Source organism: Oppia nitens, unplaced genomic scaffold, assembly GCF_028296485.1.
Source record: "Oppia nitens isolate AA-2021 unplaced genomic scaffold, nextdenovo-longstitch-racon4-pilon3 scaffold1_pilon_pilon_pilon, whole genome shotgun sequence".
In the NCBI taxonomy this organism is placed as follows: Eukaryota; Metazoa; Arthropoda; class Arachnida; order Sarcoptiformes; family Oppiidae; genus Oppia; species Oppia nitens.
In genome coordinates, this window is record NW_026533199.1 from 5,843,608 (window position 1) to 6,128,226 (window position 284,619).

At 26.9% G+C, this 284,619-nt stretch overlaps 53 protein-coding genes and 1 non-coding gene across 61 annotated transcripts in view; 28 read left to right on the forward strand and 26 right to left on the reverse strand.

The window, feature by feature from the left end:
* The first annotated feature begins 827 nt into the window (after positions 1–827).
* On the forward strand, positions 828–3,901 carry LOC128953018 (unc-112-related protein-like). Of its 2 annotated transcripts, XR_008484451.1 has the most exons (5): positions 828–1,266; positions 1,346–2,838; positions 2,899–3,045; positions 3,198–3,541; positions 3,602–3,901. XR_008484451.1 is itself a non-coding variant. In XM_054298509.1 (4 exons), exons 1-4 carry the CDS (start codon positions 1,125–1,127, stop codon positions 3,486–3,488), a joined length of 2,073 nt encoding a protein of 690 aa, XP_054154484.1. In that variant the 5' UTR covers positions 828–1,124; the 3' UTR covers positions 3,489–3,901. The 2 variants fall into 2 exon arrangements, 1 of the variants encoding a protein (XP_054154484.1); XM_054298509.1 differs by having other exon boundaries at positions 3,198–3,901.
* Positions 3,902–7,240: 3,339 nt separating this feature from the next.
* Positions 7,241–17,440, forward strand: LOC128952836 (spectrin beta chain-like). 3 transcript variants are annotated; one of them, XM_054298288.1, is made up of 10 exons: positions 7,241–7,487; positions 8,460–13,467; positions 13,536–14,676; positions 14,730–14,834; positions 15,597–15,715; positions 15,787–15,845; positions 16,067–16,171; positions 16,302–16,400; positions 16,570–16,663; positions 16,745–17,440. In XM_054298288.1, exons 2-10 carry the CDS (start codon positions 8,480–8,482, stop codon positions 17,124–17,126), a joined length of 7,092 nt encoding a protein of 2,363 aa, XP_054154263.1. In that variant the 5' UTR covers positions 7,241–7,487; positions 8,460–8,479; the 3' UTR covers positions 17,127–17,440. The 3 variants fall into 3 exon arrangements, with proteins under 3 accessions (XP_054154263.1, XP_054154264.1, XP_054154265.1); XM_054298289.1 differs by lacking the exon at positions 16,067–16,171; XM_054298290.1 differs by lacking the exons at positions 16,067–16,171; positions 16,302–16,400.
* Positions 17,441–18,466: 1,026 nt separating this feature from the next.
* On the reverse strand, positions 18,467–20,857 carry LOC128951711 (REST corepressor 1-like). The gene is made up of 7 exons (XM_054296966.1): positions 20,520–20,857; positions 20,271–20,330; positions 20,147–20,215; positions 19,862–20,076; positions 19,212–19,796; positions 18,912–19,145; positions 18,467–18,824 (listed from the first exon to the last, which is right to left on the reverse strand). The coding sequence occupies exons 1-7, from the start codon at positions 20,680–20,682 to the stop codon at positions 18,591–18,593; spliced, it is 1,560 nt and encodes a 519-aa protein (XP_054152941.1). The 5' UTR covers positions 20,683–20,857; the 3' UTR covers positions 18,467–18,590.
* Positions 20,858–23,917: 3,060 nt separating this feature from the next.
* Positions 23,918–25,410, forward strand: LOC128952925 (ataxin-3-like). Of its 2 annotated transcripts, XM_054298397.1 has the most exons (5): positions 23,918–24,138; positions 24,204–24,368; positions 24,434–24,570; positions 24,639–25,196; positions 25,266–25,410. In XM_054298397.1, the coding sequence occupies exons 1-4, from the start codon at positions 24,115–24,117 to the stop codon at positions 25,147–25,149; spliced, it is 837 nt and encodes a 278-aa protein (XP_054154372.1). In that variant the 5' UTR covers positions 23,918–24,114; the 3' UTR covers positions 25,150–25,196; positions 25,266–25,410. The 2 variants fall into 2 exon arrangements, with proteins under 2 accessions (XP_054154372.1, XP_054154371.1); XM_054298396.1 differs by having other exon boundaries at positions 23,918–24,368.
* Positions 25,411–25,823: 413 nt separating this feature from the next.
* Positions 25,824–27,395, forward strand: LOC128966392 (protein YIF1B-A-like). The gene is made up of 6 exons (XM_054313241.1): positions 25,824–26,049; positions 26,122–26,525; positions 26,589–26,666; positions 26,726–27,018; positions 27,086–27,176; positions 27,252–27,395. Exons 1-6 carry the CDS (start codon positions 26,034–26,036, stop codon positions 27,393–27,395), a joined length of 1,026 nt encoding a protein of 341 aa, XP_054169216.1. The 5' UTR covers positions 25,824–26,033.
* Positions 27,396–27,586: 191 nt separating this feature from the next.
* Trnal-uag (transfer RNA leucine (anticodon UAG)) lies at positions 27,587–27,666 on the reverse strand. Its single transcript has one exon. It is a non-coding gene; the product is annotated as a tRNA-Leu (tRNA).
* Positions 27,667–27,726: 60 nt separating this feature from the next.
* On the reverse strand, positions 27,727–29,083 carry LOC128951813 (alpha-ketoglutarate-dependent dioxygenase alkB homolog 6-like). The gene is made up of 4 exons (XM_054297091.1): positions 28,891–29,083; positions 28,337–28,519; positions 28,178–28,282; positions 27,727–28,116 (listed from the first exon to the last, which is right to left on the reverse strand). Exons 1-4 carry the CDS (start codon positions 28,987–28,989, stop codon positions 27,739–27,741), a joined length of 765 nt encoding a protein of 254 aa, XP_054153066.1. The 5' UTR covers positions 28,990–29,083; the 3' UTR covers positions 27,727–27,738.
* A 60-nt stretch (positions 29,084–29,143) lies between these two features.
* Positions 29,144–35,907, forward strand: LOC128951806 (endoribonuclease Dicer-like). Its single transcript, XM_054297082.1, has 8 exons — positions 29,144–29,258; positions 29,325–29,489; positions 29,567–33,774; positions 33,850–34,047; positions 34,109–34,295; positions 34,392–35,382; positions 35,450–35,525; positions 35,589–35,907. Exons 2-8 carry the CDS (start codon positions 29,364–29,366, stop codon positions 35,740–35,742), a joined length of 5,940 nt encoding a protein of 1,979 aa, XP_054153057.1. The 5' UTR covers positions 29,144–29,258; positions 29,325–29,363; the 3' UTR covers positions 35,743–35,907.
* A 473-nt stretch (positions 35,908–36,380) lies between these two features.
* LOC128951809 (terminal nucleotidyltransferase 4B-like) lies at positions 36,381–38,884 on the reverse strand. The gene is made up of 4 exons (XM_054297084.1): positions 37,633–38,884; positions 37,373–37,570; positions 36,862–37,308; positions 36,381–36,794 (listed from the first exon to the last, which is right to left on the reverse strand). The coding sequence occupies exons 1-4, from the start codon at positions 38,404–38,406 to the stop codon at positions 36,495–36,497; spliced, it is 1,719 nt and encodes a 572-aa protein (XP_054153059.1). The 5' UTR covers positions 38,407–38,884; the 3' UTR covers positions 36,381–36,494.
* A 7-nt stretch (positions 38,885–38,891) lies between these two features.
* LOC128951812 (60S ribosomal protein L7a-like) lies at positions 38,892–40,103 on the reverse strand. Of its 2 annotated transcripts, XM_054297090.1 has the most exons (5): positions 40,020–40,103; positions 39,832–39,958; positions 39,619–39,771; positions 39,422–39,562; positions 38,892–39,363 (listed from the first exon to the last, which is right to left on the reverse strand). In XM_054297090.1, the coding sequence occupies exons 1-5, from the start codon at positions 40,026–40,028 to the stop codon at positions 38,957–38,959; spliced, it is 837 nt and encodes a 278-aa protein (XP_054153065.1). In that variant the 5' UTR covers positions 40,029–40,103; the 3' UTR covers positions 38,892–38,956. The 2 variants fall into 2 exon arrangements, with proteins under 2 accessions (XP_054153065.1, XP_054153064.1); XM_054297089.1 differs by lacking the exon at positions 40,020–40,103 and having other exon boundaries at positions 39,832–39,970.
* Positions 40,104–40,381: 278 nt separating this feature from the next.
* Positions 40,382–41,739, reverse strand: LOC128966393 (mRNA cap guanine-N7 methyltransferase-like; the record flags this gene model as incomplete). The annotated part of the gene is made up of 3 exons (XM_054313242.1): positions 41,444–41,739; positions 41,268–41,387; positions 40,382–41,196 (listed from the first exon to the last, which is right to left on the reverse strand). Coding segments are annotated over exons 1-3 (1,083 nt in total), but the record flags the coding sequence as incomplete, so codon positions are not given.
* A 98-nt stretch (positions 41,740–41,837) lies between these two features.
* LOC128951808 (lateral signaling target protein 2 homolog) lies at positions 41,838–44,572 on the forward strand. The gene is made up of 7 exons (XM_054297083.1): positions 41,838–42,162; positions 42,218–42,312; positions 42,632–42,830; positions 42,917–43,249; positions 43,324–43,682; positions 43,752–43,829; positions 43,901–44,572. Exons 1-7 carry the CDS (start codon positions 41,966–41,968, stop codon positions 44,479–44,481), a joined length of 1,842 nt encoding a protein of 613 aa, XP_054153058.1. The 5' UTR covers positions 41,838–41,965; the 3' UTR covers positions 44,482–44,572.
* A 1,871-nt stretch (positions 44,573–46,443) lies between these two features.
* On the reverse strand, positions 46,444–48,182 carry LOC128951811 (snRNA-activating protein complex subunit 3-like). The gene is made up of 3 exons (XM_054297088.1): positions 47,639–48,182; positions 47,181–47,508; positions 46,444–47,115 (listed from the first exon to the last, which is right to left on the reverse strand). Exons 1-3 carry the CDS (start codon positions 48,051–48,053, stop codon positions 46,692–46,694), a joined length of 1,167 nt encoding a protein of 388 aa, XP_054153063.1. The 5' UTR covers positions 48,054–48,182; the 3' UTR covers positions 46,444–46,691.
* A 69-nt stretch (positions 48,183–48,251) lies between these two features.
* On the forward strand, positions 48,252–49,185 carry LOC128951814 (28S ribosomal protein S10, mitochondrial-like). The gene is made up of 3 exons (XM_054297092.1): positions 48,252–48,627; positions 48,676–48,833; positions 48,900–49,185. Exons 1-3 carry the CDS (start codon positions 48,502–48,504, stop codon positions 49,165–49,167), a joined length of 552 nt encoding a protein of 183 aa, XP_054153067.1. The 5' UTR covers positions 48,252–48,501; the 3' UTR covers positions 49,168–49,185.
* Positions 49,186–49,341: 156 nt separating this feature from the next.
* On the forward strand, positions 49,342–51,888 carry LOC128951810 (transcriptional adapter 2-beta-like). Of its 2 annotated transcripts, XM_054297085.1 has the most exons (6): positions 49,342–49,484; positions 49,539–49,627; positions 49,683–49,742; positions 49,827–50,711; positions 50,774–51,085; positions 51,557–51,888. In XM_054297085.1, exons 1-6 carry the CDS (start codon positions 49,478–49,480, stop codon positions 51,677–51,679), a joined length of 1,476 nt encoding a protein of 491 aa, XP_054153060.1. In that variant the 5' UTR covers positions 49,342–49,477; the 3' UTR covers positions 51,680–51,888. The 2 variants fall into 2 exon arrangements, with proteins under 2 accessions (XP_054153060.1, XP_054153062.1); XM_054297087.1 differs by lacking the exon at positions 51,557–51,888 and having other exon boundaries at positions 50,767–51,015.
* A 1,178-nt stretch (positions 51,889–53,066) lies between these two features.
* Positions 53,067–61,863, forward strand: LOC128951805 (papilin-like). The gene is made up of 14 exons (XM_054297081.1): positions 53,067–53,444; positions 54,889–55,722; positions 55,810–56,341; positions 56,407–57,270; positions 57,387–57,485; positions 57,553–58,236; positions 58,298–59,210; positions 59,270–59,676; positions 59,744–60,631; positions 60,707–60,812; positions 60,877–60,991; positions 61,072–61,273; positions 61,351–61,623; positions 61,687–61,863. The coding sequence occupies exons 1-14, from the start codon at positions 53,361–53,363 to the stop codon at positions 61,833–61,835; spliced, it is 6,150 nt and encodes a 2,049-aa protein (XP_054153056.1). The 5' UTR covers positions 53,067–53,360; the 3' UTR covers positions 61,836–61,863.
* A 251-nt stretch (positions 61,864–62,114) lies between these two features.
* On the reverse strand, positions 62,115–63,339 carry LOC128953052 (ubiquitin thioesterase OTUB1-like). The gene is made up of 5 exons (XM_054298549.1): positions 63,174–63,339; positions 62,961–63,118; positions 62,682–62,885; positions 62,245–62,620; positions 62,115–62,187 (listed from the first exon to the last, which is right to left on the reverse strand). The coding sequence occupies exons 1-5, from the start codon at positions 63,214–63,216 to the stop codon at positions 62,156–62,158; spliced, it is 813 nt and encodes a 270-aa protein (XP_054154524.1). The 5' UTR covers positions 63,217–63,339; the 3' UTR covers positions 62,115–62,155.
* Positions 63,340–66,810: 3,471 nt separating this feature from the next.
* Positions 66,811–67,886, forward strand: LOC128951730 (synaptosomal-associated protein 25-like). Its single transcript, XM_054296994.1, has one exon. The coding sequence runs from the start codon at positions 67,068–67,070 to the stop codon at positions 67,722–67,724; it is 657 nt and encodes a 218-aa protein (XP_054152969.1). The 5' UTR covers positions 66,811–67,067; the 3' UTR covers positions 67,725–67,886.
* A 1,189-nt stretch (positions 67,887–69,075) lies between these two features.
* On the reverse strand, positions 69,076–72,369 carry LOC128966394 (peroxisomal ATPase PEX6-like). Its single transcript, XM_054313243.1, has 2 exons — positions 71,121–72,369; positions 69,076–71,034 (listed from the first exon to the last, which is right to left on the reverse strand). The coding sequence occupies exons 1-2, from the start codon at positions 72,282–72,284 to the stop codon at positions 69,076–69,078; spliced, it is 3,123 nt and encodes a 1,040-aa protein (XP_054169218.1). The 5' UTR covers positions 72,285–72,369.
* Positions 72,370–72,380: 11 nt separating this feature from the next.
* Positions 72,381–75,270, forward strand: LOC128952726 (protein HID1-like). The gene is made up of 2 exons (XM_054298162.1): positions 72,381–74,801; positions 74,857–75,270. The coding sequence occupies exons 1-2, from the start codon at positions 72,639–72,641 to the stop codon at positions 75,115–75,117; spliced, it is 2,424 nt and encodes an 807-aa protein (XP_054154137.1). The 5' UTR covers positions 72,381–72,638; the 3' UTR covers positions 75,118–75,270.
* A 2,010-nt stretch (positions 75,271–77,280) lies between these two features.
* LOC128952727 (dystrobrevin beta-like) lies at positions 77,281–79,996 on the forward strand. Its single transcript, XM_054298163.1, has 6 exons — positions 77,281–77,522; positions 77,580–77,660; positions 77,741–77,957; positions 78,031–79,561; positions 79,634–79,708; positions 79,803–79,996. Exons 1-5 carry the CDS (start codon positions 77,462–77,464, stop codon positions 79,670–79,672), a joined length of 1,929 nt encoding a protein of 642 aa, XP_054154138.1. The 5' UTR covers positions 77,281–77,461; the 3' UTR covers positions 79,673–79,708; positions 79,803–79,996.
* Positions 79,997–80,086: 90 nt separating this feature from the next.
* On the reverse strand, positions 80,087–82,211 carry LOC128952728 (ATP-dependent RNA helicase DDX24-like). Its single transcript, XM_054298164.1, has 2 exons — positions 80,244–82,211; positions 80,087–80,148 (listed from the first exon to the last, which is right to left on the reverse strand). Exons 1-2 carry the CDS (start codon positions 82,072–82,074, stop codon positions 80,135–80,137), a joined length of 1,845 nt encoding a protein of 614 aa, XP_054154139.1. The 5' UTR covers positions 82,075–82,211; the 3' UTR covers positions 80,087–80,134.
* Positions 82,212–83,968: 1,757 nt separating this feature from the next.
* Positions 83,969–97,878, forward strand: LOC128951743 (high affinity cAMP-specific 3',5'-cyclic phosphodiesterase 7A-like). The gene is made up of 9 exons (XM_054297010.1): positions 83,969–84,780; positions 94,109–94,166; positions 94,747–94,827; positions 94,885–95,217; positions 95,296–95,310; positions 95,371–95,588; positions 95,683–96,100; positions 96,173–96,708; positions 97,348–97,878. The coding sequence occupies exons 1-9, from the start codon at positions 84,643–84,645 to the stop codon at positions 97,801–97,803; spliced, it is 2,253 nt and encodes a 750-aa protein (XP_054152985.1). The 5' UTR covers positions 83,969–84,642; the 3' UTR covers positions 97,804–97,878.
* A 2,396-nt stretch (positions 97,879–100,274) lies between these two features.
* Positions 100,275–102,893, reverse strand: LOC128952663 (general transcription and DNA repair factor IIH helicase subunit XPD-like). Its single transcript, XM_054298093.1, has 4 exons — positions 102,755–102,893; positions 100,642–102,697; positions 100,431–100,574; positions 100,275–100,370 (listed from the first exon to the last, which is right to left on the reverse strand). The coding sequence occupies exons 1-4, from the start codon at positions 102,757–102,759 to the stop codon at positions 100,275–100,277; spliced, it is 2,301 nt and encodes a 766-aa protein (XP_054154068.1). The 5' UTR covers positions 102,760–102,893.
* A 413-nt stretch (positions 102,894–103,306) lies between these two features.
* LOC128952914 (zinc finger HIT domain-containing protein 1-like) lies at positions 103,307–103,924 on the reverse strand. The gene has a single exon (XM_054298376.1). It carries the CDS (start codon positions 103,899–103,901, stop codon positions 103,371–103,373), a length of 531 nt encoding a protein of 176 aa, XP_054154351.1. The 5' UTR covers positions 103,902–103,924; the 3' UTR covers positions 103,307–103,370.
* Positions 103,925–104,617: 693 nt separating this feature from the next.
* On the forward strand, positions 104,618–111,470 carry LOC128952913 (serine/threonine-protein kinase Genghis Khan-like). Its single transcript, XM_054298375.1, has 23 exons — positions 104,618–104,881; positions 105,194–105,350; positions 105,428–105,496; positions 105,576–105,699; positions 105,977–106,060; positions 106,125–106,237; positions 106,303–106,365; positions 106,434–106,473; positions 106,547–106,686; positions 106,758–106,875; positions 106,947–107,594; positions 107,661–108,569; positions 108,649–108,768; positions 108,826–109,051; positions 109,303–109,531; positions 109,586–109,834; positions 109,899–110,202; positions 110,265–110,372; positions 110,504–110,726; positions 110,819–110,910; positions 110,975–111,066; positions 111,148–111,241; positions 111,313–111,470. The coding sequence occupies exons 1-23, from the start codon at positions 104,688–104,690 to the stop codon at positions 111,429–111,431; spliced, it is 4,515 nt and encodes a 1,504-aa protein (XP_054154350.1). The 5' UTR covers positions 104,618–104,687; the 3' UTR covers positions 111,432–111,470.
* Positions 111,471–115,714: 4,244 nt separating this feature from the next.
* LOC128966396 (choline transporter-like protein 1) lies at positions 115,715–118,759 on the forward strand. The gene is made up of 12 exons (XM_054313244.1): positions 115,715–115,735; positions 116,064–116,192; positions 116,263–116,489; positions 117,024–117,144; positions 117,259–117,306; positions 117,372–117,443; positions 117,529–117,657; positions 117,735–117,841; positions 117,897–118,037; positions 118,106–118,218; positions 118,297–118,559; positions 118,622–118,759. The coding sequence occupies exons 1-12, from the start codon at positions 115,715–115,717 to the stop codon at positions 118,757–118,759; spliced, it is 1,509 nt and encodes a 502-aa protein (XP_054169219.1).
* Positions 118,760–120,700: 1,941 nt separating this feature from the next.
* LOC128966397 (heparan sulfate glucosamine 3-O-sulfotransferase 5-like) lies at positions 120,701–122,171 on the reverse strand. The gene is made up of 3 exons (XM_054313245.1): positions 122,059–122,171; positions 121,813–121,962; positions 120,701–121,526 (listed from the first exon to the last, which is right to left on the reverse strand). The coding sequence occupies exons 1-3, from the start codon at positions 122,169–122,171 to the stop codon at positions 120,701–120,703; spliced, it is 1,089 nt and encodes a 362-aa protein (XP_054169220.1).
* An 854-nt stretch (positions 122,172–123,025) lies between these two features.
* Positions 123,026–124,189, forward strand: LOC128951394 (probable dimethyladenosine transferase). Its single transcript, XM_054296643.1, has 2 exons — positions 123,026–123,274; positions 123,340–124,189. The coding sequence occupies exons 1-2, from the start codon at positions 123,143–123,145 to the stop codon at positions 124,126–124,128; spliced, it is 921 nt and encodes a 306-aa protein (XP_054152618.1). The 5' UTR covers positions 123,026–123,142; the 3' UTR covers positions 124,129–124,189.
* On the reverse strand, positions 124,120–124,985 carry LOC128951395 (adenosine 5'-monophosphoramidase HINT3-like). Its single transcript, XM_054296644.1, has 6 exons — positions 124,934–124,985; positions 124,773–124,858; positions 124,589–124,709; positions 124,470–124,539; positions 124,287–124,413; positions 124,120–124,215 (listed from the first exon to the last, which is right to left on the reverse strand). The coding sequence occupies exons 1-6, from the start codon at positions 124,941–124,943 to the stop codon at positions 124,180–124,182; spliced, it is 450 nt and encodes a 149-aa protein (XP_054152619.1). The 5' UTR covers positions 124,944–124,985; the 3' UTR covers positions 124,120–124,179.
* Positions 124,986–125,322: 337 nt separating this feature from the next.
* LOC128952169 (max dimerization protein 1-like) lies at positions 125,323–126,867 on the forward strand. Its single transcript, XM_054297515.1, has 3 exons — positions 125,323–125,707; positions 125,834–126,586; positions 126,663–126,867. Exons 1-3 carry the CDS (start codon positions 125,650–125,652, stop codon positions 126,749–126,751), a joined length of 900 nt encoding a protein of 299 aa, XP_054153490.1. The 5' UTR covers positions 125,323–125,649; the 3' UTR covers positions 126,752–126,867.
* Positions 126,868–129,494: 2,627 nt separating this feature from the next.
* LOC128952782 (G-protein coupled receptor-associated protein LMBRD2-like) lies at positions 129,495–132,108 on the reverse strand. The gene is made up of 4 exons (XM_054298226.1): positions 131,890–132,108; positions 130,654–131,817; positions 130,245–130,378; positions 129,495–130,158 (listed from the first exon to the last, which is right to left on the reverse strand). Exons 1-4 carry the CDS (start codon positions 132,061–132,063, stop codon positions 129,597–129,599), a joined length of 2,034 nt encoding a protein of 677 aa, XP_054154201.1. The 5' UTR covers positions 132,064–132,108; the 3' UTR covers positions 129,495–129,596.
* A 394-nt stretch (positions 132,109–132,502) lies between these two features.
* Positions 132,503–133,772, forward strand: LOC128952449 (40S ribosomal protein S7-like). Of its 2 annotated transcripts, none has more exons than XM_054297850.1 (4): positions 132,503–132,599; positions 132,904–132,983; positions 133,047–133,324; positions 133,500–133,772. In XM_054297850.1, exons 2-4 carry the CDS (start codon positions 132,909–132,911, stop codon positions 133,726–133,728), a joined length of 582 nt encoding a protein of 193 aa, XP_054153825.1. In that variant the 5' UTR covers positions 132,503–132,599; positions 132,904–132,908; the 3' UTR covers positions 133,729–133,772. The 2 variants fall into 2 exon arrangements, with proteins under 2 accessions (XP_054153825.1, XP_054153826.1); XM_054297851.1 differs by lacking the exon at positions 132,503–132,599 and adding an exon at positions 132,775–132,844.
* A 38-nt stretch (positions 133,773–133,810) lies between these two features.
* On the reverse strand, positions 133,811–134,402 carry LOC128952450 (elongin-C). The gene is made up of 2 exons (XM_054297852.1): positions 134,118–134,402; positions 133,811–134,055 (listed from the first exon to the last, which is right to left on the reverse strand). The coding sequence occupies exons 1-2, from the start codon at positions 134,296–134,298 to the stop codon at positions 133,865–133,867; spliced, it is 372 nt and encodes a 123-aa protein (XP_054153827.1). The 5' UTR covers positions 134,299–134,402; the 3' UTR covers positions 133,811–133,864.
* An 8,238-nt stretch (positions 134,403–142,640) lies between these two features.
* Positions 142,641–160,496, reverse strand: LOC128966398 (SCY1-like protein 2). The gene is made up of 15 exons (XM_054313246.1): positions 160,332–160,496; positions 159,843–160,151; positions 155,321–155,467; positions 151,738–151,953; positions 151,517–151,633; positions 151,267–151,392; positions 148,747–148,923; positions 148,393–148,515; positions 146,532–146,645; positions 144,836–144,986; positions 144,092–144,210; positions 143,553–143,653; positions 143,122–143,488; positions 142,888–143,040; positions 142,641–142,661 (listed from the first exon to the last, which is right to left on the reverse strand). The coding sequence occupies exons 1-15, from the start codon at positions 160,494–160,496 to the stop codon at positions 142,641–142,643; spliced, it is 2,406 nt and encodes an 801-aa protein (XP_054169221.1).
* Positions 160,497–165,402: 4,906 nt separating this feature from the next.
* Positions 165,403–171,104, reverse strand: LOC128952100 (brefeldin A-inhibited guanine nucleotide-exchange protein 1-like). Its single transcript, XM_054297436.1, has 4 exons — positions 170,747–171,104; positions 165,953–170,672; positions 165,757–165,874; positions 165,403–165,690 (listed from the first exon to the last, which is right to left on the reverse strand). Exons 1-4 carry the CDS (start codon positions 170,883–170,885, stop codon positions 165,544–165,546), a joined length of 5,124 nt encoding a protein of 1,707 aa, XP_054153411.1. The 5' UTR covers positions 170,886–171,104; the 3' UTR covers positions 165,403–165,543.
* Positions 171,105–172,787: 1,683 nt separating this feature from the next.
* On the reverse strand, positions 172,788–174,911 carry LOC128952103 (heat shock cognate 71 kDa protein-like). The gene has a single exon (XM_054297439.1). It carries the CDS (start codon positions 174,783–174,785, stop codon positions 172,860–172,862), a length of 1,926 nt encoding a protein of 641 aa, XP_054153414.1. The 5' UTR covers positions 174,786–174,911; the 3' UTR covers positions 172,788–172,859.
* Positions 174,912–177,133: 2,222 nt separating this feature from the next.
* Positions 177,134–177,819, forward strand: LOC128952110 (uncharacterized). The gene is made up of 3 exons (XM_054297446.1): positions 177,134–177,360; positions 177,420–177,547; positions 177,599–177,819. Exons 1-3 carry the CDS (start codon positions 177,263–177,265, stop codon positions 177,670–177,672), a joined length of 300 nt encoding a protein of 99 aa, XP_054153421.1. The 5' UTR covers positions 177,134–177,262; the 3' UTR covers positions 177,673–177,819.
* Positions 177,820–177,904: 85 nt separating this feature from the next.
* Positions 177,905–179,551, reverse strand: LOC128952107 (minor histocompatibility antigen H13-like). Its single transcript, XM_054297442.1, has 6 exons — positions 179,172–179,551; positions 179,004–179,102; positions 178,683–178,940; positions 178,307–178,611; positions 178,060–178,248; positions 177,905–177,995 (listed from the first exon to the last, which is right to left on the reverse strand). The coding sequence occupies exons 1-6, from the start codon at positions 179,367–179,369 to the stop codon at positions 177,905–177,907; spliced, it is 1,140 nt and encodes a 379-aa protein (XP_054153417.1). The 5' UTR covers positions 179,370–179,551.
* Positions 179,552–179,672: 121 nt separating this feature from the next.
* LOC128952105 (protein ERGIC-53-like) lies at positions 179,673–181,508 on the forward strand. Its single transcript, XM_054297440.1, has one exon. The coding sequence runs from the start codon at positions 179,955–179,957 to the stop codon at positions 181,491–181,493; it is 1,539 nt and encodes a 512-aa protein (XP_054153415.1). The 5' UTR covers positions 179,673–179,954; the 3' UTR covers positions 181,494–181,508.
* A 339-nt stretch (positions 181,509–181,847) lies between these two features.
* On the reverse strand, positions 181,848–190,233 carry LOC128952099 (histone acetyltransferase p300-like). The gene is made up of 17 exons (XM_054297435.1): positions 189,183–190,233; positions 188,892–189,034; positions 187,049–188,786; positions 186,866–186,972; positions 186,639–186,796; positions 186,338–186,568; positions 186,196–186,263; positions 185,979–186,126; positions 185,762–185,908; positions 185,551–185,705; positions 185,295–185,483; positions 185,105–185,245; positions 184,332–185,036; positions 183,772–184,274; positions 183,032–183,712; positions 182,528–182,965; positions 181,848–182,463 (listed from the first exon to the last, which is right to left on the reverse strand). The coding sequence occupies exons 1-17, from the start codon at positions 190,141–190,143 to the stop codon at positions 182,011–182,013; spliced, it is 6,966 nt and encodes a 2,321-aa protein (XP_054153410.1). The 5' UTR covers positions 190,144–190,233; the 3' UTR covers positions 181,848–182,010.
* A 2,514-nt stretch (positions 190,234–192,747) lies between these two features.
* LOC128952108 (TATA box-binding protein-like 1) lies at positions 192,748–194,304 on the forward strand. Its single transcript, XM_054297444.1, has 3 exons — positions 192,748–193,303; positions 193,371–193,621; positions 193,692–194,304. The coding sequence occupies exons 1-3, from the start codon at positions 193,082–193,084 to the stop codon at positions 194,041–194,043; spliced, it is 825 nt and encodes a 274-aa protein (XP_054153419.1). The 5' UTR covers positions 192,748–193,081; the 3' UTR covers positions 194,044–194,304.
* A 92-nt stretch (positions 194,305–194,396) lies between these two features.
* On the reverse strand, positions 194,397–196,579 carry LOC128952106 (V-type proton ATPase subunit B). The gene is made up of 4 exons (XM_054297441.1): positions 196,107–196,579; positions 195,466–196,040; positions 194,935–195,402; positions 194,397–194,874 (listed from the first exon to the last, which is right to left on the reverse strand). The coding sequence occupies exons 1-4, from the start codon at positions 196,405–196,407 to the stop codon at positions 194,704–194,706; spliced, it is 1,515 nt and encodes a 504-aa protein (XP_054153416.1). The 5' UTR covers positions 196,408–196,579; the 3' UTR covers positions 194,397–194,703.
* Positions 196,580–196,777: 198 nt separating this feature from the next.
* On the reverse strand, positions 196,778–197,336 carry LOC128952109 (trafficking protein particle complex subunit 2-like protein). Its single transcript, XM_054297445.1, has 2 exons — positions 196,897–197,336; positions 196,778–196,832 (listed from the first exon to the last, which is right to left on the reverse strand). The coding sequence occupies exons 1-2, from the start codon at positions 197,253–197,255 to the stop codon at positions 196,790–196,792; spliced, it is 402 nt and encodes a 133-aa protein (XP_054153420.1). The 5' UTR covers positions 197,256–197,336; the 3' UTR covers positions 196,778–196,789.
* A 434-nt stretch (positions 197,337–197,770) lies between these two features.
* On the forward strand, positions 197,771–200,463 carry LOC128952101 (uncharacterized). Its single transcript, XM_054297437.1, has 3 exons — positions 197,771–198,163; positions 198,221–198,420; positions 198,483–200,463. The coding sequence occupies exons 1-3, from the start codon at positions 197,937–197,939 to the stop codon at positions 200,435–200,437; spliced, it is 2,382 nt and encodes a 793-aa protein (XP_054153412.1). The 5' UTR covers positions 197,771–197,936; the 3' UTR covers positions 200,438–200,463.
* Positions 200,464–202,456: 1,993 nt separating this feature from the next.
* On the forward strand, positions 202,457–205,942 carry LOC128952102 (eukaryotic translation initiation factor 4 gamma 2-like). Its single transcript, XM_054297438.1, has 7 exons — positions 202,457–202,711; positions 202,776–203,010; positions 203,072–203,515; positions 203,570–204,474; positions 204,526–204,658; positions 204,727–205,423; positions 205,492–205,942. The coding sequence occupies exons 2-7, from the start codon at positions 202,918–202,920 to the stop codon at positions 205,695–205,697; spliced, it is 2,478 nt and encodes an 825-aa protein (XP_054153413.1). The 5' UTR covers positions 202,457–202,711; positions 202,776–202,917; the 3' UTR covers positions 205,698–205,942.
* Positions 205,943–213,160: 7,218 nt separating this feature from the next.
* Positions 213,161–215,384, forward strand: LOC128966399 (uncharacterized). The gene is made up of 3 exons (XM_054313248.1): positions 213,161–213,949; positions 214,020–215,012; positions 215,091–215,384. Exons 1-3 carry the CDS (start codon positions 213,254–213,256, stop codon positions 215,382–215,384), a joined length of 1,983 nt encoding a protein of 660 aa, XP_054169223.1. The 5' UTR covers positions 213,161–213,253.
* A 1,216-nt stretch (positions 215,385–216,600) lies between these two features.
* Positions 216,601–233,326, forward strand: LOC128952098 (laminin subunit alpha-like). Its single transcript, XM_054297434.1, has 28 exons — positions 216,601–216,940; positions 217,027–217,140; positions 217,272–217,424; positions 220,608–220,737; positions 220,798–220,904; positions 220,964–221,134; positions 221,212–221,634; positions 221,692–221,748; positions 221,824–221,870; positions 221,954–222,060; positions 222,197–222,643; positions 222,732–222,839; positions 222,959–223,012; positions 223,087–223,340; positions 223,418–223,488; positions 223,556–224,798; positions 224,863–225,379; positions 225,441–225,535; positions 225,604–225,764; positions 225,842–226,032; positions 226,109–226,156; positions 226,225–226,994; positions 227,060–227,107; positions 227,176–227,417; positions 227,500–227,561; positions 227,639–228,558; positions 228,639–232,817; positions 232,881–233,326. Exons 1-28 carry the CDS (start codon positions 216,803–216,805, stop codon positions 233,214–233,216), a joined length of 11,193 nt encoding a protein of 3,730 aa, XP_054153409.1. The 5' UTR covers positions 216,601–216,802; the 3' UTR covers positions 233,217–233,326.
* A 1,570-nt stretch (positions 233,327–234,896) lies between these two features.
* LOC128966400 (sodium-dependent dopamine transporter-like) lies at positions 234,897–243,987 on the forward strand. Its single transcript, XM_054313249.1, has 13 exons — positions 234,897–235,170; positions 235,225–235,263; positions 235,835–235,969; positions 237,820–238,078; positions 239,587–239,694; positions 239,760–239,785; positions 241,134–241,138; positions 241,522–241,998; positions 243,037–243,165; positions 243,258–243,357; positions 243,420–243,520; positions 243,610–243,777; positions 243,841–243,987. The coding sequence occupies exons 1-13, from the start codon at positions 234,942–234,944 to the stop codon at positions 243,985–243,987; spliced, it is 1,923 nt and encodes a 640-aa protein (XP_054169224.1). The 5' UTR covers positions 234,897–234,941.
* A 998-nt stretch (positions 243,988–244,985) lies between these two features.
* LOC128952018 (carbonic anhydrase-related protein 10-like) lies at positions 244,986–267,267 on the reverse strand. Its single transcript, XM_054297341.1, has 12 exons — positions 267,228–267,267; positions 260,944–260,991; positions 250,297–250,432; positions 249,951–250,194; positions 249,799–249,894; positions 249,668–249,734; positions 249,451–249,581; positions 248,543–248,566; positions 247,038–247,065; positions 246,426–246,529; positions 245,909–245,954; positions 244,986–245,033 (listed from the first exon to the last, which is right to left on the reverse strand). The coding sequence occupies exons 2-12, from the start codon at positions 260,987–260,989 to the stop codon at positions 245,005–245,007; spliced, it is 951 nt and encodes a 316-aa protein (XP_054153316.1). The 5' UTR covers positions 260,990–260,991; positions 267,228–267,267; the 3' UTR covers positions 244,986–245,004.
* Positions 267,268–276,965: 9,698 nt separating this feature from the next.
* Positions 276,966–278,014, reverse strand: LOC128966401 (phospholipid scramblase 2-like). Its single transcript, XM_054313250.1, has 4 exons — positions 277,699–278,014; positions 277,491–277,642; positions 277,098–277,430; positions 276,966–277,019 (listed from the first exon to the last, which is right to left on the reverse strand). The coding sequence occupies exons 1-4, from the start codon at positions 277,940–277,942 to the stop codon at positions 276,966–276,968; spliced, it is 783 nt and encodes a 260-aa protein (XP_054169225.1). The 5' UTR covers positions 277,943–278,014.
* A 240-nt stretch (positions 278,015–278,254) lies between these two features.
* LOC128951663 (S-formylglutathione hydrolase-like) lies at positions 278,255–279,504 on the reverse strand. The gene is made up of 2 exons (XM_054296909.1): positions 278,620–279,504; positions 278,255–278,569 (listed from the first exon to the last, which is right to left on the reverse strand). The coding sequence occupies exons 1-2, from the start codon at positions 279,292–279,294 to the stop codon at positions 278,381–278,383; spliced, it is 864 nt and encodes a 287-aa protein (XP_054152884.1). The 5' UTR covers positions 279,295–279,504; the 3' UTR covers positions 278,255–278,380.
* An 855-nt stretch (positions 279,505–280,359) lies between these two features.
* LOC128952001 (zinc finger protein 615-like) lies at positions 280,360–282,602 on the forward strand. Its single transcript, XM_054297323.1, has 3 exons — positions 280,360–280,936; positions 280,993–282,143; positions 282,213–282,602. Exons 1-3 carry the CDS (start codon positions 280,805–280,807, stop codon positions 282,562–282,564), a joined length of 1,635 nt encoding a protein of 544 aa, XP_054153298.1. The 5' UTR covers positions 280,360–280,804; the 3' UTR covers positions 282,565–282,602.
* A 1,002-nt stretch (positions 282,603–283,604) lies between these two features.
* Positions 283,605–284,619, forward strand: part of LOC128951706 (integrator complex subunit 4-like) — a 4,109-nt gene continuing 3,094 nt past the window's right edge. The window contains exons 1-2 of the mRNA XM_054296961.1: positions 283,605–283,820; positions 283,902–284,594. Of these exons, the coding sequence (XP_054152936.1) occupies positions 283,764–283,820; positions 283,902–284,594 (750 nt within the window). The 5' untranslated portion in view covers positions 283,605–283,763. The remainder of the gene's footprint in view (positions 283,821–283,901; positions 284,595–284,619) is intronic.

Below are 284,619 nucleotides of genomic sequence, written 5' to 3' on the forward strand. Positions count from 1 at the left end.
TTACTAGTACTTATAAAATAATTATTTATGAATTAATATTATAAATTAAATTTAGTTTTCCTATAGTTTATAATTGAATACAACATCTTAAGCATGAGTTTTAGTTATTAAATATATTAATATACTTCAAAATACCTAAAGTTTATAACATAATAACATAAAGTAATATAATAGTTACCTATAGTACCTAACATTATATACAATAATTGTAGTATTAATATTAAATTGTATTATATAATATACACTATAGTACAGTATTAATAACATGTATAATACTGTATAATTAAAATGCATTATTAATACTGTATAATAAAAGTGATAGCATTTCGGTTAACACAACTGTCGAGTGATGGCATTACTCATTAACTTTGGTTATAATTAAAAATAGAATTATAGTTTACTTAAAAATGGCTAATAGTTTTATGTAATTATTAAATTAAATATAAGATTTTAATTATTTTTATCATTATTTATTAGAATTAAATAACAGTATGTGTAACAATTATCTAAAAATAAATATATTTCTGATAATTTTCGTTCAAATTTTAAGCTTAAATGATAGAATAATAAATTATCAAATATTTAAAGAAGTTGAATAATTTATATTTTTATAAAAATTAATATATTACAAATAATAAAAAATAAGATTGAAACATGTATATGCTATATGTTTATGTTTCAATCTTATTTTTTATTTATTAAATAAAATAGTAAATTGTAAATATAATTATWAAAAATATTAACAAATAATAAGTTATTTAAGTGAAATGCAAGCTTTAGTTATAGTAATGATGATAGAGTTGTATGAAAATAGTGCCCAAATATGTTTGTTTCCATTAAAGGACTACACATTGACTGCAATGTTGACAATCATAACGCCTATGCATTGAATGCATTGAATATACATTCTATAGGAACGCCTAATACATAGTCAGCCCACACAACAACACAACACTAAAACACATAACAAACACAACAAAACTTAAGTCAAGCAAACAGTTTGTGTCAATCTTAAGCATCGGTGACCTGATTAGCCATTTGTGTGAAGAAGTTGATTGAAGAGTGCAGTTGTCGACCATCTGTTACTTAATAAGTGTTGAATGAGTTGATCCCAACAAACAAATATGATATCCGACGGCTATTTGGTAGGAGATGGTTCGTGGCAGCTCAAGATATATGTTACTGATCTTAAAGTGGACAGAATTCTTAGGGTTAAAGGAGATCTACATATCGGCGGAGTTATGCTTAAACTGGTCGAAGAACTTGGTATTTGTCACCACTTTATCATCAAAACTATAACAATATTGACTGATATTTATTACTTTCTGATATTAATGTTTAACAGATGTGGCCATTGATTGGTCAGATCATGCGTTATGGTGGCCATCGAAGAATATTTGGTTAAGTAGGACGCGGACAACACTGGATCAATACGGCGTTCAGGCGGACGCTGTCTTACACTTTACACCAATGCATAAGACATTACGCGTCCAAATGCCTGACTTGCGATATATCGACACTCGAGTGGACTTCTCTATCAAAACATTTACAGCTGTCGTGCAATTGTGTAAAGATTTAGGAATCAGACATCCGGAAGAACTTTCGTTTTCAAGACCTTTGGTTACGGCACATCTTAAAAGGAATTTCCCGCATATGGGTGTCAGTCCTTTGCAAAGACAGAGAGACGCAATGGGACCGATAGTCCAAACCAATCCAACCACTCCTGTCAGTAATATTGGTACACCTGATGGCAAATCAAGTCCTCTTTTTATTGATGATAAGTTAAGTCCTCTTCGTAATGGCAATGGAGTGGTGACTAACGGCAACGGAACAATACATACCCCTTACCACTCCTCCGACAGTTTTGCGTATGGAAATGAAACCATATCTCCAGCATTGGCCACAAGTCCTTTAACGCCAACAATAGAAGCAAAAAGCAATCTCTTGAGACCGAAATCACTTGTGGAAAGAGCGCGACTTAATGCCGGTTGGCTCGACTCGTCGTTATCTCTCTATGAACAAGATGTCCGAGAATTTGATTTACTATTATTGAGATATAAGTTCTTTACATTTTATGATATTAATCCAAAAATAGACGGGAATCGGATTAATCAGATCTACTCTCAGGCCAGATGGTCAATACTTACTGAAGATATCGATTGCACTGAAGAGGAAATGATGCTTTTTGCTGCTCTTCAATTTCAAGTCTCTCTTCAAAATAATAATCCATTTCCTGAAAAGCACAACACAAGAGCTGATGATGATATTGATGCCGCATTGGATGAGCTCCAGATATCATTAGAAGGCGCACCAACTGCTATACCATTGGGTAGTGATATAACACATGTACCAGAGTTAGCTGATTATCTTAGACTTATGAAACCTAAAAGATTTACATTAAAAAGTTTTAAGAGATATTATGTAGTATTTAGAGACACTAGACTTTCAGTTTTTAAATCAAGTGAAGATCGAAGTAGTAATGATCCGGCGTTTGTCATCAATATGAAGGGTTGTGAGGTTACACCTGATGTCAATCTTAGTCAAGGAAAATACGGTATTAAACTTGAAGTTCCAAATCATGAAGGAATGCAAGAATATTGGATCAGATGTGAATCGGAACAACAATACGCTCGATGGATGGCCGCCTCACGACTGGCCACTAAAGGCAGAACAATGGCCGACTCTTCATATGACAACGAAGTGAAATCAATTTTGAATTTTTTAAGTCTTCAACATCCGGCACATTCAGCCTACACCACACATGTCAGTGCCCATCAAATTGATAATCCGGAGGACTTAATCGCTCCCAGATTTATTCGGAAGAAAGGAGGCCGACAGGTGACTGTCCTTTCAATGCTTATCATATGTTTTTATATCTAATAAAATATTATGCAATAGTGGGTACAACGCATTTTGGACGCACACACTAATGTCAAAGGACTGACATTAACTGAAGCCAAATTGCATTTTATCAAAGCCTGGCAGGCATTACCTGACTTTGGAATCTCTCTTTTTGTGGTCAAGTTTGCAAACTCTAAAAAAGAGGTATAATTTTGTCATAATTTAAATATTAAAAATATCATTTAGTTTTATTATAACACAATTCAAATCATTCAAAAGCATTACTATCTGACAATTACTTAAATTAATAATAAATTTTGAAATTCATCCAATTTTTGATATAATTTTTTATTAAGGAATTGCTTGGAGTGGCGTTTAATCGGTTGATGCGAATGGATATAAACACAGGCGACCACACAAAAACATGGCGTTTCAATACAATGAAAGCATGGAATGTGAACTGGGAGGTCAAACAAATGTTGGTACAGTTTGAAGAGGAAGACGTTGTCTTTTCCTGTCATAGTGCCGATTGTAAAGTTGTCCACGAATTTATTGGAGGATATATATTCTTATCCATGAGATCTAAAGATCAAAATCAGACACTTAATGAAGAACTCTTCCATAAATTAACGGGCGGTTGGATTTAGAGCTTACCATCAATTAGTTTACTAATCATAGAGATTAATCACGACTAACATTAGTAATGATTAAATATATTTATATACAATGCAATACAATATAATTTTTTTTGTCATTTTAGTGATGAGATGACGGATAAAATTTTATAGTTTGAAATTAACTACTGAGCTATGATTAATATGACTTAAAATTGACAAAATTAAGTGCTTATTTCAGTACATAGTTTATGAAATATTAGTAAATTGTAACAACAATAACAACGATTCAAATAACAAATAATTGATAAACATTTGTGGCCAAAGTTAACAAACAAAAGTTAATAACTGTGCAAATATGTTATAACATATATATTTTATTTTGCAAATTGCAATACTCATTACCGTATTTGAAAAATTGATTTACAGTAATTATTTTACCTTAATGCCTTATTTATATGTTAAACTTGTTAAAAATTAATACTTTATACAAAATTTGATTTATTCTAAGATTAATTAATCAAATTATTAACTAATTTAATATATAAATTTATATACATCTATATAGTACTGTATAATTGTGACAAAATTTTGATAAAATGTTTTGTTTAAATTTAAATGACAAACTGATCTAGCCAATTGAAGTATTGATATGAACTAAATTATAAATTAATTTTAGTCATTTTATTGGTAAATCGCCAATTTTACAAATATTTTAATAACCATTATTTTAGTTTTTAGTTATCTATTATCATGACTTAACACTTGACAAATGACATCATACTTATATATATATAAATATATAATACATAATTGTGCCTTAAATTTCAACACATTTTAAAATTGAATTTTACTTTAATCTGTAAAACATATTTATTGTGAACAACTATTATTAATATAAATATTAATATAATAAAGAAAATAATTTTAACAATAAAAGTATTATTATTTATATAAATATTGCTATTTTTATTACTATCATATAATCTAATGGTTCAATAATGAGGTTATTAACTTATTGTAAAGTTCCTGTCTGTCTAACAGTCAAATCGATTTGTGGCTATATTTTGAAAATATCACCGAAAATAATAACGGATTGCCTGACAATATTATATTAATATTTAGCTATTTATTATATGTATTCAATATTTTCAGCAATTTTCTATAATAAGATAATAATGTATAAGATACAATATCCAATGATATTATCTATAGTGATATTGAATATTATTTTCATTAATAATTTATTACTATTATTAAATATTAATAGAATTATTTTTGAATATTATAATTATTGCAAAATTATAATTATATATAATAAAAGTATTAATTTGGATTAATAATATACTGGTAATAAACATATAAATTTAAGCAATATTGTACTGTATATCTCTAATTATTGTTTTATCATTTCATTTTATTTATATTATATTATATTATATTATATTATATTATATTATATTATATTATATTATATTATATTATATTATATTATATTATATTATATTATATTATATTATATTATATTATATTATATTATATTATATTATATTATATTATATTATATTATATTATATTATATTATATTATATTATATTATATTATATTATATTATATTATATTATATTAATTATATTATATTATATTATATTATATTATATTATATTATATTATATTATATTATATTATATTATATTATATTATATTATATTATATTATATTATATTATTATATTATATTATATTATATTATATTATATTATATTATATTATATTATATTATATTATATTATATTATATTATATTATATTATATTATATTATATTATAAAATTATAGTTTAATTTAGATGAAATAATAATAAGTTTAGTTATAAATCTCAAATCTCAATATTTAGTTTAATTTTTAATATGATAATTTTATTTAGTATTAAGTATTTATAATACTGTATATTATTATTATTTTATAAATTAAATATATAATTTGAATTTTATACCAAATACTTATTTTAATACATTTGAAAGTGCTTTCTATGATAATTAAAAAAATAGTATCACTTATTCTATTCTTTAGTCACTAGAATATAAAAAATACTATAAAAATCTTATTTGCTATAAAATAAATAAATTAAAAAGATTTAGTTTTCATAATATTTTGATAAAATTTTGCTACAATTTGAACACTAGATGTCTAACTTGTAATTGTAATAAAGTTATAAATAATTAAGAATTTATTAAATAAACAATGTATTTGTTTTTAATAATATAAATATAAAGAATAACCTTATTTAGGATAACTTGTTTTTAGTGTAGTGTTTGGTAACAATTATTGTATAAATTATAAGCACATTATTATTAAAATTGAATATAAAAAATCATTTATATATTCTTATGAATAATGATATCATTGTTAAAGTATTGATGAAATCATATTTATTAATATCCTAACCTTTATGCTTTAACCACATAATTATATATTGTATTGTAGTGTCATTCCTATATTTATTTAATTTATACAATAAATACTGTATAAGAATAACTTTATAAACCAATTAATTATTATTTTTTATTTAATATTTATTTTAAAGTTTATTATTATAATACTTTATGATTTTATCAATAAGCGATATATCAATCATTTTACTATTTTTCTTTCTACTATTATTATTTTTCTATTATATTAATTATGTAATTTATATATTTTAATATCTAATATACTATCGTATCAAATATGATATATATCAATTAATAATACAATAAAAAAAATTATATATAAATATAAAATTATAGACAGATTTTTAACAGAGAATATTAATTACAAAATGACTTGTTATTAATTAAATGTCATAACATTGATTCACTTAATTATTTTTATATTAAATAACTACAATATATTAAGTTTTATAAAAACATTGTTTATTGCATTATTTATAAACGAGTTAAAAAATTACAATATATGACATTAATACTAAATATCTTATTATTAATTTTAACATTTAATAAATAGTCTTTAAATTTGATGTAAAGATATACTCATTATATTTAATAAGTTTAGATTGTAGTGGTCTATAGTATAGACTCTATACAACAGTTTAAAACAAGTATAAAAACTTGATTTATAAACATTGTATAAATTTAGGCATATACTGAATGATGACCTTGGTGATTAACAATATCTTTACATTATTTAATAATGTTACTACAAATTGTTATTAAATAAATAAACATAATATCATATAAAATATTTAATATATTAAAAGTTTTTCAATACTCAATTAAGGGACTAATACCGGAAGTTTAATACATTATATTTGGCCAACAATTTTAATAAGTACTTAAAAAAGTCATTGACATTAAAAACATTTTTAAAAAACTTAGTATGTATTGCATATATTTTTAATAGTAGCCAATTAAAAGTTGTGAATAAGTTGCCAAAAACTACTATAAATTATGATATTATCATAAATTGAATGACTGAGAGAAAGTGTAAACAATTGTCATTCAAAATGTTGAATGTGTTTAATAAGGCAATCAATTGGTGGTTCTGTTTATTAACATTAGATTATAACTTATGATATTATATGATAAGCCGGTAATAGTTGTTATATAATGTAATATCAATATAAAGAGCATAACATTTATAAGTGATGGCACCGATAGAGTAGATTAATACAGTATATGGCATATTGTGAACCACACCCATCACTGTATGCTATGTGTGCGCAATGCAGTCAATGCAGGCATGAGATGGGCTTTGCCTACATTACACTCGACATCTCTCTAATACTTGTATTACTGTTTGTAATATTGTTTTATTAGATACGATATGTATGTATGTATGCTATGAGTGAATACAATATTACATACAATTGTTAAGTGAGTTGTTTTGCATTCATTCAATTGACTCGTCAATGACTCACTCAATGCAAACCATTTAATATTTGACTTTAAAAACCAATAGTTTTTCAAATAACTTTAAATTAATGTTTTTATTATATTTGTGATCATAACTGCAATTATTTAATTATATCAAAGGTTTGTCTTATTTTTTAAACAATTATTTTATAAATGATTTTATGTTTGATTTTGATTGAGTTTTGTATTTTAAAAAATGATTTTTGATTTGTTTGACATGAAATGTATGGCTAATAATGTTTAACTTTTCATATAATTATTAACTAATGTTTTCAAATCTATGCAAAACTCTAATGTCATTAAAAGGCATTCAATTATCGATATATTTATTATTGAATGAAATGCTTCAACACATGTCTCATACATTTAATAATCAATTGTTTGACAACAAGTATATTAATATGTCTTTCAATGACTTTTCAGTTAATTTACTTCAAAATCATTGCTTTTCAATAAATTATTACATTATTTTAATTATCATTTTAAATGAGTTAAAACCGTTAGCTTTTAAAAACAGTAATATCGGGTGCGGTTCACACATAATATCATATTTATTAGACATATCAGTGCTCTGATGACAAACTCTTTATTTTTTTAATATAATTTTTTTATTTATATAAATTTATATAAATTAAATCAATTGTATGATTTAGCACTAATCAAACTCATTTGTTGGACATTAGTTTATATTTACTATTATTTTTAATAATAATAAATAATGTATGATTTAGTGATATATAATATCTAAATACATATTTTATAATATCATATACAGTATTATTAGCTGTAATCGATTGCATGACTAGTTTTTATGGTTAATATTGTCACACATTTAATAAATATTTTATTATTTTAAAGACAAATGAATTTAAGTAAAATGAGTTAAATTGATAACATTTTAGTGAATTTGTTTAATTATTTCTAGTAATAATCATAACTTTAATTAGTAGTGAAATGTGTAAAACAAGTCAAGGACTCAATAAAATAGCAGTCAATCTATAAGTTGAATGCAATAGAGTTTTATTAATAGTTTAGTAAAATTAATAAAAATATGTGCAATAATTGTAACAAATTATTGATAATTTTTAACAGAGTTTGAGACGATCTCAGACATGACAACCGATATATCAGTATCGGTGAGATGGGATCCGGTCACCAACCAGGAGATGGAGGATTATGACTATGACGGTGGCAATAGCTCTTCTCGGCTTTTTGAGAGGTCGCGTATCAAAGCACTGGCCGATGAAAGAGAGTCAGTCCAGAAAAAGACATTTTGCAAATGGGTTAATTCACATTTGGTTCGGGCATCCGGTCGAATCACAGACTTATATACGGATCTCAGAGATGGCAAAAATTTGATCAAATTATTAGAAATTCTTTCCGGAGAGAGATTACCGAAAATAACCAAAGGAAAGATGAGAATCCATTGTCTCGAAAATGTAGACAAAGCTCTTCAGTTTCTTTTGCGAGAACAAAGAGTACATCTCGAGAATCTTGGATCACACGATATTGTCGACGGCAATCCACGACTGACTTTAGGTCTTATTTGGACCATTATATTGAGGTTTCAAATTCAAGACATTACCATTGAAGAGGTGGATAATCAAGAAACAAAATCAGCTAAAGACGCACTATTATTGTGGTGTCAAATGAAAACTGCTGGCTATCACAGCGTCAATGTCCGCAATTTCACCAACAGTTGGAAGGATGGGCTGGCGTTTAATGCACTCATTCATAAACATAGACCTGATTTGATTCAATACGACAAACTCTCCAAATCAAATGCCATTCATAACCTCAACAATGCATTTACTGTGGCTGAAGATAAACTAGGATTGGCTCGACTTTTAGATGCCGAAGATGTCTTTACAGACAATCCGGATGAAAAGTCAATTATTACATATGTAGTCACTTATTATCACTATTTCTCTAAGATGAAGGCTGAAACAGTTCAAGGAAGACGTATCGGTAAAGTGGTTGGACAAGCAATGGACAATGATAATATGGTCCACGAATATGAAACATTAACTTCAGATCTACTCAAATGGATTGAAGTCACTATTGATACTCTTTCTGATAGAAATTTTGCCAATTCATTGAATGGAGTTCAGCAACAATTGTCATCTTTTAATAACTACAGAACTGTTGAAAAGCCACCAAAATTTGTTGAAAAAGGAAATCTTGAGATATTATTGTTTACAATTCAAAGCAAAATGAGAGCAAACAACCAAAAGCCTTATCTTCCAAAAGAAGGTAAAATGATTTCCGACATAAACAAAGCGTGGGAACGGTTAGAAAAAGGAGAACATGAAAGAGAATTAGCTCTTAGGGAAGAATTAATAAGACAAGAAAAATTGGAACAATTGGCCGCACGTTTTGATCGCAAGGCAGGTATGAGAGAGACCTGGCTTTCAGAAAATCAACGACTCGTATCTCAAGACAACTTTGGTTTTGATTTGCCGGCTGTCGAGGCGGCGGCAAAGAAACACGAAGCCATTGAAACTGATATTTTTGCGTACGAAGAGAGAGTACAAGCAGTTGTTGCCGTTGCTCTTGAATTGGAGGCTGAGAACTATCACGATATCGATCGTATCAATGCTCGCAAAGATAATGTTCTTAGACTTTGGAATTATTTGTTGGAATTATTGCGAAACAGAAGAACTCGTCTCGAGTTGTCTATGGCTTTACAGCAGTCGTTCCAAGAAATGGTTTATATATTGGATTCAATGGAAGACATCAAAGCTCGGCTACTTTCAGATGATTACGGAAAGCATCTGATGGGTGTCGAGGATCTGTTGCAAAAACATAGTTTAGTTGAGGCGGATATCAATGTTTTGGGTGAAAGAGTTAAGTCAGTCGTTCATAATTTGCAACGTTTTATAACAGAGGAATCAGTCGGTGGTTACAAACCGTGTGATTCGCAAATAGTTGACGACCGCATCAGACAATTAGAAATGGCTTATTCAGAATTAGTTCAATTGGCTATTGATAGAAGAGGTAGACTTGAAGAATCGAGAAAATTACATCAATTCTTTTGGGACATGTCTGAAGAGGAGGCCTGGATTAAGGAGAAGGAACAGATATTGTCTTCCGGAGAGATCGGTCATGACTTAACAACTGTTCACTTATTAATTAGTAAAAATAGAGCTCTTGAAGATGAGTTGGCAGCACATGAACAACAACTTATGAGTGTTGTTAGAGTTGGAGAAGATCTTATAAATGCCGGTCATTTTGGTGCAGAACATATTCAACAACGCATTCAAGAAATTCTTACGATTTGGGATAATCTTAAAGAACTTCAAGCTCTCCGAACAATGCGATTAACTGAAGCTATTGATTTCCATCAGTTTTTTGCCGATGCAGATGATGTGGACGCGTGGATGTTAGACACATTAAGATTGGTGTCCAGTGAAGACGTCGGTGTAGATGAGGCTAACGCACAATCTTTGCTGAAGAAGCACAACGAGAGCTCTGARGAATTGAATAGTTATTCAACAGTTATTGAAGCTCTTAAAGAACAGGCACAAGCATTGGGTGAAGTAAATAGAAACGATCCGGAAGTGTTGGATAGATTGGCTACAATTGAACGAAGATATAAGGAATTACTTGATTTGGGAAAAATCAGAAAACAGAGACTTTTGGATGCAATTTCACTCTACAAACTGTTTAGCGAAGCCGATGGCGTTGAACAATGGATTGCTGAAAAAGAAAAGATGTTGTCGTCTATGGTTATGACAAGAGATATGGAGGATATAGAGGTTATGAAACATAGATTTGAGACTTTTGATCAAGAAATGAATGCCAACGCCTCGAGAGTGGCAGTTGTGAATCAATTGGCGCGACAATTGTTGAATGTCGAGCACCCGAATTCTGAACAGATATTGGCCCGACAGAACCAACTCAACCAGAAATGGTCTGAATTGAGAGATAATTCGGAACAAAAGAGAGAAGAAATTAATTCGGCCCACGGAGTCCAGACTTTCCATATTGAATGTCGCGAAACAATTTCATGGATTGAAGAAAAAACCAAATTATTGCAGGCGACAGAAGAATTGGGCAATGATTTAACTGGAATTATGACTCTTCAGAGAAGACTCAGTGGAATGGAAAGAGATTTAGCAGCTATACAGCAGCAGTTGGATCAAGTGGAAGGGGAAGCAGATAAAATGAAAGTTGAACATCCAGAAGAAGCCGAAGCTATTACAGAAAGAGTGTCTCACATATCACGTGTTTGGGAACAATTAACTCATTTATTGAAAGATAGAGACGCTAAGCTAGAAGAAGCGGGTGATTTGCATCGTTTCCTTAGAGATTTGGACCATTTCCAGGCGTGGTTAACAAAAACCCAAACCGATGTTGCTTCAGAGGACACACCAACGAGTTTATCCGATGCGGAGAAACTTTTGAGTCAACACCAACAGATCCGAGAAGAGATAGATAACTATACTGAAGATTATAACTCAATGATGGAATACGGACACAAAATAACTCACGACCAGACAGATCCGCAATACATGTTTTTGCGCGAACGTCTTAAGGCTCTTAGTGACGGATGGACTGAATTACATAAAATGTGGGAAAACAGACAACAATTGTTATCTCAAAGTTTGAATCTACAGATGTTTTTGCGGGATTCAAAACAAGCAGAAGTGTTACTCAATCAACAAGAGAACTATCTGTCGAAGGATGAGACGCCGACAAACCTCGAACAGGCAGAGAACCTAATCAAAAGACACGAAGCATTCTTGACCACAATGGAGGCAAATGATGATAAAATCAATGGAGTCATTCAATTCGCTCACAGACTTAGTGAAGAACAACATTTCGATTCCGACAAAATTGTTAGAAAAGCTGAAAATATTAACGATAGGCGACAACTGAATCGAGAAAGAGCTCAACAAATGACTGATAAACTTAGAGATGAGCTTCAATTACAACAGTTCTTACAAGACTGTGATGAACTTAATGAATGGATTCAAGAGAAATATATTATAGCACAGGACGAAACATACAGAAGCGCTAAGACAGTGCACAGCAAATGGACGCGTCATCAGGCATTTGAAGCTGAGATTGCATCCAATAAAGATCGTCTCATCCAAGTTCAACAAGAAGGCCAAAACTTGATCCAAAGTAAACCTGAAATGCGATCTTTAGTTGAACCGAAATTATCAGAATTAGAGCAACAATTTGAAGCTTTAGAGCGAACCACTAGTGAAAAGGGTCTTAAATTGTTTGACGCTAACCGTCAAGTTCTTTATGAACAAACTTGTGATGATATCGACACCTGGATTACCGAATTAGAGAGTCAAGTATTGACATCAGAGACCGGACAAGACTTAACAAGTGTTAAATTGATTCTTGAAAAACAACAACTTATTGAAACACAAATGGCTGTTAAAGCCCGACAAGTGAATGATTTGGAATCACAGGTCGAGTACTTGGAAAAGATTGAACCGCAAAAAACAGATGAAATTAAAGCCAAAAAGGCGTACGTAGAGGATAGGTTCCAACGATTACAGGCACCACTTCTTGAGAGGAAGCAACAGCTCTTAAAGAAAAAGGAAGCGTATCAATTCAGACGAGATGTTGAGGACGAAAAAATGTGGATTCAAGAGAAAATGCCTTTGGCTACCAGTCCTGACTATGGAAACAGTTTGTTTAACGTCCAAATGCTTATTAAGAAAAATCAATCGCTAAGAACTGAAATCGATAATCACGAACCAAGAATTCTGAATATTTGTGAAAATGGAAGAAAACTTATAGATGAAGAACATGAAGATTCTTCTGAATTCGAACGACTTATCAATGAATTGATAACAATGTGGGAACAACTTAAAGATAAAATGGATAATAGAAAACAAAAACTTTTGGAATCAGAAAGAGCACAACAGTACTACTTTGACGCTTCTGAAGCTGAATCGTGGATGAGTGAACAGGAACTCTATATGATGGTTGAGGACAGAGGAAAGGATGAATTCAGTGGTCAAAATGTTATGAAAAAACATGAGTCACTTGAGAATGCTGTTGAAGATTATGCAGAGACTATAAGACAATTAGGGGAAACAGCTAAAGAACTTATTAAAGAAGAACATCCACAAAGGTTTGCTTATAATTGTTTATACAATAGTTAACTAATATTTATTATAAATATTGTTTTTACGTTTATAGTGATGCTATTGCTATACGACAATCACAAGTCGATAAACTTTATGCCGGTCTTAAAGATTTATCACTTGAAAGACGAGCTAAATTGGAAGAGGCGTTGAAATTGTTTTCATTGAATCGAGAGTTTGATGATATATTGCAATGGATTGCTGAACGTGAAGTAGTGGCCGGATCTCATGAATTAGGACAAGACTTCGATCAGGTGACTGTTCTTAGAGAACGATTCAAGTCATTTGCAAAGGACACAGAATTAATTGGAAATGAAAGAGTGACCGTATTTAATGAAAACGCCGACCAATTAATCAATAGCGGTCACGCAGATAGCGCTCAAATTGCCGAATGGAAAGACAATTTGAATGAGGCGTGGGCTGACCTGTTGGAACTGATTGACACTCGCACTCAGATGTTAACGGCTTCGTGGGAATTGCATAAATACTTTCACGATTGCAAAGATGTTTTCGGGCGCATTGTTGAGAAACAGAACTCAATGTCCGACGAGTTGGGTCGGGACGCAGTGTCGGTCTCGAGTTTACTTCGAAAACAAGCAAACTTTGAACACGACTTACAAACTTTAGAAACTGCTGTTCAACAGATTCGAGACGAGTCGGCAAAACTTCAATCGGCTTACGCCGGCGATAGAGCGCGTGATATAGTGAGCCGAGAGGCAGAAGTAGTGAATGCATGGCAACGACTTCTTGCTCTTTGTCAGAATCGTCGCGTCAAACTTGAAGATACCGGTGATCTCTACCGTTTCTTAAATATGGTCAGAGACTTAATTCTTTGGATGGATGACGTCGTTCGTCAAATGAATACATCTGAAAAACCTCGGGATGTTTCCGGTGTCGAACTATTGATGAACAATCATCAGAGCCTTAAAGCAGAAATTGATGCCCGAGAAGACAATTTTGCGACGTGTGTTGGTTTGGGTAAAGAACTTTTGGCTCGAAGTCATTACGCGTCTAATGAGATAAAAGAGAAACTTCTTGGTTTGACTAACCAAAGATCAGCTCTAATGAATCGATGGGAAGAAAGATGGGAACATTTGCAGCTTATTCTTGAAGTCTATCAATTTGCGAGAGACGCAGCTGTGGCTGAGGCATGGCTTGTGGCACAGGACCCATATCTTTTAAGTCAAGAGTTAGGAGTAAGTGTTGTCAAACAATATTTTTGTAATTTTTAATAACATTATTATTATAGCATACCATCGACGAAGTGGATCAGCTTATCAAGAAACACGAGGCCTTTGAAAAGTCTGCGTCAGCTCAAGAGGAAAGGTTCGCTGCACTCGAACGGCTCACTACGGTATGTCTTACTGTCATTGTTTTGCTAAGACTTTTCAAACATATAATATCTACAATTGTGATGACTTATTGAGAGTTTGGTAACAAATATATGGTGTTTTTGGTGACCAATTCTTGTATTCTTATGTATAAAAGCTTGAGTTAAAAGAACAGGAAAATGATTTGATAGACGAATGTGATCGAAGAAGAGCTTATGATGAACTCGACGATCATATGCGAAGATCTGGATATTACGATTCGGTGAAACTTTTCATACCATTTCGATATTGCAGTTGTTTTTTGCTGTCGATGTATTAATTCAATAACATATTAATGTTAACAATTAAACGCTCATTAGGTGTGGCCAACAATTCACTAATAGCCGACATTTCTTTTAATTGTTACGGAAAACGTTGCTTATAATGATAATAATAGTAATTATTATTAATTACAGTAATAATTTTGTTGTTATAATGTTGAATATGATATATTAATATTGGTTTGAATTTTTAATTTACTGAAACTAAGATAAGAAAAATGCATTGGATTTTCATTTATTTCCCATTTGTAATGATTTGCCATCAAATTAGACTATTGTGTGTGACTTTCAATTAATGAATATATAATTATTGATATATTTATTAATTTCAATGAATTGAAACTATTATTTGTGTTTTTAACGGTCACACAGAACTATGGCATGAAAATATTAAATGTTTTTTAATATTTAATTTAAAATATTTTTTTTAATATAAGATATTAATGAAAAATTATTTAACGACAGTTTGAACTAAAAGAATACAAGAAACAAGAGGAAGAAGCGGCGGAAAGGCGACGACAGGACGAGACAACCAAATTAAGACCACAAAAGTCCATTTCACCCGAAGAACAACAATATGATAGGTTTGTCACATCTAATTAGGTTTGTCTTCAATTTCAAATCATTATTGAAAATATTGTTTTATTTGAAACAGAGCTGACAGTGCAGATGCAGGTGTTGATAGTGAACCACAAATCGAGGAGAGAATTGAAAGTAAGTTTCAAATGAATTATTATTTTTATTAACTTAAATAAGAACTATTAAATCGGTACTACTATTTGAATATTTAGTTAAATTGGGTTATGATTTATTGTAGCATTAATTTTGTTATTTTATTTATTAACAAACTTTTCTTTAATTTCAAAATATCTAAAACTAAACAAAATTGCATGAAATGCATGTTTAATACATAATGGCATGAATGGTATGTTTAGAGATTGTATTGACTCAAACACCTAAAACTCCGACCCTATCGTCGGTGTCTGAAATAACAGTCACTCCTACGCCTTCTCCATCTCAGTCGCGCTCTGTTCACACCAGTAAGTCTGGAAATCTTAAATCTGGTCCAACTGTCCATTAAATGACTTTTTTAACATAAATTTTTTGTTTATTTTATTTTTGCATGAATTTATTAATTAATGAATTTTAATGAATTGCATGGATTTGAAGCCCCAAAGAGATCTAAGCGATCGCGATCTAAGTCACCCTTCAGCAGTTGGAGACGCAAAAAGTCACCCTATTATGACACTGACGAGTCTTCTATGTCAGGTAGACATGAATGCACTCCAATCACTATAACTATAACTATATTTAACTTATTATTGTCTTATTTTTATCCAATTAATCGATTTTTTAAATTATATATACAGTATATTATGATTGTTTATAATAATAAATTTATTAACAATTAATGCTAATTATGAATAATATTTTAAAGAGAGATACAGTACTGCCGATGAAGACGTGTTGCTCGAGGGGGCACTCAATAGAAAACACGAGTGGGAATCGACAACCAAAAAAGCCAACAATAGGTTTGTAGTTTTAGTAGTAGTAGTAGTATCTAAACCAAGTCTACCACTAATCTATAATTACTTATAATCTAATTTTTTTAGATCATGGGATAAGGTTTATATGATATTAAAAAGTGGTCAACTATTAGCATATAAAGATCAAAAACATTTCAGACAAGAACCTGAAAATATATATCGAAATGAGACACCAATTGATTTGAAAGGTGTTGTTGTAGAGGTAGCAGCAAATTACACGAAAAAGAAACACGTGTTTAGACTGAAACTGCCGAATGGCGCCGAATATCTGTTTCAAGCCAAAGAAGACGATGAGATGAACCTTTGGATTAATAGAATCCAATCAGCGATTACTGAGACGGAAACATCTCCCGGACCGTCGCGTTCACAAACAATGCCCGCAAAGGGTGACGACGATCGTAAAGATGAGCCAAAAAAGAGGGGATTTTTTACGCTAAAGAAGAAATAGTTAAATCTATATTTTAATTGTTTAATAATAGAGTTTATTATAATATATGAAACGTTGATCTCCTCAATGAGTTTCAACAGTTAGTCAAAGCATTACTATTGATTGTGCCGTCACTTGTGGCTGTGCTTCCCATTCATTGCAAACCATTTATCACATTTCTAAACACAACTTCTATATATCTTTAGATCACAATTATAGCCATTTATAAAATATTACAAATTTTATCACTAATTTTATGATAATCAATGGGCAACTAATTATTTATAAAATATATTTTATTTGAAACAATTGTTCATTTTATCTATTATCACACTTTGGACTTTAGAGTTGTTTTATTTAATAGTTTATATTTATGGTCATATAATGTAATCATTGTTTTTTAATTATAGACTGAAATATTTCAAATATTAAAACAAAAACTAATGTTTGTATTATCTGTTTATGAAAACAACAATACAATACATCATTATAACTTGATTTTCATCAAAATTTCCTATCAATAGTGATATCAAAGGGTTTATATCCATAAAATGTATCATTACTTTTACAAAACAACCCATTCATTTGGATTAATATTTTGTTTTGTGAAATTGCTTTAAAAATATGATTATAAATGAGATTATAGTGGTATAACTTTAATTGTATTTTCTTAATGTAAATACAATTAAATGTAATACAGAATATTTTGAAAACTGTTTTTTAAATGGGAAACGCGTTAATTAACGATTATTGTTAAAAGCTTATGATTAATCACTGCCACTATTGACAAACAAATAACACAACATTTGTTTTTTATTTTATGTAAAATCAATTTGATTATTAATATATATATATATATAAATATATATACAATTTATTACATTATTATAAATTATGTTTTTAAAATGTTTATCTAATTATTATTTATAAGATTCGGTTTTTTAACTTATATTATAAATATAGTGTTATTTAAAATATTTTGAATCAARAAGTTAATGTCATATATGTTTACGAAATAATTATTTATTTACTTTACTTTTAGAAATACAAACCGTTTCTTAAAACGAATAATTGTTTTTAAGTCATTTTGTGGTTAGATATACAGTATAACAAAAAAAAAGTTATTTTCACTCATTGTTTTCTTCTTAAATAAATAATATATTTAAACTTTTAAATTACCGGTAGATTATGTTTAAGAAAAACAATTATCCCTTATTTTATGCAATAGATTGAGGTTTTATCGATACTTACATTGTTTTGAAATATCATTTAAATTCATTTTAAAAAATAAAAAATATATTATTAATTAAATTTATTGTTATCTTCTTTATTAAATTCAATAAATTTAAAGATAATTACCGTAAGATATGTTTATTAAAATTAAATTTGAATTGTTATAAAAGGGGTTTTAATTTCTAAATAATAGTTTACAATTGCAACAAACTTTGGTGCATATATTGGATTTATTTTACTGTGAAATATATATTACTTATTTGATCTTAAGTTTGAATTGGGTGTAAGGGGTGGGGGCGGTGGTTGTCGGGGTAGTAAACTTGATTTTTCTATTTTTGAAGAAATTGAAGTATTAGTTGAATGAATTGGTCTCAATGGAGGCGGTGCTGAGCCGACACCTGATGTCGATTGACCGCTACTAATATGTGAAGTGATTTGCGGAGAGTTTGAGCGCTCGACAGCCACAGAATCGTTATGATTGTCGGTCTGTATATTAAAATAAATAATTATTAATAATTGATTGTTTATATAATTAAATTATGTATTATTAATTAAAAATGTTTAATAAAATACTTTATCTTTATTTTCTTCATCATCAATGACTCCATTTTCATTTTCATATTCTTTGAGTACAGCATTCAAATTAAATCTTTTTTGATGGTTAGCATAGAATGTGCGGACATGTGCTTCACTTTTGTTTCCGATTACTTCGGCGATGGCTTTAAAATCTTTTCCGTATTTACGGACCCCTTGAACGCCGAGTAACAGTTCATCATTAGACCAGCGACTGTTAATACGAGCCGTATTCTGGTATTTAAGAAAATCATTATAACATTAATTTCTATAAATATTAATCAAATATAATGACAATACTTCTGACAAACGAAAGCCTTCCATTCCATCTCCTATTTTGTGTTTCGATTGACTTATAATTTGTTTGTTATTTTGAACGTTTCTTTTTAAAGTAATTACTTCTGAGTCGAGACCTTTGAGAATGGCGTCTCCCTGACCCGGAGGACCATTAGCGATGGCAATCAGGTCGTCATTACTCAAATACATTCCTCGCGGAGGTTTACGAGGTTTCAATTGAATGTGTCGATTGGATGCCGATTCGTGTTTCTTATGTGTAGTCGTGTTCTTCATGGCTCCCGTTCGGCGCCAATAAGAATAACAAGTTCGACAAAGAACTCCTTTATTAGTGTTGTGGAATTGACCACTTGATGTCGTAAAACAATTAGAACACATGGGTTTACCATCTCTTGAATTCTGAACAGATAATTCCTTATTGTTTGTCGTATCACTTTCATTATCAGAACCGTTATCTGAACCGACATCACTTCCATCATCTTTATGTGATGTCAGCTTCTTTGCCTGTCTATCCATAAGACTTGTTCGACTGCGGGTTTTCTTCCACGAGTAGTAATACTTTACTAAACTTGCAATTGATTTGTCGGGCAACTAATTAACAACAATTAGTTAGTTATTACAAAATTCAATCAACTTTTATAAATAAGTTATCAAACCATTTGTCTAATTTTATGGAAATGTTTGTCATGAAACTGAAAGGCCTGTTCAAAAAGCACTTTATCCTCAACTGTCCACTCATCGGGAAAAGGCGTAAAATTAGGTAAGTCTGCCATTGCTTTCTCTAAATTGAATTTATGCCAACACAACATCCCTAAGGCCTGTTCACTATTATAAGTGTACTTTTCTTTCGCCAAATTCAGATAATCGTCCACTGAATCAAAAAGTTAGTAACAATTATCAAATGATTACTAATTTTAATACTATTAATATTTTGATCGTACGCTTAATATCGGGAATGTCATTACACGGCGACCATACGAGAACTGCTCGTTCAGGTTCGTGATCGGGAGCTATAGTAATAAAACTTGTGGTCAATAAAAGCAATTTTGACGGACAATAACAAACCTGGAAGTATAGACACCATTTCTGGAACTATTGCCTGATATTCAGATCCCACTCTCATTCCTGGAGACAATAAATATATAAATAATTATTTTAATAATTATATCAATTATTATATATTCAAATCAAATATCATTTTAAAGTAAAACATTAAGAGTAAAGAAAAATAATAAAAATGATGGAAAAAAGTGAAATAATTTTGACAAAGAAGTGATTAAATGATGTCATCGGTGGTCAACAAAGCGTACAAACCATGGTCTGAGTCGTCTGAATGGTTGCTGTCATCAGTAGAATGAATGCCATTATTGTTATTAAGAGCCGATTCTAGCCGTGGCTGAGGACTGACCGCACGGTTTCTACGGCCATTAGAACCGTTATATTTCGACTCATTGGCCAAACGGTCGGCTAAAACCATTGAAAATGACTTATTTGTAATCAACTGATAATCAACAATAACTTCTTCGGACAGTTGAGTCAATTGTTGTCCCAATCGTTACAATTGACACCACTTTTCAATCGTCTAATGCTTTGTCAAAAGCAATGTTATAAATGAGTGGCACTTTTGGGTATCCGTACAGTCATTGCTATACATCTATTGCTTATAGAGTTACCACTATTACTGAATTTTCCATCATTTTCTCAAATATTATTTTAAATTATATTTCAATTTATATTTATTTTGATATAATAATTAAATTTTATATTAATCACACTTTCTATATATATATGTATAAACTATGTATTAATAATGTTTATATTGTAAACTTGTGAAAATAAGCAATTTGATAATAAACTTATCATATAATGTTTATAGGAACTGTAAATAGCCAACTGGTCACACTATTTGCAATATACAATTTACTGTATACATTGGTTTACAGTACTGTACAGTATATTACAAACAACATTACATACAATTAGAGTTTGGGCAAATTCCCTCCCTCATCTTATTTTCTAAAAATTCCCTATTTTCCCTGGGAATTCCTAGGGTATCTATTTCCTTATGCTACCACATATTGAACCCTAAACACCGAATTTTATTATAAGATTTGAATAACAAATGTTGTATTAAACTGTATTTTGAGTGCTATTGTTAAAAAGTATGACTAAATTCAATGAATTCAAATTTATTTTTAAATTTCAATGATATAAGTTTTAGTATTATTTATTGCAGAAATATATACTTTTCTCTCTAACGAGATAGGAAGGGAAAATATAATAGTTCCCCTATTTTCCGGGAAAATTGGAGGGATTTTATTAAGGAATTTGCATACATTGTAAAGTTGCTCGAACTCTACATACAGTATTATGTACTGTACAGTACTGTACAGTACAGTACTCTATGACACTGTACTGCACTGTATTATATGACTTAACTTTCCTCTCGATTTCCTAATAGACTCGTCTAATAGTTATTTCAAACATAACTTTAATTTATCATAAATTTAATTAAATATTATTTGATTTGTCAATCAAGAGTTGAATTAATTAAATGTGTGTAAAAATTTTGGTAATTAAATCAAAAAAATGAATATTTATTAGTTTTTACAAAAGTATTATAGTATTAAAAGTTTTGTTAAAAGCAAACTATAGGACACTTAAAATAAGCGCATTTTCTAAGCTTTGAATGTATTGCTAACAGAAAGCGCTTTACATTTGATTTAATGTTTGATTAAAATAACATTTTATAACATTTTATACTATTATTTATAGCCATCGATGACAACAAATGTTATAATTTCTTCTATTAAATGGTATGTTATTTACTAATATTATTATTATTATTATTATTAGTTAAGATTATTATACAATTAACTAAATTATTATAATGAAAAATTATTCTTCGGGAGTCATTATATTTGGTACCAATTGATAGTCGCGAAGACATTCGGGAATCGATTGCGACGATTGTTGACTTAAAGCGTCCGACCATTTGTCAGATTCTTSTGATTTTTGACTGAATGTCTGGTTTTGTGGCACCAATTGATCCGTGAATGGCATTGTTTGCCGTCTAATAAATTTGTCTTGTAATGGATCTAATGGATCACTATTGTCACTCAAATGACTTTCACTAACAGATATTCCATCAATTGATTGCTTGTCTGTACTGTCTTTGATGTCATTGTTTGAGTACTCATTTTCTGGACAATTGGTTTGGTTTGTGTCTGTCTTGAACTTCTTGGTGGTGGTGTTTGTCTGTTGATTTGAATGACTTGAATCGTATGAGTAATTGATTTGAGTGTCACTGAAGTGTCTTTTGCGGTGACTTTTGTTGGACTCAATGGAAGTCATGTTTTGATTGATTCGAATGTCGAACGCATTGATTGAATGAATGCATTGAATGTTATATTATTTGACTTTAATGTCAATACAATTGACTAATGAATTCAATTATAACTATTGATAACTAAATGATAACTTTTATTACATTTAATGTCAGAAAGAGATACGAGTGAAGCCATTGACAGACAAACCAAAGCAAACGAATCCAATTGTGACAAAACTATTGAAACAATTATATAGACATCGAATTATACTGACATTACCACCGCTGCTATTATCACTCGTTTACGTGGATTACACGTACACACAGAAGTGGAAACGTAATAATCAATTGACGAATAGAAACACTTAAGACATTGATGGCTGGCTGGAAGTATTACGCCGTTCAACCATTTCTTACGGGTTGGAAGCGATGGGTTGTGGCTTTTGGTTTAGTGTCCACCTCAACAGCTGCTGGTCTTTATTTAGAGAGATTAATAAAACTAAGATATTCATCATTTAGAGGTCGAACTCATCTCTACGGTGACACAACTGTCCGCTACGGTTGGCTCGACCCGCAGTCAAAGCTTAGATTTGAACAAAATATGAAAGAAAAACTTAACGATTGATTGGACTCTAATTACTATACATTTAAGATAGTCTTCTTTAATATGATTTGATCGAAATTGTATATTATTGTAGTTATATTTAAATATCTTATAATCTAATAAAATATAGTTTTAAWAATATTAATATTGATATTCTGTACATCTATTACCTAATTCACAGAAAACAATAAAAATAATAGTTATAGTTATAGTTACGGTAATGTTAAAAATTATTTATATAATAATCAATTACAGTTTCAAAACAAGTTAAAACTTAGCGGTAAGTTATAATTTTCATACAATATTATCATAAAATACTGTATTTATTAATAATATATTTTATTATAAATTATAATAAACTATATTATTAATAAATACAGTATTTTATAATTAATTATAATTTATAATCTCTCAATTAGTCTAACTTAAGAATAGAAGAAAATATTTGAATATTTAAAGAAATAAATGATTATTTAAACAATTTATTATTTGGATAACCATTTATTATATTTTATTTGTCGTTACAAATACCTTAAAAATAATTTGCCATTAATAAGACACTATAAACTACAGTACAATATATAAATTATTAGGAAAATAATAATTATTATTTATTTATTTGTAAACCATTAATTAAAGGTTTAACATATTTTTTATGTTAATTATTTGATGTTTGATGTACTGTAAAATTATAATAGAGTTGATTGGATTAAAATAATATATATTTAAAGTTATATAAGTATTATAAAACACTTTTTAGTAGAGGATATGTTATATGATATGATATACGAGTAATACAATGCAATGCAATGAGTGTTTGATATGTTGTTTACATTGATTGTTATGAATCACATGAATGACTGTAATATTGATATTAAGTGCAAACTATGTGTTCATTAATTTTGAACATTTAATTGTCAATCATTTGGTTATTGTATTGAATTATTTTGAATACAATAAAACAATTTGATATATAAATGGAGACAATATTTCACGAGAAGGTTGTAATTGGTTTGTAAAGACATGACTAATGATAATTGATGTCCAAATGTGTTGTCCTCCACAGCAAGAGGGCCTACTCTGTGCTCAACACTGTCTCAATGCTTTACTTCAGGGCGAGTACTTCACGGCCGTAGACTTGGCTCAGTTGGCCCAACAAATTGATGAACAAGAGAGACACCAAATGGCTGAGGGAGGAGAAAACCGGGAGGAATACCGAAGATTTATTCAGGTTTAACATATTATAATACATTGTCATCAATACCATAATATATCTGTACTCATGTGTTATGACAGTCGCCATCCGATAATATGGATGACTCGGGTTTCTTCTCAGTTCAAGTGATAGCTAGTGCTCTAAGAGTTTGGTCATTAGATTTAATTGCATTCAATAGCACCTGTGATGTAGCCATTGCTGCTCAAACTGATCCCACGTTTGTATTATTGATTTAATTATAAATTAACATTAATTAAATYTAATGGCATTTAATTTGTTTGAAAGGAGACAAAAGGCATACATTTGTAATTATAGAGAGCATTGGTTTACAGTCCGAAAGATTGGTCGGCAATGGTTTAACTTAAACTCATTACTCTCGGGACCGGAACTTATATCAGACACTTACTTATCACTATTTTTAGCTCAACTTCAAACTGAAGGCTATGCCATCTTCATCGTCAGTGGTATACTTCCGTCTTGTACTGCCGATACTGCTTTAGCCGATCGTTTAGTCACTCAACTAGAAAAACCTCGCCTTTTGACTGAACCTTCAAAAACTAAATCTAAAACTAACAAAAACAATGAAATTATTGGTAATGAAGACGAAGATAAACAAATGATAGCAGCAATGAAAATGAGTATTGAATACAATGAAGAAACTGAGAGAAAACAACTCGAGGCCGCACTTGCACTGAGTCTGGAACCAACTTCAAGCACAACCAACAATAGTAGCCAAATGATGAGTGAAGAAGAAATGTTAGATACGGCCATAAAGATGTCTCTCCAGGCCTTATAATATTACCGGTACTTTTGTGGTACTAATTATTAATTTACTATTTATTGGTAATTATCAACATTTTAAACATTTTAAAGTTATTACAATATATTAACAATAAAATGACTGTTCATTAGAATTAACAAATAATTTATCCAAAAAAATGGTTGCCTTTTGGATGGTTTGACAATATATTATCAATTGTTTGAACCAAACCAGTGGTTAAGTTAACAACTATTATATCACTTGACTCTACGTTGTGTTGGCACTAATCTATAGATCCATCGTATTATAATTTATTTAAAATGTTATATAATTTGTTTTTAATTTGTTTTTTAAATAACAATTTGTTTTTTAAATAACAATTTGTTTTTTAAATAACAATTTGTTTTTAATATCATGTATTAAAATTTACAATAATTAATAAAATTAAATGCTTATTATATATTAATTTAAACCTTTCATATTTCTTAGTTTTATTTTATATTTGAATTTTAAAAATAATTGTCAGAAATAATATCATATAATGTATTTTATTAAAATTTTTATAAATATTATTCATTTATTACATTTTTTACATTACATTTATTACAAACAAATTGAAACAATTTTTTTATACCAATAAAATAATACTACAGTATTATACAATACATTGAACACTAATTATTAAGTTGACTGTATTTGAGTACATAATATGTTGAGTAGACTGTATTGTGTGACATATCATACAATACATTGCATAAGTGTTGTCATCATTAGTACTACTAATTCATTACTGACGAGACATTTAATCCATTAATTTATATATTGTTTTGTTTTTCAAATCAATTGATTTGATTAATATTTAAATGAATTAAAAAAACTTTAATGTTATAAAAAAATTGTTTCAATTTGTTTGTTATTAAATGGACTACACATCAGGTATTTAACAAATGATATCCACATTGAAATTGATATGAAATTTAATTTGAATTGTTTTTAAATGATCTTAAGGTACAACTCGTCGGTCGCGACCAAACAATGCAAATGAAAGCCATAATACAAATGTCAACTATCCTTATGGTTCATATGATGCCTATGAGACCAATTCACAGCCATATTCGGCAAACATGTACTCTGGAGGACCATCTGTTTACGACCCGAATGGTCCGCAACTATTTGAGGACACGAGTGCACAGTTTGATGCACACAATACTTATGATCCCTATATGAATAGTGGCAACAATTTTGTGCCGCAAATGTTTAATCAAAATATGGGAAACGCTTCAAATCTCTTCAATCAACAGCTTATTTTAACTGCTGGACAACAATTGTTGACTAATCCTATGGCTGCGGCCGCTATCGACCAATACGGCCAAAACTTAGTTAATAAAGGCAAGAGTTGGGTCGGCAGTAATGTAAGTTTGCAKTGATTRCAAAAAATTACAAACGACTAACAATTATTGTTGACATAATTTCAGCTGAAATATTACTTCGCTGTCGACACTTCTTATGTATTGAAAAAGTTAGGTCTGGTATTCTTCCCGTTCACTCATAAAGTAAATGATAATCAAAATATATTTAGATTTCAATAGTCGATTGAATGATTTTTTTTAAGGATTGGTCGATTCGCTATAATACCAATGAATCGGTTGCTCCAAGAGATGATATCAATTCACCGGATCTCTATATACCAATGATGGCATTTGTGACATATATTTTGTTTTCGGCTTATTTGTTAGGAATTCAGAACCGATTTTCGCCCGAAGTGTTGAGCATTCAGGCGTCATCAGCGTTGGCCTGGCTTTTCATTGAAGTGATTATAGTAATGGTATCACTCTATCTCTTTAGTATCTCCTGTTCTCTTGGATTTTTTCATACCATTGCTTTTGGTGGATATAAATACGTTTGGTTTGTATTATTGATAATTTTCATATCGTAATAGATATTATAACATAATATTTATTTTACTCATTAGTATTGTGCCTCTACTCTTGATGTCGACATTTGACAGAATGGGTTACTATATTCTGTTACTTTATTGCAGTTTATCTTTGGGTTTCTTTTTAGTAAATATTTATCATTAAATTATTAATTTTGTTATATTATTGTTATTATTAACTTATTATTTCATTAATTCATAGCTAAAAAGCCTTCACATTGCTGTTCAAAATAATACCCAAACCTCTGTCACCAATCAATCAAGAAATGGCTTATATCTAGTAATTGTTATTTGTTTATTACAGCCGATTGTCATGTATTTTCTTACTCGACATTTCATTGTTTAAAATTTGATAATAATTTGTATTTTAATATATATATATAAATAATAAAAATCAATTATTTCAAACAAATTTTAATAATTGTTTGCTTTTATAAGTTGCTATTGCTTTAATAAAAAAAATGCGAATAGTTAAATAAAGCTAAAAGTCTAATAGCAAAATATCTATAATACTGCTATATTACAATACAAAAATAATGGCAGCGGTGGGATTCGAACCCACGCCCTTTCGGACTGGTGCCTAAAACCAGCGCCTTAGACCGCTCGGCCACGCTACCTATTGGATAACCATATTATATATTTTTATTATAATAATTAATGAAAATACTTAGCAATGATAGAGAATATAATTATTTTTTATTATTAAAAATATTGAAGTTTTTGATAACTTTAGGTACATATCTAATAGTAAAGGAAAAACGTGTACTTCTGTCCAATTGTTGTCCGACTCTATAATTATGACAAAGCGATAGATTTGCTATTTTGTCATTAATTATATCACTTTTAACTTCACGTATTCCATGAAGATATGACTTATAGGCATCTTCTTGAAGTATAACAAGACTTCTTGGCTCTAAAAGCAGTGAAAATAGTGGTATCCTTTGATCTCCTTTCTCATCCATACCATCATTACTTTCAGATATTTTATTGTAAAAATCCAATAGTGTTTGTGAACCGGTATTAATAGTAGCAACAGTTGGATAAAATAGTGGTCCGTCTTCATGAGGCTATTATAATATAATTAAACTGATTTATAAATATTAATATATAGCTATAAATCAATAATACCATAATTCCTTGTCCGCTGAGATACTCATTGATGAGTACATGATTGGCTGTATTACCGCCAAATACTGCTAATTCTGAAAGTCTTGTCGTATATATTTGTAACCACTATTAAAAAAAATTAATTGTAATAATTGGTTAAATTATAAATATATAACAAACTTGTGGTAACTCTTGAGCAACCATTCCTTTAGGATGAGGCAGTCCTCCCCAGTTCTGAAGTCGACGATGTGATAGTACTGTCCATTTGGGTTTCGGACTATTAATCACACGATCCATAAGCAATTGCTCTTCATTTTCATCGATAAAATTTTTGACATAATATATAGATTGCGGAACTGATAGCTATTATAAATTGTATCAAATATTATTCAACTAATAAAAACTTTTGATTTTTGAATAACTTCTGAGCGGTATCTCAAGCCATTGACATCAATACAATTAAACATTAATAATAATAATAATAATAATAATAATGTAAATTAATTGTCATTTAGCATTAAAGTTAAGTTTCATTCATATAATAACAACAATTTAATTATTACATTATTAATAATCATTTATTTGCAAAATTGCAAAATTTTTTATATATTAATTAACAATTAATGTTTTGTATTTGACTACTAATTAATTTTAATAACACTTTAGTGCACTTTCATGAAAGCAATTTAAAATTAGTTAAAAACTGTTATTAAATAAGAATTAAGTTATAATACCTTTAGTGACATGACTTGAAAGTGTTGTCCCATTACTACATCCGATACCATATCTGTGTCACTAATTGTGTCACTAATTGTGTCACTAATTGATGCCATCAGTGATAGTCATATTCAGTCAATAATTATAACAACAAATTGTTGAGACATTCAAATGAGTCAAAACATTGAATGTTTGCAATCATTGGTTCACTCATTGGCTTAACTGACGCAACACTACATGTATTGCATTGACTGTTAATAACAATATAATACAGTATTAATAGTAAAGCAATAGACAGTACAGTACTGTATAATACATAATGTAATGTAATATTGAGCTATAATTGTCTCATTTGATCACATATTTGCAGACAATGTGTTTAATTGTAAGCAATAATAAACTATTGATTATCACTTTAATTGATTTATCTGTCTTTGTCTATATTTATTAGTTTTCAAATTAGATGTAATTATCATTAGTTTAGTCCCTAATGATTGGTGCCAATCAAAGTCAGACCACAGCCAATACAATGCCACCAATGGGTCACATCTCAAGACGCCATATGAGGGCTAATGAGATGATTGATACCAAAGATTTTATGGCCCGACCTTATCAGGTATTGTCTCAATTGTTTGATTGTTTCAATTGATTTCAAGTAATTAATAACTTTGTCGGCTGTGCTATCAATAATAGGTTGAGTTATACGAAGTGTGCAAAACTCGTAATACAATCGTATGTCTGAATACCGGCGGAGGAAAGACATTCATAGCAGTAATGCTTATTAGACACATGTCGTGGCAATGTGTCAGTGATGGCAAACGTACCTTCTTCTTAGTGCCACTGATTCCTCTGGTGTCACAACAGGCCTCAGTTATTAAGACCCACACAGATCTTAGAGTCGGTCAATATTCGGGCAGTGCTTATGACGAATGGACTAAAGAAGAATGGGTTCAAGAGTTAGAAAAATACGATGTATTTGTAATGATTGGAGAAATTTTTCGATCAATATTACAAAAAGGATTTATCAGTTTATCGAAAGTTAATCTCTTAGTTATAGATGAAGTCCATCGATCCGTTGGAAATTCTCCGTACAGAGAAATCATGCGAATGTTTGACACGTGTCCAGTCGACAAACAGCCGCGCATTTTAGGATTGTCTGCTAGTCTTATCTTAAGTCATGCCTCACCCGATAAGATCGACAAAATGATCACTGAATTGGAAAAAACAACGAGAAGTACATGTGAGACAGCATCTGATTTGCGGACAATCAATAAGTACGCCACCAAACCATTTGAAGAGATAATAGAATATTTACCGTTTAATATGAATATATCGAAGAATATACATATTCTTAAATTAATTGCCGATTCTTGTATTGCTTTCTTGGAGGACATTGATTATGAAGCACTAGCATTGCAGAAGAATGTGGTGAGTGTTAAGACATTATGCAAATCAATTAAAGACACTTTATATGTGTTGACAACAATGGGTGTTTGGTGCGCACAGAAGGTGTCTCAGCTCTATATACGAGAACTCTGTGATACGGTTGAGATGTGCCGATCGTCTAAATCTCATTACACCGCCTTTATATCAGCCGTACTGACGGCTCTAAACGTAATTGAGGTTCAATTAAGTCAATTATTAAGTGGTTTAACACCAAATGAAAAGCTATTGCAATATACATCACCCAAACTCTTGAAATTGTCTGAATTGCTTAAATCTCAATCAAATATTATAAATAATACACATCTTTGTTGTATTATTTTTACTGAACGAAGATCTGTTGCTCGAGTTCTTTGTCTTTGGCTCCAAGAGTTGGTTAAATCAGAGTCGAGTGAATATTCTCATCTAAAAGTGGATTATGTTTTAGGTCACGGAAATAGAGTCGGTATCGGAGGAAATGCTCTTTCATTAATGACAAGTAAAAAACAAGAAGAGACACTGAAAAAGTTTCGTTTGCATGAATCTAATGTTTTAGTGGCCACTTCGGTACTCGAAGAAGGTCTTGATATTCCTCGTTGTAATTTTGTCATTAGATATGATCTGCCGAAGACATTCACAGAGTATATCCAAAGCAAAGGCAGAGCGAGAGCAGAGTTAGCTAAATATATTATATTTGTCGAAAAGAGCAATACTTATGACAAAATGATTGATAGATTAAACAAATACAGAGAAACGGAAGATATTCTCAATAAGTGTTGTCATAATAGAGTTACTCCTTCTGAAGCAGAAGTTGACGAAAGCTTTGACGATCAGCTTCTGGAGCCATATATGCCTAACAAAGTGGAGGGTTCTGCCAGAGTTACACTTAATTCTGCGATCGCTAATATCAATAGATATTGTCTTAAGCTTCCATCGGATTCCTTCACAAAACTTACGCCTCAATACAGAATTGAAGAGCAATCGAGTGGTCAATATGTTTGTCGATTACGACTTCCCATAAATTCTCAGATAAGAAATGAAATAATAAGTGTTGTTATGCCTAATAAAAGAACAGCTAAGAAAGCGGTTGCTCTTAAAGCCTGTGAAATTCTTCATAAAATGAAAGAACTGGATGATAATTTTTATCCGGTTGGCAAAGAAGCCATTGATTTTGTAAAAGAACTTGGATTAGAACCACCTGAAGTTGAAGGGGACAAAGCGAATAAAGTAAAAGCACCGGGAACTGCTAAAAGAAGACAATACTATACCAAATTGGTAGCCAATGTGCTGAAGAACTGTCAGATTGAGTCTCATGTCAGGTGTTATTTGTATGAGTTTGCAATGAAATTGACTCAACCCATACCTGAAGAACAAAACACAAGAGGTCGTCAAATCACAGATCCGGCCGACACTTCCAGAAATTTTGGAATTTTGACTACAAATAAGGTTCCAATGATATGTGATTTTCCAGTCTTTACGCGTTCCGGTGAAGTGACGATCAAATTTGTTCCCATTCGTGACGATATTTATCTATCGACACAACAATATGAAGATCTTCTAATTTTTCATAACTTTACATTTTGTGATGTCCTTCGTTTAATTAAATACCCGCTTTATTTTGATTCAGAAAAAGCAAATTCTAACCCAATTGTTGTTCCGATTAATACAATTTCAAACTCTGGTCATAAAGATATTGATTGGGAATTTGTTTCATCTATCAAAAGATATAAAGACTTACCACCAGATAGTCAATCGATTGAAAAGCGTATGAATTTTGAATTTGATGGCAATAAATACAAAGATGCGGTTGTGATCCCATGGTATCGCAAAGATAAGCCGCAATTTTTCTTTTATGTGGCAGAGATATGCACTAATTTGAACCCCAAGAGTCCATTTCCTGATGATGGCTACGAAACTTTTGAAAAGTATTATTTAGGTAAATATAATATAGAAATACTGAACAACACTCAACCACTTCTTGATGTTGATCATACATCTGCGAGACTCAACCTATTGACTCCTCGTTATGTAAACCGAAGAGGTGTTTCACTTCCATCGAGTACTGCAAAAACTAAGAAAGAAAAACGAGAAAATCTGCAACAAAAACAAATTCTTATACCAGAACTCTGTGATGTCCATCCATTTCCCGCTTCTTTATGGAGAAAGGCTGTGTGTCTGCCATGTCTTCTATTTAGACTCAATTCATTTCTAGTCGCAGAACAGCTTAGAACTCTTATTGCTAAACAAACCGGTGTTGGTATCGTTGAGCCCACTCCTGATATGTCTTGGCCTTCACTTGATTTTGGATGGACAATGATAACCAATGAACAAAATTGTGAGATAAATGACATCGAATCTAAACAATTGTCTCAATTACAGCAATTAACTGAACCTATTCAAGAAGTTTGGGATTTTTCTACTGAAAACTTGTCTGTTGAAGATAATAGTAATACTTTATTGATGAACAACGAGCAAAATAATGAACAAGACTTTCTTATTGATACATTTGATCCAAACAGTTATATTATTTCTGATGATTTCGATGATGACATAGAAGACGAATTTATAGATAATAATTGGATGTCTGATATACCGGTTAACATAATTGGCGGTCCAAATGGATTGCGTTCGACAGCATTCACAAACAATTGGCAATTTGATACCACATCCAGTCTTCAAAGTGGTGTTCAGATAAGAGAATTGACAAATATTGATGATAGTAGTCAACAACTTTTGCCTGTACGGGTTGGATCCCCTTCTGTTATTAATGGTTTGTCACAAAACAATGCAATTTCCAATCGGGAATGGGTTATTGATGAGCCAACAACTGTGTTTCCAATTGGTGGTTGTGATGCACCAGCAGTTGATATCATATCGAGTACACATCATCTTAACATTGCGAGTCTAACTAAAGATTTGGCCAATTTTCCTGTCGAAGACTTTGATAGCTGTGATGGCTTCTCTGATTTGGATGATATATATAGTGATGACGACGAAGAATTTGATAATAAAGAATGTGTTTCAAACAGTAATAATAAACAAATTGGTTTCAATTGTCATAATAAAAATGATAAAACTAAAATTGCTGATATCTTAAGATATGAATTGCTCACTGAATGTGATAACAATGTTATGCAACACAAAGATGACAATGAAAAACAATTTCTTAAATTATATAAAAATATTTGCAATGAAGAAGAAAAGCTGACAGAAATTAAGGAAATGACATATAATTCGAATATAAAAAGTGATGATTTATCACAAGAAAATGAAAGTCTTTCAGAATTGGCTCAACTTTTTAATGATTATTTAATGGATGAAAGGAATGACTTATTTATGGATCAGGATTTTGATTTATCTGACGAAGAAACTGGTGATGAATGTCATAAAACATTCGATAACTTTAATGAATTGAATATTAATAATAATGATAAACTTGGCGGAGATAAAGATGTCAAGACTAATATTGATTCAGTCAGGTTTGTCGACAATTAAATTCAATTTACTGTTATATTATTTTATTTTAATTAATTATTGCTTTACTTTATTAATAGTTTTGGAGATTTGTTGCCTAACCGTGATTTGAATGAACCGCCGGAAAAGCCCTTTATAGAGAATTTCGATCCTTTAAAGTCAGACACCGATAAAGTAGGTCCCAGTCCTTCACTTATATTACAGGCACTTACAATGTCTAATGCAAGCGATGGCATTAATCTCGAAAGATTGGAAACAGTTGGCGATTCTTTCTTAAAGTAAATGATTTTAATTTTTTGTTGTATAAATCAACCAATTATTGTTATAATTAATGTTTAGGTATGCAGTCACTGCTTTTCTTTACTGTGTCTGTCCCGGTATACATGAGGGTCGTCTTTCTTATCTACGAAGTCGTCAAATAAGTAATTTAAATTTGTATCGATTGGGAACTAAAATAGGGATCGGCCAGTTCATGATGGCTACCAAATTTGAACCAAACGATAATTGGTGTCCACCCTGTTATGCTGTAAGTCCTAATGATATTAAATTATAATAATATAATTCAATATTGATATATAGGGTATATATATAATATGTATACGATATTAATTTTCAAAATCAGATTCCTGAAGGACTTGAAAAAGCATTAATTGAATCAAATGCTGACAACGAATCAGCTGTTTATGACATCGGAAAGATTAAAGGATTAAACAATTTGAATGAACAACAAATTAGAGATCAATTGAAATTACAATCAAATAAATCTCAAAATATAACAATTCCTTACAACTTATTGACTCAACATTCAATTCCTGATAAAAGTATCGCCGATTGTGTCGAAGCATTGATTGGTGCTTATCTGATCTCTAGTGGTCCAAGAGGTGCTCTTCTATTTATGAAATGGTTGGATCTGAAAGTGATGCGCAATGATGAAGATGATGACATAGATTTGAATGATCCTATTTGGCATTGGCTGCCAACACCTAAGTCACCACTTCTTACACCATTTGACGAAAGCCTTAGCGAAGTCGATAACTTGCAAACTGTTAGAAAGCAATTGAATGACTTGTATTTGGGCCAAAAATTAGACAAATTTGAACGTAAATTGGGCTATGAATTCAAAGATAAGGCATATCTGGTTCAGGCGTTTACTCATAATTCATATTATGAAAATCAAGTGACAGATTGTTATCAACGATTGGAGTTTTTAGGCGACGCTGTTCTCGACTATTTGATAACACGATATTTATATGAAGACCCCGCCGGTCACTCCCCGGGAACACTGACTGACTTGAGATCAGCTCTCGTTAATAACACATTTTTTGCTTCATTATCTGTTAAATACAAGTTTTACAAACATCTGAAAATGTTGTCATTTGATTTGTTTCGAGTTGTGATGGCTTTTGTCGATAAATTCAAGAACAATGACGAGAGAAATAATGATTTCAATCTTTTCATAGCTGAAGGCGAATCTGAAAATGCAGAAGATATTGAAGTTCCCAAAGCATTGGGTGATATCTTTGAGTCCGTTGCCGGCGCCATATACTTGGACAGTGGGATGTCATTGGATGCCGTTTGGAAGGTTTACTATAAGATGATGAAACCTGAAATTGGTTTGTAGTTAATATGTTTACTAAAACTGTTTAATTGACTAATATTTTATTTTCATTGAAAATATAGTTTACTTTAGTTCACATGTGCCTAAATCGCCAATAAGGGAATTGTTGGAAATGGAGCCACAAAATGCCAAATTTGGGTTTGAAATGATTTTTATTGATAACAAAAATGTAATATTATATTAATTGCTATTATTTTATAGTAAACCTGAGCTGATATCGGGTCGTAAAATACGTGTTTGTGTTGAAGTGTTTGACTTCGGAAAGTTCTACGGAATAGGACGTAACAAACGTATCGCCAAATGTACGGCCGCTAAGAGAGCGTTGAGAGCCTTAAAAAACAGGCGTTTTAACTAATCTTAAATATAATTGACTGTGATTTTCATAACAATTTAATTAATTTATTATTTAAAAAAAACCGTCCCATTGGTTACACCATTTCACTCGATAGTAATAATTGTGTAATTAAAGCCATGGGAGCCTTTTAAAGCATTTTTTACATTACATTTAATAGTTATTCTCCAGTTTATATCAATAAATATATATATATTGTATTTTTTCATGTTTTTAATAAATGAATAATAATAATATTGTTTTAAATTGTAACTACCGTTTAGCACAATTCTCTCACTATAGTTTTGCGCAACAATAAGCATAACATGATTTTAGGTATTAATAGTATATTTTTTCTATAAAGATACCCATCAATCATCACTTATTATACAATAATTGCAATTTCTATTAAATTAATTACAAACTATAAATAATGACAAATACAGTATTATTTTATGATAATACACGCTTTACATATCCACGAAACATCAATACGATTAATATATAAATTTAAATGAATATATACTGTTATGTAAATTACCGGTAATATAAAAACAATTAAAATAAGATAAAAATGTATTTTTTGTTGACTGATTAGTATTACATGTAGGGTATATTACTGTATATTGAATGCATTTATTATGATTAACATTAGTGTCAAATACAGTATATATATATAGTTTATATATACAGAAATTTTGAATTAAAGCAATATATTGCTTGTAATAATGGAATAATTAAAAAAATTAGACTAAAACTCAATTGACAATCAATTATTAATTGGCGTCCTTTCGATTACTTGAAAACTTTTTCCGCGTGTTTTGACTTAAAATTCTATTACTATTAGGATATCTATTGTGAGGATATGTATTGTGATTTCGGTTTTGTTGAAAATTTTGTGGTTTATTATTATTATTATTAGAACTGCGAAACTGATTACCACTCATTTGGTTTGAATACGTATGACTCTTGTTGTTGTTGTTGTTGTTATTGTAATAACTTCTTTGAATATTTGTTGGGGAATTTCGAGAAGAGTTTGTGCTATTTTGGCGATGCATTGATTGACTTTCTGTTTCCTATACAATCAAATCAATATACAGTATTAGTAATAATTCATAAAATTATAAACAATTAAATTAATACATTATCGCTATATTCTTCTGAAGAATCGGAACATTGAGACGAGGAGGTCGAGTGATCGTCAGAATGTAAAGAAGTAATTGAGTTCTTCTTTGGTAATGTAAACCTTCTACTAATCTCTTCGCGATAGTCAACCACTTCATCGGTAACTCTTATAATGCGACCTAAAATGCTTTGGTTTTGATCGACTGTTGCACTCAAAGGTCCCACCGCTTGGTGTAAGACATCGAAAGCGTATTCAAAGGCGTGTTTAACCATTATAGCGCCATAAGAACTCTTTCCAATATCATTACTCGGGTTCAAAGGATCTTCAATACATAATATAGAAGGTCTGTAATCCGGATCCATTTGCTTCTGAATATCACTTTTGGCGACATAAGAGCCGCCATCTTTGATACGAATACCGACGCGATAATAGTTAAAACATCGGCCGTAAAGTTCAAAAAATTCCTTAAATTTAAAATAAAAAATAGACTAATAATTTGATTGTTTTTAAAATTATATTAATAAATACCAATAAAAGCACTCCTAAGTTGGCCTTCAGGTTTTGAGCGTCATTCCTGGGATGCAATTGAATAAAACTTATAACCATTAAAATCAATGAATAAGAACTGATTCCACCGGTAAACACTTCTTTCAGATCTCTTTGAAGCAAAAACTGTTTCAAAACTAATACCAATTTTGGGAGATTTGGAAATTGCTTTTTAAAATGCTTTAAAAAAGAATTATAATTAATTTTAATCAATTAGTTTAAGTGTAAGAAATAATTATTACTTTAATAAGTTTAGCACTTTTGATGCCATTTGATGTATTAAAACTAATATCGACCCTAACATTAGTCTTTAGATCAGTTAATTTAATAATAGGAACCGAAGCTTTGTCCAGAACTTTAATAGTCGTTTCGTCAACAATTCCTGACTCTAATAACTTCTTCTCTAATGTAAACAATGGTATTGACTCCCACTTTCCGACGACAACCATATCTATATCACTGGTTGGTAAATAAAGACCAGTTCTGAAAGAGCCAAAGTAGTCAACTTTTGCTTGAGGCCATACATCAGTCACCACTTTAGTGATACGTTTAACCACATCTTCTCTCATTTGGTGTTCACAAGCCGTTGGTTTCATGTAATTATAAAAGTCTTCAATTTCTTGATGCAAACCAATAATTCCTGGTTCGTAATGTTGCCGAAGTCGACGCCAAGGCGTTCCCAAATATTTTGCAATTAACTGTTGATTATCATTCAAATTGTAAGTCGAGGCCGGATTTTCACGGCGAACACGTTTTACTTGTATTTGCGTGCCGTTGGCCACCGAATTGGTCACTGAATTGTGGCTAACGTTTGAATTAGTTTTTCCATTGATGACATTAGTTTGGTTTGTCGACACTTTAACTACAGTATTGCCATCATTGGGCTCATCACCGAAGGGAATAAAGTCTGGCTGTCTTTCGGCCGTTGGATTCGATTGATGCCATATATCCTTCCAGAGGTCGAGTGCCGGCCCTTTGTGCTCGTCTTGAAACCAACCAATACTCGGGTCCATCATTTTTGGTCAATAATTACTTAAATCGGTTACTTTAATGTTTATTAATTAAATTAAAAATATTAATTGTGATAATCAAACAATTAATAACAATATTATTCGGTAAATGTTAAATAGTGACCAAAATTGAGATCAAATGTATTAATATATCTTCAAAACAACAATATCTTAAAATGCTTATAAAATGAATAAAATTATCCAAAAGAAAAGACTGTCTTCGGTTAAACAATTGGATCAAATGGTCGTCAAAAATCAATTCAATGGTCACTTAATATCAATACAATTAAAAACAATCTGTGAATCACTTCTTCACGACTTATTTGGTAACAAATATCAAGAGATTCAGTCATTGAATGTTATATTCAATACAACTATACATACATTACATTACATTCCAATGGCAAACATATCACGTGTTTAACATACATAACGTTCAACAATGTGGTCATCAAAAGACATAACAATAATTCAAATACAAAAATATTTTCATAATCAAGAATTTATTATTGGATCAAATAATAATCAAAACATATTTTTTTAAATCAATTATGTATTAAACAATTGGTCCGCCGGCACTCTGCAGTTGTCCCAACTCTCTTTGCTTAGCCTTTTCCAGCTTTGATATCTTCGCGCGTGACTTTGCACCCAATATACCGCCACCCCATTGACGACGGATCTCATCAAAGCGATCATTAAAGTTGGTTTTGACCACTTCTACCAGTTTTGTAAGACTCACTTTATCTTCGGGATTAACATTAGTGAAGGCCACTGCAGTTGTTCCCTTCCTTCGAGTAACGTGTCCGAGACGTGATCGACCGCCACGAACTACACAATACGGAACTCCCATTTTTCGACAAAGTGATGGCAAATGCAATACTAACTCTATTGGCTCGACATCAGCAGCGATGGCAACCAATTGTGCCTTCTTTTTCTCAACAAGTGTTGTGATTGTATTCACACCTATTATGAATTTAAAGGTAATCCAAACTAAATTTTTAAATTTAATTGAAAAAAATACCGAATCGGAGAACTGGCGGTCTCTTAGAAGGTGCCGACTCTTTACCGGCCGCTTTGTTTTCCGCCTCTTTCTTCAGACGATCTTTTTTAGCTTTTTTAGATTCGGGACGATATTTGTCCAAAAGACGGAACAGTTGAGTGGCTGATATTATAGTTAACAATTGTTAGTAATCTTTTACATTTAATTATCTGAAATACCTGTTTGTCGATCGAGAAAACCACTTCTAAACTGATTAATCGTCGGCGGAATCTTCAGTCTTTGCAAGAGAATAGCTCTCTGTCTCTGAACGCGTATATATCGCGGCCAACGGAAAAATCGTGTCAAATCACGCTTCGGTTGGATGTCACCACCTTTTAAGACATTTAAAGATTAACAAATCAAACGACATTTGTGTTAAACAATCAACAAACCGATGCCAAAGTTCTTCGGCTTCTTTTGGATCAATGGGTCCACTGTTTTCTTAGTGTCCTTTGCAGTCTTTGCGGCCACAGCTGTGGGCAACGGCGCCACTTTGCGGACGCGGACTTTCTTTGTTATCTTTTTATTCATATTTTCAAACAATCATTAAACTAATTGTTATTTAATCTTAATTTCAAACCTTTTTCATGACTGCAATCACTTTATAGTCAATAGATTTCAGGAAAAGGAAGTTTCAAAACAATACACGTTTTGAATATAGTGTTGACTATAGAGACACCTATTGTTCATATATACAGTACATAACACTTACATTACATACAAGTATTAAAGATTACATTTAAATTAGTACTATATTTCGTTCATTTAATTCAAACTTAATTTCATTTTTATTATAATTTAATTAAAATTGTATATAAACTCATACAGTAATGTAATATATTTGAAAATTTTATATGAAATTGTATATAAATATAATATCTATAAAATTTAATTTATATACAGATATAATGTAAATTATGAATCATTTTTAAGTTTTTTATTTTTGTGTTCATTATCTGTAATTTGTATATCATTTGTCGGTAATTTTTGAAAACAAAATGCAATATAAACTAAAATGACGTCCCATTCAGATTGTGATAGAGTTCCCAATTGTTTATTAAATTGGTCTGAATTGCTGTTTAATTGTTGTTCAGCATAATTATAGTCGTCTTTATCACCAACTAATGAATTGCTATTATCTTTGGAGTAGACCTCCAATGCAGCCATAAAATTCATTAATTGTTTGCTTTCTCTTTTCTCTTTGTTTTCATTGAATATTTCGTCAAAATTTTTTCGGTAAACTAATTTCAGACCATATTCTCGGCAAATATCAATAAATATGGGAAAATAAACGAGAAATTCAGGACAATCGACCACTCCTTCCAAATGGAAGTCATATTTAGCACCAAATGTAGGTATTTTAACATTAGAATCATTATATGAATCTTCAAATTTAATTGAATAAACACTATTCCCAAACATATTTGATTCACTTTTACGTAACCTTTTGATGATTTCTTGTGAGTCAGGGGTTGTTCCGATAAACATTCCTCCGGGTCTTAAATTATCGCTAACATTCTGTATCATTTGTCTCGCTTGAGACAGACTTTCAAAGCAATAGTGAAATGAGAATTGAATGGAAACCAAATCAAACTCAATCTCTTGATTCTTGTATTTTGGTCGCAACTGTTCCCGAGTACAGTCAGCCGTTATGAACTCAGCCGTAAATATGTTGTTATTATTGTTACGATTGCCGGAACTGTCTTTCATTTGATTATATCTTTCTTCGCATTGTTTAACTGATGTTTCAGCGATGTCTACAAACATTTAAATAAACTCGTTATCAAATAAGTTAAACATTTTAGTCTATATGTAGAGTATGTCAGACCTGCACACACTATATGAGTTATATTAGCCTTTTTATACTTCAAAAGATCACCTCCTTTACCACAACCAATGTCTAAGACATTGAATTGACGTTCATTTCTAATTTTCTGTATAATATCAGCTAAAATAAAATAACAATTATTAAAACAATATTAAAACAACTTATATTATACTAACCAATGGTCACCGATTTGATCCAATTGTTAAAGTTTCTTAAGTGGTAAATACGACTGTCTTTGCGGGCATCCTTTCCTTTTTCCTCTAAAAGATTGTAATGTTTGGCCACTGTCTGACCCAATGGTACCTCACAATTGAGTTGAGCCATACTTATTGATGGTAATTATGGACCAAATGTTTGTGACTATTCATATAATAATAATAATAATAATATAAACAATAAATTCAATCAATAATTGTTTTGAATGTTGTGTTAATGCAGTCAATGCTCTCAATATAGTTCACTGTTGTCTCAATAATAAGTGTTAACTGTATTACAGAGTATTAATCAATTGTATTGAGTGTTACAGTGAGTCTATTAATGAGTGCAATACTAAGCAATGGTTGAATTGTATAGTGTTTTGCAATAATTGATTCAAAACAGAGTCAACACTTAAAGTGTGTCACAAATGACGCAAATGACAGACAATTGAGTTGACATTTGGTCGACATTTGCTTGGATTAAGTGACCAATTGGTGACAATGTTGTCGATTCGCAATTGGTTTGTGTCGCGGATGTTGTCGCAGACATCAGGTGTCCAACGGATGTGTCACTTGAACTCAACAATTGTTGACTTTTATTACGCCGACCAACAACTCAATCACATCGCACAGCAATTGGACTCTTTTGATGGTCGAAAAGATCCCATCAGATGTACTCATTTGGTGAACCAATTGAGGTATATTTGATTACAATTAATATGATATAACATGGTTTGATCTATTGGTGATTAGGACGGCTCAAGACAAAGTGATAACATATATCTTTAAACTAATGGATGAATGGCATTGTGTACGCACTCCAAGAGACTATCGCTGCAAATTCCCAGGTATTGCACAACAATTATCACCACAATTATCACCACAATTATGACAATAATTATCAATATATGCAACTGTTTGACCACCAGTTTGTGTTAAATTAAGCTAAACTGTGGTCATATTATTTCATTTGTTTTAATAAGATTTGGGATATAATTTAATTTTAAATGTATTATAATTATTACAGTATTTTTGAAAATATCAATAACTAAATAATTTTTGTAAATAATAACAAATTTATTTATGTAATAATTGTTATAATTAGCATTATATACATTGTGACTATAATTTAAAAACAATTACTTTATTATGTGATGAAATTTATAGATGACTTATTAACCGGAGAAGGAGCCGAATCTCTAAATGGTCAGATTTGGTTTGGAGCCGAATGTTTGGCCGCCGGATCTAATATAATGAACCACGAAAGCGAATCAGCTTTACTCAGACCAATGGCTAAATCATTGACTACTGCTTTGGATCAATTAAGACTTGATTTAAGGCATTGTTGTGATGATTTGGATGAGAGGTACCGTATATTCAATTATTGTAAAGCATTTATAATAACTTGTAGTAAATTGAATGAATATAATAATAATTTGATTATTTATGTAGAGGTAATATATCTTATGGAATGGTTGTAAAACTGGAACAATTTGATCAATTATTTGCAACATTTGAATACGAATACGTGAAGTCAATGTTACCAATCAAAAGTGCAGATGAAATTGAAAAACAACAAGAAGTAATTGTTTTGTTCAGTGAAACACTTAGGTCTGCACTTCAAAGACGCCTCATATCACAGGATGACATCGATGATTGTCAACCAAAGGCTATGATTGCTATCCCAAGGCTTGCTATTGTTAACGGATTGCTTATTGGCAATGGATCTGCTATTTGCAAGAAGTCTAAAGATCAGTTATCAAACCTTTTTAAACCATTTCATAAGTACTAAATAGTCGATTAATTGATTATTTTTAATTTAATACTTACCGGTAATTAAATTTTATTTTAATTTAAAGTTTACTTCTGAAAATACGCGATCTTTTGCTTGTTTTACGTCGAATTGAAATCGATGTCTTGGAGAAGCTTTTAATTAACGAAGAAAATCTTATTTCCAATAATTGCGATGAAATATCTCTTCAAAACATTACCATTCAAAGGAAACGAAGTAATTCCGTTCCTGAGAATCGGACTCAACATGTATTCCTTAATATCAATAATAAGGCAAAATCTATATCAACACTGTCTTTAACCACTTGCATAAAATCGCGATCTAATAAGCAAACGATTGATAATTTTGAAGATAATTTAAGTGTCACTTCAGTCGAGTCAACCACAACAACGACAACATCTGAGGACTCATTCGAAATTGCTTTAGGTATTACTTTTGTGTTTAATTTATTTTAATATTATAAATAATGTCAATTTTGTTAATTTATTTTGACAGCAATTGATGCTAAAAATTCACAGTACATTCCGACCCAAACTAGATTATTATTACACAAACTTTTTGTCACAATTTCAGGTATAGTTAATAGTATAATATTAATGAAATTACGTTAATTTAAGTTTCATAACTGTTTTATTTTTATATAGGAATTGCTGATCAGTTACAATCCAATTATGCGAGTGATTTGAGAAATATATTGCGAAATGTGTTTGACTTAAACCGATCGCCAGATGAAGACGATATAAGTGTTGAAGAAGCTGTTGAAGCAAAAGAATATCTCAAATTAACTGATATTAACAATAGTGATGAAACAACTCTTCAAACTTTGAACTCTAATGACGAATTAAATGGTCATATATCGAGATCTACTACTTTCACAAATGAAAACTCATTGATGAGTCAATTAAGTGATGATTACTCGCCTCAAACTGAAAGTATTATATCCGACGATATGACACAAACAACTCCTCAATTGGGAGAAGAGTCACAACAATATCTTTTGCCTCCTATTTGGGTTCCCGACGAACTCGTGTCGGTTTGCACCCAATGTTGCTCTCAATTTACAATTATTAGGAGACGCCATCACTGCAGAAACTGTGGACAAATCTATTGTCATAATTGTTCCAATAATTTCACTCCTTTACTACGCTATGGATACGTTAAACCGGTTCGGGTTTGCGATCGATGTCACCAACAAATGTCTGTTCAAATTCCGACTCAAACATAATCTTAATTACAATTAGTCAAAGATATGTAAGAAATCTTAACAGTTTTCATTGTTATATACAGTAATTTTTATTATTTCAATATATACTTATACCGTAAAAAGAAACAAAAAAATTATTTTTATTAATTATTAAATATATAAAAATTTTATAGTAAATGACAGATTGTTATAAACAAATTATCAACAAATGCGTAAAACTTATCGTAATATTATTATAAATACTAACTTACCGTATAAACCCGCAAATAGCCCCCCATGGCCATATGGGGCTATATGTGGAAAGTGGGCAATAAGTGAAAAATAGTTGATTTGAATAAAATCACAAATAGCCCCACTATCGAAAATATTGTAGTTTTTTTTGAATGTGTATATACCCCCTCATGCCATCTATTGACAGTGTCTAAACTAAAACTATTAATTATAATAAACTGTAAATTTTAATTATTTTTCAATTCAATGCTATTATAGTGTATTTAAATGCTTTGTTTAATAAATGTTGTTAACATTATTTATGTTATGACCGATATATATGTATGACTAAATGACTGTATGACTGTATGACTGTATGACTACATGACTATGTATGACATCATCACTATGTATGACTGTATGACTGTATGACTGTATGACTACACGACTGTATGCCTACGTAACTATGTATGACCTCATGTATGACTGCATTACTATATGTATGACTATAGAAACGATTCCTTTTCCTGTTATACATTCAGGCACTCCATTGTTGTTGTCATCAAAGTTATTACCACTTCACGTGAGCAATGACTGAACAAATCAAATACTTTGATTCATCTTCGAATTATGTCGTAAGTGCTGAACACATCAATTCCCACAATTGTCAACATTATCTCATCACTGGTTATAAAATGTGATTATGGATGTGGTGCGGGGTTATTAATTATTACATTTGGCCATTTGTGGATCAGTTCTCTGTGAGCGCTTCAAGTTTTCGATTAATGAGTTCCCTGTTCACCACTGATATTTTTGTTGGAACAAGCACGGATAGCTAAAGAAATTGAAGATCGACAGGTGGCCACTGAAAATCCCAATCAAACAATTGAATTGGCTGAACAGCCCGCCGGCCCGTCAAATGAAGCAATCATACAGATCGATGACCCGTCAAATATCTATCAGATCGATGGCCCGCCATATGAAGACATCAATAAGATGGCTGACTCGTAAAATGATGCCACAAATCAGATCGATGGCACGTCAATTGCTGACACCAATCAAATCGATGACATCGTTATTTATTTATTAATAGCCATGGATTTAGTTCTTGTTAACTACCCGGATAACCGTTTGAGAAACAAAACAGCTTTCGTGACGCCATGATCTTATTGTTAGTCGTGTCCGTCAATCAGCATTTGCCGATCTTCTACAGAAGCCGGTCCTCAAGTCAACGATTTTATAAACGCCAACAGACCGGTCATTACGGCCAACATTTCAAGAATTTGTTTTAAGTTCAGAAATCGGTATTATTAACTGATACTTACCGTACAATACTTGTAATAAATAATTTCCCGATAATTCATATTTTTTTCATTATTAATAATTTATGCAATACATTTAAAAATATTTTTTTCTATATTATTTAAAATTATTTGATTTATAAATATTTAAAATTATTTGATTAATAAATGTTTTATTTTATTTATTTAATACATAATCCGTATAACAATCATAGCTTATTACACATCATTACATATTTTTTTATTTATTAGACCGATCTTATATATATAACCCTTTCCCCAATCGTTCCTTCCCCCACGACTTCACATATAGCCCCAGTAGGGGGGCTATATGTGAAAAATAGCCCCCTACCAAATTTTGATTTTAAAATTTTAAAAAACCGTCAGGGGGGGCTATATGCGGGTCTATACGGTAATATAAGGTTTATATTAGATTTAGTCATTACTCATCCTAACATTTACCGTATTATTATTATTACCGGTAATTACCGTAACAATTGTATACCGGTAATTGAATCGTAAAGTCAACGAAATACTACCGGTATTTTATACTGTATTATAAAAATTGAGTTTAATTTTCAAAAGATTTAAATGTAATAAAAATTAGTTATTTAAATATTACGTTTGGTATTAATATACTTATTTGTTACTAATAATGGAAAAGTGTTTTTATGCAATATTTAACGTCTAACCGGTTTAATGATTGCAATGGTTTTCAAGTTAAAGTAGTGCTGACTTATCGAGATATGGATAAGCTTTGAAAGGATTAACTTTCATGTCGTTGTTGTCGTAGTTGAATGAGTAGAAACAGGTCTCACAGAAAAAGAATGGATTTTCTGGAAGTCGCTGATTATCAAAAGTAATCCATTTGGCAGTATTTAGATTACAGATACCACACCGTACTTGTGTTCGACGATTTGTGCTCACTATCTTCGGGTAATCCTTTGGATCCATGCTATCGACGCACGGCTTTAATAGACGAATATCACTAAAGACTAGAATGTGTTCACAATCGCCCTGATGTTGGTATAGGTATGGATAACCCAATTGGATCTCTAAATCACTCAATTTTGTTTCTTCCATAAGCTTCTTCTCAAACGTGCCGATACCTCTCTCCTGATTCTTCGCCCACTCTATAATTGGTCTTTAAGATAACATTTCATTATACTATTAAACTAAAATAATTTTAATAATTAATTGATTCATTACTCGCTATAATCCCTATTGAATCGATTTCTCATATCATTATAGAAAGTATTGTTAATAAAGAAGAGACCGGATTTGTAAACATCGGCTGCCGTTTGAGTCAGTGCTACCTTTGGATTAAGACTACAGTCACTGGCATTTGAAATATCTGAAACACAGGTTAATGTGTCGCGCAATTCAGTCAACCATTGAGATGATAGTACTTCCAGTTCTTGATCACAAACAAATGAATAGCGATGAGTATTACCAAAGTGTGTACTGAAACGGATCGGTCGATACAATTGAACAGTTATAATAGCAATCGGTCTTTCAATGGAAGTGATTGAATCAACTGTTTGAATGTAACAACAAATCATAATTACTATTACATAAACTAATTGGTTGTCACAACTGATGTTAAAAATATTATAATTCTTCTATTGTTTTGCGTATAAACAATGATATTATATGGTTAGACATACCATCTGAATGTGTATTCTTATCGACTCTAATCAGTTGATTGCGATATCGCAATGACTGAAGACATGCTGTCCGATAGCAGCGGTCGATGGCATACCTCTCGATGTGTTGCTTCTGAAGACGTAATGTTTCTAAGTTGACATTTGATGGCACTTCAAAAGTCTTCTCGTAGGCCACATAAAGCTCTTCATCATCGCCTTCACAATCGAGATTAGATACATCTGAGTCTTTCTCCAAGAGTATCATCATTTGGTCATCGATTTGAAGCTCACTTTTAACAAAATCCTTGAGATTGTGTTCATTGATATTTAATTCAGACATGACTTGATTTTGAGCCCACGTTTCGATCAATTCATTAATTTTGACACTTCCGGCCAAAATCCATGGCCTACTGTCCGGTCTATGGATTCTCTCCATTGTCTTCAACAGTGTCTTTAATGATCACCTCTAATGATAATACCTTTAATTTCATCCAACAGTTAATCTAATAATTTCTACAATTTTTTAAACTTTTTTTAGTGACAAACAAATGATTGAATAAAAACAAATTACGACAAATATATTGCTTTTTAATTGAATTACTAATTGTATTGAAAATGTGTTAAACAAACACTTCATTAAATTTAACAAACATTTGTTTCAATTATATCTATAATTAACTAATTAATTGATTGTATTGTAAACTATATATTGTTTTGTCAAAGCATTACATTTAATAACTAATACATTTGATTGCAATTAATGTCATTTTAAGTCAATTTTTTCAGTATTTATCAGTCAGTTATGATTTGATATGTAATTTATAACTAAGTATTGTTTTGTACAATAAGTTCATTGATTTTTAAGTGAATTAATCTTTAAAGTCATGAATTTGTATAAATCTCTTGTATTTCGTCATCACTTGAATTCTTTGACATTATTATCACCGACTGGTCTCTCCATTAATCGGCACTTTTGTCGGACATCTTTTAATTCAAATGCTAATCAATCGGTAAAATCTGAGTATTTATGAACTTATTTAACATTATTTGAAATGCAGTCACAAGAAGTGGTGGCACGAGAATCATCACCAGAAGTGGACAAATTGTATAAGACTATAGAGATTGAGGTCCGATGTGCCGATCGGGAAGTGCTCAACAGTTATGAAACATTTGTCAAAATGAGTGCCAATTGTTTGGGATTAACTGTCAACCGATCGTATGAATGAATCTTAAAATTATTTCAAATTAATGATTCATTGACTTATATTTTTTACTTTAATAGTTGGGAACCATTTCGTGCAATTAAACGAAGAACTCTATTGAGAGCGGCATTCGTTAAGAAGAAATATCGGGTTCAGTACGAGTTTAGGACTTATTTCCGAAATATTGAATTCAAACACTTGACCGCATCGACAGCCGATACTTTAATTGAATATATTGAACGAAATCTTCCCGAAGGAGTGGCACTAATGGTGTATCGGACAGCCATTGAGACAGTGCCGCAACATATCAGCCAACAATTGGCCACAACTGACACATCAAGTCTTTGATATACAATAAAGTCAAAGATGGGAATCATTAGTCTTTTTTAGTGAATAAATACAATTAATTACTTTAATAATTGTCATAATTATTGTATTGAATTAATATATAGAATAAATTGTTTGCCATTTATTGTCAAAAAGTTTTACTCTAAAGTAATACTGTACTAAGTTTTCAATGATTGAACGGTCCCTTTAATATCACTTCAAAACAATGGCAGAGAAGTAAARGCAAAGAAAAAGTGTTTGATTTTTGAAGATTTGAGTCGTTTTGGACACCAATTAGTCGGCAATGGATGGCATCGAGTGATGCATAGGAATGGCCGGTATGTTAGTCAAGACATGTCTTTAATTGTTATTTAATTGTTTGGCATTTATAGGCAAATATCACTGCAATTATTGTGATGAAGACATCAATGATATTCGTGTCAAATGCAATGAATGTCTCGACTTTGATCTCTGTCTTCAGGTATGTATAATATGTGTTAAGACTATTTGATTGATATATTTTGGTTATCTTATAGTGTTTTTCTTGTGGCGCCGAAATCGGTAGTCATCGGAGTCGACACTCATATCAACTAATAGTGAGTCAAATGAGTTAACAAATGGCTGATTGATTGACACGAATGTAGGGATCGTTTGTTAATTGCATTATGTATTGTGTTTAGGATTGCGGAACTTTTCCTATATTTACCACAAATCAACACAAATGGAGGGCTTTGGATGAGATCTCACTCTTGGAGGCCATCGAACAGTACGGTTTCGGCAACTGGTTAGCCATTGCCGACAGTATAGGTCTAAAGGATGTAACCGCCGATGAAGCCAAAGAGCATTACTGTCAATACTATGTCTTGGGAAACATTGGAAGAGCTGTTTGGTCTCAAGTGAACAACAATACGTTTTCAATGCGAGACCACACGTGTCCTAATGATGGACCTCTATCTCCTGGTTTAACGACACCACTTCCAGCCATCACTGAAGTGAATCGTCAGGACGAAGATTCGTTGGGATATTTGCCTAAAAGGGATGATTTCGAGAGAGAATACGACAATGAATGCGAGTCATTAATATCGACTCTTTCGATGAACAACAATGAAGACGACGAACTCGAGATTAGTCTAAAATTAGCACACATTTCAATGTATCAAAAGAGACTTAAAGAAAGGTTTGAAAGGAAAGGCATGGCCAGAGAGTACGGTCTAGTCAGCCATTTCTTTAAAAGTCATAATGCATTTAAAGATCAAAATCAATCGACACCTCAAAAGAGTTCAAATGGTATTAATAAGAAGACACCAAAACAATGTTCTTCCATTGATTGTGAATCTCCTGTGAAGAGTCCTTTTGATGACAAATATAAACCATTTATTAGGTTTCAATCATTAGAAGAGAGCCGAGAATTAACGCAAAACATTCAGAGAGAAAAGGAATTAAAACAAAAGTTAAAAGAACTGATTAGATATCGAAAGAATGGTTTGAAACGWATGAGTGAAGTGAGTGCCTTCGAGACTGCGAGGAATAAACGCCAGAAGAGAAAGGAAAACAAAAAGAAATCGGTAGGCATTAGATCTGTGGTTTGTACTCAATATCAGAATTAATTATATCATATAGTTTTCAGATACCAAATACAGACGCAAGTATTGGCTCCGCAGTTCACAAACGACTAATGGCCACCAAATTGTCATCAATGGCCACCAAAACAGGTTTAGAAGCAACAAGAGATCAAAGCTCAAGCACTTCTCAAACCACAAAAAAAGGCACAAAAGTGTCGTCAGAATTAACTCAAAAAGCCGTTAATAAACTTAACAATGACTTTGATATTACTTCTCTTCCGGGATGTCGTCTTCTATCAGATAGAGAGAAGAAATTATGTTCTTCTGTTCGCTTAAGACCCTCTCAATACATCACTTTGAAAACACTCATTCTTAAGGTTTGTATTGATATTTAGTATTTTGTAAATTAAGTTATTTTAGTCATTTCCAATTGAATACCATATTCACTGTAATTATATATTAATACAGTATTAGTGTAATTATTATTATTATTATTATTATTATTTCTATTATTCTTGAATTACTAATTGTTTATACAAATACATATACATTTGAATATTGAATTTAAGACTTAATGACTCATTAATTACATAAATCTGAAACATTAGGTTTTAGATTGAAATCACTTAAATCGGAAATATTTAGTTTTGTTGCTCTAATTTCACAAAGGATGCCAATATATACTTAACGGATATAACAATCAATTAAATCAATTATTTCTTTAATTATTAACAATATAGCTATTATTGAGGTTTTAAAATTAGTATCCGTACCGTAATTATACATATCATATATTATAGATATTATGTATTATTTTATAATTTAATATAATTTATAATATTTTATAGGATCACAATCAAAGAGGAACGACAAACACTTCAAATAAGTGTAATGAAGGCATCGATAAGTCTTTGTATAAAAAGATTCACAACTTTATGGTTAAGAGCGGTTGGATTGCGTCCACAATTTGAAAGCACTTTTCTATCACTATTTATATTATTTTTAGATTTTATTATTTAAGTTATATTTAAGTATTATCCGTACGTTTATTAGTGCGATAATATTATTGAATGATTATTATATTAATGTATTTCTACTATTGTAAGACTTATTTTGATATTATTGACATTTCCTGTATTAGAAAGAGTAGTAATTAAGCAAAATTTATAGAGAATAATATTTCTATAAATATTAATGGGTTTAATGTCGTCCACTAATTATATATATATTTATATTTAAGGTTTATATATAATTATTGTAAATTTTAATCACATCTATATCTAAATTGTTTATTTTTAGGAATAAATAAATTTTTTAACTATAAGGACGACTATTATTGTCAATGTATTGGGCATTAATATACATTAATATATATATAGGTTTGATGCGAATATGATATGAATACAGATTTTGAACATATTTTATAAAATAGTACATTAAATGGTATGCTATGGCGGGTCTTGTGATATATGATATGATAAATTATATTTACATTTTTTATTTGTATATAAATATTGCCATATATTATATAATTATTTATCCGATACAATGATTGAAATTTGTCATTGCTTATATATATATATACAAAATAATTATATTATAATTTAAAAATAATAAAATTAATTAATAATTTTAAGTTTGATTAATTTATTTAAATAACTAAATTAGCCAAATATATAAATATATATAATTTCTTATTATTGTATAATTTATAAATAATATTACGTAAATCTTAAGTCTATTGTATTTAATTTGATGTAAATATTAGAATTGAAATTTTTGTTTCTCAGAAATAACTTAATTTACAGTTAGAGTTGATTCAAGTAATATCTTGTTTAGCTTAAGATTTCTCTTAAATTTAAAGCAAAAATTCTTAATATAAATACTTAATTCTTATCTTACAGTTAGCTAAATAATAAAACTGAAATATAATTCAAATGATTAAGTAAAGCAATATAAAAATATTTATAGTTTTCATTGGTTACACAAATAATTAGACTATTTTATAATTGTTGTATAATATTTTGTTTAGCCTAAGATTCTTCGTAAGATTATCTGAGTAGTACAGTATGTTTATATGATTTTATAGTTTAAGATAATTTAATTCAAATAATTTAATAAATATTTATAATATATACATTTTATACACAATTTACAAATCTGCAAAATTATATGATTTTAGTTTAAGTATTCTTTCAAAGTTTTGTTATTTTAATGACTAAAAATTAAGTCTAAATGTAAAGAATTTTGACTTCAACTCGAAGACAATTTTTAAGCTAAACCTTCTATAAGAATGAGAGCCGGTGTCTGAAAGTGTGAGAACCGCCCAAACAAATGCAAATTTAATGGAGAAGAGAGAGAGAGAGAGAGAGAGAGAGAGTCTTTTAGCTGAGAAAATAGTAGGCTTTTGTAACTTTTCCAACACTTTTAGTGCAATTATATTGCCGTCCATTCAGTTGTAAAATCATTAGTTTTGTAAACTTTTAGTCTGTGTTTGAATTACAACTGGAGAGCTCTCATACAGTGCACACTATGTGAGTGAGTGTCCCAACACAACAAATACTCCTTTAGTGAAAATAAAAGTTTTTTTTGAAGCTTACAATCAATTTAATTAAGTCTATGAATGTGTCATTCAAATAGTTAATTATTATAATGAAGAATAAATTAAAATTAATGAGACATTGGTTTTGTGTGTTATTTATATTACAATATATCGATCATTCATTTTCTTCTAATGTAAGTCAAAGACAATTGTCTTTTTAGGATCTATTATATGAATAAATGTTTTCCCAATGATTTAAGCGCTAAAGTTATTTGAAAGCATATTTTAAAACCTATATAATACTCTAGCCGTTGGCTATTTTCGTCTACTTTTACAACAAACCAATGAATTTCGCAAATATTTCTTAAAAATACTTCATTTATTCATTTGAAATATTTGTGTTAACCATTACTTATATCTAACCTTTATATCTAAAAAGTTATTGTATAACTTTCAACACATTGAATATACAGTATATATAATTAATATAATTTCATGTAAAGCACTTACCTATAATTTATATGTTAATTTCTTACATTTATTAGTATATTATTAATATTACTATTTTTTTTATATAATTAAAATTTTAAATATAAATTTGTTAATATAAAATAATATGACATTTATTTCATTATACAACATAAAATTAAACCAATAAATTATTTTTTAAGAGCTAGCTTTATAAATTTTTAATTTAATTTTTAATTTAATACATACAGATTTAACATATATGAAGATAATTATTTGAGAATTAATATTGATAATATAATTTAATTTAATTATAAAGTTAAAAATACATATAATAAACATGTTTTTTATTTTTTTATAAATGGTAACAATGTGACAGATTTTTCAATAAACATTTCTATAGACAAATATTTATATTATATAATTTATTAATATATTTTAAGCAATTTATATCCAATTGGTATTTGTCGATAATAAATTTTTATACTTATATAAATAAATAATCATTGAAATTTTATTAGTTTTATTTAAAATTACCTATATTAATCACTAATTTATTTTAGTTTATTTAACAAAATATTTAACAAAATATAACAAAGTTTTAACAAAATATTTAAATTGTGATATTATTTTTGTGCTACTAAAAATATTTAATAAAATAACTAGATTTAATTATAAAAATTATAATTGATATACATTAATAGATGCAAAAATTTGTTTAATAATTAAATTAATGCTAAAACTTTGGAGAAATTTAAGTTAGAAAAGATCAGAAAACATATTTAATACATAAAAATATTGTATATTTGTCTGAATAGCGGACTATTTGATGGGTTATGTTTGTGATAGCAATCATTGATATAATTCATAAGATTTTGTTATTAAAAGATTAATTTATAATTTATTAATATTTTAAGTTAAATAAAAAATTTATAGTATATTTAATTAAGATTTAGTTTTCTAAATCACATAAAATTTTAAATTTCAGGATTTATCTTATCTTTAAAAAAATAAAATATTTTGACAATTATTATCAAGCATTTCAATAATTGTATTTATTTTAACTAAATTATAGAAAATTTATAAATTAAAAATTAGAACTAACTAATAGCCAATTAATATAATTTCTTTGAAAATAATTAATAAAAATAATTATATATTTAATACTAGTATTCAAGATGTGACACATATATAGACAACTGTGGTGTTTGTGGTGGAAATGGCAATACATGTCGAAGAGTTGAAGGAGTGTTTGATTTGGATAAATTAAGAGTCGGTTATAATGACATATTGTTGATACCAACCGGTGCTACAAATATTAGAATTGAGGAGAGATTTGCTACAAATAACTATTTATCGGTCCGTAATATTAATGGACAGTATTATTTGAATGGGAACTGGAGAATACAGTTTCCCAGAAACTATACATTTGCCGGAACGACATTCTCTTATTATTCAAGAAGAAAACCATTTGGCATATTATCTCCTGAAAGTCTTCGAGCAAACGGACCGACAACAGAGCCATTGRTTATTGTATTGTTATTTCGAGAAAAAAATAAAGGATTGGTATTTGAATATACAGTTCCTACTGATAGTCAAATTCCTGGTCAGCATTCACTTTATACATGGATTTCGACAGACTTTTCTCAATGTAGCAAAACTTGTGGATCAGGCATTCAAACGAGATCTGTTAATTGTGTCAGAGTTATGGATCACTTGCCGGTGACCGACTCTCTCTGTGATTTAAGTGGCCGACCCATTGATAATCAAATATGTAACGCTCAGCCCTGTGCTAATTGGTTTACTTCAGACTGGACACAATGCTTATGTCATTACGGTATTCAACATCGACTGGTATATTGTCATTCATCGAGTGAAGAACAGAGCGGAAAAATTTTGGCCGATAATGAATGTCTTCAACTCAACCAAACAAAACCAACTTCTTTACAGAAATGCAAACTTGAAAAAGATTGTGCCGTTTGGAGAACAGGTGATTGGCAAAAGGTATTCACTATCTATTAAATCTTATTTATAAATATCAAAATAAATATAATTTTTTTTATTCAAACTCTAATATCATTGTTATATTAGTGTAATTCAAACTGTGGTCCGGGAACTCAAGTGCGAGAAGTGAACTGTACTTTAATGGACCAAATAGTGAACGAATCAGACTGTGAAGTCAATGTTCGTCCGATAGATACTCAAGAATGCAATGATATTTCATGTGATGGCGTCGATTGGATGACATCTGAATGGAGTTCTTGTGATGAACATTGCGGACCAAATATGCAAACGAGGAAAGTTGTCTGTTCTGATCAATTCGGGACTATATTTCCATCTGAAGCCTGTGATGTTAGCCGAATGCCTCAAACTAGTCGGTTATGTAGTGAAGAGCCTGAATGTACATCTATTTGGTACACTTCTGAATGGAGTTATTGTAGTACTAAGTGTGGTAATGGCGTACAAACAAGACATGTCTTCTGTGGACATACTAATGAAAACTCTGAAATTATTAAAGATGAAGACTCTCAATGCATTTCTGATAAACCCCAGAACGTTTCAGTCTGTCATCAAACTAATTGCACCGGTAGTTGGATGTCTGCACAATTTGATATGTGCACTGGTATGTACTGTATTAATATGTTATGTATAAAGCTTTTCTAATTATTATTTTGTTTACATCACTAGTTCCATGTAGTGGCGGTCAAAAATCAAGAAAAGTCATTTGCTTAAACTTAACTAATAATGTGGTCTCAGATGAAGACTGTGGTTCAGATCTAAAGCCGATTATCAAAGAAGATTGCAATACAAATGAATGCAATGAAGATATTTTGATTGCTGTAACAGATTGTAAGAATTCCAAGTATGGGTGTTGTCCGGATGGCATAACACCTTCTGAACAATTATATAGCAATTGTTCACCAATTGATATAACAAATGGATGTAATTCCACTGAATTTGGTTGTTGTAAGGATTTAGAAACGGCTGCTTTCGGACCTTTTCAAAAGGGATGTCCCATTCGGTGTAATTTTACTCGATTTGGGTGTTGTCCGGATGGCATCACTGTTGCCAATTCAAGCACTTTAGATGAATGCCCACAACCAACACAAGAAACTACAATAGTTACCACTCCTGAAACTACAACTACAGAAGTAGTTATTACTACAACTATGATTTCTGAAGAATTTGAGAATTTGAGTTTAACAAAATCTGATTGCATTGGAGAGGGATCAGGGGATTCACCTGACATCTCATGTGGTGAAAGCACTGAGAAGGATGTGGACACACAAAGTGAAAAGTCTTCCGATGGCGGCTGCAAGACATCAACATATGGTTGTTGTCCCGATGGCGTAACTGCTGCTTCGGGTAGTGATGGTGACGGATGTATTGAAGGAAGTGGTGATGTTGGAGAAGTGGATTGTAAAGATGAATCGTGTATTCCTGAAATTACAACTGAAATTATTGATTGTAATGCAACTGAGTTTGGATGTTGTCCTAATGGCAAGAAAGCGGCCACTGGTCCCCGATATTATGGCTGCACGTGTCAGGATTGTATGTATTCAATATACTATATATTGATGTTTTCGATGTTGATATTGTTTTAATTGATATTAGCGTCAAATATTGAACATTACTATTAATATAATATCAATTATATGTTAAATTAGTTGCCAACGGGTGCTGTCAAGACAAGTATACTCCGGCTGAAGGACCAAATTATGAGGGCTGTGTTTGTTCCCGTATGCTTTATGGGTGCTGTAATGATGGTATTAATTGATTTATTCATTAATATACTTTTCTATTTAAATAAATTTTATAATTTTAATTGAATAGGTGTTACCCCAGCAATTGGTCCAAATTCTGAAGGATGTAGTTGTGAGGCATCAACTTATGGTTGTTGTCCTGATATGGTCTCTCAAGCAAAGGGATCAAATTATGTTGGATGTCCATGTGATTCGTTAACTTATGGTTGTTGTCCTGGATCAATTACTCCAGCAACTGGACCTAACTTTGAAGGCTGTTCTTGTGCTAATACACCATTTGGTTGTTGTCACGATGGAATTACTATAGCATATGGACCCAAATTTGAGGGCTGTCCATCCGGACCATCACTTGACTTGAAATTAGCTTCAGAAGTTTGTGGTCTGAATAAAGAGAGGGGTTCGTGTCGTAATTATACTGTTAAATGGTATTTTGATGTCACATATGGCGGATGTAACCGATTTTGGTACGGAGGGTGTGAGGGAAATGGCAATAGATTTTCATCACAAGAACAATGCGAGTTATCGTGTGTTAAACCTGAGGGTCCAGAAAAATGTGCGCTTCCGAAGGTTAGCGGACCGTGCAATGGATCGTACGTTATGTGGCACTTCACTACTGAATCAAGAAGTTGTCAACAATTTATATATGGAGGATGTCTTGGAAATACTAATAAATATGATACTAAAGAAGTGTGTGAACAGTCATGTGTCCATCAAGAGACTGTTCTCGATAGGTGTGATCAGTCACCATCAGTTGGTATGTCCTAAACATCTATGTGTTAAGCAATAAGTCTTATTGAATGTATTGATGTAAACAGGTCCGTGTCGTGGAAACTACGAGCGCTGGTATTATCGTAAAGAAGAGGGTCGTTGTCTGCCATTTAATTATGGCGGCTGTAAAGGCAATCAAAATAACTTTCAATCGGAGGAAGAATGTCGTAACTCTTGTGGATCACAAACAGCTCAAGAAATTTGTGCCTTTCCTAAAGCAGAGGGTCCCTGTTTGGGGTCATTCCCGCGTTGGTATTATGATAACGACTTTGGTATTTGTCGGGAATTTATTTACAGCGGGTGTGAGGGTAATAAAAACAGATTTGTCGATAAAGGCAACTGTGAGAGGATGTGCAACCAGACTAAAGTCATGGCTAGAGCTGAAAGTGTGTGTTCACTACCCAGAGAGGAGGGCCCCTGTAGAGCAGCTATTATCCAATGGTATTTCAATCAAGAAACTCGACGCTGTGAAAGATTTTATTACGGCGGTTGTGAGGGAAATGGCAACCGTTTTGATGACAGAGCCTCTTGTGAGCGTTCGTGTCTATTCGCGCACTGGGATCGCAATATATGCCATCAACCTAAAGAACCGGGAAATTGTTTTGATTATAGAGAGCGCTGGTATTACGATCAAAAAGATAGAAAGTGTCATCGTTTTTATTACTCTGGATGTAAGGGTAATGAAAATAATTTTAATTCATTTGAAGACTGTTCCCAAAAGTGCGGACCATTTTCTGTTGTGTCAACTGAGTTATCGGTCAAACATTTTAAGACAGAATATTGTTTCAAATCCTATGAGTCGGGTCCTTGTCTTCAAAATGAAATTCGTTGGTTTTATGACAGAACTGATGGCGTTTGTAAGGAATTCCTATACGGCGGGTGTGAAGGCAATGAAAACAGGTTTACTTCTCGTAGCGATTGTGAGGCCAAGTGTTGGAACTCACAGAATATCTGCAAACTGTAAGCTATTATATTGTATAATAAATTTCAAAAAATTATAGAAATTATATTAATTTTAGGGAAAAAGTTGTCGGTTCCTGTTCCGGGCGTTTCACTCAATGGTATTTTGATAGCAATTCTAATGAATGTCTTGAATTCCTCTTCAGCGGATGTCATGGAAATGCTAACCGATTCAATAGTAAAGAGATGTGTGATGCCCAGTGCAAGTCACACACTTCAAGCGCAAGTGTTGGCACTGTATCGACGGTTCACAATATCTGCGATCAGTCACATATTGCCGGTCCCTGTCGGGGGTACTTTCCCCGATGGTTTTATTCTCGTGAAGATAATCAATGTAGACAATTCATTTATGGCGGATGTGAAGGTAATGATAATCGTTTTGATAGCAGTGAAGAGTGTGAAAGAAAATGTTTAACCAAAATATCAAAGCCTTGGGAAGGACCGGATGATTATGAATCGAGAGAAGGTTTGTATTATTTATTTAACAGATATTAACAAAAAAACTAAATTAATAATAATATATATTTGTTTAGTTGTCTGTCGTCAGGAGGTAGAGTCAGGTCCCTGTACTGAGACTCAAGCTCTTTGGTTTTATGATCCTCAAAGTCATACCTGTTTACCATTTGTTTACGGCGGATGTAATGGAAATAAGAATCGCTTTAAGACATATGAATTTTGTATGAGATTTTGTTCGGGAATATCTCCTCTACATTCAGTTCCGCCACAAATTCCTACTGAGAGAAGACCTGTCACTGAAATACCATATGAATGTTCAGTTGTTGAATGTGAGGAACAGAGGTGTCCATTTGGTATCGATGACTACATTGATGAGAGGGGTTGTAAAGCTTGTCGCTGTTCTAATCCTTGCTATGTCTATCAATGTCCTGAACACATGTCTTGTGCTGTTGAGGTATATAGAGATGAAAAGGGAGAGCCAAGAGCTCAACCTGTTTGTAGGCTTAAAAACAAACCAGGGGTTTGTCCGTCAGATTTATCATCAAACAGTTTAACTTCAGAGTGTATCGATCGATGCAGAACTGATGCCGATTGTCGTAAAGCTGATAAATGTTGTAACAATGGTTGCGCAATGGTGTGTGTCTTACCTGAAAACATATCAAATGTTTCAAAAAATATCTATACATATGAACCACATCACCCAAAAAGTGGTGATACCAATGATAATGAGTTTGTAGTTATAGCTGGAAGTAATGTAACGCTTAATTGCGAAGTCTCGGTGCAGTCAAATCAGGTTAGGTTAGGTTGGAGTAAAGACGGACAACCATTTTATTTGGTTACCGATAGAATACAATTGCTTCCAAATGGTTCCCTTTGGATCACTAATGTTGATAAAGAAGATGCCGGTAATTATGCCTGTGCTGTGGACAGCGGCACTACTTTACATTCAAGACTCATAATTCATGGTATGTTATACTTTATTTAATTATAATAAAGATATAAATAAATTAATTGCAATTATAACAAATGCTATTAACCAGAACCGGCACGTATACTACCCGGTCCACAAATTGTAATAGCTCAGTTAAATTTGCCCTCATACTTACAATGTAATGCTATTGGAAATCCAGACCCTAGAGTTACATGGTTTGATATTTACTAATTAATACTAATAATAATTTAACTAAATTTCAAACAATTGAATTGTTAGGTGGAAAGGGCAGCAAATGTTGCCATTGAATAGTATACAATACAGACAATTCAGTAATTTTACATTACTTATTAGACGTATTGATGATAAAGATGGGGGTGTCTATACATGTCAGGTATGATTGATTGGTTTAATACTTAATTTATAATAAATACAAATATTCGCATCAATTGTATTGTAATATTATCCTTAAAGGCATACAATGGTTTGGGACCAATAGCTCTATGGGATGTCATATTATTGCTTGATTCAGATTCAACTGAACCTGATATCAGGCCATACGATGCTTCAGCTTTCAACTCGACTAATATTAGAGATAATACTAACTATTCAATTAATGGCAACATTCATCCCATTGATCCCAATTTAAAGCCAATTATAACTAACCAAATGCCTGGTATAACTAATAATGATTATATCTAAAGAATAGTATTTATTAATAACAATTAAATAATTTCTTAAATGAATAAACAGAGCGCTTGAGTGCAGATATAAGAACTTTATCTTCTGGTTATACAATTGGATCAACACTTGAGTTGGAATGTGTTGTCAACGGAATGCATACGACTATAGATTGGTTCTTCAATAATGATATACCAATAGTGTCTGATAATAGACATTATAGGATACTTCCTAACAATACTTTAATAGTATATAACTTATCATCCAATGATTCGGGAGAGTATAGGTGTCGCGCCTCCAATCAATATACACAAGTGATTGCAATGTCCAAAATACGAGTTGAAAGTGAGTTATCAACTATTTGTTTAATTTTTTGAATAACAATTATCGTAATTTCATTATTAATAGGTCAACATATACCGACCGATTGCGAGGACAGTCCATTTTTTGCTAACTGTGACCTTATAGTAAAAGCCAAATACTGCAATAACCCTCATTATGCAAAGTTTTGTTGCCATTCGTGTCTTATTGCCGCTCAGGTCGACAACAAGTGGTAATCAAAAATCAATTGACAGCAATATATCACTGCCTTTAATATAGCTTTATATATATAAATTATATTAACTATCATTTAAATTAATTAAATTAAATTAGTTAATTGATATAAATTAAAAATTATAATTTTATAATCATTATATATATTTGACAATTATTACAGTATATCAAGACTTGAATCATATAAAAAATTATTTATTTAAATTAATCAATATATCAGTGTAAATGAAGTTATTTGTAAAAACTATTTTTTAAAAATGAATTTACAAACATTTAGTCCACATTTATCTCATTTATCTCTTTAATATAATGCATGTTATACTCAATCTTTTGGATAAAGTATGTCGTAATGACCTGTAATATATAAAATAAGTCAATCAAATAAAAAATATATTCAAATGTATGTAAAACCTGGTCTATAAAGTAAAAACACTTTCGGTGTTTGACTTGAGTTGTCATCGATGCCAAAGTCGTGTGTATTGATCTTTCCTTCAGCTCCTCTATCCATATAAACAATCCTAACGCCAACTTTGAAGACAGTGGTCAAAGCAATGATGTGGATGTGATCACTCTCTTTATACATTGGCTCCACTTCTTGCTTACAAAACTCAACAACAGTTCTGTGGCCTTCAATAAAATTAGAGAAGAAATCCGATTCTCTCTGGAGATGAACTGATGTTATGAGTCGTATATAACAAACTATAAAATCTGATGACTGCTCGTTAAATAATTGGATTAATTCCTCGAGAGTCATCCCTTCCGATATTCTCTTCAAAATATCCATAAACTATTCAAAAAATAATATTTTATTTACAATTATTTCGTTCACTTAATACCACATCATTTACCATATCATAAAAGTCTTCAATTGTATATTCAGTATATCCTTGTTTGACAATTTGTTCCTTACTTTGTTCAGCAATTGGCCAAAACCTATTCAACTCTTGTTTATCATTTAGAAGATATTCAAAGTACTTGAAAGTAAAGGCGCGAAAAAAGCAATTCCCGTCGGGTCTTGTCTTTCGGATAAATAAATAGTTTTCTTGTAAATCCTGTGATTAAAAACCAAATCAACTATAAAATCAATTGATATCACAAAGAGAACAATCAATCAAATTATTAATTACAGCAATCTTTTGCTGATAAATGAGGTCTTCAGATGAGTATTCGTCACTAAGTCGGGTTAATTCAAGTCTTGGTCCAACTAAACAACAATTCTCTGCGATCTCAGACTCGATGGCCTTTTCCTGAGCCATAATCAACTCATCACTATTTGCCTCTTGAGCTGCAATCAAGTCATCAATCAATTCATTTAATCCAACGGACGTATTCAACACTACCTTTGTTTGCATTGCATTCTTCGGCGTCTGTGTTGACATTCATTGCGGTGACAGTAAGTGTCTCTTCAAGTGGTAATTAGTGGTCAACCAAATGTTCAAATGAGACACAACTTGATTGTCAAACAATGTGTGGAAACAATACTTACAATACATTCATCCATTGATTACGTCTTCTCAATCAAAGCAATAGTTTTAACATAAAAGTCATTTTCATTTCATTTCATCAAAACTTTTAAATCATTTAAACAATTAATTTATTAACTATTATCGGATCAAACTATCCGTTATTTTACATAAAAAATCATTTTTAGTTAATATTTTCACAAAATCCTGAAAGGAGTTTGTTTTTAAATTCTGTCTGTCTGTCTGTCTGTCTGTCTGTCTATCTGTCTGTCAAAAATTAATATTTTTTATACCATATATTACTGTAAATTATTTATACGAGTAATATATTGTATAAATTTACATCATATAACATATGATAATCAATGATTGTTAATCATACAGGTATTATCAGATGATATAATTTATATATTAATAAAGTACTTATATTATATCAATAATCTATTTATCAATATCAATATATCTACTGTATATTAGTATTAATAAAAGTTAAAAAATAATAAGTTTGTTTTGACTTTGTTTTAATTCAGATTATTAAAAATATATCAATGTTTGTTGAAATTCAAATTTTATTTAYATTTACAAATAAATACATTTTGTAAATATTTTGAGTATTTTTTGTCTAATTTCACGAAAACAGAATTTTGTGTCAAAATATGATTGAATATATGTGTTATTTGATGTCTAAAATGAGTTTTTATAAAAATAATATAATTTTATATATCTTTTAATACAATTCATGAAATAATATTCAATAAAACTATTGTAAACATTTTTATATTATATATTTAAAATTTATTATTAAAATTGTTATTATTATTATTTGTTATTAATTCAATTATTTTATTTTTAACTTAAACTAATAATTTTGAGTATTCATTTTTAATAAACTCAAAATTATAAATTGTTTAAAATTAGTCTACTATTTATAATGTTTGATTTATAATAATAAATTTTATAAAATGATTATACAGTTTCTTATTTATTTAGTTTATTATTATTATTCAATCCGACGGATATCCTTTTGTTGATTATAGTATTAAGATAACAAAAATGTAGTTAATATTATATATGCTATAAATTAAACTTAATATTAATTTATAATCTAAGAAAATAAAATTATAATTTGTTATCAATTGAAAACATATACATTAAAAATATATATTTCAATTATATTATAAATTTAGTTTTAGCATTAAAATGAATACTTAGGTTCAGACTAATAAATTATTACAAATAAAGAAAAATTAATTTTTTATTTTTGAATTTTGATACTATACTCAGTATAGTATACTGTRTTAGCCAATACATTATACTTTCATAATATAATGATTTAATGCGATAGCACTTATTGTACTATAAATAAGTTATTTATAGTTMAGAAATGTTTGTCAAATTGTATTTTACATTATTGCAAATATGCAAATGTTTCAAATTGAAAGTATTATTGACCTGAATATTATAAATATAATTAAACAATTGTGTATTCAAGTCTATAAAACTAGTAAATAATTAATACAAGTATCAGTAATTTGATTTATTTACTAGTATTTGGAAAATGTGTAAATACATTGCAATGACCATTGACTACAATTTAGTGTCATTACAATAATTGATGCAATTCTAGTACTTATATACTGTAATATGAGTTTATGTAGAAAACGTGTTTCAATTTAATATTACTAGAGTTATCCAAAATACATAACAAATACAGGTACACAAATATATACTGTAATTTATCATCAATATAGATATACTACTGTATATAATTTATATTGCAAAATACTGACATATAATTTATAACATTATCATAGTCTGGGTTAAATAAATACTGTATATACTAGACTAATGTGTAGACTAACCGCTAGTATCGTTATTTAGTTTTCACGAACTCCTGAAAGGAGTACGTATCTGAATTCTGTATGTCCTTCCGTCCGCATTTGATTGAATTTTTAAATTTTGACTTCAGATTTGGATTAATCATCAAAAATAAGGTATAGGGGATCAGCATTAAAATTTTGATATCTCTTCGGGAACATATAGAAAATGGCGGCCAAAGTAAAAAAAAATTTAGATAAAAATTTTTAAGTATAGATTTGAATAAAGCATCAAAAAACAATCATAAGGAATTAGCATTAAAATTTTGATATCTTTTCGGGAACATAGAAAAATGGCGACCAAAGTAAAAAATGTTAGGTAAAAATTTTAATGTTAAGAATTGTATAGAGCATCAAAAATAAGGTATAATAGATCAGGATTAATTTTTTCAAAAATGGCGGCAAAAGTATTAAAAATTAAATGTAGTTTATTTTGTCATACTGAATCATTTGATATTTAAAATGACTATAGTTAAGTTTATTTTGTCATACTAAATCATTTGATACCCTACATGACTAAAGTTGAATTTATTTAGTCATACTGAATCATTTGACTATAGTTGTGTTTATTTTATCATACTTAATCATTGGATTTTATTTTTATTTTTAATTCGTATTAGGAGTTCTTATGGAAATGCTTTMTAGCATTCTCAACTGATTATATTTATAATTCATAAATATTTTTTAAAGTAACACTTTATGAATCATACAGTGTTTTCCTATTGCTTTTGATTGGTTTGCAAATGATTTGATATTTTTACAAATACTTTTGAAGTTGTAATTKAATGTATGAAATGTGTTTGAAAAATACAATTATATACTRTATTATATAAATATGAATTAACTTAAATTTCCAAATGAACTTCAATTTTGTAGTTACTGTATATAATATAATTTATTTTACATATTTTGGTTCTCAAAATTTGTATTCACTTTAGTATTAATGCATTATTCAATACCCTATAAATTATTAGATAAAATAAATAATGGATTATTTCATTAAAGCAATGGTAAAAACAGCATCTGTTATGTAATACAAAACATGACTTAATATATTGGTTGTGAATGTGATATCTATTTATTGAATTAAATGTCAAAATAAGAATTTTTAAACATATTTGTTGAGTAATTATTGTATAAAAGAGATCGAAATATATTAATTATAGATTTATTGTTGAGTTGTAGATCCCGGGTTCAAATCCCATCTATGACTGACTTTTGTAATTCCATTTTCATGAGTTATAAGTGTTTTCAATGTCACTCTGTGTTGAACTAATAATCTTTAATAATGTCAACGTTTATCAATTTACTCGACTAATCCGTTATTTATTAGATAAGATAAGACTAAAAAATTAGTCTAATTATACCCGAAATTATGTGTTTGTTATTAAATTTATTTTAATTAAATTAAAAAATAAATTCAAATTTAATTTAAAATTATTTTGAGAACGTATTATTTGAATGAACTTTTTATAGGTCTTTAATAAAGAAAAGCCATTAAATTGTATTAAATTTATTGAATGAAAACTATTTGTGTTTTAAAGCAGTTATGTATTGTATTTAGTGGTGAAATGCGATAATACTGTTATAGTATTACAGTATTACTGTATGAATACTGTATTGATATTTATTGGTAACGCCTTAGAGTCGCGCAGTCGTTGTGTTGCTCGGCGTCGGAGACATGCAGTGAAGCGTCATTGCATTGCATTGATTGAGTGATTATAGCATTAAATACATTGAGAATGCATTCAGTGTTCAAAATGGAGTGAAGTGTCAAACAGTGAAACCATTGAGACTTCAAAACAATTGAAACTTTTGAATCAATTTATGATTTATTAGTCATTTATTTGTCGATAATATAAAAGAGTGTTAAGTGTCGTCATTTGGATCAGTTATGCCTCCACCACAAGCGCCAGATCCTCAACAAGACTTAAATGGCACAGTCGTGCCAAAGACAGAGTTGGAAGAGATTCAGATGAAGGCCAATGCTGTGACCGATGACTCACTGGAGTCGACCCGACGGATGTTATTACTCTGTGATGAGTCAAAAGAGGCCGGAATCAGGACATTGGTGGCACTCGACGAACAGGGGGAACAATTGGACAAAATTGAAGAAGATATGGACAAAATTAATACTGATATGAAAGAGGCGGAGAAGAACTTAACAGGAATGGAGAAGTGTTGCGGTATATGTGTGTGTCCTTGTGGTAAGTCTAGTGAGTTTAAGGAGGACGCGGGCACCTGGAAGTCATCAGAGGACGGCAAGATTGTCTCCGGACAACCACAACGTGTTGTCGATGAACGTAATGGTGGAGGTATTATCTCTACGCAATACATCGCTAAGATTACTAAAGATGCCCGAGAAGATGAAATGGAGGACAATATGGGACAAGTGTCTACTATGATCGGTAACTTGAGGAATATGGCCATCGATATGGGACAGGAGATCAGCTCACAGAACCAACAACTCGACCGAATCAATGCTAAGGCGGAGTCAAATAAGGACCGAATCCAAGGCGCCAATGAAAGGGCACAAAAGTTACTCAAATAACCGCATATTTCTTATCAAATGAACTAACAGTTAGTCTGTGGTTTCGCATCCCATTCCTTATCACTATTGATAACAACATCTCATTCATAATTTGCTAAATGACTTTCAGTTATCAAAAAATTAATTAATATATAAATGAAATTTAATTTATTTTTTATATAATTTATAACATTTATAGAAAATTGTTTTAATTGTTATGTTTAGCCTTTTGTCACATTTTAATAATTTTGATAACTTAAGGATTGTTTTGAAGTTATTGCAAGAGTTAATCAACTCTTAAAAACAAAATACCTTAACATTGGCTCTTCATTTTGTATTTTATTATTATATTAACATAAAACTACATTATTTATTGAGTAAAACCTCAAATTATATGGATTAATACAATATATACAATATAATTAATCGCATATATAATCTTATTATAGAAAATTTCTAAAACATACTCTATTCAGATGAAAATATTTTAACTTTGAAAACTAAATATATAAATAATACAATTATTTTAAATCAAATTTTAGTAAAATTATATATAAATATTTTATTGTTAAATATTAATAATAATATAAATTTATTACTGTATAATATCTATACATAAGTTATAACTATTGGATAATATGTTAAAAATTAATTTAATATCAATTAATTATAGCACTTATTTAAAAATACAAAATGATTTAATACAGTATAAAAATTATATTATTAAATACATATACACTTAAATACGGATAATTAGATATTTATTTGAATAATTAATTGATCGAAATAACAAAATTGTTAAATAATAATAAATTCATTTTTTTATTATTAATTATTTAAACATTTGGTTGTTTTAATCAATTGTCACGAATGAAGAGCCGATTTTGCAAAAACGTGTGATACAATTGTTGTATTCATTGAGAGCCAGTGTTTATGCTCTCAATATATGTATATAACATAAACTTATATATTATTTATTCATAAAATACTCAGATTTTAAAATTATAATTTAATTTAATAATATATGAAAACAACATTTAAAGTATTTGGTAACAAATGTGGATTAAATCAATGAAGTGCTTTAGTATTGGAAACATCGAAATTATTGAATCCTATGTTATTATCAATTATTGATGATTTAAAAACATGATTAAACTATTGTGAACCAAACCATGCGATATATGATATTAATAATGATATGCATTTTATCGGGTTTTAACTAAATATATGTATAACCAATCAATTTAACTATTGTTAAGTTTTTTCAATGTATTGTTTTCTTCCAACAGTTTGGCAAAATATTTCATTTATTAAAAATTATTTATTAAACATAAATATCATACAAAATTAAATTTTATTAAATTAAAAATTATTAATTTGGTTTAATTTGATTGATATAATTGCTAAACTTTGGCAATGCTGAGAGTAAGTCAGACATTTTGACAATAAGATTGCAATGATCTTCATTAACATCAATATTATCATTCATTTGTTTGATATGTCTATCAATACAACTCATTAAGGCATTTGAACAGATAGAGTACATGTCTGCGCCCGACATTTTCGGAGGACATAAGCTCTCAACTTGTTGTAAATCAACGTCGGAATCAAAGTTAAATTTTCTCGTCAATGCTTTCAAAATTTTAAGTCTTGAATCACTGTCTTCAGCTAATCCCACATATAATAATCTGTCAAACCTTCCGGGTCTAAGTAAAGCACTGTCCAGCAAATCGACTCTATTTGTGGCTCCGATAACAAAGACCTGATTTGATTTATTGATTCCATCCATTTCTGCTAACAATTGAGAGACAACTCTATCCATAACACCTCCTGAATCGCCACTATGTCCTCTATTAGGTGCTAATGAGTCCAACTCATCAAAAAATATAACAGCCGGCGCGTGTCTTCGGGCCCGACTGAATAGATTGCGTACATTTTCCTCACTTTGTCCGACAAACATATTAATCAATTCGGGTCCTTTGACGCTTAAGAAATTTAGTGAACATTGATTAGCCGCTGCTTTTGCCAACAATGTCTTTCCAGTTCCGGGCGGACCGTAAAGTAAAACTCCTGAGCGCTTGAACCCCAATGAACTAAGTTGTGGACATTGAATGGGCAGTTGAATGGTATCTAATATTTCTGATTTGATGTGTTCGTGACCTCCGACATCATTCCACGTGACATTTGGTATATTAGGTGATCCGTCAAATTGTAATTTCTGTAATTCATTCAATGATTTAAATAGATGATCGTTCGTTAAGACAACACCAGAAAGTGCATAACTTATGGTATCGGAGTCATCAGTTTTATCGCAAATCGAGTCATAAGCATATTTAAGTGCTTTTGAAATCAAAGTCTTGAGATCTGCTAAACAAAAATCAGTAGTTTTTTGTGCCAATTCTTTATATTCTATATTACAGGTAACTATTTGTCCAATAAGTGATCGAATAATGGCTTCTCTTTCATCAGTCTTAAGACATTCAATTTCTATGAAATGAGTAAATATTAAATTTAACTCATTATTTACAAATTTTTTCGGTTCAGAATTGGTTGCAATCAGTATTACTGGATATTCGTTAACCGATTCTTTCAGTTCAAGTAATGTCTGAATAAATGTCTTCGTAATTCTTGAGTCGTCATATAATTCATTATTTGATAAAATGTTAATATTAGAGATCAAGACAACTGTCGGCGCATAACAAACAGCTTTCATAAGACTGGCTTTAATTTTAGTTTCCAATTGAGAAACACTTTCGGTCAACAATTCGTTAATATTAATGTTATAGAGATGAAGATTCCAGTGTTTACACATAGCTCTGACAATGGATCTCTTGCCGGAACCAATTGATCCTTCAATCATAATGGTACCAATTCTAGTCTGTTTAGACATTAGATACGGCATTGTTATGTCGCATAATTTTTTTATATAATTCTCTAAACCACATATATTTGGATTATCTTCAAATTGATTAACATTTGTTTTATAATAAGATGAGAGAGTAACCGGAATAAAACAATTTGAAGTTGAAATTTGATACAAATTTGAATGATTTGAATCAATTAAACAGCCGGTACTGTCAATATGTGAAACCCGAAAATAGATAACTGGCCAATCATTTTGATATAACTCTTTTGATTGATTATAAAATGATAGGTCGTCACGACTCCAAATACCAATTATATCATTGGTTACTAAGTATCGGCTTTTATTAAAATAGATTTTAAGTAAAGATGAAAAATCAGTATTTGCTGAATATTCTGGTGATTTTATAAGTGAAATCTGTATTTCTGGACAATATTTAATTTGATCGCTCAATACTTCTTTTCGTATCTGAAATTAGTAATCAATTATTTGTCATATAATTCAATGTTTGAATTAAGTTTTAAAAGTAATAAAATAACGATTAAGATTATTACCATTAAAGTAACATTAGGTTGAATTAATGGCTGATTGATTCCATGAGAGGACAATCCTTGCAAATTAAACCATAATTGTGGTGATATATAAACTACATTATCATTGCTTATTGAATCGATAGCAAACAATTGGGACAGTCGTGATTTAGGTTTAACGTGATTATCACTTGTAGAAAGCCATATACGCACCCAATCTTGAGGTTCAGCTTTAAGTTTATTGATAATAGCATTTGTTGAAAGAAATACACAACCATTTTCAGAATCTACTTCAGGTATGGACGGACTCTTCGATAATATTATTACTTGAAATGAAAATGACATACATTTTAAAAAAGTTGTCGAAGCAGTCAATGTCTGTATAGCCGCAAGACTTTTGTGACCCGACTTTTGGTCAATAAAACCATCAGAAGAGTTGCAAAGAGTGGGATTTAGAAGTAATCTCGAAGTAAAGTTCATTAAATTCAAAGCATTCATTATCTTATTATCGGACACTTGGTTTGATACCAACTCTTCACTTTTAGTCGTATAAGATAAATGTCTTTCATTTACACATTTACTTATATTTAAGATTATAAACTCTGTATCCAATGTCAATAATCCCTGAAGAATTGGTTCACAATTTAATACAATTAAGTTGTCGTTGCCGTCAAATGTGTCATATTTTCGACACAATATCTTCGTGTGATTTTCAGCAACCAAACTCTTCAACTGTTGACACCATTTATCATCATTTTTCATATAATTATATAACTGATCCGTTTTCACTCCAATAGTTATTTTACTAATTTTTGGACAATTTTTTATAAATTTGATAAACAAATTGTTTTGACTATCAGTCAGATTATAATGAGTTAAAAATTGTTGATTAACTATCAGTTGTATTGAATCATTCAATTGGTGACCAATTGAGTGATTTTCCAACAATTTAATAGATATAAACAATGCGTTCAGATCTTCATTGGCCATCATTTTATTAATAATACAACCGATTGTATACCCATTTTCATCAAACAACTCATCCGAAAGTTTGTTAATTAAATAACAAATTAAATAACTATTGTTTTGGTCTTCATTACCATTAAATTGTATGCTATTGGTGTTCAACAGGCTATCATCTAATGTCAATCTGAGTGGAAGTGCTGTTTCATACATTGCTGAAGACATGAAGAGAGCGTTGATGAGAGAAAAGTGATGAACTGATCGATACAAACAAATGATGAAACGTTTGATTGAATTCAATACTTGTATTCAATATAATGTGTTTTGTTGTCATAGAGAGAGAGCAATGAATAATACACTGAATATAGCATTCATTGCATTACATGTCATAACATTTGAGTGACATTTCAATTGACGACTCATTCAATGTAAACATATGTTTGTATGAAGAAGTGAACCATCATTTGGTTGACCACAAAGTTGTCACTGATTTGTCACTTCAGAGATAATTGTTTTGTTCAACCTTTTCATAACATTTCTAGTCATCACTAATCTAGTCTTTATTAGTTGTCGTCGACTATGGGAACTACAGATTCAAAGCTAAATTATAGGAAAGCCATCGTCGAGTTGACCACAAAAAGCCAACCAATTGATACCAAAGACGATCACTTTTGGGATCAGTTTTGGTGCGAAAACATTAACAATATTCAAGATGTTTTTGCATTAATACCGGCGCCAGAAATCCGAGCTTTAAGGGAAGAGTCGCCTTCAAATTTGGCCACTTTTTGCTATAAAGCGGTCGAAAAGTTGGTTAAATCAACGGACAGTCTGTGCAATACCTCAGCTCAACAGCAAATTGTTGTAAATAGTGTCCGTTTGCTAACCAGAGTCTTACCCTATATTTTTGAAGATCCGGATTGGAAGGGATTCTTCTGGTCGAGTCTTCCTTCAGCTTCATCTGAATCACATAAAGATGATCAAGAAGTACGCCAAGAGAATCTTCCGTTGGCACAGTCACTGCTTCTGGCCATTTGTGATCTACTTTATTGTCCCGACTTTACAGTTGCTCCGTTGCCATCAAAAGGCAGTAAATTTGGTGCACCCGATTCCCCACCTGAAGATCTGCAATCTATAGATAGTTGTGAATACATTTGGGAAAATGGCGTCGGATTTACAAATCCAGTGACAAATTCATCGTTTTATGACAAAAACAGAGCGGAATTATTACGTCTTCTGTTGACTTGTTTCAGTACATCTATGTATATAACAGCCAACGAAGCCGGACATACACCGAACCGATGGATACAATACTTTACAAGTGTTGAGAATCGTCATGCGTTGCCATTGTTTACATCATTATTAAATACTATCTTCAGTTATGATCCAAACGGTTATTTACCATTCAATCATTTGTTGTTTAACGACTCGAAAGAACAAGTGGTGGAAATGGCTCTTCAAATACTAATTGTGACCTTAGATCACGATTTTAGTACAGATAATGCACACAATTATGGCGGTGCTTCTGAAGACTTACTTCAAGACAATCTTTTTATTAATTACTTGTCTCGCATTCATCGAGAAGAAGACTTTGCATTTATTTTGAGAGGTTTTACGAGATTGTTAAATAATCCATTGATTCAGACATATATTCCCAATTCAACCAAAAAAATACAGTTTCATCAGGAATTGCTCGTACTTTTCTGGAAGGTTTGCGATTATAATAAGAAATTCATGTTTTATGTTCTTAAGAGTAGTGATGTCTTAGATATATTGGTACCAATTCTTTATCATCTAAATGACAGTCGAACTGATCACTCAAGAGTAGGACTCATACATATTGGAGTCTTTATTTTATTGTTATTAAGTGGTGAACGAAATTTCGGTGTTCGACTAAATAAGCCCTACTCGGCCAGTGTTCCCATGGATTTACCAATCTTTACGGGAACTCATGCGGATCTGTTAATAATTGTATTTCATAAAATTATCACAACTGGACACCAAAGACTTCAGCCGTTGTTTGACTGTTTGTTAACTATCATAGTTAATGTCAGTCCTTATTTGAAGACATTATCAATGGTTTCGAGCACTAAATTATTGCATTTATTGGAAGCATTTTCTACTCAATGGTTTCTTTTCTCTAATCAAACCAATCATCACTTGATTTTCTTTTTATTGGAAATCTTTAATAATATAATACAATATCAATTTGATGGCAACTCTAACCTTATTTATACAATTATAAGAAAGCGTCATATTTTCCACTCTTTAGCTAATTTGCCCACAGATTTCTCTACAATTCAAAAATCGCTTAATAAGAAAACAACTTTAACTCGAAAACCTAAATCATTGTTCACTTCAACATCGATAGCCTCCACTTCGAGTCCGAGTTCTCCGACTTCTCCAACTATGACATCGCCTCCTACGAGTCCATTAGAAAAACAAGAAATGATGGCACCGTTAGTTGATTCAAATGAGAATTCATTGAATCTTATATTAGCAGCGACGCCAAGAATAGATAAAATGACTGAAAAAACTCATCCAAATCCTAAAACCGTTCGCACAGACGATGATATGCAAAGTAATGACACTTTTGAATCAAACATTAGTAATAACGTATTGACGCGTCAATCAAGTGAGTCATCGACTACTTCGGGTAGAGCGGGTCAATGGCAACCAACGACTGAATGGATCAATACGTGGAAACAAAAATTACCGCTTCAGACAATTATGCGAATGCTTCAGGTAGTGATCAATCATATTGTTATTATTTTAATATCCATTCACCGGTTTTTGTCAGGTTCTTGTACCTCAAGTCGAGAAGATGTGTATCGATAAGGGAATTACTGATGAGAATGAAATTCTCAAATTTTTACAACACGGAACTCTTGTGGGACTCCTACCAGTGCCACACCCTATACTTATTAGGAAATATCAGACCAACGCGGGTACAACACTCTGGTTTCGGACATATATGTGGGGAGTTGTATACCTGCGTAATATTGAGCCTCCCATTTGGTACGACACTAATGTCAAACTCTTTGAAATTCAGAAACTCTAAGTGATCTAAAAATCAATGAAAGCAAAGTTACTTTTACCGTAATCAGTGGTTTTCGTTATAAAAAAAATATTCGTAAAAGACATTCTTTTATTGGACACAATTTGACGTTTATTCCTAAATTTGTTACTAAAATTGTTGACCAAAAGTTATTATCAAACAATCTATTAATTCTAGTCATTTAACAGTATTTTATTATTTTATTCATTTATTTGAATGTAATTTCTAGTCTTTATATACAATTTGAATCAAATATTTTAATTGTTAAGTATTACTAAATATTTGTATGTTTACTATTAAATGTAAAATTTTTAATCATTTCAATTATTAAACTACTTAAGCAACTGATTGTCAGTGACATAATCTTTAGGATATCCAATGAGTCTTTCATCGTCGGGTCGCATCACTGGCCAATCAAAACAATAATTAAATATAAATAAAATATATAACTATTATATATGAATACAAAAACAAATAAATAGGTGACCAACCAATATATCTCTCTTTAAATCTAGTTATGTATCCACCGGGAGGTGTGCGGGCACAGTCAACGATCAGATAACCAATACCGAAGACAAAGACACCAAAAGTGCCGTAAAGATATGGGACATCATTCCAGCCCTGTTTGAAAGCTGCTATGTCTGCAACCATTATCATCATTAGTACCATCATTGACAACATTAACCATTATATATGATATATGCTTACATCGCTGACTTGAGCCCATCATTCGGGTCAACATTACTACCAATTATTTCAAATTAAAGTATAATAGTATTAAAACAAATTAGTGATGTTATGACAGACTTTATGACAAACTTTCAGAGATTATCACTGAAGAGATCAACTAATTTAATGTTTGTTTATATACAGTATATACAAACATAACATACAATATGGGCTGTTCTACACTTTAAGACCCGTAAGTGTCTATTCTGATACAACGTTACTGAAAATAACAACAAATAAGTCATATCTTAACTATTTTTTGTTATTTAATTTAGACTTAGTATTATAATTAAAATTATGTTTATTAATTTATTAATTTATTAATTTATTAATTTATTAATTTATTAATTTATTAATTTATTAATTTATTAATTTATTAATTTATTAATTTATTAATTTATTAATTTATTAATTTATTAATTTATTAATTTATTAATTTATTAATTTATTAATTTATTAATTTATTAATTTATTAATTTATTAATTTATTAATTTATTAATTTATTAATTTATTAATTTATTAATTTATTAATTTATTAATTTATTAATTTATTAATTTATTAATTTATTAATTTATTAATTTATTAATTTATTAATTTATTAATTTATTAATTTATTAATTTATTAATTTATTAATTTATTAATTTATTAATTTATTAATTTATTAATTTATTAATTTATTAATTTATTAATTTATTAATTTATTAATTTATTAATTTATTAATTTATTAATTTATTAATTTATTAATTTATTAATTTATTAATTTAATTTATTAATTTTAATTTATTAATTTATTAATTTATTAATTTATTAATTTATTAATTTATTAATTTATTAATTTATTAATTTATTAATTTATTAATTTATTAATTTATTAATTTATTAATTTATTAATTTATTAATTTATTAATTTATTAATTTATTAATTTATTAATTTATTAATTTATTAATTTATTAATTTATTAATTTATTAATTTATTAATTTATTAATTTATTAATTTATTAATTTATTAATTTATTAATTTATTAATTTATTAATTTATTAATTTATTAATTTATTAATTTATTAATTTATTAATTTATTAATTTATTAATTTATTAATTTATTAATTTATTAATTTATTAATTTATTAATTTATTAATTTATTAATTTATTAATTTATTAATTTATTAATTTATTAATTTATTAATTTATTAATTTATTAATTTATTAATTTCACGGCTTTTTAGTATACTAATAGTATTATAATGTTACTGACCAGTAGTCATTAATATAAACATCTAATTTTTTGATAGATATAATCTTAATTATAAAATTAAGTTTTAATTAACTAAATAAGAAAAAATAATTATGATATGATTTATTTATTTATATATTTTTAGTAACATAGTATCAGAACAAACTGGCGTTAAAGTGTAGAAAACCCCAGATATGTAAACATTATATGTTTGACTCAATGTTATTATTGATATACAGTTTATAAGTTATACCATAAACTCTATGATATATAACATACTGTTTGGCAAAATGAGTCCATATTTGGCACTTCAGTCATCATCTATTTGATCTGTTTGGTGACATTTGTGTCAATATAGACGATARTAAGTCATCCAGAAATGGACAGATCAAACACTTCGGTGATATCGTCAAAATACGAACAAATGATGACTGAAATGGGTATGTCTTTCAACGAATTCAATGTCAATAACTAATGATTGTTATKTCTGGTGATAGTCGACCATAACTTCCAAGTGATTCGCTTCAGTTCATACAGAACTGCTTCAAAGTTACGTTTTATTCAACATAAGACTAATTGTATGTATTAACCACTTAATTGAAATCCTAGTTACTTCCTGAAGAATAATGATTAATTCAAACATTATCACCCAATTTAGTCCATTTGATTGATCTGTGGAATTCAATTGAAGCCATTCGTGACAGCGGTTTGAACAATATTCAAGACATATCATCACAGATATCAGTGCAACGCTTGGAAACATTGGTTACATCAGTATTTTATTCGCTATCAAAACGTCTTCCACAGTCATTATCATTAAATTTGGACCAATCTATTGAACTGATGCTCAGTTGGCTTTTAGCCACTTATGACCCGTAAGTTCAGTATATTGAATAAATTGAAACAACTGATCCAATAATTTTTCAATATAATGTGTTGTTTTTATAGCACTGGTTGTGGCAAAGTTAATGTCTTTGGAGTGAAGATTGCGTTTGCAATCATGTCTTTCGGTAAATTAATAGACAAACTTCGGTATATATTTTCTCTCATATCAGATGCCAGTCGAGGCCTTCTAATTGAAAGTTATTTTAATGCATTTCTTCGAGAATCAATGGCTCTGACGGCTAGTGTCGCAGAAACGACAACTTTTCAATACGACGATAGTCTCTCGTCGTCTATCTTTGACTTTAGTCAAGCCATTGATTTACATTTATTTATGTCAGTCTTCATAACAACAAATAGTCCTCCACTTTGTATTTCATGGATAGTAATACTACACCGAATGGCTGAAGTCGAACAAGTGGTTCATCCAATTGCTTGTAATGCCTGCAATAGACAGCCTTTTAATGGATTTCGATATAAGTGCCAAAAATGTTTTAACTATAATTTATGTCAGGATTGCTTCTGGAGAGGCAGACATTCAGGTTCTCATAATGCAGACACACACGCCTGCAAAGAGTACGGCTATTGGAAGTCACCGACAAAACAAATCGGACATTCTTTACGCAAATCATTTCGTTGTATTCCTTCAAATCGGACACAATTACAATATATCGACGAACCACCGAAAGATAAGCGCTTTAATTTGAGTCATATCGTACCTCCGTCTCCCGTTCCCACTATTCATCACATGAATAGTTTGAATCACATGCGATCGACTTCTTCTGATTTAGAGTCACTTTATGGAAGTTTTAAATACAGATCTCCTTCTTCTATACACACAACAGCTACTAATGAACATAAGACTGATGACGAAGAGCACCGTCTCATTGCACGATATGCCGCCGCTTTAGCCAATTATACTAAAGGATCGGTACTGACTAATAGCACTTCACAAGTAGTTAATGATATTTCAAATCAGCAAAGAGTTATTAAACAATTAGAAGAGAAAAACAGAGAAATTATGAAAGAAATAGAAACACTTAGACTTGAAAAACAAGAGAATGAGATGAAAGACTCGCGGATTAAATCGAGCAGTCATTATGCAAATGTCAGTCAAACACAATTGGATCCAATTTTGTTGACTGAATTGTCGGCATTAAGACAACGTAAAGAAGAGTTAGAATCACATTTGAGTGCACTTCAGGATAGTCGACGCCAACTAATGGTTCAATTGGAAGGCTTAATGAAATTATTGAAAAATCACGGAAACCTACTTTCGATTCCTAACAGTGCCCCGAGTTCTGCCTCTTCAACACTTAACCGAAAATATGTTAACTCATTGACTTCTACTGTATCTGAATCAATGTTAAGTGACATAAGTAATGCCACCGTTTCTACGGTAAATCGGGATCTTTTAGTTGCTGCAGATTCTGTCACTAATGCTATGTCATCGCTTGTTAAAGAACTTAATTCAGATGATGAAGAAGATTTAGTCCAACAAATCAAACATAAAGTTTTAATTAATGAAATAATAGACAATACTAATAGACAAAACATTAATTTGGATAAAGATATCGAAATAGAAGAACAAAAATTGGTATTAATATTAATTATTATTAAAAATATCTTTTTTTTTATCCCAAAACACAATATTTTTGTTTAATTATAGAAATCCAAAGCATTGGCCGCTTCGGTGGCTTTTTCTTAAGTTGTTTTATATTTAGTTTAATTTATTTGTTAAATGGTATGTTATTATTATTWATTATTAGTGTTATTATTACGGATAATTATTTTTTTGAGTTAATTTAATTAACAATATCAACTTATTTATTTATCAGGCTTATAATATAGGTTTATATGTCAAAAATAAATCAAATAATAAACAAATAAAAAGCAGTTCAAAGTGTAACTCACTTTATACTACAACTGATGATGAAAGCTTCATTCATACCGATGATGACGATTTTGATGACATTGATGATCAATCGTGGAATATATCATAAATTACAATTACCTCACCGGTAAATGTTTTATAAGACAGTATTATAATTTAAATAAAATTATTTTTATTACAATATTTATTATGCCATTAATTTTTAAATTGATTAATTCATTTACTTTTTTAAGAATTGCGTTGCTTTTGTCGATTTAGTAGTAAATGATTATAAATTTAGGATTTTGTTTCTATTAATATAATGAAAATCATTGACAATTTAATAGTTATATACAGTATAATAATATAATAAATATAAATAGCAATTAGATTAAAATGATATTACCTTTAAATATGTTATTAGTTAATCCTCCTTTGATGAGATGGATATACATTGATTTAGTTTGTGAAATGGGTTTATTAATGAGAAAATTCAATTGCTTTTTCATTACTTTAAGTTTTCTCATTTCGTTTGAATTTTTATGTTTAGATTCTTCCGATGAATCGGAATCGGAATCATTAAGAATTTCACATTTCTTTGCGTTCAATCGGAACCAATCTTCGTGTGATTTCTCTTTTCTGATTTTATGATCCAATTTATCACACTTTAGTGCCAAATCTATGCGTTGTTTAAGTGATCTTAAGTTTGAACGATCGATAATAAAGTCTTGAATATCATTGCCTTTGTTTAATGTATTACACAATTGTTTGTAATAATTTGCCTCTTCTTTTGGTTCGCATATTAGTAAACTAAGACCGGTATTAAAAGCACGTGCCGTACGACCACATCTATGAATATAAATTTCAGCCGTTCTTGGGATTTGGTAGTGAACCACATGATCGACGTGTGGAATGTCCAGTCCTCGAGCAGCGACATCACTGGCTATTAATACAGATTCTGAATTTGATGTAAACTTTTCTAAATTCAATAAACGTTTCTTTTGAGGCATTGATGAGTGCAATGACAGTGGATTCAACTGAAGAATTCTTAAAATATTGACAATTCTTCTCAAACAGTCTTTGCTATTACAAAATATTAAAGTTCTTCCCTTAAATAAAACTAAAAAATAATAGAGATATAAGTCCTTCTCTTCAGATAAACAATTAATTTTGAATTCAGTTAATTGTTGTTCAGGAATGGCGACACCTTTTTTGGTCAAATCAATCACTTTTGTTGACTCAGACTTTAATCCAAAAAATTCAATAAAATTTTTCAATTTTTGTTTTTCTGTTAACTTATTTGTCGTATTTTTCTTGTTTTTTGTTTTCATATCAAGTCGTTTTGGCAAAGAATATGTAAGAGTTAGTGTCGCAGAAAAAATAAATATCTGTTTTTCAATCAAATTTTGTTTAATCAAATTCAATAGTTTAACTAAATCTTTGAAATGTCCTTTTTCTGCCATTCTGTCCGCTTCATCGATAACTAAATATTTAATATCACATATAGTTCTCGATGTCAAGTGATCAGACGATTCATCTTCCATTAGTTCCCATAATCTTCCGGGTGTCGCAACTATTATATCGGGTCTTAATTTTTTCAAAATCCTTTCTTGTTTCTGAACAGACATTCCTCCAACAAGTACTCCAACAGTTACTCCAATATATTTAGTAATTGCTTCTAAATGTTTCTTCACTTGAATGGCTAATTCTCTGGTCGGCGCCAATACCAGTGCTCTTAGTTTGGATTCGTCGGAATTCATCTTATCTTTCATTATATGTGTGACTAAAGGTATACCAAAAGCCAATGTCTTACCACTTCCAGTCTGTGCTGCGCCTAATATATCCAACTTGTCTTCGATGGCAACTTTAATGGTTTCCGATTGAATCGGTGTCGGACTTGTAAAAGTCAAATCATTTAACGCCTTTAGGATATCATCGGGAATAGACATGTTTTGCCACAAATGCATTGATTGTAACGTATCAACTGATGGTTCATTGTCTTCCTCGTCATCATTATCATCACTGTCCTCTTCTGTGACATTTTGTTTAAACTTCTTTGACTTATTTTTACGTTTCTTGACTTTTCGCTTATTATCTGTTTTGTTGTCTCTGTTTTCGATGCAATAATCACCCAACTCTTCAATAGCCACTAAACCATCAAAGTCTGTATCATTGAATCCTTCGGTCGATTCAATGACCACTGGTTTCCACTTCAGAGGTTTGCTTTTAAAAGGCATTTCAAATGATTATACAATTAACACATGTTTTCATAATAAATACAATAGAAACACGTTTTATTGCAACAAATATATTGATGACTACACTGTAGTTTGCAATTACTGTTAAACTTTCTATCGTGTACTGTGTGTACATTAAATCTGTTAATAAACGTTTATGATATATATATATATACATGTATTGCAAATATTTAAAATACTTTCATTAAATTTAAATTATTTACTTTTAATACATACATTATTTAAATATAGTTAGGGTTTGTAATGATTCCCAAGAAAGGGAAATTCCCTAATAAAATCCCTCCAATTTTCCCGGAAAATACTTTATTTTCCCTCCCTAACTGGTTAGAAGTGAAAATACTGTATAATTTATATTATTACAATACTGTAGATAATACAAAAACTTAAATATTTTGAATAAAATTTCATTGATATATTCAAATCTATAAGTTTAGTGATATTATTTATCAATACATCTCAAAATAAAGTAAACATAACATTTGTTTTTTAAACATTATAATAAAATTAATTATTTAGGGTTCAATAGGTGGTAGCACAAGGAAATAGATTCCCTGGGAATTCCCAGGGAGTGGGGAATATATAGATTTTGGAAATAAGACAAGGGAGGAATCATAAATACATATAAATTTTATTATATAATAGTTTATATTAATATTATACAATACATTTTTAAATATAATTAATATGTTAGTAATTTTTATTATTTAAAAATACATGAAAATCTAGTCTATATGTTATGAAAAATAAAAATATTAATGAATTAAAATTTAAATATGTATATACAGTATAAATTAATATATTAGTATATATACTGTATATATAATTTTATTTATAGTATTTTATTTAGATATTATTAGTATTATACTGTATGAGGCTTATAATAGACAGTATACGGTATATTATAATACTGTACATTATATGTATAATAATTGCAACAACCAATCTGACAAAATTAATTTTTGAAACATTTGAATCACTTATAAAAATAACTGTTTTTTTTGCTTAATATAGCAATTTGTTAATTACTAAATTGAATTGAAAGCTTTATTTAAACTGAAAATCAACTTAAGATACAGTACTGTAAGATATTATAAATTATATTAATAATATAATGTATGCTAAACTTTATGTTAACATATAAATTGTATGAATCAATTGTTTTAACAAATTGTTTAATAGAGTCATTGTATGATAAAATTGTTTGAAAAGATTTGATAAACAAATATGCTATAAATAATGAATGAACTTAAAAAGATTGCTTTAATAATAGATTTATAATTTTGTAAAGTTTTCAAATTAATTTGAATTTGCTTTAAAATAAACTAATGTACAGTAATTATCAAGTATTGATCAAACAAATAGTATACAATAATCAATACTATATTATAATTGCTTATATTATTTGTAATGAATGGTCAAACTGTTGTATGAATGATATGAAAATATAATTGTTATTAAGAGCTTAAACATAACTAGAATATTGTAGATATTATATTTGATATGAGTGTCGGTGCAAATTGGGCTCAAATATATTAATCCTATGTATAGTTTGACTGTTTTCTATAGTTAACTGTATATTATACTGTAGTTCTACTAGTATTACATAAAATAGAGTTTAGGCTCTATTTAATGTTATGGATTGCATTGTATAATATAAATACTTGATTGCAATTCACTTTGTACTATAAGATAGTGTATTAAAGTAAGTACAGGAATGTTGTGCAAAATGTCATACATATAGCACTGGTATATACAGTATGGTTGAGATGAAGCATATATCGAGCAGATAGAGAGCACTGAGCACTGGCTTTGAGAGCATTTAGAGCAATAGTAGAGCAAATGTATGACAAATGGTATAAAATTCAGTACAGTTGTAGGCATAAGCACTGGTATGGCAATAGCAAAGTTAGGTAACTTATGTAATGTTTAGTTAGCATTGATTGGTTGTGCCACTTGTGATGCTATGTTATGCCATTGCATATGATTGTATTGAATTAAATATTCAATTGAATGCAATTAATTGTTAACTAAATTGTTGTCATAGAGGGAGAGAGAGAGAGAGAGAGAGAGAGAGAGAGAGAGAGAGAGGGAGAGAAAGACAGACAAACAGAGATGATGTGATGTGTGGCACAAGTGATGCAACCCTTCAATCATATGAATCCATTGAAAGCACARAATGTTTGTATGGGTTGTATGGGTTGAGGCCAATGACCTCAAGCAGGCCTTCCTTCCAGTTAAGACATGACACACACTGAGAGTGACTCTATTATAATAAGTGTTTGACTTATCACTACCAGTGCTACCAGTGATGCCAGTGATACCAGTGCTCACAATCATATGTTTATGTTGACTATCACTGTCTCCATAGTCCAAAAGTTCACTAAACTATTGCAATATTATATCGTATCTAAAGATATGTCTTCAAAGACATGCATTTGACCATTGATTGCATGTATGCGACCCATAATTCTCATGATATCAACACAATCGATGACTTAACAATCACTTGCATCACATCCAACACATCCAACCATCACTGCGTTAGTTATGATTCCGTACACGACTTGCATGCGATTCAATGGTTCCTTAAGACGTCCACAACATGTGATTGTTTTGGACAGCGATGGCACTCAACAACCCAATCACCATCAGTGGACTCTTGTGCCGCACCAACAAAACAATCAGGTCTTACAGTTATATCATATATGTTATTATATTAGTACATATAGTCATACATTTAATTGCTATCAAATTAATCATCAAATTAGTTAACAAATGTGTTAATACACTCATTAATTGCTACTTTTCTATACAATATATATTGATATATCAAATGTAAATACAATGTATGCCATAAACAGTGTTATAATTAATGTTATTATATTTATTTGAACGCCTAATGGATGCTTCAAAATGTATTAATTAATTGAAACGTTTCCTCATTTAATAATTGACTGTAATATATGATATAATACAGTATATCATATGAAAGACAAGTCGATATTTAGTTCACATTTTTAATGTAAATAACGATAAATAGATATAAATAAATTTATTATACATTAATGTCATAGATATATAATATTATATAACATAGGATACGGTATTTTACTTCAATTGAATGCCTTTTAAATATTAAAATAACATTAAATATTGATGAATATATTTTGATTGCTTTCAATTAAATTTGCTTTTCATACACTAATATAATTACTTAGATTTACCTTTTATTAGTACATTCATCAAATTTTTTAGTTTGATTTATATTTATAGCTCAAATTAGATATAACAGTAATCAAATCAGTTATAATATTATAACTAAATAACAAAACTATACAAAGAGTTAAAAAAGATACTTTAATTTGTAAACATTTTTTTGTCTTTATCATACATTTAATGAGAAATAGAAATTATTGTCAATAATTATTTGATAGTAATATTAAAGTATTTGTAAAAATATGATTAATGTTAAAACTCATTGTGATTAATGTCTAGAGTTAATAATTGCTTAAATAATAATTAAATTACAGTAACTTTTTGTAATTGTATTTTCAACTATAGTTGTGTTATTAATGGTTAATATTTTTAGATTAGATATTAATTATTCACAACATTAAATATATATTTTTTGAACTAATGATAATTTAAAATATAAATATGAATATTAAATTAGAATCAAAATATTGAAAAATTATTAATTTTAACATTTATTACATAATAATTTAATAGTTGTTAAGATATGTTGAAAACTCCTATTAAATTAGATTAATTGAGGTCAATATATCCATATAATATTCATTGTAATTTTTTTAGAACTTTTTATATACATTATTCAACGTAAATAGGTTTGACCTATGACCTTTAATTATTTTGTTTAATAAACGACATTTATAAATATGTACAATATTTTTATTAAATTTAGTTAACATTATATTTTGTTTACAAAACAGTATTAATGAAAATTAAAARCATTTTTAATAATATTTCTATTATGCCCTAGTACATATTATTGATTTTAACTTAACAGTAGAACTTATATGGTATTCATTATATAACTATAGAAAAGTGGAAACTTTTAATTAATATAAAGATATACTATTCTATAATATAATATCTATACAAAAATCGAAAAATACATACAATTAATTTGCTTAAACTTTAACTAAAAGTATAAAAGTATTTAAAATATTTAGAGTATCTACTAGTTTTAATTGACATTTAGCAATATTACAATATTATTCAAAATATGTTGTACTAAAATCTATTACTACACTAAATCTATGTACTAAAAATTTGTAAAAATTGCTAATAATTGGTTTATTATATTTTAATGAATTCGTAATTGTTATTATCAATAATAGTTAATTAATGTATGAAATAATAGAAATGATGATATGATAACAATATATATATATATATATATATATATATATATATAAATCAGGGTTAATCACGGTTTTGGATCTTAGGGGGCATAGAGTGGGTGTACCTTTTTATTGCATTTTTAAACAGCCAAATGAACATTTCATAAAAATTCCTTAAATTCCCGACTATTCCCAAGTAAATGGGAGGAACTTTTCAGGAAAATATTTTCAATAAATTCCATTATTTTTTGAAATATTTTATTAAATTACTAAAACTAAAAATTACTTAAAATACAAACTTTTAAGATTTACCATTTTAAAATAATAAAGATATTAATATTTACATATAATTTATTATAATTATCTTAAGATGATTTTCTATTGTAACAATAACTTTATTGAACAAATAGTCTGTTTTAGTTTTTTAGYACATATTTTTAATCAAATAATTTTATATTTAGAGAAATATTGACGTAATACTTAATTTTCATTTAATTCTTAAATTGATAACAATTAATTTATTTTACTAAAAATTTTTAAAATATGTAATAATTATGCATTTAAAACGTAAAAATAATTAATATAAATATTATAATATGATGTACGTTTCATTCTTATCTTAAAAACGTATTTTACTTGTAATATAATTAGTTTTATTATTTTAGTTTCATATTTTAACGTAATTTTTAACCATTTTATTTTTACTTAATAATTTAATTTAAATAAGTTGTTAAAGCATAATAACAATTAATTACAAAATATTAATTAAAATTATATTTTAAAAAAATAGTGGGGTCTATTTCTACTGGTTTTAAACAATTTTTCTATTTGGTTAAAAAGTGTGGGGTCACAAAAACTCGATCTTGAGGGGGTGGAGTAAAATGGCCATACTCTGCCCTACCCCTGCTTAACCCTGATATAAATATAGGAAATATATAGGAAAACGTGAACACAATTTAAGTGCCTATCAATGGCTATCATTGTATTCATAGATTGTATGAATGGCCTAATCATTAGGTCTATGACTTAAGTGTAAATAACATCCTATGCTAAGACAGTAATTATTAGAGACTGAAAAATATGTGATTTACATATTTGTTGTCGTAATAGAATTTATTCTAGAGATTATTTTATCCAACACTATAATTATCAACATTTTAGTAGTTTTTCATAAGTTATAATAAGTATTTTAAATGATTGAATATTTGCTAAAATGTCTTTGAAGACAACTTAGTAACACAAATCTACTTAGAAGTCAAACTAGTTATTAAATGTATGAATGAATTAACTTTTGAATAAATATAGATTATTAGTGATCGTCGATAAAAGAGAGTCTAATTTTAAATATTAATATATTATTGTTAATTTAAATAAAAATACCTTTAAAATTATTCAAAAATAATTTAAACTTTGAATTTTTTAAATATGAGATTTTTAATGATGACACTTATTTTAGCTTATTATCTTAATTTTGAGCACTTATTTGATTACATATTTTGAAAATATCTGGCAAATAATTTACTGTCTATAGTAATTACTAATTAGAGTTAAACACATTTGTTTTGGTTAGTCTCTCAAATGGTTAATTTATTATACATGTATATCATATCCGCTAAATTATATTATAGTTTAGATGTTGGAAACCAAACTATTATCAATAAATACAAAAAAAAATGAAACTTGAATCTTATTTAATGACTTGGTTTAAAAACTTGTTAGGATACATACTATATATATATATATTATAGTGAATAATATAATAATTAACTATAAATTTTAATATATTTTCAACATATAATACATAATATTTTTAATTTACTAATACAAGTTTTTTCAATAAATAACAAACGAAACTGATTGGTTTTTATACATATTTATATTTATCTAAATTTGAGTTTTTGTGGCACATAATACATACTATAATATAATTTATGCGACAAATATACAAATATTGGCATTAATAATTTTGTGGGTTTAGCATATTTATATTTATTTATAAATACACATTGTTTAATATTTATTATATAACATATATACTTCAAGAATACTATTTATTCAGAAAAAATCAATACAGTATAGTGTAATAAAAGTGTCAAACAATTATATTGATTTTATTTTTACTATAACTTATATTTTTATTAGTTATCATTTCTATTAATATTTAATTCTTAATAAAATAAAACAAATAGAAAGCAAAGCTTTCAAACCAATTTAGTTTTGATTCTTTAGAAAATTGAATTGTCTTTAATATAAAAACAATGTTATATTCAACATAATCTCAACACTATATGAAATAATCTTCAAATTGGGACACACTTTAGGCCATCTCTATATTCATTTAGATTTTAAGTAATATTTATGTTTTGTTTTTGCATTTAACACTTAAAAATTTAACATTTTAATTAGTTATTTATATATAATCGTTTAGCATTTTGTTTTCTAAATGATTTTGAATGTGTTATCTTTAAAGTTTAATTATTTATAATACAATTTGAGTGAAAAATATGAATAAATTATTCTGCAATAGTTTTCTGTTCATAAAAAAGATTTAATGAAGTACTTTAAGCGTTAAATGATTTGTGAATAAATACAATGCAATATAAATATGACATAATATTAAATACTTTATATACATAATATTATATATAGTTTATTTAATAGTGTAGAATAATGTTATCTAATATCAAATATTAAACTATTAAAACTAAAATTAGTGTTTAGATCATTGAATCAAATGATTTATTATTTGAATGTGAAATATTTTAAGCATGAAAAACATTTTTCTTTTAGTTTTTTAAATAAAACATTTAACAATAAATAAATAGAGAAAAAATATCATTTTTATTTAATATCTTATAGTTAGGTAAATACAACACAAATTAAACACAATGCTATATTTTTTAAATGTCTCAAAATAGATAAAATTTGGGTCAATTTAATTATCTGTTATATACATTGATATATTCATTGAATGATAAATAAAAAAAATGTTTATTTTGTTATATAATATGAAGAATTGAATGTGTGGTTTAATTAACTGATTGCTTATATAAGATTTGTCAATATTTATATAAATGACACGTTTATACTTATGTTATCATTTTGAACTTATTTTAAGCATTGATGTTTCAAATGGTTTTCAATGAATGAACAAAAAATTGTATTAAAAGCAAAGTTATTTTAGTCAACAATTGTAAAAATGAATGAATTGACAAAACCGACGATTGGGTTGAAAGACATACATTTCTGACATAATTCTTAACAAAACGTTTACTGTTTTTTGGTGACTCTATTATAACTTATAAGACATAATTCATATGATTATAATTACATAAATTAGGATTATTTGAACCATCAAAACAGCAAAACTTCATCTCTAATCCAACAAAACTCTTATAGAGACTGGTATTAGCAATTGTATCCAATTATAACTGTTATTTTACTGGTTTCCTCGTTTTATTGTCTATTCTGTATTTTATAACAACTACAGTATAGTATTATTCTTATTATTCTAGTTTTTCTTTTTAAGAATTAAATCATTTAATTAATTTACTTAAAATATAATACTATACATAATTATGAGGGCATTGGCTTTTGGGTTTGAATTTAAGCCAAATCTATATTTTGATTATTATTATAAATAATTTAGATTTTTAGTGCTATATTGTATTATACAAAAATTTAGTGTAAGACTCTTACAATTAATAGCACTAGAAATTTATTATATTTTTAAATTAAACTATTTAAATATATTGATTAAAATATAGCAATAAGTGTTAGAATACAATTAACAGTTAACAAATAATTTTTATATTTCAATAAAAATTGATTAAACAATAATTGATTTTGTTTAATATACTCACTTTCAAGTTTAGCATGATCATTATTACGTTAATTATGATAGTTACATATAGTTATATTGTGATCACTTATTGTATATAATAGACATGAAACATATATTAAATTTACAATAACAGATGCATCAAATGATAAAACAAATAATATTTTAAATGTTATATTAGTTTATATTTTTCTTTATTTTATTAAAATATTAGCTGGATGTTTTCAGATATTTACTTATATAAGTATAGTAAATAATGTGATTCTAACCAATTATAATTAGTAATTTTATAATCATTTATAGATATTACTGAAAAATTATTATTTATAAATTATCGATTAAAAATGTAGACTTAAAAATTATATCAAATATTGTAGCAATTTTCTCTTATCCGTTTTAACTTTTTAATTAAAATTGAATTTGTGATTTTGTTGTTGTAAATAATCTCATAAATTAAGTGTATTTTTACTTAAATTTCATTATTTATTTATTATACTATTTGCTAAATTTTTACTTTTTCATATTTAAATTTAATTTTTGTATTGCTACAAAATGTAAATTATTTCAAATTTAATGATATTATTTTAAATAAAACTAAATATATTTTGAAATATAGATATTACATTTTTTACATTTAAACATTATATTTTTAATTATTATTGATAACTTATAATTTAACGTAATATAGTAATTTTATTATTAAGTGTATATAATTTCTAATAATTTATAAGATATATCATATATTTTATATTAAAAATCAGATGTTTTTTACTTTATATATCTACATTTGTATTTTATTTGTTAACATGTTATTTATAAGTTATATATTGCAGTAAAATATTTATTTATTATTAATAGTTTATTATTCATAGTTTTTAAGAATATTACATTTTTAATATATCTATTTTAGTATATTTTTAAATATTATTTTTAATGCTTATAGATAAAAAATTTAAAATTAATGAATATTTTATTCTTATTTTAATAAATCTTATAAATGATTTGCATGACATTTAATAAAACATGTATTCAAACGTCATTTTAGGTAAATATTTAAAATTTATATATAACCAAATACAGTATTTATATATATATTTTATTTTTAATTAAGTTATTTTTATAATTTTTCAAAAATTCTAAACAACTATTATATCAATTTGCAGTCAACATTCAGTGTTAAAATATTTGATATTATAGTAGTAATGAAGGCAATGAAGGATTCAATATTTAAATATAGCGATTGGTTTAAAGAGATTAGTCTTATTTTTACAACCATTTTAATAATTATTATTATTATTGTATGTTATTGTGGTTTAAATTTTGGGACTAATAGCTCTTGAATGTCAACTTTAATTATACTATATTTGTTAAGTTTTTTATTCGCAGATTTATAATATTTTAGATACAATAATTGAACATGAATTTAACCATATATTTATTATTTGCTAAAAAACCCTAAATTAACAAATTATAATTAATTAATTATAATAAAAGTTTCATTATTTTGATTATAGTGTAATAAATACTGAATAATACTATTATATAGTAAATTATTACTGAATACTACAATACATTAAATATTTGAATCAATTCTCTTAATATATTTATGAATTACATGTAGTTATTAATGAATGTATTATTAATATTATTTATTTATTTGTATAGTAAGTTAATACAATACAATTAATTAATTGTCAATTTTTAATTAATTAATTTGTTAACTATAAACAATTGAGAATAATAAATATATTATTAATTTTATAATAAATCTTTCAATCAATACAGTATTAGATTCAATATTAGAAATTCATCAATATATTAGAAAATAAGAAAAATAATCATTGTCAAATACAAATAGTAAAACTAATTTCATATATTTGTCAACACACAATATTTTAATTATTATTTTAAATTATAAGTAAATCAAAACTTAGTACAATTAAAATATTAAATTAATTAAAATTAAAATTGTAGTCATATGTGTTTCAAGTACAATATTCTTATTTTTTAATTATATGTTATTCAAAAGTCAAATTTATAAAACCAAATCAAAATAAACACTTTTTCATTGATAACGATTTGTTTCAATGCTAAAACAAATTGTGAATATTTATAATATTGTAGTATTTTATTTTAAATTTAGTTTATAAGCTTATAATTTATATTATTAACTAGTATATAGAAATAGCACCAACTATTTTAAATATATAATAATAACTGAGAAATTGATTTTCTAATCACCATTAGTTAGTTTATAAGTGATGGAAAGTATTAAAAATTGTCCCAAATTGTATGTTTGTAACTATAAAAGTGAATCTACTTTTCTAGTTTATATACAGTAGTAACGAGATGTTCACAAAAATAATTTTTGACATTATATTGATTTATTAAATATTATTAAACTTTTTATCAATGATTGATAATAAACATAATGGAAAAGTTATTTTTGTGAATATCTCAATAAAAATCAGTTAGTAAAGTACTGATGATTTATTCAATTTGAAATAGTGTTTATTAAAATGAAAGTAATGTGATATACATTTATATATTTATTTTATAACAATTTTTTTCTAAATGATTAAAAATATTTTATTTGAAAACAATACGAAATTACTAAAATTCCAAACTATATGATTGTTTGTCTAATTCTTATATAATATTATTGTTTTTACAGAATTTTAATAATTATTGATATATTATACCTTCTGGTTAGAGATGTGCAAATAGACATTTTCTAATAAATTTCCATAAGAAAATTTCTAGAATGTTTCTCTGGAATAAATTTCTAGAATGTTTCTCTGGAATAAATTTCTATAGAAATTTTACTTTATAATTATACTCTACTATGGGATCCCCATATCTATGACTATTGTAATACTGTACTAATGATACATAATATATACTACACTACTATATTAATGGGATTCTTATTTATAAAATTAATATAATTATCTAATTATTATTATAGTTTTTGTAAAATTTTATTTATAATTGATTTATATTTTTAGTTTAATCTAATTAAATGAATTATTTTTTATTTTGAATATGATTTAAAATATTAATAATAAAATTTAGTTGATATTTATAGTTATAATTAATTGTTTCAATATAACAAATATTGAGAGAACAAAATTAATATTGGGATCTCATAGACAGAAATTTCTTTTAGAAACTTTTCAGAAATTACTCTATTATTTTTAAAATTTGTCTTTTTTGCCAATTCTACTTCTGGGGTTAGAATAGTGTCTTTTTAAATCTATTTGTAAATTACATTATAATCAAAGTTTATAATTGTTTTAAATAATAGAATAACTCTACTAACAAATTATTTTAAAACTTAATTATCAAAAATTATTATACACATAAATACTATTTGATAACACAATTTGTAAAATTATAAATAATGGCTAATACATGACATGAATACCTTTTTTTGAATAATTTGATTTTAACACATTTTACGATAGTTTTAAAAAATAATTAATTTTTTTGATAAACTATTTTAAAAGACTTATCATTTATGAGTTAAGCTATTATTTAAACCTACAGTACTTTAAAATAGATTTAATGCTATTTCATGTATCACTTGTTTACTTAGATGTTGTAATCTCTGTATAATACTGTATGTTGTAATGTCATTAAACATATTGGTTACCATAAATTAAATTTATTGGTTAACTATAATTTTACTACAAATCTAATTTAATAAAGTTTGTTGATCTTAAACTACATCTCAAAATTTGTTTATTGATTAACAAATTATTTGCATTGAAATATGAGATAATTATAATTATATTTTTATTTATAGGAATCAGTTATAGTTCACTCTCAAGATGACCAAACACTCTACTTCTCCTGGATTTTAGGTAACGATTTTTACAGTATTAACAGTCTATTATTTCAGATGATTTTATACAATTTAAAATAGAGGTACAAATAAATATTTGTTTTGTTACTAATGTTACCATTATTTAAGTATATATTATAAAAGTAGTTTGTTTTAAATAGTTTTGTTAGTCTCATTTGGCAGATAACCTAAAGTTAAGCAATTATATAATTTATACAATTTTATTGCTCTAATTCTTGTTATTACAATTACACGGAATTATATGATTTAAATAATTAAATTTATTAATTGGCTTTTTGCCAAATATTTTGCAAAATAACAACTTGATATGCTTTTATTTGACACAATTTAACTTAACATTTATTTAAATTTATATAACATATGTGTTGACAATTCTATGTCTCAATAGATTTAAATATTAATACATTATATGAAAGAAAATCTAAAATCTACATCAATGGAAATTTGATATGTTTTGCTATAATAATAATAATAAGGGATTGTATTGATTTAAATTTGTGCCATTTTTTGTAGACATTGAAAAAAATGTGAAGACATACAGTATATTGCATTAAATTATATATTTTATATGTTTATAGACACACATCAGGCATCAGTTGATCGATCAGCTGAAGGAACTTCGGGCATCACTTCCGATGATAGACATGTCATTGAGTGCAGTATGTGTTTATGTTACGGACAATTATAATATCATATTTTTAAATATTGTCTTATAGTCTCAGATATTCACCAAACAAGAAATAGTGATCAAATACAAGAGGAGGACATTGAGATTGAAGAGAGTCGGGGATATCTATTGATAACATTACGACGCCGTAAATCAATCCAACGAAGCATTCATATCGATCCCATCGCTCTTCTTGATCACAGCTATTATGGCATTACATCACGTCTTCTCAAGTATTCATCCAATTGGCACTTCAATACATTCACATTGGATGTCCTGACTGGTGGTCACTCCTTATCAAGTCTACTCTTTCATCTATTCATTGAATATGATTTTATCAAAACTTTTAATTTGGATGTCATTAATGTTATGCGATGTTTTAGTATGTTTTTAATTTTTTTTATATGTAACAACAAATTAAAGTTTTATTAATATTAATTTATTTGTCAATGAATTACAGGATTTTTAGAAGCAGGTATGTGTTAACAACAATAGTTTGTGATTTTTATTTAATGAAATGTTATTTTTATAATAGGATATCACGACACAAACCCATACCATAACTCAGTTCACGCGGCAGATGTAACTCAAGCCATGCATTGTTTTATTCTGGAGCCAAAAATACGCCAATACTTGACTCCAATGGAGGCTATGTGTGCTCTATTGGCTGCTGTTTGTCACGACTTAGACCATCCAGGAGTTAATCAACACTTTTTGATTGCAACCAAAAGTCATTTGGCGGCTCTTTATAAAGTTAGTTTAAATTGCAAATTAAAATATAAACAAATATTAGTAAATCTATTAGTAAATAATTATTATAATAAATAAAATTATATGAAATTATTAGAATTTTTCAGTATTGGAAAGCCATCACTGGAGGTTTGCAATGTCCTGTTTTCATGAGTCGCAAATTTTTGAACATTTTTCAGCCAAACAGTGGCAACAAATTGAATCAATTGTTAAATTATTAATCTTAGCGACTGATATCACTCGACAAAGTGATTACATTGCAATCTTTAGAAAACATTTGTCAGATTTGGAGTCATTTTCGATGACGATTCCAGAGAACCGTCATTTTATACTTCAAATAGCTCTGAAATGTGCAGATTTGGCTAATCCTTGTCGTCCCTGGAATTTAAGTAAGCGTTGGAGTCAACAGATTTGCAATGAATTTTATAGACAAGGAGATTATGAGAAGCAACTAAATATACCCATTACTCCCATATGTAATCGACAAACCATTAGTATTGCACGCATTCAAACCGGTAAACACTAAAGCATTTTCTTAATTGTCGTATTAATAACTTTAATAAGTTTTTATTTTATTAAAATTTTAGACTTTTTTAAGAATATAGTAAATCCATTATTTGAATTATGGGACCAATACCTATGCTCTCCACTTTCAAAACAACTCATTAATAATCTTCGTTTCAATGATAATCAATGGAATCATTCATTGATGAAAAAGACATTAAAACGCCGACACTCTATCGGGTCTATTATGACTGCCAAACAAAGTGATAAATCCTTAAAACAATGCATTTCTTTGAATGATCTCAAAGATTTACCAATCGATTTAAGTTTAACACAATTTAAGAGTCTCTATGAACCCAAAGCCAAACAATGTATTAATGGGTGCGGAACTCCTCCTAATTGTCAAGAGTTATACAATAAATCTGACAATAAATCAAAAGTTTTGTGGGAATTGCAAACTGATGAAGAAGAAGAAGAAGAATATGATGATCAAGATTTTGAAGACGAAGATGAAGATCGAGTTCATCAATACGCCTATCAAAGCATTACAACTAACATAAAGACTTATTCATTACAAATGCCATCTCAAACACCCATTGGTTCATATTTATACGATAAGGTAGTTATATAAATATGTTTTGTAATTATACTAAAATAACTTATTTTTATTCAAACATTTTTCAAAATAATATTATAGAACATACAATTAGAGTTCGGGCAACTTTCAAAGAGAGGGAAGTTCCCTAATAAAATCCCATTAATTTTCCCTGAAAATAGGAAAAATATTTTATTTTCCTTTCCTAGGTCGTTAGAAAGGAAAATATATTTTATATTTTTATAACAAATAATAACAAAACTTATTTTTTGCATAAAATTTCATTGAAATATTTAAAAATAAATTTAGTGATACTATTTAACAATAACACTCAAAATACAGTTTAATAAATTTGTTATTCAAATCTCATAATAAATTTGTTGTTTAGAGTTCAATAGGTTGTAGCACAAGGAAATAGATTCCTTAGAAATTCCCAGTGAGCAGAAAAAATAGGGAACTTTTGGGAATAAAACGAGAGAGAAATTTGCCGGAACCCTACATAAAATAATGTTTTCAATTTATATTATTTAATAACAATTATTATATTAAATATAGACTGATTTTATATACATTGTTGAAATTAAAATTTATATTTTAATTATAACATGTATTATATTTGAATAATTTGAATATTTCACAATTTATAATTTACTATATTTATAGAAACATATGATAGGTCGTCGTGGGTCAGCTCCGGGATGTATAGGAATCTATGCTAGTTGTGAATTAGCTGCCGCTTTAGTCTTTTTTCACGGAGCGGTTGCCAATCAGGACCCACAAAGACGGTCCTCATTTCCTGCCGAAAAAGTTGGCCGCCATTCGGCTCATAGTTTATATAATATATCAAGTGGTGCTAAACTGAACCGTAATACTGGTGTATACGGAACGGGAGCCATGAGAGGCAAATCTCTTGAATATCTGGTTTCTTCATTAAAGAAAAATAAAAGCTTTTATCACTCAACCACTAGCGCTCATACAAAACTGTTGAGAAGACAGGCCTGTTCTTTAGATTCCGGAGCAGATACTGGAGCTCTTCAATGGTTTTTTAATAACAAACCCCGAAGAGGTTCAGTACCTCAAGAAATTCTTATTGAATCGTTGGCTAATTATACAACTTAGACATCTTATTAATAAACTGTATGTCAATTATGTCGTATGTTTTAGTTAAGCATTCATTATAAGTGCCAACAATTGAGACAACAATTTTAATGAATGTTTAAAAGTTTAAAATTAGTTGATCTGTGAAATCAAGTGATGATTTTAAGAACTTTTTTAATATGTGTATTAATGTTGTGTTGCATTTTCTATGCAATAATTGCTCATAAAATTGTTTATAAATTTTTCAAAATCAATATAAAAACATTTTTTTTATGGGAAGTATTTGAGCCAATTTTATACTAAACTTATACTAATGTTAATTGTAATACTAGTCATCCATTTAACTTCCAAACAAATTAATGCTCAAATTTTTTGAGTGATTTTTTAAATGATTAATAACATTATACAACATTTTATTAATTTATATACAGTATAAATTATATATATACATATAAGCATATATATATATATATATAATATATATATATATATATATATATATATATATATATATATATAATATACAAGAGATATTGATATAAATTGGTTATTACTTATATTTAATATCTAATTTAATTTTATTTAAACTATTTACAAATAATTTATAATGCATAATGCATTATAATAATAATAATAATAATTAGTATTGCAATATTTACTTTTTATTTTAAAAATAAACTATATATTGTGGTTTTATGCAGCATTGTTTACTATGAATAATATTATTTTAATTTATAATCAATGATAATTAGAAAGATTAAAAATGTTTGATTTTGGTCTATAATTTAAAATGTATAAAAAATGGTTTGAATATAATAATAATAAAATAGTCGATAGAGTTTAATAATTTAATGTATAATTTTTTTGTAATTTGCAATAATAATTTACTAAATAATAATTATTATAAATAAATTTACATACATAAATGTTTTATAAAGTTAATAAGTATAAAGTACTTTATGATTATACTACAAAAATCATTTACATAAGTTATTATAAATTTATTATCAAATTGTAATCTAAAATTAAATTTCATTATTAGAATTAGATTTTTTGTAGTCAATTATTGTAATTATTTGATAACTATTATAATGCCATTTAATTTGATTAAATCTTATTTCTTTTAACTATAGTTTAGATTTTTATAGATGTATTAATTTTGATTATTAGAAATAATGTATTAATTTACATTACATTTATAAATGAGTTATGTTTATAACATATAAGTGTAGTAATAATTATTATTAAGCTTAATAAAAAAAAGTGAAACAATGTGCGCTGTATTACAATAATACAGTATAAACTAATTGCATAATTAACAAAAATTATAGAATTGTAGTTAACATGTTTTTTCTATTTTAATTAGTTGATTGATTAAAATTCATAAAATAGAAACCTGTTAACTACATATTTGTTATATTAATTTAATCCAAAACTATACACATTGTTTCACATTTTTTACTAAACTTAATTATTATTACTTAATTCTTTTTATTTATACGTAATTTATCTAGTCATATTTTTAAATAATAATAACTATTAAATTAGTTAATATATTAAATTTATAAATATTTTATTGAATTTCAATTTGTAATCAATAATACAAATGGATTGAAGACTCAAAACTTAGATTTTTATAGTAAATTGTTTTTCAACGAAAATTTATTGTTAATATCGATACTAATATTATATAATATAATTTTGGTATTATTTGAAATACTTTTGAATAATTTTTAACACTTGTCTAATTTTTTTTATATAAACATATACATTATACATATAGTACAGTAGGATATTGTAGTAAATCAATATAAATTACTAACAAATTAATATACTTATTATATATAATCGATACACAACTACTGTATTTAACAATATTTATAAATATCAAAATACTGATGTAATCAGAATAAAATGATTGTTAATATTAGAGTTTTATACAGTTTGTTCATAATTTATAATAATTATTTTATTCAAACAGTTATATTACATTAAAATATTAATTAAATATAACTTATTACGAGTTTGAATATTTAAAAACTGTTTTACTATGGATTTTTAAGAAATCAATTTTAATAAATTCAATAAATATCGGGTTTTATGATTTTTGTCTATATTTTATTATTAACAATGAATTTCAAATTAAACACATATTAATGGCAAACAACTAATGGTAACAAAATTGCCGTAAATTTATAAAATACAAAACCGGTATTTTAGTTGTAAATTATAGACAATAAAACAAAAAAATAGAACAAACATTAATAAATATTTTGTATTATAATAATTTTAGTATATCTATAAAACTACGATAAAAGTCACTATTAATTTATTATAAATAAATTATATTTATTTATCAATAAAAAAAATCATCAATTAGTTGATCAAATTTACAAAAATATTAGTATTTACAGATATAAATGTCAAAATTATAATAAAAGATATTATAGTAATACTAAATATTTAATTAACTAGCGATCAATAAAATTAATTCATAATCCACTTTGAATTCGTGACTTTAACTTGTTTTGTGTCTCTTCGTCCTCTAATTGATCCACAGTTAACAAAGATATACCCAACTGGTCCTCCTATTGTTACTGTATTACAAATTACAAATTCTTTGTGAAAAATCAAATTTAAAGACTCACGCGAGTGAATGGTTGAGCCATTTGTTTGAGAAAGCGTTTGGATATCTGAACGGCTTCTTCTATACTAAGATTAAGTACGGAGTCATTGAGATATTCTTGTATCCATTTCGGCAATTTTGACATTTTATCCCAACGACTAAATCTCTAATTAATAAATTTAATTAAGAAAAAGTTTTGTAATTGTTTAAAAAAATTAATAAAAAGTATATACTTTATCAGCAAAACACATAATTCCGTAGTCTGTCTTTCCTCTGAAAGCGCGACCAACACATTGAGCCGCGTGTCTCATGGCATCAAATGTGAGAAAATCATTTTCCCTAATCTGAAACTGATCCCTAAGGTATTCAAGTCTTGCTTTTAAAATACGTGATTGCGTGTAAACGAAGGGAATGCCAAACATTATAACACATCGACCCAAATGATGGTCAAAGTCGACGCCTTCCGATACCTTTCCTCTGGCGACTGACAACAGGACAGCTCCCCTTCCATTTTCACACGCCTTTACATAGTTATATAGAGCGAGACTGGTTTCATGTGAGTCTTGAGTTTCTATAAACAAGAGTTTATGTCTTTGAATGCTATCGACAATTCCTTGTTCATACCACGCCGCAACTATTTGTTCCATATATAAATAACTTGTAAAAAAACAAACCAAACCATCGGGAACTATAGTTGACATCTCAACCAATAAGTTACCATAATTTCGTATTACAGACAAATCATTTCTACTTTCAAACTTTGAAGTCACTGCCATTTGATCGTTACCTTTGGTGACAATCATTGGAAGAATGCATTGACGCGATAATGTCATCGTCAAAGAAATGGCTAAAACTGGTCTAAAATCAAGAATTTTTGGATACATTTCTAATGGCGATAAAGTTCCTGAAGTAATAATAACCGATTGAAATCTTCCAAATACTGGTTTTATAGCAATGGAAGCGTCTAAACAACTAAAGGTAAGAATTGGATTTGAAATGGTAGGCGTTCTGTCGTCAAAAGGTTCTATCAATAGTGAAAAACCTTTTGTATAAGTGCTGACCAAAGTTGCAAAATTGCAGAGAAGTGTCAGTGGAGTGAAGTCTGTTATATCATTCACTTCAAGTGTTCTGATAAGTGAACGAAGTCTTTCTGCACAAAACCTCAAAGGTTTTCGTTCGATACAGACTTTGGTTGAAATATCTTTAAGAAAAGCTGCGGGACTTTCTTGTGTTACGTGTTGGACACGGAGTCGAGATTTGACATATTCTAGAAGTCGTTTCAAGAAAAATACAAAATGCTCGGCATTTCTAATATTTCCAGGAATAGCTTCTTGTAATATGTCATCCGGAAGCACTGGATTAGCCAAAAATTGATCAGTTTCTCGAGCGATATGTGCTTCCCTTAATCCTTCAACTAATCTTTGATATTCAGTTTTAAGCCTTTGTTCATCAACTTCTTTAATATTGCGAAGAGTGTCCTGTAATGCTGTGATATTTGCCTGACATTTATCAAGAAGACGTCTATTAATGGTGACACTCATTGATTCAATGCAGACATTATCGATATTATGCGCCTCATCGAAGACTACAACAGAATTTTTCGACAATTCTTTTGACACCAATTCAGCAATTTTTGGATCCAAAAGATAATAATAACTATAAACAACAACATCTGCGTATGTAATGGCATATCGGGTCACAAAATATGGACAAAGACCCTTAGATCTGCCATAGTTTTTAAGGTCATCAATATTATAGACACCATTAGGTAATAGCTGTTCGCGACCTTTTGAATCAAAGTTCTCATAAAATGTGCAAACATTTGAAGCCAAGTCATCCTCCGATTTGGTGGCCATTCGCTTATGAGATGCCGTTAGTCTGAAACACTTGCCGTCCACAGCTTTACCGTCTTTTTCTTTACTAACCAAAGGATGAATACAAAGATTCTTTCTTGAAGTTAGACAAACGCCAACAAAACTATTTTGATTGTTGTCTTGTAGTGACAATTGGTTGTAATAGTCGTTCAATTGTCTTAACTCTTCAATCACTTTCTCAATTTCGGGAACAGTTCGCGAGCAGTAAATTAGTTTTGATATATGTTTGGGTTGTTGTCTTTGATAAGCAATAATCAATGCCAACAGTGATATAGTCTTTCCCGTTCCCGACGGCATCTCAATAGCTCCGTGTCCTTTGGCGTCCAAACATTTCTTCAGTTCACACATATAGAGGTATTGTTCCGGATATATATAATTATACGGGAAATATACGTCCAGACCGTCAATATTTAACCTTAATTTACAGATACTTTAGTTTTAATTCAATTTTTATTAATCATTCAATACTTACTTCATTTTTATACCAAACAAACAACTATTATATAAATATTAAACTAAATTAATCGATAGTTAAAACTGTTTTTTTGTTAACTAATTAATTACCGGTAAATATATTCAAATCAATGCCCACAACAACAACACAAACATAACTTTTTATCAAATTATACTTAATATTCATATATAACGTTATATTACAAGTGGTTAAGGATTAACACAAAGTTAAAAACCTTTAATACAGTATTAATATTATATAATAATCTAAAAAACTGTATTTTTCATTATTTATCGTACAATACTATAAATTTAATAATAAATAAAATTATTAGTCAATTAACTAATTAATATTTAATATAATATTAATAATTAATATAATATATATAATTAATATTTTTTTCGACTAATAGAGTAAGTGTTGGGGATATGGATGGCTAATGTGGTAGTGGACGACACTTCCTATAATTATGCCATCAATTATATCATTATTAAACTTTAATTTATAGATTATAATACTCTATTAAATTAATAATTGTTTGTAAAATAATAATCAATTAAAAATGAGTGCTTTATTTAAAAAATCAATTTTATAATAATATTAATTAATTATAGTTTAGTTTGTTTTTGGATGACTAAGTGGTCCATTTGAGACATCGAGTGTCGCGATGTGTCTTAAGACATGAGACACAGCAATACCTCATTCCGCAGTTAACACACGTATAGTTTGAATCAAAGCCACAAACACTACAGAAATGTCTTTTGGCCACAAATGCCACTCTTTTAAGAGGTTTCTCACTATTGTTTGCAATGATGGCATCAGGAGAAGGAGCAGTACATGAAATATAGTTTGCCTCTTCAGTCTTCGAATCTTCTTCGATAAGATTATTAATGGTAAGCATTCGTGAGCGAGGAATCTGATGTCTCTTTGCAGCCGAAGAAACGCCCGTTGAGTTGGCTTTAGGGTTGTCCTCAAATTTGGGTGCCTTCTTATGCATGGCTAAGTTTGCGTGGGGGTCCTCATGAAAATTGTCTCTTTCTAATTGATCCAATTGGTTACGCTTTCGCCGATTGCGACCACTTTCATCCAAAACTCGGTATTGTTGTCTTTGTAATGATTGACGATTAGAGGCAACCATTTTAGTCTGTTTTGCACTCATTTTCATTTACTAAAACATCAATCAATTAATTGACATCAATGAATGAAATTTGGTCCATAAGATCATCGATTTGGTTCTTAAGTCTGTCTAAAATTTCGCTGGAAATGAACAGATGAGTTGAATCCAAGTCTTGTATTATAAATCTTGTGCCCAAAGCATTGGTTTCATCCAAATGTAGTAAAAACTGTTTCATCTGAGGATCGCATTCAATGAGTACTCCTTTCTGGACGTGAACCATATCTTTGGACCAAATGAGTGATTATCAAAATGAATGGCTCTTATTGTGAGCTCCGGTATGTGAGACACCAGTGCTCTCCAGTGGTATAACTCCTCACTTAATGTCTATAAAACTGAATGACTGACTGACTCTCATATCATCAAAGCTTTGATACATTTAATACTGTTTTGATAAACGCTTTACTCTTAAACACTGATTATTAGCGACAATACAATCAATCAAACCATCACTTGTGGACATCAATGACTTGTTTGTTATGATTATAGTGATTGCAATCATGTGTTTGTTTGGTTTCCACTTCAACAGTGTTGATGAAACTGACACTTCAATTGATGGACACATTGGTGGTCATCATTGAAGTGGTCATCCGATTGTTAATCAATTTTTTCCGCATTTAATTTAAATGTGTTTTAAATGACAAATCAATAGTCATTTTAAGATTATTTCAAAGCATTTATTTTAAAGTTTATTGTTTTTGTATTAATATTTGATTTAATGTAAAGAACTGATCAATTATTGACAATCGGATATTCATGTCTTAATTGAATGATGCGATGAACCGATTGATGGACACGAAGAAGCCATTGATTGGTGACAATGACAGCAACGCAAGTGGTCTGTCACTGTTGGAGCGATTCCAACGATTGGAGACATTGTTATCAATAGGTCCGACACTTTTCGACGGCAAGTCCATCAACTGTGAACTTCTTGCTGATGTACTTCAAGCTGTTTATTATGAGTGTTACAGGTATTGCCATCATTACCATCATTGATACCATTGTCACTATAATAGCTAACATTTAGATAACTATTTATTGCTTTAAATTAAAAAATTTACACATTTTTTGATTAATACTTAATCCGATTGCTATTTAGTTAAACCCTAAGATAATGTAAAGCTCTTGTTATGTATCTTATAGTGTATTGTATTGTAATATCATATACAGTATAATCTGTATATCAAATATTTGATAATTATTTAGATATACTGTATGTTATATAAATGATATGATATATAAATTGATTAAATACTAAGTTATATAATATCTAATAATTACAGAAATTCAAACACAACTCGTAATAAACAACAACAAAAGTTTTGTGAATTTGTCAAACCATTGATTGACAAGATTAATGAATTGCAGCTAAAAACCAATGATTTTGAACAGTTAAAAGTGATAGGAAGGGGAGCTTTTGGTCAGGTGGCTCTCGTCAAGGTATCATATTATTAATATCTAACACTACATCACTAAAAACTATTAATTAATTGATGAAATGTTTATCAAAATTTAAGGCCAAAAATAATGGAAACATATATGCAATGAAAACTTTGAACAAACTTGAAATGCTTAAGAGGGCTGAGGTTTGAATAATTATATACTTTTTGTTTTGTTTAATTGGCTATTGTTTGTATTGAATTGCATTATTTCATATGAAAATAGACGGCCTGTTATCGTGAAGAGAGGGATATCCTTTTGCACGGATCGCGTGATTGGTTCACCAAATTATACTTTTCATTTCAAGATGAATGCAATCTTTACCTAATTATGGATTACTATATCGGCGGTAATCATATGCATCTAATAATTATTAACAAATATCACAATACTTTTTTAATTAATAATTTGTTATATTTAATACTATTAATATTTTAAACGTTAGTTATATCCAAAGATTTTTTTAAAGATTATTTAATAATATACATTATCTTTTAGAATAATTAACGATATTGTTATTGTTTGCAATACAAATATGTCAAATATTAAATATTTAGCGCAATTGATTTTAAATTTGAATWTATATTTACATTTATCATAAACTAATTTGATGATTAAAATTATAGGTGATTTACTTACATTATTGTCCAAATACGATGACAATCTTCCTGAAGATATGTGTCGATTTTATACCTCACAAATCATTTTGGGTATTAACTATTTAATTGCACCGATAGTTAATAAATTATAACAAATTATTTTAATTAATGACAGCTCTATCCTCATTACATGAAATGGGTTATATTCATAGGGATGTTAAACCCGATAATATATTGCTTGACTCTAATGGACACATAAGACTCGCTGATTTTGGTTCTTGTATTAAGGTTTGGATCCATTAATTAACAAATTGTATACTTAATTATTAAGAAACAAATACTTTCAAACTTAGGTTTCTAATGTTAAAACTGATGGGATTTGTACTATAGCTGTGGGAACACCTGATTATATATCGGTAGGAAATATATAGTATTATAACTATACACTACCGGTAATGTAATAATTTTATTTGTTTTATTAAAGCCTGAGATTCTTAAAGCAATGGAAGGCAATCGAAATTCTGGTAATATTTAATTATTTTTGGAAATATTTCAGAATAATTATATATTTGTATATATTTTGATGAATACCGACAGGTCTATTATATTCATATGAAGTCGATTGGTGGTCACTAGGAGTTGTCATATTTGAATCCCTTTATGGAGAAACACCATTCTATGCCGAGTCGTTAATTGAAACCTATTCCAAGATTATGAATCATAAACATTGCTTTAAAGTAATTATTTCTTTACATTACCGTAATTGTATAGTTTTACAATTTTTTAATATAAATTATTTATTAATTAGTTTCCAATTAATGCAAAAGTCACGGATGAGGCTAAAGATCTCATATCACATTTGATTACTGACCAAAATTCTAGATATAAAAATTTAGACCAATTTAAGGCTCACCTTTGGTTTACAGGTATTTCAAATTTTAATAATATTAAATCTTTATTACCGGTAGTATATATAATTAATTTCATTGTTAATAAGGTATTCAATGGGATTCACTACAATTAATGAGACCGCCATATCAGCCAACTGTGAGCGGACCTGAAGATACTTCCAATTTTGATATTGAAGAGTTGAGACCACCTAATAATAATAATGCCAATAATGCAACGGCAGGATTGGCTATGAGTGCTACCAAAGATTCTTTACTTAATATTCATTTGCCATTTGTTGGGTTTACGTCAACTTTTACAGCTCATGAAGGAAGACATATGAAAATTAATGATCAATCAATACATAATTGTTCATTTGATAAAAGTAATGACAACTCAATACTCGAATCATTACCACCATTGCCTGAAACTGCAGCTCCAGATGTTATAAGTATACCAAAAGAAACGATTGATGGTTCAACTGATTTAGATAAAAGTGTAACTCTTGAAAATGAATTGAAAGCCGCGAGACAAGAATGGAGTGAATTGTCTACACTTTTGACTGAAATGAAAAAAGAGAAAAACTCTTTATCAATGAGATTAAGAGCTAAAGAAGAAGAATTGGAACAACAGATAGAAAAAAATACACAATTAAGACAACAGTTAAGAAATGTAGAGAAAATTAAGAGACAGCAAATCGATGATATTGTGACACTTCAGGCACAGTTAGACAAAGAACGTGAGCTACGTATTGAAGGTATTTTCTAATTTATTTTGTAAATTATTTCAATACATTATTTTATAAATAATTTATGATTTTTAGCTCAAATGATGATTAAAGAATCAGAGGACCGACTTTTGTTACTCGAGAATCAGTCATTTGATTCAAATTGTGTTCAAATTAGTCAAAATTTTGCTGAAAAAGAAGAATTATATTTAGAAAGGATTTCAGAATTGGAACAACAATTGGAATTATCGCAGCAAAGCATTGCTAAAGAAGAACCAAATGAAGAACACATAAATAAATTAGAACAACAAGTACTTCAATTACAACAATTGCAACCAAATTGGGAAAGACATGTCAGCGAAATCATTGATTGGGTCTCTAATGAAAAGGAGGCTCGAAATTATTTACAACAAATGACTGCTTCCATGTCTAAAGAATTAGAAAAACTTCAACTTCAACACCAACAATACGTTATGAGCCAAAGATATTCACCACCTGTTCATCAGTTCTTGGGAACAAATAAACAACAGAGTTGGCAGGAAAGGAGATCAGCTCGTGTTGACAAACAAGAGTTACTACAATTACAACTTGAATTACAAAATGAAATCGAAGACAAACAAAGGGTTCAAATGGATTTGCAAAGAGTTCAAAGAGAGATGAATATTGTTTTAACAGAATTAAATGAAACACGAATTGAATTACAGAAGATTCAAGAACTGGAGAGAAATAAGAGACAATCGTTACCACCAACCGCTGCGCCCAATATTCTCATTGCACAACAACCGCGATCTCCAATTGAACATCAAATTCAAAGCCAATCGCCTATTATTGAATCAGATATTGAATCCATGACTGATACCTCTTCAATATCTGATGGACAAAGATTTGCGATGACTTCACAACAAAAGCATTCATTTATTGTGCGCACATTTGTGGCACCACTTAAATGCAATCATTGCACTTCACTTATGGTAGGATTAGTCAGACAAGGATTGGTTTGTGAAGGTATTACTAATTTTACATATTTTTTAAACATAAGTTAATAAAATTTAGTAAAAGTAAATAAAATAATATTTTCTGATAGTTTGTGGCTTTGCTTGTCATGTTAATTGTATGGGAACCGGTAGTTCATGTCCGTGTGAGGATGCCAGACAAAGACCTGTGGGAATTGATCCTAAAAATGGCATCGGAACTGCTTATGAAGGTATATTATTGTAATTATATTACATTAATATTAATAATTGATTATTTTGATTATAAGGTTATGTCAAAATACCTAAAGCAAGGGGTGGGGTAAGAAAGGGTTGGATCCGTATGTTTGTTGTTGTTTGCGATTTTAAACTATTTCTATATGATCTCAATTCTAATAACGATTCATTGAGCTCGAGCTCCAGTTCTTATAACACATCAGCTCTTAATCAAGAGGGCAATGGAAATCCACTTACAATTACACCATTTGTTTCAGTCAATACATTAATTGATATGAGGTTTGTACTATATTTTGATTAAAAATTATATTTTATTTTCACTAATAAATCTACAAAAAAATCATTAAAAATCATTTTATTTTCATATTATAAGTTTTAAATTAATTTTAAGTTTATTTTAAAAATAACTCAATGTCTTAGTTATTATCAAGTTATTAGTTTAATATTATAGTATAATTATTATAGTATAAGTATTATTGGTATTATAAATACATAACATTATTACATGTATTTAATTGCATTGCTTTTAGGGACGAATTTTTTAGTGTCAGTGGAGTTCTTGAGAGTGATGTCATACACGCGTCGCGTAAAGACATTCCGTGTATATTCCGAGTGACGACTTCAATGTTGGGCGACGACGGCAGTCAACGGTTCACTCAACTTATGTTAGTCGACAGAGAAAGTGAAAAAAACAAATGGATCGACGCTTTACACGAATTACATCGAATTATCAGAAGAAACAAACTTTCCAACAGAAATGTATGTTTTCATCATTTGTTTAATTAATATTTAATTATATTTTTTTATAAGCAGTCATTACGAGCGCATACCATACTAACGACAGTTCAATTAAGTTTCTTAAGACATCACAATAATATAAACTGTTGTCTTGTTATCGATGAGACGCGTCTATTGATTGGCTGCGATGACGCTCTACTCTGTTGTGATTTAGATATCCATTCATACCATAGACTTACTAACTCTAAGCGCATTCAACAGTTGGCACATTCACCTACAGAACAGTTAGTTATATGTTTGGCCGGAAAGCAGAGACAGATTAAAGTAAGTCTTTTGTTTATATTTTGTTAGATATTATTTTAGATTAAATATATTTACTTTCTAACAGTTGATTCCAATTCGCGGTTTGGATAATGAAAGTATTGAATGGATTAAAATTCCGGAGACAAAGAATGCCACAACATTTGCATTGGTTTCGACAAATACAGCAAATTATATCTGTGTTGCCATCAAAAAGACATTAATTTTGTTTGAAATCACAAGAAAGAAATGTCGCTATTCTTTCTTTAGAGAGATTCAAATGCCACTTAACATTCAAACTTTAAATACATGTAAAACAAGTTCAATAGCAGTGGGAACCGCTTCTAATTTTGTTGTATATAATTTGAATCAAAGAGATTCGCCACCACTTTGTATGTCAACTAATAATTAATTTAAATTTAATTTAATTAAATTACGTTTTTTATGAAATCAGATTTGGTTAATCAAGAATGCAATGAATTATCGTATTTAATCCAGAATTCAATCGATGCATTGATGTGCCAACCAATCAATGATAAGGAATGGATTTTAATATTTAATCGTAAGTTATTTAACAGAAAATCAAATATTTTGTTTAGTTTATCAAAGATTTATTATTATCTCGATATATGTGATCTTTGTTTTGAGTGTTTGAAACAAACTATTGAATTATTTAATGTTTTTAATTATTAGATTATGGAGTTTATGTGGACTCATATGGCAGACGAACCCGAGCTTCTGAACTTCAGTTCCCGACACAACCGCTTTATATCTCTACTCTCACAACTTCTGCTATATCTTCAATGTTATTAGCATTTTCTTCTACACATATCGATGTATTTGATTTATCATCAATACAATGGATCCAAACAATTAATATGAAAGCTACACGTCCTCTGCAGACAAATGGACATCAGTACGAATAAATTATTTTATATAATTTTAATGTTTTTATTAATTATATATATATATATATATATATATCTGAATTATACAAAAAAAAATTAGATCTTTAATTTGTTTGAGCGGCGCATTTGACTTACCAATTATGATACAAATTGTTGCCTCAAAGAAAAATGAATGCCTCCTTAAAGTTGCCGGTATTATAAAATATAAACAATAAGTTTTTTATCACACATTAAATTATATTAATTAATATTTTAGGAGATCCATCAAAATCTTTTACATTGAACGCCAACGCTTCGAACCAAAGGTTTTCTCAATTAGGTGCCAATAATAATGATATTATTAAAAAGGTATTATTATTATTATTATTAGCATAATATCAATGTTATTTGAATATTTATCACAAATAAAAAATATGATTTGTATGACAGAATCCACGCCTTCAAATTAGTGGTCCATCAGATTTCAGCCATATTTCACATTTGGGTCCCGGGAATGGACCGTTTACCGCTAATTTAATTGACTGTTAGTTTAGTTAATAATAATAATTTGTTTATTTACCGATAATAAAATATTTTTATTGATTGTTTATATAGTAAGCCATTCAAACTCTTCAGTCCAAGTATTGAAACAATCGCGCGAAGAGTTAAATAACACAAGACGTCGAGATTCCACGTCATCGAGTCATTCGTCTTCAAGTCCTTTCAAATATTGAGATTTTTTTATAATTGAAATATTGTATTGTATTGTATATCAGATTTTCATTTTGAGTTTTTTTATTTAATATAATTGTTATATTTATTTATTATTTATTTTAATGTTTGTTTGAGTTATGAAATGACTGATTATTTAATAAATTTTCTATTAATTATTGTATAAATCGGATTAAAAAAATAGAGAGATGTTTACAAAAATTGAGAATTTACATGAAAAGTGATTTAAACATTGATTTCAGCAAATATGTGATATTCAAAAGTTACAGTTTATAATAATGCAATTTAGTTTATAGTTATCTTATAAATATGATTAGAATTATGAATAATTAAATTAAGATATTTGATATTTTAAAATATTATTTCTTTATACTCTTAATACTCATAAATATTTTTTAAATATTTCTTATTTTTAATTATTATTTTATGAAACATCTCTTCTTTTTTTTAACCAATTTATATATTAGTTATTGTTTTGTATTTTTTAGAAAATATATAAAATTTATTTGATACTATAATGATATAAAATATGCATTTGATTAGCTTAAATAAAAATGTTTTTATGCTTATTGATTGTTGATTTGTTTAAAACAAGAAATTAATGAAAAATTACTTTTAAAAATATTGTTTGTTAAGTATTCAATGAGTTTAGATAAAGTTTGAATACAATATTAAGGTCTATTATACTGTAGAGATAGGAAATGATACTATCATTTACCGGTAATTGTTTTAGTAATAGATACTAAAATTATTTGAATATATAATATAAAAATTGAAAAATTTTTATTTGATTTTTTTTTTAAAAACAAAAGTTGCATCAAGGAATAAAAAAGTTATAATCAAGTAACAAAATATTACTTAATTTTAAATAAATATTTTATGTAAATTTGTTAGAAACTATTTAGAAATGTTTTGTTATTTGGTTTATGAATAAACATTACTATAAATAATGTAATATTTAAAACAATTACAATATATCATCAGATTTTTAATAATAATTAAAAATAACAATTTTATGTTCAATTCTGTATATAACGTCTATAGGAGAGAAACTACCGAACCTTACCTTTAGAGGTAACAGCACTGCGAAGGCGTTTGCTATACAACGAGTTGGTTGGTGTTTGGAAAAGGGATCGAAATTTACTCACAACTGTGCACTTAGTGATCAGTTAGTGAATTACTGCAATTTCTAGAAAGTTTCTGTCTATGGGATGACCATGTTAATTTTGTTTTTGTAATAATACTTTACATTTTGATTAGAAGTAATTGTTAAATATTATTAAATAATCTTTTTTATTATATTAAACTAAAAATACAATTAAATGATTAATAAAATTTTACAAAACTATAATTTTATATATAGAGATTCCAGTTGTACAGTATATAAGATTATATACAATATGTATTGTATCATTAATTTATTAAATAGTATTACAATAACTATAGATATGGGTATCCCATAGTATAAATTTTACTTATAAATTATACTATGGGATCCTCATATCTATAGTTATTGTAATATTTTTAATCAATATGTATTGTTACAATATAACTAATAATATAGAGAGAACAAAATTAACATGGTCATCCAATAGACAGAAATTTCTTTTAGAAACTTTCTAGAAATATCTATTATTTTATATTAAATCTTTTTTTGCCAACACTAAGTAGGACTAACCCAACATTTGTATTGATTTCATGCCTCAATTTTCACTATTGTTGAAAAATTTTATTTGAAAATTATTTTGTTTTCACCACTGAAAACATTGTTTTTAAGTAAATTAAAATATTTTTTGAATCATATCTATCAATCTATAAATAAGATTTAATACAATTTGAAATATTTGCCTTATCCTTATTTTTGACAGACTATATATATATTGTATATTAATACTTATATTTTAACTGAATATTATTAGTTTTAAAAATTGGATGACCTGTTATTAATTAATATCAAAAATTATCAATTATTAAATTAATCTTTTGTTAATAATTAAATGCTAACAACATTGTCATTATTTTTAAAGAAACTTATTTTATATTGAATATTGTATTACATAAATGAGTTTTTGAAAATTTGGTATTGAAACTAATTTATATGAATATTATATTTAGCATAAAATATAATGTTTGGAAATCAAGACTATATTCAATGTATTTAATAGACAACAGTTTATGAATAATACGTGTTATGAATACTATGTTATTAAACATTAAACAAAAGGTTAACTATATTTTATGTGAACATAAGTTAAGGTCATTGCACTGTATGAACACAAACCACATTATAACTACTGGTTTATTGCATGCGATACTAATTTCAAGATTACTTGTAATCAATTATTTAGTCAATAATTTTATTGCTTTAATAATAGTCTTGCGTTTATTGTATTATATTTATAATAATTTTATTGTTTTAAAATATTATTTTTGAATTTACTAAGTATTTCCTTATAAACTGTAAATAATTTTAATAAAATAATAAATTAATACAAATAAGAAATAGCAGAATATTCTTTGTTTGGATATTCTTGAATATAAATGAATGACATATGAAATGATAAAATTGTAGAGTTTGTCGTCTAATTCAAGTGTTTTATTCAAAACATAATATAAAAGCTTTTTATGCTTTGAAAAGTGAAGCTTTAATTTGAAGTTTTTACACACAAGAAAATTCTGTATTCAAATAATAATATCTATAGTTATCTATAAAAAATATATTATTAGTTAAAAATAATACATACAAAATTACATACTGTTAAAAATATACACAACTTTTATTAAATATTTATTATAAGATTATTATATAAGACTATATACCTTAATATATATAGCTATTTATATATTATCATTTTTAAGTAATTAATTTTATTAATATATAACTTCCTTATTTAGTTATAGAAATAATATTTTTTAACTGTTTATTTGTATAACTAATTAATACTTTTAAATGTGTTGATATTATATTTTTATACATTTATATACAATACATTTATTTATATATTGTATAATTAATTTCAATATAGTTTCTAAAGAAAATGAAAATATTATTAGATTTTATGAAAGCTATGATACAATTCTGTTGATTTCGCAAAATATCAATTCATTAAACAATTTGATGACAAAGACATGCGTATCGTATCAAACATTAGACTAAAACTTTTTTGTTATATAATATCTAATTTTTATGAAACAAATTCATTTGATTGTAATTTTTGGAGTGAGTTTGACTTAATAGTAAAACTGTTTTTTGTTTAAAATTTTTGAATTTTGCAAACAAAAAATTGAGAACAAATTGGTGAGATCTTTACTTTATTATTTACAATTTATTATTTAAATATTTATATCTTATCAAATTAGTTAAATTTTATTTTAACTATTATTTATTATTTTTGAAAATTTATATTACATTATAATGTGAAGATATAATTACTATAAAGAAATAAATTTAGCTTAAATACTGTAAAGTAGTATATTAAGATTATAAAAATTGCACTTAAATTAATATTTTTATTTTTTATATCAATTTTATAAATTTGGTAATTATTTAAATATTAGTATAACAAATAAAAATGAAATTATATATATATATTATATATATATGTAGAGTTTCAAAGCAAATAGATTATAAACTCATATTATATAATAGTTGGTAATAATTAATTAATAATAGTAATAAGTTGTAAATTAATTTTTGCATTTAATAATGTTTAATAAATAATAAAACAATAGAACTATTTATTATATAATATTTGTAGTAACTGTGACTTATTTAATTATTTGCTATATTGAATTACAAGCAAAATTATCCCAATTTACAAAATATATATCAATTAAGCAATAAAAAAGCGAATTCAATAATTTAGTTTATATCTTATACTAGTATTTGTTTAAAACTATAATAATGTAAAAATAATAAACATATATATATATTTATTCTATAAGTTATTATATTTACATATAAGCTATAATTTGTATTGTTTATAATTATTACATTACGTATTTATAACTTAAAATCTTAAATCTAATCTTTATAATATATATATAATAAATTTAATCATCTTTATTAAAAACTCAATTAAATAGTTTTTATTAAATATAACTTTCACTATAATAAGGTAAACAAAATATTAAAATAATCTTTTACTATAAAAATCTTTTATTAAATAAATTACATTTTATCGATTAATTATAGGGAAGTTGTGTCAAAATAAACAAAAAATTTTATGTCTTTTATTGATGAATGAAGCGGTGATAGCCAGTGGTTGTCTCTAACATAACAGTTATGAAACTCAATGCAACTAAAGTAAGTGACACTCAATTTATTAATGAATATAAACTGAATGACACTTCACATGTGGTCATTGACTTTGAAATTCAAAATGAATAACAAATGAATGACATGTTATGTCTAATATATGTCTAATTATTATATTTTTTATTATTTGTATTTAAAAATTTTTTTATTATAAAAATGAATTTCCAAATATAATATTTTTTTATTTATATATTTATTTACTTTCATTATCTTAACTTATCATAATAATTTTAATTGAATGCAAACATATCTTTATATTCAAATAAAAAGTTATTTAAATAAATATAATAACTTTAAATAAATTGATATTTTATAGGTATTTACTATAGAGCCTATAGAGCCAATGGCTAACTTTGATGCGGCAGTGGTTGACTTCCCAGTGCGCAAAAGGCAGTGCAAGGATACGGTGTTTTTAATACTTTTTATTGCTTTTCTAACATTTCTCGTAAGTTAATGAACTTCAGAGTTAATGAAAACTAATTAATATTAATATTGTTTGTTAATATTGAAATTAGTCATATGTAGTAATAGATGTGATATTAGTGAAGCACTCAAATATTAATTATGTAATTCATGGCTACGATAACTATGGAAATATTTGCGGTCAACCAAACAAAGCACTTCCAAATGTGACAAACTCTGGTCTCAATAAAACTGATTTCCCGTATTTGTTCATTGAATCCATTACCAACTTTTCAGTAATAACCAGATGTGTCAGCCATTGCCCAAACAATTCATTTTTGTAAGATTTATAGCAATTAACAAAAATAATTTTTAAATTTAATTATATAAAATTGTATGTATAGTGTGTTAACAATTTATCGATGTTTACCACATGATTCTCGACTACCGGTATTGATTGATGCATACAACACTACCCGCACTTTTTTTGAAGACATACTGTCCGATTTATCAGTTTGTTGGAAAGAGATCACATACCTGTGCAGCATTTCATTTGTCTTTTCGCTCGTTATTATGATTTTATTGCGATATTTGGCTAATTTCATCATTTGGTTCACTCTATTTGCTCTCAGCTTAACAGCAGTCACAGGATCTGCTTATATATGGTTTGTAAATACTCTCTACATATGTAATAAATTTGTATTAAAATATAAAATAGTGGACAAAATTATACACAACAATACAATATATTTGCTTACAATTTTCTAGATTTAAATTTTTTATTTATACAAGTGTTTATAATTTCTATAATTTTCATTTCACTATAAATAAAATGTTTATCTATAATATAATAATAAATATGAAAATGATGCAGGCTCATTTGGAATTATTATAAAAGTCAATTAATCTTATCATACGATGAAAAGCAACGGGCATTTCAACAACATTTGGTCGACCAATGGTTTATCGCTGGAATTGGTGTCTCACTATTGACTGTAATCATTCAAATATTTATATTAAACTATTGCTAATTTAAATTGACTTTCTATGTACTGTATATAATATAATATTTTTAATAATTTTTTTGTTAATATATAATATTTTTTTAGATAATATTTTTATTTATTGTGACTGCAATGAGAAAACGGATAAAATTAGTATGTTAGATTTTTATAAAATAATTTTTGTATAAATTATAAAATTTGTTTGATTTATATAATAGGTGGCAATTTTGTTTCGTGAAGCAGGAAAAGCTATCAGTGATATGCCATTCCTTCTAATGCAACCTATTTGGGTATATATTAATGCATCTAAATATTTAATAATTAATATTCTTATATAAAATTGTCTAAAATTTCTATTTATTCAACATTTTATAGACTTTTATGATTTTATGTTTTGTATCATTTATTTGGATCTATGGTTTGGTTTACTTACATTCAATGAGATTTCCATATATTGATCCAATCACTGGATTTGTTTCATATAAAATTGAAAACTTTTACAGAGTATGAAAATTTTGTTATTAAAATTAATATTATTATAAAAATTTCTAAAAATCTATTGCTATACTAAAAATGATTAGTATATGAAATGGTATCACATGTTTGCATACTTATGGTCCGTCCATTTCATCCTTTGCTGTCAACACTTTGTAATTTCTGGTTCAGTTTCTCAATGGTTTTTTTCCAGGTATTATAAATTAATATACATTTTTGATTAATTTATTAATATTATTGAATAATAGATCAAGATTAGATTTGGGATCACCCATATTAAATACAATATCAACATTAATTCGTTATCATTTGGGATCAATTGCTTTCGGCTCATTATTGGTGGCATCCGTTAAGATAGTTCGTCTAATTTTTAATAAATTAAACTCATTGTAAGTTTCGTTTCAAAAATCATAATAATTATTGAAAAATAGTAATTAATTTTGAAAACTATGAAAAGATTGAATCGTTACAAGACTTCATGTGACACAAGTCTTAAATGGTGTCAATGTTGTCTTTGGTTGTTTGAAAAGTTTGTCATTTATGTCAACAGAAATGCTTTCATTGAAATCGGTTTGTTGTAAAAACTTATTAACAATCAGTAAATTATAATTTTATAAATTAATAATTAATTTATTGTTTAATATCAAGCAATATATGGCACTTGTTTTACAACAAGCGCTCGAAAGGCATTTGGTTTGCTTTCAAACAATGCATTAAAAGTATTAGCCCTCAACTCTGTCGGAGATTTTCTACTTTTTGTGGCAAAAATATGTGTCGTAACAGTAATTGTATTGATTGGCATTGAATTGATTGAAGACAAGACTCAATCTTTGCATTATTACTGGTCACCGATCATCGCTTCCGCTTTCTTCGCATATTTTGTTTCTCATTGCTTTCTATCAGTTTATGAAGTATTTTACTATTTTTATTATCTTTATTGACAACATCTTAATATTTAATTATTTTGTTTTAGATGGCAATCGATACACTTTTTTTATGTTTTATTGAAGACACCGAAAGAAATGATGGAAAAACTAAACCTTATTTCATGAGTAATACTTTGATGAAGTTTATCGACACAAACTATAAGACCATTGCTTTTGATAAATAATTTATTTATAAATTATTTATAATCACAAATATATTCACTATATTGTAATTTTTGTATATTTGTATATTTATAAAGTTTAGATTTAGTTATATAAAATAATTTTTATTATTAAGTTAATTGTCAGTCAAGCGTATTAGTAAAATGTCTATATTGGTAGTCATTATCAATTTTTATGGAAATCCCATATTATAATAATAAAATAAAATTAATATAAAAATTTATTAGAAATTTCTATTTGTTTAACTTTACTGTTTATCACAACCAGTAATAACAACTTTTGACATAAAAATGGATTTTTTTACTGGCAATTGTCTAAAAAATTAAATTGTTATTAATTTTTTTGATAAAAGTATTTTATGGTTAAGGAATAACACGAGTATTGAAATAATAAATACAATTAAAATAAGCATATATGATATTATACTGTAGTACAGTAATATATTATATTACTACATGTTGTATAGTATTATAGTTTTATATTATATTATAGTACTACAGTATATTATTGCTCATTGATTTAAAAACCTATTATAAGTGATATACTGAAATAAAATACATAAAATTATAAAAATTCATATTGTAATATTTATAATTATTTAAATTATAAATAAATAATAAATTTTTATTATAATTTAATATTGTATGTACTGTACCAACCAAACATTATAAACTAAATAATTTCTGCATTTTTGAACCAAATCATATAAAATAGTTGAATTTTTCTATTTTATACTATACTATTCTAAAAATAAAATATACCTTATGTGTCCACATATTTTCAATTGAATAATCTTAAAAATTAGAAAATTAACTGTTGTTATGGGAATAAGTATCACATTTATTTCCATTCACTGGGAATACATTTAAGGGGTGAGTAGGAAACTATTTAATAAGCAACAAAATATAGACTATTTTTAATATTTTAAATAACGTAGAATTTACTTTAATTAATAAAATTTTCTTTAAGTAAGAATTTTTATTTTAAACAAAATTTATTTATTATTTGTTATTATAAAATTTAAAACTAATTATAAATAAAATATATTTAAATATAAAACTTATTAATATAAACATTTTAAATCATTTTTGTCATTTTAAAGTTTTAATGTTAAATAATATAGACAAAATTATAAAATTTATAAATAAATATTATATGTGAAAATAAAATAAAATAAATAATAGACAGAGATAATTATTACTTTAAGATTTGTCTAAATAGCAATTATTTTTATTTATTAACATTAATAAACTAATATTTCTATATTAGATAACTTTAACAAATAATTATTGATACTGTATATAAATAAGAAATAAATAATAATTATTATAATAATAATTAAAATTGCAATTATAATATTCAAAAACTAAATAATAATTAATTATATATATTATTATTATACTATATTTATTATAGCAATAGAAATTTTGTGTTTAAATTGAATAATATTAATTAACAATATTATATCGTGATATGTATTTAACTTTTAAATTAAATGTTTAATAAAATTATATTGCACTATTACCTTAATTTTCTAATTGTGATTAGATTAAATAAATTTGTTATATTTAAAATAAAAAACATTATAATTATTTTTATAACAATCTGTTTTGTCATATATTGTTATAGTATAAATGTATTTAGTATACCATTAAATATAATGATAAAAATAAGTTTAGATAGAATTACAATATATAATTAAATATATTTTTCAATATTTTCACAACCTTATTTACGTTATTAACGTAATTTGGTTAATATACGCTAATTATTTAAACTAAATTCACAACCTTTAGTTTTAAGTTTTGTTTTTAAATTATTTCACAACCTTAGTTATAATTTATAAAACATGTTAAAATACATTATATTATCGTATAATTAAACAAATGAAATAATTACTGTAATTAACAACAAAATACTATTTATGAAACGTTTTAATGAAGTCAAAACTCAGGCCAACCAAAGTCTTTACCGACCAATTGATAAAAAAGTCTGTTATGCGATGCGTAAAATCTTCTTAGTCTTTGAATCACTTGTGGATCAATTTGTGGATGTCTTCTACCTTTGCTTTCATTTAGACATTTATCTGAAGTGCCATTAAATCGGACACAAAAGAATCCTTTAGTAGAATTGTATGAAAAGTTTTCGCGACTAATCCGATGACTTAAACCTAAGAACTGCTCGACTTTTTGAACTTCAGGAAAGGGATCGTAAACAAGACGATCGCCATCAACGACATGGACCTGACTTTTCGGGAATACTTGAGTCCAACGCGAGTAAAACATAGCGTAAATACCGATGCGAATGGCTTTATAACTGGTATTGATTTTGTCGCCGTTAACTAAAATTAAATCTTCAAATGAAGCCATTTGTCGATTTTTATTAGCCTTATTGGCGGCCAATTGAGCGTAATCTGAGACCAATCTGGTGACTGGATCTCTTACAATTATAATTAATTTTGTCGACGCATTCATTTGATATATACGTTGCGGCACTGAATCGGTCACAAAATAAGCCGGACTTTTCTCAATAGTCACTTCATTAGGCAAAGAGTATGGCATTTGTTTTCGATACCAATCAAAACCTAAACTATATTTGGAATTGTCGTCAAAGAAGTGGACCTCATCTGAGGCTTTCTTCACTGACGGATGAATGCTTAGGAATTCAAGGAGAGCTCGAGTGCCACACTTTCGGACTCCGATTATTATACACTTAGGAAGTCGACGATCCAATTGATCTCTTTCTTCTATTTCACCATTTTTGTCATATCTATTCAATATTTAAAGATTTATATATTTTTATAAATTAATTAAACTAACAAAAATCAATTAAATTTAATGTAATTGTCTAAACTTTAATAATTTATAAAAAGATTAATATATAATTAAGTTACTATTAGTAATTATTAAGTACACAATAATAATTATTTAAGTTTTATTATTAAAAAACTCATAGAAAAAATTAACAAAAAATAACAGAAATTTGTCTAATATTACTAATCTTTATGTTTATAAGTTTACATTTATTAAACAATAATCATTAACACTATAAATACCTGATTTGTTGTCGATGTATATTATTGTGACAAATGTGGAGAATTTGGTATTCATAGGCAAGAAAATTGTAGATAAGAAATGATAGAAAAAGCAAAGTTAATAGCCATAGGATATATAAACGTTTAGTGTATATATGTTTAGTTGTATATCTAAAAAACAAAATATTGTTTATTAAACAAATATCAATAGAAATAAAGCCAAAGGCTTAACAAAAAAAGAGTAAATCAATTACAAAAAAGACAAACCTTTTGCCAAAACGAATGCCTTCTGGAAACCAGAAAGAATTGCTTCTTCTTCTGCCAAATGATTTCAATTTTGTTGCTTTGATTAACACTAGTTTCGGCTCTTTTGACAACATATCGACTCAAAGCCATTGTTTTGACACTTAAAAGAAATTTTTTAAAATTACTGTTAGTATCAAAAATTTTTATTGTAATCTTAATAAATAATTGAATTTACTGTAAATTTTACATTCATTTTATGAATGAATGCATTAAACTATAATAACCCCTGAAATGCTATTTAAGTGTAAAACATATTCTAAATGATGACAAATGCAGACAATGTATAAAATGAATGAATATTAAGATAACTTAAAATCTTATAATTTTAATTAATTTTTCAATTAATTAAATAAATAAATTTAATACTCACTCAAACGTTTAATGATAAAAACACATTTGATGTAATGATGCAATAATTTTGAACATTTTATAAATAATTATTTTGTGGGCACTTTTTCACAACCATTGGTTACAAATATTTATAAATATATTACATTATATTATATGCAATTAAGTATGAGATTTACAATAATATTAAATTTAGTCTTTGATTAAGTAAAATCATAATTAACAAATTAAATATTTGAATATGTAAATTATTTAATAATATTTTAATAAAATCATAATTGATATAATCTTTTAAAAAATTTAATCAATAAATAAAAATAATGATATTATATTAATGACATCAACTTATAGATAGATATACAATATATCTAGTGTTTTATGTTTATTGTGATACATATAATCTATAGATATATAGACACAACAAATACCAATATTCTTAATATTGACGATATTATAGAATATATATATACAGTATATATATAGTACTGTATATATACTGTATTATACTCTACTGTAGAATACATTGAATGCTTTAATAGACAATACGAGTCAAAGAATAAATGATAACAATTGTGACAAACAGTGCCATCCATTGACATGACTTGTAATGTAATCAAAACATGTGTACAACAAACACATGTGTTGTGTATGTATTGAATGTGTGATTGTTTTGTTGAGTTATTAAGTGATAAATAAAATGCCGAAAATCAGGTCCGACAAGAAGTGTCGCCCACATAAAGATGTCCAGAAACAAGGCATCGGATTTGATAAGACTTTGGGTCAACACATACTCAAGAATCCACAAGTTATCACAAGTATGATTGAAAAGGTATGTCTTGTAATTGATTTGACCTCAAAATAACGTTTYATGACTTGAATTGTGGTCAATAATAGGCCAGTTTGAGGCCATCGGATGTAGTGCTCGAAGTGGGTCCGGGAACGGGTAATATGACCGTTCAATTGTTGGAAAATTGCAAACAAGTGGTGGTCTGTGAAGTCGAYACAAGACTGGTCGCTGAGCTCCAGAAGAGAGTCCAATCAACACCATTGCAAAACAAATTAAAGATAACAGTCGGAGACGTCCTCCACAAAGAGTTGCCATTCTTTGATGTTTGTGTGGCTAATCTTCCCTATCAGATATCGTCGCCATTTATCTTCAAATTATTACTTCATCGACCATTCTTTAGGTGTGCTGTTCTTATGTTTCAGAAAGAGTTTGCACAGCGATTAGTTGCAAAAGCCGGTGATAAGCTATACTGTAGACTATCGGTTAATACACAACTATTAGCCAGAGTAGACATATTGATGAAAGTGGCCAAAAATAACTTTAGACCGCCGCCGAAGGTCGAGTCGAGTGTCATAAGATTAGAACCAATTAATCCGCCGCCAAATATCAATTTCAAAGAATGGGATGGATTGTTAAGGATATGCTTTCAGCGCAAAAATAAGACACTTTCGGCTCAATTTAAACATAATTATGTCATCGATATGTTGAGCCATAATTATCGGGTCCACTGTTCACTCAATAATATTTCAATTGATAACAACTTTGACATCAAAGACAATATACAGAAAATACTAAAAGATAACGAAATGGATGATAAAAGATCGCGAACTATGGATATCGACCACTTCTTAATACTTCTTCATGCTTTCAATAGTCAAGGATTTCATTTTACTTGATTTTTAATTACTTTATTTATACTTAATTAATAAAATTTTATTTATAAATTGTTATCGCTTTGAAAGCCATTGAATTAAATCATTAATCTATTAAATTAATAAGTAAAGCAATTTTGTTAAACATTACAGTAATAATAAATGAGTTAATTGTTAAATACCTCAACAAACCAAAAGCTTCCCGTTTTGAATATCACACGAGATATCCAAGACATTTGTCGGATGGGATACAATAGATGCAAATGAATATGTGATATACTATTGAATGGCGGCCAATGATAACCCATTCTGACAACCCATCAATTARACAATAATTTGATAATAATTACTTCAATAAGACTTACCTCAACTGAGATTCATCTGTAAAACCTTTACTTTTCATGAAATTTTCGCCAATTGTCTTCATATTATTGACTAATAACACAAAAAGTGAGTTAATTGTAGACATGAGTTATGTCTTAACTTATTTGAATGCTCTCCTCTTTCTTCATATTCTTGATATTTGTTATGTGTTTCTTAGGTAAGACCAGATAGTGTTGATCGACAGCTGGTTTAATATCATTGATAATCACCAAATTGTTGTCCTTTATTAACAATTAATTATTTTTATATTATAATATCATATGATATACAGTATTAACTCTCACTTCATATAATAGTTGTGAATTGTTTGTCAAATTGTTAGATATTTGACAGAAAATACAGTTTTCATCGACAAAGTTGTTGTCCATTGCTTAAGAGGATAATCAAAACTCATATAAAGTGAATATCAAATGTTATTAATAACTAATTAATTAATTAGCACTACCTTTGGTCATATACCCTATCAATTCAATACATATGTTATACAGTATTGTATTATATTCAATATATACAGTACTGTACTGTAGTGTTGACAGCTTAACAACAAAGTTGTAATCAATTTGTCAAACTATTGCAAAATCATAGACTAATCAAAATACTATTATTAATATTAATATTAATATACAGTATATTACAGTATATTAATAGTGATTGAAAGAGCTGTTTAACAATTGGTTGATATTATGAGAGTGAATTTGAAATCTGTTGTGAGTGTGTGTGTGTGTGATCTGTGAGCCATCTAGGGTCACACACTTATTAATGATTTTAATAGCAATTTGTATATAAATATAAATGAATTGATATAAAATTGATTTGATAAGAGTGTATAATTGAATTGATGGACAATTTGTTAATGTTTTATAAGTCATTGAAAGGGAGGGTTAATGTATGGTAACGTCATATGTGTTGTAATGTTGTTTGTATTACATATTTATTAATATTATATGACATTCAATGCAATGATTGTATATATATATTGAGCACACATGACATGACACACAACACACACAACAATAACAATAGTGTTGTATATATTGTTGTATAACATTGACTACAAAGCGATTGAATGAATGAGAGTTATAATGTCTAACCATTGCTAAGACGTGTCACTTACTATCACTATAATCACATCCACTCCACTTACATCAGGTCCCATGAAATATGAGTTTGGATACACTTCTGGAGGCCGCCAAGTATTTGGATCACATCCAGAAGTCAGGTCTGACACCACTTTAACACCACTCACGTGTTTGACATGAATTGGTCTACACGTGATCTCTTGTACTTCATGTCATATCAACTGATATTTAACTTTAATGTTTACTTATATCACATCCATTGACAGATTGCAGTGATGGACAAACTTGGGATTACTGCGAAAGAAATGAATATATTGGCAGTGAAGAAGTGATACTGCCGTCATCGACATATCATCTAAAAGTGGATCCAAATATACCTATTAGTGTACAGTTTCATACCTATACATCCAATGGGTCATCAATTGAGACCATCTCACAGATGGCTACATCACGAGCAATGGCTACCAATGCTAACATAAGTACAAAACGAAACGGTCATCAAAATGGTGGACATGTTATGAATGAATCAAACTTAAGGTCATCAATGAATACTTCAAATGGAGTGAACAATAAAATTAAAGACCACTCGGCGTACTCTCGACACCGGGAAATGCATAAGACATTAGAGAAGAACAGACGCGCACATCTGAGACAATGCTTTGAAGTACTCAAAGAGGAACTGCCTCTCAATGAGTACAACGAGAAGAAGAGTTCGCACATTAATATAATTAGTTGTGCCATCAGATACATCCAGCATCTCAAGAGAATCGAGTCGGAACTACACCAACAAACTGAAAGATTAATGAGAACCAAACATAGGTTCCAGAACCAGATCGCACAACTCAGACAAGACCTGATGGATGGCCACCAATCAGGCTTTACTCACAACAATCTATTCCTAAGCGATAATTATCTTGATTTTGAGCCACAAGTAGAGGAACAAAGTGATGAAGAAGTGATAATAGAGTTTGAGACGGGAGAAGACTGTTATGACGACGAGACTACAACTACAGCATCAGGTCTGACATATTGATTGTTTTGAATAATTATATTTTAGTAAAATATATAATATATTTGTATAATTGAATTGAATAGAATGTGCCGATGACTTGAGAGAACCCGATAGTCCATCCAAAATAAGCCGACCGCTGGCCAACCCTTTAATATACAAATGTCACGCTTGACTCACACTATTGATTCAATTGATTGGCCAATTAGTGTCATTTTGGACACAATGCCACTCAACTCAATGTATTATTTGGTGGATTTTAAGTGATACATAAATTATATGTTATACCTGTATAAAGATATTGATTTCATTTTTTAGTGAAAAGATACTAATTATTATTATTATATACATATAKAAAATGTCTAAATGTTTAGCAAAACTAATGATTAGTTATTTTGCTGTTATTATGTTTACAAATACTGTTTGATTTATAAATTTTAAATAGTATGTCATTTTCGGCAATTTCTTAAGTTATGCTTATCTTCTCATTTTTATAGTGTAATATTGATAAGTTATATAAATTATATAATGTAAATGTAATATTATTTTAAAATTATATAATAAATAAAATATTATTTTAAGCATTTGTTGATAATGTCTAATGAGTTATATTATTATTATTATTAAAGAGAATTTTATTAATGCATTAAATTCAGACTATTATTAGTTATTACTTTCAATATTTCATTGATAATGTTTGCCATAAGACTACATATGATAAATATAAATTGGCAAATCACCATGGTAAATTTTAATATAAAAATATAGTAAAAGCCATTTTATAATATAATATTGTAATTATTTAGTTATATTATGAATGTTTTGACGTAAAGTATAGTATTTTCAAACATTTTCCTTTCTATTAATAAAGTGAAGGGAATATCAAATAATTTCCTCATTTGTTTAGAAAAGTTTGTTTTTTGGGAATTTTTCTTTCAACAAATTTTCCTTATTCTCTGAGTTTTAATTTTTTACATATCCTTTAAAAATATTATGAGAGATATATAAGAGAAATATCAAATAAATTAACTATAGTTTAGTTTAGTTTAAAATATAAAATTTAATAAATATTATAACAGTAACCCAAATAAGGTAATGCTTTATAATTTATATTATATAAGCAATGGGTTGGTATCAGTTTTTTCATGTATTTGGAATGATGTATATAAATAAATATTTTACTTACAGATAATTAATTTTTTAAATCCATAATTTTCATATTTACATTTGGATAAAATGATTATAAAAGTGTACCTTTTGTATTGAAATATAAATTAAAAAATATATGTAAAGTATATTTATCTAATAATTAGCTTATCGTGAAAACCTATATTATATAAAAATATTTTATTAAATTATGAATAATAGTCAGTAAGACAACACTCCTTTACAATACATTAAAATAACTAATAATTATTAATTGTAGTAATTCTGTAGACATTTTCATAATCAACTAATTTGTGACCACAGATGTCACACACAGACAGACATTATAACTACAGTATATCTAACTTTCCTTATCCTATCTCTACTAACTCAGACAGTCTTATAATAATTTTAGAATTTAATTGTATTTTTTAAGATTAATATTAATAATAAATTGGTTTTAATTGATTTGATTGTCACTTATTAGACATTCAGTGTGTTGTATAACAACAGAAAACATATTGATTTCAGATTACATTTAATACATGAAACGATTGAATGGAAATATACCGATGATTGGTATTAACAACCGGTTCAAGGAATGGGTAAGTATTGAGATAAACGGTTGAAACAAATACTAAGAAATGGGTTAAATGTTTTAATAGTTTAATAGAAAATAAATAAAACTAATGAATAAAAAAATAGATTAAAATAAAAGTATATATGAATTGCCGTTAAAATATTTTAATTTTTAACATCCTTTCAATGACTCAAAAGTATATTTATGTTTAGTTGGCAGAAACAAAATGTTTGTATTATACAAAGCGTAATATACAGTATTATACAATGTAAAATACATGACCAATTTGGCTTACAAACACAAATTAGTGCTACCTATTGCTAAAAGTATTGATATAAGAAAGTAAATCATGTTTTATAATAAATATAGATTTAATATTATTTTTTATTGAATTTATTTTTTATTTTAAATTATTTGATTATTATAACTTAGAAGCGATTATAATAATGCATTTTCTAGAAATTATATTTTTACTAAATATTTTAAAGTAATTTTTAACATAATATACAGTATATTAGTTTTAAAATTTTATAATATTGATTATAACATTGTATTTTACTGTACAGTATTATACAAAGTCAAAATTCAAAACCTTGTATTTTTCCAACCCTGATATTTATATTCTATAAAATTAAATAATTTGTAAATTTTGTAAATACTTATATTTAAGAAACTAATTATGATTTTTTGTGTGATGTTTTATTTTATAAAATATTGTCTAATAATACCTTTACATTGCTTTTATTCCGAGCTGTTATATATACACTAAAATAAATTCATAACATTAATCTATATTTAAATAAAACCTGTCACACAGTTTTGTCGCCTAAATTTTATATTATAATACTGTATTGATATTAAACACAATGTGTTTAACACATATTAAGAGCATTAATATACAAATTTAAAAATAAAAGTTAGTCTATTTTATTGATTTAAATTATGTAAAAAATAGTAACTTAAAGGTTATCTCAAACATAAAACATTTAAAAATAACTAAAATGCACTTTTGTTACAACAATAATCTGTGATACATAATATGTATATTACATATATTAGTAGTAAAATTTTGATTTACCGTAAAAAACAATACTAGGATTTTAACACATAATTCATAGATAATAACTATAGTTAATTAGAATATATATAAATAGTTTATATAAAAATTTAAATAGTAAATTATAAATAGCTATAATTTTAAACTTAAATGTTTTAAACCACAGATTTAACAACAGATGACTAGAATCAATAAATTATTGGGAATAAAAATACAGATAATATCATAAAAATATCCTTAAATATCATCAAATAATCCTTTTGGAGGCCTCGCTGTTGAATTGTACGACCAATTTGTCGAATAACCGATGGGTTCTGACTCTCTAATTAATTCTTGTCGCATATTATCCTCAGAGTTGTCTCTACTTATCATTTGTTCCGGTGATATCGGTTGTTGATGTTGTTGGTGACCACCAATTGGTGGATCTTTTTTAAATCTAAGTGTTTGAGTGCTATTGGGTTCTAATTGTCGCAAAATCTTATTCTTCTCTCTTTTGACGAGTTCTTGACCTTCGCGTATCAATTCAGTGGTCATTTCATCAGTTAATATAAACTGTTCAAAACCTAAATTATGTAACAGTTTAGCGCCAAACTCGAAGAATGTGGCCAAACAAAAGAGACAAATACAAAGTGGAAGATATATAGCGAAACTGTCGCCTATGAATGATATAACATCCAAATGACCCATAATTTTAGTGAATGCCGTCTCCTCTTTCATTACTTTGTGAGTTATATGAGAATCAAGATGTATGAGTCCTAAATAATTAAGACATAGCGGTGGAGCCAAACGACATAATAGCCTTTCATTTAATCATAAATTATAATTCAATTAATTTCATTATATTTAGCAAACATTTATCTGTAATAATAAATTAATATTACATACATTCCACAAAATATTAGACTATATTCATCAGTTTGATGGTGTGCTGACAAATAATAATAATTAAAAATCCTTATTTTGAATACTGTATAATAAGCGCAAACACAGAGATAAGCGATCACTAGAATTGAAAATGACTGCAAAAACCAATAATAAAAATATCAATCATTAATTTATATACATTTAACAAATTAATATTTAATTAATTGTAAAGCGTTATAAATTTTAAATTATTATCTATTAATAATAATTAAAACAATATAAAAAAATCTCATTAATAAAATATTCTTAAATTCTACAATTTCACACATTTTACTATATATATTAAAATAATTAATTATCACAAATAATTTAGTAATTTAAGAAAAACTTCATTATTAGATTAAAATATGAATTGGAAATTATAAAATACCTCAACAAAAAAATAGTTGTAATTATTTCTCAATGAGTCCATTATTAGTGCAAAAATACTGAGAGGAATGGATTGAATTGAAAAAGTCATTTCGGACCAAATGACCATTAATGACAATATAGTCAAACAATAGCCGAGAAGCCGATAGAAAGGCGACCGAACACAACATTTCCAATACCACTCTACTCTTGGAGTATATATTGATGTCTTGATAAACATAGTCAACGCTGATTTAGGACGCGATTCAATGGTAGGTCTGAAATGTCGGTTAACATTGATTTCATTTTTGGAAATGTCTTCACATTCAATGGAATCAGTGATCAATACATTCCATTTACAATGTGTTCTGTGGTTTGTTTGCATCGCTTGAATTATATTCTTATGCATTCTCGTCAATGTCTTCTCATTGAATGTATTTCCTGAATAACTGACTGATTGAGCACTGGTTTGTGCCAAACGATTCATCATTTGATGTCTCCAATCAAGAGGACATTTGTCGACAATAATATCCAAATATGGACGCATCGGGTCGTGATCGCCTCTCAGTGACTCTAAACACGTTTGAATTTCATCCAAGACATCATCTAGTTTTTCATCAGATTCACACTTTTCTGCACTTAATTTTGCAACTTTGAAGTAAAGATAATTCAAAGATCGGCCATAATGACTGACATTAAAACACGATCGGGGGATCTCTACTAATCCGTAACCCAATAAGACAACCAATAAGAAGAGTCCCCACGTGTTTGAAGCTGTTGTGCAAATAATTTTTATACCCTCGAAGTTAAGTTGTGTTTTGATTGACACATAAATCAAAAATATTACAAAAATGACAGAAAATATGCCGTAATATATAGCGTTCTCTATAAAAGCGGCCTTTAATTTACCGCCGATTGAAAACTCGCCGGCCATACAATACGATTGCATTAGAGGTAATACAATCCAAGTAAGCATTTGTGATGTCCAATAGACTATACGCCAAAGTGTCGGCAATACTTGATTCGGGGCATAACTCCACGGCTCTAAACATGGATTATCCATATTTGGAGGTAATGGTGTCGTTGTTATGTTTGACACATTCATCACATCCATAGTGTCTTCAAATACATTCAAATGACTCACATTTCGCATGTCGTGATCGTTAAGACATTGTAAGTAAGTTGTCTGAAAATAATAAAACAAACAAAAATATAATATTAATTAATTGAATAAAAAAATAAATTGATTGACAAATACCGTTGAGATATCTAAAGGAAGAATAAATATGACGAGGAATGAGAAGAACCACGAGATGAACACCGAGACAGTGGTCACAATGTTTTGGTCCAACCAATTGCCGAATCGGTTCAATAGATATGACGACAATAAAAACGTTACAATAATTTCAATGGTCAGCGGCCAGAATGCCATCTTTACCGACAGTGTCCGACACCGATCACCAATCACTTCAATATTATTATTATTTCTAAATACAAGTTAATGGTTATAAACATAACATCAATCACTTAAATGTTTTAATATATAACATATAATTTAATTATAATTTAAATAAAAATTATATAAAATATGTTAAATCAGTTATCAAGCAATGAGATCATTGTTTACATTAATTTTGATAACAATTAACAAAACAAACACAAAGTCGCCATTGAATGCAAATTAAAGCAACAATTGATTCATTTTATCACTCAATTTGTACGATATTTGGCCACAATTTTGACTAATTTATTGATAAATAATTCAAATAAATATAATTAAATGACAATCAAAATGATAACAAAAATATTAGTTATTATTGAATTAAATAAATGGCAAACATATGTGTAATAAATATATGTATTAAATGTAGACATCATTGATGTTAAAGTCAATGTATGATCACGTGTTGTGTCACGTGTTTCCACATTAACGTTAATGCTTTCCTTTACGTGTCCATTGATTTCTAGGTTTGTATGAATTTTCACTTTAATTCAATTAAATTGTTATTTATTTAGTTAATTAATAATTAAATTTAATCAATACTTATATTTAATTATAGTTTTTAATGTATTTAATTCAATTAAATATCAATTTGTGCCTAAAATTAGTTATTAATGAGTTATTTTGTATATCAAAGAAGTTAGGCCTAAACCGCGTGGCTTTCAATACATTATAAACCATTGAAATATTGTATTGAAAATCATATCATTTGGTTAATGATTATTATTTTGAATTTATAATTAAATTTAACGATTGATTTGTTATTTGTAGACACAATGTATTCATCAAACGCTAAGATCGTTAAGCCTTTGGGCGAAAAAGTGGATGAATTTGAATCAACCATTTCTCAAGTATTGACATAACATATAACACAAAAAGACAAACATTTAATATCTAATTTAATTAAATAATAGGCACTTCTTGAGCTTGAAATGAATAGTGATTTGAAATCACAGCTCCGGGAACTACACATTACCGGCGCTAAAGAGGTGGACGCTTCGGGAAAGAAGGCTATCATTATCTTAGTTCCGGTGCCGCAATTGAAAGCGTTTCAAAAACTTCAGACAAGGATTGTGCGCGAATTGGAGAAGAAGTTTAGTGGCAAACATGTGGTGGTCATCGCTAAGCGTACTATTCTTGCGAAACCCACCCGYAAATTAAAGAGCAAAAGTAAACAAAAGAGACCGCGAAGGTTGGTATCTCTGAGTTAATCACTATTATTGGTGTTTCGTTCAAAAAATAATATATAAGAGAATTACTATGAATTTCATTGATTTGTTTTAATTTTTGTCGATTTATTATTGAATTGAAGATATTATTAAATGTAATTTTAAGCAAAATAATGAAATATTATAATCTGTTTACAGCCGTACTCTGACTGCAGTTCACGACTCAATCCTCGAAGACTTGGTATATCCGGCAGAGATTGTCGGCAAAAGAACTCGCATTCGTTTGGATGGTTCGCGACTTATTAAAGTGCATTTGGATAAGACATCGCAGACCACTATTGAACACAAGACTGACACCTTCACTGCTGTTTACAAACGGCTCACTGGAAAGGAGGTTACGTTCGAGTTCCCGGAACCGCTGTTTTAATACAATTAATGTATCGATAATTAAATGAAATAAATGAAAAATTAAAACTAATTTGAGATTTATTTTGAAACATTTCGCAAATCAATTGAAAGTTTTAAGTGATATAAACCAAAACGTTAAATAATAATAATTAGTCCTAACAGTCGAGGAAGTTTGCGGCCATTAGTAACTCCAATGCAATTTCGGGTGCGATCGGGAACTCCGGTATTTCAGTCGAACTGTTAGTGTATCGGACTTTGTATGTGAAGTATTGACAGACCTTTTGCAAGACATGAGACGGGATTTCTCTGAAATGAACTTCATTTGTCTCGTTTTCGGCGAATTGACCTAAAAATGGATAATAAATTTAATGAATTGTCGAGTAATGAGTTGGGTATGTAAGTGCAGACCGGGTCCCGAAAGCATGGCCTTAATGGTGCCCGAAGTGAGTGCGTGTTCTCTCTTAATAATGAACTCATGAGAATCAGATGAAATCAGTTTGACATACATGGCATCCGGACCCTCACACCCACCAAACATACCGCCACTGTCGTCATCGCGACACTCATTGCCCGAATCCGAGGCCGACATTACTGACCACTTGTTTTATTTAAAATAATATGATTTATCACACAATCAAAGACAATGCAATTCAATGTAATTCAATCACAACAATGATGTATACAATCATATATTTTTATGTTATTTTATAACACTAGAGGACAGCACTTACCATATATTTGACAAATTTATGACAATTGACTTTAAAATATATTTATATTGTAATTAGGATTTAAATATATTTTTTAATAGATATTGTTATTTATAGTTATATTATCTAATATATGGCACTATTGTATCAGAAAATTTAATATATATTTTTTAAAAACATGTTTTAAAGATTAAGAGAATATTCTGTTGAAACTATTATATATTTATAGATATGAAAAATAGCGATTTATTTGTGAATATAAAATACAGGTATTTTGTAACTCTAATCTAACTATTAAATTGATTGTTAGTAATAGTAATGATAAGTAATGCAAAATAATGGCAAACATATCAAAACTCTCAATTAAATACCTCTGTATTTTGAAAGCACTTATCAGTTATCACAATAGTGTGTCAGTGAATGGATTGTAAAGTAGTACCAGTGCTTCATAATGATTGTCTCAACGGAATGCAAAAGTGCAGTCATGTTGATGTTGTTGAGCACTGGTAGGCATATAGACATATACAGCAATTGAAGCACAATCTACGTGACCATACATTCAACTATTATCCTCTCGACATATAAACTCAATTCAATTCATACAATTCATGCTAAGCCATAAAGACAGTCCTATTATATAATTATATTATAAAAACTTTACATTAAATCAAATTATAAAGAAATTTATTTGTTTTGTATTTTTTCTTATTAAACTTTCTAACGATATCGTTGTAAATTAATTTATCATTTGTTGCAATTTTGTCGCCAAAAAATCATTACTCATAGGAAGTTATATTTTTACATCCGTTTGTTATTTACCGATGAGAGTCACCTATAATGATAAAGTAGTCATCAATTGGATTCTCATTTCATTCCTGTCTTTATTTTCTCTCTCTTACTTTCTCTTACTTTCTCTTACTTTCTCTCTCTCTTTCTTTCTTTCTTTTTCTCTCTYTCTCTCTCTCTCTTTATTTCTTTTTTTCTTTCATCAGTATAGTAATGTTAGTCTATATCTAATATGTAGGTTAAGGTGCGCTTTGGTATTGATATGGCAGTCGGCGCACTGCCATTAAGCGCAACAATTCCTATAATTTGACAAAACAAAGAATAGTGAGCCTTAGTTTCATTGGTTTCATTAGCTTTGACATAGCTATGGGCACTGAGACCATATAATTTCATACCTAACTTTACCATAAATCATTGGATTTTAATTAATTTTTGTCTAACTTATAAGTTTGTAGATTACATTTCATATATATAAACATTAATAGTCTAACAAATAAAATGACAAATATAACAATTTGTTACTAGTTTTGTAATATTATTTTTATATAAACTCATATAATGATAATAATGATTATAAGATATTAACAATATTATCAATATTAACAAGTAGTTTATTAGTGATTGTAGTGATAGTGTGACCACTTGTTTCATAAGAGCAAACTATTGCCACAAAATAGTTCACTGTTTGACTATAGAAAGTCTATTCATAATATTAGAGCTTATGTTGCATTCAATTACTCGATTCTACCGATTCTCCATTCCGTATATTATTTGCAATATTCTCTATAAGACTACTATAGCTTCTGCGCCAATCAATAGCTTAATGTTGACTTCACTATTAAGCATTCAATTGCTTTCAAGTTTCCACACTTTTATAAAAAAACTACTGTATATATATATATATATATATACATATTTATCTTTACAAATACTTTAATGGAAAATAATGTTAAATAATTTTTTTAGTTTTAAATGTAATTCAAGTATTTTCTAAGCCATCACAAAATATTCATTGTATATAAAAAATCTGTAAAACTAATAGATTTAGTAGTATATAAATTTATATATAAATATAATATATACATAATATATATAATACAGGTATATACTGTATAAATTTGTCAGACATAATAGCTGATTAAAATGGTTTATTTTTGATATTATATGACTACTTTAATAAATATTGTATTATTGTTTTGCTATTATTAACATAAATATTATCATTGCTTGCACCATAATGTTGTTTTAAAGATTAACTATATTATATATTATTATTATATTGTAACTTTGAATTTATCAAATATATACATTATATAATATTTACTATAGCTTTATATAAAGTTATATTATAACTAACATTTACAATACAAAATGTATCATTAAGTTTGTTTAAATATAATTTGATTTGCAAAAATTGCAAACATAAAATATAAATGTAATAATGTTATGACAATTAAAAATATTTCAAAATAAGTCAATTTGACATTTAATATATTTTATAATATTCAAGACTTTTTATATTTAAATGCCTAACAAATAATTCAATTAAATACACCCTTTCATTGATAATTTCAATAAAATGATAATGTAGTGTATATATTGTGCATAAATGTTGTATTGATTACAAATAAAGTGTTAAATAAGTAAATATTATACTTGAAATTGAAGAAACATGAGATGACATTAATAGTGTGGTAATAGCAGTGAATATATAATAGATTAAAGAATCTGTTAAATGAAAACAACAAAATTCTTGACTCTAAACTTCACTATAGACTGACTAAAAGTACAGTAATTTATGTTTTGTGCAGTAATTGAGGATCATTTCAAATATGTGGTCTACAGATCAAAAATTGTTAAATAAAATACATTAAAAATATAAAAAGTTACATTAAATTTATTTAATTTATGAAAACTACAATATATTATTATAAGGATATTTTAGCACAAAATTGTATTTATATTTAAATAAACTAATAGAATAATTGTTACATATAAATATTGATTTATTATATAAATATTAAACATGTACAATATATTACCCATATTATTCAAATATATATACAGGACAATTTGGGAAAAAATCTATAAAAAAAATTCGGTCACCCTATACGTTACTATCATAACAATACTATGCGCTATACAAATACAATAAATTGTGATATATTTATATTTTCAAACATTTACACTCAATCTCTATACATCTCTTATACACTCTAACACACTCTCAACAAGCAATCGATAAACTTTTTTGAAAACTACTCCTTTTATTACTTTTCATAAAATATCAGTTTGAATGTCACTATTTTTCAAAAGTAATATCAGAAATATTTACTTCAAAAAATTGCTATAAGAAAATAGTATTAAATTGTTTTGTAAATTAAACTTATTTATTAATGGCATAGTATAATATTTTGATTTAATACATACGTATTGTGTTAATATAATTTTATATGAATATATAAACTCTGATATACAACACAATTAGATACTGTACAGTATTTTTATACAATATAATTCATTTTTATTAATGTTATGGAATCACAAATGTTTTTTGTTATCATAACTTAGATTATATCAAATAATATTATATCTCTGTATTTTTAAATAAAACATATTATTTGGATCTATATATAATATAAAGTATATTATAAACATATAATACTGTATAAATAAATAAATATATGGGTTTATATACAGCAGTATTATAACATTATAAACTAATTAATTGATTGATTTATTTGGCAATTTATTCTTTAAATGTTTAAAATTTTGACAATATTTAGTCACTCTAATGGTTTATTAAGCAAATGAATTAATAGTATAAATATTTAAAAAAGTTATTTTTTTAAATATATATTTTTATTATTTAGCACACAATTTAAAGTACTGTATTATTGATTTAAATATTTAAATTCAATACAATGTAAGAAATATTTATGCAAAAGAACTAGTCTTTGAACTTGTTTTTAAATATTTGATATATTTTAGTGATCTATACTGTAATTTGAATTAATAAGTTTAACTAAATCGATACTATATTTATTAAATTATAAAGCTAAATATTGTATCGCCCAACAAGTGGTGATTTTTAATTACTTTTTTACAATGATTTATGTTGATAACGGCTTCAATGACATACAATTAGCGATTATTTCACTTACCATTATTTACCAAACATTTGTTTAATACAATATTATATTATAGCAGACTTTGTTATAGCTTTACTAGTATTGATAATTGACTGCTATCTTAACAAATAGTGACCATCATTTATAATAACTGCTTAAATATATTATTAGAAAAAAGGAAAACAATTTGATAAATAGTTGTTTATCATATCATATATAATAGAAATATATGTGCGATATATACTATAATGTATTTTATCAGAAATAAAGAGAATTCATAGTAATGCTTGAAGATATTGCATATAAGTATTAAGTTATGCTATATTTCTATATATTTTCAGTATATATATATATTATTTGGAGCTATACTTGTATATGTATTGCTTGCAGAGTTATGTGTCTTTACATATATTGCAAAAAAGATATAATGAAGGAAAAGACATATAAAGAGGACATACAAGGATGGCATATATGGATGGTATACAGGGATGGCATACCTGCGTCAGTGCGTCAAACTCTGAATTATAAAATCTATTTATAGTTTAATTTTATCAATATATGAATGGTGTATAGTTTTTTCATCAGTCATATTCATGATATATACATGCGATTAACTATTATTACAATACCTACTAATGTCACATATATTAAAGCGAATCCACACTTGAAATAATCAGAGCATAGAATTTGATGCAATTCATAGAACTATAGCTATAAATAATTAAATTGAAAGCAGGAATCACTTAATCGAAAATAATTTTATGGTGTTTCACCTGTTTATCATATTATCACATATTTACTATTTCCTATGAATTTTTATTTTAGGTTATATTGAGATAAAATATATTAAATTTTAACACTTTGACTCATTTATCGCTAGTTTTAAATTAGCTTTGGATATAATTTATAATTAACAATATATTACCGTTAAAACAATACTATAAATAAACTTTATTTAAACTTAATTCTAAAAATAAATATCAATAAAACATAAATTTTTAAATAGTCATTTGATTTTATTATATTTAATAATTTAATTTAACAAATAATAATAATATATTTGTAAATTAAAATTTACATAAATTATTTTAGTTACTTTATTTAATTAAAAGTAGTGTTGGTCAAATAGAAATTTTTAAGAAATTATTCACAAAAATTTTCTAGAAATTTCTCTGATAAAAATCTATTAAAAAATCGTAACTATTATAATAATTTTAAATTAAAAATTAGATTAAAATTATATAATAATTTATTTTAAATAAATAAAATCAGATGTAAATAAATTAATATTAATTTTATTAATTATGTATTAACAAAAATCTTTTTAAGATTTATGTTGTGTCTGAAATAATTGTATTAATTATTTATATAAAATATGGAAATATCTACTAATAATAACATTAACTATTATAATTTTTTCATAATTTTTGTAATCTTATGATATGATTATAAACACAGATTATGTTTAAATTGATTTTATCATAATATTTATAAATTAAATATAGTATTTTATATAGAGTTATTAATATTGTTACTTTTATATTTTATTCAGTTATTTAAAAATAAAAATCTATTAGAGATAGAATTAGATAATTTCTAAATTTTTTTATTATAATTTCTATTTTTGCAACACTCTTATTTTTGTAATTTATAAATTAAAATACAATTAGTATAATGTTAATTTTTGAATAATTATAATATTTAATAAATTTATAATTAATAACTGTATTTATATTTAGACAAATCGGACAGTTTTACCATTTAATGTATATTCTTTAAACTGTTTTGTTGTAATTTTAAGATATATTTTAATATCAGAGTTATTAATAATTGCATAGAAGATAATATCGAGTTTAAGAAAGGGATTACAACAAATGATATTTCAATTATAAATTTTTACTATATTTTCTTAGATTGTTAGGGATCACAATATACTTGATTTTATATATATTGAATATATATATATATATATTCTATTAATTATAATTTAATTAATAATTATTATAAGCATAACTTTAATATATGTCGTCTCTAAGTCTGAGATATCTTATAATTGCAATAAATTTTAATATGGCGTATTCAGGTCAAAGGTCAAATAAATGAATACTAAATTATTACAGTATGTTTTTTCTATAATTATGATATACTGTAGTACAATATAACTTAGTAAGTTAATTTTCAAAAAATAATATAATTAATAAATTATACTCTATGCATTCATTCTATAAATATTAACAAACTTATTATACAATTAAATATCTAACTAAAATATTTATAAATTTTCATGATTTACATTTTTATTATAAAACTATATGATGTAATATAAATATTAATATATAATGAGTAAATTTAAACAAATATTTTGTGCGTCTATGGATTATTTGGCAAAAATAACAATAAATATAATTTTTATGTTTCAGGTCAGATATGTGGAAACAAATAGATGCAATTATATAACTATTTTACCATCAAATCCATAATTGTACATAAAATTGGTTGATTTATTTCAATTTCTTGAAACAGTTTTAAAACAAAAACTAGTCAACAATTTATGTTTAATAATTAATTTTATGATAACCCATATAAAGAGTCGATTATTTTATACTAAAGTTTTGCAAATTACGTTTTTAAAGCATTAATTAAATGTATATTTCTATAAATATAGTTCATTAAAATCTTTATTGTATTAAAATATTTTTATAATTCTAAATTTAATACTAAATTCTACAAATAATTTATTCTAATTATAATATATATTATAGTTTATCATATATAAGCTATTTGTATATTGACAACATATATTAGTTTTTTAAAAATATTTATTATGAAACATTTATATAATAAACACAATATATATATATACTAACAGAATGATGAAATTTTTAACAGTAAATCTAATTTAATATTCAGTTTACATGAATTTTCTGAAATGAATGTTAATATGAATAAAATTTTATATGATATGACATGACATTGCATTGTTATTATATCATTTTCTCATTAATTTAATGTTAAAAACTATTGTATTTTATACATATATGAATGTATGAATGTCATCAAATTGTGTTATTAGCAAACACTGAACACATATCATCAATATATTTAATATAATTATTATGAGTCTGTTTTTCACGAAAGTTGTGTGCATTTATGACTTTGTTTGAGCCAATTATACCTTAATAATTGCTATAACAACAAAATCAGTCCGATTGTCTCATATATATATATATATATATATATATATTACTGTCAATGTTGTTGTATAATCCAGATCATCAAAATTAAATTAATGCTAAATTGTGAATTGTGTACATCAATGGTTGGATCAATACATAGATCACAATTAAGATTCTAAATTTCACTTTGAATTACTTGTATTTATAGGACGACTATTACTATACAATACTATTCTGTTATCAATACTTTTTTGTAATACTAGTCAATGTATTATATTAATGGTCACAAACTTGACACTCAAATTTCTTATTCAGCATTGATATCAACAAAACATTAACTTTTAAATAATACAAGTTTTATAACAAAATCAATACAGTATAACATATAATTTATATATATTTATATAAATATAGTATAACTACCGTATATATGCTGAAGAAATTTTATGAATGCTCAATAGGACATATTATATAAATAGTTATACATTAGTGGCTAAATATTTGCAATATGTTACATAATATCACACATTAACATATGTTTGATGTTTTAATTTAACTTATAAATGAATTATTGTAAAATTCATGTTTTGAGCTAATATCTAATTTATATAATTATATAAATTGACTATTGGGAGGGCACCAAATTATTAATATATAAATATTAATATTAATACATTTATTATAAAATGTCTCAAATTGCTCACTTGTGTAGAATTCAAATAAAGTAATGATTTTAAAACAAATTATATCTATTTATTTCAATTTACTATTCTATAATATATTGTATAAACTATTATGTGATTGTACTAATATGTGAGTTATAATTTTACTTATTATTATTTAAATAATACTGATATAAATTAGAAAATACTGTATTTTTCAAAGATAATTTAGGATCATTAAAGTTTTTTTAAAAAACTAAAATATAAATTATATTTTAAAATTTCAAATGAGATTTTGTTGTCAAAGGATAGCATCAGTTGTTATTTATAAAGATTCACATTATTATTGTTATAAATAAGTTATTAAATACAACTATTTTTCAAAACAATTTCAATGAATCGCTGGATTTTCTACCAATAATATTGTGAACAAGATTTGTAAATCTGACACTAATTATAATTGGCTTCATTTTCCAAAAAGTTGTTGCTATTGACAAAATATATCAAAAATAATTTTTAAATTTTCTTAATTTTAAAAAACACTATACATTGATTTATACTATTAATTCATTGTTATATTAAATCTACTAAATAGTATATGAATTTATATATATATATATATATATATATATATATATATATATGTAATAATCAAATAATAAAATGAATTAATTGTATAAAATAAATGAAAAAATAATATAATAAAGACATACGACTCCGGTTCCAATAGTTTGTAGCAAATTAGCCGATGTATTCTTCGAGTGATGAAATGTTGGTATTGTATTAAATGTGGGAACAGCTGAATATCGTCGACCACTTGTACGACCCGACAAAAATGAGTCTAATCCCAGATTTGCTGTGAATGGCTATCCATTGAAGCGTTTTTCACAGGAAATTGAAACGAATAAATCAATAATCAAAATAATAATATGTTTTGCTTTGAATACCTTATGTGTTGTGGACGACAAAAATGAAAATTTCGGGTCTTGTGGTCCAACACTAGAATGGCGTCTCATATGAAGATTTGAAGCACTGGGACCTCGAGATAGTGAGTAAGATCCGGTAGGACTGGATGGAGCAACAAGTATTCGTGGCGGTTGTATTGTATTATCTGAGTGACGTCTACCAGGAAGGTTGGCCTGAACTCGAAGTAGATTTGAATCGGGACTCGACGAGGCCGAGGCTGAAGATGTACGACGAACCACATCATCCATACTAATGGATGTCCGACGAGACTCTAATCTTAATGATGGAGGTCTGTGTGGATAACCTATTGGTTGCTCAATAGTGTGTTGCTGTGGAGGTGGGGGTACCCTTCAAATGTGACCATAAATTAAATTATTGAATAAATTAAAAAATGTTTGATTTTCTAAAATACTTTTCTTGAGATGGAATATGTTTTTCGAGTTTTATTTTATTTCTCTGACTTTTGGCCACATGTTCTAACATTTCCGTCAATAACTCCATTAATTGATTAAACTTTAAATTATAATAGTTATTACATTAATTTTAATTTATACAATATACTGTAGATATATAGTTTATATTAAAATTAATAATAAGTTTTATTAAAATGCCAATTAGTTAGCAATTAATAATAATAATTAACTAATTAACTAGTTAGCTAAATAGCTATAAAATCATTTAATAATAATTAACTCGTAATTATATAGTAATTAATTATTATCAAAAATAATATTAATAAAAAATATATTATGTAAATTAACAACAAAATTATAGATAATAATAATGATACTGTATCACAAATTGCAAAAAGATATTATTGGAATATACTGTATATAAAATTCAATAATAAAATAGTAACATTAGACCAATAAATATATAGTTGTTAATTAATATTTATCTAAGAGAATTTATATACAGTATATGGACAGTTAGGTGAGATATATGCCAAACCTCATCTAATTTCAAAGTTGGACTAACGACAGCCGGTATTAGTGTTGGCATAACTTTATTCGCTAATAAATTATTAGTCAGTCCATACCGTTTATCACCCAACATGTGTTTATACATTCCTGAAAGTCAACATAAAAATTACTTTTTATTATAAGGTTACTGAATATACAATTTTTTACAATCTATATTTTTATCATTCAATTATTATGCATTGAGTGGCTTAAAAAATCGCAACCATATGTTTAATATATAAATATATGGTTATGTAAAACATATATATTCTATAATATACAGTATATTGATTATTGTGATATAATATGATAATTCATTCAGTATTTGCTGGAGTAGACAAATCTGATTCATTTAATTTACTGTATGCTATATATTGATATTCTAAGTAAATAATATGACATTTGAATAAATATTAGTGTTATGTTATGCTATCATATATTTATAAATTTCATATAATCTATACAACAGACAAGCTGTAAGTAGTTATAGCTTATAACAAGTTATCACATTATACTAAAAATATAAACAAAAATTATGGACAAAATAATATAAAATATATGTAAATGTATTCAAAAAACATGAATATTATTTTTTAAATTTAACTTTATTTCTGTTTATCATTTTTATATATTTTTTAGTAAAATTATATTAAATTGCAACATTAGAATTAAAGTAATAGCCATTTAATAAGATAAAACAAAATATAATAATATTCAATATATAATGACTTACTTATAACGGGCATCAAAATGAATGGATCGTATAGTTTAGCCTTAGATAGCATAGGGAGTACGTCGTCGAGGATTTCGGTTTTGTCGAGATTGTCGATCACTCTCTCCACACAAATCAATGCATTTGCCTGAACCCGAAGCAATGACTCTTCCTATTAATCAAATACATATGCATTACATCACATAAACCCCAACCAACACATCCATGCAAATCAATATAGCTCTGGCATTGACATGACTTCCTTTAACACAAAACTTAAACATTGTTACGATTTATCATTAGATAACTAGAGATTACATTTTGGCACATATTATCACATTTATTCATAAACACCACAAACTCAACATAATTTTAATGTTATGAATAATATTTTATATTAATATATATTTATAATAATAGATAATAGAATATTATTAATAAAGTTAAAATTATGATTTATTTACACATCAAACAATATAATATTATATTATAGTGTTTTTACTTAGAATTTTAAATAATAACATAAACAAATGKTAATCAACTAAAATTATGCTTAAAATAAATAAAATATAATCGTAAAACTAAATTATACTTTGTATATACGGTTTATATATATATATATATAATTATATATATAATAACTGTATATACCAGAATTAAGTAAAGAGTAAGTATGATATTTATTGGGAATGTTTTTCCTGTTTTTCTTGAAAATTTATAGAAAATTGACTTGGTACTTTTCTTGAATTTAAAAATACTGTATAAAAATTGTTGTTTAAAAATGCAATGTCTATATTTCCCACTACAAGAATCAAAACTCTTGCTTAACTCTAATATATAATTTATATACGTATATAATATTCAAAATTTTTACACTTTTTCAAATTTAATAAAAATAATAAAATAAAACCTAAAATATTTAATATTTTTATAATTATTACAAAATTTCAATATATTTGTATGTATAATATATAACATATTAACATGCATATTTATTATTAAATCTAAGAATTATTACAATACAACAATTGTCAATATTATTATATTAACATAATTATTATATATCAGTATATTTTCTCATAATTTATATGCAGTGTCTAAATATAATGTTGTTTTATTGATTTACATTAGTAGTTCTTATATTTTATTAAAAAATAAATTAAATATTTCCTAATGATAATGAGATCATATAGTGTTAATCAAATTTAATTGTGATACAGAATTGAGTGCTAAGTTGTTATGTACTACACTAATGATTGTATAAATTCATTAATAATTATAATTATTTTGACAAAATGAGGCAAACTATATGAATGAATGAAGATTTAAGAAAACAACAATAAAATCTATTAAATCTGTTTTATTAGAAAATAAAAGGCAAGAAAACACTGAGAAATAGAAAAATAAAATACAAAAGACATGTTTTGCTATTTATAGGCATACAGTGTGAGAGATAATACATTAGTATGTATTGCATTATACGTGAATTGTAAGTGTAATATACAGTATTTGCTCTTTTAGTTATTTTTAATACAATGTATTGTTAACTTTCATATACCGTAAGTTATACGATGTATTGTATATATAAAATATAAATATACTGTACATTATGTATTAATACTAAAAACCTTTAAATTGAGTACTGTTTGTATGCTTATGATTAATTGTAAGTTGTATTGAATGTAAAGGTTGATTAAAATATAGAAAGTATACATACCTTAACTCCACAATTATTTTCAAAAATCTGTTTGGTTTTGGGCAAAACCATCTTTCTTATGGTGTTATCATCCAAATGATCTATTACTTGAGCCACTGCTGATAGAGCCGCACACTATACATATAAACACATCATTTACTATTTTAAGTAAAATGTTATACATATAGTAAATGTTTGTTTTAATTTTTAATAACTAAATACTATTGCATACATTAAGAATATTCTCTAAACAGTTAGTATAGAATTATATACTTTTTATTATTATGCAAATATTAATAAAACGTGGAATATATTCAAAATACACTTATAGTTAAAAATAAACCTTTAGTAATATAGTATTATTTGTAATTTTTAATAAACAAATAATATTTTCAAATTTGGATATATACTTATATATATATCAGGGTTAAGCAAGGGGAAAGGTGGGTGAGTATGGTCATTTTACCCCTAAGATTAAAATTTTGGATTCCCTCCAGACTTTTGACCAAATAAAAAATGTCGTTTTTAAAAATTACAAATTGCTATTATTTTAACAACGAGAAATAGACCCACCATTAAAATTTCGGCGCAAAAGACGCCCAATTTTTTTCAAATTAAAAAAATTATTACTTTAATAGTTGTTAATTAACTGTTAGTATGTTTTAACTACTTAAAGTAAAAATAAGTGAAATAGTTAAAATTAATCAATATTACATCATTGTAAATTTATTAAAATGCAAAACAAATATTAAAAATTATCTATTTTTGAAAAACTATATTTAAAAAAATAATTATATTACAGTTAGAATAATATTTTAAAATAATTAAGATAATAATAATAACATAGTCAAGAATTTAATTATTTAAAATTTAGCATTTTTAAAGGCCAAGTTATATTTATTTATAATTATAATTTTTATTAATTTAAGAAAATATTCTGAAAATTTAAGGAATTTATTGAGAATATTTTCCTGAAAATTTCCTCCCAGTTACATGGGAATTTTTGGGAATTGTTGATATTTTCTTTTGACCACCTGTATTTTGAAAAATTGTTTTATAAAAKGGTACACCCTACTTCCCCTAAGATCCAAAACCTTGCTTAACCCTGATATATATACTTTATCTAAAATTATTTATTTTGATTTAAATAAACATTGTAAAAAAATATAAAATAACTAAAAACAGATAATAAAACAATTAATTATATAAAATGGTTACTTAATAAACGTAAGTATAAAATGCTTATCTAAATTCACTACATTTAATAAATTGTATAAATTCATGCATATGTTAATTGAAATGACATCCGATTAAGCTCTGTATGCTTTTACTATTGACTATACTGTCTTCAAATATAATATAATCAAGTATTTCCCTAAATTACAACAACACGAGAGGTAAATATTAATATATAAATTAGTATTATATATATACAGCAAAAGTATTAAATTATTTTATACTACTGTATAAATTTATTTATATATAATAAAAGATTAAGTTCAAAGTTTCTATTAATGCTTGAATTAAGCCTATGTTTACATTTATTGCTTATTAAGTTTTTCATAAGATTTATAATTATTTTATGTTTAATTTTAAAAATAGTAATTTACATTATAACTTATAAGAATAGTTGCATATTGTTATGTTAATACAAATAGCTAACTCGTAAGTTTAAAATATTAAATACAGTATTATTACTACTGCTATTAATTGTAAATAATATTAATATTGAAAAATAATTCATAAGTTATCATAAATTTGTTTAAAGTGTTTTTGTTTGTTTGTTTGTGTGTGTGTGTGTGTGTGTATGTATGTGTATGTATGTGTATGTATGTGTGTGTGTGTGTGTTGTATGTAATGTATGCATGTATATCATCCTAACCTGTATTTGAGGTGTTGAAGAGTCGAAAGAGGCGTAAAGCATGGGTAAGACATCGGTTTTTAAGTCGCTTTGAGCTGTTTTGCCAATCAATATATCAATGTTTTCCAATAGAGTGACTGTTGCCTAAAGTAAACCAAAAGGTATTCTTTTGAATTGCAATTCAATATATTTTTGTTACTTTTGTTGATTTTTTTGTGGATAAACAGTCAATAAAATAGCTATAAACTCTATAAATAGAGTCAATTTAGACTATTATCGAGAATATTGGTATGTATTGGTTGAATGGTGTGATGCATAGGATTAGTTGATATGAATTAAGAGGAATACATTAAAATAGTATTGAAAGCAACAAACCTGTACTGACTTTGGCATTAGGAATATATTTCTTATAAACGGAAGAATTATATCTTGATATTCATCTACTGAAGACTCTTCGATCATATATATAATTGGTTGCAATGCGGCCGCCAATACCTCTGGGCTTTGCAACTCAGTCTCCATCGATGGCAATATGTGTTGCCACCACATCTTCTGCAATCCATATATACATACATATAATATATCATATATACACATATAATGTATATATACTGTACATAAACCTACATTTTCATGCATATACTGTATATAAAACTTTATATATAATTTTATTCATTATATATAATACATATACACTAACTTGATCGTCATCAACATAACTAATAACAATACTCATATCAAACATAATCAACTTATTCATGCAATCATAGTTTTGTAAATATAACTCAACTAATAAAACCTATGCAAATAAATGTTTAATTGACAATATCGTACATATCGTATGATATCAAATATAGAACATTAAATGTTTGAATCAACATTTTCTACTTTATGTAACTTACATATATAATATTGAAACCCTATATATTTTATATTATTTAGTAATGTTTTTTATCATTTTTTATTTATATTTTTATAATTTAACTAAATTAAACAATTGAATCTACCCACAATTTTCAATATAAATATACCTATTTACAAACTTTCTAATCAAACGCTAACATTAATAATGAAAATATTTATTTTCAAATCAAATTTAAAAAAGTAACCATAATATTTTTATTAAATGTTATTATATTAAAATTATTAAAAAATAAACTAATATTTTATTTATTTATTAAACTAAATATAAATTTATGATGAACACCTAGGTTACTAGGTAATCTAATTATATAAAATAACTTTATGCATAGAAAGATAGCAATCACTAACAAGTAAGTTTATATATTCGTATATTAATTTATATAAACATATAACAAATATCCTAATAATAATAATAATCAAATATATCATCATATTTTTATAAATTATAATGTATTAATATTTTAATGACAATACATATTTATATAGAAATACGAATAAATCAATAAAATTAATTTTAATTGCTTTTGTTTTATGTTTATAAATTTAGTTAATTCATTAATAATTTAACTTAATGTCTTTCACATTTAATTGTAGTAAATTAAGTAAAATACTTGCTCATTAAAATTAATTAATTTTATTTAATTAATGGTATTTAATGTAGATATTAGTGTTAATATTTTAAGAAAAATAGGTATTTTTAATGTAGAAGTTAGCATTTCAATATAAGAAGATATTAAAATTTGATCAAATGATTGTTAACAAAATCTATATTTATTTATTGATACATAAAAGCAAATCATTTAGCTAGTGGTCAATAAAGCATCAAAAGTAATCAAAGATGACACAAACAGTTTCACTTATAGAGCATTACTATTAATATTATAGATATCATAATATCATATAAGCTTTGATGATATTTGAATCATAATCTTTTTTTAAAATTATATTCAATATAAATGTAAAATAATTTACAGATATTTTAATTGCTAATTACAAATTTAGAAAACTAATTAACAAATTGATTTAATTATGCATACAATGAATTTTCTTATAAATACAATATTTTAAAATAAAGAATCTCTAAAACAAGTGCAAAACAATAACAAAAAATGGTAAACAAAAAATGCTAGTCTGATAAACCATATTTGATAAAATTATTAATATAATAGAAAAGTATTATTGATATGATATTTATCCAGTTAAAATAAAAATTGTAATATTTTTCATAATACTACATTATGTATAAATAAGTTTATAATATTATAGTATAAATAATATTATTACTGTATTAGCACTAAATACATCTTATAAATTTTTAATAAAAACGATAAATATTACATTTATAATAAAATATTTAAAATAAATAATTCGATTAATTTTTCAAAATTGAAAAAATATTAATAAATAATTTTGAACAATAAGCAAAATAAATTTAATATATAATCAATTTTATGAAATTAGAAATTTTTTTAGATACAAATTATAATAAAAGTTGAGATTATTACATATTAAAATAAATGCAAATTAGATTTTAATTTTAAAATATTATACATAAAAACTATACTAAAATATTTAAATTATATAAAGTAAGTCAATGCTTAAGATTGATATTACTTGAAATACTTAATAGTAAATTTACTAAATTATGAATTTGACTAATGATCTTATCTAATACTTTCAAAAAACTGTTTTAAATAATTATAAATTGAACCAAATCTTAAAATAATTTTTTAAAATTGCTAAGAAAATATAAAAAAATAAAGTTAAATACCATATTTAATATTTTTTGCTATATTTATATTAAATTTATCTTCTAAAAAATTCTAACTTTAATTAGAGCATACTTTTAATCTAAAAAAGTTAAGTAGTTTACTTAAACACAATTATTTGCACATTAAATTTACATACATTTAGCATCAAATAAATATTATTATTAGTGTTAAATCAGCAAATTATAAAAATACTAATAACCTTAGGAATACTTGAAAGGGCGCCCTTAAGGTTGTGATAAAAATTAGACTTATGTGTCGAGTCTTTCATCTGAATTACATCCAAATACTGTAAAGCATGGACTCCAGAATCCATAAAATATTTTATCTATAATAAAATTTATAGATAAAAAAATTGAATTAAAATTCTAATTAATATCATTATTATTAATTATAATTTAGATACATAATAATATAATAATTAAAAGATAAAAATAAGTAAATATATAAACCATTGAAAAGTTTTGTGAATTTGGTCGTCTTCTTGGATCAATTTCAAGAAGTCCTTGTAGAGGATCCTGTAGATGATGGGGTATATGATCTAGTATTTCATGTAAACGCTGTTCAATCTATTATTAGGTCACATAACACAATGTAATAAATATAAGATATCACTTGAAGTTATACAACAAAGAGATTTCAATTAAATTAAGTGATAATACTATACACAAACCGAATCTAATTGTTTTGAATAATGAGAACCATTAAGATTACACTCCATAAGAGATCGACGGTTATTATAGAGACTCGTTATTAGTAAACCTAACGAAAACATATCACTCATTGTACTACAACTCGAAACACTTTGAACTTCAGGTGCCGTATAGTCGAGGTCTGGCTGAGCCATCTTCGGTAACTTTGAGGTATACGATTGCACCGCAATTGAGGACTAACAACCATTACATATAATTAATAGATAAATATAATTAAATTATTAAACAAAAATATATTTAATTAATATACTGTAGATCTCTAATAAATGTTTTAATGTAATGTATTTTTCAGTTAATATGAATAATGACAAAAATGTATGCAATAAATTAGTTGTTAAACTGTTAAATTATATGAAATAATACAAAACAATTTTTTTCTTATATTATGGCATATTATATGGCATATAACTTATTATAAAGAAATAAATTTTCATTTTTTTTAGACAAAGTGTCAAATAAGTCAAACCAATACACATATCTTTAAACTTAAATCCTAAAGAATTTGTTGAATAGTATTGAATTTAAGTCAAAATTTAGATAAAACTTAGACGTGATCTTCAAATTTGGCAAATATTACATTCAAAGCGTGTAATGCTATCGATTTGATTCATTACTCATTCTTATCTATATTTTTAGTTGAAACTCAAAATAAAATTATTAAAATATGTTTATGTCATATATTAATATTGATTTACAAAAAGCATTTTGTGTTAGTGTTAGTATTATTTAAAACATATTTAGTAAAATAATGATCAAAAAAACAAAAATTACAATTATTGTGATAAACTATAATTATTTAATTATTATTAAACTATCATATATTAATTTAAATTTTATATAAAAAATTATAATTATATTGATACATTCAAAAAATTAGATTATTTTGTTATAAAATATAATATTTAATACAATATTATATGTCTTAAAATACTGTATTTGTTAACTGTAGTTATTCAAGTCTAATGTACGCTTTGAATATAAATATATATACCATATATTATTAAACCAGTTGAGAATGCTAGAAAGCATTGGCCAGAAACAAATTTTAATGTAAATTACTTCTTATAGTGATATTATAATTTTTTTATTGTTTATAATCATTAGTAATATTATACCCAAAATAATGATTAATTAAATGCCAATTATTTTGAGTTATATTATATTTATCTTATACTAAACATAATTATTTGTATTTTTACTTCTTTCAAAATTTTTAAAAATAACTTTATCGGCCATTTTGACTGAACACTTCTTAAGGCAATCCTTTTCTACATCTGAAAGCTTTATATGAATTCATAGTCAAAATTATAAGTTTGCACTTTTTTGTACTTTGACCGCTATTTTGTCCATGTTCCTAATGAGATCACCATGGATATTTTTATTGCTAATCCCCTATACCTTATTTTCGATGTTCTAACCGAATTTTAAGTCAGAATTTGCAAAAAGACATCGGACAGACACAGACACACACACACATACATTTCAGTAAACTAATTTTGAAAAAAATTGTTTGAATATACATTTAAAGTAATGTACTGTATATTTAAAATATATATTATAATTTATAATCACAAATTGAAAATTATTGTTATACATTTAAAATATTTACTAAAGATTATTAAAGATTATTTTGTTATTTAAAAATCTGTTTTATAAATTTTAAATATTTATTTTAGTAATTAAGATAATAGAAAACAAGTAATAATTTTATTTTATTAAAACTGTTAAATAATTATTTTATAAGTTTATAAAACTAATGATAATGCATTTGCAATACATCTGTAATATAAAGCGGCTTATATTTTATGAAATATATTGTAAATATGATAAAATTAAATTAAAACAAATAACTCAAATGATGTGATGTATATATACAATATATAATTAGCATTTATAACAAATTAGATTTGAATAGTATGTAGTATATTATCTTTATTTATTGTTACATTATTTTTTAATATAAATAAAATAAATTAAATTATCGTGTTTTTCTATAATTTGCAAATAAACCATTTTTTGAAGCTATAATCGACTCATTCATATTATAAATACATATATTATTATATATTTGTGATTTATATATTTAACTATTAGTTGTTTATATGAGGTATTTATATGATTAAACACTAAAGTAAAATATAGTATTTTATTTGAAATTTTTATAACAATTGATAAAAATAAAGTATTTTGTTTCATACTATTATATGAATTGGTTGTATAGTAATTAAAATGAAAAATCGATTGAAGTACTCAATCACACACTCGACTGCTTTCAGGTAAAGACTTTCACTGAAAAGTTTGCGTTTTTAGACATCTCTTCTCTTGTGTGCTAAGAATTTAATCTGAGATCAACTAAATGTTACCAAATAATAAACATTTATATATATAGTATATATATAACACTTTCTACTGTATTATTGGTACTGTTTACTGATACATAAATTATATTAATTTTAAAACTTTCATAACTTTATAACCTTTTTTAAAATACTTTTAAAATAAATAAATATTTATAGTGTAATATAGAAAATATATATTAGTTTAAATATACAATTACAATATATTTTATGTTTATTATGAGTATAAAGCATTATGTTGTGATACATTATTGACATACTTAATATTATTATTATTAAAGCAAGTTATATAAATATTGATAGTAAAAGTGTACTATATGTGCTTACAGTAAATATATAAATTGTACCGGTATAATATTTGGCATGTTATATATTTATATATTTGTTATATTATATATAAATTTATATATATATATACCGGTATATACTTAATGTTATTGTGTTAAAGTAACAATTGATAGACTACCTTAATATGCTAAGAAATATATAAAGTATATAAATAAATAAATACATAGAAAATTTTAGCAGTATTTATAACATGATGTGTCAGTTTTAAAAAAATAATTAATTTAAATATAATTTTATGTCACTCTAATCATTTATACACTAAAAGTTCAATAATAATAATAATAAAGATTAGTTATATTATTAAATTTTATTACAATTATATATAGTATATATAATATATATTATATACTGTATATATATATATTCTTTTGGTTTAATTTTTCAAGATTATTATAATAAAGCAATATATAATATTGTAATTAATAATATAGTGTTGTATAATACAACTTGTATTAAATATTTAAAAAACTGATTTAAAGAAAGTGTTTTTAAGTGATTTTATAAACGGATAGAAAAATAATAAGTTAAATTGATAATTCAACTAAATATTGTTTGTTTGGTTAACATATTGTCAAACTTTGTTTGCAAACTCTATTTTATAGATATTATATTATATAAAATATATGACAAAAAACAAATCAAATAGTCRTAAGATAAGTGTCGACAAAGTGTAGTGAAAGCGCTGAACACTACAATCAATAGTCAATATATGACTTTATTTTGATTACACATCAATGACAATGTTGTTGACTATTATATAAACTAATGACTAATGTATGCTATAAATAGATATACAGAATATATGTTTGAATGGTATGAATAGACATAATAGACATACCAATAGGTCTCCATCGGCACACTTCTCAGTGAATTCAAGTCCAGCCAACTTCCAGGTCCCCCTCTTATTGATGATCACAGATTGTGGACATACATTGCGATGAATCAATTTGCAAGAGTAGTGCAAATATAGCAGTGCTTCAGTTATCTGAAAACATATAATAAAACATACAATTTATGACAATTGATTTCAAATGCAAATCTTGTAAAAAACACAACTAAACTAAAATTACTTTAATTTGTGAGACAAACCATAATCTCTATAACTATTAAACCTTATATACAGTGCTGTAGAGTCATATAAGTTATATATATATATATATATATATCACAGTATTATAAGATTGTTATACACAACTGGTCTCACATAAAGACAACATATGTTTATTTATTTATTCAATTTCTAACATTACATATGTACTCAAACTGATATTTTTTGTGTATTTCAAATAATATTAAACATCTAATGTTTTGTTTACTACAAAACATTTTTCTGAACATTTGAATAAAATAAATATTTTACAAGTGGTTCACAAAATATATACTATTTTTAAGCTTAAGTTATATTAAATCAATAAAAAGTAAGTCAGCATTAAATTCATATAAGTTATGCTTTAAAGCAATACTCTTAACAATCTATAATTCCTTTATATTATATTTCACTAAAACATTGGTTCAACAATTTTATTGAAAATTCACAACAAATTGAGTATATTTTTTGACATTTTTCTCAATACAAATGTATAATATTATAAATTATTTATGTGAAGTATATTTAGCCATTTTGTTGACTAAAATCTTTTATATCCCAAATATTATCTCAGTTTAAACAGACACCAACAAAAAATTGTGTACTATATATATATATATATATATATAATTTATTATCTATATCATTGTTTATTTAAGTAATAATTCAATATATATTAGAAAATTTTATTATTTGTTATTAATTTAAATTAACTGAAACATTTAAATAGCAAGTAAAAAATGTTAAACTAATGTATCAGCAAATTAATATACATCTAAATTATTGTCGAAAATGATTAACAATTTTTTTATTACGAGTTGTAAATATTATTTATACACCAATAGTTAGATTTGTTTGAATTAACACAAACTCTGTTGGAATAACCATTTCATTAGAAGCATTAATTAGGGAAAGGCCTACAATAGGCTTACCCTTACTTAATCATCTAATACTCTAAATCAAACGCTTTATATACTTTATATACAGTATATATATAATAAATGTAATATATTATAGCATATATACGTGTATATATAAATTGTTACATTTGCTATTTGATGTTATTTATTGATTAGTTTTCATATGGTTTTTATTATTTTAAAACTAAATGTCGTTTGCTTTTCTTTATTTAATATTTTTACATCAAATATATGTTTACAAATTATTTTATTAAATATCTCTATAACTGTTAAATTATTTGTTCTCAGATTATATGATTTACAAATAATAATATTAAATAATCACTTTATCTATTATTATATATTTTTCAAAATTAATGATCCCATAAAAAATTGTTTTTTACTAAAATTATTTAATATATATAAATATAACACAATGAACTGTATAAATAATACAAAAAAATCAAAATCAAAATTTTATGAAATTACAAATAGGTTTAAAATAAATAAAATTTTTGGTGCAAATGTTTACTATCAATATATGTAAATTTTTGATTGAATTAAACTAAAATATTGAAAAATATTATCAATATGTTTATTTATTTTTGAGTTAATTAATTTTATAGCTATCAATATACAGTATAATATTTTCGATTAAAATTAATTTTTATGCTGGATTACCCATTTATCAAATTAAAACACATGTATATTATATAAAAAATTTATGTAAATTTTAACTTTGAAAAATATTAATGATTAAATTATTAGCTTTCACATTTCAACTCAATGTTTAATTTCATCGTAAAGATTAATTTATTAGATATACAAAATAAAAGTTATACAATGTATTGTATATACAATATATTTATGTCAAAATAATTAATATTTGTCGCACAATAATTGTCTCCTATATAAAATATTTATTATTAATGATTTAGTACAGTATCTTTTAAAATAAGCATTTTTGTAAATAATTCAAATTAAACATATAATTTTAATTGTCATATAATTATAAACTATTTATTAAAAAATTAGTTAGTTTTAGTAATAAATTCAAATTAACTATAAACTACTCAACTAATAAAACTTCATAATTACTAGTAAAAGTAAATATTAATAAATATATAATTAATTATTTAAAATTTCACTTATATTAGATAATTTATATTAATACATTGTGTAAATACATCAAAATTAATTAAATTTTAGATTTGAAACATAAGATATTTTCCTAAAAGTCATTTCCAATATATTCTTATAATAAATCTTCAATATTAGGAAACACCTAAACAAAGTAAAAATAGTAAGATTTACTGTATTTGTTTCCATTGATCAATATTTACTGACTTTCTATCAAAATATTTTAATATTTATACAGTATTTACTATATATTCTATATTTTTTGTAAATATATTGCATGAGATATATTGTTATTTATAGTTTTTATACCTTATAATGTCATAAATATGTTACAATTGAAATTTTGTCAAATCTGTTTATTAAATGTATAACTGTAAATTATAATAATTAGTATCATTGTTTTTTAGTAATTACAATATATTATGATTGATACAACAAAATAGAGTATATAGTATAACTAATATTATACATAAATACTTAAAATATGTTGTAAATAGTGTCAATTAGTCGTTAATTTTTATTATTTTTTATTCAAATCATTGTATATTACATATATAATTTATACTGTATAACTATAATGCTATAAAATTACTATAAAATTTTTATTATTAAAATAATAAAACATTTTAATAAAAAATCTGTATTAATATATAATATACAATAATAAATCGTAAATATTGTATCAAATTAATACTATAAAAATTATTTGATGCGTTAATGTATAAGAGTTACAAAGTCTAGATCTGTGTGTGTGTGTGTGTGTGTGTGTGTGTGTGTGTGTGTGTGTGTGTGTGTGTGTGTGTGTGTGTGTGTGTGTGTGTGTGTGTGTGTGTGTGTGTCTAACATTGCTATATTTGAATTTATCCATAATAAAAATTCATGTATCAATAAATACTAACAACAATGATATTAAAAATGGATGTAATATTTAATGTTATTTATTTATTTAGTTTAAATCTATTTTATATGTAATATATCATTTTTATTTATTTATTTTACATGTTAAGTTATTACATTTATTTTTAAATTTAATATAAATAAAAATTATATTTTAAGATTGTCTATTAATTTATTTCCATTTTTAGATGTTATTACAAATATTAAAAATTTAATTATCAGAAATTATAAAAACTAGTAATTTTTTATATACAAATAAAAAATTTAAATAAATTATACAGTTCTAATATTACTAAATAATTGATTATCTATAAAATACTTTAAAAATATTATTAGCATTTGTAATCATTATATGTTTAAATCTGATATAATAAATAATTTTATCAATTTCAATAAACTTTCCCTTTCTCTTTATAATCATTTACCTAAATTTTTGTAATAAGTAAAATTTAATTAATCTAAGTAATTTTAATTTTATAATTATATTTAAATTTAAATTTGACAAATTTATTTAAACTCCAAATTTTGTAATATTTTGAAAATATTTATATTAAAATACTAAAATTATAGATTTTAAAAATTAATCTTATTCCAAAAATAAAATTTATCAAAATTTATTTTCAAAACATTAAATATAGTAAACAAAATATTTTTTAAAAATTTATAAAAAAGAATCTTTATTGTAAAAAACAAAAACATTGACATAAATTAAATAAACAGATTTTTATCTTATAAACACAAAAGTAGTCTATAATATAATTTATTTTAAATAAAGAGTGAGAATATGTAAGTTTGAAAGAGAGAAAAACTTTGTATAAAGCTTTCACTGATTTATACCTAAACATCTAGTTTTAAAAGTAAAAATATTTTGCAATTTTTATGCTATTTTAGTTTTTTAGTTTATAGCTAATGAAAATCAAGTTTTAGACAATTATCTAATTCATTAATATTTTGATGCTTAATAATTTTGATATCAAATATTAATAATAATATTTTATTTTAAAATATTATTGCAAATTATGAGATTCGTTAATATACAATATGGGTATAAAATTAATATTATATTAATCACTATTGTTTTATTATTATTACAGTATAAGATGATTACTGCATTAATGTTAAATATATTTGTATTATATAAATTAATACCGGTATTTATATTGAATTTTATTGAGTAAATATTCTCATAATAAACATATTTTAGTTATAATATATGTTATTTATTATAAATTATCAATAATTATTATTATTACTGATATTCATATTGAATATATTGGGTTATGTAATGAAAAGTAATAAATATTTATAAAATTAAAAAATATAATATATCGTCAAACCTGTAATAATCCATATTTTATTTCAAAGTCTAGGAGTGTATATTCGCGGATATGTTTTGGCAAATGTTGTGGTAGTCGGTCATCTAAAGTGCCTAAAATGTTGGCCAAACTGGCCATAACTGGTTCGGTGGCAAAGGCCAGTGTATCACTCGATTCCTCCACTGAATGCAAAAGTGTTAACATTTTTGGATGTCTTAAGCGATCCAATTGTCTGACACTAAATCTTAATATCTCTGCAATCGTTTCTTTGCGTTTTGGTTTATGAAGTTTTTCAGCTACTCTTTTGTCAAAGAAAAACACTGACGCCTCCTGTCATTACAAATGTAGTAAAATGTCATCAGTTGTGTCCAATGGTTATAGTTTAGGTCAATATATATTTAATATGATATATTAGAGATAGTAATAATAATTTATTATATATTATTAATGGAAACAACATATAATAATAAAATGTTAGATTATATTATTGATTGATTGATGATTGTATACCTTTTTATCTGTTTTCCTGTTAGCGTCAAATATCTTCCAGGCCAACTCGGGACCAGCACTGGCCACTTGTTTGCCGATCTCAAAGTATTGACAAATTGGATTCAAGTCTACCGGCGATGGATATGATCCGCTCACTTGTGTCGAGCTCTTCAGTTTGGAGAACATTATTTGGTAATTGTATTCAAAACACTAGAACTTGTAATAAAACTTAAAAATGACTTTTTATATAATAAATAAATATTAATTTATATATTTGTTTGGCCTTTAATTCACAAATTCATATAATATTTAAAGTAATATTAGGAAAAACCATTATACAGTAGTATTTGCATTGATTGTAAGCAAATGTTGCAATTTTCTAAATAGATAACTGAAGGCAAAATGTGGCCAAACATTAAACGACATAAAAAAATTGAAACACACAATAGCTAAGACTTAATGACTAAAAATTGAAGAAAAGCTGATTTTTGGCAATCAATTCACTTTCGGTGGCAATTCTGTTAGTAGTTTGCATGGACTCTATGAATGAGATTTATCGGCACTTCATTGCCAACACTGACATTATTGTCTGATGTCTTCAATGTCTTAACTATCATCAGTGAAACATATCTGTCGGGCACGCAATACATGAAATACAATCAAATATAATGTCATATATTCACCAAAATATGCAATTTTTGTTATCTCAAGCAAAATAAATGTTGCTTTAATGTACAATAAAGTTCTTAATAAAAATTACTATATTGTAGTTATAAATTGCTTGTTTGCACAAAACAATCAACAATTTGTAATTAATTAATTTTATCAAATAATATGACTTATAATTGTAATTAATAATAAATTTAAATAATGTATATTTTTAATACATTTTAATTTTATTATAAAGTTTGCTATAGAATATATATAAATTATATTTTGATTTTTTGACAAATTTTTAAATTTAATAAAATTGTTTGCTATAAACAACTGACAAGTAAATGATTATTTACTACAAGGATATGAAACTTGAGATGAGTTTATTATATCTTTTATACATTAACTAATGAGACATCGCATATAGTAAATGACAGACCTATAAATATGATAGGTTTATTTTTTGTGGGTTTTATTTACAATTTTTTAACATAAATTAAATTTTCATAAAATATTTTTTTTAAAGATAAATAAACCAAAATTTATAGTTTATTTCATGTTTTAATAGATTTTGTATAGTTGTTTATTTGCAGAATATTCTAAACAATTGAGAAACAAAAACAAAAGTTTAACGATTGAAGAGTTAGTTTAATGTAATATGTTTGACACAATTGAAAAACTCAATTAATGGTTTTAATTGTTAAGAAAAAAACATTAGTAAACTCACAAATGAAAATAAAAACGACAAATAGACATAAACTTCTAAATAGAAATTGTGACCAAAATTATTGGTAACACCAGTTAAACACCATAGAAACACACACCTGATTGATCTACTAGTGCTGACTAAAGCGCTCTAACTCTATGACTGACTCTTTTAAAACATAAAACTTTGCAAACAGTCTGCTTGTGCTCAGTAGTAGTGGAAGTAAATGCTATATTTGGCTCTATTTTACCTCAATTTGGTTCCACTTATATAATAATATTACTCTTTTTCCAAATGTATTTTAACTAAGATTTGCTTTATATTTATTAGTATTGTTTTTAGACATATTTTCAGTTCACAAGTGGTTTTCTACTGTTTATACTGAAAATCCTCTCAAATGAGACATTAATTCATAAAAATATTGTTTTTATAACATAATCTATATATATATATATTGTATTATCATATATTGTATTATCATATATTGTAGTTAATGTATAATATTATGTTTCTAAAAATCAATCAATAAATTTCTCTGAGGACTAACCAATTTGATAATACATTGCTATTGAATTACTGTTAAAATACATTTATTTATAATTAATTATTTTAGCGATTATTGATTTATTGAAATTATTAATAACAAATGGTATTTATTAAATTATTAATTAATTTTAGTTAAAATCTAAAGTTTTCACATTTGATGCAAATTTCTATAAATATTTAAAAGCATAGATACTCTAAATGTATTCACAAATTTATTGGGATATAAACAATACATTTATATGAATTTAACTGTACATTACATTATTATACATTACTAAGATATGTCTATAATTGAGTTAAATCCTTGTAATTATGCATCAAATCATACGCTTACGTATAGTATTTGTTAAACGCCTCCTTTTTGGGAATAGTTTGAAACTTATAGATAATCACACATTCATTATATTTTAATTGATTTTTAGATGATTTAACAATAAGAAGTCACTGATTGCTCATTATTTCCAATCAAACAATTTGTTTTAATGATACAACAAAATCAAACAAATATTTCATACGTTTTAATATTTTTCATTAATTTGTAAGAAATTAACGCTTGAAATGTATATTGATTTCAAAATATTTACAAACAAATCAATTCAATTAAAACTGAGTTAATTGAAAATATATAAATAATAATAAAATATAAAAAATTATTTTATAAAAATAAGTGGATTAACGAGTTTTTAGTTAAAATAATATTAAATAGTTTTATCCATTATAATCAGGGTTAAGCAAGGTTTTTGATTCTAAATAGGTAAATGAGTGGGGAGTAAAATGTCAAAAATTTCATAAAAAATTTAATCGGTATTGTTTTATTGCATTTTTCAAAATCGAGTTTTCTTTTCATTTTTGGTTTTTATTATTTTTGCAAAAAACTGGGGAATAAAATCATTAACATTTTGTCTATAAGTTTGACTTTATATGATTATAAGTTTCAATTATTTAACTTTGAGTATAATAATTATTTTTTTTCTAACAGTATTTTTATACCGATATAATATTGTTATGTCTGGGTTAGGCCTTTTCCAAACATGAGGAAAATGAGTGGATCAGCTAATAGATCAATCGATATAGTGATTGTCCAAATCGATCGTTCAGTTTTTTGCGTCGGACGGTATGAGTATTTGATTTTTCTGGAATTTAAGGAATTTTTGGGGAATTTTCTCTTAACCCCCTTTTGATTTTGGATTTTTGACAAAATTGCCGCTTAAAAAGCAATAAAAATTTTACACCCACACTATACCTCTACCCCAAGATTTTTGTCATTTTACCCCACCCCCTATACCCCCTCTAAAATCCAAAACTTTGCTCAACTCTGATATATATATACCTGAGTTATATATAATAAAATTTCATTAATAAACAAATTAATATGTAAACAATTGATTGCAATTTCAACATATTCTATAATAATGTATATATGATGTACTAAATTATTTTTTACAATCAAAATAATAATAATAATTTTAATATATTACTTCATACTATTACTAAAATATCTAAATATAAAATTAATATTTAAATTTGCATTAACACTGTTTTGCTGTAACACAGTAACACTGTTAACACTAATAGATTAATACTGTTTTAATCCTAAATTTTATTTTATAATTTAATCAAACAGTTTTATATTTATTAAGTATTATGTAATTTAAATAATAATTTGATTATTAATAAATTCTTTTGCATTCATAAATTTAAATAAAATTTTTGTAATAATATTAAAGTCAGTGACGGTTAGTTTGAATGATTTATAAAGAATTATTGCATTTAAAAGCTAGGATTGTATGAAATGAATGTGTCATTAAAATTTGATAAATGCTTATTGAAGTAATAAAAATAATAAAAAATATTATTATTCTAATGAAAAAATTATTATAATTTTTTAATGTTTAAATCATTCAATTGAACGATTGAGTCAATTAAATACGATTAATGTTTACTTTTGTCAAATCTAAACAAAACAAAAGAAATTTAAAGTATATTAAAAGTTTCAAAATTTATATTCAATTATTTTATTCTCTAAAATATATGTAATTGAGTTAAAATAATATAATTTAATAATTAAATATTTATTTTAACGCTTTTATTTAGAAACTTTTAATATTTAGAATCGAAATGTATTGACATAAACAACATAAACGAATAATATATAGAATTGATTGCATTGTTAGCGGACAGCCCTCGGGTTGAGTTGAAATAAAATATGAAAAACACGTTTTTAAAAAAGTTGGCGATTTTACTGTTATCACAAATATTTTTTTTAGTAAAATTTATATCATTTTTTATTTATACAATGCAATGAAATACATTTTTTAGATAAATGTATTTATTAATTATTAAATTATTAAGTTTTTTGTAGTTATCGACTCATTTTAAATTAAATGTAAGTTTAGCTTACTTTGTTGGTCACAACTTTGTATCCGCAAACTAGCGGTAAATTTCTGGACAATTGTTTCGAGGATATCGGCTCTTCTTTATCATCTATTGACAAGTTGTATATAATGTGAATTTTATACTATAATTGTAAATAAATAAAATTAAAACATTTAAACACATTTTACACAAACACTAACATCACAAGTGATACCTATTATCACATATCTCTCCCAAACCCTGACTTTACTGCTGCTAAAGAAGAGCTGATATCCTCGAAACAATTGTCCAGAAATTTACCGCTAGTTTGCGGATACAAAGTTGTGACCAACAAAGTAAGTTGTGAGTTATTAATTTCATTGATTTTAACATGAATTTCAATACACTTTTTAAATCTTTATATAATAACCGTCTAATAAAAACATTTATCTAAAATAAGAATTGTATTTTAAATGTTAGTTAAATGAATAATTAAAATTCATATTTAATTTAAAGATAACATTTTTAATTTCAACAGTAAATACAAATGTAAAATCAATTTCATAAAATTATTAATTATTTATAAAAAATAGCTCAAAATATATTTATTTCATTTGAAATTTCAAGAAAATCATAAATAATAACATAATAAATATACTGTATATACCACTAGTACTCTTTAATTTTATATTAACAATTAATAAAAATATGACAATTCTATTAAAATAATAATTATAATATATAATAAATTATATATAACTTTATGTTATAATACATATTGTAATACATATTTAATTTACTATATATTTGTAAAAATTTCTTTAACCAATGGACGACAATTAAATTTATGATACAATCTGTAAATAGTAGGTAATGTTAAAAATATGAAATTTCAAATTTATTTCATTTTACAGTAATTAAGTTATCTAAGGCTTCGTTAGTTGTGATTGCTTTGAATGACTAGAAATGTGGTTAAACTTTATTATTATTATTATTAATTGCAAACACAGAACCGATTCGCATAAAAACTCGTTTGAGAGCTGATCTTAATTGAGGCTTTAGATCACAACAAACCAAATCACAAAATAAACGATAATAGGCTGAAGTATGGCTTCGAAACTATTAGTTTTAAAAAAATTTAAGTTAAAATATCATCTAATATCACATTAAGTAAGGAATTACTACCTTATCGTCACTAAGTTTATGTAATTTGCATAAAATAAGAAGCATTAATGGAGTCCACGTCTCCTTATGGCTCTCGGCTTCCAATGACATGTAATACTCAATAGCACCGAAACAAACACTACAACAATTAATTAATAATAATTTAACATTTTATAATAAAATATTAATAATACTAATAATACTAAACACTAAACACCTCATTATTTTTTGATCGACGATAGGCCAGCATTCCTGACGAGTTTCATCTGAAAAGAGTCGGAATAATATTCTGAGAGAACAACACAGACTCTTGACTTCTTGGTTAAGAAGATTAGGTTTTGCGTTGCCGTGAAAGCCGGCTCTCCATAAGATATTTCGCTGTTCGTGACTCTGATTAAATGTTTTTGCAAATCGATGCGATTGAATGAGACATTGAGACAATCGGATCAAAACATTTGATAATATCATTGAATACATTCCTTGTTCTTCTTCTTGTTGTTGTTCTGACTGACGATTTATACCTTTACTGATCGACTCTTTGCTTTGCTTAACATCCGCTTCAATATCTGCCAATAGCTCCGCGTCCTCCTTACGACTCGTCGCCGGAAAAAATACAATATTATCAATGGTCTGAACCAACTCTAACTGTACGATGCATTGAATTTTCAAACGACTAAACAAATATTTAGTAGAATTATTTGAATCATTTTCATCGATTGCAACATTTGTTTTGTTCTTTGTTAGAGAATATTTCATATCATTGGGCTTCCAATCCAACAATTCTTGAGGAAGAGTTGACTCAAACATCTCAAGAATACATTCAGAAGTCTTTATCCACGTTTCGTCTCTATATTTCATACCACAAGAGATAACAAGATTTTCGAGACAATTAGTTCCCGATCGGGCCAACTGTTCATTTTGTTGACGAACGCACCACAAGAGTTGAGAATAAACTTCATTTAACAATATAGGACTCAATATATCAAAATATTGGGTAAAAACATCGATAACTGAATACAAGGCGTGATTGCAAGTAGTGGTCATCCATTCAGACTTCTCGTTGTGTTGTTCCGGAAGTTTCATGTTATCGAATATTCTAAATATAATCTGAAACAAGTCCTGCCACCAGTGCTCACAAAATGATATCCCATGAGATTTAGTTATCTCAAACATCACAGTCAACGCACGTGTACGCACGTCTAATTTACACGTACTAACAATACATGACAACTCAAAAAGGATGGGAAACCAACCCCTAACCCAAACTCTATCCTTTTCAGAGGTCAGACTTCCCATGTTTTGGTCATCCATACTATAATCACAAAATAGTTGCGGCTGTTCGGCCACATATCGGGCACACGTGCGAATCAATCGTATTGCTTCCATACTTGTATCGGGAAAATTGGGATTACAGGCAAAATCTGAAAGACATTTGATAGCGTCTTGAAATGAATCAATTAATGAAATAAAGTTATTGTCATAAATATTGTTAATGATTTTGCAGGTCGTTTGAAATGCTAAATCAATAATTGATTCATCGCTATCAGAGGCAGCCATTCGGAAAACACTGAATATATTCTTCCATCCGGACCTGATCTTCGACGCCTGACTGTTAACCATTTGTGCAATACATCGCACAACCATATCACGAATGGCTAATGAAGAACTGCTTTTCATAATGTGTTCAAAAGGTCTTAAAAAATCTTTTTGAAACCGAAATTTAGCGAATTCTCCCTTTTCAATGAATTTCATCGATAATTGTCTCAATGAATCGATTGCAAAAAATGCAATTTCTTCGTTAGGATTGGAACCAACTTTATTGAAGTGTTGTCCCAATATTTCCCAAATTCTAGACCATTGCAATCTAATTCTTCCCATATTATAGTAGGAAATTTCAACAAGTTTTTGAAGACTAAACATACGTGGATGTGATGGATGGCATAGTTCTTCACTCGATACTTGACATAAGGCTTTAACAAAGTCAACGATGGCGTCACCATCTAAACGGATAGAACCGGTGAATATACGATCAACGGCTACCACTACACTCTGTGATGAAGTTTCAACAATAGAGTCATAAGACTTTTGTTCTCTATCTTTGGTTCGCGACATCGAGAGAGAGTCGGCAGCAAATGTTGATATAGTTTCCAGTTTCAAAGGAAATACAAATGAATGATAAGTGTTAGCATTCGTGCCATTAATTGGATTCAAAAATTGTGGTTTAACTCCGGTTCCGATGAGTTGAGCCAATTCAAGCTGTGAAATACATCTTAATATTTCAAGCCATGATTTGCCCAAATAGTTGCCGTCTGTATGAGCGACAGCTATAAGTGTCTTAATTGTGTCTATATTTTTACTCTTCATTTCACTGGGAGATGAAGTGGCCGTTAATAACGTAAACCGAGATAATGCCTGAACGTAAGCGTCTCTCTCTAATGTCATTTGAAATATAGACGCTATTCTTATAGCACATCGGATGCCATCCAAACATAAACAGGCGATTTCAGAGTCATCACAGTCTTGAAGGCCAACACTAAAAGCAGCTAAAAATGGTGTCCAAGCAATTCGGAACATTGGCCGCACGTGCTCCAGATGTTTGGCACACGTAAACTGCGATTCCACGTGTGATACACTTTCCATAAGTGCTTTTGCTGTGGCAGCCATGGCCTCCATTTCCACGTTATATAGTAAGCGTCGTGTCTTCTCACTGGTCAACTCTCGTCCTAATTTACGTCTTGTATTGTTATTGCCTTTCATTTTGATCTCACTTCCAGCGATCTCATCGTAAATTTGAGATAAGTATTCTTCGGGTAAATCTTTGCTGTCATTAATTCCGCGATTCATTTTAATGTATTGACTTTTAGTCATCTTATTCTTAACCTGAGGACTATGAAGATCTGTAGTTAACATTATTATAGAATAGGCCAACACATAGGCGGTGTCAGCGCTGGAAAATAATCCGTTTATATTTGTCTCACAATAACGAGACGCAAATTTTTCCATAAGTCTATCTATTTTCTGTGCTTCACCAGGAAGTCTAAAACCTTCGAGGAATGATCGCAAAGCGCCGACTATATCACGACCTGAAAAGTCCATCTGATCCACATAAGCATACATCACTTCTCTATTAAAAGAGTCGATATCTCCTAAAAATTCGCCGACTTGTGTCTTATCAAGCATTTCATTGTTATGAAAAAGATGAGCAACACTTTCAGCACTTCCATCAATAACATTGTGTTCTTGAAGATATGCAATTCCACGCTTTGGTTTCATATTAAACAATGAGATTCCGTGTTCTATAATATCTTTTTGATGTTTAACTTCTTCATATTGTTGCGGACTATCCAATTCTAGCGGACCTTTTGATGTTACAGATGATGTTCTTCCCATAGCTTTAAGTGAATTATAAGTATTGTCGTCAATGCTATCATCACCAGTCATGTTATCTTCTTTAATATTATTGCTGTCAGTCTTTTCGTGACCAAAATTGACTAATTGGTTGGGATTAATGTAAATATCTTTAGACCACTCAACCATACATTTAAGTATAGAGACGAGACATTCCAGACCCTTGATCCTCATATTCCTTTCATCAGTGGCTGTAATAATGCCGGCGTCTAACATCTGTCCCCTTCCCTGAGCTATCTTTGAAAGATCGTTAACAAGTCGTCGAAATATATTTTCGGAGTTAAGATCGCAATCATAATTAACATAAATATCAACAACAATCTGCGCGTCSGCACAAATCCTGGTCAGTGCTTCAATGACCAACTTCTTGTGTTCATAAGGACTCGTCACTGTTTCCAATATATTTAAAAATATTTCTTTGAAAAATATCTCGATTTGCACTTTAAGATTAACTTTAAATTTCTGAAGAAGTTCTAAGAATATACTTAACGATAGTTTAAAAACTTCTGGAATATTTGAGACACCATTCTTTGAAAGTGCAACACATAAGTACTGTTTGATGGCCACCGCAAACATATCACTCGATTGAAATACCGGTCCAGAGTTTTGAAGTATTGTAAAAATAAGTTTCAATGAAAGCAATTTAGATCGCAATTCATGTGACTTTGGATCGGGATATCCGTCGGGAAGTGGTTTCATACTTAGTTTACATAGTGAACGAAACACTAAAAAAGCATCTTTTTGTAAGACATGAGTAAAACTTAAATGAATGGTATCATTGGATATGGCAGAAGAATCTGTTGTATCAATACTTTCTGATGATGGGATGCGAGTGCCCATCATTGACACATCTATACCGTCACTACTATTGTTTTCTTCCATCATTACAATCTTATCAATCATATCTTTAACAATATTTTCAATAATTATATCCAAAGATAGCATATCATCACTGCCGGTATCCACACCATTATAATTATCCATTTCTTTACATCCATTTAATTGTCTTTCAGTTGATTGCGCTTCCATTCGACTAAAGATAACATTAAGCATTTGAGTGAGTGTTGCGTCGGCTGTCTTCTGGTTTATCAGATTTTTAGATCCCAAATAAATGTTATAACAGGTCCGCACTGCCAATAGGATACTTCCCTCGTGAACCTGACATGACTGAGATGTGACAGTCGTTAACAAAGCTTTGATTATCTGCAGCTGAACGCCATCATCGGTGTTGGGTCCGTGAAAACAACCACAGATGGTCTCAACAATTGAATCAATAAGAAGCTTATCTGTATTATTGGGATCAACTCTATTGCCGGTCAGATGTCCGTAAGCAATAAGCTTTTGTATACAATCTAAGGCTGTAATCACTATTTTTGGTGACTTTGATTGACACGAGAGTTCAAATGGCAAGAAATACTTTTCGGCATCAATTGTCATAACACTCTCTCCTTTGGGTTGTGGAAGTGCTGACGACAACTCTTGTTGTAATAATTCATTTGAAACCTTTTGGGATTCATTTTTGATATCATCTGCAAAAAACAACAATATGTTTAGTTATTATCATCAAAAAAAAGTAAATTAATGGTTAATATTGTGGACAAACCGAGAGCTGATTCACACGCTTTCCTCACTTGAATGTTATACGACTTCTTAATCTCTCTGTCGTTCAAAATCTTTTGCAGAGCTCTTGTAATAAACATTTCTTTATCTTTATTAGCGTTTATCTGCCAATTAGTGGTCATTATTTGACATCATTTATAACATTTATGGTAACAATCTTTAGGTCAATCAATCAAATAATAAATCATTCAATAAATGCATTCAATTTTGAAGAGTAATCAGTCATTGAATTGTTTCTATACTTTATTACTAGAAAATCAGTTTATCTATCAATAGGTAAACAATTGTCAATAAATTGAATAACACTTAAAAATAATGAACGATATGTTGAATATGTTATATATTTTGAACATTTGATGACAACATCACTATTAAAGTAATACTCTTTTATTATTAATAATACATTTATTAATACATTCATATACTCTAGTCATTCATATATTCTCTCATTTCAAATATAACGTAACATTCATTTAAAGGGAGAAAACAATATATTATTTAATATTATTTTAATTTATTTTAATTTATTTTAATTTATTTTAATTTATTTTAATTTATTTTAATTTAATTTATTTTAATTTATTTTAATTTATTTTAATTTATTTTAATTTATTTTAATTTATTTTAATTTAATTTACTAATATATTGACTGATGAAATGTGATTGTAATACAAATTGTATTGAAATACTGTTATTAATATTAACGGCTGTTATTGACTTTGACAGTCATAAGTGTCTCTTATGATACAACGTTACTGAAAATAACAACAAATAAATTATATATTAATATCTTAACTATTTTTTGGTATTTAGTTAATTTAAGTTTAGTTTTATAATTAAATTTGTTAATTAATTTATTAGATGTGTGTGTATTTCAATTTAATTAGGTTTAGGTTGTTCTGCATTACGCAGAAAAACCAATTGAATTGTAATGTAATAATCACTTCAAATGCATTGAAAGGTCTGTATTACTAATAAAATATTAGTGTCAACTAAACCGCAAGCTTTTTACTATAGATGTCATTAGTATGTGTTTAAGCATTAATACAATGATATGATTGTAATGTGTAAATGCATTATGTAGTCAATGAATAGACAAAAATTACATTTTTTCAACTATTGTTTTTTTTAATCAAAACTAATATTATAATTAGCATTTTTGTTTTAAATGTGTTATTACTATAATTAAATAATATATAAATTTAAATGCCAATTATAATATTAGTTTTGATTAAAAAAACAATAGTTGAAAAAATGTAATTTTTGTCTATTCATTGACTACATAATGCATTTACACATTACAATCATATCATTGTATTAATGCTTAAACACATACTAATGACATCTATAGTAAAAAGCTTGCGGTTTAGTTGACACTAATATTTTATTAGTAATAAGTGAACGGCTTATAAAATATTTGTTTCTAATGTCTAAGGGATGAAAAATAACACATTTTTTCGGAAAAATTGGGGGAAATTTATTTAGAAACTTTATTTAGAAATTCCTTTGTAATGTTTCAAACTCTAATTAAAATACAATATTTTTATTTATATAGAATTTGAATCCTATGTATTAAATTATACCTATTATACAGTACTGTATAGTATATTACGTAATATACTGTACAATATACTACATTATTATACAGTTAAGTCTATAAACAGAGATAACTTAATATTCTACTAATTATACAAAATTATTTAATGTCTTTTTAACTTTCCTTTATATATATTCAATAATTTACATTTACATTAATTATAAATTCATATACTGTACATGTATGATATTTTTTAACTAAAAAATAATTATATTTAAAATTTGGTCATATTAAAATATTAATATTATGTAACATAAACTATGTTGAATTTATTTAACTTAACAGTGTAATTAAATATTTTAACAATGTTAATTAACTAGGACTATTAGAAATTTTTTATAATATTAAATGATAAAATTAACAACAGTTATAATTATGACAAATATTAATTGTTAATAATAAATGATTGTTAAGTATTATTACCAGTAATTATATATAAAGTATTGAATATTATATTGAAATGAATATATGTTTATTAAACTGTTTAATTGTTAATAGATTAGTCCATTTCTTCAATTGTCGGTCCACTTTTAGATCTGTGGCCACCGCTGGCACCGACATCTCTGTCGCCGGCAAATTGACGTTCATTTTGATAAAGTTTTCTTATAATAGGATTGCAAACCGTTTCTAACTCTTTCTGTTTGTGTTGGAACTCATCTTTTTCTGCCAATTGATTTGAATCCAACCAACGGATGGTATCATTAACTTTGTCCAAAATCCTCTTTCTATCTGATTCTCCGATTTTTTCTTTAAGTTTTTCGTCATCAATGGTTGATTTTATATTAAAAACATACGATTCCAATGAGTTTTTGGCTTGAATTTTGTCTTTTTGTTTGTCGTCTTCATCTTTGTAAGCTTCAGCCTCTTTAACCATCCGTTCAATGTCTTCCTTAGAGAGTCTTCCCTTATCATTAGTAATGGTTATCTTATTTTCCTTTCCGGTACTTTTATCAACAGCCGTAACATTAAGGATACCGTTGGCGTCAATATCGAAGGTCACTTCAATTTGTGGGACACCTCTGGGTGCCGGAGGAATACTTGTTAAGTCAAATTTGCCCAAAAGATTATTATCTTTAGTCATTGCCCGTTCGCCCTCAAAGACTTGAATTAAAACTGCCGATTGATTGTCTGAATAAGTGGTGAATGTTTGTGTCTGACGGGTGGGAATAGTTGTGTTTCGCTTAATAAGTGAAGTCATGACACCACCAGCAGTTTCAATGCCCAACGACAGCGGAGCCACGTCTAACAGTAGCAGATCCTGAACGGCTTGACTCTTATCACCGTTAAGAATGGCCGCCTGAACGGCTGCTCCATAAGCCACAGCTTCGTCGGGATTAATGCTTTTGTTTAAATCTTTGCCATTAAAAAAGTCCTGAAGAAGTTTTTGAATTTTCGGTATACGAGTAGAACCTCCGACCAAAACTATGTCCTGAATCTGTGATTTATCGAGTTTTGCGTCGCGTAATGCCTTCTCCACGGGATCTAATGTTCCTCTAAAGAGGTCGGCATTTAACTCCTCAAAGCGGGCTCTGGTTATCGTTGAATAGAAGTCAATGCCTTCAAAGAGTGAATCGATTTCAATGGATGACTGAGTTGATGACGAAAGAGTTCTTTTTGATCGTTCGCAAGCAGTTCTTAATCTTCTTAAAGATCTTTTATTAACAGATAAATCTTTTTTGTGTTTTCTCTTAAATTCCTGTACGAAATGATTGACCATTCGATTGTCAAAGTCTTCGCCACCCAAATGAGTGTCACCAGCAGTTGATTTCACCTCAAATATCCCGTCATCGATGGTAAGTATTGACACATCAAAAGTACCGCCGCCTAAGTCAAAGATGAGAACACATCGCTCTCCTTTTCCTTTCTTATCCAAACCATATGCTATGGCAGCAGCCGTCGGCTCATTGATAATACGTAACACATTCAGACCAGATATAGCTCCCGCGTCTTTAGTAGCCTGACGTTGACTATCGTTGAAATAAGCGGGAACTGTAATGACAGCGTTGGTAACCGTAGAACTCAGATATGCTTCAGCTATTTCTTTCATTTTCACCAAAACCATCGATGAAATCTCTTCGGGAAAGAATGTCTTCATCTCTCCTTTATATTCGACTTTAATCTTAGGTTTGCCGCTCTCTTGGATCACTTTAAAAGGCCAGTGTTTCATATCTGATTGAACGGTCGAATCATCAAATCGACGGCCAATCAATCGTTTTGCATCAAACACCGTATTTGAAGGATTCATTGCCACCTGATTCTTGGCCGCATCACCTATCAATCTCTCGGTATCAGTGAAGGCCACATATGACGGTGTCGTGCGATTTCCCTGATCGTTGGCTATGATTTCTACCTTTCCGTATTGAAAAACACCAACACATGAATAGGTTGTTCCCAAATCTATACCGATTGCAGGAACTTTCGACATTTCCAATGAATTGAGAGTTAAAATATAATAAATTTTATATGAAGTTAATAAAGACTAAAAAAAACTTTTATAACACTTTTTTGCGCAATTATTCAGCTTTTCTATTGACTGATAGCTTATATACCTAACACTACAATCTCTTATATACCAAAGCTTTCGTTGCTTTCTGTTTTTTGCTTAAAATTCGAGTTAAAACTAAATACTTGTAAACAATTCATATATTATAATCACAATTTTGATACCAAATTAACTTAACTCATGTCAAGCTTTAAGTAACTGATTGTATGTTTTAAATGTTATGTTTAGTCCTCAAAGTGTTTAAAATGACATAATTATTGAATGCATGAACACCTCTGCAAAGTCGAGAATATTCTTGAATAATGTAGAGGTAGTCATACAGTGCTGTCATTGGTTAATGTCATCAATGATTCATTCAATCCAATGATGTTTGAAAATTCGTGATTAATATAGTCGTGAATATAGTAAATAATAACTACTTATAATTCCGGCCAACGCTTTATTTTTTTGATATTTATATTACATTATTGTATTAATTCATTATTTCAATTATTATTGAAATACATAATATTTTTTTTTCTTTTCAAATACACGTACAGTATTATTTTTTTAATATATAAATTTTACATTAGATTTTACTAAATATTATTTTATTTTAGCACAAAAAACATTTTAAAATTACATTTTTATAAATATACATTTTATGCAATCAAAAATACGATTTATTTTTTAAAAAAGTTATTGACATAGTCATTAATTACTATAAATATTTTAGACAGTTTGATTACATAATAAAGTTCATACTGTAATTCAACTAAATATTATCAATTATAATTAAAATGTACTGTAATGTTAACAAAGTTGGTTAACATTAAATCATTGAAATTTTTAAAAATATAGTCAAAAAATTGTGTAAATTAACAAAATTCAATTGTATTGTATTTTTAAAATATCTGCTTTAAGAGTAAAATTAACTAAGAGTTTAAATAAATTAACTAAAACAGTAGTTTTGTCAATTCAAACAATATTTTATGTTAATATAGCAATTTTAAGTAATGTTAATTAGTTATTAATAAAATTATTATATTATTTTAATTTAATTAATTTTAATTCATAATATAAAACGTCAAATTATCTGTATCTGTAATCTGATAATTAAATTATATAATAATCTATTTCAATGATTAATAGATGTATAAAATATTGAGCATATATTGAGCGAGTTCTCCAATATTTAAATAAATGTTAATTTAGATATACAGTGAAATTGTGTTTAGTTTTATATAAATTAATTCATATGATTTTATCTTAAAGTTATTATATAGCAATATATAATTGAATAAAATAATGTAATTAATAACTTAATTTTTTATACTTTTTAAAATTTAAATAACAAACTTTTAAAAGTTTGTTGAAAATTACTCACAATTTTTGTACTATAAATGTATTATTAAAGTACTGTATTACATAAAATGCAATTACAATTACAATCACATTTAATTACATAAAATGTAAGTTTGATTTGTTTATTAGTATTAATGTTAATAAATTATTTTTCAAGTATTTTACAGTATTTTTGATAATTTATGTAAATTTCTAATATAAATTACATATACTTTAATATAAGGTTAATATTAATTAATTTGTAAATATGTGGTCATATAGTTTTAATTTACCGGTACGGTCTTTGTAATTTCCATGTAATTTCTATGTAACTTACTTGTAATTTGCAGGTCATTTAAATAAATATAGCCTATTATATACCGTATTAATAGTAGCATATTATTATTAATATATATAAAGGACAGTAAGCGACCCCCATTACCGACCCCCGCATAGGAGTGGCTTTAAGTGTGTATTAATATATATAATGTAATTTAGTGTTTTAACGTGTTAATTAAATTTACAATTAATTTACTTATTTCCAATGATATTACCTTTTAATTAAAGGTATATAAAACAAAAATACAAGCAAATATATTATAAAAACAATGTTTTATAAATTAATTAATAATATAAAATTAAAATAATAGGTGTCACCACCTGAAAATAGATGCCCAGGGCATGGCAGAGACAGGGCAGGCATTTGGCAAAATTGGCATCTATTGTTTATGCCTGCCATTTTTAAAACCCCGATTATAACATAGACTTTATAAAAGTAAATTAGTATTAATATAAAACACATTTAAGACTACAGTATACTCTAAGTACAGTACAGTACAAGTCATGTATAAGTATATGTTGTTTATAGCGTAACGTTAATAATGAGTGAAACAATACTATTGAATATTTGTTTGCTATTAATATTAAAACATATAATTTATTATTAAATTTATAATACACTGTACTGTACTGTATAGTGTTGTACAGTATATAATAATAGTGTTGTACTGTACAGTCTGTATATAATATAAGTGTTTATGATTTGATTGATATTATAGGAAAGTTAGTGACCAGAGATGGCAAATGTAGTGTTAAGAAGATTAAACCAATTGGTGACAAAACGGTCTTCACTGCAAACATACATCAAACCTGTCCGGCGATCGTCAAGTAATTAGTAAGTAATTGATAGATATTTATAGAGATAATTGTATTAATGTATGTTAACTGTTAAAGTCAAGGCTATCGGGAACCTAACTATGAACCCAACCGACCATTCATTCAACGTTTATATCACTTCAACGCTGCCATTATGTGGTGCTATATCTTCTGGTGTTTTAGACACAACTGGAGGGAACTGATCGGTGAGTTTGACAACACATTTCAACACACAATAACATACAATGGCTTTTCAGGTGAAAAAATTTGGCCGCAAAGGAGTCTTTGGACAGATGAAGAATTAGGCGTTCCTTCCGATGAATATGACTAATGACTTACATTAGGACTAGTAGTTGATTGGCTTTTAATGATTAGTCAATTTAGTTGTGTATAATAATGAGTAGTTTTGTTAAATAAATAAGCATTTATTGGTTTAATCAAAGAATTTTAAAAATGCATTTTAAGTTTAATGTAATGACAACTGAGTTAAGAGATTTCAACGTTTAATAATACAAATTATAATTATTTATCAATAAATTACAATACTATTAATACTATCAATACTATTGCGCTTTTTTCGTGTCCTTCTTTGAAGACTTTGTCTCCTTATTATGGTTTTTGCCATCTTTTTCATCCGACGGATGATCTTCGTATCTATTGTTCAGATGGAGATCATAGTTATAAAAGATAAATATAATAAAGAAATAATATAACAAACTTGAAGAGTGCTTTAATGTCTCCTCTAATCAGAGCAACCGAAAGGGGAAAACTAATACAAAATGGCACTAAATAGAGGAGTGCCGGCTGTGCGTGTCTGAAGTATGCCATCACTACTATAGTCAACACTAATCCTAATATATAGGCCACAAAACTTGTGTAAAAATAGACGTTTACTCTCCTTTTAAGACTGTAATCAATAATAATCATTAATTTAATCATTAAATGGATTTAAAATTAGTCATAACCTGACGTCAAATCGTAAAAGAAGAGCTATGAAAATGCCAGGAATGACAATATCTCCCAATCCTAACATTGCAAAGTGAGTCCCATTGACTCCATGTTCAACAAAGTCTTGAGGGAAGACCAACTTAATGGGCGCTTCAAACGATTTGGCAACTGTTACCATAACATCAGTGCCAAACACCCAGAAGACATCATAAAAGAATAGACCACCTAATAGTATACAACCGGTCACCACATTGTTTAAGTGCAATAACTCGACGCCGTTCACAGCAAATGCCAGTCCGAAGATGTTATTTGCGATCCAATGCTATCCGAAAATAATAGATAATTAGCGTAAGTTTTTTTTGTCGACTAATCTAATAATGCTTTAATTAATACTTTTTTCAAGAGATACCAAACGCCGAGCGAAGCACTGATGGCAAGTGTTATGAAATCTCTGGAATCGAATCGATAGTCTATAAGAGATTCGCTTTTGTCATCACTTTCTTTGTCGAAAATTAAGTGATAAGGAATAATAGGGAATGCTTTGGGTGTCAATCGGTTCACTATTGGACTCAATATGTGTGACAATGCCAACACTCCGAGGAAAAAGAAATAACCCGTCAGTAATAAGTTTATATACTCTTTTGAGAACAGCTATCAAATGATGACATCAAATCATTAGTACCAAAGAGTGTCAATAAGTAAATCAAGTCAAACCTTGAAGAATACATAAAGACCGAAGAGTGCAGCGCTGGCAATGAGTGGGAACATTGCGGCGTCTTTGTGGGACATCGTCTCCGGAGTCTCTCCTGATTCCTAACCATTCGTGTGATTCAAACAAATCTTTTACTTTAAAACCCCTGACTTTATCGATCTTTGTCTCACTTTTTGTTGTTTGTGATGAATGACTGAACGGAAAGCGCCGATGAAAATGGGAAGCAATGCCATAACAATGAGACTGCCGTAAGCGCACAACATTCCCGTCGGTGAAGACACAAATTTATCGGTGCTGTTGTTGGTCTCACTTGTGTTGATCGTTGCCTTTAATTGATTCAACACGTGTTCCGCTGTTTCCGATGCCATAGTTGTTGCCAAATGGGATCAAACACTTGATTATCTCAACCGATGTATTCACCGATAATATAAAAACTTATTCAGAGCTGACTCGGAGTCCGACGTGTACTCCACTGACAACACATAGACATCACTCAACAAATACGTCCACATATTTGTTAACAACTCATCTTTTGAGACAATTGTTATCAATTGTTATTAACTAACCATCACTTGTGGTAATACTTTTAACTGATTTCAAGTAATGTGTGAAACTCTATGACTGTTTGTCAATGAGTTTGGACACGACTGGAGTGTTGTTGAAGTGTCAAAGTGTCAAATGTCAAGACAAGACAAGACAAGAGACATACTGTTAGTCCATTCCCTGTGCTCTCTATCGACACGTAATAAGTGTTGACAAAAGTGTTGGCATTTAAAGCATTTAATGCATGAATACATTGAAGACATGAATTGCATGTTATCTGTAATGACGTGTAGATAGTGTTTGTGTCTTCAGATAGACATTGAATGGTTAATAAAGAGATTACCATTTAATTACTTATTCACTTCAAATTGTTTTAAAGAGTTAACCACTGATTGTGTTGTTGTCCAGACATGTATTTAAACAAATGTTTCGCCACTTTATTGGTCTTTTTATGGACATTGTGTTCAACTAAACTCTTTGGTCAACAATTATCATATGATTTGCCTCACAAGAGATTTGAATACAAATATTCATTTAAAGGTCCATATTTGGCACAAAAGGATGGAACAGTTCCCTTCTGGGCTTATGATGGCAATGCTATAGCATCTGAAGAGATGGTCAGAATCACACCATCTCTGCGAAGCAAAAAGGGATCTGTTTGGACAAAGACTAAGACATCGTTTGAGTGGTGGGAAGTGGAGCTTATATTTAGAGTTAACGGCAGAGGAAGACTCGGAGCCGATGGTCTCGCCTTTTGGTTTACCGACGAGAGAGCAACCGAGGGACCGGTGTTCGGTTCGGCGGACAACTGGAAGGGTTTGGCGCTTCTCTTTGACTCATTTGATAACGACAACAAAGGCAACAATCCATACATTATGGCGATGATTAACGACGGATCCAAAAGTTATGACCATCAGAGTGATGGCATAAATCAACAATTAGCCGGTTGTTTGCGAGACTTCCGTAATAAACCGTTTCCAGTTCGCGCAAAGATTGAGTACTATAAGAATGTGTTGGCCGTTATGTTTCATTCGGGAAATACCAATAATGAAGATGAATATGAGCTTTGTTTAAGAGCTGAGAACATATTTTTGCCACAATTCGGCTATTTTGGAGTGTCTGCCGCTACCGGAGGACTCGCTGATGATCACGACGTACTCAAGTTTTTGACATACAGTCTTCATGTTCCTGGAACTGAACCAAAGCCAGCGCCTGGTATTGCAGACTCAGAAAAAGAGAGGTTTGCGCGAGAATATGAAGAATATAAGCATAAGTTAGATCAACAAAAGGAAGAGTACTTGAAATCACATCCCGAAGAAGCAAAACGACTACAAAATGAGGGCAATGCTCCTGAAGAAGAGTATGATTTTGGAACCCGAGAATTGCAACAAATATTTGAAGGACAGAGTCAAGTGTTTGAATCCGTCAAACATTTGAATCGAAAACTCGATGAAATTGTTGGCCGACAAGAAAGAGTATTATCGATGTTGAGTGCCGTCCAGTCGGGCGCCGCTCCCATTCAGGCTAACCAACAGTATGCCGGAGGAGCGCCTCAGTTACCATTAAACAGACATGAAGTGGAAGCTCTTCTGGGAAATCAACGAGAAGTAGTTCAAACATCACGAGAATTGAAGACATTATTAATACAACAACAACAGCAACAGCCGTCTGCTGTCCCTCAAAATGGTCAGCAAACTGCACAATACAACCAACAAATGCAACAATCACTCACTGAAGTTCGTGATGGCATTAATGGACTTAATAGGGAATTATCGTCATTAGGCAACAGAATCGATACGAGAGCATCGGCTGCTGTTGGCTGTCCACCCGTACCCTCGTGTTTGTCTTCATTTTCCTTTTTTATAGCAATTTCCATACATTTGATTATTATTATGGCTTATATGTTATATAAAGCCAGCAGAGAATCAGCCGCTAAAAAATTTTATTAAATTGTCTCTCTATTTATCAATTGTTAATTTTTTAATTTGAAATACTATTGAATAATAAAATTCTCACCTTTTAATATTCAATTAATTAATTTTAATAATAATTTCAATTATTTATTTACTGTTTAGTCGAAAATGACATGTTATACAAAACATGATCGAAACAATCGATTTAATTGAACAAAAATGATAATTAAATATAACTACTTTAATGATAAATGTTTTCACTTGATTTGGGCTTTATTTTCACTATAAAGATTGATTTGTTTTAGTTTATTTCATTTAATATTATTATCTATAAAACAAAATTAAGCCGTTTTTACTCTTAATTATAATAATAATAATAGTGATAATATAATAATAATATAATAATAATTTAATATAATCATTGCAATAGCATTAAGAGTATATAACGACTTAAAAAAGTTCAATCACTTATTGTCACCAAAAAAGAGTCAGTCACTCAAAATAATCACAATTCACTATGAATTCAATTCATTGATAGTGTAATTCACAATTTTCACAAGTTTTCAACAAATTTAGTCAACTGGTCCTGAGGTGTCAACTCTTGTTGGTTTTGTTGTGGATTTTGTTGTAACCCGAAATCGTTTTGTTGTTGAAATAACAACATATCTGTCGGGTCTTGAGGTTGTTGTTGCTGTTGTTGAACACCGGTATTCATATATCGAGGCGTTTGTAGTCTTTGTTGTGGTGGCGATCTCATCATTTGTGCCGTTCCTCCTCTTTGGGGTTTTCCTTGACTGGGATTTTGTGCCCAATATCTGGGCGTAACTGTTGGATACATTTGTTGTTGTTGTTGCTGCTGACCAGTCATTAACCTTTGTTGTGGTTGCAATGTTTGTCTTTGTGTAATCATTTGTTGTCTTTGCGGTTGTTGTTGTTGCTGCTGCTGCTGTTGAAACCATTGTTGTTGTTGTTGTTGGTTTTGCTGTGGTTGACCAATCATTTGCGGCTAAACATTAAAAACAATTCAAAATATTAAGTTTAAAAAACATTTGAAATTTTTATTAAATTACCTGTTGTTGTTGCATAAGCTGTGGCTGTCCCTGCATTTGTTGTGGCTGTCCCTGCATTTGTTGTGGCTGCCCCTGCATTTGTTGTGGCTGTCCCTGCATTTGCTGTGCCTGTCCCTGCATTTGCTGCGGTTGTCCCTGCATTTGCTGTGGTTGACCTTGCATTTGCTGTGGCTGTCCCTGCATTTGCTGTGGCTGTCCCTGCATTTGTTGTTGCTGTGCCTGCATTTGTTGTTGTTGCTGCTGTTGAGCAGTTCTTTGTTTAATGAAGGCTGCCATTAATGCCGGGTTAGACTTAAGAATTGTTAACACTTGTTGTTGTTGTTGAGGAGATGCGGGAGATTTAAGTGTTGCTAAAAGTTGTTGGAGAGCGTGTTGTTGTTGCGATGCATTTCCTGGAATTAAATTTTGTGGGGCACCGGATGGCATCGTATTCTGCATCTTTCATATATAAATTTAAAACAGTAATTATTATTTATTCATATTATAATCAATTTAAAGACATACCTGTTGTCCAACCATTCCCTGATTAATTTGTTGTTGTTGTTGCGGTTGTTGTTGTTGTTGTTGAGGTCCAACATTAGACATAACGGAAGGCAAAAGATTCTGTTGTAAAGTTTGCTGAATCGGCATTTGTTGTGACGGATTATTTGTGTGCATCATTTGCACAGATTGTTGGTTAGTAGTGGTCTGAGGAAGTATTTGTTGTGTTTGTTGAGCTAACATTTGCTGTTGTTGTTGTTGTTGTGATGCCAGGTTTGGTTGTTGTTGTTGAGGCATCCTAATAAACCTCTGTTGTTGTAACTGTTGAGGTGCTCTGATTTGTCCGCCTGAATCGTACCACTGTTGTTGTTGTTGTTGTGGTTGTGATTGTTGTTGTTGTTGTGAAATAAATTGCATCCTTTGTTGATGCTGTTGAAGCATTTGTTGTGGTGTCTGTCCAGGAGGTCTGATAGTCTGTTGTTGAGGTTGTGGTAAAATTTGTTGTGGAGTTGGATTAGTATTGCTTGACTGTTGGTAGTGGTGCATAGGTTTTCCCTTTCCATAAGGATTATTCATAGGGTTTTGCTGAGGCTGTTGTTGTTGCTGTTGTTGTCGAGCAACCACTTCTTGGACGCGTTGCACTGCTTGAAGAGCAGCAGGTGGTGGAGGGGTGACTGTTGCCGGCTTCATGTAATGTTGTTGCGGCTAAATTGCAAATAAGGTTATCTACTAATCAAATGAAATAAATAAAACTTAATACATACAGTTGATTGTTGAGGAGTGAAGTCATGTTGTGTCGTTGTTGGTGGTGGTGGTGGTTGTGATGACTGTTGAGACATACTGGCCATTGTAGCGATACGTCTCTTAAGAATATGTGCTTGTTGTAATCGTTGTTGCAATTGTTGTTGTTTCAATTTATGTTTAATATTAATACAGTAAGGAACGGGACATTTATTTTCATTGCAATGTTTCGCGTGATAACAACAAAGAGCTATCAGTTGTTTACAAATAGGACATCCCGGAGCAGCAGCTGTTTGGTTAGACTTTCTTTTACAAGACTTAGCGTGTTGTACAACACGTTTCATCTTATGACACGATGGCAGTCGACAGTTGGCATCTCTGCATTGACACGCGTGAACCAGACTCTGAATACACCTTTGGATTGATAAACGCCGCGATTCTCCGGGAGATGTGTTATTTGAACCACCGGTCGCATTCTCTCCACTTCCATCCAAATCACCTCCAGATGCAACAACTCCTGAGGCGCCTAATTATACCAAACATAATATAAGAAATTTWWAAAATATTTTTAATAAAGTCATACCAGTAACTGAACCGTCTTCTCCGGCCACTCCACCGACTAGGTCACCAAAGCTTAGTTTGTCCATTGGGTGGATATGACCATCGCGTTGATAACAAATAATACAAAGATCAAAATCATCACAAGTTGTGCAATGATATCTGGTTTCAACCTGTCTTTTGCATGTATTGCACGTATAAACAAACCTATCATTAGTACTATTGTGAAGTTCATAAAGCATTGCAAGACTTGAGAACTTTGCGCGTCTAAGACTCGAGAATTCGTAATGTTTTTCTCGGGCCAGAGTAAGGAAGGCGTCGCGACCGTCCATTAGATCACAATTGGTAAGAGGATCGAGATCTTGAATGGGAGGCAAACTGGCCGCTGATTGACTCGAATGTAGTCGTACAACAAAAAACACTTCTTTATGCTTATCCATAGTCGCGTATACCTTTGAGGTCAAATCTGCGTCCCATTGTTGAGCTGCTGTTAGTTGTGGCTGTTGTGAGTTCTGTTGAGTGCCAGGAGTTCCGCCACTTTTGTGTCTGGCGTTATGGACATTATTTTTCCTTTGATTTTGTTTTTTATTTGACTTTTTATTTCCACTCGATTTCTTATTTTGCTTAATATTGGAATTGCTTCCATTATTTGACTCTTTATTAGAATTGGTTTTTGAACCATTTGTTTCCATACTTTTACTATTTTGATCGTCATTACAGTCTAACATATCTATAATAATCATTAAAAACAAAATATTAATTAATGAAAACAAAATAAATTCAAATTATATAACAAACCCATTGACTCTTCATCGGTAGGATTTCCAGAATTGTTCATTAAATCTATATTTTTTGAGTCATTTTGTTGTTGTTGTTGTTTTTGTTGTTCCATTTCTATCTCTTTAATTGAATCCTCCAAAACATTTGGCCAAAAATCGCCTAAAATTATAATTATAATTAACTAAAATTCTATATAAAATATGTTTACCTTCAAAATATGGTAATTCTGAAGAAAATCTTAGATTGTCTTCTGTCGCTTGTTTTAAGATATCTTTATAATCCAAAACAATTCTCTCAATGATTCCTTTATCCAACATTTTCTTATACCACTCTTGTAGTCGCTTAGGTTTAGGTATCTTTTGTTCGGTCGGATGGCAATGAAATATGTAATCATCTCCTAATAGTTATAAATAATCACATTTAATATTAAACTATAAAATATATTTAATAAATATTTTAAATACCTTCAGATGGAGGACAGGCCCATATATGAGCCATTGTGTAACCCAATTGCTTTGCATAATCAAGATATCCAAGAAGTATCTCATGATATACTGCAGTTCGGTATTGCTTCGGTCGGAAAAAATAGACTGAATCCAAATATGCCAAATAGACACGTCTAGGTATATATAATATATAGTAAATAATATATATATATATTATAACAATCCTAACCTTGTATTTGGTGGACTACTGTCTGATCCATATTCTTGTACATGCATTCCAAAAAAACAAACATCTGTTCCGTCGATCTCTTCAAAAGCAAATAATGCTTTGGCTCTGTATGGAAATGTTTCGGGCCATTCACCAGTGTCCACATATCTATATATCCATTCAAATTACGACAATTAACACCAAAGCAAAACAAATGAGTTTACATTTACGGTAATACCTCGCTTTCATTCCGGGTTTTACATCGACGTATTTATCAGAAGCGGCCACAACTCTAATGGACACTTCTCCGGCATCGCATTCCTTCTTTCGAAGAAAATTATTAACACGAGTTTCAATATACTGACCCAATTTGGTATTTGGCAATTCTATTCAAATTATAAATTAAAGATAAATTATTATCTAATCATACATTTTTAAAAACAAAATTTACTAACTTTTTGCACAATATTTATTATCTTTTCTTCTTCGACCATCTCTTCTAAAACATCCATCGCATACAAAGCTAATAATTTTAAAACATAAATTTATAACAATTAAAATAATGTTTTCAATAAAATAAATGATACAATAATTTACCCTTCGGTCCAAATGGATTCGTGATGAAGAACACAAACTTGATGTAGTTTTCGACCACAATCTTTACAGTCAACAAATGGTTCGATGTCTAAGTGATCGTTCTTGCATTCGACAAACTTGTCTTTAGAAATAGTTTGTGTCGACGTTGAGGTCGGATCGAGACCAAAGGCATCGCCAACTGTCACCACTTCACCAGGAATTTCCGAAAAACACTTCAAACAATATGTATACCTATTTTTAAAATATCATTATTATTATTACTATTAAATACACTAAATTTGTTTAATAATTTAAAACTTACTTATTTTGATAACTCATATATTTAGCATCTCTCGGAATAGTACACAATTGCTTTCCAAAACAACAGAGAATTTGTGGTTGAAATACATATTTTCTACCACAACAATAGCCTAAAAGTTGCATAACTGGATCTATTTCTGATTCAAATACCTCAGACAACTAAAATTTAAAAATATAATTAAATAAATTCACTTCAATCGTAAAATTATATTATACAGTATAACATACTTTAGTGCAATATCTATAAACACGAGATGTTTTTCTATTATAAAGCCAGGCGTTATCAAACATAAGCCAAACATCATCAACATATTGCCACGGATCAGAATATTGACCTAAATATTAATTAATTCATTTGCATTAATATTATATATTTAAATATATTACATTATAAAATAATTATAATCAAACCTGTATCTAATTTTTTCTTAATAGTAGATAAGTCCATCGGTCGCTTAACAATATCAAAGTAATCAGGAATTTGGAGAAGTGTTGGATCAACTGGTTGTCTAAAAGGTAGTGATTCTGGATCCTGACGATACAATTTTTCAAGTGTTGGCATCAAATGTTGTCGTAGTTCGTCGGGTTTGAAAACTTTTTTCTGTGCCTGACGTGAAACAGGTTTGGAAGCCGATTGTACGGCAGTACACGATGGCGTCGGTGGTTTCACATCGGGTTTTACATCATTGGAATCACTTTGAGATACGGGTGAGACTACCGACTCTTTTTTCGGTTCTTCTATCATAACTATTTCTTCACTTTCTTTTTTCACATCATTTGAATTTACACTCAATACTGCAGTATTTAAATTGTCATTTGATGCCACAGTTTCTTGTTTTATACCGGAAACCGATGAAACAGGAGTAGCAGTTGCTGGTGTTGGTGTGGCCGAAGACATTGAAACAAATTCATCTAAAGGCTCAGATTTAATTGATGCAATTGATTCAGATTGTCCTCCTTTATGACCAATTGCTGATTGAGGAGTTTGAATATTTGTTGGAACTGACTGTGGACGAGGAGGTGGAGGTGTCGCTGTCGAAGATATTGGTTGTGGAGTATTTGGTTGAGCCGACTGTTGCAAAAGTGTATGTATTGCTGATCCATTGCTTACAGATGTTTGATTTAATAAATTAGTATTATTATTATTAGCATTAGTAGAAGTAGTAATTGTGTTATTGTTAACGTTTGAGTTGTTATTAATTATTAAATTATTATTTAGATTATTATTATTATTATTACTACTACTACTACTACTATTGCTACTATTACTATTATTATTAGTGTTGTTGTTGTTGTTGGAATTTATTTGTGGTCTAATTTGTGGCTGAGATGTTTGAGCTGATGATGTTTGTGGTACACCCGGAGACATAAAGTATTGCTGTGATAGTGATGTGGTAGGTGTCTGTTGGTTAAAGTTTTGTGAAGTAAGCGTCACATTAGGCGGCGGCTGATTCATTGAAGGCATTCGCTGTTGAGATAAACCTATTATATTGTTTTGTTGTTGTTGTTGTTGTGTTGGTTGTCCACGAATTGATGGTATTTGGTTAGGTGTCGGTGGCATTTGATTCGTTGGTTGCGGTGACTGTAAATTATTTAGTTCGCGTCGTTTCTGACGTTTCTCTTCCAACTCTTTTTGAATTTTATATATTTTTTCTGCTAATAAGTGATAATATTCTTCACGACTATTTGCCTGATCATACATATCTCCCTCTACTTTCTTGGCATAGGCCACAAGGTTTACCATACGTCTGTCCTGAACAGCATTTGGATCAGGTGTGGGAAAAATTGCCTGAACTATCTTCTGAACTAAATGGTTGCGCAGATCAGGAGTTACAGATCCGTGCCATTCTTTGGTCTGCGGTTGTGAAAATGGAGATTGATTTTGTCCCAAACGATTTGTAGACAACTGTGATTGAGATGGATTGGGTGATGAGTTGTTAAAAGGTAGACCTAAGGCTTGGTATGCGCGTTGCATATCTTGTTGGTGCTGTTGCTGTTGAAGAATCTGTTGATTATTTGGAGGTCCTTGTGGTGTCGTTTGATTATTATTCATGTTTGAAATGTTACTCATAGACGGAGATTGTGATTGTGATGGTGTTGACACCATTTGTGTTGGATTTGGCATTTGTGACACTGAAGTCTGTTGTTGCTAATTGTTATGATTATAATAATTAATTAAAGTATTTTTAACAATTTGATAAAAAACTAAACATAAAATTCATTATCTAATTATAAATTACAAATAAATCAATACCTGCTGAGCCAATGTAACGGCTGCTCTCCGATCTGATGCCTGTTTCAATGGCAAACAAACGGGACAATCACCACGAGTACAGTTCTTCCAGTGAGAGATGATTTGTCTTGAACTGGCACAATGAGCCACATTACAAGATTTGCCTAATGGGTGACAATCATAACAATTAATATTGACAATCAATATAATTATTGTTATAATACTATCTTTTTCAATATCATAATATAAAATTCATATTACATTATATTGTAAACATCAGTCTTTTAGTTATTTAAAAAAAAGAAAACTTACCGGCAGTACAGGTAGTCATATGGTTGAGAACATTCTTCATAGTTGGACAGTGAGGTAAAGAGCACTGTCGTTGTGGTTCAGTGCCACCATTCTGTCGTTGTTGTTGTTCTCTTCGTTGACATTTGTGGGCGTGAAGTAAAAGAACTAACTGTTGTTGAATTAATTTACGTTTCTCGGGATCAGTAGTTGCAGTGTTGGACGCCGTAGCCATTGGTGGCTGATTTGGTTTCAATTGCGTGTTTGCTAACATTTGGTTCACACCCGGCGTTTGCAACATTGGTTGCTGTGATTGACTCGGAGGCAAATTGTATCGAAACTGTTGCGGTGGTAATGTCTGTCGGGGTTGTGATGATGCTTGTGGTGTCTGAACTGAAAATTGTTGTATATATGGTTGATGTTGTTGTTGATTCTGTTGTTGTTGTTGAATGATTTGCATGTGTGGGGGAACAGAAGCTAATTGTTGATTAGGATTCTGTTGACTGGCATAACGCGGTTGAGCTCTAAGTTGTGGCGGTTGACCCAACTGTTGCTGAAGAGTTGATGCTAACATCCTTTGAGGTGGCGGTTGATTCTGTTGACCGATATTGTTGACAGTCTTAGACTGTAATAATTGAGACAAGTTTTGGTGCGGCTGTTGTAATGATGGTTGTGGTGTTGTATTTACTAATGATAAACTCGTTGTGTTAGCGGTAGCAGTGGTCACAACATTAGAATTAAGAACAACACCACCAAGAAGTCCGTTATCAACACTGGTATTCATTGAATTTGAAGACAATTCTTCAGGTAATAGTTCCAAATAACTAAATATAGTCTCAGTTGAGTCACTCATTTTTAGTCTTTTGCTCGGTGGACCACCGATGGCTTCGTGATTCATATTAGATGAAGGCGAGTGACCAACTGATGTGGTGACCGATGCCACTGATGTGGCAACGGTTCCCAAGTTATTCAAGTGATCACCCATTATGTTATATACACACTTCTCTCTTCACAATCAATCAATTATTAATTAATTTACATCTTATAATCATTATATCAAATGTATGATAATTTACATATAGATAATTAAACTATTGTTAAATAAATTTTTGTGTTTTATAATCAGTTCAATAATCTATGTTTCAAAATATGTACAAAATATGATTACAATTACAATATTATATATTATGTTTATATATTGATGACAACTATTTGTTTACATCTTTTCAATAAACTATATGACAATTAAATATAATTCATTTGTCACTTTGAATCAAATAAAATAAACTTAATTTAAATATTAGAGCTCTTATGGGATAAAACACAATGAAAAACAATCTTCAATTAAATTAAGTGGTAATCAATGTTTGTCACCAATTGGTCCAAACGTAGACAATATTATAATTTAAGAATATATCATATTATCTGTAAGATAATGACCGCTAATTATATATATGTATGTATTAATAGATAAACAATTAATTTAATGTTAATTTAATATAAATATAAATAAAAGTAAATAATAGTAAATATGAAATGATGTTTGAATACAAACAATGATAATATTAATTGATGCAAAAAAGTGATGAACAGGTGATAGTATTAAATCAATTGCATTATAGGTTGGCACGAGTGGGCTCTTGAGCTCATCCCATCAAATGGTGACAAATAGGAAGCAAATAATTAAACAAATGTCTTCAATGACAGGGATGTCATCAAATGCAATGACAAGTAATATAAGACACTTTAAGAGCGCTATCTCTATATTGAGTCGCAATCTATACCAACACTTGTTATATATATTATTAGGTAGTGTTGAGTGTCGGGCACTGGTGTGATGTTCACTGTCTTTAACAACTGTTCAATAGTATATATGGTGATCATCAACCACGACAATCACAATTACGGACCAATCAATCGGTCTTCACTACAATCACACCAACAATTTCATCGACAAATGGACGACATTTTGATTGCATGAAAGCATTCAATAAAGACATTCACTAAACACTATACCATTGGTCAGCACTCAGCACGTCATCACACATACCAGTGCTTACATCAAACTACTCCTCTCTATACTCAACCCATACAACAATCATAATAATACTCACTCTCTATAATACAACACTATTTATATCAAATATATATAATCATGCATTGCCTTCATATACATATCAACAAATCTATAGTACATTTATTGTAGACTTGATATTCCCAAACCATAAGTAAAGTTTATTTTTTAAATCAAAACCAATTATGCAAATTATTTGAGCATGATAAAATATTTTATAATACAAAATAAGCTAGGTAGAATATTAAAAAATAAACTCTAACTACAGTACATTATTGCAATTCAATACACACTGAAAAATATAAAGTTACTGAAAAAAATTAAAATTAATTTATTATAAAAAATTATTTACAGTATTTCCAAGTTTTTTGTTATTTTAAATTATTTAATCATATATTGTAATCATGTATTACTACAACAATATTGCTATACATTACTCTATAAGTTATAATGATTACTTGTGTGCCATTAAACTCAATGTATGATTTTAACTTATAATAAATTTACTACATTCACACATCAATTTTATGGACATTAATTACGACAATTAATGTATTGTATATATACTGTAGTACTCATGATATGTATTTATATTGATGTAATGCTAATACAGTTAAATTAAATTAAATTATTATAAATTAAATTATTATAAATTAAATTATTATAAATTAAATTATTATAAATTAAATTATTATAAATTAAATTATTATAAATTAAATTATTAAATTATTTTCTAATTATTCAATCTTTTTTCAATCAGTACTTATATTACATTCAATATCGACTCATTTACGTGACATTTATTATAATTAAAATATTCTATATTAACCTAGATCATATTCTATATTAACCTAGATCATATTCTTGTATTAAGTCAATATTCAGTTATTTTTGTAAAATACTTAATAATACATTATATAAGTTATATTAGACTATATATGATAATCGTATTTAATAATTAATGTAATAATTGTAATAATAAACTTTATAATGTATTTTAATTGTAACTCATAATAGTTGTGTGCAATAATATAAAACTTGGTATACATTTGTTTAAAATTGAATACTAGAATATATTTAATAAAAATATTATTTGCATTTATTTTCATTGACAAAATAAGTATCCAAATCAAATATATGTAAATTGATCAAGTCTATTTTATACAATTGTAAACACATTGTATTAATAAATTTACTTATAATAACCATTATTTGCTATTTATTAGACAACTAATGCATTTTCAAAAGTTATCAATACATTTGTAATTGCTATTTGTCCACACATTTCATCCAAAAGTATTTTGTTAATATTACATAAGATATATGTAAAATGTCTTATTAGTTAATAAATAAAATTTTAATTAATTAAAAATGTTTTTAATTAACTTTTTAATGATTTTGAAATGAATTCAATGGAGTCCTATAATAGTAGTACTGTATTGTATTGAAATATTTACTATACTTTAGTTTAGTTTACTTTACAGTACTGTTCTTATAGTGTAATAATGTTATGCTATAATAATTTGGTAAAACATTTGATATTATAGACTACTGTATACTGTATTGTATTGTATGTATAGTATTGAGTGACTCAATGAGTGGACTCACATCTCATGTGAGAATCGGTGAAAACATAGCGTATTAGACAAACAATAGCATAATATTTGTGTATATTTTAAGTGATTGTATGTTATATTTGTGATTACATTGAAATTTATTTAATTAATAGACATTTAGTTTAACTACAAATGATTAGTGAATGTAATAAAATGCAACATTTGATAGAAAAACAATGAAATGAATGACTGAAAGACTTTCGTTGATTTTGATTGATTGACAATAACAAGACATGAGTACTCAAAATGGTACCATCGATGGCATCAAACAAGAGGTTTGTCAACAAAATGGTGACAATGACCACAAAGACAATAATGACAACAATGAAGAATCCGAGCCCGAAGTCGATATCACTATTAGTAATGTTGTCACCAATTTTAGTGTCAAATGTCACCTAAATCTACGACAAATTGCTAGCAAAGGATCTAATGTTGTCTACAAAAGAGAGCAATCGGTTAATTAATTGAATTGACAATACATATGATATTTTATTTTATTAACAAATTTTAATAAATTTTTAGATGATATTAATGAAACTGCGGGCACCTTCTGTTACCGCAAGTATCTGGTCATCCGGAAAGATCACGTGCACCGGAGCAACAACTGAGGACTCAGCCAAATGTGGTGCTCGTCGTATAGCCCGATGTCTACAAAAATTAGGATTTAAAGTTAAGTTTAATAGCTATCGAGTGGTCAATGTGTTGGGCACTTGTATTCTGCCATTTGGTATCAAAATTCACGACTTTAGTGCTGAACACAGACCTATTGCGAGGTATGACAAGTAGTGTAAGATGACTGACAAATCAAATTTAATTTAATAATTTTGTATAATTACATAAAAGCTATGAACCAGAGCTACATCCCGGAGCCACATATCGAATGAAAGATATAAAAGCAGTTCTGAAGATATTTCAAACGGGAGCCATCACTATAACTGCTCCCAGTATTGGTGCCGTTCAGACTGCTGTCGAAAGAATCTATCCCTTAGTCTATGAATACCGAAAGCCTAAACCTAATCAAGCGATCAATTCAAATGAATCGAAAGGAAGGAAAGGACCCAAAAAGTCAACTCAAAATTTTATAGCGAATGACTCGGATGAAAGTGAAGCCAAGTTAACTGATAATGAAAGCGATTTAGAAGACATGGATTCAAATAATAGCGATGAAGACGACTACTCTGATAAATCTGATTAATAGTTTGATAGCTTTTTATTGATATATTTATGTCAAAGATTCTCAAAAAGATAAAACAAGTTTCTTATAATTATACAATTGGTTCCAAATTGTTCTGTGATATAAATACAGACAAACGATTGTTACTTTAATAAAACACATCACAAGATATAACATTAATTCATTACTCTGTCATTGATCTCATGATTAATAAAAGTATGGCATTAATATCTACAGTAATTGTTTACTACTATTTGTGAATATTATGTAGATTTAGCTTACCGTAGGATTTAAATGACTGTCTTATTAATAAATAATTTCATTTACAAATAATCGATATTTAATTTAAAATCTCTAAACTTTATTTGACAATTTGTTTACAATAAGTAACTGTAATCTTGATTTACAGAATCCATAACAATTTATTGCGATTATTTATAATATATAGATAACTTGTTATATACGGTACTGTATATTTAGAATTTATATTATATTAGATAATAATAATATGACTTATTATATGTGACATCAATTGTCTTATTATTGTTTTATAAGTCTTGGCTGGAATTGAATTGAAATTACGAAACGGAATGATTTTTTACGATAATTAACTCTCGACTAGTAATGAATCTTTAAAACCCACATTTAATTTGAATAAAATATGTGAAATATATTTGTAGTTTATTTTTTGCCGGACACTCCTATGTTAGCTCCGGCACTACCGGTCTGTCGCGGATAGAATTCAGCCAAAGTTGTTTGTGGAATACGTTTAAGCATTTCTTTGGGGAATATCCTCAACAATTGCCATCCAATATCTAGCGACTCAAATACTGTCCGATTCTCATAATTTCCCTTAAAATAATTAAAAACTCATAATTAATTGATTACAGACTCGTTATTGCAGTTTCTTACTTGAGATATAAAGTTTTTCTCAAACTTTCCTAAAAACTCTAAATACAACAAGTCTTCCGGACTGAGCGCTTCCTCGCCGACGACAGCTTTCATTGCCTGAACGTCTTTACCAATTGCATAGCAGGCGTACAACTGATTTGAGACATCGGAGTGATCTTTGCGAGTCATTCCCTCTCCAATAGCAGATTTCATAAGTCGACTTAAAGATGGCAATACATTAATCGGGGGATATATTTGTCTATTATGTAAGTGTCGATCAATATAGACTTGACCTTCGGTGATATATCCAGTAAGATCAGGAATAGGATGAGTAATATCATCGTTAGGCATCGTTAAGATTGGGATTTGGGTTATAGAACCAGTACGTCCTTCAACTCTACCGGCTCTTTCATAAATTGTGGCCAAATCGGTGTACATATAACCTGGGAAACCACGTCTACCGGGCACTTCCTCACGAGCAGCTGATACCTAATAAATGACATTATAATTATGTAAACACATAAATAGCGGTAATCAAAATTAAATAATTACTTCACGCAACGCCTCTGCATATGAAGACATATCAGTAAGGATGACGAGTACATGTTTCTCGCACTGATAGGCTAAGAACTCGGCAGTAGTCAAAGCAAGACGTGGTGTAATAATACGCTCAATGGTTGGATCATTAGCTAAGTTAAGGAAAAGACAAACGTTTTCCATTGAGCCGTTCTCTTCAAAATCTTGTTTGAAGAATCTGGCCGTTTCCATGTTTACACCCATAGCAGCAAATACAATGGCAAAGTTATCGTCAACGATATCACTGCCCGGAGTCTTTACAAGACTTCCCTGTCGACAGATTTGGGCCGCAATTTCATTGTGTGGCAAACCTGCCGCTGAAAATATCGGGATCTTCTGTCCTCTGGCTATGGAATTCATCACATCAATAGCTGATATACCAGTTTGGATCATCTCCTGTGGATATGTACGAGACTCAGGATTTATAGGTTGTCCCATAATATCGAGATAATCTTCAGCGAGAACTGGAGGTCCGCGATCTATAGGTTTACCCGAACCGTTAAAAATTCTACCCAACATATCCTCAGATACAGGAGTCCGTAATATATCGCCTATTAATATATGAATAAACAATAAGTAATAACGGGTTTATGTCTTATCAGGTAATTGTGACAAACCTGTAAACTCGCAGACAGTATGTCGGGCATCAATACCTGACGTCCCTTCAAATACCTGTACGACAGCCTTAGAACCGCTCACTTCTAGCACTTGTCCAGTTCTGGTCGTGCCGTCGGCTAAAACTAATTTAACAATTTCAGAAAACTTCGGGAACTTTACGTCGTCCAAAATAACGAGCGGACCGTTAACTCCGGTCACTGTCTTATASGTTAGTCTCGGCTGTGATATGTAATCTCGAGTGACGGCCAATGCGTGCGTCTTATTAGCCGCCGATTGGTTTACGACGTCGTTAATAGTCATTGTCTATCGTTTTCTTGTAAATAATAATCAATTAATTATAATTATAATCAATATTTAGTTTTGTCTTTAATGGATGAGTTGTTGACACACCTCTCACAACAACTGTTTGTTAACTCAATGCTATATACAGTACAGCATTAATATCAGTGCTTCACATATAATATACACTTAAACTAATGTATAGTCACTCATATTATTCGCATTTTTATAACTTTTTTAAATTACAGTCAAACCTCATTAATGACAACATTTTAGAATTTTCTATATTTTTTACAATAATTAGAAATTAAACGATTGTTTTTTATTGAGAAATTTATAATACAATAATTATTTGAAAATATTTTACAAAATTTATAATAAAACAATTTAATCGTACGAATGGCTAATAATTAGAAAATATAGCGTCGATTACTTGATCCAAATGTCTAAATAATTAAATAAATGTCAATCAATACACTATTATATTAAATATTATCCTATATGTCATACTTAGACTTAATTTGTTGACCAAATTGATAGAAAGGGTTACCAGAGGTCACATTGACATACGTATTGTGGACAGACTTCATGATAAGTCGGGCCTCATTGTCACGGAAGGCCTGAGGAGTTACCATAAGTAGGATTTTGGTGTTAGTTGTCGAACAAAAGCCATATATCTTATGGCTTTCAGTTTGGGTGACAACACCTATAAACTGATCCCTATTTGATTGTTTCTCATTAATTATATCAAGACATGAATGCATATGAAATAGTGATGATATAGTGTCTGTTGATGACATCGGTGTCCGACTCCTCACCACTAGTGGCACATTCTCCCGGTTCACTATCACCAGAGTTGATACTGCCATCAAATCTCAACAATTCATTCAATTGTTAATCAATATTTCAATTAAAATTCATCCAATTTATTATTCATGTAATAAAAATTGCTTTAAATCATTGGTTAAGAAAATAATTAATTAGAAAATAATATATTTATATAAATTAATAAAGTTATCAACAAATCATACAAACCATACATTAATAATATTTAATATTATATTAATAGTGTATTAATCACTAAACTATAAATTTACTAAATTATTCAATAAGTTATTAATTCAATTCAATTCAATTCAATTCAATTCAATACAAAATACAATACAGTATTACATTATCAATAAATATCTCCAAGTATTCAATACAATATAGTAGAGGTGTTGATAACTCTTTTAATTTATACTACACTATTGTATAGTAAATACAAATTTCTATAAATTTAATTACAATAAACTAATAATAAATAACTGATAATTTAAAGTTCAATTGAATTATTTATAATATAAAACATTGATTATTAAATTTAATGAAATGTGTGTAATGTGTGTGTAATGGGTGAACATCTCTATACACTATGTGTTATCCAATAGTGAGAGAGTGTGTCAATCATTAGATGGTTTGTGACTTTAGGCGCCATTAGTTGTAATGACTTATAGTTTAAAACTATAACTTAATTAAACTAATTGTTGTAATCCTTAAGTGACTAACTTATGGATCAATTGATAATTAAACCAAAGTTTATGCGTTGTATGATTACCAACATATCRGTGACCAGCGATGGCATTGAGATCTGGAGCCAAACTGATGTCAAGAGTTGCACACGTGTTAAGCAATTGTTGGATTCATTTCATAAGCATTTAAGTGATTTGTTTGCCATGAAGTCATTGCTGATGACATCGGCTCCGGTACCACAAGTGGGGGACACACTTCTCACACAGTATGTCAACATATTATTATAACTTTATAATTAAATTAATAATATTTGTTTGAAAAGTATGGCCAATGATCTGCACTTCTATCGGGTTGTCGTCACTCATGTGGATCAACAGTCTAATAGAGCTCTRGTTTCATACATTGACTTCGGAAGTGAAGATTGGGTTCAATTCAAACATCTAGTCGTTTGCGATCAACTCTTTGAAGAGAAATCTTTAGCTCAAAGATTTTTCTTGGCTGACATTAAACATAAAACTAATGGTTTGTAAACACTATTTGAATATTGAATGAAATGATTAATTAATTAATTTTTATTATCAAAGGATGGGATGTCGATAAAGTTGTTTCGTGTCTCAATCAGTTCCTAATGCATAGCTTTCAGTGTGAAGTCATCGGAATCACTAAAAACACTGAATGTATTCGTGTTTACGATAATTATTTGAATCAGCCTTTGATTGCCAATTTGGTTCAGTATTGCGATGGATATGTTTTGTATGATAGCAGTGCTGAAGAGGTTCTCAAAGCATTGGATATACCCAACGATAATAATGTCTTTAAAGCGACTAATAAATATCTGAAGAGTGAATCTGTTAATACTGACACAAGTGACACAATTAAGAAGAAAATAATTATCAACGGAAATAATATGTATATGCATTTTGATGACAGCAATGCTATACTATGTCATCAAGAATTTGCCAAAACTTTTGCTATTATCGGTAACAATAATCCCGATCTAATTAAGACAAATGCCATTAATGATATACCAAAGGCTACTATATTGACAAATGGCGATACATTCAAAGCAACTAAATTAGCTAATAATGATATACCTAAACCTACTGTAACATCAAATATGCATTCAATCAATACTATTGAAATGGTAAAAGTTGACGTATCCAATGCTTCCGAATTAACAAATAGTAATACATCCAAAGCTATTGAATTGGCTAATAATGATATATCTAAAGCTATTGAGATACCAAATACGTCCAAATCCAATGCTATTGAAGTGTCAAAAAGTGATACATTAAAAACTACACAATTGACTAATAATATATCCAATACCACTAAATTGTCAAATGGGAATATATCATATACTACTGAATTAATAAGTAATGATATATCCAGTGTGTCCAATGCTATTGAATTAGCAACACATGATAACACATCTAAATCTATTGAAATGGCAAATAGAGATACATCTAAAAACTTTGAATTGGATAATGAAAATATTCACAAAACGATTGAATTAGTAAACAGCGATAAATCCAAAGAAGTTGAATTGGCTAATAAAGATGTATCTAAATCTATTGAACTGGTAAAGAGTGATACATCCAAAGAGGTTGAATTGGTTATTGAAGATATATCTAAAGCTATTGAAGCTACAAACTGTGATACATCTAAAGATACTGAATTGACTAATAATATATCAAATGCAACTGTAATAACAAATGGTGTCACATCTAAAGATACTGAATTGGTTGATAAAGATATTTCCAAAACAATTGAATTAGTAAACAGTGATACATCTAATGCCAATGAATTGACTGATAATGATATGTCTAAACCTATTGTAACAGCAAATATAAATTCAACCGATGCTATTGAAGTGCCAAAGATTGATGAATGCAATGCTACCGAATTAACAAATACTAATAAATCCAAAGTTATTGAACTGATAAATGATGAGACATCTAAAGATATTGAATTGGATAATACTATTATATCAAGCGCTACTGTATTGACAAGTGGTGACACACTTAAAACTACTGAATTAGTAAATAGTGAACCAATCGATAATGTGTTTATATCAGCCACTTATTCGGATATGACTTTCTATTGTCAATTGTCTTCAAAGTTTGATGAAATTAATGCATTAACTGAAAATATGACACAATATTATAGTAATAACAATACCGGTATAGTCGAGGCATTAGATATAAAATCTTTGAAAGTAAACGATACAATTGCTGCTCCATTTAGTGGTGACGGTCAGTGGTATAGGGCAAACATAAAAGCGATTAATTCGGATGAAATTGACATTCAATTTATTGATTACGGAAATACTGAAAAAATAAATGCAAACAAATGTCGAGTTTTGAAAGCAGATTATTCCCTATTGAAACCACAGGCATACAAGTGCTCACTGGTTAAGGAATCTCAAGTGACTTATGATGAACTCAAGAGATATGAAAACGATATGATTGAAATAGTTATTGATGTCATTCATAGTAATGGCAATGATTTGAAAGTCAACATAAAACAAGTCAATTAAATATTATTTAACTAATTAATACTTACCGTACTTTAATTGTATTAAAAAGTTAATACATTGCAAATTTTATACAATTTTTATAATAATTATTTATTTATAAAGTAATACTTTTCTAATTTAAGTCATTTGATTGATATATTGTATTATTCATTAAATTGGTATATTATTCATTTGTTAATTTCTATTTTTTGTTAAATAATTTAATATTGTTTGATATCAATAAAATATACTTGTTTTTATAATTAATATTTCAGTAATTGTCAACAAATATTACAATAGTTTATAATTAGAGTTATAGTTTGTATTGCAACAAAATTTGTATCAAAATATTTTCAAATTAATATTTGCCAAACATTGTAAACTTGCATTTTACTTTAAATTAAAGATTTAATGTATACTTTAACTATAATTTAACATTAAACTACTATATAAGTACTACGGTATAAGTAACAATAAATAATTATAATTTAACTTTTTGAATCATTTTTATTTAGCAATTTAAAAATTCAGTTAATATGTAAATAATATTTTCTGTTATAATCTGTTATAGAAAATATTATTTAAAAACTAATTTTTATAACTATTAAATAAGGCTATAATTAAATATTTTTATATACAGTACATATATTAGTTTTATATTTAAAATAAATGGTATTTGAAACAATTATTGGCAATTTATTGAATATATATTTGTGAAATATGACATTTTTAGTCACAATAAACGCATATTACTGTATTATATTTAAATTTATTGAGTTTTAATTAACTTTTTTTTGACTACTTTTTAATAATTTTAAGTTGATTATTATCTAAAATGATCATGTACATTATGTACACATTTGTATGTAATGTAGAAATATGTTAAAAAATATCTAAACTAATATTTTTTTCAGATCAATGAACTATTGAATGACATTGAAATGCATGAACTGGTCATTGAACACAATCAGCACTTATATTACATTTATAGTACATTATAATGTGTGAACAACTATTCAATTGATGCCAATCTTATAAACTATTAAAATATGATATTGTTTTGTAATCATATAGTTGTATGTTTGACTATATGGTCAATAGTAATCAATTATTAGTTATATTGATAATCTCAATGTCAGTACATTTATCAGACATTCAACATATTGTAATATAGACTAAACTATACATTAGTTTATAATATATAAGTAATAATTTGAAACTTTGTCTTATTTTTAACCAATAATTAGTGTTTAAAGTKCAGTACAGTATATACAGTACAGTATATACAGTACAGTATATACAGTACAGTATATACAGTACAGTATATACAGTACAGTATATACAGTACAGTATATACAGTAAAGTAAACTACTTTATAGGCAAAAGACGTCAAACAAGGTTTGTATTGCTATTGTATTGTATTATTGGTTGTAATGTTTGTAACATTATATATGAATGTATGTATTGGTTGGTCACTGGACTCGATTGAAGTTTGACTCTCTTTATAATATTAATACCTTTAATACAGTTTAGTATAGTTTGAGTGAAACGTCACACAAATGTTGAGACAAAGCACTGAACATATAGTGAGAGACAAACCATTAAGCGATTGATCCGCCATTCAGTGCATACCTATTGTACGTATCATTGATTTGATTATTGATTTATATATTAATTACTATTTTATTGATTCAATTGATTTAATATTATTTTCAAACATTATCTCTAATCTACTAATTGTCTTAAATTTAACTTTAATTTGCATATTATTTGATGAGTTATTGATTGCATGTATTTCTTGTAAAGACAACTCATTAGACTCATTGTCGACAACTAGTGATACTGTAGTTAACTATTATTAACTATTATTAACTAATATTAATATTAATTCTTTTTAACTAAATATTTCAGATATTGAACAATCATTATATTGATTTGAAGTGATAAACAAAGAAAACCAAAGGACAGGTGATTTGGACACTATTTTACGTTATTTGATTGTCTTTGCTGGTTGTGGTCACTGAAGAGGTATTAGTTTATATTACTGCTGTCCAACACAACGGAAGCCAAGAGAGGAGAGGGGGGTATTGCTTCTCAATGCTCGGGAGGAAAGGATGCCATCGGCTCTCCTCAACGGCAACACAGCTCATCGAGCAGTTGGTCGGCCACTGGCTTAAGAGCCACCACCCGATGGGTGCCTCCGAGTAGCATAAGAAGAGATTTGCAAACCCTTAACCAAAATACATCACAATCTGTTGAAGAAAAACAAAATRCCATTTTCCGTAGATTCAGAGGGTATACTAATTTAATCCAATAGTTTTCTTTGTGTCCATTAATTTAATGATTTTATTATCCATAGTATTCTTAATAAGATTACTCCCGAAAAGTTTAAAAAGTTGAGTAAAGAACTGTTGATTGTTGGTCTCGACTCTCCAGCTATACTTAAAGGCCTTATTTTGCTAATATTTGACAAAGCATTAGAAGAGCCGAAGTATAGCTGTATGTACGCTCAGTTATGTCGCATAATCAGCGAAGAAGCCCCTAATTTTGAATCCAATCGTGAAATAAATAGCGAAAATAGACATCTAAACAATGTATGCCTTAATAATAACATTTATAGGATTTATATTTATTAWATTTTGTTATTGTTTTTAGACATTTTGTCGATTATTGTTAGCCAAGTGTAAGGACGAGTTTGAGAACAGACGTCGAGCCAGTGAGGCTTTTGACAATAGAGATGGACCTCTCACTCCACTCGAAGAGGAACAGCGCTCTGTTGCTAAACACAAGATGTTGGGCAACATTAAGTTCATCTGCGAATTGGGAAAACAGAACCTCTTGCAAGAATCAATTCTACACCTCTGTATCAAACAGTTGTTGTCAAAGCAGACAAAGGATCAGTCAATACAAGAAAAGGCTGAAGACTTGGAATGTTTGACACAAATAATGAAAACTGTTGGACGCCTTCTCGACAATGAAAGGGCTGAGCTTTTGATGAAACAATATTTTAAACGAATGGAGTATTATTCTACACATCCAGAACTCAGTTCAAGAATTAGATTTATGTTACAAGACGTGCTCGAACTCAGACGCAATAATGTATGTCTTTAAAGCATTTGATTATATTTTTAATATTTATTGTTATTCTTATAGTGGGCTCCGCGTCGAGTTCAGCGGGAGGCCGGACCTAAAACTATTGTTCAAATTCGTGAAGAGGCTGCCAAAGATTATGGTGTATATATGCCACCACATCAGTACACCTTTGGTCCTCTTAGACCCGGTATTCAGTCAAAGGGAGGACATGTAGATGTCATAATGCCTTATGGCTTGCACTTAGGCACAGGTCCAGGTGCTATAAACGATGTCTATAATCATAATCCACAAATTATGGGAAGAAGAAACCCTACAACTAATTTAGTTTATAATAATTATACCGGATATCAGAAAATTCAAAATAACAAAAGGGATATTAATAATACTCGTCAACAGCAACAACAACATCAACAACAACAGCAGCAGCAACAACAACAACATCAGATACAGCAAATGGCTAATAATTCAATTGTCAATACTACTGGAAATAGAGAGTTACCGCCGAGGTTTCAAAAGCTACATCAAAATCAACAACCAATAGTTGGTACTAACACTAACAATGCTAATAATACAAATCAATTACAACCACAAGTATTAGCCGTACCGATGAAACCTTTAAATCAATCAACTTATGGCTTTGATTCCGGTGGTATATCTTTACGACCGGCCATTAACTCTATTGTCTCGAAACCAAATATACCAATGACTAAGCAATTGATAACTAACTCTAATTTAAACAATGAAAATAATAACATAAATGTCAAATCTTTAGAGCCGAACAGTGATTTAAACAAAACTATTGACAATAACATTAATGAAACTAAAACCAATAACATTATCACCAATAAAAGCAACAAAGAGGTGATTCTTAAGAAAACAGAAGAGACTCTTAAAGAGTTTTTGACGCAAAATGATAATATCGACGAAATTGTTATGAAATTCAAAGAAATGAAAATTCCTAAAAAGTTTGTTAATAAAATAATTTATTTAATTTTAACTAATTTTTAAAATTTTAGTTTTCAGTTAGACGTATTGGTAACGATTTTTAAGAAATCTTTAGAGGCCTCTGAAAGTGAAAGAGAGACGTCTAATAAATTGTTAAATCATTTGAAAGATGAAGATGTTATCGGAACTAATATTTTTATGAATGTATGTTTGCATTTGTTTTATCAATTGAATGTTAATTTATTATTATTAACATAAATGCTTTATTATAGGCTTTTAAGGATTTGATTAATCAAATGGAAGATATGGAAACATATATACCTCGTGTTAAGTCACATGTGGCTGCCATCATCTCCAGCGCTATAGTCGATGATATAATCAGTTTGAAAGAGGCCAGTGAGCCATTAGAAGGCGGACAACATTTTCCACTATTTTTGTTATGTTTACAGCATTTGAATAAAACTAAAGGACAAGTTTGGCTTTTCGAGAAGTTTACAGAAAGTAAAATAGATTTAATTGAATTGTTGCCCGAAAACGATCGAAATAAAGAACGAATGGCCGCCATCTTAGAAGACCGAGCACTCGGATTCTTATATCCAATGCTACGAATTGAATCGGATTTATTGAAACAACTAAATCAAAGTGACTGCACTCCTACTTCATTATATCGATGGCTTAAAGATAATGTCGATCAGTCTTTACAAAATAACAGCGAATTTATAAGAGTTTTGTTCACTTGTTTGCTTAAATACATTATCAATGAGGCATCAAAACAGTCGATTTCAGAATCAGATAATCAAACACAAACTCAAACTAATACAACAAATATTGCTGACAATGAAAAACAATTATTGAATAGATATGAACACGTATTGAAAGCATTTTTGCATGAAAAGCATTCATTGCAACTCTTGGTTTTGTATGTATTGCAAAGTTATTGGTTTAATAATTTACACAATTTATCAAAAGGTATTTATTTTTATAATCATTGTTTAAATTTTGATACACTTTTGACATTAAATTTATTTTTACTGTAGGAATGATATTGCGTTGGTTTTTAATGCTTTACGATCTGGAAATAGTCGAAGAAGAAGTGTTTATTAAATGGAAAGAAGATATTAATGATGAATATAATGGAAAAGGAAACGCATTATTTCAAGTGAATCAATGGCTGACGTGGTTGGAGGAGGCAGAAGAAGAAGACGAAGATGAAGATGACGACAGCGAACACATTCTTAATTAAATCAATTCTTTAATATTGTTAACCACTATATCTAATGATTGCATTATTGAATACTTGTTTAGTACTCAATGTTTCTTTTAAATAGAAATCTACTCAAAGCTTATAATGATTTATTTACAAACACTTGTCTCTTCTTTTTTATACAATTTTTGCCAAATGGATAGTAGTTATTAAATAAATGAATTTTTATTTATATTTCCATAAATATTCTATTATTTAAGAATAATGTCTTAAAATTGATAGTTTAAACTAATAAAGTAATGCCGTTTAATCTCACTTTATATTTCTGTAAAATGTGTAAATTTAGTTAAAATTAGTTAAATTTGAKAAATAATATAAATTTATTCGGATATAACTTTTTAATATATAATCATTCATTTAATATACAATTATATAAAGTGAGACTAAACGGAAATCTTTAATTTCTGAAAAAATATCTTATTTACATAAATTCCAAATTAAATCTCCAAATTTTGAAACAATTTATAATTTTTTTTAAAAATCATTTATACTAAACATCTGATAACACTATTAATGATTTTTTTGTTTAATTATATTATAACTAAATTAAAATAATGTTATAATAATTAAACTAAAATATTAATTTATTAAATTATCTGATATGTGATCTGAAAAGATATGTGACGAACAATAAATGATTAGTTAATTGAAAATAATCTCTTCTTCATTGTGGAGAAGTCTCCAAATCCTTCATCGAAGACATCTTCATCGAAACCTTTTGAGTCCACTTCTGGAAATTTTCTTCGCATACGAAGGAAATGATGAACTAATTTATTATCCAATGGTTTATATAAATGTTGTTTTGGTGTTGATTTCCAATGGTTTGTTTGTAACCATAATTTGTCGCCAAAATCATTGTTTCTATTACTTGAATCATCTGTTTGTGTGAATTCATCTAAAGAATTGCTGCCAACTGTTAGTATGCAAACTAATAACAGCCATATAATAGTTGTTTCTATATATGAGTACATCTGAAACAATATAAGTGTATATTTTAATTATATTATTCATCAAATGTTTGTTATTTACTCTTACAAATAAACTTTTACAACATTTTAATTAAAATCTATGCAAAATATAATTTATATATTTTAGAAAATCATTGATAAAAATTAATTATTGTTGCAAAAATTATTTTGTTAGCATACTATATCCATATAATTTTTGTTGAACTTTTTTTGTTTGTTTGTTAATAATTAGGTTCATAAATAAAGTTAAATATTCAATATAATTCTATATACTAACTAATGCTAGTATTAAATATTGAGACATTGTATTTGATTAAACTTTAATTAGTCTTAGACCAGATCCCAAAAGATTTTTTTATACAAAATGTATGTAACTGTTAATCTATTCTATTATACTGTATATAGGGTTCGGGCAAATTCCTTCCCTCGTTTTTTATTATCCAAAAGTTCCCTATTTTTTCTGCTCACTGGGAATTTCTAAGGAATCTATTTCCTTGTGCTACAACCTATTGAACTCTAAACAACAATTTTTATTACAAGATTTAATTAACAAATGTTGTATTAAACTGTATTTTGAGTGTTATTGTTAAATATTTTAATGAAATTTTATGTAAAAAATTAAGTTTTAGTATTATTTATTTTAGAAATATGAAATATATTTTCCTTTCTAACAAGATATGAAGGGAAAATAAAATATTTTCCCTATTTTCCTGGAAAATTAGAGGGATTTTATTAGGGAACTTCCTTTCAAGCTGCCCGAACTCTAAGAGTATAAGAAAAACTAATCTAAATCTTTATTTTGCTTAAGTTTTAAAAAAAATTAATTTATTTTAGATTAAATAATTTATTTTCATAAATTATAATAATTATATTAAAGCAGTACTATACTACCGGTATATATTTAATATTATACTGTTATAATCAGCGTTAAGCAAGGTTTTGGATTTTAGAGGGGGGTAGACCGGGGTAAAATTTACTAAATTCTCGAAAAATCTTGGTGGGGGTATTGGGTGGGGTAAGATTTTTATTGCATTTTTAAACGGCAATTTTTTCAAAAATCCAAAATCAAGGGGGGTCAAGAGAAAATTCCCTAAAAATTCCTTAAGTTCCCGAATATTCCCATGTAAATTCAATAAAATTCCCATAAGTTCCCGTATAAATTCCCGGGAAAATAGGTAAAATTTCCAAAAATATAAAAAAACTTAAAAATTAACAAAAACTTAAATTTTAACAAAAAATAAAATAATGTATTTAAGATTTAAAAATAGTTGATAAAAGCATTAATGATACACTATGAGTTATTTTTAGTATTTTAATAATTTTTAACTTTTAACATAATTAATTTTTTAAATAATACTTAATGTTCATAGTTTATAGATATATAATTTTATTTTTTAATGTTATTTTTATATAAATACTGACTGAATACTAATTATTAAATTCAAAATTTTTAAGATTTTTTAGTTAAAATTTTTAAAATTATTAATAAAAACCTTGTAATATAAGTATTTATTGTTTTATTAACTTATTAAACTATCTTAAACTTATATTTAAGTTCTAATATGATTACTTTTTTCAACAAATAGGTAATTTTTAATTTTTTAGTTTAATATTTTAATTAAAATTATGTTATTTTTTCATGAGTTTTAACGTTATTTTAACTATTTTATTTATTTTTAAAATTAGAAAAACTAAAATTAAAATTTTTAAAAACTTCAAAAAATTTTCGGCGCCTGGTTATAATGTATTATACTGTAGACAATTCCATAATTGATATTATAAATTATAATATAATTATAATTTATAATACATAAAATGTTTGAGTTTGATATTTAATTAAAACATACAATAAGTATATTAAATAATAATAATAATAAATCCTCTTTTAAGTTAAATCTTTTTGAAATAAAAATCTAAAATAATTAAACATAAATTAAATAAAATGTATAAAATTTATAGTTTGAAATTCGCGTTATATATTAGATAATATATGTTAGCGTAAGATTCACGTTAAATAATATACTTAGAAGTGTAGTTAACATGTTTTTTAGATATAAATTATAAAATACAATAAATTATAAACCAGTTATCTGTATATTAATTAATTTTAATTTAATAAAACGTGCGATACATTCATAAGTCTAATAATATATCATAATAAATGTATACTTCTAATAATTTATTAAAATAATAATAATAGCAATTTATGAAAATTACTTTTAAGACAATTTAATTAAATTGCGATAAACAATTGAATTTAGTTGAATGAAATGCAAACATAATAAAATATAATTTAATATATCAACTAARTCTACTCAAACAGTTTATAATAGTTTCTATAAAATAACTTTTTAATGAAATTATGATTCATTATAAACATAAATTTATTTGTAAAATAAATATTTAAAAGTATTAGTTATTTCCCAGTAATTAAAAAATTACATTAAATATATAATTTATATTAAATTTAAATTATATTAATCCCAAACCTTTAAATAGTTTAATCAAATTATCCGAATTGATTTAGAAACTGCAATCAAGTTAACAAAGCAAACAAACAAATATTAAATAAAATATATTATAAGATATATTACACACATAACTACTGTTTAAGACCTAATCCAATGTTATCTCATATATAGTAACTCTGTTTTTATATAATAAACTTTAAGATGTATGAGAGTGTGTGCACTGAAAGCAATTGTCTATTGGATCCCATAATCAGCTCAATTCACAACTGACTCTATATTTTTAAATCTTAATTTTATTTATTCATTTATAAAACTCAATCTGTATTTTTAGTCGAAATATAAGTTAATAATTGTTTTATAGTATTGATATCAATGTACAAATTGAATAATTTAATAAATTAAAAAAAAAACTTAACAAACATTTCGATAATTTCAATTACATAACATTTGGAGTCATACCTTAAAAATAATGTTTTTTCATGTCATCAGTTGGTTAAATGTTTGGTCAGTGAGATCTTATGAACCAAATATTGCTAAATAGTATGGAAATTGGTATTTATATGTAGTTTATAGAAATAACAATTTTCTAAATTTTTTATGACAATGTAATTTAATATTACGAAACTAAAACAATGTTTAATTAAATACAGTATAAAAGCAATGAAAGCTATAATTATAGGTATGAAGGCGTCAACTGTTTAATATATTAGCAATTTGTTAAATATTTAGTATTTTAACTCTAAAATTTATTCATTAATTAAAATTATTGTAACCTATATAAATATAACTTTATTATTAAAACTTAAAATTTTTATTGTATTGTAACGAGTAACTGATTTAATAATTTAACTTTTATTTAAATGTCTAATTTTATTGAAAAAAATAATTATTAATTTTTATAATCTAATTAAAATGCAAATAAGACAAAAAAATAAAAGCAGTAAAATTAAATAAAAATATAAAGTTTTAATTATGTGTATATATAATTTTATATTATTCTCAAATTCTCATTTATTAATATTTTTATTGTTATATTTTCAATTTAAATTTATTTAATTTTATGTGGATGATTGTGATTGCGTCAAATTGCAATTGCAGTTTGTGAAGAAATATGTGATGAAATTTACAATGTAGAGTATCTTGGTAAATTATAAAGCTTTTAATTGTAATTTAATAGTAAACTTATAAATTATTAATTTGYAATATGCAATCTTTATAATTACTGATGATTTTTAAAGGCAATACATTAAAAATTATTTAATAGTATACTATATTTACTGATGATTTGATAGGACGGTTTTTACCCATTAAACTTACAATTTTCACATATATTGTTATTATAAAACTTATTATAATTATTGATGCAATTATTTGTTACATTAATACTAATTTTGTTGATTTTTTAAAGTTTTATAAAAAATATTTTCTAAATAAAACTCGACATACTGTACATTGAATTTCTAAATATTGTTAAACAATTATTTTTTAAGCAAAATCCATTATTTTTTTATCAATAATGAGTTATTATTACATAAACACAAAATATTGTCTATTACATACAGAATAATAATATTGTATTAATATTAATATATAATTAAGTATAATAGATGAAAATATACAATATATTGAAATATATAGTACCGGTATATTATATTGTATCAATAACATTTATCAATAATGAATATAATAGAGTAAAAATGATATAATAGACAATAATACAATTATAATACAATTATAATACAATTATAATATACCAGTAATACACGTATAATAGAATATAATAAAGAATTATTAGTACTATATATATGATAGTAAAGAAAATATAATTTTTTATATAAGTAATTATTTTAGAGAAATCATAAATTAATTATAAAAATTTTAATTTTCTCTCTATTTGTGGCTTAACCGGCAAACTTGTAGACAAACTGCGGCACAATTAATACGATTGATATCACTATTTGTAGTCTATTGTTTAGTAAGAGGGAGGACTTAATTACAAAATTATAACTATAACATAATAATTATTGATATATTGACCAACAATTGGCAACAATTTGAGACTCTATTAGCAAATGCAGAGCTCATATCTCAATTAAAGTTGACTTTTTGTGACTTTTTTCACAAACTTAAGTCTTCCTCAGTCTATAATATGTTATCATCTGTAAGGCCTGAACGGACCCAAATAATTATATGACTAAATCTTATTATTTTTTATATTTTTAAAATACATTTAATCTTTTATTTGATAACATTTGCAACAAACGGTATGTCGTGTTCTGGATGTGATTAATAAATTAAGAAAGTTCTGCCAATATTTACATTAAAATATTTTTTTTTTAWAAATTTTGTTAACTCTTTTTAAAAGTAATTTCTTATTTTGTATTTGTTGTGTTATGTTTATATTATTTATTTAATAAATAAATTATTAACATCATTATAATATAAAACATATATTTTATCTTTTCTAAATAAAAACTAGAAAATAATGTTTTTAAAATTTTATTAAATAATAAATAATAAAAAACTATGTTTAGAAATATTTAAACTCAAAATAATTATTTTATTATATCTATAATTTAAAAGAATAATTAGAATATTATTTAAAATACATTTAATTAAATATAAATTTTTAAAAATCTAGTTTTCTACGACTTTTATTGTTAAAATTAAGAACTTTAGACTAACACTAAAAATAGGATTTATAGAAACAAAAAGTATCTTATTTTGTTGGGTTATATATATATTGAGATTCCTCTAAAAAAACGTTTTTCCATGACTTCACACAAACCAAAATCAAAGTGAATTTTACTATAAAGTTATGTTTTTGGTTATGATATATTGTATGACCATGGTCGAATATAATTATTATAATAGTAATTAATWGATTATACATGTAACGGTTACATACATTTATAAAAAAATCATATAAGTGTAAATTGTATCCAATAATTAATATTAACCAAATAGTTAAATACGATTTTCTTATAAAACAAATTTATAATTTGAATAAAAAATATACCAATAATTTAAGTATACTAAAAGTATTGTAAGTATTGTAAGTATTTATATTTATGTATTTGTGTAGAGTTTCTCTATTTATATTTAATGTTATTTTATAAGAATATTAATATAATATGATATGATATACTTAAACCAGAGATGAAAATTGTAGTACAAAATAATGTTGACTAACAATAAAATACTGTATAATGATTATTACAGTCGACATCAAGACATATAAAACTAAAAAATGTTTTAAATATTGATAACAATTTGTGTTGAGGTCTTCTCTCACGTCTTCACTCGACATTTATATTACTTATTTTGTTTCAAATCATATATTATTTAAATTTCTATATTTTTTCTAAATTATATTTTATGGTTAAACATAAAATTTTTAAAAATTATTATTATTATTATTATAAAATCTTTATTCACTTTTTACATTAAAACTTATGTAATATTCTAAAATAATAATTATTATTATGAGTGTGGGTTAGATACAAATGTGACAATTGATGATCAAAACTATAGTTAAAAGTAATTATTATTTATTACTAATTGATTGATCCATTTCTGTAATAGGAATGTCCAGTTCACGGGAAACGGCTTCAAAAAATCAATAGTAGATAAATCATTGATACTATACATACAAAACATACAATATATTAAAGTAACAAATTATTATTAAGTTTTTTTTACTTTTTKATCTAAATTACAATTTCTTCACTCTTATGATAAAAATTATTATTATTAATATAAAATTGTTAAATTATTAATTTATTAATACATATTTATCTTACTACAGATATAATACTGTTTATAAATTACTCTATACGATGTGTATATTCTGTATATTCTGGTAATAAAATAATTGATTGATAAATATTAGATATGAAATAATGAAAAAAGTTATTAATATTAAAACACGTTTTACTTGAATATTGCAGTGTTTAGTGTATTGAGTGTCGAAACTATAGACTCTGTAATAAACAGTATTATAGACTTCAGTAATGTTCGTAATGTTTGACACATAGAAAGTAAACAAACGATTGCATCGATTAATCAACTGATTTGACATCAAATAAGTGAATGAATGGATACTTTATGGCGATTGGCCTCTGGATCTACTGTTGAAGAGTTTGCTAAAGATGTCTATATTAAGAGTAATATAACCATTGAATTAAGCAAAACAATTAAGTCTATACTGAAAGAGTTGGCCCAAAGTGACACCAAATTAGTAATTGAGAGCCGACTGGTTGTCGACTTGTGTCACATCTTTGAGGCCATACTTCTTCACGGACTCAAACAAAAATTAAGTACTCGTATGACAAATGTCTTCATGAGTCTGTCGCAAACAAAGAGTTTTGGTCTCGATTTCTGGACTGTTATATTGATTTTATGTCACAATGAAGTATCCAAAACTGTAAGCGATTTGTCAAATGTGTCGACAGATATCGGTCGGTGTCGGGCATGGGTTCGGTCGGCACTTAGCGATGGACTTATATTAAGCTATTTCGACGCCTTAACTGCCGACTCATCCCTATTACATGGTTTTTATCRGTCTTCGGCATACATTCGTGATAAAGAGCACACAGATATTGTCAAACGCTTACTCATCGGTCTCGAGGATTATGTCTTTAATTTAACCATTGATTGTTCAACATTTGATTCATGGGATGAACAAACTTTAAGATTAATTGGTGTTAATTACATGGAGACTGAGCCTCAACCCGTCATAACCGCTACCGATGCTATTGATCTCATTGACAACTTTGAAAGTAATCAAAAAGTAAAATATATTTTAGTTTTTACTGTTTTTGTTGTCAATTGTTTAATAAAAATTTTGTTTTTATAATTAGTCAACGATTAATGAAATAGGAAAACAAGATGAAGAAGAAGAAGACATAGAACCGACAAATAATGAAGATTTCATTTCAGACAATACTTCTGAAACAATTTCAGATATCAAGTCTAACAATTCAAACGAAGCGTTTGATGAAATTGTTGGCAAATTAGAGTTGGAGTCTACAAAATGTTTGGACTCAGAAGTTATTGAAAGCGGTAACAGTTTGAATCGTATGTCCGGTTGGAGTACAACTCCTCACAAATCAGACGAAATGTCGGCAATTCGTGACCAAAGCTATGATGATATTCTTCAAAGTTATTCAACTCAAGCGGTTCTTTCCAGTACTCCTGATATTCGTGACTTTACTATTACTATKGACTTCGAGAATCCAACGAATAGACCTCATCTAACAAAAACAATATCAATGCTTTCAACCAAAGAGAAATCTCCAACGGATTCATTGATTTCTGAAACAGATTTTGAAGTAATACCAAAAAGTGTTGTTTTAAATAATTCAGATCCGGAAACAAAGAAATTTTTAGACCAATTAACCCGATTGGCTAATGAGTGTGGACTCGATGAACAGGATTATAAGTGTATTGCTTGTGGTCGACCTATTGGTATGATTTATGGTAAATCCCGTTTATGTTATTTTGATGGATATCATTATTGTCTGGATTGTCATTCAAATGATGAGTCACTAATCCCCGCCCGAGTCATACATAACTGGAATTTTGGAAAATATCCGGTCGCTAAACGAAATAAGCATTTCCTGGTGTCGACCGAATTGGAACCGTTATTTGACATTAAAATATTGAGTCCATTATTATATTCAATAGTCGGAGAGATGAAAGAAGCACTTGATTTGCGGACTCAACTCTTTTATTTGCACGCATACCTGTTTACTTGTCAGGAAAATATAGCCATTGAAATGCGCAAAACTGTTTGGCCGCGGGAACACCTCTTTCAGCACATCCATCTCTATTCGGTTGCTGACCTCTTTCAGGTATTGATGGCATATATAATGTTTAAATAAGTTTATACTATCGATAATTGTATATTATATTTGTTTAATTGTTTTCAGGTTCAAAACAATCAGTTGTCACAAACTTTGACAAAAGTGATATCATTTGCAAAAAAACATGTCTTGTCGTGTCCTTTATGTACACTAAAAGGATATTTCTGTGAAATTTGCAATTCTTCACAAATTTTATATCCATTTAATACTGAATCAACAAAAAGATGTGAGAAATGTAAAACAGTGTTTCATTTACACTGTTTTAATGAAAGGTATGACAAAACACGGTGTCCTAAATGTCTTAGAATTGAAAAGAGGGAACAACAGTCACTTCTTGCAGATAATTATCAGTTAAATTAAATATTTTTTTATAGTTTTAATATCTAATATTTGTTAATAAAATAATTACTTAAATTATGGATAAGAACTAAGACTAATAAAACTATTTATTAAATGAAATACTATTTTATTGAATATATTTTAATCAATTATTACATTTGTATAAATTATTAATACAATATTATATGATTTGATGTATTGTTATTAACAAATACATAAAAGTATTGTATTATATAATAAAAGAAGAATAAAGATGTTATTATTATTAATATTATTATTAATATTATTATTAATATTATTATTAATATTATTATTAATATTATTATTAATATTATTATTATTATTATTATTATTATTATTATTATTATTATTATTATTATTATTATTATTATTATTATTATTATTAATATTATTATTGTATTGCATTTTATTTTATTTTTCTTACTATTAATATTTTGTTATATTAAATATAATAAAAATTTTGTTTTTAATTTTATGAAAAAAACTTTATAATGTTTTATGTTAAGTGAAGTAATTCAATTTATTTAATTACATTTTTAAATAATCAACATTTTAAAAGGCTTTGTAACATATGTTGGTAACTGTATAATAGAAATATTTAGTTTATTTTGAGTATAAGATAATACTAATCTAATTGGTATTTTTAATTTATGTTTAGACATTCATATTGTTTATATTAGATTAATAAACGTATAAAACATAAACATGAAAATATAAAGATTTACTGTACAGTACAACATAATTATTAATAAAATAGAAATGTTAATTAAATTTTATTAATTTTTATTATTTATAAAATTATATACGATTTTTATCAGAATTTTATTTAAAATCAAATATTGAAATGAAATACAAAACTGATAAATAATGTGTAAGATTGTAGGGAAAGGCCTTTGTGTTTGTCATTTGAAATAATGACATCTAAGTAAAGATCTTTAGACTCGTTTCAACTCTCTCTCTCTCTCTCTCTCTCTCTCTCTCTCTCTCTCTCTCTCTCTCTCTCTCTCTCTCTCTCTCTCTCTCTCTCTCTCTCTCTCTCTCTCTTTCTCTCTTTACTCTGTTTTGCCTCTTTTCTTGACAACTCTTCAGGCGTGGTCTATATTCTGTATACATTTGAATGCATTTATTTATATCTTACAACTGATTACAGTTCAGCCAAATGAAGGTTCTCTGAAACTGCTAATAACTGTTCAAATGACTGTCCCCTTCAAACACATGGGTTTCCTATTACACACATTAAGTTTGAGAGGCTGTAAGGCATAGAGAAATTGTACAGTAATTCACAATTGACTCTCAGAATAAAGAGAGAAAAATATAGAAAGTTTAGTTTATGAGGGAGTAGTTGTTGAGGCAATTGATTTAAGACAGACTAATATTACAATCATTTATGTGTTTATAAATATAGACAAACATTTAAAATGAGAGACAATGCAATAGTCAGGTGTACTAAGCATTGGCCTCTGGTCTTACTAATAGCAGTTTGTCTGAATCCATACGATTTAGTTTCGGCTCAAGTGTTGAATCCGCCGTATTTTAACTTAGCTGAGGGAAGAAATGTATGTCTTATCCATTACTCCTTAAATTTTCATATAAATTATAGTTATATTAAAAAAAAGTTAATTATATTAAAATAATTTTTAAGATCACAGCGACAGCAACTTGTGGTGAGAATCTTCCCGAACCTGAACTCTACTGCAAACTTGTCGGATCCAATTGGTTGGACAAACCCGATAACGTTCACATCAATTTAATTCAGGTTTTTATTTCTACTAATTATTATAAACTAGATTTTACTTATATAGTTATAGTATTATATTAAGTTATTATATAATACATTAATAAGAAATTACAATAAAAGTTAAAATTTTAATGAAATCATGAAATCAGGGACAAGCCTGTGACTACTGTGATCCTAATGATCAAAACAGAGCTCATCCGCCACAATATGCCATCGATGGTACCGAACGTTGGTGGCAAAGCCCACCTCTTTCTCGAGGAACTAAATATAATGAAGTGAATCTTACCATTGATTTGGGACAAGTATGTTATGCTTTATAATCATATACTTTATTTTAATTATTAAAATAAATCAATAGCATTATAATTATTAGTTTTAAAAAATTCATTTTTTTCTCTACAATTTAATTATTTTCTATAAAATATATGATATTAGCAATACATTTGCTGCACATATGATATTACATTATAAATTATAATTTATAATATACTGTATTTATGATATATGCACTGTATGTATAAGTTCAATATAATGCACTGAAATATTAATATATTATTTAAGAAACCAATTGTGATAAATATTTTCTATTAACCATTTTTAATGAATTATTTAATACATAGTTATTATAAGTAGTGTTGGTAATTTTTCGCAATTCAATTTTCGATTGCCGCAATTGCGGAAAATTGCGTGAAATTGCTTGAAATTGCGCGCATGAGGGAATGTATAAAAATTAACTTTGAAAACGTTAAAAATTTTGTTTACAATAGATTAAGAGAATTTACTAATTTATTATTATTTTTACATGGTTTTTAGATGGCAACATTTTATGATAAAATAATTAAATTTTATATAATTAATTTATGTTTTTATTCATATTGCTTTGCCATTTAAATTTTGTTAATTTTTTAAAAATTATAAATTGTTCTATTTTACAATTGCGATTTTCGCAATCGAGCTTTTTGCAATTGCGGCAATTTCACGCAATTTCCGAGCAATGCAATTGCGCATTTTGCAATCGGTACATCACTAATTATAAGACATTTATTTGACAACATAAAGATTTAAATTATAAATATGATATTATACAGATTACAGATTATAATTTTTATATTAAATAAATAGCATATGCTATACATTATATATGCAATATACTGTATATAGTATATACAGTATTGTACTGTATATACTGTAATATATGTATGTTTATAAACTTTATTTTAAACATATAATATAATATTAAACAAGAGATAAAATGGTATGAGCTGGAGTATCATAATTATAAATATGATAGAATTGCTCCAGATCATCCTATATTTTAAGATATTTAGCTAAATATTTTTTAAAAATTATACATTGATAGTCTTTATAAAATGGTTTGAAGTACTGTATATCAATTTACAGAGAAATGTAAAAATGCTATATATTTAGTGATTATTTCAAAATATATTGTTTTAATACAATTCCATTATATTAATAATTATGATTATCCAGTACTAACCCATCTATCATTGCTTTATACAATATTGAGAAATTCCAGTTTAACTTTTTATTTTTAAAAAAAACTGTTTGCTGAATAAGATAATGTATTATAATTTTATTAATATAATTAAACTTTATAGATTATTAAGATAAGCAATATAATGTAAAATACAATATATATAATTACATTTAAGATAAATAATTTAATTATTTTAAATATTATTATTAAAATGGTATAAATACTAATTTAACAAAATTTATATATGATATAATCATATAGCTTACATTTAGTAATTATATTTTACTATATTTAAAAAAATTTGCTAATAATTTAATTAGATTTATATACATAAAAAAAATTAATATCAATGGTATTCGAACATACAATTAAAATCATAACAAACATTGATTGTTAATTTTACTTTAATAGCTTAAAACTATTTGATTAATTTTAATAATTTACTTCTAATAATAATAGTCAACCAAAAAAGTTAATACCACATAATAATCGCAACTATTATGATAAACTTGATGTCACACAAGTGTAATCTGTATTGAAGTTATAAAATTACTTAATTTGATTTTCAATTTAACTTTCAAATTGACTTAATAAATAAATTTGATTTTTATTTTGTAACTTTTTATATATTATAAAATACTTTATTAATTTAAACTAATTTAAAAATTTCATATATTATATACAATATATAAATTCAATTTTTTAATCAAATTAAAATCTAGTAACTATTTCTGTAAAGTAATAATTTCAAAGTGGTTTGTTTAAAATTTAAAGATAGTATTGAAAACTTGTATAATTAATCATGAGTTAAATTATTAATATAAAAATTGTTATTTAATCACTTTAATTGAATGCTTACTACAGTATAATCTACTGTTACCGGTATATTAAACAACGTTATGTATAAAATTACTGTAATTTGTGTTATCATATATAAAATATTTATATTACTGAAGTACTTTAGTATTGTATTAAATGCGATAAAATCTGAAAAACTACTTACTATTTAATTGCTATAATTACTATATAATTATACTATAAATCCTTTTATTGCTATAGTTTTTCATTTAATAAATAAATCGGAAATATCCTAAAATCTATATTTCCAATCAAATATGTATTCTGCAAATACTGTATATTAAATATTCAATAGTTTAGTTATAATTTGATATTTAATAAAATTATATCATTAATAATTTAATAATTATTAGTTATTAAAAAAGATAATATTATAATTAGTCTTTGTTTTATTTTAATAACAACTTATAAACAACTTATACAATATATTATATGAAAACTAAGAATTATATACAATATTAAATTTTTTTTAAATAAAAAATAGATTAAAATTTTATTATAATTACTGTACATGCATAAAAATTATTAATTTTAATTATCTACGTAAAAATTTTTAAAAATTTTTATTAAAATTTAAATTATTGAGATACCGCACTTCCCGATGTTAGCATATCGGTGCCATTTGACACAACTACAGTATTTATTTTACACTATAGCATTATATGGCTCTATCTTAAAATCAGACCCGTATCAGACTCCCGACTCATGGTTTTTTGAATATCTAATAAACCATATTTTCAATATAAAAATGAATACCCTTAATGTTAATAATTTTTAGCTCTTTTAACGGGTCTGATGCTATTATCTGGTCAATCATAAGAGTAAATAAAAATGATAAATTATAAATATATTCAGTATAAAATTGTTTATAACATTTGCCACTTTTGGTCATTTTTATATTAAAAATATGGTTTACTAGATATTCAAAACAAAAAAATTACGAGTCAGGAGTCTTATGCGGGTTCTGATAGTAAGATAGATTCCATTAAATTAGTCCCAAAATCCATAGTTTGCAATAATATATATTTTTTCAGTTCTAATACAGAGAGAAGTTATTTTCTAAAAACTATTTTAGTCTATTTTGTTACTAATTATATAATAATTATAATATAAAATGTATTATATATAGGAATTTAATGTGGCTTATGTATTTATTAAAATGGGAAACTCTCCCCGACCCGGGGTCTGGGCCTTAGAAAAGTCAAGAGATTATGGAAAAGTATTCACTCCGTGGCAATACTTTGCTGATACACCTGGAGGTGACAATTAGTTTAAATTTAAAATAGTTATTAAAAACAATTTACTTTTTTATTATATAGATTGTGTTCATTATTTTGGTCCACAATCTTTGGGTCCAATTATAAGAGATGATTCTGTATTATGTGAAACAAGATTTTCTAAAGTAGTTCCTCTTGAAGGCGGAGAAGTAATAATTAAAGAATAAAAATATTTAAAATTATAGTCATAACAAATATATTAAAATAGATAGCAATATCATTGTTAAACGGAAGACCCAGTGCTGACAACTTTTCTATATCAGCGGCACTTCAAGAGTGGAGTATTGCCACAAACATTAGACTTCGTCTGTTGAGACCAAAGACAACTTTAGGGCATCTTTTATCAGTTGCCAGACAAGACCCGACTGTTACCAGAAGAGTAAGTTTTACAGAAAAAAAATAATTTAAAAATATTAACGATTGACACACTAATCAACTTATAAATATCTTTTATAGTATTTCTATTCAATAAAAGATATTAATATCGGTGGCCGTTGTGTATGCAATGGTCACGCGTCCCAATGCGACCAAATAGATCCCAATGATCCTTACCGAGTAAGTTGCAAATGCACGCGAAACACGTGCGGCAATCAATGTGAACGCTGTTGTCCCGGATATCAGCAAAAAGAGTGGAGAAGAGCTACTATAAACAATCCATATGTTTGTGAAAAATGCAATTGTTTTGATCATTCAGAGGAATGTCTTTATGATAAACAAATTGATAATAAAAAACTTAGTCTCGATATAAATGGCAAATACAATGGCGGAGGTGTTTGTGTCAATTGTCGTCATAATACTGAAGGTATTAATTGTAATAAATGTAAATCCGGTTTCTTTCGGCCAAGAAATAAACCCCTCGACGCTCCTGATGTTTGTCAGGTATTATAATATTTATTATTTATTGTATCTGTATTTATAAATTAATTATATTGTTAGCCATGTAATTGCAATACTCATTATTCAACTGGCAATTGTACAGAAGGCAATGGACAGGTATGAATATTTTTTCAAACAAATTCAATGTATTTCTTGTATAGTAACTAATCAACTAATGAATAACATTTATAGTGTGAATGTAAACCAAACTTTTTATCACCACTTTGTGATCAATGCAGGTATTAATATATCAATAAAATAATTGTTAAACATATTTTATAACATAATGTAAGCTAATTATATAAATTATTTAAAAAATAAGTTATGGCTATTTTGGATATCCTGAATGCCAAGAGTGTCATTGTTTTCCAAACGGAACGCACGGAAATGTATGCGAGTTGAGGACGGGTTCGTGTCCTTGCATTGAGGGTATGAATCAATATATTATTAATTTATTATAAATCTATTAAAAAAATATATAATAATTTTTAAAATTAATAATTAAGTAATTAATTAAATAATTGATAAGCTATATAGATAGTTAAAATATATTGTATAATTAAAGGATATACCGGTAAATTTTGTAAACAATGTGCTCAAAGATATTATGGTTTTCCAAAATGTGAGTCCTGTAACTGTCACACCACTCATTCGGTTACCGATGTTTGCGACATAAGCTCCGGTCAGTGTCAGTGCGCCCATAGTTTTGGTGGCAGAAAATGTAATGAATGCGATGTTGGCTTTTATGATTACCCTCGATGTCAATTCTGTTCATGTGATCCGAGCGGAACAACAGACAAAATATGTAACAATCAAACGGGTATTTGTTTTTGTAAAGAAGGATATGCTGGCAATCGTTGCGATACTTGTGCTCCAAATTATTATGGATTTCCCAATTGTACGAAATGTATGTGCGATGAAATTGGGTCTTATAGTCAGTTATGCGATATGTATGGTAAATGTGTTTGTCGTCAAAACTTTGGAGGTCTTAAGTGCGGTGACTGTTCTCCCGGTTAGTTAATTATTGTATTCATATATAATAATAATAATAATAAAATATAAAAATATTTATTTATTTATTATTATAAATACTATTATAGGATTTTATAAATATCCTGAATGTTTGCCGTGTAGTTGTGATTATAGGGGCAGTAATGGTGTGTCTTGTGATTACGCCGGCAGATGTATTTGTGGCGACAGATTTGAAGGTAAATTAATAATAATATATTTTATGTATATTTAATTGATAAATATCTTTAAATATTGACAATAATTGACAATAATTGACAATAATTGACAACAATTATATTATTTTTATTATAAACAGGAGAGAAATGTGACAAATGTAGAGAAGGGTATTATAACTTTCCTCGATGTGAAGGTTTGTATATTTTTTATAATTCTATATTATAATTATAAAATTGATTATATATATATATATATATATATATATAGAGTGTAATTGCAATCCGGCCGGTTTGGTGGCACAGTTTGGTGGATGTGATAAAGTACAGGAGGGAAAGTTATGTGAATGCAAACAACGAGTTACGGGACGTATTTGTAATCAATGTAAGGATTTGTATTGGAATTTGCAAATAACTAATCCATTTGGTTGTGAGGACTGCTTATGTAATCCAAACGGTACTATCAATGGTATTGGTTTATGTAATACTGAATCGGGAGAGTGTCTCTGCAAACACAATGTTAAGGTATATATTGATTTTTAAATAATAAATTTCATATGAATTATATATAAATATATAACTTATCATTTTTGATGATAAAGGGGAGAGTATGTGATTCTTGTAAAGATGAAACATATGGACTGACATCAGGAAATGTATTTGGATGTGTCAGGTAATCGACATTACATTTGCATAGTAGACAACCTTTAGTTTTATATAAATGTTAATTAAATATTTAGCTGTAATTGTGATTTCGGTGGTTCCATTCATTCCGTATGTAATAAGACAACCGGTCAATGCTATTGTCGTCCCCGAGTTAAAGGTCAAAGATGTACTGAGCCCATGGATGTCATGTATTTCCCGACTTTCTATCAATTTCAATATGAAGCTGAGGACTGGCGCAATCCAACCGGATCTCCGGCCAGATTTGGTTACGATTCTGACTTATTTAACGACTTTTCGTGGAGAGGTTACGCCACCTTCACTGACCTCCAGAGAGAAATCATTACAAATATAACAATACAAAAGCCAAGTATTTATCGCTTAATAATTCGTTTTGTAAACTTAAACAGTGAGACAATCAGTGGTACACTTACGCTGACTCCGTCTGAATCATTCGGTGAAACACAACAGAGCAGTTCCATTCATTTTGAACCGACTAAAGACCCCAAACTCGTGTATGTTGTCGGCAAACCCGGACTCATAATCCCTCCATTTGTTCTCAATCCGGGCCAATGGGGAGCGTCACTCAAAGTCGATAAAAATGATTTACTCGTCGATTATATAGTTCTTATTCCTCAATCATATTTTGATCAAACAATATATGAGGAGAGGACGACTGCCCCGTGCAAACTCAATGCTCAACACAATTGTCGACACTATGCTTACCCTGATTTTCCAGAGGAAAGTTCAATAGTTAGGGCACAGTCAGCATTTATAATGGATGGTGACATCCGATCAAATGCTGAAGTACTAAACGATTTGGATGTTATTAAAAAACTCAATTACGAAGGAAATATGGCTCGTCTAGACTCAAGACAATCAAAAATTTTTGTTGATTTGGCTGTCAATAAACCGGACTCTTATGCCTTTATAATCAGTTATCACAACCCATTCAGTGACGATATTAAAAATAATGAATCGTCTAAACTGACTCTCGAAATCAAGAATACCAATGGAGATATCATTAAGACATCTAATGTTATGTTAGGCAACTGTCCCTATAGTTTCATTTGCAGACAAATAGTAACAGAGCCGAGCGGACAAATTGGCACTCATGAGTTAGACTCAAGTTTTATACAGTTGTCATTAGGTTTACCCAATAGTTTAGCTGAAGATCGTATCATTATTTTAGATGCAATTGCAGCGGTTCCTTATCCTAATAACTGGAGAATTGATAATTTGATTCCAAGATTTGTTTGCATTAAAAAGAATGGACAATGTATTGAATCCACTTTTTCAGTGGTTCCCGAAGCTAACAAAGTTTGTTATATTTTTTTATCTAATTTTATGTTTTGATATTTTCTAATACATTGCAAAATTTCAGATCGAGTTAGAAAAAGATCAAAACAAAGATCGCATATCCAGTAGATTACCATTTGAATCAAAAGATTCATTAGATCCCAGTCTTCCCAAATTAATATATTTGGAGGAAAAAGAGCCGACAGTAGATATCAGAGGAACAGTACCTCGAAAAGGCTTATATACATTTGTATTGCATTATTTTCAACCGGAAAATCCAGGCTTTGAATTGGAAGCACTCATTCAAAATGGTTTGTTTCATAACGGAATCATTTCGGTAGATCACTGTCCGAGTCGTACCGGTTGTCGATCACTGATTAGACAGCGCGACACAAATGTCACCTTTTTTCAAGTAGAGGATAGTTTTATGTTAACACTGAAAGCTCCCGAAAGAAAAAACATTTGGGTTGACTATATTCTAGCCGTTCCCGTTGATCACTACGATCCGGCCATTCTTGAAGTCAAACCTGAAGACAAATCCACTAATTTGATGTCTCAATGTTTTAAAAATTCATTTTATATTAACACTGATGAAGCAAATGGTCAGTTGGAAAAATTATAGATTAATTTTAATTTATAATTGTATTTACTTTTATTTTGCAGAAGCGTGTCGTGCATTCATTTTCTCGATAACTGTTGATTTCAATGGAGGAGCCCTTCCCTGTCAATGCAATACTGATGGTTCCCATGATTTTAAAGTATGCAAAATACTAAACTTAAGTGTCAAACATTAAGTAATAATATTTTTAAAAATTATTATATTCAGTGCAAACATTTTGGTGGTCAATGTAATTGTAAACCCAATGTTATTGGCCGAACGTGTTCGCGATGTAAGACTGGATTTTATGGCTTTCCTCAATGCAAACCATGCAATTGTCCGTCAACTGCAGTTTGTCATCAGGTGACCGGTGAATGTATTTGTCCTAGGTACTAATCCAAACAGTTTTATTATAAATTATAACTTATAATAATTAAATTTAATTAAAATTTGATGTTTATCTCAGAGGAGTTACTGGAGAGCAATGTAATAAATGTCTTCCTCTGACTTTCGGATTTGATCCCATCATTGGGTGTGTGGACTGTGATTGTGAACCATATGGTGTCCAAAATCGTGACTTACAATGTGATGTTGAAACTGGTAATTGTAATTGTAAGTCAAATATAATTGGTCGCAATTGTAATAAATGCAAATCAGGTTTGTTAGTCATTTAACTGTTTATTATTAAAATTTACAAATAATTGATAATTACAGTAAACTTTGATTATAATAGGATTTTGGTCTTACCCTCATTGTCAGTACTGTAGATGCGATCTCAGAGGTATTAATAAAGTTTTAATTAATCGGTAGTTTTTAAAATTATTGAAAACTTTTGAACCTAAAAAATAGGTACCACTGATGATATATGTGATCAAAGCACATCCCGATGTTTTTGTAAAGATAATGTCGATGGAGAGTATTGTGATCAGTGTAAACCAGACTCATATTATTTAGAGGAGAATAATGTGTTGGGATGTACTAAATGCTTCTGTTTTGGTACAACCGATCGATGCACCAGTTCTTCACTAAAAACTATTCAATTGAGTGCAATGGATGTCGGATGGAAAGTCGTCACACTTTTATTCACCGAAAAATATATGAGAGTTCACTCAGTTAGTGATCAACACGCAAGCGTTGAATACGAATCGGGAAAAATAAAATCAAAACAACCGACGGTAACGGCATCGGACACGACTGACAATATTATTCTTTATTATTCATTACCCGAACAATACTTAGGAAATAGAATTACCTCTTATGGAGGCCTTCTTCGCTATAAAATCTTAAATAATAATAAAAACAGTTTGGATTCGACCAGCTTTGGTGCCGCAGATTTAGTTCTTGAGGGAAACAATATCACTATAATCCATGAGCACATCGAACAGCCCGCCATTGATGAGACATTCGAGTTTAGGGCCAAAATCATTGAAAGAGAATTTCGACATTTGAATGGACACGACGTGAGTCGGGAACAGCTGATGATGGTTTTGGTCAAATTGAAAGCTATTTATATTAGAGGAACTTATTTTGATCCCATTTCTGAAATAGTTTTAGAAAATGTTTTATTGGATAAATCGGTTGACGGAAAACGTATGAGTGATGCTCCGCGTTCTTTCACTGTATGACTTTATATCAAACTATTTCAATACTAATAGGATTTTCATTGCTTTACATTTACTTATAGGTCGAACAATGCATTTGTCCACCAAATTATAAGGGAACATCTTGTGAAGTATTATTTAACATTAAATATCTATTTTTTTATAAATATCTAAATAAATTGATTGCTAATTTAAATAGGACTGCGCATCTGGATATTACAGAGCACCCACTGGTCCTTATTTAGGCTTTTGTGTCCCCTGTTCCTGTAATGGAAAATCTAATGAATGCGATCCCATTACCGGCAAATGTTTTAATTGTCAATTTAATACAGAGGGTGATCATTGCGAGAGATGTATTTCAGGTTATCATGGAGATGCTACTAGAGGTACTCCCTATGATTGTCTCATATGTGCCTGTCCACTACCATTAGCTAGTAATAAGTAAGTTATAATTGGTATAACTAATATTAATTTAAACATTTTCTAAAATTGTTTTTAATTTAAATATTTATAATTTTAAAAGTTTTGCCACGAGTTGCGAAGTGTCSCCAAATGGACTAGAAATTAGTTGTCAGTGTAATCAAGGTATATATATATATATACTGTATATATATATTATTTAATAATTTTATTAATTTCWTGTATTAAAAAAATATTTAAAGGTTATTATGGGACGCGATGTGATGTATGTGCTGCCGGACATTATGGTAGACCAGAAGTTATTGGTAGTAGTTGTCAATCGTGTAATTGCAGTGGAAATATAGATTATGAAGACCCGACAAGTTGTGAATCAACAACAGGTCAATGTCTTAAATGTTTGCATAACACGGGTGGCAGTGATTGTGAGAGATGTGTGAATGGATATTATGGCGATGCTATTCACACGAAAAACTGTTCCGAGTGTTTGTGCGATAACTGCGGTACTGATGTATGCAATCATTTGACGGGTCAGTGTCAATGTCGGACCAATGTTGTCGGTGATAATTGCGATCGCTGTGCACTCGATCACTGGGATTTCAAGTCATGTCAAGGCTGTCGTAAATGTTTGTGTCAAATTGGAGCCATTGGAACCAATTGTGATGATGAGACGGGACAATGTATGTGTAGGCCTGGAGTTACCGGCAAGAAATGCGAAATTTGTGAACCGGGATATTGGAAATACAGTCAATTTGGTTGTACATCATGTAATTGTGTCGATAAGTACTCTTATGGAGCTGTTTGTGATCAACAAACAGGACAATGTCAGTGTATGCCCGGTGTTATCGGTGACAAATGTGATAGTTGTCCTCACAGATGGGTTTTCATTCCAAAATCTGGATGTCATGAATGCGGTCTTTGTGTTCACGAGTTATTAGATGATACGGACGGTCTTCAACAACTGATTGATCCATTAAGACTTGAAATACAAGACACATCTTCATCAGTATTTGCTTACAGACGACTTAGTCATGTAAATAAGTCTTTGCTCAAGAATGAAGAGTTGGTCAATGAGATGAAGAAAAATCCTAAACAAATAAATTTGGTTCCGCTCTTCACAAAAGCTCAGAATCTCAACGATGAAGTCGACTCTTTGCTTAGTAAAGTAAGTTGTAATACATTTTACAATAATATACAATACATTATACTTTTATACATAATTTACATTTAAATAATTATTTTCAGAGCGATTCCACACTAAAACAAGTGGCAAAAGTTTTAGTCGACGCCTTAGCTTTAAGAGAGGACTCCATAACAAACGATAAACTTATCAGTGAATCAATTGTCAAGACATCTCTTGTTGTCGAAGATATTAAGAAACTGGAAGAAGGTTTTCGATTAGCATCCGTTCAGATCGGACAGAGTATTGATAGGAGAGTATCTGAAGCAGATTGGATGGCACAAGAAGTTAGGAACAGAACTTTTACAGAATCGCATAACAAATCTAAAGTCGAGTTAGAAGAAGCCAAACGTTTTCTTGAAAATATTGAAGTATTCATAGAGCCGGCGATATCAACCAAAAATCAAATCAATGTTACTCTTAATAATGTATTGAATGTCATTAAATTATTATCTGAATTAATGAACAAAAGTCATGACTCTCTCAAAATTATAGTCAAAGTTGAAGAACTTAATTCTCAAAGTCTTAATCGACAGTTTGATCGCTACCTTAACTCAATAAAGAGTGACAATGAAGACGTTCAACAAATGATAAGCAAAGCCAACGAATTACTCGATGACACTAAAAAGTCTTTAACTTCTTCTGAATCATTAATCATAGATTTAGCTCAAATGTCTCGCAGATTAAAAAGTGATACAACAAAATTCAATGAAACAATGATAAATAGACAATCAGAAGTGGATCAAATTCATCCTAAAGTATCAAACGCTGTATCGCACGCCTCATCTTTAAAGAAACAAAGTGAAGAATTGGAGCGAATGTTTTCAGACACAAGAAATAAAGCAACGGATCCATTAAAAGCAGCCAATGCTTACAATTCAATCGTAGACTTATTAGAAAATGCCACTAAAGGATCCAATTCTGCGATTGAAAATTCACAAAAAGTATCTACAGATTCAGCTCTTCGTGATTTACTTGAATATAAAACCAAAAGTCATGATTTGTCTAACGATTCACAAAATTTAAACAGAAAAGTTAATACAGAATTAGCTGATCCACTGTCACAAAGCATACTAAAAGTTAATAATATAGAGAATCACATAAATTCTTCAACAATTAATAAGAAAAATATTGAAGAAGAATTAAAAAAATTACCAAATCTTAAATCTATTCAAGAATTAGGCATAAAAGTGACCACTGCTGTAGACATGGCCGAAGTGTCAACAAAGAAAAACAATGATAATGTCGAAGAATTAGTAACAAAAATTGAACAAATGAAGGAAAATACAGATAAAGTGCCACAAGATTTGAATGATGTGAGTAATGCTATACGTATGAGTCAGAGCTATATTGAACACATCTCAAGTCATACTCCCGGCAAAAATAAAATCGATGAGATTAGGGCTCATTATGATAAGCTTAGGGCTCAAAGGGATGGATACAAACAAATTATTCATGACTTACAACGTAAAATTGATTTGGCCAGACATCAAGCCAACCGAATCAAAGTGGCCACAGAGTTCCGAACCGATTCACACCTTCAACTTAATAATCCCGTTTCCCTAAGAGAATCAGCCACTCATACAAAACTATCGCTTTTCTTCAGAACTTCTGAACCAAATGGTTTGTTGGCTTATATTGGAAATCCAATTGCAATCTTACAAAAGTCTAAACAAAAGAGACAATCAGATTCAGATGATGAAGAAAAGAAAGAAGATGAAGACACTGTTAATTCGAGAAGAAAAGCAACTGATTTTATGTCATTAGAAATACAATCAGGAAATGTTGTGTTGACCTGGGATTTAGGATCCGGTGCTTCCAATCCTATTCGTAATGATAAATATGTAAGCGATTGGAAATGGCATCAAGTGATTGTTGAACGTATTGGAAAATCAGTTAAAGTTGTTGTTAAATCGCCGCCAGAAGAAGGGGATCCAATTGATGTGTCGACAATAGAAGGGTCACTTCAGGGGCCGTCTAGTGTTTTCAATTTAGATCAACAATATTCCCGTATATTTATTGGTGGCATACCTGATAACATTCACATACAAAATGAAGTTCAATACAAACGTTTTAAAGGCTTTATTGAGGATATAGTCCTCGGAGAAAATCCATTGGGTTTGTGGAACTTCAGGGAATCAAATAATGTTTTGGCCACTAAAGAGAGGGAAGCATTGGGTAATCTTGAGTCAGCTGATGGTCTCTACTTTGATGGCAGTGGTTATGCAATCCTTCCGCGAGGAAGACTTAACTTAACCATTGAAACATATATTAGATTGAAATTTAAAACCTTTGCTAAAGACGGACTATTGTTTCTTATTGGTCACGAAAGAGACTTTTTAGCAATTGAAATGAGGGATGGATTAGTTAATTTCAAATATGATTTGGGAAGTGGTCCGTATGCTATTACTTCGGGTGAGACATACAATGATGGCAAATGGCATTCACTTATTGCTAATAGATTTGAAAAAGAAGGCGCTATATCTATAGATGGTATTCCTAAAACACACGGAGAAGCAATTGGTCTGAACAAAGAGTTATCTACAACTGACGATATCTATATAGGAGGTTATCCTAATCATCACTTTTACTATGAAGTGACAAATGTAGACTTCGAAGGCTGTCTTAAAGAGCTRCAGATTGGAACAGAACAACAAAATCTGCAAAATATTAAAGAAATGTTGAGAGCAGTGCCGGGATGTCCGTCTACTTCTGGCCGAACGGCATCTTTTAGTAATGATTCGACCGGTTATGTGGCCATTGAGTCCAATCTCAATCTCGATCGTAACGTTCAAATAACTCTTAATTTTAAAACTATTAATCCAAAAGGTCTACTATTTTTCGTATCAAATGCTGATCTCTCATCGAATTTGGCCATTTATCTCGAAGATGGAACACTTAATCTTAAGGTACAACCGGGTGGATCAATTCGAACTGAACATCGAACATATAATGATAAACAATGGCATTATATTACCGCCAGTTTTACACCCGAAAGATTACGATTAGATGTCGATGATATAAATGCATTTACTATAGAGACTAATGAGAAAAATGAGTTAACTTTAGGCGAAACAAAGACAATATATTTTGGAGGAGTTCCGCAACAAATCTCGTCTCTGGAAAACTTTGATTCAAGTATTCCGACTTCTTTTGTCGGATGTTTAGGTGATGCGACTGTCAATGAAAAAGTTCAAAACTTTGCCGACACTAACAATAGAGTGAACGCATCTCTCACAAGTTGTCCTCTAACTGATCACATGTCTCCGTATGATGAGACAAAGGAAGAGATTAGACCGATCACTGATGCAATTCGATCTACTGATAAGCCAAATGGTATGGTTGAGACAACTTCGAGAGTGCCATACATTATAACCCGATCGACAACACAACCTCCGCCTATAGGTCAGTGTAGGCTATCGAGAGTTCCTTCTAAGGACTCGAAGACGTCTGGCGATAATGCTCTTAGATTTGGAGACACGCATTGGAGTCGACATGAGTTTTCAATTTCATCAGAAGTGGCCAACGATCTGACTGATGAAAGCGGTTTCCAAATAGAATTTAAAACAACTCAAGAGGAAGGGGTCATATTTTATGTAACATCTGCTAATCATATCGATTATGTTAGCCTTTACTTAATGGAGGGAAAAGTACATTACGCCTGGGATTGTGGTTCTGGTAGAGCTATTATTGCATCAAATTATAACTATAGCGATGGTCAGTGGCATAAAGTAACGTTTAGTCGTAAAGGTCAGAGAGGTCTACTCAGAATAGATGACGAAAGAGAAGAGTACTCGAGTATGTCTGCCGGTCAGACAAACTCATTGAATGTTAAGTCTCCCATATATATCGGTGGTATTCCTGAAGAGTTAAGTAAATCAGCGAAAAACAATTTGCGAGGAATTGATAAACCGGGATCTTTGTCATCACATGTCGTCACATCATTTCCGGGATGTCTTCGAGAGCTCACAATTCATGCAAACAAATATGACTTTGGAGTACAAAGTGTTGGTTACAATGTATCGCAATGTGTGGACTCAGTAGAGTTGGGATCGTTCTTCCATTCAGACGGCGGACACATTCGGCTTTACGACGAATTTAGAGTCGGCTCTCAATTCTTCATTAATCTTGAGATTAAACCACGAACTCTATCGGGTGTACTGTTGGCTGTATTTGGCAAAAGTGATTACCTATTGATTTACTTAAATGATGGCGATTTGATATTTAGTGTGGATAACGGAGCCGTAAGATTAATTTGATTTTTAATTTTATCAAGGTTAAATTAATTTAATTATGTTTATATTTAGGGAGCAATTAATGTGACGTTTAATCCATCTTCAAAATACTATTTTTGTGACGGGGAATGGCATACAGTTCAGGCCAGCAAAATCAATAATGTAGTTACTCTTAGTATTGATAAGCAATCACTGGAACCGGGTATTGGTATCGGAGGCGTCTCATCTACTGATACTAAAGACCCGCTTTATATCGGCGGAGTGCCAGTGGATGTCAAACAATCTAAAGGTTTAGTCGATAACTTTGTTGGATGTTTACGTATACTTGAGATGAATAGTCGCCGACATTCACTAACTCAGGCCAGGATTGAAGGACACGTCACTCTCAACACATGCTCTACCCTTTAAACAACTATATCTATGTCTTTATGTGTGCATTATATTCATTGAATACTCAATATATCAATCGATAAATTTATCAAAAATCTTAATAATCTCTAATTTTAAAAATTAATTTATACGCTTTATATTACTTTTTTATAATCAAAAATTCATACAATATTTTATTACACGATTTAATTTTGTAAAAGTATATAAAAAGATTTTCTTTAAACATATTAAAAGTGTTCAATATTTGTATGTTGTTTCATAAAACTTATAATAAAAATATAATGAGTATTGATTTGAGAGAATGGCAATCAATTTTTTAATATAAAAAATTCACTTCAAATTTATAATAGGATAGTATACTCTTATTGTGTCAATTTTGATCCCTGACTGAGAGCTACCAGAGCAACAATAGAGCAACAGTTCACTCTTATACAGCATTGTGTTCAATATATTGTCAGTTATATTCATGTTTTCATATTCAGTATTATTAACAAGAGATGCTTTGATGTATGTAATAGTGCTAACAGTGCTAACAGTACTCTAATAGTGTTGTGAGACTCCGGCAAAAAGGCATATTAGTGACACACTGTATGCTATCGTTGTATATAATATATAGAAATAATGTACAGTTATATGACTTTATAGAATTTGATGCTTCAATAAACTTATATTGAATGCAATATATATATATATATATATATGTGATGAGGATTTTATCAGTTGTGAGTTCAATACAATGATTGCATTGTAAAGCAGTGATGCGTTCAAATTGGCCCTAAATCAAGGGTCAAAAAGGCCAATACATGTGATCAGTGAAACCTTATTCAATAATTACCACTCCATTCAAACCAGTCATTCCTCAACACTGATCAAAACCATTGCTTTGTTTTTCTAATAACCTTAACATACAGTATAACACTATATATTGGAAAAATAAATAAGTTTAATAGCATTTACTATACCAGTATATATCATAATTAAGCATTATATAATGCAATATAATACAATGAATTGCATATTAATTTCAATTTATAACTTAATTTGTTGTAATTGCATCAATCAACGGCACAAATAATAAAATTAGCAAAAATTTTATGAAAAGCATATTTTCACTGATAATAGTTAACTCAAGTGAAGTCAGTTATGAAACAACTCTTGAATTTATAGAGTTAAGCAATACTTATACATTATAGTAGTAATGATAGCATACTTTTTTAAATAGCTTTCATTATAACTTCAATTGATATCTACTCTTAAAGTATGTTTCGGTTTACATTGCGATTAGAGTTTAATTTATCTTTAGTTATTACTTAGCTATACTAACCATATAATTGACAAATGTTTAGTTTTTATTTAAGATTTGCTGTCGAAGATCGTAGTGCTTGTAATGGCAATGCTTGTGATGATTGTGATGATGGATGAAATGGTCTTTCAAACCAATGAGAGACTCTGATCAACGCAACTGCCTTTTGCAGCAAACGGTTAGAGTTGTGGCACTTATAGCAACAGTTAACTACAGTTACCGATTGTCACTTCAAAACTGATCAAATACTTTCAAACTTTTCTCAATATTAATTATTATTCAATTATTATTATTTTTATCAATAACTTTAATACATTTCTCAATGAAAACAACATTTAAGTTAAAACTGTGTTACAAATATGCAAGAAATGAATAATTTGAGTACAAATGAGATGCAAAGTTCGTCGTCAAATGTGGTTAACTCTAACTCATCGTCTCAGATGAATCTTCCTATTGATGATAAGATACCATCATTTCCCCAATCAATATCTACACCCATTATGAACTTCACACATAATGAAATGGCAAAAAACATTACCAACAAAAGCATAGTTGACTCAGACAATGGTTTGAGACCAACGATGACCAATGAATCAGATCGCGAGACTTGGAATAAAAAAGTTGACTTTTTGTTGTCCGTCATTGGATTTGCTGTCGACCTCTCAAACGGTATAATATTGTAATTAATTCAATCATTTATAAATTGAATTTACTTTTCAAAAGTCTGGAGATTTCCTTACTTGTGCTTCAAAAACGGAGGCGGTATGTGATTGTCATTATATTTATTATTATCACTATAGTTGTTAATTGTCATACAAATTGTGTTATTTAGTTAAGTTAACATCTAATGTTTAAATAACAAATTAATACTTATTGTTAAAACAATTATAATGATAGTATATTTTAGTTAGTTTATTTTATTTTAAGTGATTGATAATCTTTTAAATTTAATTATTTAATTTATTATTTGTCTAATGGCAAATTTACTTTATAACATTTTTTTCTAACCTAAGTTTTATTATTAGAAATTAATAATTATGTTTTTAATAAAGTTAAATTTAATCAATAATAATTGAATAATTAAATGTTTCATAGTTTTTCAATCAATTTTTAATCCTTTTATAGTATTTTGTATAAAAACAAGTTTTTAGTTAAATGATTAGTGAATTGAAAATAATAGATGATATGTCACCAACAGATTGTTTTGCTGATGACACTTAAATATTTTTTCAATTAGTGCTCAATTATGTTTATGTGTCAATTAGTTAGAATAAATTTTAGCCAAAACTAAAAAAAATATCTCTAATTGACTAATAAATTGTATTGATTTTAGGAGCCTTTCTTATACCTTATGTTATAATGCTTGCCGTTGGAGGCATTCCTCTATTTTTCATGGAATTAGCGTTAGGACAATACCATCGTAAAGGAGCCATCACTTGCTGGGGAAGAATTGTACCACTTTTTAAAGGTTTCAGTATTTTTGTTGTTTTTATTGTTTATTATATATCAAAATATGCCAATAATTTGACACTTTACTAATATATTTAATTAATTATTTTGAAATACATATATATATATATTGAAATTAATTGTATTGTAAAATACTGATGAATGTCATAGAATTTTAAATTCTATTAAATAGAAAAACTGTATTAAGAATAATTAAATTATATTTAAATAAATATTTATTAAATTTATAAATATATATAATTCGATCAATAGTTAGTTAAAAGTTAAAATGTTAAAAAAAATTAAATTACCAAAAATAACTATAATTAAGATATTTTTATAAAGGTATATTAGTCAGATAATTTTTAAGTTGATAATTTAATTATACGTATTTTTACATATTTTGTACGATTGTCTTAAATTTTCATTTTTGTATCATAAAGTCATAACATTTATTATCAATATTTGTTTATTTACTCTATGGACACACTTTTGTATTCAAAGGTATACATGGATTTGTGCCGACGGCACACGTTTGTTGCAATCGCGTTAAATAACAGTATTAAACCACTAATTACTATATATTGCATTTAGTATTGCATTTAGTATTACATTTAGTATTACATTTAGTATTACATTTAGTGTTGCAATTTTTCGCAATTCAATTTTCCATTGCCGGAATTGCGCGTATGAGGGATTATATAAAAATTAACATTAACAATGTTAAAAATTGTTTGATTATAGATTAAGATTCTTTGCTTATTTTTTAGCATTAATAACTTGTATTTTAGATAGTAACATTTATTGTCAAAATAATTATTTTTTATAAATAATCAATGTTTTTATACATTTTGTTTTACTATTTAAACCATGTTATTTTTAATAATTATAGATGGTGCCATGTTACATGCCATTTTGTAAATTTATTTTTGCAATTGTGACAATTTCACGCAATTGCCAAGCAATAAAATTACGCATTTTGCAATCGGAACATCACTAAGTACATTACATGGAAATCCCATAGTACCTGTATAATAAAAAAGTTTTTACATTTAACATTTTTAAAAAATATTTCAGAGTAACTTTATAGAAATTTTATTGAGTAAAGGAAACATTTCTTTTTAATTGTTTGTACAATCGATACAATCTGTGCCTAAAATTAATTAATTAATCATTTCATTGAATCTATTTATTGCAATGTTATTGCATTACACCAAATGTGTAGACAATTTAATTAATACGAGTTTGTTTCGGTTAGGTTTCCAGTAGTTATAATACAGTATAACTAAATCATATAGAATTGCATTCAATTATAACAAATGCTCAGTAAAAGTGAAACAAATAATATCTATTAATATTAAATTCAAATTAAAAATTTACAAAATTAAGAATTAGAAACATTTTGTAAAATACATACAATATTATACAAACTTTAATATCGATAATGTTTATAAAAATAAATATACTAAAAATCCTATAGAGTCTACATTATTGTCATTATAAAACAATTGGATTTATATAAATATATTTAAAATAAAAAAAATATAAAACGTATGATTTTTAAATATGATTTATACATAATTAATTAAAATATAATAACTAAATACCAGTATTTAAGTAATTATACGGTAGTTATTGCAAAATTACTTATTATCAATTTTTTCAAATAATATCGATAGTTTATATGCACTAAATAAAGTATTATTTATATTAATATAATACTTGATATATATATATATATAAATATTACTTGTTGCTATTACTACATATATAATTTTATATCATAATTACCTAAATTAATAGACAAAGAACTAAAATATTAAAAAATAAATAATTAAAAAATAAATTAAAAATAAAATTATATTTTAGGTGTTGGCTATTCAGTTGTTTTGATAGCATTTTATGTAGATTTTTACTACAATGTAATAATTGCGTGGGCCCTACACTTTTTATTGACCTCTTTTCGGACATCACTTCCGTGGACTAAATGTCATCAGTCGTGGAACACTCCCGACTGCTATGAATTTCTCACAGACAACGAACCCATTCCTATAATAGGCAACACTTCAACAACTATTTCACCAGATTTTCATTCAAAGAGAAAATCTCCGGCTCTCGAGTACTTCAAGTATGTAATCATTTTAATTCAATATTTCTATTTATACGATATATAACTCTAATTATAAGTTTTATTAAAATTTTATTCACATATGATTTCCATAAACATTAAAAAATATCTTTTCAAAACTTACATAGTTTTAATAAATTTTTATTAACTTATGCACAGATAGCTTTGCTATAGTAATTTTGAATTATATATTTTAAATATTTAATAATTCAATATTAAAATTCTTGATTGTAGTAAATATAAATTATACTAAATTTTGAATAAATTATTGTATACAAAAAGTAGATGCTGTATAATACTGTAAATTTATAAGAAAAATAAGAAATTATGCATTTTTGGTATAGATTATAAATTAATTATATAATTTATTAGATGGTATTATGAAATGATGTTGATTTTTAGTGATAACAAACAATTGATAATATATACTCTTTTTAAATATTGTTTTCTAATAATTAATATAACAAATCATGAGATATTATACTATATACGGTACAAATACATTAGTATAAATTTATTAGTAAGATTTTTGGTACTACTATTTACTCATTTAATATAAAATATTTGGTAAATTAGGTAATACACTGTAATATAATATTAATTTATTATTAAAACTATTGATAATATTCTTTATTAATTAAAATACTCTTTTATTTATTAATAAATTATTTGATGATTAATTTATTGTATAATTTGATTATTTATTTGTGTACAAATGTTGTAAACTCAAATAAAACTTTATTTGTCAATTTAATGAATCGTATTTATAGTTGTTTTATATATTTAACATTTGTTTTTTGATTCTTGTCTTGTTATTTAAAACTAGTTTCATTAATTGTATTTAATTAATAATTAATTATATAATAGCATCAATCTATACATTATAAGTAACAAAAACAATAAATAAATAATATAGTGTTAAATCAAAACTTATACATACATTAAATAGAGATTGAAGAGACATTTCAATTAACGAAAAGTTCAGTACAATTACAGTTACGAAGAGAAAGTGGCAAAAATGTAGTGCAAAATGAAAGCAAACCATTTGTCAAAGTAAAGGCAATATATGTCAATATATGCCGATATCTATGTGTATACCCAATGGTTGTATTATCAATAAATATGATGACAACAACCAATTTCTTGGATGCCTTACTTTCCATCAATTACTTCACTTAACTCTCAATTTTCGTATTCTTTCATTAAGTGAATTATTCAATCATAACAAACACAAACACATATAGACATTGCAATGCATTGCATATACAGTAATAAACTATAAATATATACGAATATAGTTTTCTTCGATATTTTTACGATTCTTATATAATATTGTAATAATAATTGCAATGATTTTAAATGTTTGTACGAAATAATATATTAATTATACATATTCTAAAAATTAATTAATTTTTATAACCATATAATATAATCTCATTTATTAAACTATAATTATATATACATATATATATATATATATATATATATATATATATATATATATATAGCCGTGGATTTCTTCAGTTTCACTTAAGTTCTGGTATTAATCATTTGGGTTCAATCAGATATGAGATTGCCTTAAGTTTGTTTGCCGTTTATATTATCTGCTATTTCAGGTATAAATAGTTACATTATTTCTCTAATTCTCTATTTATTTAATATTGTTTTTGTTTATATTTAGTCTTTGGAAAGGCATCTCAACTTCAGGTTTGTTTTTCTAATAACTTTAAAGTTTTTTACAATTTTTATTATTGAGTGATTTATGGCTAATGTGATTTATGATTGATAAAAAATACTAGATAATGATGTATTAAACAATTAATAAATAAAAAATTTGTATTTTTATAAGCTATTTCTAGTTTAAAATCTTACATTCAAGATATTTATATAGAAATTTTTGAATTATGATACCATTATAATAGAATAGTATATAAATTTGTTGAATATATAAGTAGTGGTCATTGCAAATGTCTTGCGATGATTAACGACAATACTTAGTGTAATGTAAAAGTATGGTCCAGTGATCACCACTTATAGTATAAGTTATAACTTTCTTATGATTCAACTCAAGGGAACTACATATCAAACAGCAGACATTAAATTTAGTTTTCTCTATAAATGCTTACATTTTACACTAAAATTTATTAGATAATATGCTTTTGTAGGTATATATATATATATGTATTGTACTGTATAGTATAAATATATATAAATTTATTTATAGCTTATAAAACTGGTATAATACTGTACTAGTGTAAATTAAAATAATTTTATTGTCTAAACTTTTTATTGTAATAAAAATTTGATATTTTTATAGTACATTACATTATGATACTAGTGTATTTATAATAATTATAATAGTATTTTAAATAAAAATTAATATAAAGTTATAATTTATCTATATAAATTATATACATAATATGTAGTATTAATACATATATTGTATATAGAAATATTTAAATAATAATTTTTATTACTAATAAAGAGTTTGTTTGTGGATATCTTTAATAGAAAATTTTGATATTTAAATAAAATTATAACAAAAAATAGAAAAAGTGAGTTTATTTTTATAAATTAAGTTATCTTAATTATCACAAATAAATATGAATAATTACCAAAATAGTAATAAATATTTGTTAATTATAACTATATATATTTATATATAATAAAAGTTATTACAATATTAAACTTCTTACTTTATACTGTATAATATATATCATTAGTAAGTTTTATCATTACTTTGCTGTATTAAATGCAACTTATATTTAAAATACATATCTTATAATATTTACAGTATATTTTATAATTATTAACTACTGTCTTTTTACTTTTTAAAAATTTATACTGGATCTATATTTTGTCTTTCACAACACTAATTGATATTATTACTCTCAATCGAGATTTTATACCTTTAAAAGTTATCAATTAGTCAATAATATAATTAAAATACAGATAACATATTTAAATAAATTTTTAAATGATTTAAAAAGTTGTATCAAATAAATTGTCAATTATAAATTTTATAATTTTTTACATGTTTGACTATATGCTCCAGGAAAGGTATATTTTTTATTTTTCTTATTAATTTTTAAACAGTATATTGGTTTTGAATTAAAAAATATATAGTGATTATTAATTAAGTATTAATTAAGTTATTTATCTAAATTATTTCCTGTAATAAGTATCATATATTAGTTTAAATCTATTATATCTTTATATCTAAACAACAATAGCATTGTATAAAAATCAAAGGAAGAGTGGTAGAGATAGGAAGGAAATGTTTGATTAGTAGTAAAGTAATAGTAAAGAGATGAACAGTCATATGATTTTTACATCAATTTATTGATTAACGACAAAAACTTTTCAAATCAATACACTGTTTGAGAAATATGTTTATATTAAATATAGAAATATAATTTAAAATTTATGAAATTGTTGAACAGGTTGTATGGTTCACAGCCCTGTTCCCATATGTTGTATTATTCATGTTATTGATTCGGGGTATAATGCTTCCCGGTTCGTTAGATGGCATCAAATATTATTTGACTCCCGATTTCAATGCTTTATATAACGCCAATGTATGGGTAGACGCGGCGACACAAGTATTTTTTTCGTTAGGTCCGGGATTTGGTGTATTGTTGGCATTTGCCAGTTATAATCAATTTCATAATAACGTACACAGAGATGCTCTGCTCACTAGTGCTGTCAATAGCTTAACCAGTTTTTTGGCCGGTTTTGTCATATTTGCAGTCTTAGGATATATGGCTCACCGTTTGAAAGTCGATGTTAAAGATGTGGCCGCAGAGGGACCGGGACTTGTGTTCATTGTTTATCCGGAAGCCATATCAACAATGCCTGGCGGACCCATTTGGTCCGTCATATTCTTCTTAATGTTACTCACTCTTGGTCTCGACAGTTCTGTAAGATTATGGTTCAACTTAATTAAATTTCAAATACTTTAATTAATTAATAATAATAATAATAATAATAATAATAATAATAATAATAATAATAATAATAATAATAATAATAATAATAATAATAATAATAATAATAATAATAATAATAATAATAATAATAATAATAATAATAATAATAATAATAATAATAATAATAATAATAATAATAATAATAATAATAATAATAATAATAATAATAATAATAATAATAATAATAATAATAATAATAATAATAATAATAATAATAATAATAATAATAATAATAATAATAATAATAATAATACTTTACTTTAAATATAAAATATTTAAAACTTTCAATTAATTTTATTTATTTTTTATATACAAATTGTTACACATAAATTTTATTTTGTATTTATTAGTATTTTTTCTTGTTGCTATTTACAAATTATTTTAGCTATATATAAATACATAATATGATAAAAATAATTAGCTTGAACAATATTTAATTAGAATATAATAACAATTTTTATATATTTTATATATTTTATATATTAACTGCAATAACAAATAGTGATCTAAAATGTCATAAAAAACTAATAATTTTTTATTAATACATTGTATTATTCTACATATTATAAATAGCTATCAATCTATAATAATAACCAATGTTATTTTCTACATTTTATTAAAGTCAATTCATTTAATACATTATATGTATTTTTATGTTAGTCCATGTATTGATTATAGCTATAACTTTCATACATTAAATACTGTATTTAATGTAATATACAAATAATTATTATTTAAAATAGTGAAGATATGATAATGATTGAAATGTTTGACACAATTTTCTTATAGATTTGTTTTAGATTCTCAACTTTATTTTATATTAATATAAAATTAATATAAAATTATGTTATTATATATTACAATATTAAACTATATTATAATTAAATTTAGATTAAAATTTATAAAAATTTTTAGTTTTAATTGCATTTTTATGTCAAATTATAAAACAGATTTTATATGAATTTCTAGTTTGGCGGCAGTGAAGCCATTATTACGGCTTTGAGCGATGAATACCCGATAATAAAGAGAAATCGTGAGAAGTTTGTGGCCATTCTCTTCTCATTGTATTTTATTGTCGGACTTCTTAGTTGTACTCAAGTAAGTCATTGCTTTAAATTTACTAATTATTTATAAATTATTTTATTTAAAATTGCACTCTTATGTGATTACAATGACTGCGACAACTAAAGGGTGGCGCATATATCGTTAATTTGTTGGATCGTTTCGCTGCCGGCTATTCCATACTATTTGCAGTTTTGTTTGAAACTATAGCCGTTTCATGGATTTACGGTATTTCAATGAAACTAATTTTATTATTATTTTTTATAATTTTTATAAAATGATGACAATAGGCGTCCGGAGATTTTCAAAAGATATAAAGTCAATGTTGGGCTTTGAGATCAACATTTGGTGGAAGTTCTGCTGGGGTTTTATTGCTCCCTTCTTTATCATTGTATTGATATTAAACTGATTTATAAATAGTTATATATATATAAATGAAAATCAATGAATTATAATATATTTTATAATAATTTGTTATAGTTTATTATATTCTATGGTTTGGCCAATTTTGAGCCTCTAAAATATGACGACTATACATATCCATTATGGGCTAACATATTGGGTTTATGTATCGCTGCTTCATCTGTATTATGCATACCTATTATGGCTTTGTGGCAAATATGGATAACTCCGGGAACTTTCAAAGAGGTTTGTTATAAAATCTATCTTACAATCATTGATAATATTTAATTAAAAATTAATTTATTAAAGCGTATGATAACGTTGACGACTCCCTGGCAGGACTCACATGACGTCAATATTACAAGTAATACAACACCACAAACACAAACCCCGAAGAATAACACTATTATCAATAGGAATACAACTTCTGACTCAACACAACCCACTGATGTATAATACTTTCAATTATTGTTATTATATGTATTATCTGTTTATTATATTCATTATATATATATATATATATATATATATATATATATCTCATAGAGTTATGGTTTAGTAATAGTCAATGATTATTGTTTTAATGTTGATTATTAAATTGATTTACTGTTTTATAATTAATTCAATTTACATATTAGTTAAATTAAATTTATTTTAAGTTAATGATATTATTTTGTAGATATGAATAATGATACAAAATTTAAATGGAAATTACAAATGCTTACTATAAACTAAAGCATTTTGTATATTTATTACAATATAATCATAATTCATTAAATCTTTTTACAAATCTTTCATATTTTGTTTATTATCTATATTTTGTAATTTCTTATAGATTCTCTAAATAAATGAAAACAAAGTGATTGATGGATTATTAACTAAAATTGGGTTTAAATGATTTAATTTGTTAGTTGTATTGTATTTAATTAACATATTTAATTATTATATAGTTAAGGAATCATTTTTATTATTAATACAATACATACCGTATATCATATTATTGTCTAATGTTAAAAACCATTGCTATTTGTATAATAGTTTAGTTGCTTAAACATAAAGTTAATCATAGAATAAATAAAGTTTAACTTAAAATTAAATTTGTTTTATTATAAAATATAACTTTATAACTGTTTTTATTTTATAATTTTTATATTTTAATATTAATATTAATATTAATTTTAAAATAAATTAAATATAAATTATAATAATAAAAATAATAGAATTGGTAAATTATAATTTATTGAAATTAGGTTGTATTTATAGCTTACACTATATAAAGATTTAAAAAACAATACTTATTAAATAATTGATAAATCAAAGTACTATAGTATGAATTAAATATTTGTAAAAAGTAATAAATATAATAACAAAACAATTAGAGGCACATCCCTTAAGAGGGATTCATATATCGAGCTCTTCTCAAACCAAAGATGTTTGTTTGATATAAGGGTATTGTTGGCCATCCGTCACATGTTATCCAGTGTTACGAAAATTTTTGTTCACTATTTAAATAAATAATATAAATTATTTATAATAAAAAACATTTTTGAGTTCAGATAGAGAATTTCAATATTTAAAAATATATCATAGTTTATAATCTGTTATAATAGTTAACAATTTAATAGTACATAAAATTAAATAAATACTATTGATAACCACTAAAATTTTATTGAATTTTTAATCTTTTATTACAAAAATAAGTCATCTTATTTAATATATTAGTTATATTACTTAGTTATATTAATATAATGTATATATAGTTTAGCTGTCTTATAAATTTGAATTTTTAAAATGTAAAAATTCGTATTGATATATAAAAATTGCATTATCTTGGATGAATATTTTAGATAATTTTAATTAGATAAATTTTAATATGTATTTAATGTATTTTTAATTATATATCTCTATCTATCAATTTGTTGTACATTTATTATAAAAATAACCTTATATATATATATATATATTAAATAATTTTAATCATTTTAGTTTACAATATTATAAATGTAAAATTAAAAACAATTACATAAACATTTAGATTCAATTGATGTAAACTTAATTTTAAATTGTTTATAATGTGTTAAAATTGATATTTGCTGAACTTCATTTCAATTATGAAACTAAATTACAATATTTAATTGTGTATACATACAACATATACCAATTTATTTTACGTGTAATATAAATAATTAAATTATTAGTTTAATTTAATCAAATAGATATCAAAAGTATTCAACAACAAAATAAAAATACTAACTAAAATAATATATTGACTATAACGGGAATAAGTGATATATACTGTTATATGGATTGAATCATTAGATAATGTTTTGGTGAATACTATATGTATGTGATATGTATTGACAATAATGATATATACCTTCATAATGCATATTCCTCTTCATGGTTGGACAAACACTCGATGCCTATAATATTACAAATAATATTTGTTATAAACCTTACTGTAAGTCATATTCAATCATTGGATACTAAGCATAAAACTCCTTAAATAAGCAAAAAATGTTTTTTTACGATTAATTTTATTTATTATAATGATATGAACTAACATAACATACAGTATTTAAAAGAAACGTTGTGTGTATTCGTTAGCTTATAGTTATAAATATCAATAATATTGAAGTGAGACTTAAGAGATGAGAGCATATTTTATGCATCGCTTATAAAGCGATTGAAATGTCTATCCGTTTGTTATAAAATACTGTATAATATAATGTAAACAGAGCTTTGTATCGACACATCAATCAATTTAATGCATTTCTTTACTCACACTTCAAAAAAACTATTTTATAAAAAAAAAGTTTTGCATTTAAATTGACACCAACTTTGGAAAATATGCAAAATAATTGGCACAACCGGTGAAAACATACAATACATACCTGTTCTCGTTTGAAGTCAATGTTGGTTCGCACGACCCGTTCATTTAAAGGCTGAATCGGACGATAATTGTTTCCGAGCGGAGCTTTCGGCAGTTCGGCTTCTCCTTCACAACATTTTATAACATAAATACATACATTTTAAACATTTTCAATATGTTTTTCATAATATTATGTCTTATTTATTTTTTATATATATTTTATTTTACTAATATTTTACTGATATAAGAATCAATAAAATCAATAAAATTTTATAAGTTTAGTAATATTAGTTACATCTATAAAAAATAATAATAATAATTATAAATAAAAATAAAAAATTATTTAAATTTATTTATTAACTTTTCATATATAATTTATTAAAAAATAATTGTATTTCAATAACTTTATAAAAAATCATTTGTTGTTGATTAACTTTAATTGACATTAATGGTTATCCATAACACAGGTATACACTGTACGAGTTTCTTAACATATATCTGTCCTCTTAAGGACTGTGTTATGGGTGACAATTGTTATCAATTTTAAGATAAACAACAAAAAGGTTTTTATAATGTAAAATAAAATAAACAGAACATAAAAACAATTTATTTATTAGCAACAAAACAATATTACCTTGCATCAATTTCCTCAATGCATATAACTGTAAAAAAATTAAATTATATTATTTAAATAAATACATAATCAATTGAGTAATATTGTTGCAAACTATTTTAGCAATCATAAATTTGCTTTTTACATATCAATAGATATTACATTTTTGAATTTATATTGATATCAAAACATAAACAAGTTTTTATTTTATTTTTAAATTCACTATTTTTAAACAACTATTATTTTTTACAAAATAAAAATAAGTATATACTGTAAAAACTGTATAAAATAAAAAAAATCAATTGTAATAAATTTTAGATAATTTAAATGTAAAAATAAAAATTTTTATTACATTTACTGTTTCTTATCAAAAATAAAAAAATAGTATAAACATATAGATATATGATAATATTTGTATAAAATTTTTTGATACTTGATTATATTTGTAAACTTTATAAACAAGTTTATCAACACTTTTTTAGATTTTCAAATATTATGTATTGAATGCCTGAAGCACTTTTGATTTTTAACATTTTATCAAAAATATTCAATCGATTTTCGTTTTTATTTTGTCACTCAATATGACTTATGATACAAAAGATTTGAACTCTTTCTGAAAGAATATTCTTTATTTTACTCTTTCTTTATATCAATAATAAAAACTAACATATATTATGAACAAATACTATACTATATTCCGTTGATATTTATGTAAAATCATGTTTTTTATAAACTAGTTTTCAATATTCATGATATAAATATCAATAAAGTATTATATTTATAGTTAATATGAAATATAATGTAGTACATCAATATCAATAAAAGTTATAAAATAATTTGAAAAATCATCTACGGTTTCATATAAATTATTTTAAAACTATTAAATCTAATGAAATTTATTTATAAAATATTTTTTAATATTAATATAAGTTTAAATAATCTTAACTTTATGTAGCATTCAAATATTTATATGTTTGGTTATTATTATTAATGAATATTACTATGGTATCTTATTATCTGATAAATTGTACATCCCATTAAATATATCTAAAATAGTATTTAGATATTTAAATGCAAAATCTATCATTTATATAAAAATCTACCCATTATTAGCATATGGTATACGATATATAGATTTTTATAGTTGAGACACACCCGACCCGAATTAACTTCATTAATAATTATTTACGTTAACAACTTTATTCTAGTAGTAAAATCAAACATAAAATATTTAAAATATATTGATTTATTTGTACTAATTCGTCAAAAAGTAATTTTACGTCTATTTATTTTTAAATTGTATATTTAAATTAACAATATCATAAAAATTTAAGATGTATATTTTAACATTTTTTAAATATATGAATTTTTAAATATTTATCATTTTTATGGATTTGAATAATATGAAATAATACAATATTTCTCAAAATTTAAGTTTAATTCTGATAATAAAAAACAAAAATTTCAACTAAGGTTAAGAATAAATTTATGTAAACATATAGTATATAAACAACAATATAACTTACCTGTTGTCTGGTTATGAAGAGTGGCTGAAATGTAATTAACAGATTGTCATTACTTGTATTACAAAAATTAAGTTATAATATCTGAATTATTACTGTTAATTTTATGTATAAATATATTAATGACTTAAATATCTTTCAAAATACAAATTAGTTTTGTCAAATAGCAGTAAATACTGTATACAGTGTATTATGTAGTTTATATAAATTGATTTTTTTCTAAATTATTATATATAACAAAATCATTAGAATATTAAATATGCTAACAATATGTGTATAAATAATAAAATTTTAGTTAAATGTAAATTTAAAAGTAAATTTTTTTTTATGTAAATAGACATATTTTAGGCATAAAATAGAATTAGAATTATTTTTTAAAAAATAATTTTATTTCTTCTTTACAATATATTTTAATAAATGTGTTATTTTATTGTATAATTTACATTTTTATGCTATATTTTCAAGTATCATAATCTTAATTATCTTTATCTTTTAGCATATATTAATATAATAATTAAAATAACAATTAAAATAATAATAATAAACACTTTTAATAATAGTAAGCAAATATTAAGACATTTGTATATAAGTTATTAACAAACAAATAGCATTTAATGTAATGCAATTGAGATGTTTGAATGGGCGGAAACTAACCATTTTTGGCAAATGTGTGTCAAATGCAGACAATCACACTTTCAATCATTAATTTACTTTAACTTAAGTCTAAGCTAATAATAATTACTTAATATTCAATAATTACTACTTAGAATTATACTTATGTAATATAAAAATTAAGTAAAAATTCAAAACATTTACATAATTACAACACAAGATTTAAACTTAAAATCAACAAAATTTAACAAAATGATAATAACTAAATATAAAATAATAAGTGAAATAATGAAACAAACCTTATTGATGACAATCCAAGTGACCACTTCAGCGCACGACGGCATCGTAAGTGAGCCCTCATATGTCATATAGAAGCGATCGTCAGGAACTAAGTCTCTTATACTTAAAGACTTGAGGGTTATATTTTGACCTATAATCACAATAATTTCAAGTTTTGTAATTAAATAAATAAATATATCTATAAATAAATTTATATAATAAATGTTGTTATGTTACCTCTATATCTAATATGTTGCAATTGAGATATTAATGATTTTAATTCATCAGAGCTGGTGTCTCCAACCTAAACATTATTGGATTATAATTACTAAATAATATAAAATATTGTAAAAAATATTATTAAAAACCTGAATTAATAAAGCAATCGCAACCAAACCGTTTGGCTTTGTTGAGGCTTCGCTCATATTTTGATATAAATCTGAATTATATCCCAGAATTTGAAGCTAATGTCAAAATAAATTACTTAATGTTTTAAGAGAAGCTAAACTTTGGGAAATACCTCGCCTGGGAATGTAAGGCCTGCTATCATATGTTCGGAGCCAAATGTATCGGTACGACCAAAATGAAGGTGTAGTGAATCAAAACTATAGGAATAAGAGAGGGGTCCGCCACTCATGTTGATTGTTGTCACAATTGAGGATGGATTCAATGAATTGATTGAATTAAATAATTCAATTTCATCTGAATTACTGTTTATATGGAAGACAACACTGTGGCCGTTGTTTTCTAAAACACCGTTTACTCTAATTTTGCAATTTATAACAAATATAACAAATAGTCATAGTTTTGTATATTAATTAATTATTTAATAAATAATCACAACTCAATAACAATTAATAACTAACCTATTTTTACCAATATGTATTGGTCTCAAATTTGGATCATATAATAAAAGATTTGGCTTTATATCAATAGGTGACTGTCGATGACCTTTACTACACAAATGCCAATCGGGATTTAATATACCCCAAAATTCTGGTCCTATTTTTATATATAAACGGTTTGTTAGTATTTGAATAATTAATAATTTAAAGAAAAAAAAATTTATATACTAATAATAAATTTAAATATAATAGTTTTGGCTATTATGATATTTAGAAATACAAATTTATTGAGTAATTCAGTATTATCATATAACAGTTTGAATTAAATAAAAATATAGTTTAATATAAAGTATAACAATTTATATTTAAGTATTATTATAAATTTGATATACACTAAATGCTATAAAATAAAAAATATGTTACAATTACTGTACATAAAAACACAATAATAATTCCTATTATAATTGATCATTGGTTTATCGATTTCTTTAACAGTATCAGAGATTGTAATAACATAGTAATCGTTTGTAATATAAAACTTGATTGTAGTGTATATGGGTTTTCACTTATATTTTGTATTAAATGACAGATTATTCCCGTGAGATCAATATGATTGTGAGGTCACTGTGACTTCAAATATCATTGTCTCCTTCATCTCATCTTATATTTAGAGCACTTATATTGACTTCGAGTTATAAAAAGATTGGAAACTAATTTACTTTAATGTAGTCTTTGTTTGACTTTAATATACTATTCAGACTGTTATATGACTTCATAAATAAGGTTTTTACCATTTCTTCAACTTAATTAAACATTTCTTTTATCTATTTGTTAGTAAACGACTAATTTACTGATAATCAAAATATTATTTTATGGATGAGATGTTATACTAATAGTTGTCAAATAGTTTATTGCATACACAGCAATGCTATTGCTTAGTATTATATGAGTCAACCCATTTAATGTAATAACCAAAAGTTTGATTATATAACTAACTTAATGATAAAATAATACACTGTTTATTAATTACTGATTTTATTTCATCATTAAATATTAATATTATAAAATTTTTATTTGAGATTCAAGATGTAAAAATTGTTTATTACAAATAAACATTTTATATTAATTTCTATTAAAAATCTTAAATATTAATTATTATATAAATAATTTGTTATGATACTGTGAACAATAATATATATATATACATATGTATATATAATAATTATTATTTAGATTATTGAATAGTGTAGGCATAAAAATATTAAAAACAATTTTATAAAATATATAATGTATAAACAGATATAAACATTTAAAGTATTTGTTAACAATAGTAATGTAATAAACAGACAAATGCATAACAAACTGGTAATTTGTATTTTGAGCTTAAAGTCCATCGGGAATATCAAGCGAGTGTGTGATAACATACGTTTGGTTATAATATATAATTGCTATTATAATTGCTATTAAGTTTTATTAAAGTAGTCACATAAATATATTGCTATATTTATGATCTAAAAATTTAAAATGCATTTTATGATTATACAGTAAATTAAACAATTTATAAAATATTATTTGTAAAATTTTTACAGCAATATAAATTAAAATAATTTGTATATCTATATAATATTACTGTCAATGAAAGTTTGATTAATACTATACATATTCATAGAGTGTTTATTCAAAATCTTTTACTTAAGTAAAAAAGATTTATAAAGTTTGACTGCTTTTTGTGAACACATTAGACTAAATTAATAGTAAATAATATGATTGAAAAGCTTTACTTTATGTTATGATCCATATTTTGATGATTGAGTCAATACAAAATATTTCATTGCTAGTAATGCAAGCGTTTATAGTATTTATAGTATTTATATTGGTTTTTGTAATTTCATTGTTATTTCCTCCCAATTCATACAAGTTTTGTTCGCTTATAAATTCAGTTCAAATCGATTCACATTATGATTGTATGATTATATAGACCATTGAATTGGTATTCATAGAGCATTGAATAATATCAAGCATTTAGTGCCAAACTCTATGACTGTCTCCCAGTGCAGTGTAGTTACAAGTGTGCAAATTATGCCACAGCTTACAGTGCTTACAGTGGCACTAATAGTAGCACAACTCCGGTGCTCAACACAGCTATTGCAGATGTTTAGTAATGTTACAGTCAGTACCGGTAATGCATCAGATGCTATATATTGATTACAATCACAGTTTATATATATTTTAAACTTATCTAAATATTCAATATATATTATGAATGTGTGTTAGCCTATTGTATACTCAATTCTCATTTATTTACTATTTTTATATTGAAAACTTAGATTATTTTCATTCATATGAACTTATCTTTAAAGTTTAAACGTTGTCAAGCTTTTACTATAATATATATCAATATAAGTATTAAAGTTATCGATTAGATACTCATTTTATTCATCTCTCGTATTATAAAATATTTGCATATTTATTCACATTTCATAAATAATATTTTATATTATACAATATGACGACATTAATCCGATTTTCAATCAAAATTCATATTTGATATCATAAGACATTCAATGACAACTAAAATGTATCGTTATTTAAATTTTATTTTTCACTCAAGTTTCAAATCAATTGTAGCAATATTTTTAACTTTTTACCACGAAAATTGTTTTATTTAATTTTATTTAACTTTATAAAAAATGCTTAAATAATAATGCAAAAAATTATATCAATTTTTTGTAATCAAATGAAACTATACTAAAAAATAAAGTAATTACAGTATAATATTTAATAATTTAATATAATAATATATAACTTTCTAAAATAAAAAATAATTAACAATATATTGTATTATATAAATCAAAAATGCAACAATTGATAATTTAGAGTAAAATCTATGAAATGATGATATGGTTGGTTGGGTATTGGTTATCGGGTGATGACTACATATAATGATGAGATAGTACTCAAGCAGTGCTCAGTTGACTCATTCATGTGATCATCTCTGGGGAAATTAGGTGAGAGATCAAGGCGTTTGCCTCTTGGGCTTAAAATACAAGTCATCACATCATTGACTCGTGTAATATACAGTCTCTTATATCAATATGAGACATAAGCTTATGTTTGGACAAATATAACATTGTTTACATGTGTGCAGACCATTACATTATATCAAACGACAAAATAACATTTTTTTATCATTTTCACTATTTTTTTGTCTCAAACCAACTCTATGTCTAAAAATATAATCCGGAAGCCAAATGTCACTCAAAGATCGATAATATTTTTAATACAATAAATATCTAATAAAAACTCAATAGTATATAGAATTTTGTATATAAAACATTAAATATGATTTATTAATCTATTGCAATATATATACTCTAAAGTATTCATTTTGTCATTAATTATTTAATTTTTATATTTTCTTAACATTATAATTTAATTGTTTACTTATTATACTTTCAATAATATAATTTCTCATCTTTTAGTATATAAACTTTCAGAAATATTTTATATTTTCTACTTAAAATGATTTATAAAGCAATTTAATTGAAAAATATCTAAAATTTTCTTTTTATTTAAAATTGCTAAAATTATTGACATTTTGTCTATTTGTTTGATTAAATGTTTTTGAGAACTCATACAAAAATGACTTTTGTGGACATAAAATAACTTTTCAATAAATTTGATTGTAATATAAAGTGAAGAATAATAACAGTTTTTGTCCGTTGATTACTTTAAACACGCATTCATTTTGCTTTTGTTTGATTTATGAAAGCACTATAAATATTGTTAACACAAATATTTATTAAAATAAAAATATTTCAAACATTTTTCAATACATAACATTAAATGGCTTTTATTTATTTTTTATATATAAGAATAGCTTTTTTAAGCAAAATGTTAGTTATAAATAATAACTAACATTTTGCTTAAAAAATTAAATTTAAATTTTAGATTTAGTTTTAAATTTTGTCTAAATCAGTATATATTTTTCAATAGGTTTTTAATCATTTTATATCAAATAACTTAATGAATAGTTTGGTTTTACATAACTTTTATTAGAAGTTTTATGTTTAATATACAAATAACCAATTTAATAATGTAAAATATATTTTATTAAATAAATAAATAGTAATTATTTCTGTGTCTATATTAATATTACTAGTAAATTGCATAATATATATCATATTATCTATTAATTAAATCATTGTTTCTAATAAAAATCACTTTGAGTTAACTTAATTATTTATAAATTTATTTATAAAAAATAGTTGTTTCTAATAAGAATCTGTTTATATAATATAAATTCAATAAAACAAATATAATTTATAATGCTATTTTTTAATAATAAGCTTACTTAAGTAATTTAAATGATTTAGCTTTAAATAATATAAACTAATAAAATGTATCTTAAAATCGATAAAATAGATATCATTCATAAAAATATTTATTAATAAACATTAAGTTTTTACGAAAGATGTACAGTATGTGATAATTTGATAGAAAAATAATTTTTAATTTTTCCAAAAGTCATTTTGAATAAGTAATAAACAACATATTGTCATAAATATTATTTTATGCGAACATATTGTATGAAATCTATAGATATTTGCATTAAATAAGAAAAATATATAAATTCTAAATTATTTTTAGAGCTATAATTTATTATATATATATATATTTATTAAAATTTATTTATAGCTATAATGGTATAAATTTACTGTATAACAGTTTTTTATATTTAATATTTATGCTATATATACGGTAAATATACAGTAATAATAACGTTATTTATAAGTATTATTAAGTAAATTAAAAGATAAATTTTATTTACAATGTTTGTCACAATGTTTGTCTCTACAAACTTGCGGTATATTTATGGATATTTGTTTAGAGTATATAGACTTGATTGCATCATCTTGTGGTCAACTGATGATAATATCTTTTGTTTTAATAGCCATAAGTTAAATCATAAATCATAGATGAGAGCAACAAGAGAGAGAGAGAGAGAGAGAGAGAGAGAGAAAGAGAGAGAGAGAGAGAGAGGTAAAGATAGAGAAATTGTCTTAATTATGTCAGGGTTGTCCCCTCTTACCCCCTAAGATCATCATTTTTAGGTCCACCTCTGACCTAAAGCTGACAAGTTATGGGATTCCCAACTAATTTTCGGCGCCCAAAGATTTTTACACCTTTCCCTATAACCCTTGAGATGGAAAATCTTTTGCAACTATGATTTATTGCTATCTCTTACAGTATTAGAATATGTGTAAAATATGTTTAAAGTGACTGTTTTTATTAATTTATATTTGTAACACAAATTCATATTTATAATACTGTATATACATTTTGTTAATAAAGCTTAAATATTGTAATATGCAAAATAACTTAGTTGTTTAATTTTCTAATTTATAAATATTGTAATATTGCATACTATAATTAATTTTGTAATTTTAATCACTATACTGTAATTATGTGATATAATTTTTGTCATGCCATAGACATTTAAATAAATTATTAACATTAACGCCTTTATATTGATATAGAAATAACACTTATGACAAAATTATTTAAATGCCAGTCATATTAAACTTAGCATTTTTAACGACTATAGAAAAAATTATTATATATTGCCTAATAAAGAATTGCTGTAAAATTCAATTTATGTTTTACACATATTAAAAAATAAACCAAGTATTAAAAAATATATAAATCATATATAAGCTAATCATTTCAAAAATACTATATTAAATATTATACTGTAAATACAATATATTATATATATATATATATATATATATATATATATATATAATGGTAAATAAATAATATTATTATATCATAGTAACAAAATATAATGACTCCATTCATTCAATCATATCTTATAAGTTTGTAAATATTGTACGATTTGAGACAGAAACTGATTTATTCAAAACCACCATTAAATACATAATTTATTACTGTGGCTAGTAAATTTCGAGACAGAATCTTTGTATTAAGTTTTTCTAAAATAATTCGAATATTAGAATGTTTTATATTTTTGTTTTAATGTACATATTTTCTATGATTATCACTTATCAAAATAATAGTAGTTTAATATCTTTGTCTAAAAAGTTTTTGGAATTATTTACAAAAATATTTGATAAATGACATTTTAAAACAGTAATCTTTTTTGATATTTTTATGTTTAAAATAAAAATAAATTTAAACAAAAAAATATTAATTTTAAAGAGTAATATTTGATGTTTATTTTTTAGTAAAAATCAGTAAGTTTATCAAATGCTTACAATTTTTAATAAATAATTTTATCTAAAATTAGGTCTAAATTTGTCTTCCAAAATAGCACAATTTTAATTTGTAATAATGTTTGGTATTTTCGTCAATAATAAAAAATTATTTTATTATTTTCTTAAAAGCAGGCAACATAATATAATATTTAATCATTTTAAAAAATTTATTAGAAAAATATAATTTTAATAAATAACAAAAACATTTTAAAATTTATTTTCGTTTTTTAGAAATAAGTATAAATTGTATTTTTTTTTGTAATTTTTCATAAATAATTCTTTAATTGTCAGAAATCTAATAAAATAAAAATACTTTTATTATTTTATCAGGATTAATAGTTTTTCTTAGATTTTATAAATTATACAATTCTAAAAATTGAGGTTACTAATTTTGTAGCATTATAAAACTTTAATTATTATACTATATATATTAACAATAATAATGAATATCTCTACTATTTAATACCATAAAAAAATAATTTTTAATTATTAAACCGAATGCAGAAAAATCTATTAAGTTTTCATATTACAATTTGTCTCGAAATATATTTGCCACAGTAATATATCAAACTTTGACTAAATACAATATATAGTATATATGTAGCATATATATCATATAACAATATACAGTATATATATTAATAGTATAAAGTATATATATATATAGCAATTTGTATACACTATATGTATATCTTTATAAATGTAATACCTGTATAAATATATTCAATATACAGATATCTATTATAATAAAAGACTTTTTATATATTATAATGTACAGTATATGCGATAAATCACATCATTAAATAAATGAATATTCTAGTAATTTGTGTATAGTTTATATATGAGCACAACTGGTACACCCAAACAGATATTTAGTATATTATATTGAAATTGATATATTGAATGCCGGCTGAGTTTAGCAACAAATGCTTTTTATAATATATTTCAAATGAAATGGTCTCCTGTTTTGATTCATTCTTCATGCGATCAAAATGTTTGAGTCTTTTATTATCCGTTTAAGTCATTATTGAAGATATGGTTTATAGTGACTGACAGTGAATACAATGGCTTTCTATATAATCTCAATGAATGACTGAATGAATGATAAATTGTAAACTTAAAGAATATTCTAATAAATTAGTCATATGAGAGACACTGACGATATTATATACAATATATTCTATAAAAGGATTACAAGGTTTCAAAAAACTTTAAAAATTCATTTTACTCGACAAAAGATTAAAAGACTCAAACACTCAATTAATAATTGCTTCTTATATAACATTTTTAATAGCATTTCTTCTCTTTTTTATTGTTAATCTATATATAAAAATGCTTAAAACCTATTTAAGTAAAATAAAAATAAAAGTTCATTTATCTTTTTATCATGTCCAATTTTTAGAAATATTTCAATAATAATGATTTAAATTTAGCATTTTATAACTGCAAACTAATATTATCATAACAAACATATGTAATTGTAAACTATTTTGTAAACTTTAAATTAAATTAATTCAATTAACAAAATAAATTTTTAATCAAACAAATATTCAATTATGTTACCGTAACTTATGTTGTATAGTACTTGAGATTAACTGCCTTTTAAACTTTTATATAAAGTTGTTTTAAATTAAAAAAAATAAATTGATAGTTAAAGTGTCTAATTTAAAAAGTTTATTTTTAATAGATACTAATTATATATCATTTAATGTAAATTATTAATTTAAAATAAATTTTTTAATTAAATTAAATTACTCATTTATTTTTATTTGTAAATGCTCATATGCTTTAAATGTTTATAATATAATGTATTTTTAAATTCAAAAATTTTAATATTTCTTTATTGAGAAATCAGTAAAATATCGATAAAATAGTCAAATTTATTCTTACAAATACCTAAAAATTAATTTATATTATCAAACTTATTAAATATATAAATAAATTTACTATTTGTGCAAAAATTTGTTAAATTATGTACTGCTGTAGCAAAAAGTAACTTTGTTTCTAACAAAAGCAAATAATTATTTCATAACGTATATAATATAACTTATTTTATTTGACAATATAGATAAAGTACATGTTTAATTAATTTTATTAAATATGAGATATTATTATTGATAATTCTGAAAATATTTATAAATTTAATTTTGAAATATACTGTTTAGATAATAAAATATTTGTGTTAGACTTTATGTAATATTAGTGATAAACAAAAATTCTTATTTTTCAAAACTTAACAAATATTTCTAGTAATTTTTGATAAGTATCTCCTATGGGTTTAACTTAAAAATTAGTATTAAAAACATTAAAAATTAACCAAAATTAATTTATTAAACTAAAAACTGAATAAATAATTTAAATAGTGGTTAAAATTAATTACTTTTCAACTTCATTAATAAAAATTGACTGCTGGCCAAAAAATATATTTACTATAATATATAGTGGTATTTTACTTTGTTTGGGTTATTATACTATAATTTAAAACACTAATACATTTAGATAAATTAGTAACAACTTAACTAATTAAAACACTAAAATACGCAATAAATACTAACAAAATTTGTATGTTTACAAAAAACAATATTGTATAATAAATTAAATAATAAGATAAAAAAAGTTTATTATTAAAAATATAATTACATTTTTTATTTGTTTGAATTATATATTGTTTGCATATTTCTATGATTTATTAATTATAATTGATTATTATTTCTATTTTCTAATATTTATTATATTTTAATTAACTATATTATACATTTATAAAAAAGATCATTTGTAAATAAATTTTGGTAATGAAATTTCAGAAATAAAATTCATAAATAGTTTTTAAAAATTTATATTTTGCAGACACGATAATAATATTGTTTATATTTAATATACAGTACAATAACAATAATAATAATAATTTATTAAACAAAATAATGCAATAAGTTTTAAAATTTATTGACTTTTTTTTGTGTGACAAGAGTATCATTTTTATAACCAAAATATATAATAAATGTTTGTTTTGCATTTGTAAAATTTATGGTAAGTCTAATAAATAATAAAATTTTTCGTGACTATATTTTTCCAAATTTATTCCATTAATTCTAAATAATTTTATTTATGTCAAGTGATTTGATTATTTATTTGATAATAGTTTCATTATTAATCATATGGTATTTTATTTGATATTACTATATAATTATATTGTATACTGTACATACATTGTATACATTGTCAAATATATACTTTACAATCATTGACAAAATAGATAGGACTGGTTTTTACATTAAAAATATCAAGTTACAAAGTTGCTCAATAGTTTTTAGTTGTTATAATTAAAGTAAACAATTTTAATTTTTCCTTAACAATCTGTAAAAATATCTAAATAATATAAAAATAAAATAATTTTTTTAAATAATTAATCTAAAATTTTGATTCTATAATTAAAATTATTTAGAGTTTAACACGTTTTTATACATTTTAATTATAAAATTAAAGTTTAATATACCTATTATTTTGCATATAATTACCCTCACATATCGGTGCCAAGTAATAGTTAAACCAAGTAAACCATTATAATTGTTTGAAAATTTATTGTTTTAAAGAGCTGTAAATTTTCATTGATCTATCAATAGTTTGTATGAATTGATAATGTTATAAGAAATACCAGTTTTAACTATTTTGTCAACAATTTTATTATACATAATATTAATACATAAAATATGTTTTATTTTAGTCTCATTACATAAACTATAAAAATATTTAGATATTAGTAACTTAATGTTATTATAAAATATATCAACAAATAATACACACATGGTTTGAGTAAATAGTAATCATCTATTTATTTATTCATTATTATTATTATACTGTGTATACTTAAATTAGTTAATGCAAAAAATTGTTTTGTTTTTATATTTATACAGTATTTTACTTAATATATAGTAAATTCCAAAATATTTTTATTTTTTCATTTACTTATTCTTAAAGAAAACTAAAGAATATTTTTATAGAAAATAAGATTTTGATAGAAAAATTCAATTTTATTTTGAATTTATTATTTTAATTTATTTTTGGAGCCCTTATGGATACTTGAGGGTAATGTTAGTAATGTATATCATATACAATATAAATTTATATTTATATTATGTACTTTCATTAGGTAATCTTTAAAAGATCTTTTTTGAGTTAATATGATATATAAAATTAATTTAGTTTAAATAAAATCTATTAGAAAATAATGTGATATTACTTTATACACAATAAGCTTTACATATAAAATATTTATTTAATATTAAATATAAAAATAGTCAGAAAAATTTAATTTTAGTTAAAAATAAAAGTATTAAAGTTAAGTAATAGTATAGTAAAATGTAATATAGTATTTGTAGTCATTATTTACCTGATATGCCATCAAAAGTCCACCAGAAATTCCAATCAGCGCTCATTTCTATTGAATTAAAGCAAAAATTGATGAGAAAAACAGTGAATTTGTGGCCATTTATAGACATTTAAGACATTTCAATGCATTTCAATGCTTTTACTGGCTTTTGATTCAACAAAGACAGTGAATCCGATAAGTCTTAAATTGGTTGACAACAATAAGGGCTATATGTTTAAGAGCCATATATTATGTGCGGTCAACTCAAGTATCAGTACATCAGTACCTTTTGTTTGCTTATAAGACATTTCTAGACATTACAACATTTGCCTATTATTTGGTCCTATATTTGTCACCTGTTTTCCTAAAAAGCATTCATTCAATGTCTTTAGTCAACAATAAAACTAAAGATTAATCACTTTAACAATCAATTGCTATTGAAATCTATAAATAACATGTGACTAAAAATTGTTTTATTTTACATTAAATGTTAAATACATTTATAAATATTTTACTATTTCTAATTAACTTTTATAGTTAAAGTAAAGTAATAAGTTATGTTATAAAAATGCTTTTATTTACATCACATAAAGTCATCTAAATAGTGATGTAATATACATATCGGCTATAAGTACATACAGTAAAACATTATAACATTTGTATAGTATATAATGTAGTAATTTTTAGTATCATATAGTTATACTACATGTCGTGTGTTTACATAGATATAAATTTATGTTTTTATGTTATATGAACTGGTAGTGCAAATGTTAGGTGCAATGAATTTTACATTACATTCACGAAACAGTTAATTCAAGTAATATTTGCTTAGACTTGTTATGGCATACAAGCCGTTATCACATTTAATTAAAACACTAATTGTAGTCTACATATAGTTTGCCAACAGTTAAGTTACACTAAACTTAGCAATTAATTCCTTAGCTCTATATTAATGTATCCAAAGTGTCATCGATTGCTTTATATGCACAACACATCATATCTGTGACTCATTAATTCAAATTCAATTTAAATTAATTAAAACATAAGCTTATATTTCATTAACAATAACTTTTTACCTTATAATTAGTTAATTTCCAATAATTATTTAATTCAAACAAGTATTTATGAAGTATTATATGTACTATATTATAGCTTTAATATTTGCATTCAATGCAATAAGTGAATTCAATAAAATAGTTTTTTATTTAGTCTTATTTTATGTAATTTTACGTAAATACAATTTTGTAATCAATTAATTTATAATTTTATATACTGTATAGTGTTTTTAAACTAGTGTTTGTTTGTATTATATTTAGGTTTAAATTATGTTTATAAGCAAAACTGATAAAACTTAATTAATGTAAATTTCCTCTAACATTATAATTACAAACGGAATTTAGAGAGAAAGTCTAAACAAATTAATGTTTTGTATATACACTGTATATACTGTACTAATATTGCCAGTCAAGTGATATAAATCTACTAATATTTTTGATATAAAAATGCAATTATGTTTTAATTTTAAAAAATTATAATGCATAATGCAATACTATTCTAAAACAAATTTATTAAGTAATTTAAATAAAATATTTAATAATTAACTCTGATTTAATACAGACGGTAATTACAGCAATTCTATGTATAGTCTATACTCTATACCACTACATCATATATTATACAAATATACTATACAAATAATGTATTACAGTTTATATTTTTATTATTTATACTATAAATTAAATATATTCATAAGTTATATTATATAACTTGTTTATGTATATAATCTTATATATATATTTATATATACAGGTATTATTGTGTATATTGTATACATGTATTATTGATGAATTTATATATTATCGATTACTGATAATAATTTTTTAGTATTACAATACTTTGCATTTTACATTTACACAATTATGAAACTAATATTAATTAAAATAGAGATCTTTACTATTTATTAATTAACACTTAATTATAAACTAAAACTATTTATTTAATTGTACAAAATTATATTTGTTATTAGCAATATATATTAAAGCTAAAACATGTTACAAATAATTGATTGATATAGAGTTACAATTTCATTGTATACTTGTTTGTTGACTAATCTTTAGATGGCTTCAAGTAATATAAAGTTTTATAACAATAACTATAGCATTATTTTTTATTTTTACCAAATTTTTATTTTTTCAAAGTTTTGCAGCATTTGTTGACAAAAACAGACAAAAGTTTCGAATTCTTTGAAATGGTTTACTATTTTGTAAAATATATTAATATATGTAAAGTTAACACATTTCAGGAACTAAAATTAAAATTGTCAACAATTAGCTGATAGAAACTGTCAAAATCTATATCAGAAATTTAAAACATTTTTTATACCAGTATATAAATATTAAAGCATATATATATATATGTTTATTAATTTACATAAATTCATTGTGCAGATTATCAATAAAATAGGTTACTATTGGCATATTTAAATAATAACTTTATCTTTAACATCTTTTATAATATTTTTTCAACTGATTATTTTAAATACGTTCAAATACGTTTTTAAAAAATTATTAATCAAGTTTATAGTAATGTTTTTATATTTAGTTTTTTATTTTTAAGTGTTAATTTTGATGTATTTGTTAATTGTAAAATTATTTAATTTTTTGATAATTTTTGGGAGTTTTGTATAAAAAAGCTTAAATTATAGAAAAAGCTAAATTATATTTAGTAAAAATCTAAACAGTAGAGCATTTAAGTCTAAATATTATAGTTAATTTATTTGTAAAAAATTTAAATTTTCCAATATTTGTTTGGTATAATTTTATAGTAAACTTTACATTTAGTGCGCTTATACTAACAAACAATTTTCAGAAATATAAAGTATTTTTGATAATAAAATTAGTTTTTAGCAAAAAACAAATCATTTAACACATATACCTATTTAATGATACTGTAGTTGAATGTAGAAAATGAATTTATTGAACAAAACTGTGTTGTAATGAACATAAGGTTTTGTACAATAAATAATAAGTGAAATGATGTGCTTTACTATTGTCTAAATGTTTTACAAGTAAGAGTTGAATGCATTTGTGATTGTATTGTAAATAGTTAAGCACAACATTACTCGCTATTATATGTTATATGTATTAATGTATTAACATTACTATAAAATAACTGCAAAATATCCATTAGTAGGAAACGGAACACAACTTAAATAATATACAGAAGAGAAATACTATTGTTTTGGAGAGTAAATGCATTTCACTGTTATATTGCAATGAAATCAGTTATCTTTTGCACATTTCATTGTAGACTTCACTACTATTCGCTGTTAATTAAACGATAAATAGTATTCAAAGAATAGCATCATTTCTTCGTCGTTACATTATTCGCATATACAGAATATACAGAATATACAGAGTATACAGAATATACAGAATATACAGAATATACAGAATATACAGAATATACAGAATATACAGAATATACAGAATATACAGAATATACAGAATATACAGAATATACAGAATATACAGAATATACAGAATATACAGAATATACAGAATATACAGAATATACAGAATATATATATAATGTACAGAATATATTTAATTTTTTAATTTACCTACTTTTACTGTTTAGTACTCTAATTATTATCTATAACATATATTGATAGTTATATGATTCAATGACTTATCAGTTAATTACTACTACTACTAATATAATTGTATTTAGTTTAACATATATTACTGTATTTATATGAAATATCACTCACTATAATATCAAATTATGAGTAAATATAAGATATMAAACTAAAGCTTTTGTTTAGACTTTTAGAGACGCAAACTGTGAGATATAATATCACTAAAACTATTATCAATTTTGAGAGCATTCATTCAGTGGTTGTCTCCTAAAGTTTTAATAGATTTTCTTTTCATCAAAAAACCAAAATAGGATAAAACTGTTATATTTTGACAAAAATGAAATCATAAGATGAAACAATACAATATCATTTACTTTCACCAATAATTCAACTCAACTATATATAAATTTTATATATTATATACTATATATATGTGCTATATATAAGATCTAAGATATAAGATATTGACAACAATTGTTTTCAACTGCTAATACTTTTGCAATAAAGTGTTTCATAACTTTGTTATTTAATTGACAACACAATAAAAATAAGTTGAATGCATGTAAGATTGCTTAACTGATTTTATATATTAATATACAATACACTACTTAAATTAAATATAAACTAAATTGTTAATTAACATATATATTATATAATACAAGATTATYAAAATAAATTTTTATATATTTTMTATATTCAAAACTATTTATTGTATTTATACTATAAATTTTTAACTTAGTATTTATAAAATAAATATATTTTTACTAATTTTAGATTGTATTAATACAGTAAATGCATTAAAAATTATATTCAAACTAAAATATTATTTTTATTTATTTTGTTTAATTTGATTAATATAAAGCAGTGGCACATATGTTGCATAATCTTAGATAATCATAATAATACTAATAATATTTTTATGTATTTTTATGTAAAACATGATTTAAATGTTATTATTATCCTAAGATTAAGAATAAAATATAAATTATAATAATATATTTATCTATAAACATAAGTATGTTTAATGAGTATTTCATATTTTTAGCATAATTTTGATATAAGTTTACTTTGAATCCATTGTTTGTTTCGCATGTTTTATATGCTAACGAAGTCACGCAAACACTACTTGAAAAGAAATATAGAAACCAAGAGATTGAGAGTCTCTGGAAATGTGCTACTCTTGAGATGTACTCATTCACATGCATTCAAATGTTTGCATCACTATATCGCACATTGGCTTTGATAAGGGATCAACATATTTATCTATAAATCTATATATTATATGTGTTATACATTATATCATCAAAAATATTTCAGTCGTAATATTGTATTATTATATAATAAAATACTCTGAAGTATGCACTATATATTCACAATATATTGTATATACCGTATGTCTAATTTAGTGTTTACTTGTTTGAAGCAAATCATATGAGGAATGGGTTGTATGAAAGCATTGGAGACAAAAATATATAGAGAGTGTATACAAATGTGTATTACAACGATATTTTGAAATATATATACAATATATACAATATTATACATCTATAGACAACAAGAATCGATATATCATTACACGCTATAAAGGGTCAAAATGTGCTCTGAGTTTCACTGAACCAAATATTAACCACAACTCAGTACTCAATATATACTATACTCTAACTGTATATATCATACTTTTGAGAGCGACTCAACTCAAAGGGACATTATTTACGGCTCACTTAACACCAAATTGGCTCAACTGATGCCACTGATGGCCGCACTTGATGTCCACACTGCCACCAATGCAACCAATCTCTAAGCATATCTCCTCTTAAGTGTTAAATCCAAATCTTTTATTAGTWTCAATATTATATCAAAATTTTCTTTGTTATTTTAACATTTCTAATAATACTTATTATATACTTTATATACTACGATATATATTTATTTAATTGAATCTTTATTTTATTAGTATATTTATTTATGTTTAAATAATTTTTAAGMGCACTTAAGAGCAAATAAATTGAAAAAACATTTTATTTAGTTAATAACTATTTCTGTAACTGCTAATGTTAAATAAATCATAAAGCGTTATTAAATAGCTTTATTAAATTGTATTTATTAAACTTATTAGCAACTTATACATCAAAGTTTTATGCTTAATAATTTTAAGACAATAAAAATTGTCAGTCAATTTATTGATTTAAAATTGATATATTGATGTGTTTTATATTATAACAGTTTATTCTATCAGCTGTTTAAAAATATAATTTATTTATAGTGAATAAATAATTCAGTATTTTTTAGATAATATTATTTTTATATATCGACATTTTTAAAATAAAAAACTTATATTGTAAAATATTACTTATATTAAAATTTAATTAATATCAAATTTGAATATAATATATAGTAGACAGGATTCATACTATCTTTTTTGTTACAAAATATTCAACTTATAAAATAATTAATTTAATATCACACAGTGTATACTAGTTTTTCTAGTTTTTTGCCCAATTATTGTCAACTATGTAAATTAAACATTTTAATTAACTGGCATTTCAGTTTATATAGATAAAATTAAACTTTATTAATATATTTTTATAAAGTTTAAAAATATCTAAAAATTAAATTGTAAATCATAGATAAATAAATGGAAATAAAATTATTTGTTTTTACTTACTTGGAAATAAAATAATTAAAATTATAAAGAATAAAGTTTTTGATATTATCTTGAATTTAAAAAACACGTTGATTTGCAGTTTGAGATTCATTGAATCTTAAAGATATTCAAATTAAAATAAATTTGTTTTTAAGTAACAGAATTGACATTAAAATATCTTTGTTGACGACTTTATAAATGGATTATTTGATGATTTGATAGTTTATGATAACTGATTAGTTAAAGTGTTAGAGAAGTGGTCAGAAAGTGTGTGAAGAGAGCAAACATATGATGAGTTGAGAGAGAGTTTGTCAATGTTTTGCTTCAAATGATCGGCAAATGTAATGCAAAGTTCTTGAATGCTATGTTTGTTCGCTTCACTTATTGATCCAAACAATACAACACTATTAGTGTGCGCTCACTATAACCAATCAACGATAGCTCACCCATCTCTCTCTCTTTCTCTCTCTCTCTCTCTCTCTCTCTCTCTCTCTCTCTCTCTCTCTCTCTCTCTCTCATTGTATCTCTTTATAAACTTTTATCTTGAATTATAACTTTAACTTCAATTACAAATCGGACAAAATTAAAGTGTGTTTTAAAAAGCTAAAAATTGTGATGACTTTTGTTGAATGTGTGTGCATGTGATGTGTATAATGTAATGTTGTAGTGAATTGTGATTACAACTTTAGTAATACCTGTTTGCCTTACAATTCATCTATTGTAACGTAGGAATGGGTAGTCATTGTCTTAACCTCAGTATGAGTTCCCATTTTCACATCTGTTTTTGTCACATTCACACTGATATTTGCCTCAAACAACAAAACCTCTGCTATTTCTATGGTATTCTTGTTTTTTCCAATACATTATATATCTATGTATTTCTATATAAATTGTGTTATTCATCAAACGAGACATCGGAGACACCAATAATTCAAACGATTCAGTCATAGAATCGTAATAATGGATAACCAATGATATGAAGAATATTAAGAATTTTATTCACGACATTCACAACACTTCTCTATTTATAACACTATATAATATTTGTCTAAATTTTGTTTACTTTACTTTACAGTTATAAAAAACACTTTGTTTTATTTTATTTTACTTAATGACATTGTTTTGTCTTTAAGTGTTTATCCAAAAAATAATACTAATTTAATTTGTTTTATTTTTCTTTTTAAAACATTTAAATTGAATTTTAACAATACAATATATATTTTTTATTACAAACCAATTTTAAAACAATTAAATTGGTTTTTAATTTAAAATAATCATTAGCAATTAATATGAAAACACAATATTTTGTGAAAAATTTTAATTAAAGAAAATATAATTCAATTTTGAACAAAATAAATTATTTTGAATTATATTAAAATTTTTATTCAATAAGTGTGTCAAAACTCTATATAATATCTTATATAATAATTTTATTGAATGTTTAATTTTTAATTTAGTATTGATTAAAATGGTTTATTAAGTTCAATTAAATGATAAATAACTGGTTTGAGTGTACATTTTATGGATGCAAAAGTCTATAAATGTATGAATTAGTATAATATGGGAAACAAGTGAACCATTTATTCAGTGATTTCAGTGTTTCGGCTATAATTGGTTTCACCGTTTGATGACTGCTTTGAGCGTTGCCTGAGTTGTCATTAGTATATAAAGCATAGGAATATCACAACAAATGAGATTTTATCACTGAATTGAACCGAAATGATCAAGAATTTGGCCAAAGATCACAAAATGATGCGCTTATTATTGAAGATGATTGTAATGTACAGATGATATTAGAGCTAAAAAATTAGGATTTTCTGCACAATTGTCTGCTTTTAAGAGCTGATATATATGTAATTTATGGCATATCAAGAATGAGAGCCCACGCCCTCCATAACACACAAAACAGATTACAGACAAAACTAAATCACAATTGGCATCAATGGATGCCATAGTATTTGCCATATACTCTATACATTCATATTATATCATACATAAGCCAATATACTGTATACTATATATACGATATATTAAACTGCAATAACAATCATTGTATTCATAGTTTGCTTTACAACACCATAATTCTTAGTTCTATTTTTTATAATATCACATCAAATAAGTGATTTTAATAAATATATTTACAATATTACATGTAATAGTTATTTCCTTGAAAATCAAATGACATTTTGATTAACTATTTTTTATATTATATTATTTATTACATGAATATACTATATATATATATATATATATATATATATATATATATATATATATATATATATATAAAAATATTTTAATTTCAGTTTTTGAATAAGATTTGCTTGAATTATTCAAATATTAATATTAATAATATATACGAGTTTATAGAGTTTATTCAAAATATGCAATATTTTCCTAATGACTACTTTATTACATATAAGGTATATATATATAGTATATTTGTTTGCAATTCAGTTATTTTATAAATAAGAGCAGATATGAGACTTTTTTATAGTTAGTGTCTGTTCAATAATATTCATTTGTCAAATGGCAGCTAATTTATAGCCCCAGTTTAGATCATTATTCATTTAGTGTAAAGCCAGATCTCTTTGACTTATTATGGGGAACGACATATAGCACAATACTGGCACTGGTAGGAGTGATATACCGTAGCGCACAGCACACGGCCCTAACAGTGAAACACTAAAACATTAAAGTATACATCACTTGTTTGTTATCACAAAACATATCTTTTAGTGATATAAACGAAATTTATTAATTGCTTTTTCCCACTAATACTCAATCATTGATTCTTTTTTAGTAAACTTATATATATCTACATATACTTTATAAACATTTATAATTATCATAATAAAGTACTTTGTTTAAAATGACAATTGTTTGTTATATTAATATTACTGTAAAAACTATTCAACCAAATAATTCAAAACAATCCAATTTATAAACAAATAAAATATATTTTAATTTTTTAAATATACACAATTGTTAAATATTTTTTTGTGTTCTCTGTCATAAACATTTGTATAAAATTATTATTTTTAATATAAAATAAGTGCTTATATAGTGCATAGTTTAATAAATATGTAGAACCGCTATAATTAGCAAATCTATAATTCTCTCTCTTATATAAGGAATGGTTCAATAAAACAGTGGCCTATCATTCCTACCGTTCCTTTCAGTTCTATTATTTCCAACATTTCCAACATTTCCCTACCATTCCGACCATTAAATACTGTCTTAACGTTTTTATAAATACTACTAAAATGAGTTATTGATTATTTCATAGTTTTATGTGTTAGTATTGAGCAAAAGCTTTATTATAGTTGTGATCGACAAACAATATATTTTTCATAACATATTCAATACATTTATGCATTGGTTTCACTAATCTTTTATGAATAAACACATGCTTTTGTTATGCACTCAAAAAGTAAAAGTTTTGTATTAAACATATTTTAAGAAATAAAAACTAAAAATTATTTTTTACTTTCAAAGTGAATTCATTTGGAAAACTGCCTTATAATACAATGAATAAAATGTAACCAAAAATGTTATATAAAAAATCTGTTTTAAACAGTTACGAATAATTACATGTAAGACATGTTTAATACATATGTTGTATTTATATGTTTCATTTGTATTAATAAATAAAGAAAGTATTACTATAAAACTATTTTAGCAATATTAATTGAGTAATAGTAATGCAAAATATAAATATTTGTTTAATATACATTTAATAATTATTTATTATAATTTTTATTTAATAAATAAGTATTATAAAAATTAACTTATTATCGGTATTTGTATCTGATGTTTGCTCAAAAAGGATAGATTCAACTTTTTATATTTAGTCTAAATTTAGTAAATTAGTTTATAACACCAATATAATTGAACAATTTACACTGTATATTTTATTTAACAAATTACATATTATTTATAAATAATAACATTATTATAGTAAATTATAATTAAAAGTTTATAAAGTCGTTTATTTATCTTAAGGGCATTAAAATGTTTAGTGAAAAATCAAATGAGCTGTTATTTGTATGTTGATATAAGAAACTTATAAAAACATTGAAGTAAATTTATATACTTTATTATTAGTATTACTACATCATATTTTTTATTATACTGTACATCAATTTAATACATATATTAGAGCATAAATTATAATATATATTATATAGTTTGAGTACTGAATATCAATAAATAGTAAATTAATATATCCTATAAGTGTTTTCTCAAAATATAATAAAATAATATTATAAGTTGTATATATATGACAGTTATGGCAATGAAGTCGTGACTAAGTTATTACTACCAGTTTATGTCTTTAAAGAAATATAATGAGTTAATTCATATGATATGTCTGTTTATATATGATTTATCATTTTCTTTTCTTTACCGCTAATCTATCTCTGACTTATTGTTTGCAATTATTTGTTTAACTAATAAATGGAAATAACTTTTATTTCAAAAGCTATTCAAACGCATAGAGATGTAAAACTCTTTGACGAGTGAAGAGACAAACATTGAAATGTTAAACATTTTGATGTATTGTATATTGAATTGAGAGACAAACACCTAAAACATGAAAAACATTATTCACTTGTAAACGACTACTAAAATATTTGTTCAAAATTTTTACTAGAATTTATTGACTCACATCCAAAATGCTATAAATTTATATAAAATTAAATTAAAATACTTTGAGGTTTAACTCAAACAACGAGACATAAAACCAAAGAATAAACATTTTATACAAATATTATTTGACATCAATTGTATATAATATCAAAAATAAACAGAAAATTCTTTTGTCTTTGAAATTGTTTTCCACTGTACTATAAATTCAAATACGATTTCATAGATCATACACTAAGTTATATTACTGTATTTGATAAAATTTTTAAATATATATAAAAATATTTTTATAATTTTTTCTTACATAATTAACAAAAAATTAGGTATAAATAGTATATAACTTTATCAAATAATTTTATTAATAATTATTTTATTATTAGATATTCTATTCGTATTGAATTGTATTTATCGATTTAAAGTTAGTAATAGAAGATTATTCTATTAATTAATAAATAAATATCTATATAAATAAAATAACATTTTCTATAATAACTACATGTTATATATTTGTTTATATTATTCAGGTTTTAAAGAATTAAATTTATTTATATAAAATGTATTTATTTATAGTGTAAAAACTAAATTGAATTATAGTAGGAAATACAGAACAAATTAATAAACTTAATTAGATAATAAACAATTAAGTAAATAGACTATAGTATGTAACTTATGAGACAATATTATTTCTCAAACAGCATATTGTATAGCATTTTATATAGCATTTGTAAATGATGTTTACATTGTTCAGTCATATACTGTATATATGTTTTATATTTATATATATTATAATAGTTAGTATACATGTAAAAACTGTTAAACTGTACAGTATATTAGGTTTTGTTAAACAGCAGACTCTTTTAAAGACTATACTGTCAACTATCATATGGTCTAAAATGTGTGGATTTTTGCTAAAGTTTGCATTTAATATTACTGTTTTGTAGTTACACATTAATTTTTGAGTAAATATAGCCGACACAGCTATTGCAGACAATTGAGATAATAGTAACCACAAATGGTATAGCATAACAATGATAGACCTATAAGAAAGACTTGTTTTAATGTGACTTTCATCTGATTTTTCATCTTATAGTCAATTGACTATTGCATTGAACACTTCACTGACAGCATACTCAGTGATAGCTGAAAATATCCATTTATTTTGGGGATCAGTTGCCTATTGAAGCCTAAGTAAGGAATTACTTGATTTGGAGAGAAGGCGTTTATGGTGTTGTCCCACAACAAGTCCATATAAATTGCTGACAACTATTTGAATTGACCACATATTTCATAAATAAACCGCATTACTGTCTTATCATTTATTTGTTGTCATTAATTTGCATCAATTTATTCCCAATAGTATTGTAAAGAAATTTCATCATATTTTGTCTTATAAATTATATAAGTTATAATATACTGTAGATATTAGTAACTATAATACTTATAATTTATACTTCACACAATATATTGGTAATATACAGTATAAACGCTGTATTCATATTTATTAATTTACTCATTTTAATATCATTTTATCTAATTGACAAAACTATTAATATAACCCCAAATGATGTCTGATATAATGTTTTTTTTTGTAATTAATTTACTGTAAGAATAATAATATTCAGTATATTGCATAAAAAATAACACAAACTATAATTGTAAATTAATTTACTATTTTATAATGTTTATCAAACTTTGAATATAATTGTATTAAGTGTCTATAAAGTACAAAATTTATTTATGAATTTAAGACACTAAAAAATTATTTTTACTAAACTTACGTATGATTAAATTGCTATAGTTTATAAATAGGTGATAATTTCTACTGTATTGAGTAAAAATTGAGTAAAAATAATTGTGTATTTTATTAAATACTATATTTTGATATCATAGTTTTTTTTGTTTCTCATTTTTATGCATTATGTTGTATAAATTAATTTTAATTGAATAATCGATCGAAATATCAATATAACAATATTATTACATGTTTTGTATATCATAATTGTTTTAATAATTACATAATAACAAAAACAAAAAAATCAAAATAATATTCAATATCAAGTTTTTTTTAAATATAATAAATATTGAATTCTATTAATGTTACCACTAAGTTAAATATTGAAATATTTGTAAATAATTGATTATGTTCAAATAAAATAACTATAATTTATAGATAATTTAGTGGGAATAAAGTTAAGCATTAAATTTATGGCTTATATATGTATAACAAGTGATTCATCATTTTAAAGCTGTCAGATCACACTTTTCAGCTCATTGTATGGCATATATTGTATACTAAAAAAGGCTTATTATTTGCAATAAATGCTTATATTAGACATCGGATGTTGGGATGCACTGGTTGTTGAGGTCTCAGAGGAAGAGCTGAGCATATCTTAAAGCTGGTATCAGTACATCACTGGTTGTGCATCAATAATGGATTGCAATAATGAGAAAATGTGAAACACAATCATTTCAATACTTATATATATCTATAGTGATCGCTAATACTATGGCATTGATGGCATCACTATTAAGTAAAAGTAAAGACATCGGTGACACATATGAGCAATAGTTACCAGAGTTGGTCATACAGTTAAGTCACAGTTAGAGCACATTAGAGGCAACTTTTTGGGGGAGAGGAGGAGCTATCAGCTGACAGATTATGATTAATGGTTTCGATATCTCTACAAATTTGATCCTAAGGCCAGTCGTACTAAATCCTAACGATTTGACGTTTTCTTCTTATATCCTCATATACTGTATACACACATACACTCAAACACAATCATATCTTATGTATTAAGCCTTAACCTCATCTGACACTAACTGACACTGACTGACAAACAACAAACATTTCTCTGTTAACTTTCAACAACTAAACACAACTTTTCCTAATTTGATAATTAACTCAACATTTTACACACAATCTTACAAATATTAACAATAAAACTCATCAAATCAAACCATTTTCAATCTCAAATGCTTATGAGTTATAACTTACAGTTTAAGTATAACTATTGTTACTTTAATTGTTTACAATAAATAATTATTTAATTCAATAAATAAATTCTTGAAATTCTATATAAGATAAACCATGATATTCTGTTAGTATATAATAATTTTATTTATTTTATTAGATTATTATAATTTTATACAGTATTTTTCCTTCTTATAATTAATGTTAATTTTAGTTACAAATTTTAGCAATTTAATAATTCAAGTTTTTTACCAATATTATATGTTTTCAATTCACAAGTTGTCAACAAAACAATTGACAATAATTTTAAGCTTAACATAATTAGACCAACTCTTAGCCGGGATATTAAATTTTTACAAATTTCGTTTTTCAAGTATATTACTATTTTGTAAATAAAATATTAAATTAAGATATATTAGTTATGTCTTATATACTCTAAATCATAGACTCTCTCATAAGTATATTATTAATTGGATTTACAAATCAATGAAAAACAATAGTTAAACATACAATGCATAACATTAACTATATTGACAAAAAAATCAATTAATTAATTAATATAATAGGGTAAAAAAATAATTTTGATAGTAATAATTTATTTGTAAATGAGTAAGGTATATAATTAACATTAGCATAAAATACGTAATCAAGTTAAATTCAAAAATCTATCATGATAGCATTAAAGAGTCTAAATTATATATTTTGTTATATTTAGTAATAAAATTACACAAAAAAACTAAATTGCAAACTCCGTTAAATTAATTACTATTCTTAACCTTAATTCACTATATTTGTGTTTTATTGCAATTTTTAAATATTGACTTCAGATTTTGATATTTGATAAAAAATAAGTCTTTGTAATAAATATCTAATCTCTTAAAAAATTATTAAAATATTTGGCAAACTTTTGAAAGTAATGATTTATAGCATATAATATATGAATTCATTAAAAAAATTTAAGATTTTAACTATAAAATTAATATTATAAATAAAATAAAATTTTGTTATAACAAATAAAAATATAAATACTATAGCGTAGTTGTAATAATATATTATGATTCATGCAATGCTATTTAAAGTAATACTTGTAAATTTATACAAGTTACTATCAATGTACTACTATTAGGGTTCGATAAAATTCCCTCCCTCAATTTATTTTTCAAAAGTCCTTATATTTCATGCTTCCTGGTAATTCCTATTTATTGTATTTAATGTAATATGAAATATTTTTTTTCTAACAATGAAGGGAAGGAAAATAAAATATTTTCCGCGAAAATTGGAGGGATATTATCAGTGAACATCCCTCTATGGGAAAGTTTCTCGAACTCTAACTATCATTCAATAGGTATTACCACTTAGTGTATATATTTCTAATTAAAATATTGATTTTTATTGTCATATTATGTTTATTTTAATATTACTAAAATACATTTGTACTTTACTTTAGGCTTTTGTCGATATTTATTTATAGATAATGTACAAAAATTAGACAAATAATTTTTTAATTTTAAACTTATTTTATTATCAAGCACGTATTAATTAAATATAAATATTCATTAATTTCTATCCATATCACAATATATTGTGTATTATAATTACTTAATTTATATAATTAGGAAACTTACAATAATTATTGTTAGAATTATTAGTCTTTTTATTAGCAAAATTGCTTTTTTAAACATTTAATATATAATTAGTAAAAATTATAATAAGAAAGTATATTTGAAAATTTGTAAAAAAAAATTTCACTCAACATTGTAAACATCTGATGACGAACTAAATTATAATAATAATAATTTCATGATTTTAGACGAATTTGACAATATTTTATGTAATCAATATACTATCCAATGTATTGTACGGTAAACTTAAAATTACAATACATTGCACAGTTCAGTATAGTATACAAATAAATTTAATAATACAAGTAATTAATGTCATTGTATTGCTGTGTCTAAGAAATATAACATTTAAATACTGTATTAATAATAACTAAAATAAAGCATTTAATTTATATTATATTTTGTTAGATTATGAATAATGAATATAACAATTACCATAATTATAAGTATTGTATATTTAAAGAAATATGATTATAAGAAAGTTTTATAAATTAAAATATTATGATTTAAATAACTTCAKTCTTCATCGTGTTTTGCCTTTTTAGGACTTTCTTCATAATACATAAAATCCTAAAATTTGAGATAAAAATACATAATTTTGAACATAATTAATATAAACATATATTTATTAATAAAACAAAGACATACAATCATAATACAAGTGCCCAGAAGAATAGCCTTTTCTTTTAAGTCAATATTTAGTGGAAAATTAATACAAAAGTTGTCGACATAATTGATGGCTTCTTTAGCCAAACCGCTCCAATTCTTTACAATAGATCCACATTCTTCTCCCGACTCGTTCTCAATAGAAAATGTTGTTTTCACACAACAACACCGAAAACACTCACAATTGGGTCCATTGACTGTATAAATTGGATCCGATTTGGACACCGAGTATATGTTAAGCTGTTTGTGACAACAATCATACGACTCTTCAATGCTTCCAATTTTGCCATCACTTGCCGTATAGACATTCAGTTTCTTTACATGATTTATGAATATTATTCATATTTTATTAATATTTATTAAATTAATTATTACCTCATAAGTACAACAACAGAAACAACACCAACGATTACAGCATTGATTCTTCATTTTCAAGTGAACCACTTCATGGCCACCGCTATCTTTAATCTTCATCTCAAACTTACCTCCTCTTCGGCAACAATTGGCTGCACAACAACCCTCTTCCTCTATATATAATAATAATWATTATTATTATCAGAATTGATGTCTACATCACCAATACCTTCGACAGCATTCATAACTGTTTTTCCATTAATATCTTTGATTTTATATTTATTAAGTCTATCGAAACAAAATATCTTTTCCCAAAAAGTCGGGATAACATCGCGCTCTTGCTTTACAATCAATGTTTCGTAATTATTAAGTAAATCAATCCCTGAATTGGATACACCTATTGATGTCGATTCAGTAGTGGCGGCAATGGTGGCCGTCAGCGGCTGTTCGGTCACCACATATGCATCACTCATATTTCAAGTGATTTTCAACAATAAACCAATGATAACAACAATTTGTTATTACAATCATTCAGTCGCACCCTTTTTGTCGCATAAACAGATCGATAATAATATATCAATAAATATAAACCAAACAATTATATAATAATTCAATACTTTTTAATATAAAACTTTTTGATCCATTTTATAGTTATATGCTTTTTATAAAATTTCTCAATTAATAAATTTATTTTAAAAATTAAAATTTTAAATTATTTTATAAATATAATTTTTCTTCAAAATTATCCTGTTTTTAAATGTTGAATAGTCTTAAAACTAGATATACGGTATTTTTATTTTCAAATATTATACTATTATTTTTTTATTCAAAAAATAATCAAATTGTGGACACAATTTTATATCTTAATTTATAAAATTTAAAAATTAATTTTACAAAGATTTATAACTGATTTAAGCAATTGATTGATACAAAATGGTTGAATGATGTTTAATATGTTCGCCGATAAAAGTGGCCACAAAAAAGAAAGAGTGGTCATATCCATCACGCAATTGGTACTTAACTGGCACTTTGGCAGAAACACACGCGTCTTCAAAGTTCTTAACCATCAGTTCTTCGTGCAAATATGGATCAGCTGAACCCTAATTTAAATTATTTTTAATAAATACATTGATATAAATATGTCAAATACCTGATCAATGATAAGATGAAGTGGTGGTCCATTATATTTCTGTACCAAATAGGTTGCATCCCATTGTTGCCAATAAGTTTGGTCACTACCCAAATAAGCCGATAAATTTTTTTGACCCCACTTTCCTTTGACAGGATTGGCAATCGGTGAAAAAGAGGTCACACTTTTATATAGACCAGGATTCTTGAGGGCACATATTAAAGCCCCGTGACCTCCCATACTGTGACCGAAAATAGATTGACAGCCAGTTATGATAGGAAAGTTTGCTTCAATAACTTTAGGCAACTCTTTAGTAACATAAGAGAACATTCGGTAATTGGTTTTCCACTTGTCTTGAGTTGCGTCCACATAAAACCCGGCGCCCGTCCCTAAGTCATAATCTGTGTCTTCACCATCAATATTGAGTCCGCGCGGACTCGTATCCGGACCAACAACTATAAGACCCTCTTCTGCTGCATATCTCTGAAAACCAGACTTTATAATAAAGTTTTGCTCCGTACAGGTCAGGCCTGACAACCAGTAAAGAACCGGCACTTTCTGTCCGTCCAATGCTTTCGGAGGAATATATACCGAAAAAGTCATTTTGCACTTCACTTCTTCACTTTCATGGCTATACACCTCTTGTTTACCACCAAAGCATTTACTGCTTGACACCAAAGACACTATAGTCGACATTTTCGGTGATATAAATGGGGATCAATTCAAGTGATTTAATTAATATTTACTTTTCATTGACTTATAAGTCAATCAAATGTTTGTCTGTTTGTTAGTGCAGTCAATAAAGTATTCTCTCATATATTATGTGACAAATCATTGGATATATTGGTTGGCATTGAAATGTTTATCAAATAGTTTTCAATTTAATCACTGATCAGAAATTTATTAAAATTATCTAAATTATAGTCTTTTTTGTCATTATTATCATTTTATTTGTCAAATTAAGTGATGATTAAATTTGATATATCAAATGATCATTAAATGACACTAAAAAGACAGTGAATCTCATAAATGCATATTTGATTTTTAACAATATTATAAAGTTTATAATATAAACTTAGTTTTGCAAACATTCATATCATATTAATTATAAAACAATTGTTTTATTCTGTATATACAGTAAAGTACACTATTATACAGTAGTTGATGTCTTCAATGTTATATAATATAAATATAACTTATATTCAATGATTGTTTGCTATTTATCGTCAATTTTAATTACTGTAATTACTTTAATATTTTAGTTTTGAGACTAATTGGTTAATCAAATGTAAATTAATAGTTAACTAACTTTATTTTTATTTATTTCACAAATTATTTTTTAAACTTGTATTTTTAAATTTCAATCAATTACTGTAAAAATTATTGATTGAAATTTAAAAATACAAGTTTAAAAAATAATTTGTATATATATAATCACTTTTTAAACAATAATAACCTATATATAGGTTATTATTGTTTAAAAAGTGATTGATATTCCTGTAATTGAATAGAAATACAGTATATATATATATATATATAATTATTATTATTATTATTATAAATATTTATTTCAGAAATAATAAAATAGTTTATGTTAAGTGTTATTGAAATAAATTTAGTTTTGAAATAATATCAAACAATTATTAACAGTAATATATTAATATTGAAATATTGGTCAATAGTATTAAAAAGATGAATAAATTTGAAACTTTATTTATATTATAAGTATTGTATTATTTATTAAATTCAATATACAATGCAATTGACTGTATGTAACAACACGTGCAATACGTGCGCCATTTGGTCACGTGATGCACGCCATTAGTCTATTGTAGTGATTGTGTGAATACATGACATTTGATGACTTGTGTCCAGTAATGTCTGTCATTGAATATCCTATGATTAGTATTGATTGTATGGTAAGTGTTGGTCAATATGTGGTCAGTATTGGTCAGTGCCGTCGGTCATCATTAACGACACACTCAATGGTATTGAATGGCACTTACGTTGACTGTTGTGACCCCCAGTTGTGGTCGTAATTAATGTATAGAGTGTTGTGTTAGACATCACTTGACTTAAGAGCCAATGTTTACACACTTTGGTTGTAATCGTCGATCATTTGAATGTTTATTTTGATTACATGTTAACCATATTATCACCGAAAAAGTGGTTAATTATTGATAAATGAGATGTCATTCAACAGTTTATGATGAGTGACACGTGTGACGACTCGAACCGATTGCTCGGAATGTTGGCCGAAGTGGCCGTCAAGACATTGAATGCCGAACAACAACTCAATCAGAGGATGTACTCCAAGAGTGACAAAGCATACAATCAGGTGAATGTCATTGCAGTGATAATTAACTTTTTTAATGATTATATTTTTTCATACAGATTAGTACTACTGTCTTAAATGTGGATCAAATTGTTGGACATTCAGACAAGATATTTGTTGAATCAAATAGTGAATTAAGTTGTGATTCAAACCGTCATATATTTAAACTGAAGTGTCGTTTGATACCAAACAAGTGTGACTTTATTCTTCATACCACTCAAGCAGATGACAGAGTCTATACTTTAATGAAAAATCATATCTTGGATCACATCAATGGTATTGAATCTAACTTCACAGCTGAAAGTTTTGACTCAACAAATCAAAGACTAAATGATGGTAAAAGATTGTATTCAACTAATAGTCATTCAAAGATTGATAACATTTTGAGATCAGATTTACAAACTAATAAATCAATCAAAAGTAAAACACTTATGAGTGAAACTAGTGTTGAAAGTGTTAAAACACATTTGAATAATGAGTTAACTTATAAACCGATGTTTGTCTTGAAACAGAATTGTGATGACTTGAATATAAACTTAATAACCAGTCATAACAGTGATGAAGATCATTGTTATACATCACTTGATGGACCAAAGCATATCAATTTGATTCCCATTGAAACTTTCAATGAGAATGTATTGACTAAAAAAAAGAAATGTCTAAATTCAACAAAAGTGATTACAACACCTGCTTTTCCTTTTATTTATGAACCTATTTTGCCAAATATATCTCAAGTAATTGAAATTGGATCCAATAATAATAATATAGTCAACTCAAAGATGTGTTTGAATGAACCAGAATTGAGTCAAACAATTGATGACAATGTTGTTGATGCTCTCAATACAAATGCTTTRCAATTAAAACGACTGGCATTGCAATACATAAATGATATTCGAGTCAAAAATAGGGGTCAAACAGATAAGAGTCCGTTTAGGTGTAAGATATGTATAGATAAGACATTCACATCGCCCACAACATTGATATATCACTACAGAAGTCATGCAGGAGTTAAGCCTTTTCAGTGTTCACTGTGTAAGTCGACATTCACTCGACAACATAGTCTTAATTATCATATGTTAATACACTTAAATAAATCGCGTTTCGTGTGTGAAGAGTGTGGACGCAATTTCAGACATCCATCGCATTTCAAGGAACATATGAGAAGACATACCGGAGAGACTCCTTATGAATGCAATGATTGCTTCATTAAGTATACCATAACTAAAATGTTTGAATTGAAGTAATTTATGTCTAAACATATATTTATTGTTATTTACAGGTTTAAGACACGTAATACATATAAAAGACATTTACAAACAAAGCATTCAAAAATGTTGACGAGTAAAGGCATTTTTGATTTGCCCGACGCTAACCATCACATACGTAAGCCATGTCCTCCGAGACGCAAATATGGCTTAGGATTTCTTCACCAAAATATTGAAGCCGTGGCTCGATATGAGAGGGCACAGGAAGAAGTGAATCAAAGCATTAAAGATAAATGTCATTTGATTGATACCATTGATTCAAATCATATTTTAATCAATAAATTTAATTCGAGTAAAAATAATTTTGAAAAATTACTTCAAGCGGTGGCCATCGCTGAAGATATTAATAGACCTATCATTACATAACTATATATAGTATATAATTTTATTCATTTTAATTATTTAGCGCACAAAAAATCTTTTATTGTATTATCTTATTAAATTTAATATAAAATAATTGTATTAAAACATTTGTAATATTATTTGATTGAATTTGTTATACTTTATAATGAAATTTTTATAATCTATTATTTATCTCATAAATAAATAAAACCCATTTGATAACAGACTAATAATGTGTAGTTTGCTTTCAATGTTAAAATAACAATTTATATACACTATTATAGTTAAATCGATTTATTTATTAATTGAAACTAAAAATAATTATTATTCTAATTATGTTCTTTTAAAAGCCTAAAAAATTTTACTTTTAGACTATAAGCCGAGATTGTCTATCAATTGTTAGTATTTTATGCCAACAGGTATTACATATAATAAAGTCTAATAATAAGAAAATACAGAATTTGAATATAAACTATATTTTATAAAAGTATAAAATTTAATGTAAATTTACATTACTGTATATATTGTTATTAAAAGATAATAAACAAAATTATTTTACCGTATGTATGCACATATTTACACATACTGTAGAATATTCTTTAAAAATTTAATAAATCACAATTTAACTGTTGTTATGGCAACATATATCACATTTATTACCACAGTATAGAAAATAATTTTTTTTAAAACAGTAATCAATCATTACTATTACAATATGGGAAATAAATTTACATAATTTCCTAGAGCTTCACATTAATTGTCTCATAAATTGTCTTATAATTTGTGCATACATTTAGTAATATAAATAAATTAATAGATTAGATAAGCTAAGTATGGATAAGAATATTAGGTCTAAAAATATTGGATTTTTACGTTATTCTAATTTTAAACTAATTTTTATTGTTTGCGATTCAAATGATATATAAAATATTTTCTAAATAATTATAAAGTATTTATCATTAATTGAAAAATTTATTTAAACTTATTTAACATTTAAAAGTTTACTGTAATTTGTATCGAATTCAAGCTTTATTTATGTAAGACTTTCAGTACATTTCAAATTGAAATTAATAGTAAATGAAGTAAAATATGAATAAATGAAATGTTTGTTTGTATTGAATGTTATTAACTATTAATTGCAAATTGAATTGAATTAGTGTTTATTATAGAGTTATTATAAATTGTAGTAAAAGTTTGATTTGATTAATATAACAGTTGTCTGAATGGCCGCACACATCAAGAAGAGAGCTTTGGCACAGTTTGCTAACTCTTCAACACAGGTATGGCAGACATGACCACTAAAATTGAATATTATTTGTCATTAATTTAATCACTTCTTTGTCATTGACATATCATTTCAGGAACAAGTTCTCGAAGACAAACACAAAAAGTTGCGATTGAGTCGCAAGTCTAAGAAGGATGAAAGCAATGATGAGTCGGCACTTACCACACAAGACACTCACGAAGAACTTAATCAATTGTTTAAGAGCAGCGGTGATGCCGTCAATGTGTCCGAGTTATTCAATTTGTTTCAAAGACAAAGTCGGCATTCAATGGATGCCAACCATTGCCATCAAATATATAAGAAAGTGATACATAAATTGAGTAAAAGCCGCGATTCAATTGTCAAAATGTCTTATATAACGGCAATCAAAGAGCTGATCACTAATTTTAATTTAATTGAAGACGTGTTTGGTATCAATTCATTGATTGAAGATTTACTGTCACTTTTAAAGAACGAGTCGTCACATATAGTAATGGCAGAAATATTGAATACTTTGCATAAGTTGGACAACAAATTTGAGATCAATTATCAACACAAACTAAATATCGTAACGACAGCCAAAAATTTGCTTCAAAATAGTTGTAATCATATCGTTAAAAACGAGTGCTTATTATTATTAGCAGATTTTGCACCAATTAATCAAAAGAACAGTCATTTGTCTCCAGATATGAATCACATTCAGATGGAATGTATTGCTATTATTAAATTATTGAGAGATTTTAGTCATTATCACGACTCAAGAGTTCGCTCCACAGCATTATCTTCTATAGTAATATAATGATTATATCGTTAGA

What these genes read in the sequence shown, in the direction of transcription:
- LOC128952018 (XM_054297341.1), bottom strand. Translation starts at nt 260,989, where the DNA reads ATGAGCGCTGATTGGAATTTCTGGTGGACTTTTGATGGCATATCAG. An exon ending in TCTTCATAACCAGACAACAG is followed by an intron (nt 247,066 to 248,542) that starts GTAAGTTATATT and finishes ATTTTTTTACAG; the next exon opens with TTATATGCATTGAGGAAATT. An exon ending in GAGGAATATGCATTATGAAG is followed by an intron (nt 245,034 to 245,908) that starts GTATATATCATT and finishes TTATTTAAATAG; the next exon opens with TGAACAAAAATTTTCGTAAC.
- LOC128952663 (XM_054298093.1), bottom strand. An exon ending in TTATGTGTTTTGCTGATAAA is followed by an intron (nt 100,575 to 100,641) that starts GTATATACTTTT and finishes TTTATTAATTAG; the next exon opens with AGATTTAGTCGTTGGGATAA. An exon ending in TGGCTCAACCATTCACTCGC is followed by an intron (nt 100,371 to 100,430) that starts GTGAGTCTTTAA and finishes CAGTAACAATAG; the next exon opens with GAGGACCAGTTGGGTATATC.
- LOC128952727 (XM_054298163.1), top strand. Translation starts at nt 77,462, where the DNA reads ATGGACAGATCAAACACTTCGGTGATATCGTCAAAATACGAACAAATG. An exon ending in TATTCAACATAAGACTAATT is followed by an intron (nt 77,661 to 77,740) that starts GTATGTATTAAC and finishes CACCCAATTTAG; the next exon opens with TCCATTTGATTGATCTGTGG. An exon ending in CTTTTAGCCACTTATGACCC is followed by an intron (nt 77,958 to 78,030) that starts GTAAGTTCAGTA and finishes TTGTTTTTATAG; the next exon opens with CACTGGTTGTGGCAAAGTTA.
- LOC128951808 (XM_054297083.1), top strand. Translation starts at nt 41,966, where the DNA reads ATGTTGTCGATTCGCAATTGGTTTGTGTCGCGGATGTTGTCGCAGACA. An exon ending in CTCATTCGAAATTGCTTTAG is followed by an intron (nt 43,683 to 43,751) that starts GTATTACTTTTG and finishes TTATTTTGACAG; the next exon opens with CAATTGATGCTAAAAATTCA. An exon ending in ACTTTTTGTCACAATTTCAG is followed by an intron (nt 43,830 to 43,900) that starts GTATAGTTAATA and finishes ATTTTTATATAG; the next exon opens with GAATTGCTGATCAGTTACAA.
- LOC128952110 (XM_054297446.1), top strand. Translation starts at nt 177,263, where the DNA reads ATGGCAAATGTAGTGTTAAGAAGATTAAACCAATTGGTGACAAAACGG. An exon ending in CGGCGATCGTCAAGTAATTA is followed by an intron (nt 177,361 to 177,419) that starts GTAAGTAATTGA and finishes TAACTGTTAAAG; the next exon opens with TCAAGGCTATCGGGAACCTA. An exon ending in CAACTGGAGGGAACTGATCG is followed by an intron (nt 177,548 to 177,598) that starts GTGAGTTTGACA and finishes ATGGCTTTTCAG; the next exon opens with GTGAAAAAATTTGGCCGCAA.
- LOC128951811 (XM_054297088.1), bottom strand. Translation starts at nt 48,053, where the DNA reads ATGGAGAGAATCCATAGACCGGACAGTAGGCCATGGATTTTGGCCGGA. An exon ending in TAAGAATACACATTCAGATG is followed by an intron (nt 47,509 to 47,638) that starts GTATGTCTAACC and finishes ACATTCAAACAG; the next exon opens with TTGATTCAATCACTTCCATT. An exon ending in TTCAATAGGGATTATAGCGA is followed by an intron (nt 47,116 to 47,180) that starts GTAATGAATCAA and finishes GTTATCTTAAAG; the next exon opens with ACCAATTATAGAGTGGGCGA.
- LOC128952728 (XM_054298164.1), bottom strand. Translation starts at nt 82,074, where the DNA reads ATGCCTTTTAAAAGCAAACCTCTGAAGTGGAAACCAGTGGTCATTGAA.
- LOC128966394 (XM_054313243.1), bottom strand. Translation starts at nt 72,284, where the DNA reads ATGTCTTCAGCAATGTATGAAACAGCACTTCCACTCAGATTGACATTA. An exon ending in AACCTAATGTTACTTTAATG is followed by an intron (nt 71,035 to 71,120) that starts GTAATAATCTTA and finishes TACTAATTTCAG; the next exon opens with ATACGAAAAGAAGTATTGAG.
- LOC128952726 (XM_054298162.1), top strand. Translation starts at nt 72,639, where the DNA reads ATGGGAACTACAGATTCAAAGCTAAATTATAGGAAAGCCATCGTCGAG. An exon ending in CAATTATGCGAATGCTTCAG is followed by an intron (nt 74,802 to 74,856) that starts GTAGTGATCAAT and finishes GGTTTTTGTCAG; the next exon opens with GTTCTTGTACCTCAAGTCGA.
- LOC128952913 (XM_054298375.1), top strand. Translation starts at nt 104,688, where the DNA reads ATGAACCGATTGATGGACACGAAGAAGCCATTGATTGGTGACAATGAC. An exon ending in GTCAGGTGGCTCTCGTCAAG is followed by an intron (nt 105,351 to 105,427) that starts GTATCATATTAT and finishes TCAAAATTTAAG; the next exon opens with GCCAAAAATAATGGAAACAT. An exon ending in ATCATAAACATTGCTTTAAA is followed by an intron (nt 106,687 to 106,757) that starts GTAATTATTTCT and finishes TTTATTAATTAG; the next exon opens with TTTCCAATTAATGCAAAAGT.
- LOC128952103 (XM_054297439.1), bottom strand. Translation starts at nt 174,785, where the DNA reads ATGTCGAAAGTTCCTGCAATCGGTATAGATTTGGGAACAACCTATTCA.
- LOC128952105 (XM_054297440.1), top strand. Translation starts at nt 179,955, where the DNA reads ATGTATTTAAACAAATGTTTCGCCACTTTATTGGTCTTTTTATGGACA.
- LOC128952782 (XM_054298226.1), bottom strand. Translation starts at nt 132,063, where the DNA reads ATGGCATTCTGGCCGCTGACCATTGAAATTATTGTAACGTTTTTATTG. An exon ending in TTCCTTTAGATATCTCAACG is followed by an intron (nt 131,818 to 131,889) that starts GTATTTGTCAAT and finishes TATTATTTTCAG; the next exon opens with ACAACTTACTTACAATGTCT. An exon ending in ACAACTATTTTTTTGTTGAG is followed by an intron (nt 130,379 to 130,653) that starts GTATTTTATAAT and finishes TGGTTTTTGCAG; the next exon opens with TCATTTTCAATTCTAGTGAT.
- LOC128952099 (XM_054297435.1), bottom strand. Translation starts at nt 190,143, where the DNA reads ATGGGTGATCACTTGAATAACTTGGGAACCGTTGCCACATCAGTGGCA. An exon ending in AAACCCGGAATGAAAGCGAG is followed by an intron (nt 185,909 to 185,978) that starts GTATTACCGTAA and finishes ATGGATATATAG; the next exon opens with ATATGTGGACACTGGTGAAT. An exon ending in AGTAGTCCACCAAATACAAG is followed by an intron (nt 185,706 to 185,761) that starts GTTAGGATTGTT and finishes ATATATACCTAG; the next exon opens with ACGTGTCTATTTGGCATATT.
- LOC128966397 (XM_054313245.1), bottom strand. Translation starts at nt 122,171, where the DNA reads ATGTTGTCAAAAGAGCCGAAACTAGTGTTAATCAAAGCAACAAAATTG. An exon ending in GGCATTCGTTTTGGCAAAAG is followed by an intron (nt 121,963 to 122,058) that starts GTTTGTCTTTTT and finishes TTTGTTTTTTAG; the next exon opens with ATATACAACTAAACATATAT. An exon ending in ATACATCGACAACAAATCAG is followed by an intron (nt 121,527 to 121,812) that starts GTATTTATAGTG and finishes AATATTGAATAG; the next exon opens with ATATGACAAAAATGGTGAAA.
- LOC128952108 (XM_054297444.1), top strand. Translation starts at nt 193,082, where the DNA reads ATGAGTACTCAAAATGGTACCATCGATGGCATCAAACAAGAGGTTTGT. An exon ending in TCTACAAAAGAGAGCAATCG is followed by an intron (nt 193,304 to 193,370) that starts GTTAATTAATTG and finishes ATAAATTTTTAG; the next exon opens with ATGATATTAATGAAACTGCG. An exon ending in GAACACAGACCTATTGCGAG is followed by an intron (nt 193,622 to 193,691) that starts GTATGACAAGTA and finishes ATTACATAAAAG; the next exon opens with CTATGAACCAGAGCTACATC.
- LOC128951395 (XM_054296644.1), bottom strand. An exon ending in ATTCACAACTATTATATGAA is followed by an intron (nt 124,710 to 124,772) that starts GTGAGAGTTAAT and finishes TTGTTAATAAAG; the next exon opens with GACAACAATTTGGTGATTAT. An exon ending in AGAGGAGAGCATTCAAATAA is followed by an intron (nt 124,540 to 124,588) that starts GTTAAGACATAA and finishes TTGTGTTATTAG; the next exon opens with TCAATAATATGAAGACAATT.
- LOC128951806 (XM_054297082.1), top strand. Translation starts at nt 29,364, where the DNA reads ATGATTGGTGCCAATCAAAGTCAGACCACAGCCAATACAATGCCACCA. An exon ending in TTATGGCCCGACCTTATCAG is followed by an intron (nt 29,490 to 29,566) that starts GTATTGTCTCAA and finishes TATCAATAATAG; the next exon opens with GTTGAGTTATACGAAGTGTG. An exon ending in GTTGGCGATTCTTTCTTAAA is followed by an intron (nt 34,048 to 34,108) that starts GTAAATGATTTT and finishes ATTAATGTTTAG; the next exon opens with GTATGCAGTCACTGCTTTTC.
- LOC128952109 (XM_054297445.1), bottom strand. Translation starts at nt 197,255, where the DNA reads ATGGCAGTATCAACTCTGGTGATAGTGAACCGGGAGAATGTGCCACTA. An exon ending in GGTCAACAAATTAAGTCTAA is followed by an intron (nt 196,833 to 196,896) that starts GTATGACATATA and finishes TTAATTATTTAG; the next exon opens with ACATTTGGATCAAGTAATCG.
- LOC128966400 (XM_054313249.1), top strand. Translation starts at nt 234,942, where the DNA reads ATGAATCTTCCTATTGATGATAAGATACCATCATTTCCCCAATCAATA. An exon ending in TGCTGTCGACCTCTCAAACG is followed by an intron (nt 235,171 to 235,224) that starts GTATAATATTGT and finishes ACTTTTCAAAAG; the next exon opens with TCTGGAGATTTCCTTACTTG. An exon ending in AATTGTACCACTTTTTAAAG is followed by an intron (nt 235,970 to 237,819) that starts GTTTCAGTATTT and finishes ATTATATTTTAG; the next exon opens with GTGTTGGCTATTCAGTTGTT.
- LOC128953018 (XM_054298509.1), top strand. Translation starts at nt 1,125, where the DNA reads ATGATATCCGACGGCTATTTGGTAGGAGATGGTTCGTGGCAGCTCAAG. An exon ending in GGAAGAAAGGAGGCCGACAG is followed by an intron (nt 2,839 to 2,898) that starts GTGACTGTCCTT and finishes ATTATGCAATAG; the next exon opens with TGGGTACAACGCATTTTGGA. An exon ending in TTGCAAACTCTAAAAAAGAG is followed by an intron (nt 3,046 to 3,197) that starts GTATAATTTTGT and finishes TTTTTTATTAAG; the next exon opens with GAATTGCTTGGAGTGGCGTT.
- LOC128952450 (XM_054297852.1), bottom strand. Translation starts at nt 134,298, where the DNA reads ATGTCGGCCTCGGATTCGGGCAATGAGTGTCGCGATGACGACAGTGGC. An exon ending in GGCCATGCTTTCGGGACCCG is followed by an intron (nt 134,056 to 134,117) that starts GTCTGCACTTAC and finishes ATCCATTTTTAG; the next exon opens with GTCAATTCGCCGAAAACGAG.
- LOC128951743 (XM_054297010.1), top strand. Translation starts at nt 84,643, where the DNA reads ATGATTCCGTACACGACTTGCATGCGATTCAATGGTTCCTTAAGACGT. An exon ending in CTACTTCTCCTGGATTTTAG is followed by an intron (nt 94,167 to 94,746) that starts GTAACGATTTTT and finishes ATATGTTTATAG; the next exon opens with ACACACATCAGGCATCAGTT. An exon ending in ATTTGGCGGCTCTTTATAAA is followed by an intron (nt 95,589 to 95,682) that starts GTTAGTTTAAAT and finishes TGAAATTATTAG; the next exon opens with AATTTTTCAGTATTGGAAAG.
- LOC128952914 (XM_054298376.1), bottom strand. Translation starts at nt 103,901, where the DNA reads ATGAAAATGAGTGCAAAACAGACTAAAATGGTTGCCTCTAATCGTCAA.
- LOC128966392 (XM_054313241.1), top strand. An exon ending in TCTTCCCGTTCACTCATAAA is followed by an intron (nt 26,667 to 26,725) that starts GTAAATGATAAT and finishes ATTTTTTTTAAG; the next exon opens with GATTGGTCGATTCGCTATAA. An exon ending in GGTGGATATAAATACGTTTG is followed by an intron (nt 27,019 to 27,085) that starts GTTTGTATTATT and finishes TTTACTCATTAG; the next exon opens with TATTGTGCCTCTACTCTTGA.
- LOC128952102 (XM_054297438.1), top strand. Translation starts at nt 202,918, where the DNA reads ATGTACGCTCAGTTATGTCGCATAATCAGCGAAGAAGCCCCTAATTTT. An exon ending in AAAATAGACATCTAAACAAT is followed by an intron (nt 203,011 to 203,071) that starts GTATGCCTTAAT and finishes TATTGTTTTTAG; the next exon opens with ACATTTTGTCGATTATTGTT. An exon ending in GAAATGAAAATTCCTAAAAA is followed by an intron (nt 204,475 to 204,525) that starts GTTTGTTAATAA and finishes TTAAAATTTTAG; the next exon opens with TTTTCAGTTAGACGTATTGG.
- LOC128951813 (XM_054297091.1), bottom strand. Translation starts at nt 28,989, where the DNA reads ATGGCATCAATTAGTGACACAATTAGTGACACAATTAGTGACACAGAT. An exon ending in TTCAAGTCATGTCACTAAAG is followed by an intron (nt 28,520 to 28,890) that starts GTATTATAACTT and finishes AATTTATAATAG; the next exon opens with CTATCAGTTCCGCAATCTAT. An exon ending in TCAGCGGACAAGGAATTATG is followed by an intron (nt 28,117 to 28,177) that starts GTATTATTGATT and finishes ATATTATAATAG; the next exon opens with CCTCATGAAGACGGACCACT.
- LOC128966396 (XM_054313244.1), top strand. Translation starts at nt 115,715, where the DNA reads ATGAAACTCAATGCAACTAAA. An exon ending in TTCTAATGCAACCTATTTGG is followed by an intron (nt 117,444 to 117,528) that starts GTATATATTAAT and finishes AACATTTTATAG; the next exon opens with ACTTTTATGATTTTATGTTT. An exon ending in TTTAATAAATTAAACTCATT is followed by an intron (nt 118,038 to 118,105) that starts GTAAGTTTCGTT and finishes AACTATGAAAAG; the next exon opens with ATTGAATCGTTACAAGACTT.
- LOC128952925 (XM_054298396.1), top strand. Translation starts at nt 24,168, where the DNA reads ATGATAATTGATGTCCAAATGTGTTGTCCTCCACAGCAAGAGGGCCTA. An exon ending in AATACCGAAGATTTATTCAG is followed by an intron (nt 24,369 to 24,433) that starts GTTTAACATATT and finishes GTGTTATGACAG; the next exon opens with TCGCCATCCGATAATATGGA. An exon ending in GCTGCTCAAACTGATCCCAC is followed by an intron (nt 24,571 to 24,638) that starts GTTTGTATTATT and finishes TTTGTTTGAAAG; the next exon opens with GAGACAAAAGGCATACATTT.
- LOC128951711 (XM_054296966.1), bottom strand. Translation starts at nt 20,682, where the DNA reads ATGGTTTTAGCCGACCGTTTGGCCAATGAGTCGAAATATAACGGTTCT. An exon ending in TCCATAAAATTAGACAAATG is followed by an intron (nt 19,797 to 19,861) that starts GTTTGATAACTT and finishes GTTGTTAATTAG; the next exon opens with TTGCCCGACAAATCAATTGC. An exon ending in AAGGCTTTCGTTTGTCAGAA is followed by an intron (nt 19,146 to 19,211) that starts GTATTGTCATTA and finishes CTTAAATACCAG; the next exon opens with AATACGGCTCGTATTAACAG.
- LOC128951812 (XM_054297089.1), bottom strand. Translation starts at nt 39,970, where the DNA reads ATGAATAAAAAGATAACAAAGAAAGTCCGCGTCCGCAAAGTGGCGCCG. An exon ending in TTTTCTCGATCGACAAACAG is followed by an intron (nt 39,563 to 39,618) that starts GTATTTCAGATA and finishes CTATAATATCAG; the next exon opens with CCACTCAACTGTTCCGTCTT. An exon ending in ACCGCCAGTTCTCCGATTCG is followed by an intron (nt 39,364 to 39,421) that starts GTATTTTTTTCA and finishes AATTCATAATAG; the next exon opens with GTGTGAATACAATCACAACA.
- LOC128952169 (XM_054297515.1), top strand. Translation starts at nt 125,650, where the DNA reads ATGAGTTTGGATACACTTCTGGAGGCCGCCAAGTATTTGGATCACATC. An exon ending in GGATCACATCCAGAAGTCAG is followed by an intron (nt 125,708 to 125,833) that starts GTCTGACACCAC and finishes ATCCATTGACAG; the next exon opens with ATTGCAGTGATGGACAAACT. An exon ending in GACTACAACTACAGCATCAG is followed by an intron (nt 126,587 to 126,662) that starts GTCTGACATATT and finishes TGAATTGAATAG; the next exon opens with AATGTGCCGATGACTTGAGA.
- LOC128953052 (XM_054298549.1), bottom strand. Translation starts at nt 63,216, where the DNA reads ATGAATGTCAACACAGACGCCGAAGAATGCAATGCAAACAAAG. An exon ending in TTGAAGACTTTTATGATATG is followed by an intron (nt 62,621 to 62,681) that starts GTAAATGATGTG and finishes TTTTTTGAATAG; the next exon opens with TTTATGGATATTTTGAAGAG. An exon ending in GTTTTTACTTTATAGACCAG is followed by an intron (nt 62,188 to 62,244) that starts GTTTTACATACA and finishes TATATATTACAG; the next exon opens with GTCATTACGACATACTTTAT.
- LOC128951809 (XM_054297084.1), bottom strand. Translation starts at nt 38,406, where the DNA reads ATGATGGACCCGAGTATTGGTTGGTTTCAAGACGAGCACAAAGGGCCG. An exon ending in AAAGTGCTAAACTTATTAAA is followed by an intron (nt 37,571 to 37,632) that starts GTAATAATTATT and finishes TCTTTTTTAAAG; the next exon opens with CATTTTAAAAAGCAATTTCC. An exon ending in ACTTAGGAGTGCTTTTATTG is followed by an intron (nt 37,309 to 37,372) that starts GTATTTATTAAT and finishes TTTAAATTTAAG; the next exon opens with GAATTTTTTGAACTTTACGG.
- LOC128951814 (XM_054297092.1), top strand. Translation starts at nt 48,502, where the DNA reads ATGAATTTGTATAAATCTCTTGTATTTCGTCATCACTTGAATTCTTTG. An exon ending in ATTCAAATGCTAATCAATCG is followed by an intron (nt 48,628 to 48,675) that starts GTAAAATCTGAG and finishes TTTGAAATGCAG; the next exon opens with TCACAAGAAGTGGTGGCACG. An exon ending in GGATTAACTGTCAACCGATC is followed by an intron (nt 48,834 to 48,899) that starts GTATGAATGAAT and finishes TTACTTTAATAG; the next exon opens with TTGGGAACCATTTCGTGCAA.
- LOC128952107 (XM_054297442.1), bottom strand. Translation starts at nt 179,369, where the DNA reads ATGGCATCGGAAACAGCGGAACACGTGTTGAATCAATTAAAGGCAACG. An exon ending in TTCATCACAAACAACAAAAA is followed by an intron (nt 179,103 to 179,171) that starts GTGAGACAAAGA and finishes ACGAATGGTTAG; the next exon opens with GAATCAGGAGAGACTCCGGA. An exon ending in GACATTAAAGCACTCTTCAA is followed by an intron (nt 177,996 to 178,059) that starts GTTTGTTATATT and finishes TCTGAACAATAG; the next exon opens with ATACGAAGATCATCCGTCGG.
- LOC128966398 (XM_054313246.1), bottom strand. Translation starts at nt 160,496, where the DNA reads ATGTTCTCCAAACTGAAGAGCTCGACACAAGTGAGCGGATCATATCCA. An exon ending in CAACTTTGAAATTAGATGAG is followed by an intron (nt 143,654 to 144,091) that starts GTTTGGCATATA and finishes TATAATTTAAAG; the next exon opens with TTTAATCAATTAATGGAGTT. An exon ending in TGTCGTCCACAACACATAAG is followed by an intron (nt 143,041 to 143,121) that starts GTATTCAAAGCA and finishes TTCAATGGATAG; the next exon opens with CCATTCACAGCAAATCTGGG.
- LOC128951730 (XM_054296994.1), top strand. Translation starts at nt 67,068, where the DNA reads ATGCCTCCACCACAAGCGCCAGATCCTCAACAAGACTTAAATGGCACA.
- LOC128951663 (XM_054296909.1), bottom strand. Translation starts at nt 279,294, where the DNA reads ATGTCGACTATAGTGTCTTTGGTGTCAAGCAGTAAATGCTTTGGTGGT. An exon ending in TTCATCTTATCATTGATCAG is followed by an intron (nt 278,570 to 278,619) that starts GTATTTGACATA and finishes AATTTAAATTAG; the next exon opens with GGTTCAGCTGATCCATATTT.